This window comes from Dromiciops gliroides, chromosome 1, assembly GCF_019393635.1.
Source record: "Dromiciops gliroides isolate mDroGli1 chromosome 1, mDroGli1.pri, whole genome shotgun sequence".
Taxonomy (NCBI): domain Eukaryota; kingdom Metazoa; phylum Chordata; class Mammalia; order Microbiotheria; family Microbiotheriidae; genus Dromiciops; species Dromiciops gliroides.
In genome coordinates this window covers 114,743,182-114,999,814 of record NC_057861.1, presented here as the reverse complement: position 1 = coordinate 114,999,814, position 256,633 = coordinate 114,743,182, and the positions used below count along the sequence as shown (strand labels likewise).

Sequence of the window (256,633 nt, the reverse complement as noted above, 5' to 3'; positions counted from 1 at the left end):
TGGTGATACCTCCCCCACCCTCCAGCATGCATTCATTTAAAAACAAAAAAAAATTCAGTACTTAAGTGTTGGCAGAGGAAATAAACACATTGTGTGTGTGTTTATACACACACATATGCTATTAAATATTATTAACTTTATGTAGTTTGGTTTTTTTGTTTGTTTTTTAACTCAAATAGGCCATGAACCTCTCTGTAGAGAACAACTTTAGAAGATCATATGTTTGGAACTGAAGATCAATTTCTACATTAAGAGTTCTTAATAACCTTCTTTGTGTCACGAACTCCTTTGGCAAGTCTAGTGAAGCATTTTTCCCTTTCCCCAAGTAATGTTTTGAAATGCATAAAATGTGAAGGATTACAAGGGAAACCAGTTACAATGAAATAATTAGCCATTTGTTAAAAACAAAACCACAAGTTAATGGATGAGGAAACAGGCCAAGAGAGATGAAGCTAATATCAAACTCAAGCCTTGGCTTTCTGATCCTTAACCCATCATTCATCTACATCACACTGCCTCTGACATGTGACTACATCCACACAATCCTATGAAAATACTAGAAAAATGATTGACATACATCCACTGGTAAGTCAGTTGGCATAGAAAGGATCATATACTGCTTCCAATTAGAGTTCAATACATTCTCAAAATACCATGCAATGGAAAAATTCTGCTCCTTTTTATATGGAATAGAGAATGGGTTAGAAAACACCAGCTCCAATACAATGAATAGATTGAGGGCAACCAAATTTAGCTGCCTGAACCCAAGTGTGTTATTAATATTTAACATTTTTGTGATGGGAGAGAGTGTGATATGAGAGAGGTCACTTATTAGATTGGAAATAGAAAACTTGGAGGTTGTAGAAAGAAAAGAACACTGATGCATTATTAGTAGAACTGTGAATTAGTACAGCCATAATGGAAAGCAGTTTGTAATTTTGCAAATAAAGTAACTAAAATGTCTGTATCTTTTGCCTCTCAAATTCCACTCCTAAGCATATATCTCAGGGAGGTCATTGTCAAAAAGAAAGGCTACATATACACCTAAATATTTGTAACAGTGATGTTTTTCGAGGTAAAGGACTGGAAACAAAGTAGATGCCCACAGGCTAGGGAATAGCTAAACATATTATGGTACATGAATGTAATTGAATATTACTATATTCTTGAGACTTTACCCGTCCTTTGTGGCCCACCTTCATTTTAAAAAAGGGCTCAAACCAACTATTCTTCATTATATGGACTTTGCCACTATGTTCCTGAACCAGTACCTTCCCTACTGCCCTTTTCAATTTCCTTTTATGTTCTGTCTTCCCTTATTAGAATGTAAGCTCCTTAAGGGCAAGTATTGTCCTTTTTGCTTGTATCTGTATCCCCAGTTTAGCAGAGTACCTTTCACATAGTAAGTTCTTAAATACTTCTTGCCATGTAAATAATGAATACAGAGAAGCACAGAAACACATGGATTTATGCAAAGTAAGCAGACCAAGGAAGTTTGGGTTGTACTTCTGGCACTATTATTAACTTGGTAACCTTTAGCAATTTGCTGTGAACCTCAATTTCCTCTAATGGGAAATAAGTGGGTCGGACTCCACTATCTTGTCTTGGATTTTAAGGTACAAAAAGCCTCAAACTTTACTAATCCAAATAGGGGACAAAGGATACTGCATAAGCATGTGTCCTGAATTTACCACCACCATAGTGGGTCTTTATAGTACACAGAACATTTCCCATGTAGGCCAAGCTTTCTTTAAGTAGTAGGCAGAGTTGAGGATGAAGAGCTTCCAGGCATGGGGGACAGCCAAAGAAAATGCCTGTAGCCATGAGATGGAATGTCTTGTTCACAGAAGAGCCAGGAGGCCAGTGTCATAGAATCAAGGAGTACATGTTAGGGAGTAAGGAATAAGATGACTGGAAAGGTATGAAGGGTTTTGAATGCCAAAGTATTTTGTATTTGATCCTGGAGGTGATAGGGAACTACTGGAATTTATTGAGTAGTACAGTGACATTGGCTGGACCTGAGCTTTAAGAAAATCATTTTAGTGGTTGAATGAAGGATTAATTGGAGCAAAGAGAGAGGAGTCAGGAAGATGCACCAGCAAGCTATTGCAATAATTAAGGCATGAGGTGATGAGGGCCTTCACTAGAGGTGTGGCAGTGTCAGAGGAGAAAAGGGGACATATTCCAGAGATGTTGCAAAGTTGAAATTGATAAGCTTTAGCAAGAGCCAAAATTTGTGCCTTTTGTCTTCATAATATATCTCACATCTTTCTCCACACAGTTATGATCCCAGTTCAAGTCCTCATCCTCTCCCTTGGAATACTACAGTAGCTTCCTAATTAGACTCCCCACTAACAGCTTCTTCCTTTTCAAATCCATCTTTCACCTAGCTGACAAAATAGTTTTGCTAAAGTACAAGTCTAACCATGTCACTCCCCTACTCTGTCATCTCCATTGGCTCTTAATTTTCTCCTGGATTAAATATAAACACATCAGATTGACATTTAAAACCCTTCAGAATCTGGATCTAGCCTACCTTTCAAGGCTTATTGAACATTATGATTCCCCTTCACATTCTCCATATTTCAGGCAAACTGTCCTAATTGATCCTCAGTCAGCTTTCCTTCTTCTGCCTCTGTGCCTTTTACAACCATCCTTCATACATAAGATGTTCCTCCTAATCTTTGCCTCTTAGGACCCCTTTCTTACTTCAAGGTTCAATTCATGTATTTATTCTGTTTCTCCTAACTATTAACTCTTCTTTCCCTCCATTAACCATTATCATATATACTTACCTTGTTACATAATGTATCCACCATTAGAATGTAAGCTCTTTAAAGGCAGGGAGTACTTTTCATTTTGTCTTTACATCTTCAGCTCCTAGCACAGTAAATCTTTGCACATAGTAGGTACTTCATTGGGGCCCAAAGCATTTTCAAAGTATTGGACCATAACCACCTGTTTTTATTATTATAATACTATAGATTTATTTCCTCTTTATCACTTGAGAATGCTCCTCTGTGAATGAGATAATTGTGATTATTTTTCAGTCCCTTGAAAAGTTATCTTAAAATTTACAGGTATAATCCCAACTCTCATTGAAGAAATAAATTTTGGTCATCACAGAAAAGATAATCATCTTATTTAATAATGACATAAGCACAGAGTTGCTAAATATGGAAAATGTAATTTTCTTTTTGTTACTGCATATATAAAATATGCAGTATTGCTAAAAATACCTAAAATGATAGGATACAATGCTACACAAGTGTCCCAAGAGTCCAAAATAAAAACGGGGTACAGAGCCCTAAAATAGATAAGCAGAATGCCTAAAAAAAAATCCAAGAGGAAAATCAACAAAATATCAACACATCAGATACAAAAATCACAATCAACAGCTAAAGTACATGTTGCTTGGCTTTTAAGAGACAGGTCTTCTAGAATTATAAAATTTAACACCATTCTGCATTGAGGAACGAGCATATTTGGTGAGCAGTGCACCGATTGTTTGTTTCTCTCCACACAGATCTCTGAGGAAAGAAAAAACAATTAGAATATTACTTTATAGGTAGCTGACTACAGAATATTCATTATTAATAGTTGGTTATAGGAAAAATTAAACAGTTCCCTTCCAGATCTTAAGAGTATATGATACTGTTTCCCCCTAGCAAATCCAACTTGATGGTAGTTCAATAACCTAGTGATAAATGTACCACTAATCACAAACTTCCCAAGAAGAATTTTTGTCTGGCAATGTAAGATGGTGATTTAATATCCAACAAATATTTAATGTTTGCCTACTCTGTACCAGATACTGATAAATGTCCTTAATCAAATAATGATTAATACAGAGTACCTTCCCCCAAGTAGTGTATAACCTAGAAAAGTAGATAAGGCATGTAAACAAATAATTAAATTCAAACAGAATGAGATAAGTGTATGAAAAAGGGATAAAGCACCATGAAAAGTTCAGAGAAATAAAGCACTTCTATCCTGGAAAAGAATCAGAGCAGAGATCATGAAGTGACTGGTATTTGAATTGAGCTCTAAAGGACAAGTAAGATTTCAACAGGTGGAGATAAAGGATCATGGCACAGGAAGGCTATATCCTAAATATAGGAAATGGCAAAAATAAATTTGAAAAAAAATAATAAAAATAAATTTGAAAAGGCATAAAAACAGGGAGCAAATAATTCAGCGTAAGTACACCTGATATATTTCAGGTGAAAAAAACACTGGTTATGACAAACCATTAGCTGCTATAGTTTTATTAAGCTGTCCAAAACCTAGTCACTTTAAACAATAAATGTGAACATCTCAAAACAGTTTTAATAAATGACTTACTGAATATATGGAGCAATATCTTCTTCTGTCCACTTCTCTCTCAAAGTGAATAAGCTATTGAATCTTTCCTGGTTTTCTTCAGGTAAATCATCTACCTTTAGCAAAAATATAGTTTCTGGCCGAGTATATTTATCCATGAGTGCCAAACCCTATAGATAATAAGGGAGGAGAAATGAAAGATTTGCTTTAATCTTAAACATAAAAAATGGTTTAATATTTCATTTTAACTCAATTATTTAGGATATTATTTGCTACTTATTATCAGAAATCTCATGGGGGCTTAAAACAGCACCAATAATAAATAGCAACTTTTGCTACTCTTCCTCTTCCACCTATACCCTTGTCACTAGCAATGTATATGTTCCTTACCCTCTTGTTGGGTAGCTATACTGTAGAAAAAGTTTTCCTAATGGGATTAGCCTCAACCACACAAAATTTGGATATGTATTTTATATGATCATCTCCTTCTGATTACAAAGAAACTCAGAGATAGACTACATTTGTACAACAATGGAGACAACAATATAAAAATGTCAAGTTTTTTTAACCTGAAAACTCCTAATAGGGAAAAGTTCACTTTCTCTTACTCTTATTACTTATTCTATCTAGAAATTCCGATTACTGTACTTAGTTTTGTATAGCAGCTATATGTATAACAGTTGGCTTGGCATAATGACATACAGTCCACCTAAGAGTCAAGACCACAAAGGTTCAGAATCACTAACACATACTGGTGTAACGATTGGAATAACGCCACCTGCTGGATACTTACTGTAGAAGAGTTCTGCCCATGAAGCGAAGGTCTTTGAGGGCAAGACCAGGCATCAGGAAGTGACGCGGACGAGTGGGAGGAGGAAGGAAGAGACTGGCGCTCAGTCTGGGGCTCTTTCCTTTGGACTCTGGTGGAGAGCGGAGCTAGAAATGTGCTCTCCCTTTAATAGATAGGAATCTAGGCCTTTCTCTCTCTCTTTACCAAATTCTTATTCTCCTTAATAAATGCTTAAAAGTCTAACTCTTGCTAAAGCTTATAATTTATTGGCGACCACTCATTAGATATTTTAGACAGTTTAGCTAGAATTTTAACCCTTAACAGATGGCTGACCACGAAGAGGAAAGCTAAACCTCAGTCTTCTTCTGATCTTCTGGTTGGGTAAGAAATTTCCCCTACCCTTTAAATTGCTAAGTACTGGTGTACTGGCTGTGTTTTCCCTTTAAATTTTTTCGAATGGACCTTTTAAACTCCCTAATTATCCTATTTTTGATTTTAGTCTGTTTAACCAGACAAATGGGAGATAAGATCATGTTAATGCTTTGTTTTTGTGGATTTTCTATTTTTCTTTTTATTTGTGTTAAAAGAGCCAGCAACTTACTCACACAAGGAAATATCTCTCCCTCTCCCAACCATGCTTTTTCAGAGAAACCTGAAGAGATTCCCGCAGCTTTTCCCAGTTCTAACAGTAATTGTTGCTTTAATTTTGCATGCCTGGAGGCAATGACCCACCCTCTAGAAGCTTTTAATCCCCTAGCACCTGGAGGCAAAGTGGGGGAAGAGGAATCCAGGCCTGAGTTCAAAATCAAGTCTGATTCAAATTGCTCTGGTCCCTCCCCTCCTCTCCAGACCCCACCCTCTACTCCTCCTATGGCCAAGCCCATAGCTTCCCCTGCCTGGAAAGTCCAGAGATCTGATGCGCATGCTCAACTTTTTCTACCTGCATTTGCAGCTTTAGGCTCAGCCCTTCCCCAGCCTGGCTGTGCTTCTGAGACAACCTTAGAAAACCCTTTAAATTCCAGATATGCTCGATTTGTTCATAATTTTGCTAACCTGCTTTTGTCTTTAATTAGTAATCTTATAAAGCATTTGTATGGTGAAAAGACTGACAGACAATATAGAGGGGTTAAAGAAGAAAAACTTAAGCTGAATAAGAATGACAATCAACATAGTTCAAGACTCCGCTTCTTTTGCCATGGGAGGGTATATATTTTACAGAAATATGGAAGTAAGCAGCAAGGTATTGATATGAGTACTGGGGATTTTAGATATCGGAATCAAAAGTGTTCTAACTTTACTCAGAGTATTAATGTTAGTTCAGAGGTTACATAGGATTTCTATGCCATTACATATACATTTTGAAATTAATGGTATGGGTTTATTTTCATAGAGATTTTCATGCTTTTGAGATTGTGTCTTATACTTAGTTTCTAAAACAAGGAGAATATTTGTAAAAGTTTTTTATAGTCATGTGATCAAGTTTATATTTCATAATACTCATTAATATTAAGTTCATGCTCATTTAGATTTCCTTAGTTTGAATTTCACTGTCTTTTATTGTTCCATGTGTATTTTCTTCTATACATTTATCTAATTTTAAAAAATTGCAAGATGGTTTTGATTTCATAATACAATGTTAATTCTAGGAGTATTGTGCTCCCATGTTCTGAGTTGTTTGTTTTTGTTATTTTTTCTCAACTGATTATTTGATCAAACTCTTCAAAGCATTTCCCTGGCAAATTGGTTGCCATGGCAAGTGTAAATTGATTCTAGAAGTATTATTTTTGATAAGCATATTCCAAAAAAAAAAAAAGAGGGGAACATTTGTAAAAGTTTTCTTTTTTTAAAAAAAGTTTTCTTTGAGATTCTGTTGTGCTTTAACTTGTATTTAAATATGTTCTGATTTTTCACAAAAGTAATTGTATACTAAGTACAAAAAAGGGGTATTATTTGAAATTGTTGCATAATTATATATTGTGTTCTGAGTCAAGATGTATTCACATTTTTTACAATCATTTATTATCCTCAATTTTTAAATCCATATGAGACTTGGATTATGGGAACTTATCATTTAAGACATTAATTGCCTTTATTCTGAGTTATCAGATGCCAGTTGGCCAAGATGCCATCCAATCACAAGAGGAATACATGCAAGAGCAGACACTGAACTGTCACATGAGGGGAGACATGCATGAAGTCAAGGTATGGCCGAGGGAACGGCTTTTGACAAATGTTGAGGTTGGATTCTCTTGGTTTACTATTTTATTTTATTTTTCCCCACAATATTGTACAGATGGCTGGAAGTATTGATCCCACCCATCTCACTTCTACACCTGACTTCTATGCTCCCTCCTATATGCCTGATGCCATGGACATCTCAATCCCATGCATCTGATTAAGTCTGACTCAGTTTCCTCCAATATGTTCGGTGGCATGGACATATATTCCATCCACCTATTTTAAACCTGGCATACTGCATGGGCAGTATATATTGCTTAAGTGTGGGAATGCTCATATCCCATCATTTCTCTGTTCTTTTATGGTAACCCCCATAATTATCTCAGGTGTCATGATAAATACAGTGTTGAATTTGGCCTTGACACCTGTTACCAATTATATTAGATTTTTTAATTTCTCATAATGGCATGAGGATAATTAGGCAGATGATGCAAAAAGTGATGAAACAAAGATAAAAAATTATTTTTAATAATTAATATCGCAGCAATTGTCTTCTCAATTACCCTCCATAAGGGGGGGACTATAGTAATATTATAATTTTAAAGAATGGTTCAATTTTTGTTTTATTATATGTTTCATGTGTAACAACTAAGATTCTGAATTCCCTTAGACATGTTTTTGAGAACTTTCATTGTTTGATTTGATTATTGACAAAGCTATTTTAAAGTTGTGTTAAGCTCAATTTTGTAGGAAATTTTCCTGGCTGATTACCAGCATCCACACATCAACCCCTGAAAAGACTTCCATTCCACGACTACACCTAGAGGACATCTGAGAAAAGACTTTCAGAGACTTTAAATGAACAGTTTTGATTTGTTGTTTTTGTTGTTTTTTTTCTCTTTCTGTTATAATATACACCATCTGTAACATGTATTCTCTGCAGAGGCCCTCCCTTTGCAAGACTAATGTCAAAGCGTCGGTTCATGAGGACAAAAAAAAATCGCTCCTCTGGACAAAACTTTCCTCTCTTCCTTTTCTATATTGTTGTTCACATATTATTAGTTAGCAATAGTTATCATATTGTTTTTACTGTTCCGTCAAGGAAACATTTTGTTTCTTGAGGAACAACAGGGGGGACTGTAACGATTGGAATAACGCCACCTGCTGGATACTTACTGTAGAAGAGTTCTGCCCATGAAGCGAAGGTCTTTGAGGGCAAGACCAGGCATCAGGAAGTGACGCGGACGAGTGGGAGGAGGAAGGAAGAGACTGGCGCTCGGTCTGGGGCTCTTTCCTGAGGACTCTGGTGGAGAGCGGAGCTAGAAATGTGCTCTCCCTTTAATAGATAGGAATCTAGGCCTTTCTCTCTCTTTACCAAATTCTTATTCTCCTTAATAAATGCTTAAAAGTCTAACTCTTGCTAAAGCTTATAGTTTATTGGCGACCACTCATTAGATATTTTAGACAGTTTAGCTAGAATTTTAGCCCTTAACACTGGCCATGTCACCCTGAGTAAATCATTTAATTCATTCCTCCTACATTCTGGAAGATCAATGACATCAGGAGGGTGATGTCTTGCCTTGCAAGTGAACTGAATTTAAGTAAAGAAAAGCTGTGCAAAGTTAACAGCCCCATTCTCTTTTACAGAGTCAACTAAGATGACTGGTGATGACCCCCCAGATGCAGTGGGAGACCCTGGGCTTTTTAAGCTAAGGTCTTTCCCAGGTCTCGGTTTGTCTAAAGCAACACCCATTCAGTAAAAATAGGTAAAAATTGAGGCAAAAGATAGCCTAGTTTGCCTTCAAAATGAATCAATTTGCTAGGGAAAGACCCTCAAACTTTCCAATAAGGAGAGTGAAAATTAAAGGGTCATACCAGTAGTTAGCCAGAGGACTTACACACAGGGCAGCTATTGGCAGGAACAAAGGATCTTAATAAGTAGGAAGAATAGCAACTACCCCCTTAAGGTTGTAACGAGGATCAAATGAATTAAGGGATGGAAAGGCTTTGCCTGAAACTTTAAAGCCGCCATATAACTGGAAGCTATTATTATTTTTATCATCAGGGAGAATTCAGTGGCTGTGGCATGCAGAGGCCATCCCTGAGCTCTTCTCATTTAGGAGGGAGTCGAGCTGGTGCACAGAAAGGTGACTTAGCTGGGGCTGCAAGACAAACACTCCATGCTCTCTCTCTCTCTACTCTCTAGGTTATAAGACCAAAGTGTCCTTTTATTATTTATTAAAAGGAAAGCTTCAATATATAAGCAACTAAGAAAAAGGATACAAAGAGGCAGAAGGAAACCATAACAAGGATCAAAAGGTTGAGGGTAGAAGAATGTGACACAGAAGGCAAAAGTAAGAAGAAAGGTCACTGATCTGGAGCTAAGCAAGGGAGATGAAGTTCTTCTTGAAGAAGAGGGGCAATTATTTCTCTGGCAAGAAATGAAGTGAATCTGTAGGTAATACGGGGAAAAGATGAGGCAACCAGATGGCAAAGTGGAAAGAGATCTGGGCTTTGTATAAGGAACACCAGAATTCAAGTCCCACCTCTGATAATTGTGTGACTGGACAAGTCACTTAACCTCTATCAATTTTCTCGTCTGTAAGAATAGAGTTGTTTCAGATAGCCTCTAAAGTCTCTTCCGGCTCTAAACCTATGACCCTGTAATTCACTCAAGGTCAGATGAAGTACCAGTAATAATGGTTGGGGACATCTTGATAAGGAGTACCGACACTAGTGTCAACCACTCATGAACAAGAGAGAATTCTGTTGTCTTCCTAGACTACCCAACAAGGACATGGCAGAGAACCTCCCAAGACCTGTCAGACCTGATAATCACCACCCACTGATGATGAGTCACACGGGAATGCCTCGACCAGAAGGAATCTAGAAAGCACTGAATGCTAAGGAGGATAATGTCTAGGGCAAGAAATTGAAGATTTTAGGGGCACAGGTGATACTTTCCTCACTGCTATCAATGGAAGGAAAAAGAGCCGGAAGAGAAAAGCCAACTTAATTAATAATAATATGGAATCTGGAAATCAGATTTGTCTTTCTTATTAATTTAGAGCTGGAACCCTGAGTGTCACCAAATCTAGCTCAGAAAACCAAGACCCAGACAGGTCTCAGTAAGTAATTTGCCCAAGGTCACACAGGTACTTAGTAGCAAATCTGGGATTTAAATCCAGGTCCTCTGACTCCAAATGCAGTGTTCTTTCCACTGATGCCTTTTGTTTCTGTACTATAGCTCAAAACAGGAATGGTACACTCTTGGACATGAATGAAGCACACTTAATAAGGACTCATAAAAATGTTTTTGCCTGGAGTCTGGCAAATAGAATTAAACGGGCTTTAAACTGAAAAGGAAGAAGGAGGAAGTATACTTGGGCAGATTTGTAACATCAGCACAACCACCCAGACAGCATCCATTAAAAAGTCAACAAAAAACCATGGCCTCAGTTGATCATACACAAATATATAAGGTATCATTAATAAGGGGGAAGAGAGTTCCTAATTCCAAGAGGCTTATTTGATATCATGTCACAGAAATCACTTAGACAGAAAGAAGACAGAGAGAGAGGAGCAGGGGGGGGAGAGGGGGAAGAAGGGAAAAAAGGATTAGTGAAACATGTTTTTAAATGCACAGAAGAGAACAGAAGGAAAGCCAGAAGAAAGACAGACAAGCAGGGCAGCTTTGAAAAATTACATGTTTAATTTATTATATACTTAAAAGGAAAAGCAAGCTGTACATAAGAGGGATTCATAGTTTCATGCAATATCATCTTTTTTCTGTTCTACTTTGCATGTGGAAATGTTCATGACAGTTGGTATTTGTTAAATTCAAAATTCTTAAGATTAAATTAAAAAATGAAATATATACAAAGTTATGAAAACCAAATTTCAAAATTACAAAATCAAATTACAAAAGTCGTCAGTTTGTGACATTACCTTCAGCTGATCCATTCTAGTTGTCATTCCTTCAGGAACACTTTGTTGCCACACTTCCTGAAATTCAGAGAGATTGAATCTCACTGCATTCTGTAATAGCATCTGTGCTGTTGCTCTGCATATTTTATCAGTATTTAATTCAAAATAAACTTCGCCTAAAGAAGAAAAACAGCTTACTTCAGATCTTATTCAAACTTGTTATGTTTTCTTTTTATTCAAAGTTCTCTCTCAAATCAAATTTAACTCCTTATCTCACTTTTCTTCTCTGCACTGATACCATACAGATTTTCCAAAGTCTTATCAAATATCAAAATTATTTTCTTAACTTGAAGGTACAATTGAGTTAATCTTTCTTACCTTCATCTATATATTTCTTTCCATAGCATTCAAGACAGTGTTCTATCATTTGCCTGAAAAAATGAGAAATTTAATTTGAAAAGGTATCCATCATAATCTTTTTCTTGTTTTGTTTTTTGGGTTTTTGTGGGGCAATGAGGGTTAAGTGACTTGCCCAGGGTCACACAACTAGTAAGTGTCAAGTGTCTGAGGCCGGATTTGAACTCAGGTACTCCTGAGTCCAGGGCCAGTGCTTTATCCACTGCACCACCTAGCTGCCCTGATAATAAGTTTTATAATAACAATTTTGAATTCTGAGTAGTAATTTTAAGCCCATGAAAATTTTTATGACTACCATAAGAAATTATATGTAACACTTCCTTATGTGATTATAACTACTATAAGAGAAATAAAATAGTATATATCATAGCAAAATTCCTGATCCCTTAAGAAGTTGTATGAATCAAAATTATATATAGAATTCAATTTCCCCAAATTTGAAAGTTTTCAAAATATCTTATGACTTGACTCGTTGCCAATACTTCTCAAACTTGAAAAAGTAGCTTTTCTTTTATGTTTCCATTTAGGAATAAATCTTGTAGACAATAAACATTTAAAATACTCACTCTGGTTCCAATGGTCCAAGTTCCTGAAGACAGACAGTTAAAGGAACTCTATTAAAAGGCCAAGATTCAGAATCCACAAGCTGGGTTATGTGATTTAGAAGTTTCATCTCATAATCAAATTCGAGACTCCTCCAATAACCTATCAGAAATACATTTTACATCAGAAAGACTACTCTCCCCTTGTCATTTTAAGAGCTGTACTCCATACATCAAAAAATTCATCATCTGGTAGCCACCCTGCTGGTGCTAAGTTCTTCTGTGGTTAGCTAGAATGGTCTTGGACAAGAGAGAAAGAAGGCTGTTTCCGGATCTATCAACAAAGCAGTTTCAATGCTATCCTGGTTCACTGCGGTCACCTCTAGCTCATAAGGAGTCAGTTGAAGAGAGGCTTAGTGGAGAGGCTGAAATCTACTTTGCTGGAAGAAGTATCCACATCAATGAAATATCCATCAAATGCTCACAACTGTGTTAGGTAAGGTTAGTCATTTTTTCTATTTGATAAATGAGTGAGTTCCAACAGTATAACTTACCTAAGGCCACACAACTAGTTCTTTACTGTCAGAACTAAGATTAGAACCCAGATATCCTGACTCCTAGTTACATGCACTTTAGCCTAGACCAGACGTAAGGAACATTTTTTCATTAGTTGACCAAAAGTTATTCCATCAGGATGTAGACAACTGTGGAGAATAGAAATGATATGTATCTTTTTTTGCATATTCCCCCTACCTATTTACAGAAGCAAACAAAAAAATACTTTCTTTCCCTTCCTTAAAGGTTCTGGCTCTTTCCAGGGCTTTTGCCATTGTTCAAACAGTTTTATTTTGTTTTAAAGAGCATACACATTAAATAATTTTGCTGATAGTTTAAATGTGAAAATGGAAAAACCTATTTCTCAAACAGTTTTAAGACTGAGATAATACTGTGACATTAATAAAAGTACTACCAATATTATTATCCTCATTTTACATATGAGCAAACTGAAGCTCAGAAAGGTTCAGTGATTTGTCCTGTCAACAGGCTATCACAACTTCAGGAAACTTACAAGAAAACTAGGTTTATTATAAGAGAAATGGGGGCAGCTAGGTGGTGCAGTGGATAGAGCACTGGCCCTGCATTCAAGAGGACCTGAGTTCAAATCCAGCCTCGGACACTTGACACTTACTAGCTGTGTGACCCTGGGCAAGTCACTTAACCCCAATTGCCTCGAAAAAAAGAGAGAGAGAGAGAGAGAGAGAGAGAGAAATGAACATGCATGTGGAACCCAAAGAGTTCGCAATCCATAATTCATGACAGTACAACAAAGGAAGAACACAAATCTCCACCTAAAGGGGCATGGCATGGAAGGGGGGAAAGGTGCAGGAAAGGTAGGAAAAGGACAAAAGTCCTCCCAAAGGGCAGGAGCAAGGGGGTGGCAAAAGCTGAATTGTATTCCCTTGGGAACTGCTAGACTATGAAGATAGGATGGTGTAGATACACGGGTCCCAGATACACAGACAGTTTCCCAGTCTAGGGCAGACTGACATCTGTCTAGACTCCCAAGGACACACAGAAAGTCCAGTTTGGAATACCAACAACAAATTATGTCAGGTGAGGGGGGACGCATTTCATCCTTGACACATTCAGGGTTTCTGGAAAATATGGCAACTAACAATGACAAGTTCAAGAGACCCTTTAACAGTCCTTAACAGTCCATGGTCAAGATCAGAAATGAGATTCAAACTCACCTATGTCCTAATTCAAAATCCCACACTTCTCTCACTACATTGCATCTGCCTCTCCATTAAATAATAATTCTTTAAAAATATAATTATTTCCCTCAGATTTGTCCCACACCAAAATCACACACTTTAACATTAAGAATCTAATAAATATCACCATTCCCAAAGACTCTTTAAAAATAAATAAAATATGGGGCAGCTAGGTGGTGCAGTGGATAAAGCACTGGCCTTTGATTCAGGAGGACCTGAGTTCAAGTCCAGCCTCAGACACTTGACACTTAACTAGCTGTGTGACCCTGGGCAAGTCACTTAACCCTGATTGCCCTGCAAAAAAAAAAAAAAATCAAATAAACGATCATAGCCTCATAACTTTGCAAATCATCTTGTTGTAGAACACCACTCTGGTACTATTTCCCTACCTTCTACTTACATTGGTAAGCCAGGTCCCCAGAAGGCAGCTGACTACTATTCTGCCAAGGGTTCCAAAGATAACCCTGAAGGGTCAGGATTTCTAGTACTGTCACTCAAGAGCCCCCACTGGTGTATGTATCAGCCACTAGTGATAAAAGAGTTTATGAACATATTATAGTAAGAATAATTGGTATAAAATATCCCCTCCCCCCCCAAAAAAACGTACAAAAACCTAAGGCATATTCTCCTACAAGTACATAGAAACCACAGGAACAAAACTCAAACTTATATTATGGTGGTAGTGAAGCACACTTAGAGAATATGTATGGCCAAAGGGTAAACTCACAACCACTGGTTATACTAAGTCATTTCTTCCTTGTCCTTATCAAGTTTCCCCTAGGTATAACTCTCTGATGGGCTGAGGATTAGTACCTTTCTAGGGTTCATAATTCTTCTCTCTAGAATGAGGGGTCTCACTAAAGTCCTCGGGTGTCTGTCTTTCCATATCCATCTGCAGGTGCTTCCTTTGTTGCTAGCTACTACTACTCCAGTGGCAAAGGCTACAGCCTCTGGTCACTCAGAAAACCTTTGCTGGCTCTGATGGATCTCCTGAACACATGATTGCTTTGGGGTGAGTTTTTCACTCTCTTTCCCCTCAAGTGGTTCTCTCTCCAGGGCTAGGCTGGAGCTCCTGCAACACTAGACTGGCATGTACCCGGAATCAAGAATTCCAAATTGGCTTGCTGTTTTATACACAGGACAGGAGGTCATTTGACCCTGTAAGCCAATCACAAGAATTACATATTTTCCTGTGTGGCAACATCTGTTTTCATCCAATGATCAAAGTACTTTGATCTTTTCAATTTGATTAAGGACTTATTTGATAACTGATTGAAATGGGGGTCTCAAACCCCTCCCTAACAAAATTTAACACTCTTATTTTACACATAAAGAAACCGAGGTCCATAAAGGTAACTTTCCCAAGGTCATACAAGTAATAAGTATCACCATGGCCAAAGTCAGGATTCAAATGAAAAGTCCTCTGACTCCAAGTCCAGCATTATTCCCACTATGCTGCAATGAGAGAAATAGACAAGAGATATGAAAGAATTTTTAAAAGTTAAAAACACAATACAGAAATAATTTTTTAAGGTCATATATTAAGAGCTAGAAGAAATTTTAGAAGCCAAAGTTCAATTCTCTCAATATACAAACAAAGAAACTAATTTCTAGAGAGGTCAAGGCCTTAGCCCAGAGTCACTTAGCTAATAAGTATCTAAGGAGGGATTTGAATCTGGGTCTCCTTGAATCCAAGTCTAGCCTTCTATCCACAATATCACACCTATTCAAGGGATTATTATAAGAAGCAGTACAAACCTATAACTACTGTTGGGAAAACACAAGTTACCTACCCTGTCATTTCTAAGAAAAATATACCTTCAACTGTGTGTCAGTAATTGTGCAGAACACTTTATAACTATGATCTCATTTGATCCTCATGAAAACTCAGGAAAGTGGGTGCTATTATTATCCCCATTTTACAGATGAAGAAAGTAAGGCAAATAGAGGTTAAGTGAATGGCCCAAGGTCATACAGCCTGCAAGATGGTGCCATAGTGTCAGGAAGACAGTTCAAATTTGACCTCACTAGCCATATGACCCTAGGCAAGTCATTGTACCTTCGCCTCAGTTCTTTCAACTGCAAAAAGGTGCTAATGATAGCACCAACTTCTCAGATTGGTTGTAAGGATCGACTGAGTTAATCATTGTAAAGTTTTCAACACAGTGCTTGGCTCACGGTAAATGCCATATATGAATGTTATTGTTGTTATCATTAAAATCATCACCATCATCATTATCATTATTATTCTGAGGTCTGATTTGAACTCGGGTTTTCCTGACTCCAGGCCCAACATTCGTATCCACTGCCTCCTGGTTGTCTCAGAACAAATTCGTAGGGAAAATAAAATACTATGAATCCTACCTTCTCTAAATGTCCATACATTCTTTCAGGCCCAAAATAAAAAATGATGCTCTGTGAGTATATTTTCACTGCATTATTAAAAACCAGACAGAATCCTAGAAGAAACACCCATGTTCAGCCTGACAGCACTATGCAGCCCCTCCAGCCCATCTCACTAATGATTTTAAGGAGGCTAGCTCTATCAGGGGTTAAGTTGTTTCTAATGAGCTTTGCGGTTGTATCAGTAGTTTTAATCAGCTCCTTAGAATTGGCCTTTGTGAAATTTTAAACTCTTTCAGATCTAAAGTCTAATTATCCAAGACAAGTCCTGCCCTCATAATCCACCTGTATAAATTAACAGCAACAGTTGACGTGGGGCAATGAAGGCAGGCAAAGAGTTGTACTCAAGTACAACTCAAGTTGTATTTCACAGATAATGAATGCTAAGCATGGAAAAAAAAAACGAACTAAAAAAGAATAGGAAAAATAAGGACAAACCATGAGAACAGAAATCAAAAAAGGCAGTATGGAAGAGGAAGAAGAGTAGACAGACAAACTGAAAATCAGACCAGCTGGGTTAAAATCCTGGCTCTGAGGAGTTAGCTAGGTGATGCAGTGGATAAAACACTGGCCCTGGATTCAGGAGGACCTGAATTCAAATCTGACCTCAGACACTTGACACTTACTAGCTGTGTGACCCTGGACAAGTCACTTAACACTCATTGCCCAGCCAAAACAACAAACAAAAAATCCTGGCTCTGCTCCATACTAGCTGAGTGACCTTGGGCAAGTCTATTCTGTTGGGAAAATGTTTATTAAGCATTTAAGATAGGGGCTAATCTCTGGGGACACAAATTTTTAAGTGACACTGTCCCCTACTCTCAAGCTTATATTCTTGTAATGGGAGAATTTTGATAACCTCCCTAGGTGTTTCCTTCTATGTAAAATAAGGAGACTGGATTTGATGATCTCCAGGGTTTCTTCTATTTCTATATACACGATTTTCAGTAGTAGTAGTAAGTAATAGTAGTTAGTAGTGGTGGTGGTATTGGTAGTAATTATATTTACATAGTGATGGAAGGTTTTCAAAGAGTTTTACATACCTTATCTCATTTGACTCTTAAAACAACCCTGGTCCTATTATTATGCCCATTTTATAAATGGGGAAACAGGCTAAGAGTAGTTGAGAGACTGGTCTAGGTTTTGAAAAGCTACTAAGTGTCTATGGCAGTATTTGAACTCAGGTATTCCTGATTCAAAGTCCAATACTCTATCTGTTACCCAGAGCTACTTTTTCTTTCAAACAAATCTGGATACAAACAGTGGCCCCAGCCATTTTTCTTACATAGACTATGTGGCACACTGGAAACTAAAATAACAAGGAATGGGTTTGAGACTCAGCATTGACATTTATTAATCTTGTGACCATGAACAAGGTATTTAACCTCTCTGAGTCTAAAATGAGGGTAACAATACCAGTACTACTTAGCTCAGAGATGTGAGGAAAGCTACAAAGCCTTGCCTAAGTGTGTGCTATTAAAGGCAGGTTTATCTCTTAATGATACATTATTTTTCAGGGAGAAGAAATACATTTCTCAAAGCAAGTGATTACATAATGCAAAAGAAGAAGTCTAACACAAATTAACTAGTTTTTTGGTACCTATTAATCAGTGGTAAAACAAACAAAAAAATACTTGCATTAATCAATCAAATGTATCTATAAAGTACTTACTATAGGGTAAGGGGCTGTACTAAAGTGCTGGGAATACAAAGACAAAAAAATACTGCCCTTGTCCTCAAGGAGCTTATATTTTAATGGGTGAGCCAGTATATACACATAACTATACTCAATACATACAAAAATGAATTGAACAGGGTGGGAGAGAGTGCCTCAAAAACTGGAAAGACTAGGAAAGGCTTCATGAAGAAGGTGAGACTTGAACCTGGGATTCCAAGAGGAGAGGATGAATGCTAGGAATGCTGGGTTATCAGTGCAAACAGGACAGCAAGATCAATGTGGGAGTTAATCTGTGATTTTATCCCTCTACTAATGCAGGCTGAAGTTCTGTTCTACTATGGTAATTGGTCTCTGAGACTATCTGTGGACAAAATTGTCATCTTGTTGCTATCAACCTGACTCCAAATCTCTCCAATTTAACTAGGTTGGCCTTTGGACCACAGAAAGTTCTTCACAGGGCTGACTGGGGGTGGAAGTGGGGAAGGTGGAATTAATCTGGGAACTCAGTATCACTACTAAAATCTATTCAAGTAAACAATAATAAACCCTGTAAGTAGTCATGGTCACAGAGTAGAGTCCGAGCTTTATCTACTTAATATTCTATGTCTTGGTCAATCAACAAGCACTTTTTAAAGTACCTACTAAGTGCCAGGCACAGTGGGTAGATGAAGACAAAAGAAACAATCCCGGCTCTCAACACTCCCTTTAAGCATTAGAATAAATGGTACAACCAAAACACAGACCTCCCCCCCACCCCTACCATTGGTACCTTGAATCTTAAAAATAGCATTTAAATTAGATGAAGAAGTGCAAAGACTCCACCTCCTATTTCCTAATGCTACTAATGATATAAAGAACAAATAACACTACCTCCGATTTCACAGGCATGTAGAACTTGTAAATGGGCCAGGATTTCTTCCTCACTTGCCTGAATCTGATCAAACAAGTCTGCCATTGTATACTGCAAAGCAAAAATGGGTAAGTGAGCCTCAGACATACAATCCAATGCTGCTTTCCAGAATTCCTTGTGCAACCTTCAGCATGGATACCAAAAATAGATTTACTTAATTGGACCAGTGACACACAGCCTTATGGTGCTTTATTGGTAATAAGTAAAGACTGCTTGCTATACAAAATCACAAGGAAATGTCTGCTAACCAAACACAATTCATGTATGATAGTAGAGCTTTTAATTTTGAATCGCATTTTTAAAGTGTTCCTCACAAAATGGTTTCATTCTAATTTAAATTTTATTCCACATTTTCTTAAAATCAATTTTGACACATTTATCAGATCATTCATTTACATAATGCCTTTCCCCAAGAGATACTTTTTAAAAACCTCATATTAATTTTCCTTCTATTAAACTATTTTATTTAGTAATATGTAAAAGTAAATTCATTTTCATTCATAAAATATCACCACTGAGAATCTCCAATCCTCTAATTATAAAAACATATCAACTGAACAAATTGACTTCAAAAGTCTTACTTTTGAAAGATTTGAATCCTTTTCTTTTTGAGCATCAGGCCCTTCATATGGATTTTCCATCAAAAGCTTCTTCAGTTTCTTTAATTTTGGCCTACATCTTCGTAATTCCCAATAATTGTTAGCAAAACCAAAGATCTACAATTTTAGAAAATATTATAAACATTTATACACTGCTATATGAAAATCATCAAATAACATCCAAACACAAAGAAAATACCTATCAATACATAAGCACAACAGAATCAAGAAAGAATATACCTAAACTATCCCTAATATTTGGGATGGAAAAGTTTATTTATTCCTTACAAGTGCTATGGATGACAGGGCATCTGTTAATGTGGAGAGTCTTCAGTTATGCTTGCTACCTGTATGTCCTTGGGTAGATCCTTTAGTTTCCTTGAGTTTCAGTTTCCTCATCTGTGAAATGAGGAGGTTGGACTAGATGGCTTCTAGTCCTTTTCAGATCCATCTACTATCTTATAGTCTTATAAAATAATATTCTGTATGCCCAAAGGGCAATAAAGCTGTGCATACCCTTTGACCCAGCAATCCCACTTTTAGGTCTTTTGCCCAAAGAAATCATGGAAGGGGGAAAGGGACCCACATGTACAAAAATATTTATAGCTGCTCTTTACGTGGTAGCAAGGAATTGGAAGTTGAGGGGGTGCCCATCAATTGGGGAATGGCTGGACAAGTTGTGGTATATGAATACAATGGAATACTATTGTGCTGTAAGAAATGATGAGCAGGAAGAGTTCAGAGAAACCTGGAGGGTCTTACGTGAGCTGATGATGAGTGAGATGAGCAGAACCAGAGGAACATTGTACACAGTATCATCAACATTGAGTGTTGACCTACTGTGATGGACTATATTCTTCTCACCAATGCAATGGTACAGAAGAGTTCCAGGGAACTCAGAAGAGGATCTCCAAATCCAAGAAAAAAAAAAGAAAGAAAGAACTGTGGAGTATAGATGCTGATTGAACCATATTATTTCTTTTGTTTTGGGTGCTGTTGTTTTTTTTTTCTATTTTGAGGTTTTGCATCACTGCTCTGATTCTTTCTCTTGTAACAGGATAAATGCAGAAATGGGATTAATGTTATTATGTGTATATATGTGCGTGTATATATCTATATCTATATGTATAGAGATATATAGATATAACCTATATCAGATTGCCTGCTGTCTAGGGGAGGGGGGAGGGAGGGGAGGGAGGGAGAAAAATCTGAAATTGTAAAGCATGTATAAGCAAAAGTTGAGAACTATCTTTACATGTAACGGAAAAAATAAAATATCTCATAAAAAAAATTTAAAAAATTAAAAAAACCATGAAAAAAATAAATAAATAAAATAATATTCTGTTGTTGTTTTTAAAAGGAAGAGGAGATAAAATCATATTTTGTTGTTAAAAGAGAAGAAGGCTCTAAAGTTTTTACTGAAGTAAAAACAAAAGGCAAGAATAAAACTGCATTTTAAACATTTAAATCAGATAAACAAATTACTTTAAAAACATGACTTTTCACCAATGCAATGGTACAGAAGAGTTCCAGGGAACTCATGATAGAAGAGGATCTCCAAATCCAAGAAAAAAAAAAGAAAGAAAGAACTGTGGAGTATAGATGCTGATTGAACCATATTATTTCTTTTGTTTTGGGTGCTGTTGTTTTTTTTTTTCTATTTTGAGGTTTTGCATCACTGCTCTGATTCTTTCTCTTGTAACAGGATTAATGCAGAAATAGGATTAATGTTATTATGTGTATATATATGTGTGTGTATGTATATATATATACATATATATATGTATATATATATGTGTATATATATATATATATATATATATATAACCTATATCAGATTACCTGCTGTCTAGGGGAGGGGGGAGGGAGGGGAGGGAGGGAGAAAAATCTGAAATTGTAAAGCATGTATAAACAAAAGTTGAGAACTATCTTTACATGTAACGGAAAAAATAAAATATCTCATAAAAAAAAAAAACATGACTTTTGCATAAAAGAAGGATATCTAGGTGACAACCTTATCTCATTAGGAATTGAATTATAAATACTATCAGGAAAAAAGACAGTTGAAATCAGTAGGTGCTATATCTTGAGAAGGAGGCTGGTGAAAAACCTAGAAAGACTTACATGAATAGATGCAAAATGAAGTGAGCAGAACCAGAAGAACATTGTACACAATAACAGCAACATTGTGCCATGATCAACTATGATTGACTTAGCTCTTCTCAGCCATACAATGATCCAAGACAATTCCAAGACTCATGATGGAAAATTCTGTCCTCAGACAGAGAAAGAACTGATGCAGTCTGAATGCAGTTTGAAGCATACTATTTTCACTTTTTTTTTCCACGGTTTTTTCCTTTTGTTCTGTTTCTTCTTTCACACCATGACTATAATATGGAAATACGTTTTATATGATTGCACATATAAAACCTATATATTGCTTGCCATATTAAGGATGGCTAGTGGGTGAAAGGGAAAAAATTAAGAATTCAAAATTTTATACAAAATGAATGTTAAAATTTGGGGTTTTTTTACTTGCAATTAGGGAAAAAATACTATTAAAAAAAGGAAGAAGGCTAATGGTTTAGTCTATACAAAGGAGGGTGATCAGAAGTGTGGGGATTCAAGAAACCATGAGGAATAAGTGAAGGAATAAGGGAGGTGAGAAAAGATGACCCTAGTGAAAAATGGCAGCTTTCCTCTTTGTCCTAGTGGCCGAAAAACACTCTGTGAGTCTTCCACCTTTCTCTGGTGGCTGCTTGGGAGTCCCACTGAAGATAGGACAGAGCTTGATGCCTTTGGAAGACAGAGCAGATGAAAGACTTGAGCTATAGAAGGAGCTTAAAATTGTAAGGGAGATTTAAAGGACACAGGAATTATGGAGAAAGCCAGAAGCTGAATATGAGAGAGAAAAATTGGGGAAATAAAAGAAGAAACGCTACAGGAGATCAAATGACTTAACATATGTAAAGTGCATTGGAACCTTAACTACATGAATGCTGGCTATTAGCTTTTAAGAAAACTATAGGGGAGGCAGCTAGGTGGCGCAGTGGATAAAGCACCGGCCCTGGATTCAGGAGGACCTGAGTTCAAAACTGACCTCAAACACTTGACACTAGCTATATGACCCCGGGCAAGTGAATTAACCCTCACTGCCCTACAAAAAAAAAAAAAGAAAAGAAAAAAGAAAACTATAGAGCAAAGAGAAAGCTCATAAGATAGGGGGGCTGGAAGAGAAGGGAAGGAAAGAAGCATTTATTAAGTGCCTACTATGTACCAGGTACTATGCTAAGTGCTTGACCAATATTATCTCATTTGGTCCTCATTATAACCCTATGAGGTAGGCACTATTATTATTCCCAAATTTACAGTTAAGGAAACCGAGACAGGCAGAAGTGACTTAGGGTCATGTAGCTAGTAATTATCTGAGACTAGATTTGAACTCAAATCTTCTTGACTTTAGTTCTCTGTCCACTGGGTCACTCTGCTGCCCCAAGACAGGGTGATATGTTGGTCTGTTCTAGCTCTGCATCTATACTCCTATGAGCTAAGGAGATCCAAGGAGTTCACACGTACCATTCTCACTAAGTTTCTTTAAGCCAAATTGATGACAATCTTTATATACATTTTACAAAAAAACATATCCCAAGCAAGTCATATTTCTACCATAATACACTGGATCCCTGAAAAGCAAAGTGAATGACCTGAAAGAACCCACACCTAAGAAGTCCCTTTATTCTAGTAATTTCATATGAATTACCGAAACCTCCCCATTGTCTTCTCTTCTTTCCAGTCCACTAAAATGTCTAAGGGAGTCAGTTCCCAATTTGCTGGCTTGTCTGGAATAACTAATGACTCCTGCTGGCTACTAGAGATCTTTCTCACTCCAAATTACATTGAGTTTATTTCTCTGAGGCTGGATCTCCCCAATAGAACGTTCTGTGTGGACAATGTAGACAGGCTGGAGACTTCTGCTTAATGGTGGCATTGGGTCTTTTGCTCCAAAGTAATTAAGGACTAGCCACACTTGACTATAAAATTTAACCATCTAACTTGAGTTTAAAGCAAGGAAGCACTGCCTTCTTTAAAAAGTAGCCATTTTTATATTTCTCCAACCCTCAAAAGCTTTTCCAAAATGCAGTGGCTACAATGTAAAAGAGTCTCCCTTCAAAATATTTCCATAGAGAAATTAACTAAAATCAGAGCTGTTTTTCTGAATGAGTCACTTGAAAGCTGGCCTTCTGCTTTAGAGAAAAAAAAAAGTCACTTTGTCTTCCTTTCCCTAATTTGAACTTCTTTAAAAAAGTAGAGATCCTTTCAAACAAGGAAATTTCAAATAAAATTAAGATCTTACTAACATGATAGAATTTACAGCTGGAAAGGAGTGCAGATCAATCAATCAATATTTATTAAGTGCTTACAAGGCAGCCTAGTGGTCCAATAGATAGAGTGCCATACTTGGAGCTCATATCCAGCCTCAGATACTTCCTAGCTGTGTGACCCTGGGTGAGTCACTTAACCTCTAATTTGCCTCAGTTTCCTCATCTGTAAAATAGGGATAATAATAGCACCTATCTCCCAGGGTAATTGTAAAGATCAAAAGAGATAATTGTAAAGTGCTCAGCATGCCACCACGCCATCAACACCACCACCTGACTCCTCTTCCTCCTCCTGCTACATGTCAGGCACTACACTAAACAATACAAAAAAGGAGTTATAAAAAGAGGCAAAAGACAGCCCCTGCTCTCATGGAACTTACAATCTAATGGGGGAGACAACACGCAAACAAATATATAAGATAAATAGGAAATAATCAACAGAAGGAAGTCAGTAGAATTAAGAAGGTTTGGGAAAGGCTTCCAACAAAAGATGAGATTTTAGGGGCAGCTAGATGGCGCAGTGGATAAGCACAGGCCCTGGATTCAGGAGTACCTGAGTTCAAATCCGGCCTCAGACACTTACTAGCTGTGTGACCCTGGGCAAGTCACCTAACCCCAATTGCCTCCCCCCCCCCAAAAAAAGATGAGATTTTAGCTGGACTTGAAGCCAGAGAAATCAGTGTGCAGAGTTAAGGAGGGGGAGCCTTACAGTCAAGGCAGACAGCCAGGGAAAATGACTGGAGCCATGACATGGAGTATTTTGTTCATGAAACAGGGCAGTGTTGATATACTGAAGAGTGTAAGAAAACTGGAAAGACAGGAGAGGGTTAGGTTATGAAAGGCTTTGAATGCCAAACAGAGCATTTTATATTTGCTCTTAGAGGTGTCAGGGAGCCACTAGAATTTATTGAGTAGTGAAGTGACAGGGGTGGTCCTAAGCTTTAGGACAATCACTTTAGTGGCTGTGATGGAGGATAGACTGGATTGGAGAGAGACCTGAGACAGGCAGACCCACCAGCAGCTTTGCAATCATCCAGGTGTGAGGTGATAGGGACCTGCACTAGAAAGATAGCAGGGTCAGAAGAGAGAAGGGGGCGTATTCGAGAGATGTTGCAAGGATAAAATCAACATGTGCTGACAACAGCTTGGATTGGGGGAGGGAGGGTGGTGAGAGATAGTGAGGAATCCTGGCTGACTCCTAGAGCCTGAGAGATTGGTAGGGTGGTGTTACCCTCTACAGTAACAGGAAAGGTAGGAGAGGGGAAGGGTTTAGGGGGAAAAGTTAATGAGTTCTGTTTTGGCCACATTGAGTTTAATATATCTACTGGACATCTAGTTTGAGATGTCCGAAAGGCAGCTGGAGATTCAAGTCGGCAGAGAGGTTGGGTAGACAACATCAAGTTCAATCATCTCATTTTACATGTAAGAAGACTGAGGCCTAGAAAGGTTAAATGACTCATCCAAAATCACATAGGTAACAAACAGAAGAAACAGAACTCAATCCCTGTTCCTCTGACTCTAATCCAGTGTCTTTTTTTTCACTGTTGTGTTGCCTCCAAGATCACATGAGTTTAGAAGAAGTGTAGTAGGGGCAGCTAGGTGGCATAGTGGATAGAGCACTGACCCTGGAGCCAGGAGTACCTGAGTTCAAATCCAGCCTCAGACACTTAACACTTACTAGCTGTGTGACCCTAGGCAAGTCACTTAACCCCAATTGCCTCACCAAAACAAAACAAACAAAAAAAGAAGTGCAGTATAATATAAAGAACCCTGGGCTTGGAGTTAGAAGAGATCTGGGTTTAAATTCCACTCCTGACACTTCCTAATCATGTGACTATGAGCATGTCACTTAAATTCTCTGAGCCTGTTTCCTCATCCATAAAAATGGGAACAGCAATACCTGTATCACCTACCTCATAGGGTTACTGTAAAGATCAAACGAGATGGGTATAAAGCACTTTCTTTGAGAGAAGAGATTGTCATTTATTACATTTGTCTAGCACAGTACCTTCACAGGTGGTAGGCGTTTAATAAAATCTTGTTAATTGATTACCAGCACTTTACAAATGCCAGCTACCATTATTACATTACAAACATAATATCTAAAACTGAATAAAAGTCAAATGTTAGATTAGCTCATTGATCAGTTCTGACCATTCTAGAAATCAAAAAGGGCAGAAAACAGTTGTACCTCAGTGTGAATTATGTCAGAAGGCATTTCCTCAGTTCTTATTTGATCTGGAGTTTTACAGCCAGGTATAAAAAGCAACATATTTGAAGTATCTGCTATTTTCAGATCATAGGTTTTCTCTTTACTGCAAATCACTGCCTGTTCATCTTTGTCACCACGGATCACAAGACTAGAAAAAGACAGGGAGAAAAACACATATGAGATAGCAAAAAATTTCTATGAAAGAAATTTCCATTTATGTATAAATATAAGCATGCACATGTTCATTTATTCATACACTCTCCATCTGCAACTCTGTTTGGTTTCAACTCCACAGAACAAGATGATGATAAACTGATCACTTTTAATCTCATTTTATTCAGTCATTTTCAGTACTGTCCAACTCCTTGTGACCCCATTTGGGATTTTCTTGGCAAAGATAATGGAGTGGTTTGCCATTTTCTTCTCTAGCTCATTTGACAGATGAGGAAACTGAGGCAAACAGGGTTAAGTGACAAGCCCAGGATCACACAGCTAGTAACTATCTGAGGCCAGATTTGAACAGGAAGTTGAGATTTCCTGATTCCAGGCCTAGCACTCTATCTACCTACCTACTCTTTAATTTCATTACCATGCTGCTAACTCAGCCATGTACTTAAGACAGGTTCCCAGCATCCCACACCCTCCTGTTCTCCTCAGATTAGAGGGTTGGAGAGTCCTCCCAAAGCCTTCCTTTATAAAAGGCAGAAATTGAACACTCTACCCTCCATCTGCAGCTCCGCTGGTTTCAACTCCCCAGAACAAGATAATCCTTTGCCAACTACCTCCAGTGGCTGCATCCACTTTCCAGCTTTCTTTTATGCCTACATAATATTCAAGTGGAAAAAAAATAAGGCCTAAGAGCTTGTCAAATATAGAACTTCACCTCCAGAACTTCTATTATAAGTTAAGTATCCCAGATGCAATAATTTATTTTACAGAGGGACCCAAAACTGATTGATCCAATTCAACTATTTATTTAATACAGGGACTAGTAGATATTTTAGAATGGAAGAAACACTGCAAGTTGTGGAACACAATGGTGCCTGCATAGATATACAGGTGGAGGCTATATATATATATATATATATATGTGAGGCAATTGGGGTTAAGTGTCACACGGCTAGTAAGTGTTAAGTGTCTGAGGTCGGATTTGAACTCAGGTCCTCCGGAGTCCAAGGCCAGTGCTCTATCCACTGCGCCACCTAGCTGCCCCAGGACATATATTTTCACAAGACTGAGTTATTATAAAAATGTAAAGAAAAAAGTCAGAAAGTTGTTTGTGTTTTAATTTGGGAGAAGAGGAGAGGGTTGAGACCCCCCTGGTCTCATTCCGCTGAGATCACAACTGAACTATAACCTAGTACAAAGCTTCTTAAACTGTGGGTCAAGAACCCTTATGAATGTGGGGGTCGAGAAAAATTTGGCAACAGTAAAAGGTTATATATATATATATATATATATATATATATATATATATATATTTTATATACATATATAGCCAGGGTCTCATTAAAATTTCGCGAGTGAAAAGGGGTTGCAAGTGGAAAAAGTTTAAGAAGCCCTGACCTAGTAAATAGTATTATGGAGTTGCCTGAGACTGAGAGAAGTGGTCAAGAGATTTGGTAGCAGCTATTATGAATTGGAGGCTCAATTTGAACCTAGGTTTTCTACACCATCATCCTATTTACTATTCCACACTGCCATTATACTATTATTATTAAGAATGTAATATTAGGATGTTAACTCCTTAGGAAATTTCATTAAAATGTAAGATCCTTGAAGGCAGGGACAGTGTCACTTTGGGTTTTTTATCCCCCAGCCTGGCTCAAAATCAGCTAAAATCAATACATGTTGATTGATTATTATTATGAAAGTTTATTTATCATGCCTGGTTCATGGTAGACACTACAAAACAGATGTTGATCATTAAAAAATTTATTCCATCATAAAAATAGCTTACTGTATATAACATTTTTTCAGTTACAAATCACTTTATATATACAGTATCTCACATTATCCCAATTCCACAGATGAAAAGAGGTTGCCCAGCTAGTAAGTGACAATTAGGAATAGAAACACAGGTCTTCTGACACTTTCTACTATACATTCACCTAGATCAGGGCTGCTTCAACTTTTTTCCATTTGAGACCTCTTTTTGCCTGAGAAATGTTTATAGGACCCTGGGTATATAAGTATATAAAAAAATGGGCATACATAACCTTTTACTGTTGCCAAATTTTTCACAAGCCCCTCATTCAGTAACACCACCCATACTTTAAGAAGCTTTGACCTAGATCAACTACTATACTCTTTTGATGGGCTTCTTTAAGTTAAAAAGCCATACACAATAGTCAAATACAGGAAGAAAAGCAGCAATGGAACAGAAAATAGAAAGGAGAATTAGTAGTTCTCTGGGGTAGGACACTAAAGGGGGTACCAGGAGTAAAAATGAGGGAGTTAAAATGAATAGATGGCCTCTAAAGTCCCTTATAACTCTAAATTTTTGATCTTTTGATCTTCTGGAAAATAACAAGGATCTTGGAGTTTGCCCAGCTGTATGAGTATGAGTAAGTGTATCTGAAGCTCCATTTGCCCACTTATTAACCTAAGTCAAATCACAATCTCTCCAGGTCTAAATTTTACCTGAGGCTTCACTGCCACACAAGATCAAGAGGCTAAAATGATAAAATAGGTTCCCAAATGCTCAAAGTGCTAGATTCTCATAGCAGCCAAAACCTGGAAACTAAGGAGGTGTGTCATGGAATATCATTGTGCCAGAAGAAAGGAGAAGATTGACAGTTTCAGAGCAGAACTCTATGAACTGATGCGGAACAAGGGATGCTGAACTAGGAGAACAAATTATACTTAAAACAACGTTGTAGAGAAAAACAACTTTGAAGGACTTTAACTCTGATCAGGGCAACCTTTAACCACAAAGGGGTGGAGGGAAGGGGGAAGAGGAAGACGTCCCAGGTCTCCACCCAGAGAGTGGGCGAGTCCTACCTGTGCCCCGCCTCCAGCTGCTGGCAAAGGGTGGGCTCGAGCTCCACCAGGCAGAAGTCCCCTGCCGTGGCCCCGCTGGCCCCGGGGCTGAAGCTCAGGCAGTGCACGGTGGGGAGCAGCTCCGAAGGGTTCAGCTTAGCGATCTGCAGCGTCGCGTCCACCTCCTCGCGGGTGCGCATCCCTGCCAGACGGAAGGACGAGGATACTAAGCGCGCTCCAGAGGAAAAGGCGTTTGCAAAAAAGCAAACTAGGACCAAAACCGGTGCGAGCCGCGGCCAAAGCAGGAAGGGATTCTTTCAAAAGCGCGCCAAAGTAGCGCAGGCTCTGCCTGGACGCACTTCCGGGGCGGAGAGAGAGGTTTGCCCAGCTGTATCCTGGCAAAATTAGGACTCCTCCTCCTACTCCGCCGAGCCAGAAGTACCTGGAATTAGTCCGCAGTCCTTCCCTCTGTCAATTTCAGCCGGGAATAAAGGGAAAAGGCAAGGTCGCCTCTCTGAACCTCAGTTTCCTAATTTGTAAAAGAGAGGGTTGGACTTGGAGGAGCCCTTAACCTCGCCCAAGGTCACACAGCTAATAAGTATCAAGTGTCTGAGGTCGAATTTTAACTCAGGTACTCCTGAATCCAGGACATTCGTAAATAAATAAAGATAGATCGGAAGCTCCTGCTGCAGCTGGGGATCCAAGTACGAAGAATGAAACAATATTCCTCATCATTATGGTTATTTTATGAATTATAGACATGAAAATTATAATCGGTTTTTCGATAAATATGTCATATGTTTTACTATACACGTAAGATCCATGTGTTGTAAAATTGTAATAAGTTTCGATTGTATTTGAATAAAATTTATTGAATGAAATTTAATTAATTGAATTAAATCATTTAAATTTATTGATTGAGGAAACAAGGAGAGACTTCCTATATAAAATTTGGAAACCATTTTCCTAAGCAAAGACAATCAATAAGTATTTATTAAGTGCCTATTATACAGTTCTATAAAGTACAAAGAATGAAACAATACCTACTGATAATGAGCTTATATTCTAATAGGAGAGAGAAGTATATGTGATGCATGCAGAGGGCAGCTAGGTATCAAAGTTGATAGTGCACTGTACTTGGAATCAGGAAGACCCTTTATGAGTTCAAATATGACCTCAGACACTTACAAGCTGTTTGATCCTGGACAAGTTACATAACCCTGCTTGCCTCAATTTCCTCATTTGTAAAATGAGCTAGAGAAGGAAATGGCAAACCACTCCAGTATCTTTGCCAAGAAAACCCCAAATGGGGTCATAAAGAGTCAGACAGGACTGAAAAGCAATGTCATGTAACAAGGTCAATCACACCACATCTGTGTATATATATGAATATATGTATACATGTATGTTTAGATGTATACAGAATGAGTAAAAAGAATATATTCAAGGTAAATGCATGGTAATTTGGGAGGGAGGGCACTAACAATTGGGAGGATCAAGAAAGTTTCATATAGAAGTTGGTGCTTGAGCTGCATTTTATGAGGAGATGAGGAGGGGAGTGCATTCCAAACATACTGTACAAGCACTGCACAAAGGGCTGGACATAAGAGACATCAGACCCTGTGAGGCACAGGGAGAAGGCCAATTTGGCTGACTCAAGTGAAGGAGGAGGGGAAGTGAGGTCTAATGAAGCTGGAAAGAGGTTGGGAGCCAACTGTGTAGGGTTTTAAAAGCTCAACAAGGACTTTATAGTTTATCCTAGAGGGAATAGGAAACCACTGGAACTGATTTGAGTAGGAAAGTCACATGGGCAGAATTGTGCTTAGGAAAAATTGAGCAGCGGCCTGTAACTCAACTGGCCTTCTCTCTATTCCTCACACACTACCCTCTATCATTTGTATTTGTGCCTTTGCACTGACTGTCGGGGCCCCACTTCCTATACTACACTTTCTCCTTTCCTCTGCCTCTTAGAGTCCCTCTCTTTCCCATTGTTTGGGTTTTGATGGCTCAGAGTGAGTGTTAAAAGCAACTGTTTGTGTTGTGGGCAGAAATTCTGAGGGTCTTCCCTTCTTTTTGAAGGCAAACTAGGCCATCCTTTGCCTTACTTCTTATCTAGCCTTTCATTATTGAATGGCTGTTGCCTCAGACAAACTGAGACCTGGGAAAGACCTGAACTTTTCTTCTTTATAATTTATAAAATAACCATAATAATGTGAGGGGGGGGTCGAGACGATTTATTGATGATATTGATACTAAAGATTCTTTTTCAATCACTAATCAAAATCAATACTCCTGTCTTTTTAACAACTGTAGCACTTCGCACAAATATGTTATCAATTGTCTCTATTTGATCAAACTGAAGCCTCTTTATCCATAACCAAAATATAAAATTTTCAGACTTGAAATTTTGTTTCTACAGACTATATCAAAAGGTGGTTCTGTTAACAGTTCTGAGCTAGAGATAGTAAGACTGAAAAAGGTAGCATTTGTTTTACATAGGCTGGGCTAGTTTCTCTTTCAAGTAGCAAAGAGGCTGATGTGATTTGGTTGATTGAGGGACTAGAGGTTGGACTTTTGGCCGAGCTGCCCAAAGTATTAAAGGCCTGGCTTAGGTGGAATCAGGATTCTTGAGGCTTTATGGAACCCCCTATTACCTTGCCATGTAATGGTTCTTTCTGACTAGATTCTGTTGCTGTCCCTTATGCAGAGGCAAAGGGGAACAGGATCCACATGAATCAGTGATTACAGCCTTTTAAAATCTTGAATCAAATTAATTTTATTAAATGTGATATGTTCCACAGATGTTAAGGGTTAAGTGACTTGCCCAGAGTCACATAGCTAATAGGTGTCTTAGGCCACATTTGAACTCAGGTTTTTCTAATTCCAGGCCTGGTACTCTATGCATTATAGCTCCACCTGGCAGCTCTGGACTTAAGCCTAAAAGACCAAATAACATATTTATCCCTGGCCAAGGTTCTCCTGGCCTTGAAGCCAAGAAAACTTGAACTCAGGTTTTTCCTCTGACACACACAGATTTTAGGCAAGTCATTTAACTTCTCAGCAACTCTCTAAGAAGATAAGTTGTAGAGAAGGCACTTACATCCATTAGTAGAAGGCAGTGCCTAAACCAGAGGTGTCAAACACATGCCCCACAACCCTCCCAAGGGCTCCCAAACCTGATTTAAAAGATAATTGGAGGGCAGCTAGGTGGCAGAGTGGATAAAGCACCGGCCCTGGAGTCAGGAGTACCTGAGTTCAAGTCCGGCTTCAGACACTTAACACTTACTAGCTGTGTGACCCTGGGCAAGTCACTTAACCCCAATTGCCAATTGCCTCACTTAAATTAAAAAAAAAATTTAGTATTTTATCTTCCCCTAATTACATGTAAAAACAATTTTTAAAAGTATCTGTAACTTTCTATTTTATTTTTTTAAAAATCTTTACAAGTTTGCTGTTCTTTATTTAATCAGTCAACAAATAAATATTTATTAAGCACCGACAGTATGCCAAGAATCATGCCAGGTCCTGGAAGTTCACCTACAAGTTCTCTCTTCATGGTTCAAGTTGTCAAGCAAAAAGTGGTAGTGATGTGGAAAATCACATGTAGCCTCTGACCTTATCTGTCTCAAACAGACCCTGGCCTTACTGTGTTCCAGCTACAGCTGTGGGTAGGCCTGTGTCTCTCCTTTGTAAGGTAATCTCTGCCTTCTGACCTTGTCTGTCTCAGACAGGCTCTGGCCTTGCAGCAACAGGCCTCCTTTGTACGATAATTACTAACCTCATCCTTATGTGATACACTTGTATGTATCTTGCTTTCCTGTAATAATGACTATATCACTAGGTGTCACTATGCATCCTTTGTTTGGTGATCACTTACCTCATCCTTGTTTGATGCACTTGTATGTATCTTGCTGACTATGCCACTATACCATGCCAATTCTTTTTGTATATAACCAGGTGGGCTACAAGACTCTGGCCCATTGTTGGAGATTTGACCCCCCCCACCCCCTTGGGCCCTCGAGTAATAAACTCTCTCTCTCCACCTCAAGTACCTGGCTGAGTATTTTCTGTGTCAATCCTGCTGTAACAGTAGCAGTTTGAAAATAAGACATTTGAGACATGTAGACTGGCAAAGCTGGAAGGGATTTAAAAGATCAAGGAATCACAGAATCTCTGATTTGCAAGGGCCCTTTTTGCTCATCTAGTACAACTCTTACCTGATTGAGAATCCCATCTACAAAAGCCTTTGTAGATCTTTTGTAAGTGCTCTGTCCAAAGGTAGCCCTTTCTACTTTGGAAGCCCTAATTCATTAAAAAAAAAAATTAAAAACCAGAAACAAAAACTCTGACTCTTATTTCCGACTGTCAATTCCAGTTGTGACTTTTGGGGACAGGTAGGACAAATCGGAACTTAAAACAATTTTTAAAATTAATTTTTAAGGGGCAGCTAGATGGCGCAGTGGATAGAGCATCGGCCCTGGATTCAAGAGGACCTGAGTTCAAATCCGGATTCAGACACTTAACAATTACTAGCTGTATGATCCTGGGCAAGTCACTTAACCCCAATTGCCTCACACACACAAAAATTAATTTTTAAAACATTGAGTTCAAATTCTCTCTATTCCTCCTTTCCCATCCCCTTCATTGAGGAGGTAAGCAATTCAAAATAAGTTATACATGTGTAGTCATGCAAAACACTTCCATATTAGTCATGTTGTAAAGAGAAATAGACAAAAAAGCTCAAGTAAAATAAAGTAAAAAAAAAATATGCTTCAATCTGTATTCAGAAACCATCAGTTCTTTTTTTAGGAATGGATAGCATTTTCCCCAAGTGCTTCCCAAGTTGTCTTGGATCATTGTATAGCTAAGTCTGAATTTGAGCTTCATGCACTGATTTAGAGTGCTAAGGTTTTTTGGATTTTTCCTCCAGAGAAATCCACTAAACATGCAAGTTTCAAGGGAATATTCAAACATTCTTTGAAGTACTTTGGAACAACAAAAAAAAGCCAGTGTTTTATTGCCAACAGTATAGAAATATACCCTATGCTGTTCCCATATTGTCACACAATTTAAAAAATAAATTTAATTTTGATAAATTTTAAAGAAACTTGATTACTTTTGAAATGTCTGAGAGAAGGCATGACAGTGGAGAGGGCACTGAGCCTAGAGTCAGGAACACCTGGGTTCACTGCCTGAATTCACTTGCAGATGTTTTTCCCAGACCTCCAATTGAATCACCCTGTAAAGGGGATGATGGCAGAACTTTCACCTAGCATAGCTAGGTGGGAGCTTTGTAGGGACTGTGATTTCCCTCTGAAAAGCAAAGTTTGATCTTCTTTTCCTCGTTGTTTTTGGGTTGGGAAAGACCTTTTGCAAACACCAAGACAGGCAGTAACCTATGAGAATTTTGTAAAATGCTATCTGTTTGTTAAGTTGTATCACTACATAATTGTAAAGACAGAAGAATGTCAGCTTCTCAATTGTTTATAACCTAGGTCACAGACTTTTCCCCAAAACTCTTTAGTACAAGGCACAGGAAATGGCCAATGCTTGAACCTGTTCAAGTCACTAGAGAGTGATCGAGGATTTGGGGCTATGGATTCTGCCAAAAGTGCTTGAATTGATATGTTGAGGACAGCTTTTGTTTTGTTGCGTTTTTGTTTGTTTAGAAGACAGCAGATGTTTTAAGTGGAAGAGGGGAATAGAGAGGGTAAGAACAGGATTTGTAGCACCCACAATTAATGGAGTCACAAAAGGCCTAGAGGCCTAACTCATCCAATCAATCAAAAGAGTAAACTAGGTGTGAACAAGTCTTCAATTAATATGGGGGGGGGGGCATAAAGAATTTTGACCATTGGATACATACATATGCTGCTACATAGGAAATATCTTGTGATTGGCAACACCGATGTTTCTCCTATTAAACTTAGCAACTCTGTAAGCAATCTTATACAATGCAAACAATTATTTTGATGTCACAGATGGGTTTTTAAAAGTTTGTTTTTCAAAACTGAAAGCTGCATAATTATATGATCTAGCTTAAAGAAGACAAAATACATCTGCCTCCTTTCTTTTTAGACAGGGAGGACCTTGGAAATGGAATACTGCACAAACTATCCAATTCTATTGTACGTACTTTTCCTGAACTGCATTTTTTCCTATGTTTTACACTTAGTGAGGGAGGAAGAAATATATTCAGAAATAAAGATGAAGCAAAACCAAAAGATATCGACAAACAAGTTTTAAATTAAAAAAACCCTTTAATTAAAAGTATAATTTTCTCAGGGAAAATCCTTATCTGCTAGTCGATTTTCAAAGATGTTCTTTCAATTTATTAGGTTTCATTCAATTTGCAATTAATGCATTTATACAAACACATGGTCTTTCTCTTCCATTTATAACAGTATTTGTGAATCCCAATGAAAAATTCAGTGTATTTTGTGAATTTCTGCTGTTTACTTTGTCTTTCTATATTTCCCCTATCTAAAATGCCTTGTTATCTTTGATTAGTTTCATTTGCTTCAAACCAGCTATTGTATTTATCGAATCCAATTTAAAACATTGCAGAGCTTTCTCAATTTTGTTCTGATGTTAGAGGGAAGAATCTATTTTTGTTGATTGACAAGACCTCGGTGCTTAGATGTTCCTTCATCTTCCCTTGCCCCAAACTATAAGTGTGGTGATTCTCATCACCCGTAGACTATTAGTGCTGACATTTGGTAGTTTGGTGTAGTGTAGTGTCCCTCTGCATCTTGTGCTGGTGTTTTTATGTGTAGCACTTTCCAAGGAGATCTGCCCACTGACAGAGTGGAAATCTCAGTTCGTCTTTCCTTAAGCCTTGACAGCTGCCTCTCGGCCCCAGCCCTCCAAGTTCTGCTATGACTATCACTGGAGGGGAAGTGACTTTGATAAATTCATCTTAAGAGATTGTGGTGAGGTGTTAGAGCATGAAGACATGAACACAGGGAACACTGAGCAGTTGGTGGCATGGTACCTAACTTTTTAAACTGTGGGTCAAGACGCCACATGGGGTCGAATAACTGAATGTGGGGATTGCAAAAAATTTGGCAACAGGAAAAGGTTATGTATGCCTATTTTATATACCTATATACCTTGGGTTGGGTAAAAATTTCTCAGGAGAAAAGGTTTCAAGAGTGGAAAAAGTTTAAAAAGCCCTAGAATAGTAGATAGAACACTCCAGTGAGAAAGACCTGAATTCAAATCCTACCTGAAACTTTTATTAGCTATGTGACCATGGGAAAGTCACTGTCAGCCTCAATTTCATCATCTGCAAAATGGGGGTTATAATAGCACCTGCATCACAGGGTTGTTGTGAAACTCAAATGGGATATGTGTCATTTTTGTTGTTATTCAGTTGTGGCCTATCATCATGACTCCATACTACCCATGGGGTTTTCTTAGCAAAGATCCTAGAGTGGTTTGCCATATACTTCTCCTGCCTGTTTTACAGATGTGGAAACTGAGCCAAACAGTTAAGTGACTTGCCCAGGGTCATACTACTAATGTCTGAGGTCATATTTGAACTCAGATTTTCCTGACTCCAGGGCCAGTGCTCTATGTAAAACAGAATACGGAGAAACCAGAAGAGTTTTAGAAGCCATGAGCTTCTAAAACACCCAGGTCCAGGGCATGAAGCAAGCCACACATACAGACACACACTAAGATGATCCTTCATTTTCCTTTTCCCCTTAGACTACAATCAATCGATGCCTTTTCCCCTGGGTGTGGGAAAAGTCTGTTTCTTGCCAGTTTGTTTCCACTTCTCAGTTTAAACTTTTTTTTTTCTTAAGCAGCAGATTAGATTGTTAATCACTGGCATTTCTAATTAGGGAATGCACTTGGGAGGAGATGATTAGAGGACTGTATACTGAGAGGGAAATAGACACAAGCCAGGTTTGGAACCTGTGATATTTTTTTATTTACTTATTTTTTGGTGAGGCAATTGGGGTTAAATGACTTGCCCAGGGTCACACAGCTAGCAAGTGTCAAGTGTCTGAGGCTGGACTTGAACTCAGGTCCTCCTGAATCCAGGGCCAGTGCTCTATTGACTGTGCCACCTAGCTGCCCCAAACCTGTGATATTTTTTTGCCAGCAATGCTCTGTCCAGGGACTCAGAGCTGAAAGAGAAGTATTGATTTGTTTTTCAACAAGGAAGAGAAATAGTATTTATACTGAGATCTAAGTAACAAATGAATTAGCAGTGACTGGGATGAGGGGAAGGGGACAGCTGTGACTAGCTGGGTTAGTACCTAGTGGGGACTTCTACCATTTTTTAAAAATCTAAGCTTGGTCCAAAGGGAAAGGCCTTCCTGAATAAAAGGGGCCAAAGGAGTGGCTTGGTTGGAAGTAGCCATGACCACAAAAAAGAGGGGACAAAGAAAAGTGGTTGACAACTCTGACAGTACCTCTCTCCACAGCTCCACTTCTCTGTTGACTTCAAGGCCTGTGTTCTAGAGAAAGGCATGAAGTCAATTCTGTACAAATAGAAACAAAAATTATTTAAGATATATATTTAAATTTAATTACTGAAAATGTCTACCAGTTATCAATAACTTTTCTCTAGTTATTTCAATTTAAATTGTAGGATTTTTTGGATACCAAGTTATATTGTATCTATCAAATGAATAATAAGAAATATAGCCAATATTTTGGCACTTTGGATTTCTATACAAAGATTGTTTAACATCAAGTTTATATACTTCACATTCAAATGCTACACACAGCTCAACAACAAGACCTATCTGGCTTGACTCACTCAAATTTGACTTCTATTATTATTAACTAAGAATACCCCAACTCCTGACACATGCAACCTGTGTGACCCTGGGAAAATCAGGGCACCTCTCAGTGCTCTGGACAGCTCTTTTATAAGGTGTTGAATTTCAGAGAAAGTGCTAACCTGCATTGATAGATTGAGCTTCCTTATCTGGGCAGTCATTACACTGACACAAGTCCAGTTCCTATTAAATATTGGACTGATTTTACTTTCACTTATAGCAAATGTGCAGAGATTATCTCTCTTCTATTGACTTTGAATTGAACTTTTTGCTAAAAAAAATGGGGGCTGGCCAATGCATAGAGTACCTCTGATGGGGTCTTTCCGCATAGAGATTCTGGAGACCTCCTTCTGGAAGATGATCTATAACAGAAGTGCCAGAAGAGACTGGAATATACATAGACATTTTATAACTCAACTAATTACTTGATGAATGGGAGGCTTTGATTGTCTGTAGAAGCATTCAAAAGACCTTAGCTAGCCTCCATCATCTCTTATTTCCCTCAGCTGGTCTGTTTCTTTCTCTCATTGCCTAGAGTGAGAGGTGATGCAGTAAGGTGAGAGACATTCTATAAAGTAAGAAGTCTTGGGATTTTATCTCTCTATCGAGTCCAGTTAGCTAAAAGAAATGGGCCTTGACCTCTGTTTTTTGCTAAGTAAAACAATTGGAACTTCTGATCTTGAGTTTTGAAAAGTCAGGAGGACATCCTGGGTCAGCTGGTATTTCAGAGCTGGGGGAGGGGAGTGGGGGGGTGAAGTGGGAGGGGGCAACCAGCTCAACATCAGTGTCCAGGGGATGGAGGGATAATCTTAGGGGCAGTAATGTCGCACCTGGACAAGAACTTGCTAGGACCAATGTTGTGCAAGAACTTTGTTAAAAGGGAACCTAACCTCCCCAGAGACCGAGGTAAGATAGGAAAGAATATACCCCTGAGGTATTGGGGAAAACTATTTGTGCTTTTGTAAAGTCTGAAGTAAGAACCCCCTTTGTAAAAACCAATTGACTTTAAACAATTAACGAGAAGCTGGGCTTCTCAATGGTGTCTAACTGCAAGATCAAGGCGCTCTCATCCAGCCTCCAGCAGTTTTGAACACTGGCCTTAGGAGAAGAGTGAATTTTGAATGCCACTTTCCCTGATGTTTTCCTCACACTTTTTGTTAGCGCCCAGTGAGCTTTTGCTCTGATCTTCACTAGGCCCTCTTCTTCCTATTTAATTTCTTCTCATTCTGTAAAACCCAATTCAGAGGACACCTCCAGGAAGCTTTCTTTATCCCCTACTCACTTCAATAGTGGCCCATCCTCCATCTGCCATTCCCAGTCCAGCTAATACTGTAGCATGATCAGCTACAGTCTCCCTGTGAAGCAGTAGGGTACTGTGGAATGAGGAATTACTTGGGAGTCAGAGATGCTGCCTGCAAATCCCACCTTTGACCCTGAACCTCAATTTCATCTTCTACAAAATGAACGAGTGGACTGGATGGCTCCAGGTGCTTTCTACTACTAGAGCTAAAATTCATTGACCTTTGCCTCATGGAATCTTTACTTTCTTTTAATGCTTAGCTCAAAAAATACCTCCGACATGAGGCCTTTCCTAGCCTACAGTACTGCCCCTCATATTATATTATATATATATATATATATTATATATATTTTGTAAATATATGTATATACAAGAGCATGCTGGTAAATATTTAACAACCCACTCTCCACAAAAATGATTTGGAAGACACACTGTTATGTTATCTGCAATAACATTTTTCTCCATCATTTTCTTAAATATTTTTTTCTTTTTTGCAGGGCAGTGAGGGTTAAGTGACTTACCCAGGGTCACACAGCTAGTAGGTATCAAGTGTCTGAGGCCACCTTTGAACTCAGGTCCTCCTGAATCCAGAGCTGGTGCTTTATCCACTGCACCACCTAGCTGCCCTATTTTCTTAAATCTTGATAACCAAGAGCACAGAAATCAAGTGCTCATTTGTAGCCATTTCCTGATTTCCAAGGTCTGAATGCTTATACTGAAAATGTAATAATCTGCTTTTGAGAGAAGCTTAGAGCTGCTCCAGCACACACCTCTGTGTGTGCCATTGCTTTCCCCTTCCCTTTCTTCACATTCATAAATTCCTTTAAAACAGGGACTTTAATTTTTATCATTTTTTACCCACCCCTTTGCACAGTGTCTGGCACATAGTTCTTTTTGTTGTCGGGGCAATGAAGGTTAAGTGACTTGCCTAGGGTAACATAGCTAGTAAGTGTCAAGGGAATGAGGTCAGATTTGAACTCAGGTCCTCCTGAATCCAAGGCCAGGGCTTTATCCAGTGCCCCACCTAGCTGCCCCCATAATTAGTTCTTAATAAATGCCCATTTACTGTAATAGCTTGTGCTCAGTTGGAATAGTCTTTGAAAAACAGGGTTACCTTCACATGATTAAAAGGGGCCATGGGGTGGGGGTTGGGGGCCACAGCTAGGTGGTCCACTGGCCCTGGATTCAGGAGGACCTGAATTCAAATCCAGCATCAGACACTTGACACTTACTAGCTGTGTGACCCTGGGCAAGTCACTTAACCCTCATTGCCCCACCAAAAAAAAAAAAGAGAGAGAAAAAGAAAAAAGGGGGCCATCTGGAAAACTTTAGTAGACAATAATAATGAAAATAATAATACTAGTCACATCAGTCATTTAGATTTTAAGCAGGAGTCAAACCTTGGGAAACAAAGTAACTTGAATTTCATAATTGTAAAATCATGACGATTTTTAAAAGAAATTTGCATTAACGCTACTGGAATTGGTAGACTTTCCACTAGGTGGAGATATTGAGATTATCATTTGCAGTACTGTTATCTCTTCTTAGGATCACAGAGTAAAAGAGATTCTCTAGTTCAAACCCCTCAATTTACAGAGGAGAAAATTAATTGGCTTCCCCAAGAATACAGGATTTGGAGTCTGGAAAACAGAGACTCAAATTCTGCCTCCAACACTGTGACCATTAACAAATCACTGAAACCCTGGGAGCTTGTGTTTCCTCTCTGCAAAGTAGGGATTATATAACCTGTCAGACTGACATCAAAGGCTTGTTGTGAGGATTAAAAGAGATACTATATGTCAAGTACTTGGACATCCTTAAAGCTTATATAAATGTCAATTCTTATTTTTAAGCATCAAAGCCTGGTAGAAGAGAAGAAACAGTGGAAGAAAGTTTGAGCAACACTCCCAAAGGCAGAAAGAACTTAGTGGGGGAGCCCACAATCTCCTACATTTTAGGACCATTGCTATCTATGCAGCTTCCATAAGTCTGTTCTATCCATAACTCATGCCAAGAAGGAAACTGGATTTTTCTGCTTCTCTGTGTCAGTTGCTTTGCATGAAAATGTTCACTACCTATAAAGTTCTCCCTGTAGAAGTAGATGCTACAAGGAGAATTGAGTGAAAACTATTTTGTTATTTTATATGTATCAAAATTTTAAAAATACATAACTTTTTAGGTATGTATATATATATATATGTGTGTGTGTGTGTGTGTGTGTATACATATACACATACCCACATGCATATATATAATCATCTAATTCTAGTGTTCTTTGGAAAAGAATGTGATCTTTTTCCTACAGATTTTTTAATAACAAAAAAAAAATCTATTTGGAGAGTCAATTGGGGTTAAGTGACTTGCCCAGGGTCACACAGCTAGTAAGTGTTTGCAGCCAGATTTTAACTCAGCTCCTCCTAACTCTTAAGCTGATACTCTACCCATTGTGCTACCTAACTGCCTCCAGAGTTGTTGTTTTTTAGTTAAAAAATGTTTTATAATATCTTTTGGTTCCCTTGCTGATTCTCTCAGAATTTCTAAGTACACTAGCATGTGATGTGCAGAAATAATTTTATTTCCTATTTTCTCATGTCTGTGTTTTGAATTTGGTTTTCTTGTCATATTTCTGTAACTAGCATTTCTAGGCCTGAATGACAAATAATTGTTGAGAGAGGAGAAATTTGTTTTACTTCTTTTAGCAGTGAAAAATGTAACAGGCTCTCTTTAAAGAATGAAAGTCAGTAGCAGAAGCCACATGTTTGTCAGGATCTGCTTTCCTAAAACTGCCTTTGAAAGGCAGCAAAGATGGTGGAAAGAATCAACCACAAAGTTGAGAATCTACTAACCAGGGGTCCAGCCTGGCTCTGATACTACTTTGTGTGATGTTGGTCATGTTATTTAACATAACATAAAAAGGATTCCCAGAAGAGGTGGGGCTTGAATTAGACTTCAAAGGTACAGCACATGTTCTACAGTAGCTCTAGAACCTATTGCCCCTGGAAGCTCTGGTCCCCAGATCTTGGTGTTTCATCTCCCCTTAGAATCTGAGCTACAACTCAGAAGATTTGGGAGGTGGGTGTGGAAAATAATACAATATAATTTAAAAATCCCTCCCCTGCCTTCTTCCTCCATTGATGATCAGTTCATATCAATTAGGCAGCCAAACTTAATTAGCTTTAAAAAGGAGTACTTGCTAAAGAGGTATAAGAAGGACAGTTTCTAACACTGCTAAGCTACAGAAAAGAGACCAAATCCTCTGGACCCTTCAGAGCTCACAAGGTCCTCCTCTAGCCAAGATAGTGGAGGTGTTGGGGAAGGCTGAATCTGAAAGCGAACACCCATAGCCCCACCCCCTCTGGGAAGTTGTATGGGTGAAGGAGAATCATGAGCAGTTAAGCTAAGAAAGGTTATGTTGGGGCCACATTATAAAGGCATTTAAACACCAAAAAGAGAAATTTATATTTGATTCTAGATACAAGAAGAAGACACTAGAGCTTCTTGAGTAAAAGAATAACATGTCATACCTCTCCCTCCATATCACCCCCTTTTTTTCCAAACTGGACCAGCTCTTAGCACTGGAAGTCTTCATTTTGTTCTTTCCTTAATATTTACATCTTCAATGGGAAATGTTATTTCCAATAAGGCCAACAGGTGGCAGAATGAGTCTAAATATTAATTGTCTACTAATGCACAATTAGTATAACAAAAAATAGTGGGAACAAGGAAGTCCCCCATAGAAACAAGGTGTCAGATAAAATATTTGGACAGGATATTGATACTATCACTCCCACCAAAAGATAATCCCAAGATGATGGAAACAGAAGAATCAGGAGTTCACAGAAACACAATTTCAGAGTTGGAAGGGACTTTTTGTGGCCATCTTATCCAAACTATATGGGGCGGGGGAAGTATCCCCATTCTCACATACCTGCTAAGTGGTCATCCAGTCTCTATTTGAAGATTTACAGGGAACCTATTATTTCCTGGGATTGCCTATTACACTTTAGGATAGTTCTGATTGTTAAGAAGTTTTCCCTGGTATCTAGCCTAAATTTTCCTCTTTGTAACTTCCACCTATTGCTCGCTTGGGCCACAAAGAACAAATCTAATCTTCCTTCTTCATAATAGTTCTTCAAATCCTGGGAGATAGCTATCTTTTTCTTTTTTTTTTTTAAGTGAGGCAATTGGGGTTAAGTGACTTGCCCAGGGTCACACAGCTAGTAAGTGTTAAGTGTCTGAGGCCGGATTTGAACTCAGGTACTCCTGACTCTAGGGCCGGTGCTCTATCCACTGTGCCATCTAGCTGCCCCGAGATAGATATCTTATCCTCCAGCATTTGAAGATCTGTCGTCTTATCCTCCTCTCGATTCCTTCTGGGCTTCTTTTATCCAGGCTGAACAACTCCAAGTTGCTCCAGCTGATCATCGCCTGGCATGGACTTGAGACCCTTTAGCATTCTGGCTGTTCTCCTCTGGAAACTCTCCAGTTTATCGGGGTCTTTTCTAAATTGAAGTGCTATAACTGAAAATAATATTCCAGATGTGGTCTCACCAGGACACAGTATGTTGGGACAATCACTCCTTTATTCCTGGATTAAGATCCAATCAGTGCTTATTATTATGAATTTAAAAAAATATCATAGCAAGGATAGCTTCCATTTATACTTTGCTCTGTGAATTGCCAAGTCCTTTCATCACAAGAACCTGGGAGGGAGCTTATAATACAAGTCTATTTATTTCCATTTTACAGATCAGGAAACTCAGGCTTAGAGAGGTTAAATGACTTGCCCAAGGTTAGAACTCAGGTCTTCTAACAACTCCAGGACCCCACCTCACCCCCACTATCACCATTGCAAACAATTCTCAGTTATTTATGAATACAGGAACTGGGATAATGTAGATGGACATGTATAGCTAATGCTGATCTTAATTATGGCACCCTTATCAATTTGTAGCATGGGTGTTAAAAACTCCCCAAATAACTTGAGAGTCATCACTTCTTCCATTCTCTGTCTACAGATAAAGGTGTATAGGTCACATCAGGGCAGTTAGCTGGACCTAGAGCAACTGGCCCTGGAGTTGGTAAGACCCGAGTTCAAATCTGGCCTCAGACACTTACTGGGTGTTTGACCCTGGGCAAGTCACTTCACCCTGTTTGCCTCAGTTTCCTCATCTGTAAAATGAGCTGGAGAGGGAAATGGCAAACAACTTCAGTATCTTTGCCAAGAAAACCCCAAATGGTGTCACAAAGAATTGGACATGACTGAAATGACTCGACATACAAAATATAAAACAAGGACACTGAAGTAATCACAAAGCAAGACACTGAAGAAACACAGGGCCTGGGAAATCTACACCTTGGTGAATCAGTCCCTCAATCATTGAGAAGCTCAGTAATTGAAGGTATATAGGAGCAATCCCCAAAGATAATTATTTACTCTGGGGTCAGCTGCACTGGAGCTGAATGATTAGGTATGATCTCTAATATTTCACCAGGCTGCATACATTTCTGATAAATGACAACCACTAAGTCTCAGAGGCAGAACATACCCATGTACTCTGACTCAAGTCCAGTGCTCTTTGCACCATAGCGATGCTTTTTGGATTCTATTACCAGGAAGTCACAGAACAGTCAAATTGAAAAGGCCCTTGAAGACCACCTACCTACCCCATCACCATCGTGCTACTATGAAGTTTTTGCTTCAACAGTATCGGGGTGTGATAGTTGGAAGTCTGGCTTGAGTTTGGTTCTCTGACACATACTAGCTGTGTGATCCTGGATGATTTACTTAAGCTCTCAGTGTCTCAGGCAGCTCTTTAATTAGAATTTATAGACAGAGCTGTGTCAATGAAATCAAAGTCCCAGATGGAAAGAAAAAAAAGTTGATATTTGGGATGATTTTTGAGTAAGTCAAAGGAAGGGGTATAGTGAGCCAGGATGTGATATCCCTGGGGGGTCACTGAGTATATTTTTAGTCAAGTATTGTTTATTTGAACCCTCAGGCCCCAAGGGGTTCCTTGTTCTAGATGCAGAGCCCCTTCCTGGAAAGAGGGTTTCTACTGAGAAAGGAAAACATCTTGAATAAAACTAAAAATATGGCCTCTGATAGAAACCATAAGTCTATGCAATTATGATGCTGTTATGGTGATGATGGGATGAGGGTAGTTTAAAAAAAAAAACATTTCAAGATAATAAAATGTGGTCATAAATTGGAAAAATCATAATTGTGTTGTAATTTAAATTAATTCATAATACTCTACTTTCAGAGTGCTTTCTAACCATTAATTTTTAAAAAATTATTAAACACAAAGAGGAGGTGTGGTCTAGCCTCCTCTCCTAGGCAGTTAGGTGGTACATTGGATATAATATTAGGATGATCTGAGTTCAAATCTTGCCTTAGATTCTTATTAGCTGTTGAAAGTACTACCATGAGCAAGTCATTTAACCAATGTCTGCCTCAGTTTCCTGATCTGCAAAATGGGGGGGGATATTAAAGTGCACCTTCTTCCCAGGGTTGTGATGATAAAATGAGATAATATTTATAAAGCACTTTGGGAACTTTAAAGCTCTATTCAGTTATGGGGGCACTTTAATATAAAGGGAAGAAAGAGGGATGGGAAAAAGAATAAACATTTATGCATTAACCAGGCCCCTACAATGTGTCAAACACTTAAAAAAACGCAACCCCATGAACATCTCATCTGAAGACAATAAAGCTTTATTTCTTTTACTTAGATTTGACCTAGTATTCACAGTCAATATATATATATATATATATATATTAGAATAGAATTACACACTACATTATGCTCTTAGAATTTTGTCTACTTTGGAGCTGTAAGATATAAGAGAAAATCAGAGACACTGGAGAAAGTTTAGAGAACTGCAGGCCACATGGTTACAAATTTGGAAAAAAGAAACTTGATGGTCTTTAGGAAATGATTTACTCCAAGACCCCTTACTTCATTCAATGATTCCTGTTCTGAAGAATGGTTTGCAAAATAGAGGGAGCCACCAGTCATAAGAGCTATCTATGTTCCTCTGGGAGTGTATCTGCCTTGGCCTTAATTTCTATCCCTTCTTAGGAAAAAAGTTTAGAGGAGACTGGGTTATTTCTATTGGTGAAGAAGTAGCTTAATTCATTGTCTTAAAGCATGTGAAGGGTCATCGCCAAAGAGAACAGTAATCAACCAATTATTCTCTCTATACACTAAAGATGTAACCAAATAAAAGAATTAGGGGAGGTAATCTAAGAATCTGGAACCACCTCCTTCCTGATAACTCAGTAGAACACTGGCAGAAGTTACTAGAAGGGAACTGAAAGTTTATTAAAAGAAAAGAACAAAAGGGAAAGAGAAATAACAAAAACTCATGACCCTGGACAAAAAGACTGATATGGCAGAGCCGGATGCTAGACTTAAGATGGTAGCCCTGCTTTTAACTCCTGATTCTGCCACGACCTGTGTGATCTTGGGGAGGTCATTTGATGACACTAAGCTTTACTGTCCTCATTTGTAAAATGATGGGGTTAGGCCTGGTGTTTTGTTTTATGTTTTTTTTTTTTTAAAGATCCCTTACAGCTGAATATTCTATGATCCAATCAGTAAGTATTTATTAAATATCTATAATATGCTAAGCACTCAGAGAACATGAAATTATCCCTCTTCTCTGGGCTCATACATTCTATTTATATTTATGATTTGTCAGAACATAAGAATTACATGCACACACACACACAAAAAGAATTACATGCACCAGTTGCTCCTTACAATGACACCTTTCTTCTGGCTATTTAGTGTCCTCCTCCTCCTCCTCTTCTAAAGCAGAATGACACCATGAGGGTAAAGATAGCAGACAGCATTATCCACTAAGTCATAGAACTTCCAAGACTTTAACCTTCTACTTCTACTAAAAAACAGAAGGGGACAGACCAAGACTCTGAACCCAAGAGCCCTGGGAACAACGGTGTCCCAAGACTAGCAGTCCTGCTTCTAGTATGGCCCCTCCAGCTGTCATTGTAAGGAGCAATTCCTGTGAAGGCCCACTTTCCACACCACCACCACCGATTGTTGACCACCTACCACCAATGGGGTTAGAGGCCCACGAGACCAGGGAATGGAAATGCCCTCTAGACCCTTTGGTCCCATATCCAGTCCTGCAGCTATCAGGCCAGGAAGTAACTACTGTGGGGCAACTGATTTTTCAGGTGGTGTCTTTGTGTGTGTGTGTGTGTGTGTGTGTGTGTGTGTGTCTTTTTAGCAGCCACAGCTACTGAAGATCTGGGAGAAAGTAGCCAACACTAAAGTCCTCGGCACTGGCAAATGGTTCAGTATCAGACACAGACGTGACTTTATCAGCAGAAGTGAAATTAAAGAAAATGCTTTGCCATCTGCTTTGCCCCTGTACCCTCAGGGTTATAGGACCTTTTCATCTGACTTGTAGGTGACTTCTGTATATGTTGCATCCCTCATTTGAAGGTGAGCTTCTTGAAAGCAGTCTTTTCTATCTGCATTCCCAGAGTTTAGCACAGTGATTATCTAATAGATGCTTTGTCGTTCCTCCATTCATTCTGCAGACTTTCAACATAAATACTCTGGGTGATCAAAAAATAGGAGCTGGACAGAAAGAAGTTAAGATAATCACACCTTCTAAGTTAGGAATAATCATTTAAGCTTTCAAGTTGTCTGATATTAGTTTGCACAGAATTCATTCATTCATTCATATGTGGAAATTACAGGCAGTCTATTGTATAAATGCACTCCAATTTCAAAAGCTTGCTATGCCTTACTGAGGACCACTGATTAGACCTAGTTCTTGAACCGAGCAGGAAGTCAGAGATACTTTTATTGTAGGATCTAGCATGCAGAGAATAGTTTCATAGAATCACAACTCTTTGAGCTAAAAGGAGCCTCAAGAATGTATCAATTCCTTGTCTTTAGACAAGTAAGGCATGTACTGAATGTACATTTTATGTACATAAATACAACACATAATATTGTATGTGCATTTGAAAGAGACAAACTGTTTTCAGGATGAAGCAATTTGTCTAAGCTCTCACTCTGTCGAAGCTTCAGCTATAACCTAGATCTCCTGAACTCCTGCTGTGTGTGAAGCACTGTGCAAGGCATGATGGGAAAGTCGATAGATACAAAGTCAAATAAGACATTATCCCTCCTCTATTGGAATTGAGTAGAGAAGATAAATACAGTAAATAAAACCCCTCTCTTTCTTCAAGACGCTATTCTAGAGCAGCCTTCTACTCAAAGCCTTTCCTGGTCCTAAAACCTTAGTGCCCTTCTTCCCTAAGTCAATTTATTTAATTGTCTTTTTTTTTTGGTATTACACACACATTATTTTCCCTTATCAACCATAAACTCCTTGAAAATAGGGATTGTTTCATTCTTTATATTTGTATCCCCAGAAGCTTTATAAATTCTTGTTGATTGAGTGATTAATTGAAGATAATACATACACATGTAGAAATCAATTCAACAAACATTTAGCATTGTAACTAAAGTGCTGGGCTAGGCACTTGGGGAGATGCAAAGTTTAGAATAGAATGTTCTCTGTTCACATGGAGCCTACTTTCTGAATTTGTGAAAATCTGTGACTTTGTTCTGATGTGAGAAGTCCCTCCAGTTATGGCACTCTAAGGAGATAAGTGTGAGAAATAATTATTAATAATTGATATCTTGGGAAGACTCAGTGCTCCCCTTTTTTCTAAGTCCTTGAGGTGTGGGGTTCTGAAGGAGTTTACTGATAAGATTTGGACTTTTTTTTTCTTGCACTAGACACATAGGTGAAAGCTACTGTGCTCCAAACAACGTGGGTTGGGTCTACATTCTTTCCCTGATGTCTGTTTGACCAAGATTTGAGTGACCTGAGTCACATATCCCAAAACCTCATTTTAATATAACCTACCTCCAATCAAGTCAACCATTTAGATTTTCATTGCTGTTAACCAATTAGATGTGATGGCTACTTGATGGACCACAATAGTTAGAAGGGTATATAGACTGTGTGAGCCCACCACCATGTTTGTCTTTGGTCCGAGAGAGATGGCCATTGGCCATCCTTTTATTAATAAGCTGCCAGCCTTATTAATAAAATGATTAAATTATCCAGAAACAACTATGTCTCTCATATTTTTAATTGTTATATAAGTCACTAGGAGTTTGTGGGGGGGAGGGGTAAGCAATTCATCCAATGACCTAATCAGGGGTTAGAAATGGGATGTTAACTCACATTTTCATATCTCCAAGTCCAATAGTTTACAGTTTGGGACCTGACTACAGTACAAAATAAGAGTTATGTAAAAGTCTAGAAATGCACAGGAATATATGTAAAGCACATGGCAAACTTTGTCTGGACAGCCTGTACAATCAGGAAACTGTAGCTGCTTCCAGAGTTAAAGAGGGGATGAAGAACAGGCTGAATTGCCTTGAGGAAAACTGCAAAACTCCTTTACAGAACCTAAGCTTCCCATGAAAACAAAGGACCATCTTTTAATACAAACATTCTACTGGAATTGATATCTGGCAACAAGATCCGGAATAGGAAGGTCTTCAAAGAATTAAAAATGAAGATCACACAGAGAAAAATGGAAAGGCATATGGTGGGGGTTAGCAGGCTGAAACATGCAGCCAATGAAGACCTCCAAAGAAGAACAAAGGAGTTGTACAATAGGCAGGGAAAAATGGGTTGATCATGTGGTAAGGATGAAAAATGATATATGGACAGCTAGAGTGCTCCTCTGTTACCCTCACGATGGCACAGAACATTGAGAAAAGTCTCCAGCATGCTAGGTGGACCCCTTGTGTAGGAATTATGGGAAGACATGGATAAAAGTTACACAGGGTGGGCTGACATAGGTGGGTTAGGATTTGCCTTGTTCCAGGGAACTTCTGAATTGATGAAATCACAGATCCACTCAAGCATTTGACTATTTGAAAACACTAGGTACCCAGCTTAGTTGTGTCTACCTGCTGAAGGAATAGAAGTATTATCAGTACCCTGTACATTTTAGTATCCTGGGGAGAAAAAAAATCCCAGCTTGTCCTACGCCCTGTATAGCTCTGACTTGAGAGAAATAAGGAAGGAGAGGCAGTCTGGAATAGCAGAAAAACCAGTGGCTTTGGCATCAAAAGACCTGAGTTCAAATCTTCCTCACTATGTGTGTGACTTTTGGCAAATCACATAAGAGTTTGCATTTATATAGTGGTTTATGAAGAAACCGAGGCTGAGAGGTGAAGTAACTTGTTCAGGATCACACAGCTAGTATCTGAGCAGATAATTAAACTTAATTTTTCTTCATTTTAAAGTGAAACACATAGGGGGCCAGCTAGGTGGCGCAGTGGATAAAGCATCAGCCCTGGATTCAGGAGGACCTAAATTCAAATCTGCCCTCAAACACTTGAGACTTACTAGCTGTGTGACCCTGGGCAAGTCACTTAATCCTCATTGCCCTGCCTCCCCGCCCCCCCCATGCAACACACCATCCATTTTACCGCTTTACCCCATTTCCTCATCTGTAAAATGATGTGATTGGACTAAAGTAAGGGTTCTTAACTTTTTTGTGTTTCAAAAACCTACCTCCTTGACAGTTTGATGAAACTTATGGACTCCTCAGAATAATGTTTCTAAATGCATAAAATATAATACATATGTTCAAAGGGAAAACGATTTCCTTGATATACAGTCATAATTAAAAAAAAATAGATCTCAGACTCCAGGTTTAAGAACCCTTGGACTAGAGGAAGACTTTTAAGGGAGCATGAGTTTCAAAATATGAATAGAAAGATTGATTTTTTAAATTTCCCTCAGATTTGCAATTGCACGAATAATGTCCTCTCTTTGTCCAGTTCAGTGTACTACTAAGCCAGTATAACAGTTCTCCTCCCCTCTCCTAATTTAGGTTAATAAGAGTAATAAATAATAACAATGTCCTACCGTTTGTATACTAAACCCAAACAACTAATGACCCACAGGAGGGGCCACCCAGCTTGCGTTCTGTACATAAACCTCGGGGCCACGAGTCTACTACAGCCAGTTCTCGGCCACAAGCTGCCCTCAAGCTCCCTACTGGACACCAGCCTCGTGTTTATGTTTTCCCTCTGGTCCCGCCCATAAGGGCACGCGGGCCCTGGCCACTCCCACAGCCCCACCCACTGGTCCGTAGCCCCACCCTTTCTCCTCAAGGCGGGAGGGATTCACGGCGCTCTCCCCAATCACACACGAGCCCCGAGGCTGCCCCCAACAGAGATGGCGGCCGGGGCTTCCGTAAGGGCTGACTGATTCTTAACACCCGGGCGAGCTTACGGTGGGGAGAGAAGAGTGAGCAGCTCTCGAGGATGGAGGAGGAGGGCAGCAGCGGCGGCAGCGGCAGCAGCGGCGGCAGCACCGGCGGCAGCACCGGCACCGGCACCGGCACGGGCACGGGCACGGGCACGGGCATGGGCACCGGCGGCACTGGCACGGTCAGCGGAGGCTTGCAGCAAAGGGAGCTGGAGCACATGGCAGAGATCCTGGTCACTGGGGAGCAGCTACGGTAAGGGACAGCGACTGCAATGCTGCTGGCGGCGGCTGCTCCGCGCCTGGCTCCCTTGCCCGAGCCCCGCGCTCTGCGCTTCGCTGCGGCTGCTCGGAGGCTCCGCCTGGGCTCGCCCGGCTCCGGCCCCGGCCCCGTGCGGGCTCACGGGGTGGTGGCTGCGGCCGCTTGATCCTCATTTTCTCTCCGCGGCTCAGGCTCTCGGTGCTGCTGGTGCCGGAGGCGCAGAGAGCTCCCCGCGCTCCTCCTTCTCAACCTGAATGGGCAAGGCTGCTGCTTTCCCCCTGACGGAATTTGACAGCTGCTGCGGGTTAGCGCTGCCGGCAAAGGCCGAGGGGCCGAAAAGGCTAGCGCTTTCAGGGCCGGGGTGCGGGTCTACACACCCTCTCCCAATCCCCTTATTCTCCAGCAGTTTCCGTGCCAGGGCGGGGCGGATCTGATCGAGCATTTCCATTTGAGGTTTCCTCTCGGTTTTCCGTAGCTGCTGAGGCTGGGGACAAGAAAGCATGGCAGGCAGCCCAGAAGCGGTGCCGGGGTTCTTGCTGTCAACCCGAGCGTTGTGGACCTGGCAGAGATGCGGGTCCACCCCCCACCTCCACCCCAGCCCCCACTTCATTACTCCCAGTTCTGCAGCAAAAATAGGAGGATTTTCCTGGGCCTGACATGCAGGGTGGATAGGGATACAAAGAGTCTCCACTAGAGATTCATCTAATATGAACGTTGCAAAGGACCTGAGAGAACATCTCGTCCAACCATCTGGTTTTACACATGAGGAAACAGAGGCACGAAGTGTGCCCAAGCTAATTAATTGACTAGTCAGGCACTAGAATGCACATCGAACGTTTCCTGGTTGCCACTACAGTGTTCCTTGTCTTCATCTTGCTTAATCAAAGCTTCCTTTCTGCCTCTCCCCCAAGTCTCATAGAGACACAACAGTTTTTATTTAGAATGGTCTGCCCATTTTAAGAGAGTTTTAAAAATGGAGCTTGGCAGTGGCAGTGACTGTGGTGGTCATCCCCTTAGAAAATCATTTCAGTGTAGGGATAAGATTAGATTCTGGTTGTAAGAGTATGCACCTGCTCTTTCGAATACTTCCATGGCGTTTCTAGTGCATTTTAATTCCGGGTGAGGTATTTTAAGATGGAACGAATCAAGAGAGTATTTCAAGGAACTCGGTGCCTTGCCGTTGACCTTGTTTGCAGAAGTGAGTGAAGGATTCTGGAAGTCAGCATTAGAGCTAATTGAATTTTTAAAGAAAAGTTGTGATTTCACTTTAGAACTGAAAAGTAATTTGCACATTTCTATTCCGACATGGTTTTGTGTAATTATTCCTCCAGATCAGGGGGTGTTTTTTTGTTTTTGTCCGACCACTGAATAGCACAGTATTTGGCACGTAAGTGGCGATTAATAAATACTTGTTGATTGTTTAAGAGAATAAGCTTGTTCTCCTTCATCTAAAGAAGTAGATAATTTAGAGTTGGAAGAGACCTTAAAGGTCATCTAGTCTACTTCTCATCAAATTCCAGATGAGGAAACTGAAGTTAAGTGATTTATCCAAGGAAAGAAAGTTAGCAAATGACAGAGCAATTTTAATATGGTGTCCCTAAAGTTTTAGTGCAGAGCCCTTCATAACTTGCCTTCTCCCCGCCTCCATTCCTCTCTCCCCCCAACCCCAGTGCACTTTCTGGTCTTCTTGTACCATATATCTGAAACTGGTCTCCTTGCTGTTCCTAGAAGAAGACTGTTCATATCCTGATTCTAGTAGGCATTTTCACCACCTCTCCCCTTTGCCTGGAATTCTCTCCCTCCTCATCTCCTGCCTCCTGTCTTCGCTTTGTGCCTTCAAGTGTCTTACATAAATATAACTATATACAAATAAGTTATAAACAGAATAAACTGGAGATGATCAGCAGAGGGAAGCCCTTCCAAGTGCACCTTAGTTCTAGTGCCTTCCCTCTGTTGATTATCTCCAGTTTATTCTGTTTATAGCTTATTTGTACATAGTTATATTCATGTAATCTTCCCTATTAGACTGTGATCTCCTTGAGAGCAGATCTTTCTTTGTATATTCAGTTCTTAGCACAGGACATAGCACAAAGTAGATGTCTTAATAAATGTTTATTGACTTTTAAACTTTAATAATTTAAAACTATAGTAATGCATTTAGGATACCATATACAGTACTTCTAAGCTTCCCAAGTGAATTTCAACAAGTCTTCAGTTTTATGTGTTTTCTTCTTGCTGAAGAATAAATCCCTTTTTTCATTTAGTCTTGAACTTAAATGCTTAGAAATCTAATTTCTAATTTGCTTAGGAAGCTCTAAGTCACTGTAATGTTCAGTTTCAGAGGTACTTTCATTTAAGACAAGAGGTTACAGTAGATTTCTTTCTTCATCCTTCATTTTAAAGTTTATGTCCTACAGTATGGTTTATTAATTTCTTTGGCTTTTAGATCTAATGCCTTTCTTTCTTTCTTTCTTTCTTTCTTTCTTTCTTTCTTTCTTTCTTCTTTCTTTCTTCTTTCTTTCTTTCTTCTTTCTTTCTTTCTTTCTTCTTTCTTCCTTCCTTCCTTCCTTCCTTTCTTCCTTCCTTCCTTCCTTCCTTCCTTCCTTCCTTCCTTCCTTCCTTCCTTCCTTCCTTCCTTCCTTCCTTTCTCTCTCTCTCTCTCTCTCTTTCTTTCTTTCTTTCTTTCTTTGTTTTTTGGTTTTGTTTTGGTGAGGCAATTGGGGTTAAGTGACTTGCCCAGGGTCACACAGCTAGTAAGTGTTAAGTGTCTGAGGCTGGACTTGAACTCAGGTCTTCCTGAATCCAGGGCCAGTGCTCTATCCACTGCGCCATCTAGCTGCCCCCTAATGCCTTTCTTTAAAAAAAAAAAAAAAAACTAAGTAGAGTTTTCCTTACAAAGTTGTTCTTTTGTAAAAATAAGGGAATATAAAAATGGTCATTTTCTGAGTTGGATGGCCGGCACTGGGAGAGAAATATAAATGAAGGTACAAAAGTGCTTCCTTCTCTCTTTAAGCTTCAGTTTCCACAATAGTAAAGGAGTTAGGGGGCAGCTAGGTGGTGCAGTGGATAGAGCACTGGCCCTGGAGTCAGGAGTACCTGAGTTCAAATCTGGCCTCAGACACTTAATACCTACTAGCTGTGTGACCCTGGGCAAGTCACTTAACCCCAACTGTCTCACTTAAAAAAAAAAAAAGAAAAAAATAGTAAAGGAGTTAAATGGGGCAAGATTTGAAAAGTACTATTTTACTGCAATATAAATATTTTAAATTACTTATCAGTATCTCTTGATATGCAGTGTTGAGATTGGTGGCACAGGTGGAGACTGCAAACAGGTGTAGGGTGTGTGCCTCTGCTATGCTACTCATGGAGAAATTGCTCTAAGTTGACAATTGGCTGCTTGAGTGGCAAAGTTAAGTGGTCTCTCACTTTTGAATGATGTAGAGTGTAAATAGCTAAAAGGAGTTAAAATATGGTAAGCCCATGTCAAGACACACTGCTACATTCATATGTCATACTACTGTTTTAATATACTTAATTCAGGGATCCAGTTGATGCTGTTCTTCAACTTCTTGGTTACCAGAAGAGTCTGAGAATGCTGTTATTGTCACAGAAGTTACATCACCACCATTACCATGACCATATTACCATCATTAACATTACCATCACCACCACTACCATGACCACTGTTATAATCATCACCATTACCATGGCCACATTACCATGATCACCATGACATCATCACTATGACTATCACCACATTACCATCACCAACACTACCATGACCACTGTGACTATCATCACCAATCACTATGACCACCACCACCATCACCATCACCATCACCAATCATCTCTTTAGCACCCATCTTCTCAGAAGCCATGCCCAACAATTGCTAATTATGGTTCTTGGCTAATTCACTATTCTAGTTCCCCTCAGGCATCTGTTTCCAAGGACTTAGCTTTTCTCAGCTTTGATTTCTTGTAAAGCTCAGCTCAAGTACCATCTTCTACATGTGTGTCCCTTCATGTTCCACCAGGTCTTAGTGTCTCCTCTAATACCTTGCATTTATCTTGTATAAACCTATATTTTATATTCTAATGTATACATTATCTCCCCCAATAGGATGTAAGATCTTCAGGGACAGAATTTTTGTTGTCTTAGTATCTTCATGCCTAGCACAGTGCCTGTTACATTGTAGGAACTTAAGAAATTCTTGTTGATTGATTGGGGAAAAAGGAAATGAAGACTGGAGGAAGTGGGGAATGAGACCACTAGGTTCTCTTCTTTTGATCACAGAAGGCGGTCAATTAGACATGCAGAAGAAGCACTTAGCACAATGTCTGGCACATAGTAGGCACTTAATAAATGGTTAGTGATTATTGATTGACGGAGGGGAAGGGGAAGGGAGAACCTCTCCAAAATAACTACCTCTTAAGACTACTGCTGGCTACCTAAGGCCAAAAAACAAACTAATAAGCAAAAAACCTAACCAAAGAACCCTGGTATCAGTCATTATCTTATCTCCTTTTCTGAAGGACCTTTTTTTTTTTTGGCCTATTCCACCCATTCTCCCTGAAAAGATATGGGTTCTTACATAGTTTATCAAACATATATTCATTTTGCTTAAATGTGTATTTTTTAAATGTTCAAAAAGTTTTGAATGTGAATGATGGATAATAAAGTATTCAGCTTTTTAGTTGAATTTTCTTTTTGTTTGGAGAAATTGTATAGAGGTGTTTATTGTAAATTCAGGGTAACCACATTCTTACTGTAAAGAACTACAACTAATTCCTGTATACTTGTGAGAAGTATATATACATACATATATACATATAAATGCACATATATGAAATATATTACCAAATATATATGAAATATATGTTACCAAATACATATGACCAACTAAGAATCTATTATTGGAGTATCCTTGCTTTGGGAGACATGGTAGAGGAAAGAAACATTTGTTAGTTTTTCATATCAAAAATTGCAAATGATCTTTTAAAAATCCTTTTATTATTGTTTTGAAATCTTCACTTATTAATTCCATAATTTTTATTAGACTAATGAAATTTAACCTCATCTCCTCTTCCAAAATTGCAATCTGGAAAGTGCTTAGATGTATGCAAAACTTCCACTTTAAATCGAAATTAATAGTGATTTATTAAGTGTGTGATCAGCTAATGGCTGAGAAATGTTTTAGGAGCAGGGTGGACACTTAGTTCAAACATAATTCTAAGAAGAACTAGAGAAGAGAATACAATACACATTGGCATTTGCAAACAACAATATACCCATAGTGACATATTGTTGAATTGTACCAAGTTATTGGAAATCAGTTTTTAATAAGTTAAAAAATGATCACCTAATCTAATGACTTAAAGCACACCTCCCTTTTGTGTGATGAAGAGCCATAACAAGGGTATATAGAGGAAGGATTTGACCCAGGCAAATAGATCTTCTCCCTTTGGATGCCCAGAATTGCTTCATAAAGGGTACCAGTCCTGCTATCTCATACATACATCTTGGGCAGAAAAGGTTCTTAGATTTCTCCAGTGTATGCATGATATAACTGGGCTTCTTAATAACTCTCTGGGTGTTTACCTGTTTGATTGCTTCTCTATACTACATCTGTGTATTCTGAGGACTTTGCTAATGCAGTGTAAATTTTGCTAAGTTTTATCGAGTTGTAAAGGCTTTGGTGACTGTGTGTCTGTTTTCTGAGAAACAAGGAAGCATTTATTAAGCATCTACCATGCGCTAGACAAGTAGGAATATAAAGATGAAAATCTCTGCCTTCAAGGAGCTTACCTTCAACTGGAAGAAAACCACATGTGCACAGTTAAGTAAATACAAAATATATACAAATTGATACAAAGCAATTTTGTGGAGTGGAGAGTGACAAGTGGGCAAAGCAAAGTTGGCCTCATAAGGAGTGACTAGGTGCTACATTGATTAGAGAGCTGGGCCTAGAGTCAGGAAGACTTGAGTCTAAATCTAGGTACTTAATAGGCATGTGACTACTTTGGGCAAGTCACTTAACCTTTCTCTGCCTCAGTTTCCTCATCTGTAAAATGGGAAAAATTATCATAGCACTTCCTTTCCAGGGCTGCTTCAGATTTTCCTGATCCTACCAGCTCTGAAAAGGCCCCACTCAAGTCCATGAGCGTTGAGAACAAGGCACAGCTGCAGAGAATTGGCTTTCTTGCAAAGGGAGCAAGAAAGCCTTTCATTCAATCACAAACAGCTCAGTGGCTATCCAGACCATGACTTGAAGTTGGGAAAAAGACATGTGGAACTAATTAATATCTTTTTAAAAATCATTAAATGGGAACATCCCGTTTAAATCATCTTGTAACTCATGCAGGGTCAGCAACTTCATTACTTTACATGTTTAATTCTGGATAGCTCCTAACAAATTGCGACACCCGGGTGGTCTATTTCTGGGAAAAGGCAGGGGAGGAGCTGGGGACAGGAAATAAATATGTGTGTGTATGTATCATTGTGTATCCATTCAGAATGCTGCTAGAATATATTTTAAAATAACTCATTTTGTGCCACGGGGGTGTCCTTCTTTGGCAGTGTTACTTTGAGGATTTTTCTTTCATCCTTTAAACCCACATTTAAAAGAAGTGTTTGTCCCTTCTCACAGAATCTTTTTTTTTTTTTTTGCATGGGGGCAATGAGGGTTAAGTGACTTGCCCAAGGTCACACAGCTAGTAAGTGTCTGGTGTCTGAGGTTGGATTTGAACTCAGGTCCTCCTGAATCCAGGGCAGGTGCTTTAACCACTGTGCTACCTAGCTGCCTCCTCTCACAGAATATTAGAATAAAATATTAGCAGACAAGATTTAATTGAAGTCATAGAGATTAATAGAGACATGTAGCAGCTGAAAGTGTGTTTCAAAAACTTTTTTTTTTTTGGTGAGGCAATTGGGGTTAAGTGACTTGCCCAGGGTCACATAGCTAGTAAGTGTTAAGTGTCTGAGGCTAGATTTGAACTCAGGTCCTCCTGAATCCAGGGCTGGTGCTCTATCTACTGCGCCACCTAGCTGCCCCCTCAAGAACACATTTTAAGCTACATTTCCATGGTAAGTTGCAATGGAGTTGACCATTTCAGCTATACGGAAAGTTTGCTGTCCACTAAATATCTGCGGGTCTCAATTTATTATACAGAGCATGTTCCTAGAAAGCTTATTGAAACACCAGTCTTTGTGAGAGGATTATGCTTTTACTGTCATAGCTGTCTGATATTTAAAGGAATTCTGTGGTATATACCTTTTCAATATGAATAATAATCCATTATCTATTTTATAAAAATGGATTTTTAAAAAACAGGATGAGCCTCTGTTGGTCTCTGTCTCTATTTCTATCTTCTTCCAACCCCCCCCCAACCTCTTTACCCACAGTGATTTGCACATAGTAGGTGTTTAATGGACCCTTGTTAAATTGAATACCGGACAAAGTTTTCTAGCTCACTTAAAATGGGTTACGATAAGTGCTTCTAAAATGGTGCCATTAACTTTGGTAGTAGGATACTTCAGAAACTGCCATGTACCGATGGAGAGCCAGACATTCGAAATACTAAATCTGTATAGTGTCATCTATAAAATGAGCTGAAGAAGGAAATGGCAAACCAGTCTAGTATCTCTGCCAAGAAAACCCCAAATGGGGTCAACAAAGAGTCAGACACAACTGAAAAACGACTGAACAACAAAAAATCTGTATATTATATAAACATTATGTTTTATCACGAACCAGAAAAGTAAAAGACTAGTGAGAAATGGACACCTTTTTTTTTCTCTCCTTTTTTAAAAACAAGTTTTCAGTAACATTTATTCGGGATTTGTATATAAAAATTTGAATACTTTTTCATGTTAGATTTTAAATACAGGCACTTTTTAAAAATCTAGTGAAGGCATGGAACCCCAACAAAGCAGAACAATGACACATGTTCATAAAAAATGGAAATAGATTTTTTTTTTTTTTGGTGAGGCAATTGGGAGTTAAGTGACTTGCCCAGGGTCACACAGCTAGTAAGTGTCAAGTGGCTGAGGTCAAATTTGAACTCAGGTCCTCCTGAATCCAGGGCCAGTGCTCTATCCACTGCACCACCTAGCTACCCCAACAGATTCTCTTGAAGTAACTATCTACAGAATTCACTGCAATAGACATGTAGAAAATTTCTATATAGGAGGCAGTGTTGTACAATGATCTTTCACTGGCTCTGGAGTCAAAGGACCCAGGATTATGGTCCTATATTCCTTAGCAGCTCTTATTATATGAACTGATGAAGGCCTATGAGGAATACTGATCTCTTTTTGTTTTCATTTATTTATTAATTCATTTGTTTGTTTGTTTATTTTTGCAGGGCAATAAGGGTTAAGTGACTTGCCCACAGTCACACAGTGATCTCTTTTTAAGACACAGGGTGGATACAACTCCATTCTTGGTATGATGCAGAAGATCAGGTGGTTTTCAGTGCTTCCTGAGAATGAGGAGTGAACTTGAAACTTTCCAGGCTTTCCATTCTAAGCTACATCATATAACATATAGGGCCAGTCTTGGCTTGGAAACATTGGGCCCCCATAATAGGAAAGCATTTCTATATTCACTTTATGGTTCATGATGTTCATCTACAAAGAAAAAAACAAGCAAGAGGTTTACATCCTAGACCACCTTTCTAGGACTTGCTGAGATGGAAAAATCTTTTCTTTAACCTGCTTCTAAGTAAATCTCAAAGAGAGGATTAATTTCCCTTCAGTGGGATATAGAGAAGTTGTGATCATCTTACAGAGCAGGATTTTATATTAATCATTCCTTGTAGCTGAGGAATTCTGTACCGGGCTAGGAAGAAGCAATATATACATGAAAATGGGAAGTGGTTTCAAGAAGCTATTGTGGTATTGTTCTTGTGTTGTTTGAGCTGTGCTGGTGTGCATATTTGCCTCTGTGTGTGTGTGTGTGTGTGTGTATGTGTATATGTATATATACACAAACATATATACACAGATAGTTATAAATATATATATATTATATATATATATATACACACACATATATACACAGTTAGTTAATAAGCATTTATTAAGCTTCTACAATGTACCAGGTATTGTTCCTTATAAGCACTGGCAATACAAAGAGAGACAAAAACAGTCTGCCCTCAAGGAGCTCACAATCTAATGGGGGAGACAGCATGCAAACAACTGTGTACAGGAAAGCTTTATACAAGATAAATTGGAAATAATCCACAGAGGGAAGGCACTAGAAATAATAGAGATCGGGAAAGTATTGCACAGCACTTTCTGATTCCTGCTGACTGTGAGTTTATGTTATCAGAGTTCCTTACTCTAATGAAATCATAGGTCCAGCACACGTACTTTCTCTCTCTCTCTCTCTCTCTCTCTCTCTCTCTCTCTCTCTCTCTCTCTCTCTCTCTCTCTCTCTCTTTCTCTCTCTCACTCTCTCTCATGCACACTCTCCTGTTTTCATCACCTCTCACCTAGACTATTGTTTGGGGTTTTTTGTTTGTTTTTTGCTGAGGCAATGAGGGTTAAGTGACTTGCCCAGAGTCACACAGCTAGTAAATGTCAAGTGTCTGAGATTTGAACTCAGGTCCTCCTGAATCCAGGGCTGGTGCTTTATCCACTACACCACCTAGCTGCCCCCTCACCTAGACTATTGTTACAGGCTTCTCATTGGGGCCCCTGCCTCAGGTATCTCCCCATTCCAAATCCTGCCTCCAATCAAGAGACAAACAGGTTTTTCCTAAATCTCATGTCTGACTATGTCACTCAATAAATTTCAGTATTTCACTATTACCTCTCAGATCAGATATAAATTCCGCTTCTATTTAAAGCCCTTCCTATCCCTTCCAACTTTTCCAGTCTTCTTAAAGACAGATAGATGTCACAATCGATCAGAGTGGCAGGCCTGACATCAGAAAGACTTGAGTTCAAACGCAACTTCAAACACGAGCTTACTAGCTGTGTGACTAGTCATCTGTAAAATGGAGATAATCACTCCTACCTCCCACGGTTATTGTTAGGATCAAATGAGATAATATTTGTAAAGTGTTTTTACAAATAAAAAAAATTATATAGTGCCTTTGTACAGTGCCTAGCACATGGTAGGTATTTTATAAATACTCATTTCTTTCTTACACTTTATTCCCATTGCATGGATTCTGTGATTTAGCTATGTTGGCTTACATCTTTGCAGGGTTTATACTCTGCATCTGTAATGCCCTTCCTCCTTATCTGGGCCTATTCACTTCCCTGGCTTCCTCTAAGAAGGAATCCCATCTTCTGCAGGAGGCCTTTCTCTCCCCTCCCCCAGGTGCTTTCCCTCTGAGATTACCTTCCAAAGACTTCAGAATATCTCTTGTCTGTACATAGGGTTCATTGACATGTTGTCTTTTTCATTAGAATGTTAACTCCTTGAAGGCAGGGACCATGTTTTTATCTTTGTAGCCCCAGAGTTTAGCACAGTTCTTGTCAACCTGTCAATCTAGTTAATTGATTGCCTCAATCTGAATTATATGTTGCCTCCTCTCTCTGTGTCTCTCTCTTTCTCTCTCTCTCTCTCTCTCTCTCACACACACACACACACACACACACACACACACACACACACACACACACACACACAGAGGCTCTGCCCAGGCTTGGCACAAAGTAGGTGCTTAATAAATGTTTATTGATTGATAACACACATACATCATTTATTATGAATTTTAAACATCAAAACACCAATTAAACACCTTTTCTAACCATTTACATTTGAAAATATGAATTTTGACATGCAAAATGGCCCTAGTTTAGCAGAGGCAGCACAACAAAAAGAATAGAGAGCTGGCCTCAGTCAGAAAGACCTAGGATCCATTCCCCTCTGACTCATACTCTCCTTGTGACTATTAGGAAGTCATTTACTCTCTCTTGGTGCCTCAGGCAACTCTGTTAGACTGTAAAGTACTGATCTGCAAGTGATAGAAGAAATTTCCTGGGGAGTGTGGGGGTAAGGGATGAGGAAGATAGTGTCCCTTTACCAATGAAATTGTAGGTCTACTCCCTCTCCCTAACTGACCAGTTATCTCTTTGTCCCTTTCAACTGTTTTTGTGTCCATTCAACCTGTGTTTATGTTTATATTTATATTTAAATACTTTCCCTTGTATATAGTTGTAGTCTGTCTGTACTCTGTTCTGTTTTTGGCTCTGCTGTCTTTTCTTTGCATCATTTTATATAGATCTTTATAGTTTTCTTTATATTTCTCATAACATATAATCTTCAGTGAGGTACAAAGTAAAGGTGTTGCAAATAATTTTTATGGAAAATTAAGGAGACCTAGAGAAGTTACAGGCAGTTAGGTAGTTCAGTGGATAGAGCACCAGGACTAGTGTCAGAAGACCTGAGTTCAAATTTAGCCTCAGACACTAGTTGTATGACCCTGGGCAAATTACTTAACCCTATTTGCCCTTAGTTTCCTCACCTGTAAAATAAGCTAGAGAAGGAAACAGTAAACTACTCCAGTATCTTTGCCAAAAAAGCCCCAAATAGCACCACAAAGAATCAGACATGACTGAAACTACCAAGCAATAAGAGAAGTTAACCTTGTTTCTAACATAAAGTGAGAATCCTGCCCCAATGCACCCAGTTAATATTATGAAAGAGAGGCTTCAACTGTGACTGAGAACAAGGAGATAGGAGGAATTGCCAGGCCTGCATGTGTCAGTGTTTTTCAGAGAGGGTACTCTAGTAGTTTGGTTTCTTGCAAAAGATATCATTGATGTTTTTTGATACACTGAGTTTTTAAACTTAAGTTGCTATTTTTTTAACCAAGTAGGTGAAGTTGTTTGTATTCATGATCACAGAGGAATGAAGAAGGGATGTGTGTGTGTTTGTGTTGTGTGTGTACGTGTAGGAGGAGGAACAAAGGTGGGGAGGAAAGAAGAGGGAAATGGAGAGAAAAGATGACAATATTATAGACAAATAGATCATTCATTCACTCAGAAAATATTTATTACCCATTATGTGTCAAACTCTCTAGAAAGTGCTATGGCACATATAATTAAGCAAAAGAATTCCTTCTAGGAGTTTATGATCCTGATGTGGAGAAAACATAGATATACATGAAAAGTTAAATTAAAATTATAATAAAAGATGATACATGAACCTCCACTGACCATTAGTGGTTAGTTGCCTGCTGAGTGGTATAGACAAGAGTTGTGGGTTCAGAAGAGAGATTACTCAGCTAAAATTTATGGAGCTGCTGGTAATTGAGTTGTACTTTGAAAGATAGCTAGGAATTGGGGAATGGAGAGAAAGAGAGAGGACTTTCCAGGTAGGAGGAACTAAGAGAGGAAAGATTCTGAAGGAGGAATGAAAATGATATATTCTGGTAACCAAGACCAAGCCATTCCGGATTGAGCAGTAGATTTGTATAAGGGAGTAATAAGAGATTCATTTGGTGCCATAGTATAGAGTAATTATGATGCTAAGTCGAGGAGTTTAGAATTCAATCCAATTTTTTTTCTCTTTTGGTAAGGCAATTGGGGTTAAATGACTTACCCAGGGTCACATAGCTAGTAAGTGTCAAGTACCTGAGGCCAGATTTGAACTCAGGTCCTCCTGGCTCCAGGACAGGTGCTCTATCCACTGTACCACTTAGCTGCCCCCCAACAAATATTTATTAAGCAGCTACTATATATGCAAAGCCCTGTGGTTAGGTACTAAAGCTATAAAGATGAAAACAAAGTAATACAAAGTGGTTTCAGGGAAAGAGAACATCAGCAACTAAGGAGATCCTTAAAGTCTTTGTTTAACAGTCACCCCCTGAGCAGTGTTTGGAAATAAACTAGGGATTTAACAAAGTGGAGATAAAGAAGGAATACATCCCAGAAAGGGGTGTCACCTCTACGAAGGCACATAGGTTGTGATATTGACTGGAATGGAGAATATATAAAGAAGAAGAATATTAAAAAAGCTCGGAACATTAAGAGTCATAATGTGAAAGGCTTCAAATACTAGATTGAAAGTTTTGGTTTTTATCCTAAAAGCAATAGAGAGCCACTGAAGATTTTTGAGTAGGGGAGTGGCATGCTAAGGTTTATGTTTTTGTAAAGGCTATTTTGTGAAGAATGAATGGAAAGGAGACCAGGAAATATGGCAGGCTAAAAAGAAACAGGACAGTACAGCCCTCTCCCCCAATTACCAAACCACATGGCGATTGGGAAATCCAAGAGAAACCACAGTGGGTTCCAGCCATGTTAGAATAAGGAGATAGCCAGAGGCCTGCAGGCACTGGAGAGAGTGTCTCTCTAGGAAGGACTATAAAGAATCTTCCAGCACACAGACTGGACTGGAGCTTGTGCTTATGTATGGAAGAGACAAAAGGAATAGGAGCCAGCTAGCAGCTGTGTTGCTGTGACCCTGGAGCAGGATGTCATCTGGGGACTGTGATTGTAGGAAGGCAGGAGGTGAGTACCAGGGATGAATCTATTATCTATGACCCCAGAATAGGATATCAGATTCAGTCCTCAGACCAGGACTGGGGCCTCCAAGTGAGTAAACAGAGCAAGGGTCGTAGCAAGTTCTGTGACTAAAAACCTAGATACTTCCAGGTAGCTTGTAAGATCTGGGGCCAGCAGTTGCCTACTAAAGGTAAGCCTGAAATTGTGTCTCTTAAACTCAAACTGGGGTCAGGAGTCTTGAAAGCTCAGTCCAGGAGAGCAGCAATCAGACTGCTTAGATTGTGCTCAGAGTATGAAGCTTCCTCACCTGTGCTGTCTCTGAGATCCTTGAAGAGAACAGCACTCAGTACCTGAGGAAAACAGTGGTGGGAATTCAAATAATGCAGATCAGGATCCAACTGGACCCCAACATTCCCTCCAGAAGTATGCAGAGCCTGGTCCTAACACAAAGTCCCAACTCAGGAAGTGAGGCTAGAAAAATGAATAAGAAAAAAAAAAGATTATGCTGATAAAGAACCATTATGGAGCCAGAGGTACCTTAGACACAAACATAGGTTGGCTACAGGACCAATTAGAATTACTGGAAGAAATGGTACAAGTATTTTTAAAAATTATTTTGTAAATAAAATGAGAACTCTGAAGGAAAAATAATGAAAAATAAATGAGAGCTCTAAAGGAAATATTTGGAGGGAGAATTAGCAGCTTAGTACAAAAGATATAAAGACTTAAATAAATAATAAATTCCTTGAAAATTAAAATGAACGAAACAGAGGTAAATGACTCCATGAGAAAACAAGAAATATTTTTTTGGGGCAGGGAAATGAGGGTTAAGTGACTTGCCTAGGGTCACATAGCTAGTAAGTGTCAAGTGTCTAAGGCCAGATTTGAACTCAGGTTCTCCTGAATCCAGGGCCAGTGCTTTATCTACTGTGCCACCTAGCTTCCCCCTAACAAGGAATATTTTGATTAAAAAAGAAAGTAAACACTTGAATATAATTGTAGAAAAGTTAGATTTAGTAGCTCTTTGCAGTTTACTAAATGGGAATAGAAAGAAATATACATATTATCAGCATTGCATGTCTTTGCTAAGATGTTAAAAAACCCTGAAAACATATCAAAGACTTGGTAATGGGACTTGGTAAACAGGTCAAGAGAAAAGAAAATATAAAAATCATTGTACTACCTGAAAGCCATGACTTAAACAAAAAAAAGAGTCTGAATATCCCATTTTAAGAAATCATTAATGAAAATTAGCCTGAGGGCAAAAAGTAAAAATAGAAAGGATCTACCAGTCATCTCCTGAAAGAAACCCCAAGGTACAACTCACAATAATTGTCATAGCCAAAATCCAGACCTTCTAGGTCAAATTAAAAAAAAAAATCACAAGCAGCCAGAAAGAAAGAGTTCAAGTACTGAAGACCCACAAGATCACACAAGATTTGATAGCTATTATTTTAAAAGAGGGAAGAGCATGAAATATGATATTACCCAAAGCAAAAGATATAGGCTTACAACTAAGATTAACTTACCTAGCAAAAACAGTATAATCCTACAAGAGAAAAACAGAGAAAGAACAGAGCTGAGTAGTAACTTTGAATGTAAAGACAAGGATTAAGAGAAGCATAAAAAAGCAAATATATTTGAGCAAACAAAAAGACTGCATAATGATTAAATGTTTACATTCTAATATGAGTAGAAGAAACAAATGTCCCTCCAGAACTCTAATGTCATCAAAGGACATATTGGAAGTTCAATAAGACAGAGGGCCTGGGGTGGTTTTATTATATTTTTATTCTCTTAAAAGAAGAAAAATGAAGTTAAGGGTAAAGGAATACACCAGGTAAGAAAGGGGGAGGAAGTGTTGCAGAAACTTACTATCTCACTTAATCAAAGTATACAAATAGAAGACTGTACAAGTGAGGGAAAAGTGTTGGGATTAGATTTCAACAGGTGAAATAGTGAGTGGAAGGTGAGAAAATGGAAAGTAGGAGCATGAACCACTGCCTTAAGGAATTTGGCTATGGAAGATAAGAAGCAATAGGTTTTGAGCAGGGCCATAATTCAAATAATACTTTAGGAAGATGAATTTGGCAGATGGTAGAAGAAATGTAGGCTTCAGAAAATTTACAAATCAAAGGGCATGAGCAAACAGTTTTCAAAAGAGCTGTAAACTATAAACAACTACATGAACATATGCTTCAAATCACCACTAATAAGAGAAATGAAAACGGAAACAATTCTGAGATTTTACTTTATACCTAGTAAACAATCAGTACTGTAGGAACTGTGGGAAGCCAAGTACAAGTGCACTGTTAGTAGAACTTAAAATTTGTCCATTCATGGTAGGTATCAATTTAGAATTATGTCTAAAAAAGAGAATAAACTGATCATACCCTTTTACCTAGAGAAATGACTCTGTTGCCATTTATAGACCCAATGGAAGTTTTAAACAGAAGAGAAGGCTTAATGTATACCAAATATTCATAGTAGCATTATGTGGTAGCAAAGATTTGGAAATGAGGAAGGTACATTGACTTGAGAATGGCTGAACAAACTAGTAAATGGATATAATGGGATGTTATTGTATAGTAAGAAATGATGAATATGAAAATTATAGATTTAGAGCTGGAAGGGACTTAGAGAATATCTACTCCAATCTCCTCATTTTACAGATGAGGAAATGAAGGCCCAGACACATGAAGTGACTTGTTCACATATGTCATAAATGGAAAAAATAGCATTTGAACACCTTAGTGTCCTTCCTGTTATACCATGTTATCTTCAGAAGAACTTTGACCTTGACATAATGAAAGATAAACTTGAGATTTTTATTAACTGATGCAGAATGAAGAAAGCAGGCCCAGAAAAATAGTATACACAATGACTTTTTGAGTCATCTTCTGTTGTTTCCAACTCTTTGTGACCCCATTTTAGGAGGGTTTTTTTGGCGGAGATACTGGAATGGTTTGCCATTTCCTCCTCCATCTCATTTTAAGGGTAAGGAAAATGAAGCAAACAGTGTTAAGTGACTTGCCCAGAGTCACAAGCTAGTTTCTGAGCCCAGATTTGAATTTAGGAAGATGAGTCTTCCTGACTCTGTCCACTGTGTCAACTAGCTGCCCCTATACACAATGGCTGCAGTTATGTAATTGAAAACATCACTTAAGAGGAGTGGAACTCTCAGTAGTAAAAACCCCAGTAATGGTCTTCGAAAACAGATAATAAATCATACTTCTTTTCTTCTGGGAGAGAGATTGTAGACAACTACAATAGAATATTGTACAAGTATCAGATGTAATCATTGGATTACTTGGTTTTGTTTCTCTTCATTAAGGGAAGGGATGTATACCAAAAACAATCCACAAGGATTTTTTGAGCACTTACTGTGTGGCACTGACTGTGCTAAGTGAACAGAATTTATATTTCATTTAAGAATTTACATTTCATGGGCAGCTAGGTGGCACAGTGGATAAAGCACCAGCCTTGGATTCAGGAGGGCCTGAGTTCAAATTTGACCTCAGACACTTGACACTTACTAGCTGTGTGACCCTGGGCAAGTCACTTAACCCCTATTGCCCTGCCCCCCCCAAAAAAAGACAAATTATTTACATTTCAGTGAGAGAGAAAATAAATGATACATAAAAAGTAGATGAAAGATAACCTGAGAGGAGAAGGCTTTAGCAGCTGGGGGTGGGGTTAGGGGGACCACGAAAGGCCTTCTGCAGGAGGGCTGGAAAGAAGCCAAGTACTTTAAGAGGTAGAGATGAAGACAGAAAGAATTGCAGGCTTGGAGGTGGGGGAGAGAGATGCAGAGGAACTGAGACAGATGCAGAGACCTATGAGGTTGGAGGAGAGGAAAGTAAGTATGGCTGGAGTATGGATGGGAGTAATAGCAAGGAACCAGGTTACCAGGTTCATTTGATGACAAAGGACTTCATCGCTGAGGCTAGATCCATAAAATTTATTTTCTTTGAAAAGTTTATAAAAGAAAAAAAATGTTTATAAATGGGTCAGGACCTGAAAAAAAAGTGTTTGCTATTATGTCATAAATCCAGTGGCTTCCAAAGGGAATTTTTCCTTTCACCAAAATGGTCATAAGTTCATTAGTATACCTACATTTTCACTGATTTTCCCTGTCCAGAAATTGAAGTTACATTGCTTATTAGATTATGTTCACGATAATAATTAAGCAGAACCCTTTCCAAAGAAAAATTGAAACTGCAAGTGACTTAGTCTCTGTCCACCATTGGATCGTTTCTGTAACATATAGTTGTTGTTTTTTTTATGCCTCCTCCCAGCCCCCCCCAAGCCCCCCCCCCCAACAAAACCCACCTCGGTCCATAAGACCCTGTGCTGATCCAGAGTTGTATGGATTTTATCACCAAGAGTAAATAGTGCCCCTTATGAGATAATTAAGATACAGACATTTTGGGGAAAGATGCAGACCATTCCGCAAAGGTCTTTTGCATATATTTGCACTTATTTTTGTCAGATTCTCTTGAGTCAGTTTGATGTAACCTACTGGAAGCTGGCCATAATTTCATGACCACAGATTATATCTAGTGTGTTTAGTAAAATGAAAGAATATACCTAAATGCTAAACTGTTGGCTTTGCTTTGCAATGTTGGCATTGTTTCCAAAATTCCTTTTAGCATAAACATTGCAAGACTAATGAAACCATTCTAACCAGTGATAACTTAAACCCTGCCACAATACTATACTTACTTAAGCTTAGCCTTTGAAATAGGCTGCAAGTGAACAAAAGTGGCAAACCTCTGACAACTACAGGTTACCAGCTAAGGAATCCTATGGCCTCTTGTTATGCCTGTGATAATAGAAAGAAAAGGCTACAATTAATGCATAGTGAATTCAAATCTTTGAGAAGGCCTTGATGAAATCTAAGAGGTTCGGTTCAGAGCCAAAGCATTTGTCTATATGTTTCCTTTACTGCTGACTTCACAGTAAAGGAGGGGACTTTGAGAAAAAAAAATGGATTCTGATTACTCAGCCTTCATTATAACTTACAATTAAGTATTTAAAGTGATTAAAGTCAGGGTTCCTTGAAACTACAAGTTCCAAATCTCTCAAGATCTCAGCCATTTGTGTACAGGGTATATAATACACTCTTGATTATTTAAGTGCTTGATATTCTGGTTCTGGGTGCAGCCAACTTGGCTTTGATGGGAGAAGAGTTATTAGCACATTAGTAAAATGAGATTATAAAATTTATTAATTGTTACCTTGGAAATCTGGAAGAGTATGACCCTGAGGGGCTGAGATACAGGATTGGAGAGAAGAAGGTTTGGGAGAAAGGAGGTTGGAGGTGAAGGTATGTATGGCATGAACTAGCTGGGGGTGGAGGGTGGGGAGGATGAGGGGGGAGAGGAGGTAGGGGTGAGGAGATTCCAAAGGAAAGCAACATTTTAGGCTTGGGACCTTTGTGCTTGGAGGGAGGGTGGAAAGAAAGGCTGAATTGGAATGCTCCAGCACTGAGCTTTATTTGCCTCCAAGGCTAGTGATTCATGAGAATAACAGCAGATAAGACATTTACTCCCTAACAAATGAAATGGGTCAGCATGCAGGTACTGACTCATTCCATTCATTTTAGTTAAAAGAAACCAAGATTTGCCCAGAGGACACTTGATCTGATTTGTGAATCAACTAAGTCCTTCCTGGTTTCTCTGATTCTACTTTTGGTCATTTTGTTGCTTGTTGGCTTCTTGTTCTGAAAGTAGGAATGGAGAATAGGCCAGTTTGGCCACTTGTAATGAGTTTTGGAACTAAATCCCGAGGGGTAAACAACCAGAAGCTTGTGGCTAATGTGTTTTTGTGTAATCTGGAAACTCTCCCCTCCTTGTCCTCTCCTCTTCCCAAGAAGCTCTGAGGGAAATAGTTAACAGTTAACTATGGAGTGTTTGTGAGTATTAATAAGCCTTTCCTGGAGGACTGTATGTATGTGGCCATCATAGCAGCTGTACCTTTTTCTTGACTATCAATCACTACATTCTAAGTTAACACAATGGCAGAATCAGGAAGTCAAGAGGGTGAATTGTGATTAGTGTGTTAAAAATCCCAATAGTGGCAACAGAGTCAGGAACCTGGTTTCAAATTTCCATTCTGATACTTACTAGCTATGGGACCAAAGGCAAGTCACTTAATCTCTGTGGGCCTCAATTGAGTTCCTAGGACTTCTCTAATCAGTTGTAGATGGTCGATAGCTGTCTACCTTTGGGTGATTTTCCTACCTCCAGGAAATCACAGATCCTTTGAGCATTTATATTAAAGAATTTTAGTGTTTCTCTACATACTATTGTCCATTGCTCCTCTCAGTATGCTTGAACCCCCAAATAATTGAGGTCTAACCAAGAATATGTAAATCAGACACACTAAGTGCACTTAGAAGGGTTGTAGGATGGTAATAATTAACTCACATGATGGCATAAGGTTCACAAAGAATTTTCCCTACAACCCCTCCGTGAGTTGCAAGTATTATCTTTATTTAATATACGAGGATACTGAAAGGTGACATACCTAATAATCAGAGCCAAGATGTGAACCTAGTACACAACTCCAACTCCAGCACTCTTGGCACTACATTATACCAAAGGGGCAGTAGCATGTTGTCGCCATTTCCCCCAACATATGGAAGGCCAAAGGCTTTTATGACTACTATCAAAAAATTATGAAGTGTTGTCAATATGCTCCTCCATCAGCTGAAATTCTTGTGGCACTTTTGACTGAAGGAATGGCAGTTGAACCATTTCTACCATCTCAACATCGCACACCCTTCTGGAAAATTCAAACTTGACTTAAAATCCAAGATGGTACAGGGCCTGGGATTTCCATGTCATGAGGAAGTTTATCATAGATATGTTAAAGCTACAGTGATTAAACTAGCACTTGCCAAAGGGGCCTATACATACAAAATGAATGTGATCTGGTCTGTGGCTTTATATATTCATTCCTTTAGTCATCAAATGAGATAATATTTGTGAAATACATAGTGTTTGGAACATGGTAGGTGCTTAATAAATACTTGTTTTTCACCCCTTTTTCTTCTCTTCAGGAGCAGCATGCTTCAAATTCTCCCTTACATTTGATGGTCTACTTAAAGGCCTCTCTTAAGAGTGCTGGATTTATATTCAGTAGACTTGGGTTTGAATCCCAACTCAGGCATTTACTACTTTTATGACCTTGGGAAAACTCACTTAAACCTTTCTGGACTCCAGTTTTCCTCTCTATGAAGTGGGGTGGTTGGGTTAGATGAGCTCTAAGGCCCCTTTTCCTATGGCCATTTAGATAGCATGGAGGAATACCATTCTACCACAGTGAACAAGGTAGCAAAAGAAATTGTTAGTGTCCTGGATCCTAAAATCACTCAGGGTGACCCTGAGAAACTTTCAAGTGTGATCCAATGGATTTTTTGGTCATTTTCTACACCCTTTAGCTGAGAATCTTCAACCTTCCTGTGTTCTGTCTTCCTGGACTTGATGACAACAGAGTCATCAAACACACCTTTCCCCACTTGCCGCCACTGAGTTTTTGCTAATTGTTCTTTTTAAAATTTCTTTTTAAATGGTGTAATGGTATCGTATTATCATTTTCCATCATTTTCACTCTCCAAAGTGTGGGGACAGTTACTTTATGTCAAAGTGGATCAACATGGTTTACTTAGATTGTAGAATATTACATAATGCAGAAAAAACTTGAATGGCTTTTGTTTTTCTAAAGTACTTATGGTCTATTTGAAGGCCTCTTTAAAGGTGTATGAAAAATTCAATAGCTAATGAATCAAGGAACCATGTACTACTTGGTTAATCACTGACCATCATGTGTGTTAAAATGCAACATTTATACAATATCAGATTGTGAGCCATTAGGAGTAAGATTATGTTTTATTGGTATTGCTTAACATGACAAAGCCTCCGATTATGAATCATTTGGAATGAGATTGTTTTTTATCATTGTTGTCCAAACCAACAAAACCTCTTCATTTGACATATAAAGACCTCAAAAAAGCAGACTTTAATTTAAAAGGTCAAGTAGATTATCAGAACGTGAGGTTATCTGACTGAATATTTTTGAATTACACATTGTCAAAGGTCATATGTATTTGTTGAAAAACAAAAAGTTTGTTGCACTTTAAATTAACGTTACAGCCAGTTTAATTAGCTACAGTTTTTGAAAGGGAGCAAAGATTTATTCCTCAAGTGTCCGCTAGGTTCTTAGAGGAGATATAAATTACTTATGATTAGGGCTTGTTTAATTCTTTGTACTTGAATCCCCAACACCTAGAGCAGTGAATGCCACATAATGGGTGCTTGAACAACAATCAATCAACAAGCATTTATTAAATGCTTACTGTGTGTAGGGCACCATATGAAATTGTAGAGAGCAGAAGTAACCCATAAACATGTACAGTGACAAAGAGAAGCTAGCCCGGAAATTACAGTTTTACTATGGAAAAGCAACACATTAGTGGTTTAGTGGTAAGAAAGCTGGATTTGTAACTGGAAAAACTAAGCTCCTGTTGGAGCCTAGTTGATGTAATCCATAACATGATGGGGTTGGATCGGATGAATTCAAGATTCTTTCTGGCTCTAAATCTATGCTCTTATGAAAGTCAAGAGTTGATGAAAAAAAAAGCAGATTTTTCAACATAGCATTTACTAAAAGGCTCTCATCCTTGTAGACAAAATGGAGAAAGGTGAGTTAGAGGATATTACAATTAGGTGTATTTGGAATTAGTTTAATGATTGGAGGTAAAGAATTGCTGGGTGGTACATTGGACAGAGTACAGGGCTTGGGGTCAGGGAGACTGATTTTCCTGAGTCCAAATCTGACTTCAGATACTTTTTAGTTATGTAACCCTCAGCAAGTCACTTAACCCTGTTTGACTGAGTTTTCTCATCTGTAAAATGAGCTGCAGAGGGAAATGGTAAACCATTCTAGTATCTTTGCCAAGAAAACCCCAAAACTGGTTCATGAAGAGTTGGACACATTTGAACATACAAGGGGTTATTAATGGATCCAATTCAACCTGGAGTAAAATACCTTGTAAAGTGAAGCAAATGCAAATATGGTCAGGCAAAACAAAATCGCATCCTGTGACTGAGAATGTGTGTCTCCTTGTGCATTTCCATTGCTCTGGGGATCTGTTCTTGGCTCTATCCTGTTCAACTTCTTTATCTGTGATTTAGATGAAGGCACAGGAAACATATTAATCAAAACTGTAGATGCCATGTATCTTGGACAACAGAAATAGGATTGTAAAAGAAGGATGGGTGAATTTTTTAAAAGTTTAAATTTTGAGCTGGACAAACACCAATAAACACAAATATCTCTAAATATTTGGATATAAAACCGAATCTTATTTTATATACCATTTTAGAAATTTTGTATTAAATTTAACAGGATAGTACTATGCTTATCTATATTTCCTTCTGAATTTCCTTCTTTTCTCTTCCATGTATTTGAAAACATTCCATTGATTCTCTTTTCTTTTTTGCATTATTATACCCCTATCTTCCCCACCTCAAATAAAAACCCTTCCTTTATAACAAATATAGTCAGTCAAAACAAACACACACTGTGTTTGCGAATATATATCTCCTTGTACATCTCTAGTTATACCCTTTTCTGCCAAGAGGTGAGAAGCCTTTCAAAGTTGTTTTCCTTTACACCATTGTACTTAATGTATAAATTGTTCTCTCAGTTTTGCTCACTTCACTCTGCATCAGTTCTTCCTAGGTTTCTCTGAATCCATCTTTTTTGTTATTTCTTTTTCTTTCTTTCTTTCTTTTTTTTTTTTTGTGAGGCAATTGGGGTTAAGTGACTTGCCCAGGGTCACATAGCTAGTAAGTGTTAAGTGTCTGAGGCTGGATTTGAACCCAGGTGCTCCTGACTCCAGGGCCGGTGCTCTATCCACTGCGCCACCTAGCTGCCTCTATTTTTTATGTCTTATGATCCAATAATTGTTCATTACATTCATATATCATAATCTTTTTCAGACGTTCCCCAATTGATGAGCACCTGCTTTGTGTCTAGTGATAAGACAGAATTTTAATAGAGAGAAATAATAAGACTATGTTAGATTCAGGTGTAGCCAGGTGATGCAGTAGATACAGTGTCAGGCCTAGAGTCAGGAAGATATCAAGAAGCTCTGAGTTCAAATTCACCTTTACTTACTAGCTGTGTGACCCTGGGCAAGTCACTTAATCCTGGTTAAGTGACTTGACAAATTTAGCTCAATTTCCTCATCTGTAAGTGAGCTGGAGAGGGAAAGGGCAAAATAAATACTCCAGTATTTTTGCCAAGAGAACAACAGAAATAATCCTGTTCAATGGCCCTTTGAACATAAACATTAAGTAAGGCATAAAACCAGGGAGATAGACCTATACTTGCCAGAGGTGTTTGCCGCTGTGATAAGGGATCCAGCCGGGAATCCAGACAGAAGAGGATTTGCTTGTTGGATGAGGAGGTCCCTCAGAGGCTTCTGTTTCTGTGGGACATTGTGCTGACGGCATCAAGTCCTACAGAACGTCCTGCAAGAAAGCTGTGATCACTAAAAAGAACCCGGCCTGATCACCTACTGAGCAAAGACCACGTCCGTGAAATATGTCTGTTGTCCAGATTTAATACACATTTGAAAGGCCAACATCCCTCCTCCCTCTCAGAAGAGAGGTGAAGGATTACACGTGTGAAATGTTGCCTATGCTGTCAGATGCTGGTATTTTAGTGTGTAACACTGCACCTGTTATATAGTAGGTGCTTAATAATGCTTGTTGACTGACCATTTAACATTAGCTTTTGCTCAGTTCTTTCTTTGTTACAAAGGAGGATTCAGTTCTGGAGTGATTGGGGAAGGGTGATACATCCAGAAATTATTCTGATGTTAAAAAAAAAATCAATAACTTTTTAAAAACTGTTATTGGGATGGCATCAGTAACTACCAAGCTATATATCTACTTTCTAACATTCTTATGATAATTGTATTGAGAGTATCCTTGATGAAAATCTGAATGAAAAGGCAGGAATTTCATAAATTATTTTCTAAAGCAGACTACATTCACAGTCATACAATGGACTAAACAGCATGACACTTTTTTGTTGATTATAAAACTGAGCATTTGACTTGGTAGAGTCAATAAGATTTTCCCATGAATAGGTTAAGATTGTACAAGATTTTTTGATAGATGCAGTGAGAGATAACTTTGGTCTATGATTCTCTGATTATCCATAACAAAGGAGGCAGAAAATAGGGAGACATATGCTCATCAAAGAATTGTTCACCACGATCATGGATTATGTCTAGTGCAGACTCCAAATGGAGGCAGGACTTTTTCTAGAAGGTGAAGGCCTACAGTTGTTTGTTTGCTGGGGGGGGGGGGGGGGGGGGGGGCTGTTGTTGATTGCTTCATTCCCTGGAGCATTACAAAACCTCTTGAGATTTAAAAGAGTTTGATCTGGGGATGAAAAATCAAATAGATAAATACTTATCGTCTAGACTGTGTTATGCGATTTGTAAGACAGGACATTGATTTGCTCCATTGTTATAAATATCTTGGATAGATATTGCAGATGGACAAATGAGCCGGGCTCAGAGTTGGACAAGGAGGAGGTACTGGTAACTTAGTTTTGTGATAAAGCATTTCTGGGGTATATAATTTGTAGCCCAAACAAGGCAGTAAAAATCGTTCTTATTGAAGTCAAAGTATCCAGGTGAACTTTTAATATTTTAACAACTGGTTGAAAGGATTTTTATGGCTCTAATCAAGGCCCAGTTTTGTAATTACAATTCAAATGAATGAAAGGCTGTTTTCATGAGAAGAGTTCAATTCTTTAGTATCCTGCTATATTAGAGTCCAAACTGAGTCAGAGAATGATAGAATATTTTAGAGCTGCAAGTGTCCTTATTGTAGTTCACTCACCTAGTCATTGGACAGGGGAGATTTCTATCCTTGTTCACTGTGTAATCTCTGCTGCATTATGCTGCTTCCACATGATGCTCAGAAAGAGGCCAACACCCTAGATAGAAGACTAACCCTAGAGTCAGAAACACCCAGGGAAGGAACAGTGGGTAAAAGACTAATTTAGCTTCTTCTCCCCATCAACCAAAAGAATTAAAAGGTGCTAGAAGAGAAACAACAAATTAGGACTTTTAGAAAGATGCCATGTGGCATGTTAGGTGGTATTGTAGAGACAATGAACACTGGGTCTGGAGTTGGGAAGACCTGTGTTCAAATCCAGCCTCCAATTCTAACTGTGTGACCCTGTGTTAACCCTAATTTATTTCAGTTTGCTCATCTGTAAAATGAGCATAATAACAGCATCCCTCTCAGGATTGCTGTGAGGATCGAATCAGATAATAATTGTAAAGCGCTTAGTGCAGTGTCTGGCACATAAGTCCGATTCAAATGTTAACTATATTATTATCATAATAATTATAATATGTGCCCCAGGTAAAGGAGCACCTCCTGTTTGAATACCTGCCTCCCCATACAGTAATGGATCTGAAACATCATATGTAGGGGGACTTCTTCTGCTTATGCAGATTGCAATTGTGAGTAGCTGTGGCTCAAAAATAATAATACAATAATAAAATAAGTAATAAATCTCTTCAGATAGCTAGACTGTGTCTCAGATGAGAGACGCACAGTCCCCACCTGGGTCTATACTTGAAACCTTTCTAGGACTTGGTGGGACATGCAGGATTTCTTTTTTCCTCTGGAATAATCTCTTGATTGACCCCATGACGGTCATTGTCCCCTTCTGATCAGGCATGGGATAGAGAGATGAGTGGAAGTTTAATGCCTCCTTGGATTATTCATTTAAGGGTTCACTATCTGGAAGTCACTGTGCTGGACACTGGGAGATATAAAGAGAAAAATGAAATACATCTCGTATCTTAAAAACTCGCATTTTAATGGGGGAGGAGATGACATGTACATATATAGGACTGTACAAAATAAAATGAAAATAGATATGAGGTAATTGCTTTTGGAAGGGATGGAGTGACACTTGCAGCTATGAGCATGGGGAAAGGCTTACTATATGAATTAGTGCTTGAGCTGAGCTTAGAAGGAAACTAAGGATTGATTCTAAGAGACCTAGGTAAAAAACCAAAACAAAACAAAAAAAGAGTGCATTCCAGGCATGAAGCATAGCCTATGCAAAGGCATGGAAGGGAAAGATGGAATATAGTATGGGAAGAGCACAAAGAAGGTCAATTTATTAAGGAGGGGTGTTACCTTCCCTCTCCATAGACTTGCGAGTTAGACAGGTGCTATATGAAGGATAGATTGGAGGGGGAAGAGGCTTGAGACAAGAATGCTAATGAAGAGGCTATTGAAGTAACCTAAATAAGAGGTGAGGAGGACTTGAACAGGAGTGATGGCTATGTGATTGGAGGGAAAGGTGTGGATGGGAAAGAGGTTGTAGAGATATAAATGACAAAATCGACCAGGTTTGTGGGATGAGGAAGAGTGAGAAATCAAAGATAACTCAGTGGGGCAGCTAGGTGGCATAGTGGATAGAGCACTGGCCCTGGAGTCAGGAGAACCTGAGTTTAAATCCAGCCTCAGACACTTGACAACTTATTAGCTGTGTGACCCTGGGCAAGTCACACAATTGCCTCACCAAAAACCAAAACAAAACAAAAAACCAAAACAAAAACAAAGCTAACTCAGAGATTGTGAACCTGGGGGATTGGAAGGCTGATAGTACCTTTGACAGAATAGTCAAGTTTGGAAAAGGGGTAGATTTTTTTTTTGGGGGGGGCAGTGAGTTCTGTTTTAAACTTATTGATTTTGAAATGCCTATAGGACATCTAGTTTAAAATGTCCAGTCAGTAGCTGGTGATTTGGGACTAAAACACAGGCAAGATACTAGAACTGAATATATAGCTATAAATGATAACTAAACCCAAAGGAACTGATGACATCAGCAAGAGGATGGAGAAAAAGAAGACAGCCAAGGACAGAGACTTAATGTACACCCACAGTTAGTGGATGGGATATGGATGGTGTTGTTGTTGTTATTGATGTTGTTGATCTTTTGTTTTCAAAGAGGACCAATGGTGAGTGATGTCTTCTAGATTGGCAGGTTATCCACTGCCATGGTAATGGATGGTAATCCAGAAAAGGAGACTTAGAGCAGTAAAACAGATAGGAGAGAACCAAAAGAAAGAAGTATTATAGGTCTTACAGCAGATATTACAATATTACAGGTAAAGAGGATTCAGGAGGAGACAGAGTTGTTGGTGTCAAATGCTTCAAAGAGATCAAGAAGAAGATTGAGAAGATTGAGGAAAGGTCCTTGAATTTATCCATTAAGAGAACATTGCTCATTTTGGAGAAAGCAGTTTCAATTGAATGGTAAGGTTAAGTGGGAAGCCAAATTGCAAAGGAAAAGAGAAATGAATGAGTAGAGAGGAAAAGGAGAAATGAGAGTAGATAGATTCTTCTCCAGGTTTGCCTGTGGAAGCAGGAAGAGATAAAAATTGATATATCTGTCTGTCTGTCCATCCATCCATTCATCCATTCATTTGTGGGGAGATGGTAAAGGCAAGCAAGAGTGTTGTGTTTTTAAACATAGGAGTGACCTGACTATACCTGAGGGCAGGAGTCAGAAGACAGACGGACAGACAGACAGAAACAGAGAGAGACAGAGAGAGATAGAGAGAGGGAGAGAGAGGATTAGAGAGGGAAGAGTGTTGAGTTTGGGAGTGATCTGCCATCAGAAATAAGAGAGGATAGAATTCAAGGACATAAGTAGAGAGGTTGACCTCCCTTAAAAGAAGGGCCACCTCTTCAAAGACTGGAATAAAGTAGAATTCTTTGTTCCAAGTGCACATTTACATCCTAGAGATGAAAGGACCTGTGCCACACAGAGTGAGGTCGAGCAATTTTCCCAAGGTCAGATTAAGTTGAAGGGCTCATGAAACTTTGACTTCCATTCCGGTCCTTAATTTATTTCCCAGGGTAAATCACTTGCATAATTTATCCCTCTGTGTTATTAGGATAATGCTATTGTTTAAAAAGGTTAATCACATGGTAGCTATGATGAATAACTAATAAAAGCGATATTGTAAAACTAATAAAAATGATGTTGTAAAATGGCATGACACAAAACAAAGGACAATATAAATGGTAAATAGCTCTTGTGTAACCAGGAAGAGAAAATACTTTGTTCCTCATACCCCGATTCCTACTTTTAATGAGAGCATTTAAAATGCATTTTCTTGTTTTACTTTTAGTCCCAGCAATATATGGTGTTGCAACAGAAATAACCCATCAAATAAAACAGGGCAAAACAGTTTACCTTCAAAGTGTTCAATAAACATTTGTTCAGTGTGAATTTGCATAACAATGGGAAGGTGATATAGATTCATCCACCAGCCTTTCTAAGAGGTAGTTTTCGTCTAGAATTACGTTACTTTATGGAGAACCAGGTAGATTGAGCGTTATACAGATTTCTACAATAAGTTTAAGAGGATGCGTGTGTGCATGTATATACTGTGTCATGCTGGGCACAGTGCTCTGGTCAGTTGTCTTGGGCTATAAAATGCAGAGATTATGGCCTCCTGCATTGGGAGAGGGAGTTCTTTGACCCAGGAATTCCCTAAATCAATGAACATGCAAATCAATCAATCAATCAATCAATCAATCAATCAATCAATCTCTCTCTCTCTCTCTCTCTCTCTCTCTCTCTCTCTCTCTCTCTCTCTGCCTCTCTCTCTCCTCTCCCTCTTCTCCCTCCCTTTTTCTCTCTCTCCTTCAGTCCACCTATATGTGTGTGTGTGTGTATATGCATCTATTTAAGTATTTTTCCTCCATTTCTACTTCTTAGACAAGAGAGGTGGTGTGTTCCTCTTGAAGAAGGATTGGATTTGCAATCAGAGAACCTGAGTTTGAGTCCCAGCTCTTTCATTCCCTAGTCTTTTGACATTGGCCAAGTCACTTCATCTCACTGTGTCTGTTTAGTTATCTGTAATGTGAGGTTTATACTGGCCTGACCTCAGAGGACTGTTGGGAACAAAGTACTCTGCAAATCTTAAAGCATTACAGAATAGAAATGTCAGTTGGGGGGGGGGGTGTAGGACAACAAAGGAGATAGAGAGCTAACTCTAGAGATTGCAAGAAATGAATTCAAGTCCTGTCTCTGACATGTATTGGCTGCTTGATCTCAACTGGGCAAGTAACAACCTCTCAGTGCCCTCAGAAATTCTTGAGGATTTTAAGTTGCCGGGCAGCTACTAGCAGAGGGAGTTTCCTAAACCCATGAAATAACAGGTTTCCCCTCCTCTCCTTCCCCACCTAAAAAATTATTAGACAATATTCTATTCCATAGATAATTTTATTGGTATGTGCAACTTCTTGAAAAAAGCTATCTGTACTTGATACCTCAATTCAATTCAGGAAATATTTATTAAGTGCCAACTATACTACAGACAGGCAGCTAGGTGGCACAGAGGATAGAGTGCCAGGCCTGGAGTCACGAAGACTCATCAACCTGAGTCCAAATTTGGCCTCAGACTTTTACTAGCTGTGTGACCCTGGGCTAGTCTCTTAACCCTGTTTGCCTCAGTTTCCTCATCTGCCAGATGAGTTGGAGAAGAAAATGGCAAAGTACTCCAGGATCTCTGCCAAAAAAACCTCAAATGGGGTCACAAAGAGTCAGATATGACTGAAAACAACTGAACAACAAAAATAATAACATATCCAGCCACTGAATGGTGGGGGAACTGCAGCATACATAAACCAAAATGAAAGCCCCTGCCTTCAGAGAACTTATGTTCATCTGGAATACCTGCACTTACTCTCTGCTCCTGCTCTCCTGGGTGTCTTGTAGTCTGGCTTTCATATACCTGGGTCTGTCAAGTGCCACCAGTTGGCTTTTACAGCCTCTGGTCATTTCCATGGGATGACAGGAGTGGACTTGAATGGAGGAACCAGTTTATCATAGGTAATAAAATTCAATAAATAAATTTATTTTCAACCTTTGTGCCCCAGTCCATGATTAAGTAAAGCTTCATTGGATGAATTAAATCATGATATGATGTCTCAAGTTTTTATTCTTTGAGAAGCTTTCATGGGTGAGCTAAGTTTTGAGTTATACTTTGATAACTGGTAATCTGGCCAAGGTTAAGGAATGGCTAGGTCAAGGATCAAGATACACCTGAATGAAATCAATGGGAAAATATATGAGCAAAGTAACCTGACTGTAGCCTAGGGAGCAGGGATGGAGATAGTGGTGAGTGGGGTGGGAAGGGGGGAGTAGTGCATACAGAAGCAAAAGAGCTACAAACTAGGAGGGAAGCATTGACTCCCAGGATGAATGTTAAAGCATTGATGGAAGATTTTGGGAACTGGATGTCAAAGAATAGCAACTGATAATGATACTTCTGGCAGAAATCCAGACAGAGAAAGGCTGGAATTAGAGAGGATGAGGGAGGAGGTATTCTAGTAATTCAAAAACCACCAAAAAAGAATCGCTGGCAGTGAACTGAGGAGGAGGAATACTTGTGTAATGCACATATATTTGATTTTGCAGGCTTTGTGTCATGGCTGCAGAATTAATCATTAAGCACCTGCAAATCAGTTTGCCTATCCTCCAGCCTAGCATTAAAGCCTCTGTTCTTTTTGTTAATTTTTAACTTCCTCAGTGCTAATTTTATGTGACTATATTAAGATGTTTGCTTGGTTATCAGATTTCTGTCTGAGTGCCTCTAATTCTGGGTAATACCCACTTGCTATCTACAACCCCTCCCTTTGGAAAAAAGAGAGACTTCGGGAATTTGTAGCTGTCTTCAATTTGAGCTGCTTCTCCCTCTGCTCCACTATGGACTCAATGGAGATTTTTTTTCCCCTCCTGTATGCCTTTGCTTGGTTTAAGCATACAGAGAAGTGTTACTAATGGATGCTGGTGATCTTTCTGGCACTTAAGATAATTTCTTTTCCAGAAGTCAGTTTCCATGTGAAGCAGTGGGGCCAACGACAAAGTCCTGGGATTAAGTAGATGCCAACGGCCAGTTTACAAACCACAGAACTGTCTTCACAGTTCTTCAAAAATGGGTACCTTTTATTTATCCTTGCTGCACAGAATCAACTTTACTGCCTGCATCTTATTTTTAAGAAAACAGATATAAAATATATAGAGATTGGAGACAGGTGCAGTCTCATGTGCAATAAAAGTCTGAGCCATCTTTTAAAAGGCATTCCAGAATTCTAATCATCTCCAGATTTCCCATTCAATATTACTGGTGTATATCCCCTTATTACCCTAATTAGAGTATTTAATAGAATGTGCCTGATTGCTGTCATCACTATTGAGTATAGTCTCAGTCAAGTGTAACAGGTACAAGTGACAGCTGTCAGGAGATTATTGCTGAAAGCTGACGACCTTTAGGAAATAGATTTTTAAAAAATCAGTGTTGCTTTCAGTGAAAGTCTGTTTGAGTCTGAAACTATGCAAACTTGAGGTATCGTAGGATCAGTAGAGCTGGAAGGGCCTTTGTATGCTCTCTAGTCCAATACCTTTATTTTACAAAAGAAGAAACTGAGGAACAGAGAGATTAAGTGATCTGCTCCGGGTAACACAGCAAGTATGTGTAAGAGGCAGGATCTGAACCCAGTTCTTCCTGACTCCAAGCCCAACACTTTGTTCACTATGCCATGCTCTTCTCACTATGTCAAGAGTACCGTGTCTTCTTAGATTCTTTAAATAATTGTCAGGCAGCAATATTTTTTCCTACTTGGTACAACGAGGTTGTTATAGTGAGTAGACAGCTTTAAGAAATTTGTAATAATAACTGGCATTACTGTAGGTGAATTGCGAACTGATCCACCCACTCTGGAGAGCAATTTGGAACTATACCCAAAGGGTAATCAAATTGTGCATACCCTTTGATCCAGAAATAACACTACTAAGTCTGTATCCCCAAAATATTTTTAATAAATGGGAAAGGACCTATGTGTATAAAATATTTATAGCAGCTCTTCTTGTGGTGGCAAAGTTTTGGAAATTGAAGAGATGCCCATCCATTGTGGAATGGCTGAACAATTTATGGTATCTGATTGTGATGGAATACTATTTTGCTATAAAAAAAATGATAAGCAGGGCAGCTAGGTGGTGCAGTGGATAGAGCACCGGCCCTCGAGTCAGGAGTACCTAAGTTCAAATCTGGCCTCAGAAACTTAACACTTACTAGCTGTGTGACCCTGGGCAAATCACTTAACCCCAATTGCCTCACTAAAAAACAAACAAACAAATAAATACATAAATAAAATAAGATAAATAAAAATGATGAGCACGTGAATTTCAGAAAAACCCGGATTTACATGAACTGATACAAAGTGAAGTGAGCAGAACCAGGAGAACATTGTACACAGTAACAGCAATATTGTAAGATGATCAACTGTGAATGACTTAGTTGTTTTCAACAATACAAAGATCTAAGACAATCCCGAAGGACTTACTAGCCGTATGATTTACCCTGGGTCATCACTTGAACTCCCTCTGCTTCATTTTCCTCATCTGTAAAATGGGGCTAATAAGAGCATCTCCCTCTCCAGGTTATTGAGAGGATCAAATGAGATGTGTATAAAACTCTTTGCAAACCTTAAAGCACTATATGAAGGCTTGGTTATTATTATTATCATCATACTATTATTATCTCAACTTAGTCTTGGCTCAGTGAGACATTCTTTTAAATTCCCGGTACTTGCCTTACTATATTAGGTGGAAAGTATCCCCCTTTATTTCAGAGGGAGAGACTACAGCAAATTAAGATCATAGTATCAGAATTAGAGCTAGCATCGACCGTCAAGGTCCTCTAGTCCAACCTCCTCTTTCTACAGATGACAGCAGAGATGTTAAGTGACTTGCCCAGGGTCACAAAGGTAGTAAGTGGCAGAGCCTGGAATTTGAATTTCGGTCCTTTGACTCCAGGTCCAGTGTTCTTCCCACTTTACCCTCTGCCTCTCATTTATTCAAAAGTTCACAGTAAAAAAAAATGCCACGTTGGCTAGAACTCCATTTCATGTGGTCCTGAGGCAAGTGCTCAGCCCACTCCCTGAATGATGCTTACGTAAAAAATGCAGGTGAAATGGAATGTGACTAATATCATCTGGTGTATATTCAGAAGTGAGCTGTTTAGCTGTATGCACTTTACATCCACATCCCAGAAGGCAGAATTGTTTGAAATAAAAAGTTCCTTGAACAAATGGAATTAGAAGATGTGGGCTTAAATTTCTGTTCAGTCCCTAGTTTGGGTACAGAAAGCATTTATTAAACACCTGCTATATTCCAGGCAGTAGGCTAACTGCTGAGAATATAAAGAAAAGCAAAAGATAGTCCCTGTTCTCAAGGAACACACATCTTTATTTCTTTCATTCATTCATTCCTTCATTCATTCATTTGGCAAGCTGAATTAAGTGCCTTGCCCAGAGTCACACAGCTAGTAAGCGTCTGAGGTAAAATTTGAACTCAGGCCCTCCTGACTCCAGGGCTAGTGCTCTATTCACTTAGTCACCTAGCTGTCTCCCCCCATGCCTTTTTCTTTTTCTCTTCTCTTCTCTTCTCTTCTCTTCTCTTCTCTTCTCTTCTCTTCTCTTCTCTTCTCTTCTCTTCTCTTCTCTTCTCTTCTCTTCTCTTCTCTTCTCTTCTCTTCTCTTCTCTTCTCTTCTCTTCTCTTCTCTTCTCTTCTCTCCTCTCCTCTCCTCTCCTCTTCTCTTCTCTTCTCTTCTCTTCTCTTCTCTTCTCTTCTCTTCTCTTCTCTTCTCTTCTCTTCTCTTCTCTTCTCTTCTCTTCTCTTCTCTTCTCTTCTCTTCTCTTCTCTTCTCTTCTCTTCTCTTCTCTTCTCTTCTCTCCTAGCTGAGTAACCCAATTAATAAAGGAAATAAGCAAGGTCTAGTATATTTTGTTTTTAAAAATTCTTTTCATATGTTTTCTTATTCCCTTCATTTCCAAATATATCCCCTTGCCCTTATTGGGCGAATAGCTGGGTGACCCTGAGTTGAAAATAATTTTTCCTCTCTGGGTCTCAGTTTCCTCCTCTATAAAGTGAAAAGGAACAATGTGGTACTGTGGAGGATCTGGGTTCAAATCCTGGAGCCTGCTTGGGCAGGGGTACCTTAACTGACCCAGGCCTCAGTTTTCACATCTGTAAAATGAGGGAACAGATCTTGAAGGCTTCTTCCAACTCCAGACTTATGTGCCTATGATTTTATGGCAGGATAATTTTTACAGTTCTTTCCGGTATGAGTTTTTTGATGGCAGGAATCTTTTGCCTTTTGCCTTTCTTTGTATTTCCAGTGCTTAGCACAGGGTCTGGCACTCGGTAGGTCCTTAATAAATATTAATTGACTCACTTTGGATTGACTGATTCATATCTGTTTTGAGAAGCCACTGTTGCTATGTAAAGGTTACACGCCAACCATATTTAACCTGAATTGCTGAGTAGGTACCAAAGAGTGACATGGTAGAGGCACATGTTGTCTGTTTTCAATACCCGAAGATGGTTTCTGTTTATTTTAATTCAGGAAGTATTTAATAAGTTACTAAAATTGTGCCTAGACACCATACAGAAGTGATATGGACCTGTGTTCGCTCATTTGAAGTTTTTAAGCAGATGGGCATGATATAGTGAGGATTCCTTTTGAATGTGGTCTGGGCTTAGGAGACCTCTTCCTCCTCTGAAATTCTTTGATTCTGTGGAAGATATAAGGACATAGATGAGCATAAGTATGTATGGTACATGTCATTAGGGGGTACACTGATAACATTTTATTTTTTTATGGTCAACATGACTTTTCAATCATCCATCAGATAAACTAAATTAAATAAAACATAAGATTAGTTTTCTAAAACAATTAACAACCAAACTTTATTTTAAAAATACAAACTTAAATCACAAGACACACCATACCAAATTTTTTTGAGACATTAGGATATGCTTGCAACAGTAAATTTATGTATGTGTGTGTGTGTGTGTGTGTGTGTGTGTGTATATATATACTCACTCTTTTTTTTTTTTTAATACTCACTCTTAAAAATAATGGTGAGGTGGGGCGGCTAGGTGGTGCAGTGGATAAAGCACCGGCCCTGGATTCAGGAGTACCTGAGTTCAAATCCGGCCTCAGACACTTGACACTTACTAGCTGTGTGACCCTGGGAAAGTCACTTAACCCCCATTGCCCAGCAAAAAAAAAAAATAATAATAATAATGGTGTGGGGGCAGCTAGGTGGCACAGTGGATAAAAGCACTGGCCCTGGATTCAGGAGGACCTGAGTTCAAATCCAGCCTCAGACACTTGACACTTACTAGTTGTGTGACCCTGGGCAACTCACTTAACCCTCATTGTCCCGCAATAAATAAAATAAATAAACAAACAAACAAACATAAATAAATAAATAAAATAATGGCATGGCTAAGGAGGCCAAACACTGATGCATGGACACAAGGAGAGCAGGAAGTTACAGTTTAAGGCTGTATTTGATTTAAGTGACAGGATGACACTCCTTAGATAAATGCTGTTGAAGTTCTGGGAAGGGTTGACAGAGATGTGGTTTGGAGAAAGCATCTTAGAGGATATGAAATAGGGTTAGAACCAGACCCTGAAGAATAGATGAGATTGGAAAAGGAGAGAAACTACTGGGTGGAGGGGAACATCATGAGCTTAGATGTAAAGGGAGGAATAAAAATTCTGTGTTCATGAGGCCAGTCAGGAAACTGCCCTGGCTAGAGTAGAGGGAGGGAGGGAGGGTGTGTGTGTGTGTGTGAGTGATGTGTATGTGTGTGTGAGATATGCTTCGGGTAGGATGGGTGGGACTGGGTTATGGATGTCCCTGATTATCAAGGTTGACAGAAATAGTCCTAAACGTGTACTGTAAAAACCTTTCTGTTGCATTTTCATCTGATGGAATGACCCTACTTTCCGTTGTTTTTCATTGTTATCGAGTTACAGAGCTGCGGCCAGCACTAGTTCCCCAGAAAGATTATTGTGGCTAGAGCCGGCCTATATTGCTGAGGAGGGGTTTCCATCAACGTGTTGATTTATTGATCACTCACAGGCTGCTGAACTGAAAAGCTGTTCCAACCAGGTTACAGATGTCACTGTGAAGACTTTTGATGGGTGAAAGACAAATGACTCGCCAAATGTCTCTTGAGGGATTTATTTTTACATCCAGAGAAACCTTGACTCTCTTCTTATGGTACAGGCCTGACACTGACATCTGTTCTGTGCCCTGAAAATAGATGGCAGTAACCCTATATGACGCCTGCACGGCATATTTGGAACAAGATTTGATTTAATATCTTTCTTGTTTGGTAGGTCGAAGGAAAGAAAACTTCTTCTGGGCTGCCTTAGCCCCATGGTTTTTGTGGTGGGTTTTTTTTTTTTTTCAGTACAAATTGTGCAGGAAGTTGCTTCATCTCTTTTGGTCTTCAGAATGAGGACTTGTTCTCTAGGTTAATCAGTGCATTCATAAAACCAGAGCAAGAAGGGACCTTCGAGGCAATCCAGTCTAACCCTTTCATCTGAAGGATAGGAAGACCAAAGATCAAAGAAGTTGGTAATAATAGCCATAATAGCTCACATTTATAGAGAGCACTTTAAGGTTTGCAAAGAACTTTCCATTTGTTATCTCATTTGATCCCCACAGCCAGCCTTTGAGGTGGGTGTTATTATTATCTCCATTTTACAGATCAGGAAGCTGAGGTACAGAGGAGGTAAGTCACTTGTTCAAGGTTGTTTAGCTAGGAAGTGGCAGAAGCGATTGAACTCAGGTCTTCTAGCTTTAAATCCATTCATTGCTCTTTCCCCTATGCCCCACTACTCATCTAGTCTTGTCTCACTTCCCAGCCACTGCAGGGAACCTCCTTACAATATTCTTGGCACGTTGTCATCTAGTCCCTGCTTAAACAGTGAGCTAACTCCCTCCAGAGATAGCACATTCCATTTTTAGGCAGCTGATGGTTAGGAAGCTTTCTTTCAGGTTGAGATGTGATTTACTTCCCTATAATACAGATTCACAGATTGTTAGAGCTACAAGGAAGGGGTGGGGGGCGGGCATTGACTCATGTGGTTCAACTTTTTCACGAAACAAAGAAAAGAAACAAACCCAGAGAGGGGAAGGGACTTGCTATGGTCACAGAGCTAGTAAGGAACAGAAGCAAGTTTTAATGCGGATCATGTTTACTTCTTCTCTAGCACGGTTCCTTTAATGATTCCTCATAGAATATGGTCTTCAGATTCTTCTTCCCAGTGTAGTGTAACGATTGGAATGACGCCACCTGCTGGAGACTTACTGTAGGAAAGCTCCGCCATGAGGAGAAGGCCTCTGAGGGCAAGGCCATGTGGCTTTTCTTTGGCATCAGGAAGTGACGTTTGCTTGTGGGAGGAAGAGGGGGCAAGGCTGGCTCTCTCGCTCTCTTTCATCAGGACTCTGGTGGAGAGTGGAGCTAAAGATGTGCTCTCCCTTTAGATAGATAGATGAATCTAGGCCTTTCTCTCTCTCTTCACCAAATTCTTATTCTCCTTAATAAATGCTTAAAAGTCTAAATTCTTGCTAAAGCTTACAATTTATTGGTGACAACTCATTAGATATTTTAGACAGACTAGCTAGAATTTTAGACCCTTACGGAAGTCATCCTTTGGACCCATTCCTATTTGCTAAAATCCCTCTGTAGCAATCAGAAGTGGTCACAGAACTCAGATGAGGCATGGCTAGTGCATAATTCAATGGGACTATTTCCTCTGTTATGGGTATGATGCATGTATTAATGTAGCCAGAGTGACTAAACTTTTTTCACTGTCACATCAATTTGTTGACTTACAACCAACTCACATAGGCCTGTCCTTTTCACATGCACCATTGTTAGGCCATGTACATCTCTTCCATCCTATACTTGTGTAGCTGTTTGTTTTTTTTAACTCTCACATTTATCCCTCTTCATTTTTATCCCATTAGTTTTGGCCCATCATCCCATTCTCTCAATCTTTTTGAATCTAGAGTCTGTGATTTGAGGGATTATTAATTAATTATTATTAATCCTTCTCAGTACTGTATCATCCACAATTTGGATAAACATATCTTCTTCTTTGTCTTTATTCAGGACCTGGGTTTGAATCCCAGATCTGCTACTTGCTAGCTATAGAACCTCAAGGAAGTCATTCACTTCTCTGGGCCTCAGTTTCCTCCTATGTAAAATGAGAAGTTTTGAGTAGCTGACCTTTCAAGACCCCTAGAAGCTCTAAGTATGTGCTCTATGAAAACTGTACTACCATCAGCTGATTAAGGTCCATTTCTCATGGGCTATTGTTCTCTACTGGTGGGGTCTACTTCAGTTGCTTCAGACAAGGATGAGGATAGAAAGCTCAATGGCCCACTACTCTAGAAAGTCTCGCCTGACACTAATCTGTAACCATACCTAGACTGTTAATTAGTCAGCCATCCATAAATTACCCATTCTCACTATCAGAATAGAAAAGAATCTGATATTAGTCATTAGTTATTATTAAAAGGTTTCTTAAGGGCAAGAATTTTGTGTTTTTTTATCTTTGGTTTTCTAAGACAATGTCTTTTATAGACCACTTAATATATGTTTAATGAATTGTCTTGATCTAATTATGCTTTATTGTGAATGGATTTCACTCATTGGCTGCCTCAACCTGGCATTGGCATGTTAAAACTTCATGTAATATGAATAAATGGATGGACTATTTAATTAGTTATCCAAAAAGTTCATGCATTCCTTCTCCGCCATCTTTTTTTTGAATTCCACTTTTCTCATTCTCTGAAGTCTCTTCATCCACATGCAGTACCGTGGACTCAGAAGTCTCTCAGGCAAGCAGAGGTGACATTTTCTTTGGATTATTGAGCATGCAGCTCTTCCAGGCTAGCCTTCTGGGTTATTTCTCCCCATAAAATGGATCCTTGATACAGCTTGGAGAGAAGGCACTATAGACTTAACCAACCTCAGCAGCTGAGAGAGCTGCCTTGCCTTATCATGGCACTGATAGGCTTTCTACCTTCGAAACTTTCCCTTCCTCCAAGCCCTGACCTCTCATATTTTCCAGTGTATTTGACATTTCAGTTAATATTTTAATAGTCTTAAAATGATATTTCATTTTTATATCACCTATATTTCCCCTTGTAACCCTCTTCCCTCCTCCCAGAAAGCCATTCTGTAGAACAAAGATTTTTTTTAAAAAAAGGAAGAAAGAAAAGATTGAATATGAGGTGGGAAAACAGTAAAACTGATCAGAAAAATTCAGACATTATATGCAAAATTGTATATCCTTGTGCACCGTACCTCTGCAAAGAAGATCAGGGAATGGTCTTTTTATATCTCTTTTTTTGGGCCAAACTTGTACTTTGTAATTTTGCAGCATTCACTTTTTTTTTTTCAGGGCAATTAGGGCTAAGTGACTTGCCCAGGGTCACACAGCTAGTCAGTGTCAAGTGTCTGAGTCTGGATTTGTACTCAGGTCCTCCTGACTCTAGGGCTGGTGTTTATCCACTGTGCCACTTAACTGCCCCTGCCTGCAGCATTCACTTTCTTTTTTTTTTAAAGTGAGGCAATTGGGGTTAAGTGACTTGCTCAGGGTCACACAGCTAGTAAGTGTTAAGTGTCTGAGGCTGGATTTGAACTCAGGTACTCCTGACTCCAGGGCCGGTGCTCTATCCACTGTGCCACCTAGCTGCCCCTTTCAGCATTCACTTTCAATGCTTTTGTGATGGTTATTCTTTCCATTTGCATAGTTGTGGTCACTCTGTATATTATTTTCCTAAATATGTGTTTTTTTTTTTACTTTGCACCCATTCATATAAGCCTTTCCATGCTTTTTTTTGGTATTCATCATATTTTTAGTTTTTTCATCATGATGCTCTTCATTCACATATTCAGTTAATATTTAATTAATTAATGGACAGCTAAGTGGCACAGTAGATAGAGTACTGTTCCTGAAGTTGGGAGGACCTGAGTTCAAATTTCACCTCAGACCCTTACTAGCTGTGTGACCCTGGGCAAGTCACTTAATCCCATTTGCCTTAAAAACATTGGGGGGGGTGGCAGCTAGGTGGCACAGTGGATAGAGCACTGGCCCTGAAGTCAGGAAGACCTGAGTTCAAATCCAGCATTAGACACTTAACACTTACTAGCTGTGTGACCCTAGGCAAGTCACTTAACCCCAATTGCTTCACACACACAAAAAAACATCTGGGGCCATCTCCAGTTGTCCTGGTATATGCCTCATCACTGGATCCAGATGACTCTGGAGAAGAAACCGAGGTTGGTGACTTTGCACAACCCTCCTTCACTTAAATCCAATTCACTGCAAGTCATGACATCCCCACAATGTCACGGTCCTCTTCAAAAATGAAGGACAAACAACAACAATATTTTAAAATATTTTCATGTTATAACATTCCCACTTTTTTTTTTGGGGGGTGAGACAATTGGGGTTAAGTGACTTGCCCAGGGTCACACAGCTAGTAAGTGTCAAATGTCTGAGGCCGGATTTGAACTCAGGTCCTCCTGACTCCAGGGCCGGTGTTCTATTCACTGCGCCACCTAGCTGCCCCATTCTCACTTTTTTTGATGTCCCAGAGGACCTCCTCATATTATTTCTACTCACAATGAAGTGTCTAATATTAGAATGTTTTGTTGTAACACATCTTTTTGCTTAATGCATGTATTCCTTAGTTGTTTTATATCTTCTGGGCCCCAACATTATGTTTTTCATTCATAGTATAATAGCTAGTATGAACAGTTCTACAAAAACTCTAAGGTGATGGTTAAGGGGAATGACAAGAGGGTCACTCTTAAGCCACAGAAAATGGAGGACATGCAAAGCCCAGATTGTAACTATACCAATATACTACTACTACTACTACTACTACTACTACTACTACTACTACTACTACTACTATTTTGCGGGGCAATGGGGGTTAAGTGACTTGCCCTGGGTCACACAGCTAGTAAGTGTCAAGTGTCTGAAGTTGGATTTGAACTCAGGTCCTCCTGAATCTAGGACTGGTGCTTTATCCACTGCACCATCTAGCTGCCCCCATACCAATATAATCTTTGTAAAAAAAGAGGGGGGTGCTTTCATTGAGGGAAGAACCCATTTGAGGAGGATGATATCATCTTTTTTTTTTTTTTTTTGACTGTAGCCTCCCCTTAGAAACCTCAAAAATCTTACCAGAAGAGCCCAGCACTTTCCTATTTGTAACATTTTGTTCAGGAGATGAAAAGGAAACTTTTAATTAAAAACTACAGCAAACAGGAATAACTCTTTTCTGTCAACAATAACAAAATAAAATTAATCCATTGACCTTCTGAGGTTGCAGAACTTACTCAGAGTTCCAGACTGAACTTTGCTTCCAATTATTCTGCCCTTTTCAAGTGTCATAAAAACACACTCAATACGGAAGTGATCTGAGTTCTAGTTCCGTGTCTCCACTACTAAGGTATGTGTGACATAGGGCATGCTGTTTAATCTCTCAGGCCTCAGATTCTTCATCTGTAAAGTGAGACTCAAGAATCCAAGGTCCCAGCTCTAAGATTCCCTGACCATGGTCGTTCCAGAAATTGTGCTGGATCTGGAGTTGGAAAACCTGGGTTTGAAACCCAGATCTGCTACTTATTAGCTATATGACCTTGAGGAAGTCATTTACCTCTCTGGGCCTCAGTTTCCTCCTATGTAAAATGAGAAGTTTTGAGTAGATGACCTTTTAAGACCCCTAGAAGCTCTAAGTATGTGCTCTATGAAAACTGTACTACCCTTAGCTGATTTAAGGTCCATTCCTCATGGACTATTGTTCTCTACTGGTGTAATCTACTTCAGTTGCTTTTTCCATGCCTTCCAGAGGTCTTCATGTCTCCTCAAGAGATTCCCTCAAGACCTGGCTAATTCAAACTCTTTTAGTAATGTGTGCCACCTTTGCTTCAATACAACTGGTCCAGATTATCCTCTTCTAAAGGCAATCTTACTGTGTTATATTCTAGTTACCAATCTGGTTTTCAGCTTTGTAGGGGTAAGTTCAACCATCCAGGACACATAGGATCATGGGAAGTGGGCCCTTAACTGTGTGCCCCCCAATACCACATATTTATCTCTAGAGCAGTCATTCCCAACCTGTGTGCCATGAATCCCTGAGAAACTATGGAATCCTTAGAAGGGGATCTATGAATCCATATGTGTGCCAGAGTATTGCCTATTTATTTTCTTAATCTTTGGATACTAATAGCCCAGCTGCTATTATGTGGGAGTCTGCAAAATGTTTTGCTAAAGGGGTCCTGGTACTCAAAAGTTTGGGAACTTCTGTTCTAAAATTCCTTCCTATACTGGCAGTGAATACGGGAATCCTTGCCATTGACCCCCTACTGAGGGTGACCTGTGCCTCAGCTTAGCTCTAAGTGTCCTTCCAAACCTCTTTAAAAGAAGGTGGGATAGGGGCAGCTAGGTGGTGCAGTGGATAGAGCACCGGCCCTGGATTCAGGAGGACCTGAGTTCAAATCTGGCCTCAGACACTTATCACTTACTAGCTGTGTGAATCTAGGCAAGTCACTTAACTCCAGTTGCCTCACCAAAAAAAAAAAAAAAAAAGAGGGTGGGATATATATGGGCAAAAGAACATAGCTCTCTACATTCTTCCAATAGTTCCTCAGTTTCCAGGTATTGGGACATATTATGCGAATTAAGCTACAAACCTCTAGAGTACCACATCATAACACATATACAAAACCAGATAACTATTAAGTTATATTGCCTTCTTTCATCAAAAATTCCAGTTCAGTACAGTTTAACAATACTGAACACCCTGTAACTATGTCCAAGTCATTATGCTAGAGGCTACAAGTTAATTACATACTCATCAAGAATTTTAAAATGGAGTCATATTAGAAAGCAGAATGATTTCCTTTTCTGACCTCACGGCAGTACTTTTGACAAGACATGAAAGTGAGGTTAGGGGAAATATGCCAGTATAGATATCCAAAATGGCCAATAGTCTATGTAATAGTGTCAGTTAAGGCTCTACCCAGTTCTTTGGTACCACTAAAAGATAAGGCCTTTGCAAAGTGCATTTGGAGGTCAGTTGGGTCCTTATCCTGCAGTACCTAACACAGATGAAATCTGGCTCAGTTAAATTCAGGAAACATCTATTAAGGACCCATTCTATGCACTCACTGTTCTAGGTGCTAGAGATAGAAGAAAAAAAAAAGGTCCTTTTCCTCAAGTAGCTCACGCTTTACTTCATGATATAACATGTACATAGACAAATAAGCATAAGATAATTTGTGCAGGGAGGGAATACTAACCATGCAGGCTAGGGGCTCAACAACTCCTTACCCCAGAATGCCATTCCTGGGTATAGGTCTCTTAGTCTGTCTTGGATCTGTGACCCAGAACTGAGTAGTGTGCAAAGAATACAAGGGAAAAATTACCTCACATCATCAGGGTGTGTAAATACAAGTCTATACAAACAAGGAAGAAGGGATGGGAGGCGATGTTGACACTTGAACCTCCCCCTCATCTGAAATGATCAAAGGAGGGAAGAATACAAATACAAGCAGAGTTGGATAGAGAGATACATTTCACTCAAGAGGGAAATAGGAAGGAAGGTGGAGGAGGGAGAAGGGGGAATTAGAGGGAAGGTAGACTATGAGAAGGATCAGTCCTAAGCAAAACAAATTAAGTATGTATAAAAATATTTGTAGCTCTTTTTTGAGGTGGCAAAGAAAGGGAATCTGAGGGGGTACCCATCAATTGGGGAATGGCTGAACAAGTTATGGTACAACAATGTGATGGAAGGGGTAGCTAGGTGGCGCAGTGGATAAAGCACTGGCCCTGGATTCAGGAGGACCTGAGTTCAAATCCCGCCTCAGACACTTGACACTAACTAGCTTTGTGACCCTGAACAAGTCACTTAACCCCCATTGCCCTGCCAAAAAACAAACAAACAAAAAAAGGAAATGAGAGAACAAAAATAAATGATAGGTGCTTGATACTTAAGCTAAGTAAGGAGATAATGAGAGAGTAGCTAATTGCCCTTGATTAATCCAAATCACCTGGCCTAAATGAACTACATCTTTGAGTCCAGAAAAAAAGGAAATGGCAGATGTTATTGCTGAAATACATTTAGTGATTTTTGAAAACTTATGACAAATGGGAGAGGTACCATAAAAGAACAAATGCCCAGATGTTCAAAAATGGGAAGCAAACAGAGTCTATAAACTATGGACTAGTGTGTTTGACCTTTATTTTGGGGAAATTATAGAACAGATCATTCAAGAAATTATTGGTGGACATCTAGCATAGTTATGGAGATGACAAAGATTAATTTCTTCATTACAGAGAATGAGCAGGGATTCATCAAGAATTTGTAACTAATGGGAGTGCTATGGATTTATTTACAAATATTTTAGCAAAGATTTTGTTAAAGCTCCTGATACATTTTTTATGGAGAAAATGCAGAGATACGAAATAGTCTAAAATATAATCAGATGAGTTCAGAACTGGTTGAATGGTCAGGTTTAAGGAGTAGTTGTTAATGGTTGAATGTCAGTGTGGCCAGATCTCTCCAGTAGAGTGCCCCAGGGATCTGTGGTTGGCTCTGAGCTGTTTAACATTTGGATAAAGGCATATGTAGAATGCTCATCAAATACACAGATGACACAGTATGGGAAGGGATAACTGACGTACTGGGTAACAGAGTCAGAATACAAAAATATCTCGACAGTCCTGAGCCTTAGGCTAAATCTCATAAGATGAAATTCAGTAGGTAAAAATGTTAATGATCTGCACATGGGAACAAACAAAAATCAATTTCACAATAATAAGATGGAGGAAACATGGTTAAAAGACAGTTCTGGAAAAGATCTAAGGATTTTAGTGAAATGCAAGTTCAATATGAGTCAGCAGTGTGATATGGCGACCAAAAAACAGATGGAGTCTTGGGCTGCATTAAGAAAGACATGGGTGGCGCAGTGGATAGAGCCCTGACCCTGAATTCAGGAGGACCTGAGTTCAAATGTGGCCTCAGACACTTGACACTTACTAGCTGTGTGACCCTGGGCAAGTCACTTAACCCTCATTGCCTTGCAAAAAATAAAATTAAATTAAATTTAAAAAAGAAAGACATGGCTAGGGGGCAGCTACATGGTGCAGTGGATAAAGCACCAGCTCTGGATTCAGGAGTACCTGAGTTCAAATCTGGCCTCAGACACTTGACACTTACTAGCTGTGTGACCCTGGGCAAGTCACTTAACCCTTGTTGCCCCACAAAAAAAAAAAAAAAAGAAAGACATGGCTTCCAGGAATAGGAAGATGATGGTCCCATTGTACTCTGTCCTCATTGAGCTAAGTGCATGATGTTCATGGTCAAGAAGGATGTTGACAAGCTGGGGAATGTCCAGAGGAAGGCAACCAGAATGGAGAGGGCCTTGATATATGAGAAATGATTGAAGGAGCTGGGCATGTTTATCCTGGATGACAACATTGGGGTAGAGGTAGGGGTAGGGGGAGAAAGAGGCATGATATCTGTCTATGGAGAGAAGGGATTGGGCTTATTTTGCTTGTCCTCAGAAGGCAGAATCAGGGTAATAGATTAGAGACCAATTTAGGCTTAATTTTAAGAAAATTTCCCTAAAAATTAGAGCTCTAAAAAAATGGAATAGGTTGCCTTCAGAAGTGGTAGATTTCCAACCACCACTTGTAGAGGATGGGGATTTCTTTGAGATATTGATTGGATTAGATGGCTACTAAAGGCCCTTCCAACTCTTAAATTCTGTGATTTCTGCGTACAGGACAGTATCTTGGATGACACCAAAACCTATGGAGATAATCATTCAGCGATGGAGACCGAGGAATTGTTAGATATATGAGAACTAGAAGACACTGATGTAATAGGAACCAAGGGGGCTCTCTCCAGCCTTGGCTCCTGTTACATCAGTATCTTCTAGTTCTCTTATATATCATGGAGTATCATGGAAGAAGGAATAGTCAACAGAGTAAAAAAATTCAGAAAAGTTATGAAAGGATAAGGATAGAAACCATCAGATTTGGCAACTAAGCAAGCCTTTCAGTTGAATGAGAAATGAGTGCGTAGAAAGGAAGTAAAAGTAGATGACACCTTCTTGGAGTTTTCAGTGAAAGAGACAGAAGATTGTAGCTTGAGGGGGTGCTAGGATCAAGTGATTTTTTAAAGGATGGGATGGGGGAACCTGGATATATTTGTAGGCACTGGGCAGGGGGGAAAGGTAAACAGGAAAAGATTAAAGAATGTGTATGAGAGAGACAGAGAGAAACAGAGAAAGGGAGAGGGAGAGTAGAGGGGAGGGAGGGAGGAGAGAGAGAGAGAGAGAGAGAGAGAGAGAGACAGACAGACAGACAGACAGACTGACTGGTCGAGTTGGCCTTGGCAAAAAGAACCACATTTTCCTCAGAGGTTAGAGTAAAAGAGATCAGTGCTGAAGTAGAGATGGTTTGAATTATAGAGTAGGAGAGATGAGAGAAATTGAGACAACCTCCATTTTCTACAAAAATCAAGAATTGAGTTCTTTTGCTGAAAAAGAGGTGAGAGTGGCACTGGCACCTTACCTAGAAGTTTTGGTATAGCTTTTGAGGGGCTGTGATACGCAATCAGAGAAGAATAAAAGGATTGCCATGCAGCAGTGAGAGCCCACTTGAAATCAGATAACATGAGTTTGTAAAGGATACAATCAAACAATCAAGTTTTATGACTTCCTACAGAGTGTTTGACAGCATAAGAGTAGGAAGAGAATTTAGATAGTTGGGATGACCCAAGACTGGGGTGACCCAAAGTATGAAAAGCCACAGGACAAGGGAGCTGGTTAAAGTCAATATCAAGGAGAGAACAGAGGAAGGGATGCCATAAATGAGAAACAGATAACCTGACCAGCCTGTGGGGAAGGCCTGACTAGGACATTATTACCAGGCAACCAGTCTCAGCTTTGCCTGGGTTGCCCTTGTTATATTGGGTGGAAGGGGAAGATAGCATACAATCATATGTTATCTCTGTACCTCTAGTAGCATCTCCTTCACCTCACCTGTTGACTTGTTCAGCCCTGGGTGCAGAGTATTACATAACCCAAAGAGAAGAAGAGCCCAGGGTAATCACCCTGCATTCTAGACCCTAGAGACTTCCCTTCTTGAAGATTAGTCTTGTCTTTCTGTCATTAGAGAGGTTCTACCACAGGGTAGAAGCACCAAGAACTTTCAGGTAGAAAATCCCTTACCTTACTTAGGGAAGCAAGGCCCACTTGAACAGACAGAGCTCAAGACAGAGAAGGCATGGGTCCTTTAATTAGTTCTGCCCCTATGACACACTTTCTCTTGAGTAAGTCTTTTTAATTTCTCTGTGCCAGTTTCTTCACCTGTTAGATAGGAAAACGAAGATTTATCATCTGACTCCTTTAGAGGTGTGGTGTTTAAACAGAATTAATAACATGAATTTCTTGGAAAAGTGCTGTGTAAGTAGAAAAGACACCGGTCTTATTACTGATCAGTACACAGCCGGAGGTCTTGTGGCCAACTGTTTTTTGTTTCATTAGAAAAGAAAACAATTTAGGAAAAAGATGGGACACAAGCAAAAACTTGTGTAATTATAAAAGTTATGAGGTGAAAGGAAGTGATGACTTTGAGATCCCCCTAACTGGACCCTATGTTTACAGATTAAAAAGGACAAAGTATTCATGTTAATAATGTATCTTTTAAAGGTATCACATATATACATATATATGTGTGTATGTACACAGACTCTTGCTTTCATATATACATACATGTATACATGTATGTATGTATGTATTGTGTTATGTATGTACACTGATTGTCCTGGTGTAGTTTTAAATTGACACATTCTGTAGCTCCTAGAAATCTTATCTAAGGTGAGTATTGACTTAGACAAACATAGAATTCAATTCAGTTTGATTCTGCAAGCAGTTATTGAGCTCTTCTTATTAATATTTGCCAGGCACTGTGCTGGGTACTGGGAATGCAAAAACAAAATTAAACAGATCCTGCCTTCAGGTAGCTTACATTCTACTGAATGAAAGCAGTTTTCTTTCAAACTGCTCTAATTATCTTCTATTGTGTGAAATATATGTTTGGTTCCTGATGTTTCCTAACTTCTTATCCTCATTATTCCCAAAGTGCTTTGTACTCTTTAAACCAGCTAAAGCCTAAAATAGACAAAAGACCAGGTGCTATCCTCATTTAATAGAGGAACAGAATATTATTCCTGAGGATAAATGATGAGGAATAAAGTAGATGCTGCATGAAACAAAGGAGACAGGGACTGAACCAATGTTTTAATTGGTCTAAGGAACCCCCTGGGTAAGGAAACTTAGTATACTGATCTCAAGGTTTCGCCTACTCTCAAACTTGTAGTCATAGAGAGCTGTCTAGAGTTCTGAGAGGGTAAATGACTTGCCCAGGACAATCACATCACCAGTATGTGTTTGTTTGGGGGGGGGGGGCGTGTAGAAGGATCTTCCTTACCAGCTCTCATCTCCCATGGTATATGACATCTTGCTTCATGAAACACAGAATGCAGAATTAGACCTGATCTCTCTCCTGCTGGGCTTTCCATCTAAATTACACTTGCAGACAAGTTAGAGAGGATAGATTTCTTCCTTAAAGCCCTAGGAGAATTGACTGGAAGGTCCTGCTATAGAGCCAATGCTTTTCTGACCCAGTCTTTGTTCCTGGCTCAATGAGCCATGCACCATACCTCCTAAATAGGGAATCACAAGAATACCAATGATGTTTTATTAGTGGAATATATTAAATTATCTGTATAGCAGAGAAAAACCCTACCAAGATGGTTAATGAAATGCTTGTTGATGAACTGTTGCAAATAGTTTTCAAAAATCATTTGCTCAGAAAAAATTCCCTGTGGCTAATATTCAGGAAAATAAGGTTGAGCTTTGAGAATAGTAAGTCTGTATCACTAATGAGGGTATCAAGCTTCTCACATTCTCAAACTGCCTCTAGGCTGAAGATAAAAGGCAAAGGACCCAGAGGTGCAGGGGTTGTGATCCTAAACAGATTAGTTGGCTGGGTTTGGAGTCAGGAGGACCTGAATTTAAATCCAGCCTCCTACACATTGTAGCTTCATGATGTGGGACAAGTCTCTTAACCTCTGTTTATCTCAGTCATCATCTGTAAAATGGAGATGATAATAATAGTACCTACCTCCCAGGGTTGTTGTGAGGATCAAGTGAGATAATACATGTAAAACACTTAGCACAGTGCCTGGCACATAGTAAGAGCTATATAAATGTTATTAGAATAATAAAATAATTGGCCACAGAACCAATTGTATTGGAAGGAAGAAAACAATCAAGTCAGATGAAACTTCTCAGTAGCATGGGAATGTGGCTCTGGGAGGTTCCTAGGTGCTTCTCTCTCTCTATGTCTATATTTGTGTTCCATTGTGTTATGTGGTATTTCCCTTGGGAAAGTCTTGTACCTCCAGATGTGAGATGTAAGCTGCTTGGCCTCATGGGTACAAAGTACACCAAAGGATGGGTGATGACTCTGTGTCATAAGGCCACTAACAAGTGTGTCCTTGACATCCCAGAGCCTCTGAGCCCTTCCTTATGTTTTTGAGCCTGGATCATAAGTTGCAGCCCTTTGACATTTTCTTTTGCCTACAGAAATTGCATTAGTCTTCTGCATATGACTGCTACCATGGTCCTTTTTTTGGGGGGGAGGCAATGAGAGTTAAGTGACTTGCCCAGGGTCACACATCTAGTTAAGTGTCAAGTGTCTGAGGCCAGATTTGAACTCAGGTCCTCCTAAATCCAGGGCCAGTGCTTTATTCACAGCGTCACCTAGCTGTCTCCCATGGTCCTTCTTTGTTACATGTTTCCTGTTACCTATATCATCAGGTGGGAAAAACAGATGTATCTGACTGATGCAAAAGAAAACGAGAGCCAGAAAAATCTATCAATTTTCCCACCCAAGTTTCTTTCTTTTTCTTTCTTTTTTCCTTCCTTCCTTCCTTCCTCCTCCCTCCTTCCCTCCTTCCTTTCTTCTCCCTCCCTCCTTTATCCCTCCCTCCTCCCTTCCTTCCTTCTTTCTTTCTTTCTTTCTTTCTTTCTTTCTTTCTTTCTTTCTTTCTTTCTTTCTTTCTTTCTTTCTTTCTTTCTTTCTTTCTTTCTTTCTTTCTTTCTTTCTTTCTTTCTTTCTTTCTTTCTTTCCTGCCTTTTTTCTTTTTCGGTTTCATTGGCATAATCGTTAATGAAATGATCTATGTTCTATGGCCCAGTAATTCTAAAGCTTTTAATCTACAATTAATTGTAATATTTTCTTCAATGGACCCTTTTAAAATATTTTTTTTTGTATTGTGGTTAGTAAAGGGGATGTGTTAATATCTGTTTTTCTGGACTGTTTTGTGAGGTTTTTTTTGATGTTTATATAGTATCACCCAAGTTTCAATGAAAAGTCTTTCCCCCTCTAATTTTACTGAGACACCAGACTCATGGTTTGATACTTATTGTCATGATTTGATTTTTCTGAATGACTTCAGCAAACTGCAATGTCCAGGTTTTCTAATTTAGAAGATGCAGATGTGAGTTGTTATACTACATATGGAGTGAACAATAGCTGTTAAGTTAAAACATTCTTATCCAAGCAATATCACACAAATCATATGGCTTACACTTTGAACCCTGCTATTAAGCTTGCAGTGTTTTTTAATTATAGCATTCACTTTGGGTGAGATTTATGATCCTTTAAAAATATGTCCTTTTATTCCCCTTTTGTTTCTTTTTCTCTGACAGCTGCAATTCTCCAATAACTTTTGGGGGCAATTATTTCTAAATTTTTTATTATATAAACTTATAATAAATTTTATGAATTTTGAAACTTTGTATCTATGATCTTATTGGTATGAGTACTCTTTCCACTGGTAGAAATCATACCCTTAAATGCTTTTTGTGATCTTTGCCATTATTTTTCCTTCATAATTTCTAACAATCCATCCAACATGCCAGAAGCTTTCCCCTGGATTTTATTTTAATTGCAAGGGTAGAGGAACACAGCACGGTGCTTATCTTCTCCTCACTCTTCCAATGTGACAAAATCACTTTCTTTTATGACTATATCGTTCATTTCCTTTCTTGAGTCCATGTTCGTAACATGCTTTTGTGTACTTAAAACTATGATGTGTCTTTTCATAGTTCTTTGGGCTTCCTTCAATTCTGATTCTTATGTAATTGCGGTACTCTGAAAGAATACTGGAGTTAAAGGTACATGTATATTGGGATCATTGAAAACATTGCTTAATTTACCAAGTGCAATCCATCCAGTTCCTCCCCTGTTTGATTCTTAGCCATGTACACTTTCCACTTGTACAGACAGACTTTGATAGAAGTGGACAATGGGTATCTCATGAGATGTTCATTAAACTTCATGTTGTAATCTAGGCAATGTGTGTTTTTTGTCCACTTTGTAAATGGCTTGCCTGATTTCTTTCAAATGATTATGAATTTTATGGAGGAGGGTTTTTCAATCTTTCAGGATTTAATATAGTCATCTTTTATCTTTTGTGAATAGGAGCATTTGGAATATCTTGTAATCAATAAAGAATCTTGCTATACAGTATATCATTTATTAGAGTTGTAAACATGCTTATTGTTGGGTTATTTCAGTTGTTTCCATCTCTTTGTGACCCCATTTGGAGTTTTCTCAGCAAAGATACTGGAGGGGTTTGCTATTTCTCTCTCCAGCTCATTTTACAAATGAGAACAACGGTAAACAGGGTTAAGTCATTTGCCCAGAGTCACACAGCTAGTAAGTTTCTGAACATACTAGAATATTCCTGTTTTAAGGCTTGATTGATGCTAAAACCAAACAGTTATCTTTATGATCACACCTGCCATAGTATCTTGTAGGATTTTAATGTATGGGTAGGAGACATTTTGTCCAAGAAAAAAATTTTTTTTTTGGTGAGGCAATTGGGGTTAAATGACTTGCCCAGGGTCACACAGCTAGTAAGTGTCAAGTGTCTGAGGCCGGATTTCAACTCAGGTCCTCCTGAATCCACAGCCAGTACTTTATCCACTGCACCACCTAGCTGCCCCCACCCAAGAAAACTTTTAAGAACTTGTTTCACTGAATCAGATACTTTTGGGGAAAAATAAATAGGCACAGTGGGATCTTTTATTCCCTGTATCTCACAGTCAGTTGTATGACTTTGAAGAGCTGATCTGCTTAAGAAAATAATCTGTGAAAGAATGTTTCCCTTTCATGTCCTCATCAAGGATGCCTTCAATGTGTGTACAGGACCCTTCTCATATTGATTTTATAGAGATGTGAAAATAGGTATAAGAATTCTTAGTCACTAATGTCTTTTCAGGAGGCTTTCTTTGGGGTCAAAATACTGTCTTTTGGTGTTTTTTTTTTCCCTTTTGAAATATTCCTCTTTGAAATACCCTGAAAATAAGTCACTAAACATCTTTAAAATGTGTTGCCTCCAGGATGGGCTTCTTTTTTAAGTCTCTGGTTGAGTCAAGCCGCCTTTCCTGGACTTTCCTATCATTTCCTCCTATGTTGACACTTAAATGGGAGACTCCAAAGGAGGTGGTACGCTGCCATTATGGTTGAGAATAGATCATTATAGAAACACCAGTACACATGAGATATTTCTTGTCTTTTTCTTTTTCCTTTAACAAGTGGAGTCAGGATGATCAGCTTCAGTTGGGTCTCATTCCATTTTCTGCTCAGGTGCTTTTCTTGGTTTTGTGAGGCAGGATTGCCCATCATCTTCTTTCTCCCTCTTTTGTATTGTTTGTCAAATGAGTTTGTACTCTAAACTGGAATTATCACTGGCTACCTTGTATCATCTTATCAAAAACATGTTTTGTGGCCAAATAGACTCCTTTAGCCTCCTGTTTTTTCATTGGTTAAATTTCTCTGTGAAATGGTGTTACAGATGATGTCTTTTCCCCCTCCACTTACCATTTTTTGGAGTTGACTATTTAGTTAAAAATACTGGATTGGAGCTACTGTAGTCACATCGAGTGTTTTCTTCTTATTTTTTCCTGATTTTAATTTGGCATTGATTCTGACCTTTGTGTCAAAGTCAAATTGAAAATGAGCAACTCATCCATATATAAGGATGCCTGCCATTGATTATATGTATTTTAGCACTCATCATCTTATAACATCTGGTGATGAGTCTCTCTGGGCATTTAGACTGGTCCCTCCATAGCAAGATTGTGTGTTGCCAGGTCTGTGTTCTAAGCCCTTCCAGTTTGTAAAGACCGTTTTAGACCTTCTGCCTTTGTGAACTCAGCGTCACCTGTACACCATGATGAGGCACTGGAGGAGGACTTTATTCATCAAGGAAGAATAAATTATATTTGTTCTCTTGAAAGAGGAAATTATCTGATGCAATTTTAGCTGTTCCTTAGCTGGACGGAAATAGTACATGCAAAATTACCTTTTGTCTAGAGCATTTTGACCAGCTGCCTGAGAATAATGAGGGGAAGATTTCATACTTGTATTTCATATTTAAATTTCTTAACCACTGGGATCAAAAAATTGAATAATAATAGAAATGCTTATGTCCTTCACTGTTCATTGATTGGCCTTTGTCTTATTTTTTTGTAACCCTGAAAGGGTCTAACACAATATGGAGCACTTTTTTTTGGTTAAATAATTAGCAAATAATAAGTAATTAGCATTTATATAGTGAATTAAAGTCATAAAGTGCTTTATAAATATTTCATTTTATCCTCACAACACCAGGAGGTAGGTATGATTATTATTCCCATTTTACAGGTGGGGAAACTGAACCAATTGAATGCCGAATGATTTGCCAGAAGTCATATATCTAGTTAGCATCCAGGCTAGATGTGAACTCAGCTCTTCCTGACTCCAGGTCCAGCACTCTATCCACTGCACCACCCAGCTGCTTATTAAATGATTATTGGCTATTAATTTTGTCCTGTAATGTAGTTAGTACTCTACATCACACTTTTAATATAAGTGAACTTTGAAATAAAATTCCTCAATAGGGTGCAGATAGTAGATATATGATTACACAACAGTTCCTTTGAAAAAGAATCAGATATCTTGATGAACTGCAAGCTCATTAGCATTCAAAGGTGTGACATGCTAGACCAAAAAAACCAAAACCAAACCAAAACCAAACAAATAAAAAACTATTAGCTTCCCAGGCTACACAAAGAGACATTTATACTTATGAGAATGGGGTGCTGCTCGTTTGACTACACTTTCCTCTCTTCACATCAAATCCAGAGTACTGTATTCAATTATGGATGCCACATTTTAGGAAGGATCTGTGAGAAAACCCCCTCTATCAGCACAAATTACACCAAGTCTCTAATTTAGTAGCTAAGTCTTAGAGAGTTTTTTAAGACTACAGCTAGTAAGCTTCAGAGGAAGGATTTGAACCCAGGCTTTCTTGACTCCAAACCCAACAGTCTATCTACTTTGCCATACTCAAAATCTAATTCATGTGGTGTGGTTTTTTTAGAACAGTTTTCCACAAATTAAGCCACTTGACCTTACTCAGCCTCAGCTTCTTCATGTATAGAGTGGGGATAATAAGAATACCTCCTAAGGTGGTGGTAACACTTAAATAAGATAACATGTAAAGCACTTTGGTGCTATACTAAATGCTAGCTATTATTCACTGAAGAATTGGTTATCAAAGGAAATGAAAACTTTTTGGAGATACATCTAAGCCATGAGGATGACCTTTTGGAGAGTAACTAATGCCTTCCCACAAAGCACCCTTTAAAGCCACTGTCAGAAACAGAATCCTAAAAAAAAAAAGAAAAAGAAAAGAAAGAAAGAAAGAAAGAAAGAAAGAAAGAAAGAAAGAAAGAAAGAAAGAAAGAAAGAAAGAAAGAAAGAAAGAAAAAAAAGAAACAAACAAACAATCCTAGGTTCTGAGGAAACTTAGGCTAGCAGGGTTTTTATTTTTCTTACCCTTTTCCCTAGTTTTTGATAATCACCTGTTAGATTCTGATTTTTCTCCCCAGATAGAAGAAAGCTATTTACCTAAGAGTGACTGTCTTAAAATATAGGGTACAGAATTCGTTGGTTGAATCCAAGTTTTGTCTTATGGCTTTAGTTATCACCAGAATTGCCTTTTTTATACAGGGTGGGCCAAGAAGTCACGAAGGGGTCTGATGTTTTAATAACGTTTTGAAAATTATTTGTGCTTTATTTTTAGCCATTTATAAGATTTGATTTTTCATATGTAATGTAAATTCATTTCCTGTATATGCTGTATGTGATGCTATGGTATTGTAAATTTAAAACAAAAAATAAAGGTGTTATTAAATATTTGTGACTTTTGGCCCACCTCATATTTCCAGACTGTTCTTGGCTTCCATTATATTAACCCCACATGGATGCCCTAGCAAACAGAGGTTAAGTGACTTGCCTAGGGTCACACAGCTAGTGTCTGGGGTAACACTTGAACTTGGGGCTTCCTGACTCCAGGCTCAGCACTCTATTCACTGCTCCACCTGGCTGCCTAGGTGTTTAATAAATGTTTGTTAAATACTGTTTTTTCCACCTGCTTAGGCTTCTAATTTTTAAATTCAGAAGATTCAGAATATGCCAGGATCTTGTGGTAATTAGAAAGCTCTAAATTTCCCAATAGTGGTGATCAGTATGAAGTGTAGGATTAAAAGAAATGCTGCCTTTTAAAAAGGTGTTTAGTATAAGATCTCACAGATACCTTTCATATTTCATATTTGTTAGTTTCTACTCAAGAAATTATACAGGAGCTCTTTTTGTTTGAGACATCGGCGTGGTGGCAGAATTTCATGTGGGCGGTTAGGAAGGCTAGGATTTCCATGCTATAAGGAATCTATTCTCAATCTTTCTCTATCTTTACTATCTTATATCTTTTAATAAATCCTTAAAAGCCTAAAAAAAAAAAAGAAATTATACAGGAGGCCAGAGAACCAGAGGACCGAGGTCTAGAAAGGACTTAGGAAGGGCCTGTGGTACAACACCCTCATTTTATAGGTGAGGAAACTGAGGCCCAGGATGGTTTAAGTTACTAAGGTCACATGGGTATTAAGTATTAGAGAAAGGATTTGAACCCAGGTCCTTGGGCAGTACTCTTTCCATTGTAGCCTTCTTCTCCCTTTTTTATTCCTCACACATTTCTCTTCCATCAAATTATGAGTAGATGGTTACACATTTCTGATTTGTTAACAAATTAGAATTCATGTGTCATGGATCCCTGACAGGCATTATGTCTAAGAATTAATGCAAAACAGTCTGCCAGCCTGAATACTTTTCAACCAATTAGGCAATGTTCCTGTCACTGTATTAATTAAAAGGAAGAGTAGGACTGATTTAGCAGCAGTCTAATTATTCTTATTTCTGTTACAGGTCTGTTTATTCTGGTTTCAGATTGATATTCACAGGAACAAATTTCCCTGAAAACAAAGATGGCTTCTAGGATGGTTTCTTAAAGTTCTACAGGGAAGGGATAACTGTGCATCACAAGGAAGCATTTTTTCCTCCCAGTCTTTTTGAAGTTATTGTCCGACCTCCTCTACTAACCCCTCTTCTCCCCTTCCTAACTTTTCATTTTCCCTTCCTTTGTTTATCCAGTTCCTACAAAGATGGCAGTGTTGTGCATGGTGGTACATGCCTGTATCCCTGCTGCTGGGGAGGCTAAGAGAGGTGGATTATTTTAGTTTAGGAATTCTGAGCTGTAGTGGACTAAGCCAAATGGGTGTCTAGAACAAGTCCAGCGCCAATATGGTGAGTGGTGATGCCAGGCTGCCTAAGGATGGGTGAACCAATCTAGGTCAGAAATAAAGGTCAGGGGCAGCTAGGTGGCGCAGTGGATAGAGCACCGGCCCTGGAGTCAGGAGTACCTGAGTTCAAATCTAGCCTCATACACTTAACACTTACTAGCTGTGTGACCCTGGGCAAGTCACTTAACCCCAATTGCCTCACTAAAAAAACCCAAAAAACAAAAAAAGAAATAAAGGTCAAATATATAACTTATACAGATTGCTTGCTGTCTTGGGGAGGGGGGAGGGAAGAAAGGGAGGGAGAAAAATTTGGAACTAGAAATCTTATAAAAACAAATGTGGAAAATTATCTCTACATGTAACTGGAAAATAATAAAATACTTTAATGATCTAAAACAAAGAAATAAATACATTTGAAAAAAATTATACTTTCAAAAAAAAAAGAAACGAAGGTCAAAGCTTCTGTGCTAATCAGCAGTGGAATTAGGAACAGGAATGGTCACTGCACTTCCACCTTTGGGGAGACAGGGAGACTGAGGTCCTCAAAACAGATAAAAAGATGTGGAAGTGTGCAGGCAACCTACTCTGGACAAAAGCTTTCTTTATGAGGTTTTTTTTTTTTTACCCTTTACTGCAGTACAATGCAGAGATACCAGGGAGCAGGGATGAGGGAGAGTGGGGAGAATTTGGGGGATCATAGATCTCCAAGACCATCTAGTTCAACCTCCCATCTCTCTCATTTTATAGATGATGAAACTGAGTCTTAGGAAGGTTAAAGTTATTTGACTAAAGTCACACAGATAATATAAGAATTTAGGTCCCCTGACTCAAGAGCCAGTGTTCTTTCCACTGTATCATACTTTTCCTCATCCCCCTGCATTGTTAATGAATGCTTATCCTGTCTTGCATCTGGTTAGTGTAGGGAACTCCTGGTATGGTAACTCCCTTCACCAAAGCACATTGCATCTTGTAAATAAATCCTTAGGAACTGCCTGAGGAAATACAGATTAAATGACTTGTCCAAGGTCACAGAGCTAGTGTGTGCTGGAGGCAGGATTTGAACCCAAGTCTTCCTGACTCCATGTCCAACATTCCTCCTTACAGTCTTGCAGAATTAAATAGGAGTTTCATAAATGTTTGTTTACTTGAATTGGTTTTCTTGTGTTTTCTCCAGAGCACATCAGACATAATCATTGGCAGCTTTAGCTGTGAGTGATTAAGGCTGGGCAGGGATACTTTGTTCTTGCCAGTTTGTATATCCCTGAACATCATAATTATATTCAACAAACATTTACTGAGTTTCTATTGTGTGCGAAGCACTATGCTAGGCACTGGAGGAGATTCAAGACTGAGATATAACAGACCCCACCTTCAACAAATATTAATTGTCCACAGTGTACAGGGCATTCTGCTGGTGAGGGCAGGGGGAGGGAGAGGTAGAAGCTATACACAAGGTCGCTGTTCTGATGGAGTTAACACTGTACTAGGGGAAGAAAATACATACTGAGAGCTAGGCTACCCACTATTAGGAATGAAATGAAGTTAGTACTTTATATAGGCTTGTTGATTGACTTTTGAGGATTGTAAGACAATGTGAGGTCTAAGGGGAAAGGTCATTAAGGGGAAAGTGGAAATCAAGGAAGCCTTTATAAAAGATATGGAATTTGAGTTGCTCCTTAAGAGATATATAGGGATGTAACAGGTGAACATAAGGAGGCAGGATTTCCAGACTTTGCAAACAGAGTGAGGAAAAGCACGGAGACAGAAAAACATGCACCTCGTGGCTGAGGTGTGGGATGCATTTAAAAAGGAGTAATATGAAGTATTTAAAGAGAGTAATATGAAGTAAGACTGGAAAGGTATTGGTGGTACCAGACGCCAGAGGTCCTTGAATGAGAGGCAGTACCTTTTAAAGTTTACCTGGTAGACAGTAGAGTCACAGAGAATTTTTGAGCAGTGGCATGAATGATTTGATCATTTTTTTTTTTTTGCAAAAGGAAGATTATTCTGCAAGTGATATGAAGGAGACATTGGAGAGGAGAGAGCAGTGGTGGGAAAACCTGTTGGGATTCTTTAGGAATAATGCATGTGGGTCAGCATGAGGGCCTGTATGAGAGTAGTAGCCATGGAAATCAAGAAGACAGCACCGGGGGTGCAGCTAGGTGGCGCAGTAGATAAAGCACCAGCCCTGGATTCAGAAGGACCTGAGTTCAGATCTAGCCTCAGACACTTGACACTAAACTAGCTGTGTGACCCTGGGCAAGTCACTTAACCCTCACTGCCCCACCCAGAAGAAGAAGACGATGACAACCATGATAGGACAGATGAGAAAGGTGTAGCAAAGGCAGAACTGATGGGTTTAATAACTTAAATGGACATCAACTGTGAGGGAGAAGGAGAGCTCAAAGATAGCTGCAAGGTCTTAAACTCAGAAAATGGGTTGAATGATGGTGCCATAGACCAGTGAAGGAAGAAAGAGGCATCGATAAGAGGATAAAAATGATGACAGATAACATTTATATAGCTCATCTAGGTTTATAAAGCACTTGGGTGAGGTGGGGAAGAGAAGAAGCATTTATATAGCGCCTACTATATAGTTGTGTGAGGCACTGTTCTTAGTACTTTAGAAATATGATTTCATTTGATATTTACAACAACTCTGCAAAGTAGGTGCTGTTATTACCCCCATTTTACATTTTGGGAAACTGAGGCAAACAGAGGTTCAATGATTTTTTCAGGACCACATAGCTAATAAGTGTTTGAGGTTGGATTTGAACTCGGGTCTTGCTGATTCCAGGCCCAGCTCTCTATCCCAGTTTGCACACAACCTTGCTGAAGATTGTATAGCATCAATCTGTTGCCTCTGCTTGAAGACCTGCAATGAGGGGGAACTCAGTCTCCTTCCAGGGGAACCTGTTCCACTGTTGGATAGTTCTAGGGGCTGGACATCAAGCCCAAGGCTCTTTTCACCTTCCATACATTGGTCCTGGTTTTCCCCCCAGGGGCCAGACTCAATAAATCACATCCATTCTCCACACAATCAGCCCTTCCAACTTAAAGACAATGATTGTGTTCTTCCCATTCTTCTTTTTTGCAGGCTAACTCTGCCCAGCTCCTTCACACTGTCCCCTTGTGATATGGACTCAACTCCCTTCACCATATCCTAGTTGCCCTCCCGAGGAGGTTCTCCAGCTCCTCAGTTTCCTTCTCAAACTCTAGTACCCAGAAATGAGCACAGTTGTCCAGACGTAGTCTGACTAAGGAGGATAAGAGAGGGGTGACCACCTCCTTCCCCCTTAAAGCTTTGCTTCTCTTAATGCAGCCTAAGATCACAGTCACATCACTCTGCTGACTCACATTGAGCTGGAAGCCAACTAAAACCCCCAGATCTTTCTCAGACAAGCTGCTGTCCAACCATTTCTCCTCCAGCTTCTATATTTGAAGTTGATTTCTTGAACTCAAGTGGAAAGCTTTGGATTTCTCTCTCCAAAAAATGAAACCTATTCTATTCAGCTTATTGCAAGAACCCATCAAGATATTTGTAGTCCCTGACCCTGCTTTCAGCACGTCAGTTGTCCCTCTCAGTGTAGTGTCATGTGCAAATTTGATAAGTGTATTTTTAGCCAAGTCATTGATTAAAAATGGGAAACCCCACAAGGGACCATCACAGAAGTTTGAAGCTGGAGAGAAAAATTCAAAGGCCTAGATCTTAAAAGTAGAACAATTCCTAAGAGTTGGTGAGGGTTAATATGGGACTCTAGAAGATGGGGCAGAGTACAGTAAGGCTCTAAGCTACTTATTCCTGGAAGCTATGCTCATTGGCTCCTGTATCCCACTCATTTTGAGCTTATAGCCCATGAAAACTCCCTGACCTTTTCCCAAACAAACAAGGAACGGAAGTAGAAAAGGAGATTATTGAAGTTGGGGAGTTGAGAAATTGTGGAGTCAGTTCATTAGAGGGATCATTAACATGAATATTGAAGTCTTCAAGGATGATGGGAGAGGATGGATGAGCCAGGTACTGATGTCCCAATTGATATCATCATCTACTTGGAGCAGTAAAAGAAACACATGGATAATTATAATGGCGAACAAATGGCATTCAACAAGGTCAAAAGGGCTACATGAGTGAAGTCAAAAGAAGGCTGTTAACTATAGGGTGGGCCAGGGAAGGCTTCATGTTGGAAAGAAGGCTATGGAATATTAAAAAAAACATTGCCAAGATAGAATAAACAGAACGTTGTCACCTAATTGCCTGTAGGATAGGAGAAGCCGTTGATAGGGCACTGGGACTGGAGTCAGGAAGATCTGAATTGAATCCCAGCCTCATTTACTAGCTGTACACACTTAGACAAATCACTTAATATCTTTGCCTCAGTTTCTTTAACTGTAAAATGGGGATAATAATAGGACCTACCTCGAAGGCTTGTAGTGAGAATTAAATGAGAAAATATTTGTACAGTGCTTAGCAAAGTGTCTGGCACATAGAAATACTAGCTATTGTTGTTGTTGTTAATCAGAGATGCCTGAAGTTTTAAGCCTGGGTGACTGGTGCAATGGAAAAAATACTGGCTTTGGAAACAGAAGGTTGTTGATCAGTTATTTTCAGTTGCATCTGACTTTTCATGGCCCCATTTGGGGTTTTCTTGGCAAGGATACTAGAGTGCTTTGCCATTTCCTTTTTCAGCTCATTTTCCATATGAGGAAACTGAGACAGACAAGGTTAAGTGACTTGCCCAGGGTCACAAAGCCAGTAAGTGTCTGAGGCCAGATGTGAACTCAGGAAGATGAATCTTCCTGATTCTAGGTCAGAGATACTATCCACAGTGGTCTTGGGTTTAAATCCTGTTTCTCATCCTTATTGCCCGTGGGACCTTAATTTCCCTGGGCTTCAGTTTCCCCATCTGTAAAATGAGAAGGTCATAAATGACTGACTTTAGTTATAGCATTATGATCCAATGAGCCTATCAGCGCCATCCCTAGAAATATGCAATGACTTTAGGTCTTCCAGGACATATCCCTCCCATTAACTTCAATTCAATTGAAGAAGCACTGAGTAAAATAAATATAAATTGATTTCAGTGGCTGGTTAGAGAAGTAATACCAACTAAAAAACCAGGAAAGGCCTCTTCTAAGAGGTGGCACTTGAGCAGAGCCTTGAGAACCAGAGATTCCAGGTAAGAAGTTAGAACATCCCAGGCTCAGGAGTCACCCTGTGGAATGACACACTTATTGGAGATGGAATGGCATGTCTATAGAACAAATTGATTAGCTTGGCCAGGAACATTATGAGTAAGGAGAGTGATGTGAGATCATCTGGGAAAGATGGGTTGGATCTAGGTTAACAGAAAAAAGGAATTTAAAAACTTGATCCTAAAGTCAATAGGGAGCCACTGAAACTTCTTGATCAGTGGAGTGACATGGTCAGAACTGTGCTTTAAGGAATATCAGTTTAGATCTATGTGGAATATGAATTGGAGAGGGGGAAGCCAGTTAGGAGGCCATTTCAATAATCAATTGAGAGGTGATGAGACCTTGGACTAGGGTGGTGTCCGTGAGAGTAGAGAGGAATGCAAGGAATGTATTTGAGACTTGATACATATTTGACACGGGGGAGAGGGAGAGTCAAGCATTGATTACTATTGGGTTGCAAATCTGGGTAACCCAGAAAGATGGTATGCCCCAAAGAAGGAGATAAATTGGAAATAGAAGGAGTGGGTTTAAGGAGAAAGAGAATGATTTCTATTATGAACATAATTGTGTTTGAGATACCTAGGAGTCATCCAGGTGGAGCTATCCAGAAGGCAGTTGCTGACGCATGACTGAATCTCAAGAGAGAGATGAGGTGGGAATATGGAGATCTGGGAGTCATCTTTCCAGAGACGGGAGTTCCTTACTAATCACAGATTTGAATTAGTTGAATTATTTTGTAAAAATTCACTGTGTTATCTCCAAAATCCAGCTATGGCATGATTGTTAATTTTTCCCCCAGGCTCAGGCTACATGAAGAAAAAGTGATTAAAGATCGAAGACATCACCTCAAGACATATCCAAATTGCTTTGTGGCCAAAGAGCTAATTGACTGGCTGATTGATCGAAAAGAAGCTTCTGATAGAGAGACAGCTATTAAACTAATGCAAAAATTGGCAGACCGGGGTATTATTCATCATGGTGAGTCAGATTTTAACATTCACTTGAATAAATATTAAATCAACAGATCAATTTGAGGGGAGGACATCATTTCTAATCTTAAAGAAAAAATCAGAATTTTTCATATTCATCTTTAGTTGACAAAATAATGTGTTTGAAGTTTCTCTTTCAGACTATTTCCTTGAAATTGCTTTTCAGTGTTTTAGTTCCTTTGTCCTCCTTGCAGAGGAGATGAAAATAAATGATCTGTGGTTCTCCCAACACTTTTTAGATTTCATGTTTTCATGTTTTAAAGGCATATGCAATGTCTCAGCATTTCTTTCACAGTATATTGTAAATGCACAGTCTGTGATACCTTGAGATAGCTAGGTGGTGCAGTGCTGGGCTGGGAGTCAGGAAGACTCCTCTTCTGAGTTCAAATCTGACCTCGGACACTTACTAGCTCTGTGACCTTGGGCAAGTCACTTAAGCCTGTTTGCCTCAGTTTCCTCATCTATAAAAAGAGCTGGAGATTGAAATGATAAACCATTCCAGTATCTTAAAACCCCAAGTAAGATCATGAAGATCTGGACACAGAAGAAAAATGACTCAACAACTATGATACCTTAAACATGTCTGTAGTAACCATTTCATAAATGTGTATCAAATTGAACAGAATTATACTGAACACACACATACAACCCTAATTTAAACAAGTTTTTCTTTCAGGTACTAATCTTCTACCAGCCCTTGTTATTCTCCATAGACAATTCATTTTTTGCTTTAATTATTCAATTTCATGCTGTATGCTCTACAGACGCCTGTATAATTGCTCATTTGTCTGCTTTGTGTTGAGTCTAAAGAACGGAACCATGACAAGAAAGTTAAAAGAAATCGAGCATCAGAGAAGGATTACCTAATTTTCCCATAGTCACACAGCTAGTAAGTGACAGCCAGTATATATGTATTCTCATCTGATGATAACCTTAGGGTCTTAATGCATGTATAATTCATTCATAATTGTGGGGAATGGAATTTTTTATTCCACACATATTATAATGATTAACTTATAATAGAAGTATATCAGCTTTCTCCACTGAATTTCTTCTGTATGTATATTGTCTTACAGTGTGTGATGAGCATAAGGAATTCAAGGATGTCAAACTCTTCTACCGCTTCAGGAAAGATGATGGAACCTTCCCTTTGGACAATGAAGTGAAAGTATTCATGAGAGGACAGAGATTGTATGAAAAGTAGGTTGCATCATAAATCCTCTACTCTATTCTTGATGATTCTATTGGCCAGAAAGCCCTTTTAGAGAGTAATGGGGTGATTTGGGGGGGCAGTGAGGTGGTACAGTGGATAGAGTACTGGTCCTGAACTCAGAAGACTCAACTTTGTAAGATCAAATCCAGCCTCTGACACTTACTAGCTGTGTGACCCTGGGCAAGTCACTTAACCTTGTTTGCCTCAGTTTCCTCATCTGTAAAATGAGCTGGAGAAGGAAATGACAAACCACTCCAGTATCTTTGCCAAGAAAACCCCAAATGGGGTTATGAAGAGTTGTTACATGACTTAACAAAGGGTGATTTTTGTACTCCTTGATGTTCAGTGCATTGCATATGTTTTCTATGGAAGCGTTACTTAATTGTCCTTTTTAATATAAGCAAAACAAGCCACTCACTTGATTTTCTTCTTGCAACAAAAAGGAAAAGGAAATGGAGTTAGGAAGATTGCTTAATAAAAAAGATTATTTCAATTCTATGTCCTATAATGAAATAGCTTTAGCAAATTTCTAAAAGCAAAAGAAAAAAAGAGAAGCTTTAAATTTCTATTAAGAGTAAGAACTGGGGGCAGCTAGATGGCGCAGTGCTTAAAGCACCGGCCCTGGATTCAGGAGTACCTGAGTTCAAATCCGGCCTCAGATACTTGACACTTACTAGCTGTGTGACCCTGGGCAAGTCCCTTAACCCCCATTGCCTGCAAAAAAAAAAAAAGAAAAGAAAAGAAAAGAAAAAGAAAAAAGAGTAAGAGCTTATTTGTAGATACAGATTTTTTTCTCAGTTAATGGCTATCAAGTAGTTGGGATACATGGGGATTTTTCTTAGGAGGAGGGTTCTAACTTGGAATAAAATGATACTGAAGAAGACTAACAGCACAAATATCCCTTAGTACTGTTATTCAGCCCTTGTTGTTATTTGTCCTTTGTTCTTGAAGAGAACTGTGACTTTAAGGAGGTGATATCATAACTTGCAATGAATTGGATATAAGTGAGGAAGGGCTGTTCAAGGTCACCAACCTCACTCTCTCCTCCAGAGCCATCTGGGTCCAGTGGAAAATATATATCAGGACACCTAGAGATGACCCCAAATGTTTGAGACAACCTGAGTTAAGTGACTTGCCCAGGGCAACACAGCCAGTAAGTGTCAAATGTCTGATGCCAGATTTGAACTCAGGTCCTCCTGACTCTAAGGCCAGTGCTCTATCCACTGTCCCACCCAGCTTGAGTTCAAAGCTGACCTCAGATTCTTGATGCTTACTAAGTGTGTGACCCTGGGTAAGTCACTTAACACAATTGCCTCAAAGATCTGGGGCCATCTCCAGTCATCCTGATGTATAACTTGCCACTGGACTCAGATGGCTCTGGAGGAAGGAGTGAGGCTGGTGACTTTGCACACAACCCTCCCTCAATTAAATCCAAATTCACTGCAAGTCATGACATCACCTTTGTGATTTCATTGTTCTCTCTTTAGCCCTAATGAATGATGATCTGCTCATAGATCTTCAAACTGGTTATTGCTGCCAAGACCCTTTCCGCTCTTGTTCTGGATTCCTAACATTGGTTGAGAAATGTTGTCTAAAGCGGTGCCCTCTCCCTGTCTCTGAAAATAGAATTTATTGGGAGGCAGCAAAATGTGGTACATAAATAAGCAGCCTCACAGTTGTCCAAGACACGTAGGATCAGGCTGTGGGACCCTAGGCAAGCCATTCCTTATTTTACAGAGGAGGAAGTTGAGTCAGGCAGGGGTCAGGTGACTTGCCTAGGGTCATGCAGCTAGCAAGTTTTTGAGGCACAATTTAAATTCAAGATTTCCTGACTCTAAGTCCAGCATTCTATGTGCCATCTGGGCTGCCACCTTAGTGCCCTCTGGCAACTCTCTAGGATCATAAGCTACAGAAAAGTTGCTCATACACTTTGATGAAGGGAGTTTCCTCACTGGGAGTCCCCTAAATCAATGAAGTCAGTGATTTGAAATGATTCTTTCCTTCTTCTCCCCATAATTAAAAACCCCAAATTAAAAAAAAAATCACTTTATTAATAGTTCAAGATTGTTATCATGATAAAGCAGCATTCTCAGGGCCTGCTGGGTTGTATTTGAGTTATTTATTCCCATATTAAGTCATTTCAGACTATTGTGGTCTTGAGTTCTTGCCTTTGCTTTTTATAATTTTTCTGCATCCTTTATTTATTCATTCATGAATAATAACTGCCATTTATTTAGCACTTTAGAATTTGCAAAGCATTTTATATGCATTATCTCACATGAATCTCACAACAACATGGTGAGGTGGGTACAGCAAATGTTATCTCCATTTTGCAGATAAGGAAATAGAGGCTTAAAACCTTGTCTCAGCTGAACCGAAATGCATAGACATTTTTTACACACCTTAGGACCAATTTAAAAAGGATCAGTGTGCTGCAGAATAATGGTGATATTGATCAGTCTAATTTAAGAAATGAGGGAGATCCAGAGGGGTAGAAAGGGAGGGAGGGAGGGAAGAAAGGAGAGAGAGAGAGAGAGAGAGGGAGAGAGAGAGAGAGAGAGAGAGAGAGAGAGAGAGAGAGAGAGAGAGAGAGAGAGAGAGCGCGAGAGAGAGAGCGCGAGAGAGCGAGCAGTTGGAACCATTTATATCCACTCTGTGAGATAGGCAGAGATTCTCAATGAAATGAGTTATCAATTCTCATTCATCCTGCTTCAGCCTTTCCCCTCCCCTCCCCTCCCCTCCCCTCCCCTCCCCTCCCCTCCCCTCCCCTCCCCTCCCCTCCCCTCCCCTCCCCTCCCTTCCCCTCCTCTCCCCTCCCCTCCCCTCCTCTCCTCTCCTCTCTTCTTCCCCCTCCTGGATCTCCCTAATTTCTTAAACTGCTCTAGTCAATGTAACGATCACCCTGCAGTGTACCCTACTAGGCTGTGAGATGGGGAGGGCAAGGATCATTACCCCAACTTGACTGATGATGAAAATGAGGTGGAAAGATACTGTGTAACCTGCCTAAGATTACCACAATGAGTAAGTATCAGTCAGAACTTGCACCCAGCCCTTCTGACTCCTGATTACTTCTCATTCCACACCACCATACCCTCTCTAATTTGTTTGCCTTGTTCTCCATGTTTGTTTTGGTCCCCTGTTTTTGTCATCATTTGCTTTGTGCTATTAATAGTTCTTTGTGAAACTGTGGTTTCTGGTTGAGGTTTTACTGAAACTTGCTGAGTGTTTGTTCATGTGTTTACATTGTCTTTTCTTTATATTGTTGCTTGGAGTTTGCTCACATGGGGGAGGAAAGTGTCTCGAAACAGAGCCAAAGTTGTCTTTTCCCTTCCTCTTTAGTTGATGTATGGAGCTGATTACCCCAGCTTCTGGGTGCTAAGCATATACTACCTAAGAAGAGGCATGCTGATTTATAAAATGAGGAATGAGTATGACTTGTAGGATAAAGAGCTACCATAGTCCAGTTTATCCCTCTTGCTCCTACTCCTGTTATAGATGTCCTGGCTGGCAGCTGCAGGGAAGGCTGGCTTTTGGACCACTTCCCCCTGCCAGTTGTAGAAGGAAAGTCTGGAGATTTAGGCATAACATAACTTAGGTTCCTCAACTATTTGGACCAGATAGCCTCTTCAGCTATCGACCTCTGTTCTTCTGATCTTTGGGCTTCACATTCTGAGGACTCTTTCAGAATGTCTTTCTTTATCTAAATCCATAAGAAGGCTTATTTTTATTTTTCAATCCAGAGGCATCCTTATCAGTTAGGATTGGCAAGCATTTCATTTCAGATAACTCTGTAGGTTAGCCTTCATTTATGCATCACAGACTGAGGATTTGAAGCTAAAAAGTGCCTGAGAGATATCTCACCCAACCCTTTTCATTTTATAAATGAGGAAATTGAAGGACAGATAGGTCAGTCACACAGGACCTGATTTCTGTTATGATCTTGGAATCAGGAGGAAACTGCAGAGTAGCACTCAGCCAAAAACATAAAGGAAAATTTGCAGACTGCAGTGAGCCTTATGACGAAGTTTCTGATTTCTCTGAGCCTATTCTTTCATCTCTAAAATGGGAAAAATAATCCTTGGTCTGACTTCTTCACAGTCATTAATAACAAAAGTAGTTCTCATCTCTTTAAGGTTTCCAGAGCACTCTGCCTCTCTGGCTGAAGCACCACTAACATTCCTAGATTCTCAGTTAAGACATACAACTACTGCTTAACAGACATTGTGAACAACTTCATCACCACTGATTGTTCCAGAGCTCCCCAGCCCCAATATTTCCTTTTTTTCCTATTCATCAAATTTGGTTCTAAATAACTTTAGGCTGTTTCCAAGAAAAACATGGAAACTTAGAGAAGTTAAATAGGTAATATAGCTAGTGAGCTTCCAGGCCAAGACTATAACCCAGGTCTTCTGATTCTAAGGTGGTTGCTCTTAGCACCAAGCACACCTATTGTAAGGAAAGAGCTTTGTAAATTTTAAAGTACTTAGGCATTTATTAATCACTATATAAGCAGGCATTGTGCTAAGGCTGGGCTTACAAATATAAACAAGTAACTAAGAATTAACTTCACTTAGTAATCAAGATAATACTTACTGCATCTACTCTACCTTCCTTTCAGTTGGCCAGTTAAAATTGACAGGTTAGAGAAACCTTGAAGTTTCTGTTATCTCTTTGTACTCTAGACCAGGGCTTCTTAAACTTTTTTCACTCTCGACCCTTTTCCTGAGATATTTTTACATGACCCCAGGTATATAGTATATAAAATGGGCATACAAATCAAACATTTGCTGCCAAAATTTTGTGATCCCCACATTCAGTTACATGACCCCATATGGGGTCCGCAGCCCACAGTTTAAGAAGCTTTGCTCTAGAGTTTGGTCTCCCAGTTCAGTCTGAAACATTACTGGTCCAATTTATCCATCAGGGTCAGGTCTTAGAAAGAGCAAGTTCTCCCAGCCCAGACTAAGAGAAGGTAGAAGGCTTTATATTTTCACTGATCATTTCTCTTGGACTCTACTCTTGTTTCTGAGGAAAGGGGACAGGCTAGTTCTTCTACCTGTGATTAATCCCATGTCCTCCAGTATTTTGCCCATTTGATTCTTCCCTCTTTCATATTCAGTCTCTCCCTATTCACTGAGTCTTCCCCTCCCAAATTCATTCGTTCATTCATTCATTCATTCATTCATTCATTCATTCATTCATTCATTCATTCATCTGTCTGTTTATTTATTGGTTAAGCAAACGAGGTTATTCTTTGCCCCCTTTCTTACCTAGCCTTAATCACTGAACAGGCCTTTAGCTTAAAAAGGTCAAAGTCTCCCACTGCATGTGGGGCCATCTCTAGTCATCCTGATCTATATATTGCCACTAGACCCAAATGCCTCTGTAGGAGAGAGTGAAGCTGATGACTTTGCACAGCTCTCCCTCACTTAAACCCAGTTCATTGCAAGTCATGACATCACCCCGATGTCATTGCCCTCTTCAAAAACAAAGACAAACAACAATCCACTGAGTATTTCTCACAGCCTAAAACAGGCTCAGTGTCATCCTTAAAGACTCTCACTTTATTCTGCCTTTCCCTCAAACAATAACTTTCTATCTTCTCTTTTGCTGACAAATTCCTGGGAATCCTGTTTCTATTCTTGCTATTTCTCTCCTCCCATTTACTTCTCAGTCCCTGGCTGCCTAGCTTCTGGTCTCATTAATGACCTGAAACAGCTCGGGCCAAGGTTACCATCCATCTTTTGACCTCTAAAGCTAATGTTTTTTCTCATTCCTCTTTCCTTTACCTCTCCATAGCTTTGGATAGGCAACTAGTTGGCTCAGTGAATAGTGTTGACTCTGGAGTCGGGTAGACTTGTGTTCAAATCCTGTCTCAGACACTTATTAGTAGCAAAACTCTAGGCAAATCACTTCTCTATCTGCCTCAGTTTTCTCATCTGTAAAATGAGGGTAATAACACCTATCTCCAGAGTTGTTGCAAGGACAAAATGAGAACTTTGTGAAGCTCTTTGGAAACTTTAAAATGCTGTTATATAAATATTATTTATTATTATTATTAATTATTATATAATTGGGTCTTCATGATAAACTTCATCCTCTTCCATATCTTCTTTAAGCCCCCTGAGCTAATGTGAAGAGAATTTTTGCATCCATAAACACTTGACAGGCTCTGATTTCTAAAGCCTGTCCTTAACCTGAGGTGATACACCCTTCACTTTGCCACACTTGGCATGGAAAAGACATTAAATATCTTCCAATGCTTCTTTCGAAACTGGACACTGTTTGCAGCATGGTCTAAATATGAGCACTCATTTCCATAAAGCTTTAGTTTATTACTTCTGCAAGAAAGACAAGAAGACCCCAAAGTCTTTTTTTTTTTTAAAGTTGTGCAGACTTTGATACAAGACTTGAGGGAGATTCTGGAGTTGGTGAAAGAGGAGGGGAAAGTGTGAGATGATTACAAATGTCTAGAACAATAAGAATACATAGAATTGAAAAGGGCACTTGATAGAAGTATTTGGAGCAAAGGAAAATAGCAAGAGTTTAGAGAAGGGATAGAAAGTCTTAGTGAGGAGATATCCACCTCCCCCCCCCCCCATTTAATGCTCAGCCTAGTTGAAACAGCATATTGGGATTGTTGTTAGTATGGGGACTGCCTATTATTAACTAGATTGTGAGTAAATCCATTTATCTAAAGATGGTGCTGAGAGGTAAGTCTGGCTTTGTTGCTCTAGTTGCAAAATGAAAACATCCCTGGTTAATTATAGCCTTGTACAAAATAAGATGGGGAGGGAGTACAGATCCATTGTTTGCTAAATGGAGAAAAATACCAAATTAACAAGAAGCAAGTACTTCTTAATTTTAGTTCTTTAAAAGGGTCTTTGAAGCTTTAAAGGATAAATAAAAACACAAGTATGCTGTGTTTGAACAAGGTTTTAGATGCTGAATAAATTTTATTTTGGGGTCAGTATAAACATTTGTAGAGATCTGTTTAATTTAACTGGACCTGTTATTTGATTCATGTGTGAGGAACTTCCCAATGTGAAAAATCCCATCACTGATGTACATTAGCAATTTATCTGTAATTTATTAATCAATCAACATGAATTTATTAAACTTACTGAGTGCTAGGCTCTGTTCCAAGCACTAGGGGTATACAGAAAAAACAAAAACAAATCTAGTACCTGCTATTAATGAACTTACATTCTAATGTGAGTCACAGAATGCTACCCCAAGCATTGAGAGTTTATAAATGACTTACCCACAGTCACACAACTAGTATGTCAGACATAGGACTTGAATCCAGATCTTTCTGGCTCCAAAACTGGTCTTCTATGCATTATAAAATTCTGTGCCTCAATAAGACTTATATTATTACAAATATATTTGAATAATAATATTGTAAATGAAATTTGTATAACATTTTAAAATTTGCAGAAAATTTTACATGCTTTCCCTTATTTGATTCTAGACATATACCCTCAGAAGACTTTTATCCCAGTTCTACTCTTATAGACAAGTTAGGTTCTCTGTCAAGGCTACATTTTTCCTCAGAGTTATAAGGGGCAAGGGTGATTCTTTGATATTATGAACTCCATCCCCTATTCTAGTACATTCTCTCTAATATCACTTGCCAGTGATCAGCATTTTAGTTTCAGCTAGTCAATTAAGATCAATTAGTTTTTTACAAAGGGACATTTGCTGAGAAGATATAGCAGGAACAGAGGCACAAATATCATCCCCAACACCACCTCAGTTACTAGGGAGAGTGGGCTCAAGCTAAAAGCAGTTTCTATAGAGCATTTGCCCCAAGTTGCTTCTGAATGTGGTATGGCCGATAGGACAAGGCTATGGGGTCAATCCAGTTGATCTGAGTCCTGAGGCTTTGCTGGTAAACTATAAATTCTGCCTAGACTCTGATTTCTCATTCTCTCATGGTTTGCTCTCCTGACTTTTTGAAGCTCACAGGGTCACATCCCAGTGCATTAATTAAGCTCATACCATCAAAGTCTAATCCATTCCACTTCCAATATCCCTTCGCCTAAGGCAGGAAAGAATAGTTACAACAGAGACAGAAGCAACAGAAGAACCACACCCCCATGGATCACATAGTGGCAGCAGCCGAATGAGGTCTATCTCCCCAACAGGAGATTTATAGCAGTCCTTCCTTGTCAGAGAAAGAGAAAATGGCTGGGCTGATTAGTGCCTTTTGAATACATTCCCAGTTGTGATTCAGCAACCAATTGAAAGGTTCCTTTTCTTCACATGGTAAGTAAACTGGAAATAATCCCGAACATGCTCTGAATTGAGGAACAGGGCCTTTCCATTATATTTTATTACACCCTGAGCCTCTCCTGCAAGTATCAGCCCAGCAGGCCAGACATATTCATAAAGACAGGTTTCACAGCAATGCTATGAGGCAGAGACTAAGGCTCCCCCACTCCCCTTCCCCATTCACAAATTAGGAAACTGAAGCAGTGAATGAAGTTCAATGACTTGTCTGTCTCAAAATCAGTGTCAAGAATGGCATTTAAATCCACATCTTTCTGCCTCCAAATCTAAAAATGAATCCACTTTGGCAGGCAACCCCTTGAATTACTCATTTAAATCAAAAGAAACTCTTTCTTTGTCCTTTCCTTGCATCTGCTTTTACCTAATTCCTGGTGTCCCCCCAGAGAGAAGGACTTTGGACTTGTAGGCACTAGTTACCATTTCCTATAAAGGCTAGCCCTTGAATTACGTACACTAATGGAGGAAAGCAGGGTTGCCGATTTGAAAAATTACGTTTAAATGTGCTTTTAAAATTTTTAATTTGGGACTTCCAACTGGATGTAACTATAGCTGATATTCTGAGAATTTATGACACTTAAGCTTTGTGGGGAAGAAAGCCATAAGATAGAGGATCTCTTCGCAGAGTTGTAGAAAATCTTCCCCATTTTGCTCCACTGCTTGGAACTTTTCCAGGCCAGGACTCTATGCTGTGTATTGCCATTAGTCTGAGAGCCCCAAACACCAGCCTAACACTAATTGCTATAAGCTTGTTGTATTTTTTAAAAAATCCTTTCCTGAGTTTGGGGAGAAGATAATTAAGCCATTTGGTTTTAAAGATCTCCTGCTGGGTATCAGGCCATAAGGAATAGTCAAAGTAAATTGGAGATAATTGTGTTAGCAAAGTACTTTATCATCTAACTGATTAATTATCAGTTGAGCTTAAAAGCAAGCTTTGTGTAAATGAGTTTAGCCTTACCTACCTCTCGTCCCTTGAAATGGTCATTATGCTCAGAAATAAAATAGGTGATGAGTTTAAGATAGAAAATAGAACCAGGGCTGAATGATCTGCCAACGACCAAGTTTGGAGAGTCTCATAATTTTGTTAGCAACTTTAGGAATTTTTTGGCCATGCAAAAATTATGGAAGATCTCCTACTCAACTTCAGAGAGGTTTTAATCTTTGATCTTTTTGAGTTATGGGAAGATCAAGGAGCACCAAGGAGATCATAGATCTTTAAAAATCAGGATATGTGATGTGGTTAATGTTGGTACTCACGCTAATAGGAGTACTCTTGTGCAGATTACAATTTGTACAATCCATATCTTGTTCAACTATTAACCTTGTTCTCCCTCAAATCCTCAATATTTTGCTATATTAGCTTATTACCTTTGCTATTCCACCCTAGGATCTTTAAACATGTATGTATGTGTGTATATGCATGTATATATAAACACATACATAAATGTGCACATTCATGTATGTTTATATCTAAACATATAGATATAGACACACAAATGCAGGTATGTACAAGTATGTGTTAGCTATTTTCATTTATTTCTTAGGGTTTTTTTTTTTCTTTTCCATTTCAGTATTCTCTTAACCAAACCTACAAACAAACCTACAGATATTTGGGGGAAAAAACAAAACTATCTTTCATCCCCTCTTAGGTCTTTGCTTTTTGTTGGCCAAACATCTTCAGAGTGTTTTAGTGATTTTCATACAACATGATTTTAAGTCTTATCATTTTGGTAACTCTTATCTTTATTCAGTTCGGGTGGTCAATATCCTAGGAATGTTACCTAAAACTGAATCCAGTATTCTGACTAGCTCCCAATATAGTCAGAATGTCACCCCTGCCTTTGGATGGAAATTTCATTTCCTTTAGGCTGGATTTAGTATTTTGAATTTTTGTTTGGGTTTGTTTTATTTTTCCTTTTTAAAAAAAATCGAATTTCCTGGTTATGAAATCACAATTGCATATAGCTTTTTGGGATACAGATTTTGAGTGGTGAATATGGACAGTAGCTAAAACTGTTGCTGTGGAATTAGTATTCTTCATTTTATATGAAACTAAGACTCACTTTTCTTTTAATGTTCCTTTTTTTTTACTTATTGTAAACTTAATCACCTACAAATTAACATTTCAACATATAAAAACTCAAGAAGTTTGAATAAATAGTTATTAAAGAACTGTATTTTATATATATCAGATTTTAAAAGTTTATAACATAGCTGATCCATTTGTGTCTCCTTCGACACTTAATTTTCTTCTGCATTTTAAACATTGTTTTAGTTATGCTTTTTTTCCCATTTCTATCACTACCCACTAAATTACCACCTCCACCCCCTTTATCTGACTACAAATCCTCCCTTGTAATAAATGTACATCTTCTAGCAAAACAAATTAACACATTGGCCATGTCTGAGAATTAATATTCTCTCCAGAGCACAGAAAGCCCAAACCCTTCTCAGAGGAGGGTTTCATCCTTCACAGGCAGAATAATGGTTTCCTTTGCTTCTCTTTCCCTATAGTGTTCTTCCTGTTTCAGTTTTCACTCAATATATAAACATGTGAAGCTTTGAAGTTCCCCTGTGATGTACACACACTGAGCAGCACGGCAGAAAGAAAAACTCATTGATTCTGGAGCAATGGTCACATTCGGCCTCTGGATCCTCCTACCTGTTTGACCTTGAGCCTTAACCTCCTTCAACTATAAAATGAGGCCTGTGAGGTCCTTTCCGGCTCTAGACCTTTGATCCTATGTGCATACTAAACACCCCAAATGTACTTCTAAGGGGCAGCTAGGTGGCTCAGTGGATAGAGTACTGTGCCTGGAGTCAGGAAAAGATGTGTTCAAATCTGTCCTCAGACACTAACTAGCTGTGTGACCCCAAGAAAGTGATTTGACCCTATTTGCCTCAGTTTCCTCATCTGTAGAATGGTCTGAAGAAAATGGCACACTATGCCAGTATCTTTGCCAAGAAAACCCCAAATGGGGTCACAAAGTGTCAGACATGACTAAAACGCCTGAACAACAACAAATGTACTTCTAAGATATTCCAGGGCTGCCAGTCATAACAGTTCCTTTTGTCCTTTCCTTCTTTGTCATGCAGTCTCTTCCCCTTTTGGCTGAAATTGAATTTCTTGTGACATCTGATTCAGCTGTATTCATGGAAAATTGACTTTAGCATCAGCTCCCACATTTTGCCTAACTCTGGGTAGTGTGCTGTGACAGGGAAGAGCTACTGAATGGAATCCCTGGCTTCTTGTAAACCACTGTTCAGATGCCTCATAAAACCTTTTCTAATTCACCTCACCCCTAGGTCTTAGTGCTTTTCCCCTTCTCAGATGGGTCCATACTTAAACTTTGTGTTTACAAAACAACAACAACAACAAAAACAAAAACCCCTTAGGTACATGTTATATCCCCCAAGTATGATATAAGTTCCCAGGAAGACAGAAATATAGACACAGACATACCTATACATATACAAATGCACATATTTGCTTGTTTATTTATATTTATACACAGGGCAGCTAGGTGGCATCTTGGCTAGAACATGGGACCGAGAGTGAGGAAAACATCTTCCTGAGTTCAGATCTGATTAGACATTAGCTGTGTGACAAGTCACTTAACCCTGTTTGCCTCAATTTCCTCATCTGTAAAATGAGCTGGAGAAGGAAATGGCAAACCACTTTTATATCTTTACTAAGAAAACACCAAATGGGGTCACAGAGTTGGACACAAATAAAAAATGACTGAAATATGTCTCTATATGTGTATAGAGAAATATTTCAGTCATTTTCAGTTGTATATATGTATTATGTATGTATGTTTATGGTTGTATATGTGTGTATACAGTTGTATATACAGTTGTGTATATATACATATCAGTTGTATGTATGTAGATATGTGATAGAGATATATCTATATATCTCTCTATACACACATATAGATTTACATGGATAAATGCATTCTGTGATCTAGGCAGTAAACACAAGAGACACAAATATAAGCAAGGTAGATAACCCCTACCTTCAAGGAGTTTATATTCAAGCATAGGGCAACTTCACATAAAAGACAGCTGGAAAGAGACTTGAAAAGTTCCCTCAGGCAGCATAATTTCGAGATGGGCAGAAAACAAAGTAGAAACCTAGATCTGGGCAATATAGAATCAGCTATCAGAACCTGGGCTGGTTCCAGGAATGGAGTCTAAGTTTCTGGTGGGAATGGTGGCCACATAGTTTGGAGATGATCCAAAAGACACATTAGCAGACAAGCTCCTTGAGATCAAGGACTGTTTTTGCCTTTTTCTGTACCCTCATTTCTTGTCAAGGTACCTGGTATATATGTGCCTTTATTCCTATTAATAAAGAAATTTGTGTTGACTGACAGCTATTTGAAGGATCATGGTGAATAAGGAAGGGGACTGGAAAAGGACAAATGTCTCAGGTTTTTTGTTTTGTTTTGTTTTGTTTTTCTGCAGGCCAATGGGCTTGACTGCATTCCTGGCAAAATTCTGGAACATGTTATTAAAAAGATGGTAAACATCTAGAAAAAATAGGAAGCAGTTGTCAGTCCTGGGGCATTAACAAGAATCTCCATGGTTTCACAAAGATCGTGTCATGCCAGTCTAGCCTTATTTCCTCTTCTGACTGAGTGATTAACCTGGAAGATAATATTATAGATGTCATTTACTAAATTTAGAAAAGCATTTGATAAATTCCATCATGCTATAGCCCTGTAGAAAAGAGAGAGATGTGGTCTAGCTTCAAGTATATTTGAGTCATTGTTAATGATTGCTTGTCAGAATTAGAAATGTATTGGCTCTGTGTGGTTTAACATTTTTATTATTAGCTTGGATAAAGCCATACATGACATGCTTATCAAACTTGGAGATGACGCAAAATTGGGAGGAAAAACTGTCACTGGATGACAGATTCAGAATGCAGAAAGATCATGATAGGCTAGAGTAGGGGGTTGGCAAAGAGTGGCCAGTGCCCAGTGATCGTTTTTGTACAGCTAAAAATGCTTTTTATATTTTAAAATAAAGTTTTACTGTATTTTAAAAATGTACATACAAAAATAGGCAGGCTGGAATTGGTCCTCAGCCCATAGTTTGCTGACCCGTTGGCTAGAATGGTGATCTGAATTTAATTTAAAATAATTAATAGGGTTAAATATAAAGCTGTATATTCTTTTAAAATTTTTCTTAATTACATGTAAAGACATTTTTTGAATTCCAAATTTTTCTCCCCCTTTCCCTTCCCTTCCCTTCCTACTCCCAAGGCCAGCAATCAGTTTGATATATAGGTTATACATTACTATCATGTTAAACTATTTCTACATTAATCAGAAGAAAAGAGAAAAAAACCACAAGAAAGAATAAACAAGGACATTAACCAAAAAAACAACAAGAAAAGTGAAAATAGTATGCTTCAATCTGCATTCAGACTCCATAGTTCTTTTTCCGAATGTGGAGAGTATTTTCCACTATATGTCCTTTGGATCATTGTATTGCTGAGAAGAGTTAAGTCCACGATAGTTAATCATCACCAAATGTTGTTGATACTATGTACAATGTTGTCTTGGTTCTGCTCATTTCACTCAGCATCAATTCATGTAAGTCTTTCCAGGTTTTTCTGAAATCCATCTGCTTATCATTTAGCACAATAGTATTCCATTACATTCATATGCCACATGTGAGATTCAAAACTGGATATATGGAGCATTAATCTCCCCCTTTGAACTTTCCCTTTTATATATATATATATATATATATATATATATATCCCAGGCCAATAAGAAAAGGAGCCTCTGAGCTTTAATCTGTGAGGGATTTGTTTTTATTGCTTGGGAATTAGACAACAAAGGTGAAACCAATTAGGGAAATAAGGAAGTAGAAATACAGATGAATAGTCTTAGATCTAAATTTAGTCTGTTCAATCCCAGAGATTAGGCTGGTTTGAAGGAATTTAGGATTTTCCTTTATAAAACTCACCGAATCCCAAACTGCCCACCAGGCGCAAACCAGCACACCCAAGACCGAACACCAGAGCACCACCACAGCTAAGTCAGCAGCCAGAGAGAGCAAACTTCCCTTCTGTTCCCGCTCTCACTTTTAAGTTGGCATCCTGGAAGTTCCTCATGTTCTTACATTTTCTTGCCCAAAAGGGGAGGTCCTTCAAAAGCCGCTTCAGTGGCACGTACAATCTTTCAAATAATTCAGCTAAAACTTCCAGTATTGATCTTTGCCACAAATAATTTTTACCACACACAACTTGTTTAGCCATTCTCCAATTCCCCATCCCCTCAATTTCCAATTCTTTACTGCCACAAAAAGAGCAACTATGAATATTTTTGAACACATAAGCCTTGTATTCTTTTAAAAAATTTTTTTTGCCCTATTCCTCCTCAAAAGTGTTTTGCTACTGACTGCCCCCTCTCCTGCTCTACCCTTCCTTCATTCACCCTTCCCTCTGTATCCTCTTCCCCTCCCACTTTTCTGTAGGGTTAAATAGATTACTCTTCCCAATTGGGTGTGTGTGTTATTACCTCCTTGAGCCCACTCTGATGAGGTTAAGGCCTTTGAGCTAATTCTCTTTTCTAAATTTTTCTTCCTCCCTCCCTCCTCAACTCTCCCTATGAAATCAAGCAATTCAATATATGTCATACATGTGGTGTTATGCAGAACATCTTCACCTTCCTTGAATGTGTTTTACTTTTTACGGCTCCCTTCCCCAAACTTTCCTTCCCTCCTTCCCCTCTTCTCCACCCCCCCCCCCGCCCCCAATCTCCTTCTCCTCCCACTTTTCCTCAGGTCAAAAATATATTACTATACCCACTTGAGTATGTATGTTATTCCCTATTTAAGCCAGTTCTGATGATTGTGAGGTTCACTCCCTCCCCCTCTCCTTCACCTTCTTCCCCTCCCCTCCATAGGCTTTTTTCTTATTTCCTTCATGTAAGCTACCTCTACCCATTCCACCTCTCCCCTTCCTCCTCCCCCAGTCTCTTCCTCTTACCCCTCACCCCTATTTTAAAGATGTCATCATGGGTTAGCTAGGTGGCACAGTGGACAAAACACCAGCCCTGGACCCAGGAGGCCCAAACCCCAAATCTGGCCGTAGACACCAGACAACCCACCCTCTTTACTCCACAAAGGACAAGGATACACAAAAAAGAAATGCTTTACAAATACCATCCCTTCATAATCAGTTCAGACCTGTGTATTCCTTACTGAAAAAGTTCTTATGAGTTGGAAATGTTATTTTCTCATGTATGACTGTAAACAGTTTAACCTTTTTTTTGTTTTGTTTTGGTGAAGTAATTGGGGTTAAGTGACTTGCCCAGGGTCACACAGCTAGTAAGTGTCAAGTGTCTGAGACTGGATTTAAACTCAGGTCCTCCTGAATCCAGGGCTGGTGCTCTACCCACTGCGCCACCTAGCTTCCCCCAACAGTTTAACCTTTTAATGTTCCTAGTGATTTCTTTTCCCTGTTTACCTTTTTGTGATTCTCCAAGGTCTTGTATTTGAAAGTCAAATTTTCTATTCAGTTCAGGTCTTTTCATCACAAATGCCTGAAAGTCCTCTTTATCATTGAAGTCCCATTTTTTTCCTTTGAAAGATTATAATCAGTTTTGCTGGGTACATGATTTTTGGCTGTAGTCCCAGTTTTTTGCCCTCTGAAATATCATATTCCATGCCCTCCGGTCCTTGAATGTAGAAGCTGCTAGATCTTGCTTTATCCTTATTGGAGCTCCACAGTATTTGAATTCCTTTTTTCTAGCTGCTTGCAATATTTTCTCCTTGATCTGGGAGTTCTGGAATTTGGCTATAATATTCCTGAAGGTTTTCCTTTTGGGAACTCTTTCAAGAGGTGATCAGTGGATTCTTTCAATTTCTATTTTACCTTCTGCTTCTAGAATATCAGGGCAATGTTCCAAGACAATCTCTTGGAGGATGGTGTCTAAGCTCTTATTTTGGTCCTGGTTTTCAGGTAGTCCAATGATTTTCAGATTATCTCTCCTGGATTTATTTTCCAGGTCAGCTGTTTTTCCAAGGAGATATTTCACATTGCCCTCTATTTTTTCAATGAATTGGGTTTGCTTTACTATGTCTTAGTTTCTCATAAAGTTATTAGCTTCCATTTGTTCAATACTAATTCTTAGGCAATTATTTTCATCAGACACCTTTTTTATCTCTTTTTCCATTTGACTTTTCAAACTGTTGACTTTTTTTCTCATGACTCTGCTGGATTGCTCTCATTTCTCTTTCTATTCTTTCTTCCCTCTCTCCACATCTTCCTTCCATTTCTCCTACTTTCTCTTCAAAGTCCCTTTTGAGAGCTTCCATGGCCTGAGACCAGTTCATATTTTTCTTGGAAGCTTTGAATGTAGGGGCCCTGAGGTTGTTTTCCTCTTCTGAGGGTGCACCGTGATCTTCCTTGTCACTGAAGAAACTTTCTATAGTTCTGAACTTTCTTTGCTTGCTCATCTTTTACTTGACTTTTAACTCCCTAGTATCCCCAGCTTCAGAGGGTCCCAGGTGTTTTGGTTTGAGGGAGAGCAGGTTTTTATCTCACCTGGCCTGTTCTCTAGTCTAAAGATAACCTCAAGCCAACTTGCTAGTTAATCAGGCAGCAGAGCACTGTGGTGGTTTTTAGCTTTGATGAACCTGTGCCCCTCCCCCACCTGGGCCTCCCACTGCTCAGGATTTCTTCCTGGTTCCCTGCTCGGGTGGGACAGTGAATTTCTCCCTAGGCTGCAGGCTCAGTTCCAGAAGATGCTGGTTCTGCAGCTGATTCAGAGGCTTCGGGATAAATTCCTTTGGTGCAGCATGCCTGGGGTCTCTGTTGGTGCAATCACAGGGTTGGTCTTTACTTGCAGCCCAGCACAGCCCTTCATCTGCAAAATGAAGGTTGTTCAGTTGTGTCTGTCTCTTCGTGACCCTATTTGGGATTTTCTCGACAAAGATACTGGAGTGGTTTGTCATTTCCTTCTCCAGTTCATTTTATAACTGAGGAAATGGAGGCAAACAGGGGTAAGTGACTTGTCCAGGATCACACAGCTACTAAGTGTCTGAGGCCAGAATTGAACTCAAGAAGATTAGTCTTCCTGGCCCCGGCCCAGCATTCTATCCACTTCCCCACCTAACTGCACAAACTAAGGACTTGTATTTAATGGTCACTGAGGCCCCTCCCAGTCAGAGATCTGTGACCCTCCAAGCCAGAGGGCAGAATGAGAAGCAGTGAGTAGAACCCTACAGAGACAGTTTTTGGCTTGAGGTAAGGAAAAACCCTCTACCAGTCAGAGCACTCCCAAAGTGGAATGAGTTGCCTCAGACAGGAAGTGTTGGGTTCCCCCTTACTGGGGAGCTTCAGGCAGAGACCAGGTGACTGTTTGGAATTGGAGAGGGGTAGGGTTTGGACTGGCTGGCCTCTGAGGCCCCTTCCAACTCTGAGACTCTGTGTTCTTTGCAATATGAACAAAAATCTAATTTATACACCAGCTAATTATTCTCTGGTTCACCTAGAATACCCATGTCTTTAATTTTGTAAAAAGGAAAAGAGATTTGTTCAGTCAATAGGGGACACACCATCTTTGACACAAGAGCATAATGAAATTGCCCTTTAATTGTTATTTTTAGACAAAAGAGGAAGTTGATTTAATATCATGCAACAGTTAATGTAGATTAGCCCTAAGGCTAACTCCAATAAATGAATTTCCTTGCCTAGGGAAGTGAGCTGGTTCACTAAGAAAAGGAAATGAAAAGAGGAAGATTAAGATCATACTATTAATGATGGATTTCTATACCAAAGGCAGTCAAACTGCTCAGATTATATAATGTCATATATGGTTATTCACTTCAACAAATGTTTTTAGAGCTCACCATTTGCAAGGGATTGTGTTAGGCACTGGGGATACAGAAATGGAAAAAAGATTGCATCACCCTTGCCCTCATAGAGCTTATGATATAGTGAGGAGAGTGAGACATGGGTACAAATTTGGAAATTAGGATACACTAATTAGAAAATGAAAAACTCCAAGGGAGAAGAAAAACAGAATCACATTCAGCTTTAAAGGAAAGAGGAATTTAGGAAGGCTTTCTGGAGGCAGTGACACCTAAGTTGGGCTTTGGAAAGAAGAAAAGGATTTCAGTAAGTAGAGATGGGGCCGAAGAGGCAAAATTGAGGAGGTTTTTCAGGCTTGAGGGTGCCCATTCACTGAGGGAAGAGAAGGTCAGTGTACTACAGATTTTCTGGAGCATAAAGGGCACTAATAAAAATAAATAACGATTTAAAAGTTGTTAAAGTGCTTTACAATTATTGTTAGGTTATGTCTTGTGGTCCTCAGGACAGGTTGGTGAGGTGGGTATTAGAGTTATCACCATTGCCCTTTTAGAGATGGGGAAACTGAGGCTCAGGACTTGCTACACAGCTAGTAAGAGCCAGAGGCAGGATTTGAATCTAGTTCTCTCCCAACCACAATCCAGAATTCTTTCCTCTAGCCGGGAATTTTAAATCTGGGGTTTGTGAACTTGTTTTTTTTTTTTTAAATAATACGTTTGATAACTACTTCAAGTATGATTGTTTTCCAGTATACCCTTAAGCATTTTATTTGTTGTCATTCAGTCATGTCTCACTCTTTGTGGTCCCATTTGGGATTTTCTTGGCAAAGATATTGAATGATTTGTCATTTTCTTCTCCAGCTCATTTTACAGATGAGGAAACTAAGGCAAACAGGGTTAAGTCACTTACCCAGGGTCTCACAACTAGTAAGTATATGAGGCTGGATTTGAACTCAGGTCCTCCTGACTTCAGGCCCAGCACTCTATCCACTATGCCACCTAACTGCCCTAGCCCCTGCATTTTATTACTATCTTTAAAAACTTGATTCTGAAAAGGGGTCCATAGATATCACCAGACTGTCTCAGGGGTTCCTGACACAAAAAAGGTTCAGATCCCTTGCATCCTGCTACTTATTTTTTAATGCTCTCATTCTTGTGAGCTCCCAAAAGAAAACTCTCTTCCCTTTATTAGAATGTAAGCTCTCTGAAGGCAAGGACTATCTCACTTTTATGCATTTATCCCCAGTGCCTAGCACATTATGGGCAATTAATAAATGCTTTGTCCTTCATTTACTCAATTTTAGATTTAGAGCTGGAAAGGATCTTAGAACCCAGCTAATCCAACTCTTTATTTTACAAAAGAGAAACATTAGTCCAGGGATATTATTGTCACTTTGAGACCACATAGGTAGTAAGTGGCAGAGACAGAATTCAAACCTAGGTCCTCTGACTCCAAACCCCAGGCTACTTCCTATTCTTGGAGAAGGGGAATAGGATGAAATAAAACTGAGAAGAGCATGAAGAGAAATGCCCAAATGCCACAAGCAAGATTACCTAACTTGCTTTTACCCTGGGCTAGCAGCCAAGTCTCTATTTTGAAAGAGGATTAAGTTGGGAAAACTGTTAAAATACAAATGATAATATTTAAAACGTAGGGACATAAGGGCATTAATAAGCTTGTATAATGCCTAGTGTTCATTAGATACTTAGGAGTATGTTAATATTATTATTAGCAATCACATCCTGCATTTGTTTGAGTTTTTCTAATTTTTCAGACTGTTTAATATACTTGCTATCTTAGTTTTGCTTTATAACATTCAGATGGAAAAGATAGGGCATTTGCCATTCCGTACTTCCCTGTCCCCCCATGTAAAGAAATTGAAGCACAGAGAGGTTAAGTGACCTCCTTATGGTTGCCCAGCTGTGTCTAGAACCAAGTTTCCTGACTTTCACATATGTGCCATCCATAATAGGAGAATCTTGAATTTTTAATTTTGTGCAGTGAAAGATTTCACATGACTGTGTAGAGAAATCCTCATTATCACTAAAGATAATCAGTTCCTAAATTCATCATACACTTGTTGTCATTGTTGTTGTTTAGTCATGTCCAACTCTTTCTGACCTCCATTTGGAGTTTTCTTGGCAAAGATACTGGACTGGTTTTCCATTTCCTTCTCTAGCTCATTTTACAGATGAGAAAACTGAGGTAAACAGGGTGAAGTGACTCACCCAGGATCACACAGCTACTGTCTCAGGCCAGATTTGAACTCAGGAAGATAAGTCTTCCTGACTCCAGGTCTGGCACTCTATCCATTATGCCACTTAGCTGCCCCTCATAAATAGTATTGTATATGAAATCATAAATCTAATTACATATGTTGTTCAGTCATGTCCAACTCTTCATGACCCCATTTGGGGTTTTCTTGGCAAAGATACTGGAGTGGTTTGCCATTTCCTTCTCCACCTCACCTCATTTTACACATGAAGAAACTAAAGCAAACTGGGTGAAGTGACTTGCCCAGGGTCACATAGCTAGTAAACATCTGAGGCTGGATTTGAATTCAGATCTTACTGACTCTAGGCTTGGCACTGTATCCACTGTGCCACCTAGCTGCCCATCATACACTATACTGAGTAAATCAGTTTAAAAGGGCTGTCCTTTGTCTGCCAGGAGCTTATAGAAGATGTCTGTCTGAAAGATGTAGACAGTATACAGGCAACCTTGTAAAACATCAGTAACTACCCAGTGAAATGCTTATGAAGTACATGTATGGTTTCCTAGTACAGGAAGAGGACTGGAAATCAGAGGACTGGGATCTAGACCAAGAGCAACCCCTAACTCGTCCTGGGATATAGCAGAAGCCACTATAGCTCTTGCAAACCCAAATTTCCTCATTTGCAAAATGAAGTTGAATTAGATGATGGTACCTAAAACCTTTCCAACTGTAACACTCTGTGACTCTTAAGCATTTTGTTCTCATTAGTTTGGTTTTGCAATCTGTAGCAGGGAGAATGGAAAATGAGAGTTAAAAATGGGGTCAAAATACAGAATGGTTTGAAAGAGAGTTCAGACACTGGTATGGAAGGCAGGCCCTTATCTATAATGGCCTTTAGAGAAGAAGATGAGTCGCTCTTGGCTTTTTAGGAGGTGCGAGAAACAGGATATCTAAGAAGAGGGTTACCAAGTGGTGATTTTCCTGGGTTTCTTAATTAGCACAGCTATTCAAGGAAGTAGATGATGCCTTGGTGGAAATACATACTTCCAACAAAGCCTGTGGGAAACAATGGACTAATTTCTTTTCTTAAAGGCAAGGGGGAAGTGGCTCATAATCCTTTCTAAAGGTGGCTAAGATTAATATTTGCTAATGACTGTGCTGTGGACTGATATCTCTCCAGCGCTATCCGCTTGCCACATGAGAATCCACCTTGTTCATTCCTGAATCAAGCCTCTCTATTTGGAATATCTGGGGCAGGCCCTGGACAGAAGCATCTGACACTGTGGCAAGCTTCCTTGCCATGATCCCTTCCAGAATCCTGGAAAGAGCATGTGTTCATTTATTTTCTTCTCCTCTCTCCTTCTCCCCCACCTCTGCCAATAGGCTGATGAGTTCTGAAAACACACTCTTGCAGCCCAGGGAGGAAGAAGGCATCAAGTATGAGCGGACCTTCATGGCCTCGGAGCTCCTTGATTGGCTGGTTCAGGAAGGAGAGGCCACCACAAGGAATGAAGCCGAGCAGCTTTGCCATAGGCTTCTGGAGCACGGTATCATCCAGCATGGTGAGGAATTCACTGTGAATTTACAAAGGCTCATTCTTAGCAGGTACCTCAAACCCCTTTGACTGGTGTTTGGGGGGGCCCTGAGAGACAAAGAGAGGGCAAATTGGTGAGTGGCAGATTGCTAAATCAATGGAAGGACCAAAACTGATCATGATCTCTGTGGCTATTCCTGCTGAGTCCTCTCCTTTCCCCTTTGCCTCAGTCACTTGCCACTAGACCCAGATGGCTCTGGAGGAGAGAGTGAGTCTGGTGACTTTGCACAGCCCTCCCTCACTTAAATCCAATTCACTGCAAGTCATGACATCACCTCCCTATGTCATGGTCCTTTTTGAGAACAAAGGACAAACAACAACAACTCCCTTTTCCTATCTCTCAAATCCTAATTTATGATTTCCATCTTATTTTGGAGTTCTACAATATTTTTAAAACATAGAACTAGGAGGAAACATCATTTGATCAACATTTCTTGAATGGCCATTTTGTGCAGGGCACTCATTGTTTTAGGCATGAGTGGGTAAGGGGAGATTACAGAAACATTTCAGACTCTTAAGAGAAGGGGATGAAATCAAGGAACAAGCTTCGATTAAGCCCTACTGTGTGCTGGGTAATGTAGTCCCTGCTATCAAAAAGTTTCCATTCTATGAGGGAAGACAACATGTGCAAATATAAGTTTGTACAAAATATATAGAAAATATATGAGAAGCAATGTAGGGTAGAGGATAGAAAGCTAGCTGCATTGTCCTAGATCAACATTTATTAGGCACCCATTATATGCTAGGCACTCTGCTAGGTGGTGAGTGTACAAAGACAAAAACGAATACTCTCTGCCCTCTAAGAACTTGCATTCTATAAGGAAGAACAATCTGTATGTGTGTACACATATATACATACATTATATGTATGTATATGTATTTATACATACCTACATATATACGTATACCTAATATACATTTTTGTTGTTGTCACTTTTCAATTGGAAAACTCCTCATGACCCCATTTGAGGTTTTCTTGGAAAAGATACTGGAGTGGTTTGCCATGTCCTTCTCCAGCTCATTTTATAGATAAGGAAACTGAGGCAAACAGGGTTTTAAGTGACTTGTCCAGGGTCACAGAGCTAGTAAGTGTCTAAGGTCAGATTTGAACTCAGGAAGGAGGAGTCTTCCTGATTTCAGGCCTAGTACTTTCCCCTATGCTGCCTAGCTGCCCAACATACATACATGCATATATATATGCATACATACAGACCTAATATATGGAAAATGCACAAGAAGCAATGTGGCCTAATGGATGATGAGCCAATCTAAGACTCAGGAAAATCTGGTTTCAAGTTTTGCCTCTAAAACATACTTGCCGTATGACCCTGAGCAAAGTGATTTTATCTCCTAATACCTCGGCAATCCTCTGAGACTATACACTGCAGAACAGATGCTGAGCTTCATTGGCGGAAGGAGTCTCCTTACTGGAAATGCCCTATACCAATGAAATTACAGATCTGAACAAAAAAATACAAGGTAATTTTGAAGTTGAGGTGGGTCAAGAGGAATCAGGAAAAGGGTCCTATATAGGATGAGGCTTTAATTGAGCTTTCAAAGAAACTAATCATTAACTGTATAATACAATGTAGATTATAAAGTGTAATATGAGAGGAAATATTGAGTGATATACAAGTTCAGGGGGAGAGAGAGAAATCACTTCCAATACGATATCATTTTCTCATTTTACAGATGAAAAACCACAAGTCATGAATTTATAGCTGGATGGGATCTTTGAGGCTTTTGAGCCTATCCCCCTCATTTTACAAATGAGGCTGAGAGAAGTTAAGTGATTTGTTGGCAACTTGTAACTTCCTGCCTTACATTCTCCATGTGTTTTACTGTTGCCTTTTGGGCCAGATTCTTCTGAACCTGATATAATGATATCAGTGGGAAAATATTGGTTTCACAAAGATGTGTTGTTGCTTTTTCAGTACAGAGAGTAGGATGTATGCACCACGTCATACATTCAATGGAGGTTCATGAAAGTGAAGTTATCTACAGAGTACTCTAACTGACAGGGGTATGAGCTAGCCCTCCATTCCATAGTTTCTTTGGAGGCTAATGAGACCATTGGTGATGGGAGGAATATTCCAGCTGATGGGGATTTGGGACTAGTCAGGTTGTACCAGCCAGCTGACTCTCAGCTAGGCTTAAAATTCACTTGGGTGCCCATGCATCCTTTGGATATAATGAGTTATATTCATTCACATTTCTTGAATTTTTGTCTATCTTCTAGCACTTGAAGCTTGAAAACTGGATTTTGTCTTTCATCAGGGTCCTCTTGAGTCTGGTTATGGATATCACTGGTTTGAATGTTGCTCTGACTCCAATACTACCTTCTGCTTCTGGACCTGGCCAGCTAATTAACCTGCATAGCTAGCCATGGAGAGTGGCAGATTGTTCTATATACCTAAACCTTGCCTGTGAGGGAATTTCTCCCTTATTTTCCCCTCTCCATTCCCATGTCTGTAGGGGTTTCTGCCTGCACCATGGACTTTGAGTGGACATGGTCCTTACCTTATCCCAATCCTAACCTCACAACAGACCAGGTTGTATAATTCATCATTGGAAGCACTACATAAAATTCCAAATGAGATCCAGCTCAATTTTTCTCTCCTATTCAATTTTAGACTTCAATTTCTTGTCCTATGGTGCCTATCCAATTATCCAATCTCTGTCTCTTGTCTCTGTCTCTCTCTTTTACCCACCCCCCTTCTCAGAAATTAGCACAATGTTATCCTGAAATGGGAACATCTGGAAAAAAAAAAACCAACAACAGGGAACCCTTCTTTTGTTGGGCTCTATGCAAGGCATTTTCCATGACATTGAACACAATACAAATGTACTACCTGCATGTGGATTAAAGAAAATCAATATCAATTTATATCCTTAGTAATGACAGAGAGTTAGGAAACAATATAATTGTTCTTCTGTTTGCATTTCAGTTTCAAAGGTGAAACTTGGGTTTAGCCTTATGTTTTGATTAAAGATATTTCCCTATGGAAAATGTTGAAGAATTTGGCTCCCCAGTGTGTTAGGGGTGGAAAATCCATACCTTGTGAAATCTTCATCAGTTTTATACATTAATGGCTACTGACAGCCTATAATTATGGGTGTGCTTTTCAGATAAGCAAACAATTAACCTGTTTGAAGTATAAGCAATTTAACCAGACACTGATATTCTGGACATATAAAACACATACTTGGCCAAGTTTTAAAGCTAAAATCAGTACTAAAGCGAAAATCAGTACTAAATGTTAGTCACAGTAGGGCAGGAAGGAAAAAGAAAAATAATGAAGGAATCTTTAGCTTTCATGCCTTTAACTCCCTCTGCCTTAAAAATATAAAAATTGACAGCCCATAATTTTTTTTTAACAAGGTTATCCTTGTCCCAGAATGAACTGGAAGATCTGTCATCTTTATTACTTCACCTCACCAGGGGCAAATTTGTGCCAACTAGCTATCTGTTTACTCATATATCAACATTCCCCTCCTTCTCCCCCACTTCATAAAAGGAGGGGCTGACAGAGATGAATAATTACTTGGGTAAATTGCTCTCAGCTGCAGTTGCTGACAGGGTAACCTGGGGTCTGTAGTCTTTGTAGCCAGAAGCATGATTTCCCCATCCTAGGCTTGATTAGAGCAGTTGAACAATATAACCTGCTTTAAAACAGTCTTAGCCAAGAGGGTGTGACAGAATGGGACACCCCCCCCCCTCCAAAGCAGCCCCTTTGAGGGCATCTTACAGGAAGCTCTCCGCCTGTAATCAAGATATATAACAAGAACAGCAGTCCAGATACAAGGGTGGGGTAGGATGAAATGGAGTGGGGTGGAGTTCTTCCAACTTCATTCCCCTGGGATCATGGCTTCTTCCTACATTCTCTTCTCAGGCAAAACATTTCCCCCCAGTGTCAGTATCACACATCCAAGAGGCCCTTGGAGGGATAACTCATCTTGACTACAGTGATAAGTTCTGCATGTACAAATTCTTTATAAGCACCTGGTCTCTTGTTATTCTGTTAGGCACCGGTTCATGTCATTAAATTGTTTCAGCCATTTGTTTATGTTCTTCTCACAGGGAGAGAGGGCCCTCTCTGGACCCTTGGGGACATGTCCTTTACACTAGCCCATCCGTCTTCCACCATTAGACCTAGGCTGAGCTCTCTATAACAATAGAACATCTGTATTTTCATTTTAGGTGAGTTCTTTCACAGTGTAACCAGATTGTAATATTTTGAAGCTGGTATTTTGTTTTTATCACATTGGGTCACTTAAGTCGCCAACTATCTCACTACTGTTGACTTGATATTACCCAAAATGGCAGAGTCATAACTAAAGTGGAGTGATCAGAGCTTTGTCCCAGCATACCAAAATATAGAGGGACAGTATTGACAGCAGCAGAGAAATAATTGAGATTAGCAACTATTTAACAAAACTAGTTATGCCTGATACATGTTTAGCACTTAATAAATGTGCACTGACTGACAATTAAAAGAAGAAACTACTAGATAGCATGCTTCTTACCCCGCCCCACCGCCCCCTCGAGCTATGGCCAAAATACAGATCAGCTATTCCTTGGACTGGCCACTCAGACAACAATATCATTAGCAGCAGCCTTGAAGTGTCCCAGTGGTCTACATACTCACAGGCTGATGTTCCAAGGTCTTTGCCCCCATGCTTTCTAATGAGGCAGTATCTCAGAGTCACTCTACTTACCCCTCACTTTCTTCTATTCAGCTGAATTTATCTTAAGGTTTTTGGAAGGTAAAATGCATGCCATTGTTTGCATGTTGTCTCCCCTGTTATGTTGTGGCTCCTTGTGGGCATTTTGCCTCTTTTTGTATGCCCAGCACTTAACAGTGCCCAGCACATAGGAGGCACTTAACAGATGTTTATTGGTTGATATTATTGATGTCAGTTGCCCCAGGTGCAAAAATTGCTAGTCACAGCTCTGCAGAGCATTAGAAAAGTAGAAAATATTGTGAGTGCTTATGGGAAATAATTTCCCTTTCAAAATGTGAAAGATAAGTCAGGAATAAATGAGGTAGAGAATATTCAAGTGCTTGTAGGGCTGGTGGCTACCTGCTTAAGGAAGGCTATCACATCTTAAACATCTGAGCAAAAGTTACCTAGAAGAAGCCTGGGGCCTGGGTTGCCTTCTCTGAAATGGACTTTCAGAGTTGCTCTGACTGTCTTTTCATGAAAGCAGTAAGCCATAAAGATTACATCCTGTTCTCCTTGATTTGCCTCCCCTTGGTAACTTTCTACATCATCTCTGTTACCCTACCACTGTGATTCCAGTGAGGTTACGGCCACTTACTCATAAACAGGAAGAATGAGAGCCAACATTTCCAGTGCCAGTTTTGTATGCTTAGATAAAATGTCAATGCCAGACACATCAGTAATAGAAGATATCAGTCATTCTTCTTTCTTTCAATAGGAACAATTACTCACATTTGTATATATCCCATTTGGGTTTGCAAGGCACCTTTATATAACAACAGTGACTTCATATGTCTTTTTACTTTGAACAGGAAGTGACTGACTCCCCCATCCTTCCTTTTATTAAAAATAAATTTTATTGATATCTTTTGTTTTCACCTCACCTACAATTCCCACAGTATTTCTCCTCTGTCTCTTCCCAGAGAGCTAATGCTTATGTAAAAAAAAAAGACAAAAGGAAAAAAAGTTCAGCAAAACAAACCAACATACTGATGCGACCTGATATGGTACACAGTGCTCCACAAACACGATTCCCCACTTCTTCAAAGAATCAAGGAGAGTTATCTTCTCATATCTCTTGCTTGAGGCCAAGCCTAGTCTTTATAATTTTGCAACATTTGGTTTTAATTATTTTATTCTTGTTTTTTCTCCACCATCTCAGTCTTTTACCTCCCCTCTCCCTTACTATTTCTATTTCTTTGCTTCTAATAGATTTTATTTTTTAAAAAGATTTATGTGCACACCTTAAAAAAGTTATTATAACTTTAACTGGGCCATATCCAAATATGTACCTTTATTCAATTTTCAATTAACAGAACATTTATTAAGTGTACTATGATAGGCACTGGGACTATATAAAGGCTTCCTGGCTCCCTTTCCAATCCTGGCTGCATTTTCATTCATTCCCCTCTGCTCAATGGTAGAGGCAGGGAAGTTGAGAAACTCTTTGTTCTCCATTGTCACTTCCAGTTTTATCACCTACCTTTATCACTTAGTAACCTCTCCTCCTTTGATATTCATGCAATTCATATCTACCACCCTATCAAAAGCCCAGTAGTTGTTTATCTACTGATCTTCAGGTCTTTTCCCTTCCTTCCTCAAAGAATTCAGGGCCTGGTTCACAATTTTCTCCTCCTCTTCAGCTCTTAGCTTCATCTCTGGGGCTTCCTACACACATAATGACTCTCCCTCAAACATCTTAATCACACAGTTCCTCAACCTATTCACTTTCCATAATTCATTCCACCACCCTGTCTCAGCTATATACAAAGATATCCCTGATCTTACCTCACAAATGTACCACCTTTCTGTTCATGAATTATGAAATCCATTTATCTAACCATTGCTTTTTCTCCCTTTCCCTCTGCTTTTCCTTACACGATCCTACTCTTTGTCTACACTGTGGCTTCCAATCCTTCAGCCCCTTCAGTTCTCTCCCAGGTCATCACCCCTGTACTCACCACTCTCTCTTCTTTTTCTCATCTTGACGTCTTGGAAAACTAGTTCAACTCTACATTGTCCTTTTCTTTTCAGTCCCTACCTGCTTTATCACATTGCTGACTGTGCCCTGACAAGTCTTGGTCTTGGATCACTCCAGCCATCCACTGCCTTCACTCCTACACACATGCTTCTGAATCAAAGTGAAGAAACTCAAGCATCTGCTCTGACTGGGTACACTACAAACTTATGTTATACAACCTCTACTGGGCCCTCACAGCTGCTAGGCAATCCTTCTATACATCCCTTGCTGTTATTGTTCTATTTTGGATGTACTGAGTTTGAGATAACTGTGGAACATCCCCTTAGAGATGTCTAAAAGGCAATTAGTGATATAGGATGATAGCTCAGGAAAGAGACTAAGGCTGGGTATATGGAGCTTGGAATCATCTGCATTGGGATGATTATCGAACCCATTGGAGCTCAGATCACCAACTGAGATAGCAAAAAGGGAAAAGAGAAGAGGGCACAGGGGAGAGCATTGGGGGACACTTGTGGTCAGTGCTTGTGACACTGATTGTTAAAGGCTAAAATTCTAGCTAAACTGTCTAAAATATCTACTGAGTGGTCACCAATAAATTATAAGCTTTAGCAAGAGTTAGGCTTTTAAGCAAGAATTTGGTAAAGAGAGAGAGAAAGGCCTAGATTCCTATCTATTAAAGAAAGAGCGCATTTCTAGCTCCCCTCTCCACCAGCATCCTCAGGAAAGAGCCTGAGTCAGAGTACCAGGCTCCCCCCTTCTTCCTCCCACAAGCAAACTTAAGTGACGCCAAAGAAAAGACTCCTGGTCTTGCCCTCAAAGACCTTCACTTTATGGTGGAGCTTTTCTACAGTAAGTCTCCAACAAGTGGCATCATTCTAATCATTACATGATGAACCTGCAAAGAAGCAGGTGGGTGGAGCGAGAAGCCAGAGAGAGGTGTGCAACAAAACCTAGAGAAGAGAGAATATCCAGAATGAGATGGTTAAGAATAGTGCTGCATGTTGCCAAGAGGTCATGAAAGATGGGAATTGATAAGAGGCCATCAGATTTAGTAATGAAGAGATCACTGGTAACTTTGGAGAGACCATTTTTAGTTTATTGTAGGTTGGGACCCAGACTGTAGAGAGTTTACAGGAGAAATAAAGGAGAGGAAATGGAGACATCTAATCTACATGGTTTGCTTGAGGAGTTTAACTGAGGAGAGGAGAAAAGGTTTTGTTTGTTTATTAAGAAGGGGGGGGCAGCTAGGTGGCACAGTGGATAGAGCACCAGCCCTGGATTCAGGAGTACCTGAGTTCAAATCCGACCTCAGACACTTGACACTTACTAGTTGTGTGAACATGGGCAAGTCACTTAACCCCCATTGCCCTAAAAAAAAAAAGAATGGGGGAAATGTGGCCATGTTGGTAGGCATCAGGGAAGGAGCCAATCGACAGGAAGAGATAGACTGAAGATGAGAGAGTAGGGCTGATAATGGGAAATAGTCCACTAGAAAAGATGGAAGTAGATGGGATCAAGGGTGCATGTAGAAGCTTGGGCCTTCTCAAGGATAAGGTTACCTCTTCATCCATGACCAGTTGAATAGTCCATCATGTACTTTAAAGTAAAGTACCATGGCATAGTATATCGAGCAGTAACCTTGGAGACAGGAAGACCTGGATTCAGATCTCACTTCTCACACTTACTAGTTGTGTGATCATGGAAGGGCAAATCATTTCACTTCTCTGAGCCTCAGTTTCTTCATCTGTAAAGAAGGGATAATAATAACTGTAGTACTTAACTCCCAGGGTTATTGTGAGGCTTAAAAAAATTCTTCATAAAACTTAAAAGGGCAATATGAATGTCAGCTATTATTACTACTATTATATTTGTAGGTACTTCTCTTATAGTTTGGGCAAGAGAAGCAATGATTGACAAAGGCCAGCATGGATTCATAGCTAGCTAATAATGGCTCACATTTACTTGAAGGTTTGTAAAGCACTTTAAATGTGGTAACTCATCTGATGCTAACAATAACCCGGAGGTTTGTGGCCCCAGTATGGATACATGATCCCACTTAAGCCCTTCTGCAGCTAAGAACCCCTGAACTCAAGCTTTAGCTTGAGTAGCAAGCTACTAGTAGCTTGTCTAGTAGCAAGTCTACCAGGCATGCTCCAGGACACTTTGATGTAGGTATTGTCTTGTTGAGAAGGAAAACTTCCTAACAATTAGAAATTTCCATAAGTGCATTGTGTTGCTTTGGGAGATTGCAGGTTCCTCTTCACTGAAGTGTTTGAGCATAGACTCTATAAACTTTGGTCAGAGATGTAGCAGAGAATACTTTGTGAGGTGTAGGTAGGACTAGACAGTGTCGGGAGCCCCTTTGCACTCTGAGATCCCATAATACATTTTGGCTCTCTGCAGGGCTTAGATTTGAGTATAGCCATGGAGACTTCATCTATATCCAGTCAGGTACAGATATAATTTGCAGAAATGTTCAAAGCTATATAGATATCTCTAAAATATCCCAATTGTGATGCTTTTAAAAATAAGCGGACTAGCTGGAACATACGTTGCAAGTCCCCCCCCCCACACACACACACACATTGATTTTTCTCTCATTGAATTATATATAAAATAAACATGCCTGACTATCAGAACAAGATTATCTTACATATAGATGTGTGTATTTTTTAAATTGGAACTCTGTGTTCAGTAGGTGGGTGGTGCCTGGCTCTTGAAAACAAAGCACATTTCCCCTCCTCTGAGTGTCACAACCAATAATAAAGGCTCTAACTTTGGAACACATCCAGCTATTATTTGAAGGCGCATAAGGAAGAGTAAAATAAAATTTGACCTTCCATCTGTTTATTAACTCTACTGCTGGCTGTAAAATTTCTGGCAGTAAAACAGAAACAGCTAAAACCCGTGGCTTTCACAATGTCCTTTTTTTGCGGTCTTTTTTTTTTTTTTAAAGCTATGTTCCCATAAAGCTAATTGTTCTTTTTTTCTTTCTCTCTGCCTATTTTCTGCTGACACTTTGTACCTTTTCCTGTGCTGTAGTGGGTAGAGAGCCACCCTCAGAATCCATAAAAATTTGAGTTTAAGGCCCGCCTTGGACACATACTTGATCATATGAACTTGGTTCAAATCACTTAAGCTCTTGGTGTTCTGGGCAAGTCTCTAAGGTTATAAGCTGCAAAGGTACTATCCTGCTTATTAGAGAGATTTTGCTGCACCAGGGCATTCCCTATTACAGTGAACTCAGAAGTCCACTCTTTCTAATCAGACTTCACTAAATTCAGTTCTGCATGCCCATTTTGACTCAATTTTGTTGTTGTTCAATCATTTTATAGTCATGTCTGACTCTTCCTTAACCCCATTTGGAGTTTTCTTTGTGGAGATACTGAAGTGGTTTGTCATTTCCTTCTCCAGCTCATTTGACAGATGAAGAAACTAAGGCAAATAGAGTTAAGTGACTTATCTGGGGTCACACAGGTAGGGAGTGTCTGAGGCTGATTTTGAATTCAGAATCTTTAACCCTGATTTTGAAATAGCTTTTTTCTTTTATATAAATTCATTAAGGCGTAGGCTAGTCTCTAAGGAGATATATACTGGCTTCAGTTTGATTCAATCAATAGGTCTTCTTACTTAACAAAGATGATTACTTTTAATCAGATGGGATAATAAATGGAGACTTAACCCTTGTAATAATAATGGTTCACATTGCGATAGTATTTTAAGGCTTTCAAAAACACTTTATAGATATTATCTCCTTTGAGCATTACAATAATCTTATGAAATGTTATCCCCATTTCACAGATGATGAAATGGAAGATTAGAGAACTGAAATTAGTTTTCATGAATTCACCTTCAGTTTTGTTCATTCCAGAATCAATTTTGAAACTCATTGTTGTCTGGGAATTGCTATTTTCTGGAAATTGAACAATTTTAGTGCTGCAGGAACTTGACCCATTTTTTAACTATAAAATATTATTGGGCTGTTAGAAATGGCCAGCAATATCAATAGATAAGAAATCACAGCTCAACTTATCCCAAGAAAGTGGCTTTCCTCTTTGAGCACTAGTGAGTTATTGTATCATGTCCTCTGGCAAAAGCGGATAAATATGTCAAACAAATGATTAATATGAATTTACAGACCACCTAATATTTTTAAGTCTTGTCCTTGTTTGGGTTGCACAACATTATAAATTACTCTAGACACTTGGCTATGAGAGCAGTGTTCTCTGGTAAGAGGGTAGGGACAGAACAACACCAAGCCATTCCTATTTCTAAACGAACTCACATTCACATGCCCTACCTCCTGTCAGATATTAGCGGCTGCTTCATATAGACTAGGTAGAGGCCTCATTTACCATTCCTAAAACACTGTATTGCATTTTAGAATTCAATTCAGTTTCAATTTACTAGGCATTTATTAAGTGCCTATTATGTGCCAAGTATTGTGCTAGGAACTGGGGAGTGAAAGACAAAAATTAAATAACCCCTGCCCTCAAGGAGTTTGCATTCTGGGAGGAGACAACATGTACATTTAAGTACATACAAAATATACACAAAGTAATTTGAGTGAGTTGCAGTGTAGGACACAAATTCCTGGGGTTATGGGGAAAGGCCTTGTGCAGGAGATGGCACCTGAAATGAGCGCTGAAGGGAGCCAGAGATTCAGAAAGGTGGATCTGAGGAGGAAGGAGAGTTGAGACATGGAAAATAGTTTGTTTGAAATCATAGTGATGGGGAATGGAACTTATGGAGGAAAACACTAGGCCATATTGGTAGAGATGGAAAGTGAATGAGGGGAGGTAATCTGAAATTGGTCTGGGAAAATAGGTTGGAGTCATTGTGAAAGACTTTCAAAGCCCAAAGGATGAGTTTATCTTTTATCTTAAAGATAATAGAGATCTTTCTTGGGTACGAGAGTAATATAATAAGGTTTGTGGGGTTTTTTAAAGTTCAACTTTATTTTATTTTCCTCTCTCTAAAACAAATTGAGAAGGTAAGAAAAATAAAACCTACTGCAAGTATATGTGTCTGTGTGTGGATAGAAAGAAAGACAGACAGATGAATGGATGGATGGTTGGATACAGTCACAAAACAAATTCCTGCACCATCCACGTACCAAAAAAACCTAAAGGAAGAAAAGAACATATAGTTCAATTTATATTCTGCATCCTTTGGTTTTCCCATCTGAAAGTGGTTGGCTTGCTTCATCATGAGGCCTTTTGAATTGTGTTGGGTCATTATATGGATCAGACTTAAGTCTTTTACAATTCATTATCTTTGCAATATTGTTGTTATTGTATAAATTATACTCCTGATTCTGCTGACTTCACTTTGTATTAGTTCATGTAAGTCTTCCCAGGTTTTTCTATATCATCTCTTTCATTTCTCATAGTACTATGGTATTCCATTGCACTCACATAACATAGCTTATTCAGCCATATCCCAGTTGACAGACATTCCCCAGTTGCCACTTGTTTGCCACTATAAAAAGAGCTGTTGTATATATTTTTATATATATGACTCCTTTTCCTCTTTCTTTTATATCTTTGGGGTATAGACCTAGTAGTGCTACTGCTAAGTCAAAGGATATGTGAAGTTAAATTGCTTTTTGGGTGTAGTTCCTTTTCCAAAATGATTCATCTAGCTCATAGCTCTACCAACATTAGTTCACCTATTTTCCAATAGCCCCTCTAGCATTTGTTATTTTGCTTTTATTTTTTGCTCCTATTAGCCAATCTGATTGGTGTAATGTGGTACCTCACAGTTTTAATTAGCATTTCTCTAATATTTAGTGATTTGGAGCATTTTCCTATGCCTATCAATACTCTTGATTTCTTCTTTTGAAAACTCCCTATTCATATCCTTTGACCATTTATCAATTGTGGAATGGATCTTTTTCTTGTAAATTTGACTCTATTCCCCATATATCTTAGAAATAAGACCTTTGGGGCAGCTAGGTGGTGCAGTGGATAAAGCACTGGATTCAGGAGTACCTGAGTTCAAATCCAGCCTCAGACACTTGACAGTTACTAGCTGTGTGACCCTGGGCAAGTCACTTAACCCTCATTGCCCCTCAAAAAAAAAAAAAGGAAAGAAAGAAAGAAATGAGACCTTTATCAGAGAAACCTTGCAAATATATTTTCCGTTTCCTTCTTTTCTTGTAAGTTTATCTACATTGGTTTTGCTTGTGCAAAAACTTTAATTTTATGCAATCAAAATTCTGTTTTCCAATAATTTATTCATGATATCACTTTTTATGTCTAAATCATGTACCCTTTTTGAACTTATCTTTGTATATAATGTGAGATGTTGGTTTATACCTTGTTTTTGCCAGACTACTTTCTAATTTTCCCAGCAGTTTTTGTTGAATACTGAGTTCTTGGCCCAATAGCTGAGATCTTTGGGTTAATCAAAGACTAGGCTACTGTGCTAATTTACATTGTATATTGTGTGCTTGATTTGTTCCACTGATCAACCACTCTATTTATCTTTGTTGTTGTTGTTCACTCACATCGGTTGTGTCTGACTCTTCATAACCTCATTTGAGGTTTTCTTGGCAAAGATATGGCTGTGGTTTGGCATTTCCTTCTCCAGCTCATTTTACAGATGAGGAAATAGATGCTAATAGAGTTAAGTGACTTGCCCAGGGTCACACATTTAGTAAGTGTCTGAGGCCAGATTCGAATTCAAGAAGATGAGTCCAGGCCCAGTACTTTCTCTATTATACCACCTAGCTGCTCTATTTCTTACCTAGTACCAAATTGTTTTGATGATTATAGCTTTGTATAGTTTAAGATATGCTGCTGGTAGGCCCCCTTCCTTCCTATGTTTTTTCATTGATTCCCTTGATAGTATTGATCATTTGTTTCACCAGATTTATCTTGTAATGTTTTTTTTAGCTCTATAAAGTAATTCTCTGGTAGTTTGATTGGCATGACATTGAACAAGTAAATGAAGTTAGGTAGTATTTTCTTTATTATATTGTCTTAGCCTACCTGTGACCAATTAATATTTCTTCAATTATTTAGATGTTTTTATTTGTGTGAAGAATGTCTTATGATTGTGTTCATATAGTTCCTGTGTATATCTTGGCACGTAGATTTCCAGGTATTTTATACTGCTCATAATTATTTTAAATGGAATTTCAAATTCTATTTCTTCCTTTTGGATATTGTCAGTGATATACAGAAATGCTGATGATTTTTGTTGTTTTATTTTATATCCTATAACTTTCCTGAAATTAACTGTTTCAATTAGTTTTTTATTGACTCTCTGGGATTCTCTAAGTAAATCATATCATCTGCAAAAGGGATAATTTTATTTCCTCTTTACCTATGCATATTCCTTCCTTTTTTCTTGTCTTGTTGCTATCTATATAAAAGAATAAACAAAATACATATAAAACCAATACAGGACAATTTGGAGGAGAAGGTCATAATAGCTGGGGCCTTCAGGAAAGATTACATGTAGAAAGCAGCACTTGAGATAAAGTGAGATATATGTCCATTCTTGGCAAGGAGAACAGCCTAAGCAAAAGTATGGAGGCTAGAGATGAAATGTCATGAATGAGGAAAAATAAGGCCAGTAGGGGCTTTATGATAGTATGTGTAAAGGAAACATATATGAAATAATGCACACAAAGTAGATTGGGGCCAAATTGAAAAATGTTTAAATGCCAAATAGAGAAGTTTATATTTTTCATATTTGAATTCACTACACTTAGCAGAACACAATAAATGTATTAAATAAATGATAATGTTTGTTTTCTAATAAATTATCATAAAGCATTTTGGGAATTTTCTTGGCAGAGATACTGAAGCAGTTTGCCATTTCCCTACCTCATTTTACAGGTAGGGAAACGGAGGAAAATAGGGTTAATTGACTTGCCCAGGGTCACACAGCTAGTATGTGAATTGAGACCGCATTCAAACTCAAGTCTTCCTGATTCCAGGCCTGACACTCTATCCACTGCACCACCTAGCTGCCTCATAGTAGAATATAGATAATATTAATATATAATTTTTGAAGACAATATGTGGTCTATAGGGATCCTCCTGTACAGTTTAGTGGCCCTGTTTCTATTTGAATTTGACTCACTGTTCTAGGCCACTTCTATGCAGTTCTTCACTGATAATTTGCTATAGACTGCTCATGCCCACAATGTATCTCTCTGGTCCCTGGGTGATTTCCAACTTTAATTCTTCAAAGACTACGATGTATCATACTCCATCACCAGGAGAATATTGGTATTTTTTAAATGACCTTTTGTTCCAGGGTGGAGCTTAGAATCAGTAATAAAAAATGCAATTTCCCAAATGCAATCCAGCCTGCTCTTCTCATAATCCATTTTCAAGACCCTTCTTCATTGTCTGTCCAAAATATGTGCACTGAAGGTATTTAACTCTGGAATTTAGTAGGGAAAATAAAAAATATATATATCTATGCACACACACACATTTTATAGTTGTTGGGTTGCCTGTGGAAGAATAAACCTCAGTATTTAGTAGATTTGCTGTGAGATTTTATTCCTTTGCTGAGAATAGGGACTTTTTCCTTTCCCATGATATCAAAGGCTCTCAACACCAATATGTACAGACTTGTTTTCACCCTCAACTGCATTGTACTGCACTGGGGTCTCTTTTTCTTTCCCAAGCACCTATGTTCCTTTGCCCAGGCCTTGCCACAGCTGCCTGAATAGTATTTGGGTAATGTTCCACTAAACCATAACACAAGGCAAATTGGAATGGCTCCCAGAAGTCATAAATTAAGTGAATGAAAAATATTGTCCTTATTACATTATGCCATCTGATAAAACGATTGTGTGCAAAGTTTTAAAATATTAAAAGTAGACTTGAGATACTTTCTTCACAACTTTCATTCTAACTATTCTGATTAAAAAAAAAACATTCTTAGGGAGCTAGAAATGAGCCGGTGTGGTGACCAGTGCACAACTGAGTACTTGTGGAGACGTGGGAAACCTGGGCCCTAGGGCCCCCAAGCTGTCTCTAACTAGCTGTGGGCTTTGAACACAAAACTTCACCACTTGAGGCCCCACCTTCTTCATCTGTAAAATGAGGGAACTGGCCTGGATGGAAGGGTCCCAGGATTGTAGGTTGAAAGGTACTTAGAGGTCATTGATTTTATATCAGTTACAGGACTGAAGGTGTCTTACAGTTCTAACATTCTGTGATTCTGTGGTCTCACAGGTCCCTTCTAATGATGAAATATCTTTGATGTTTGGTCCTATTCAACAAGCACTTTTTGTTGTTGTTGTTCATTTGTTTCAGTCGAGTCTGACTCTTTTTATCCCTATTTGGGATTTTCTTGGCAAAAATACTGCAGTGGTTCGTTATTTCCTTCTCCTGCTCATTTTACAGATGAGAAACCTGAGGCAGACAGGGTAAAGTGACTTGCATAAGATCACACAGCTTGTAAGTGTCTGAGGATACATTCAGGAAGATGAGCCTTCCTGACTCCAGGCCCAGCTGCCCAAGAAGCATTTAGATGCCTACTATTCGCGTAGTACTGGGATTGTGTCATTTATAAAAATGGCAATACTATGTTCCTCTAGTATGCAGAATATTTAGTAATGTGCCTGAAAAGATGGGAATAGATCTTGGATTAGGTACTATTTCCCTCATTTATCAGATCAGGCAAAATGTTGTTATTGCATTTATAATTAAGCTGTTTATGAAATTTAGGGAGGGTTTAGAAGTCAGAGGAGCTGGATTCAAATCCTGGCTCTGCTATTTATTCTCTCTATGACCTTGGACAAGTAAATGACATCATCTGTCTAGGCCTTAGGTAGTTTAGGACGTCTCTAAGGGCCTTTCCAAGTTTATGATTATTATGATAATGCTTTGAGTGATATGATTTTTAAAAAATACCCAGTAATTTAAAGGGGAAAAAGACAAACTTTTTTTTTTTTCTAGACCACAAAGCCTCTCATTTAACTACTATTTTAAATTAGGGTAGGTAGCAATAGAATGGTGGGGGAAAGAGCAGTAGATTCAGAGTCTGGGTTCCAATGCCTCTCACATGCTCTTTGACCATGAACAAATCTCTTAACTTTTAGGAACGTGCTTTCTTATTTGCAAAACAGGTGTTATAATACCTGTAGTAACTACTTATAGAGTGGTGGAAAGGGAGGTGGCTTCAGAACCAGGAAGATCTAGATGATGTAATGGATAGAGTGGTGGATGTGGAGTCAGGAAGACCCGAGTTCAAATTCTGACACATACATTTACTAGCTCTGTAGTCCTAGGCAAGTCACTTAGCCTCTCTCAGCCTCAGTTTCCTCATCTATAGGAAAAATAATAATGACACCTACCTCACAAGGTTGATGTGAGGATCAAAAGAAATAATTTATGTAAGGTGCTTTGCCAACCTTAAATATTAGTTATTATTAAAGTCCTATCTCTGACACCTAAAGGTTGTGTGACCCTGGGGAAGTCACTTAATCCTTTGAGTGCCTTAGGCAATCTTCTAAGACTCTAAGTTTCAGAGAAAGAACAGACCTCCATATGGATAGATGAGTTTCCATAACTCTGAATTCTTGGTACCAATGAAATCACAAGGCCAGTCCCTATCACTATCCTAGTCCCTATATCGCCTAATTTATAAAATTGTTGCAAAGATCAAGTGAGGGGCAGGTAGGTGGAGCACTGGATAAAGCTCCGGCCTTGGATTCAGGAGGACCTGAGTTCAAATCTGGCCTCAGACACTTGACAGTACCTGTGTGACCCTGGGCAAGTCACTTAAACCTCATTGCCCACCCCCCCAAAATATCAGGTGAGACAGGGTGTGTATAAGTGCCCTGCAAACCTTAAATTATGGCAGTTGTTATGAATACAAGTAATTTATGGATATGGACAAATCCTTGCATTCCATAAGTTTAGGTATTATCTAAACTTCCTGGCACACAGTTTAGTCCTTTTGACATTTGTTTTGCTTTCCATTGGCTACTGGGGTTTAAGCATCCTTTCTCTAGGTAGGATACTAGGTGGGATGCCGTACCTTTCAGGAATTTGTCAAGCTGGACAGTGCACACAGTAAACTCTATCAGGTTCCTAAGGGAAAAGAGCAGTGAGTTCATAAGGAAGCTTTGGCAACAGGCTACAAACCCTGCTAATTAATAGGTTCTTGGATGGCACTTTAGTTGAACAAAGGCCGAATGAAGTTAATCATTAAAATTCCCAGGAGCTAAGTGGTAGCTCAACTAATGGGATTTTCAACCCTGAGTTATAGCTACCATTTCATCTTCAGGTGAAACAGTTGCCCTTTCTGCACCCCGGTCGAGCTTTCCTTGTTGAATTCTGTCCTTATTTCTTAATTGGGAGACTGAGATGGTTTAAAACAGCCACCCAGAATGCCAACTCTTATTTGCATGGAAGGCTTCATTTCTTATTTCCTCCCTTCTTTTTAGGGAGTGATGACGAATGAGAATAGGATTTATATATATATGTGTGTGTGTGTGTGTGTGTGTGTGTGTGTGTTATTTTGTTTGTTTGTTTATTTCATGGATGTCCTTTGATTTGACATCCCAGTAATTTCCTGATATCCACTCCCCCAATTGAATTCTCTCTTTTAAACAAAGAAGCAAACTTGACTAAATTTACTGAGCCTGGAGTATATGCACTGTTCCACAACCACCAGGGCAATTAGATGGTACAATGGATAGAGTGCTGGGCCTGGAGTCAGGAAGACTCATCTTCCCAGGTTTAAATCTGGCCTCAGACACTTATTAGCTGTATGGCCCTCAGCAAGTCACTTAACCCTGTTTGTCTCAGCTTCCTCATCTGTAAAATGAGCTGGAGAAGAAAATGGCAAACCACTGCAGCATCTTTACCAAGAAAACCCTAACGAAGGGCAGCTAGGTGGCGCAGTGGATAGAACACCGGCCCTGGAGTCAGGAGGACCTGAGTTCAAATCCGATCTCAGACACTTAACACTTACTAGCTGTGTGACCCTGGGCAAGTCACTTAACTCCAATTGCCTCACTAAAAAAAAAAAAAAAGAAAAAAGAAAACCCTAACAAAATCATGAAGAGTCAGACAGGATCGAAGACAACTGAACAGCAAGAATGAGTTGTACTCAGAGTGGGGATTACATTTAGATCCTGATGTTTTCTACACTGACCATCAAGTCCAGTACTGTGTATTTGTAGATGCTTAATGTGTATCTTTTGATGAATCGATTTGTTTACCTTCTTTGAACAGAGTTACCACAACTTTTCCCAAACCTTTTGCATTTGCCCCTAGAAGGAAACATAGGACCTTTTCTCTTGGAAAAGAGTTAAGGCTTTTTAATTATTAAGTTTTTTGAAACCATTTTTTATTCTTTTCCCTTATTTATTTAATTTAAAAATATTTATTTATCATATTATCCTATGTTTATTTCTTTATTTTGATTGTGTCTTAGAGATACAAAATTGTTTTCTTCAACTGTTTACCTCTATACCTACTGAGGTTTGTTTGCCCATCTTCAAATATCTCCTGTGACACTGTCTCCCTATCTGGAATATTCTCACAAGATTGGGCTATGACATTCACATGCAATCATTGTAACACAACTGAGTAGCTTTTCCTCACTGCTTTGGTCAATTTCAAATACAGTATAAGGGAAGAAAGGACTATCTAAATTTGAACCTGTTCTGTCATCTTGGGAGATTTGCTTAGGAGTTGAGCAAAAATCAACAAAGAGCAGATTGATAAGGGGTGAGGGTAGAATAAGGATATGACTGATTCTGGAGTTGGCAAGGTCCTTGTAAACTCTGGACTTTTTAAGCTGGCTAATGAGATGAGTGATAAATTGGCTGGCAGATTCCCACTTTTGTTCAAAGGACTTTATCTTTGTAATGATTATCTCTGAATTTGGGAGGTTTGAGGACTCTTTTGCTTTCAGTTATTGTCAAAGTAGCTTTCTCTCTTGTGCTCAGTCAATGAAGATGATCTTCCATGGCCTTGTTGCTAATCCAGGATTAGAATGCATATCTTCCAGTCTCCAAGGAGAACTCTCTCTGTCTTCTACATAGTACCCAATGTTATTGTCATCGACTGACCTTCATTTCACTCTCCTAACTTCCTCAGTAACCATGTCAGGGGCATAATCTTCTCTACACTTATCAGTCTGATCATCCTCTAATTCTTCAACCTCCTTGTACCAATGGCCTTCATCTCTAGCCTACTCTAGCTAGGCACCATCATGGTCCAGTGGCGCCTGAGCTGAGTTGTGAACAAAACCAGGTGTTCCATGTAGATTGAGCCTTAGATGAAAAATATAAAGTCCATCATCAGTCCTCAATTTTGAGGTTCTCCAGCCTAGTAGGACTCTGCTGACCTAGACTTGGAGAACCCATGCTCACCTCAATACCTCAGTGCTCTAATGAGAACATTAGACTACTGCTTCAGTTCTATATCTCCATTTCATTAAAAAATTCCTTTATCTAAAGATACTACAAGAAACTTCTCTCCTTATTTCTCTTCCCTTATTTAATTTCTGGGTCACTTACATAGATGATTCTTTTGAATGCATACCTGAGTTATAACCACACTGGACCCACTAAGGTATAGGATGGCATAAATGCCATCTGTTAGCTACATATTAGCAGTGTTATATGGGTGAAACTTGGAGACGTCTGTAATTATGTCAGCAGGGAGAACTCATGATATAAAAACTCCCTTTGCTAAAATGTATGCAACCACTCTATGATTCAACAGAGAAGTCCTTGGATGTTTGCTGGGATAATAATGGTGGTGCAGCCCAAATATCTGTGTTTGGCCCTGAGCTGGTTAATATTTTTTTATCAATAATTTGGTCAAAGGTGTCAGTGGCAAACTTATCAGTTCCACAGATGACCCACAGCTGGGAGAGACAACTAATACAGAGGATGAAAAAGACTCAGTATTGAAGAAAATCTCAAGAGGCTAGAACATTGGGTTGGGTCAAATGTGCTGAAACTTGATATGTATAAACATCAAACCTTACACTTGGATCAATGATTCAGCTTCACAAATACAAGAGAAGCAAGGCATGGCTAGACAGCAGTTTAATCTGACAGCTGGACTGCTAGTTCTGTGAGTCAGCCCAGAAAGCCATATTAAGAGAGACATAGCATCCAAGAATAAGGAGCCACCTGAGTTTAGACCCTTATCACCTCTCTGTGATGGCCATTAGCCTCCTTGTTGGTCTAACTAACCCAGCTTCTCCCCTTTTAAACCTCTTGCCCAAGATGTTTGGGTTATATCCACTACCCCCCTAGTAAAATATAAATTCATTGAGAACAAGGACATTTTCATTTGTGTCTTGGTATCCCCAGTACCTAACACAGTTCCTTGTCCATAAATGCTTGTTGAATAAGTGAACGAAAGACTTCCAGTGAAATACACTGGACTTCATTCTACTTTCAAACAGTTCTAGTAGGAAATTTTCCTTTACATTAAGCCTAAATCTGCCTCCCTGCCACTTTCATGTATTGCCCCCATGGGAGGCAAGCCAAACAAACCCTAACCCCCTCTTCTTCTGCATGATGGCCTTTGATATATTGAAAACAGTCTTCACACTCGTCTTCACACAAGCCTTTACGGTCACACTCTCACAAGCCAATGCTCCAAACAGTACAAGCTGTCACTGCATTCAGACTCTTGCCATATGTAAGAGAATCCCAGCCCAGAGGGGAAAAAAACCCAAAACTGTTGGAAAAAATTGTAAAGGTTATCCACTTTATAACCAATCCAGACCTGTAAAATTCTACCCTGAAATGAGAAGCTGGTATACTGGTCTTCTGCTATGAGAGAGAGAGAGAGAGAGAGAGAGAGAGAGAGAGAGAGAGAGAGAGAGAGAGAAGAAAGAAAGAGAGAGAGAGAGAGATTAGAAATTTTGTTATCTAGCAATGATTATAGCTGCAGTGACTAGAAAATCTTAATGTTATTTTGTAAAGATTAGTAAAAATTTAACACTGATAGAAGGCTTTTCCCCCCTGTATCATGGGCCCTCTGGCAGTCTGGTGAAGCCTGTAAGCCGCTTCTCAAAGTAATGCTTGTTGTTTACATTCACAACTCAAGGAAATGGTAAATTGCAGTTAGAGGTCATATGTTCTGGGTTTTTGTTTTTGTTTGTTTTGTGTTTTTCCCATCCTAATTCAGGTACATGTTGAAATCTACCCATAGACCCCAAGTTAAGAGCTCCTGACCTGTAGAATCACAAATCAAGAGCTGGAAGGGACCTCAGGGGCCAACCGACTCACCTTATAGATAAAGAAACTGAGGCTGGTGGAGGTTAACTATCTTACTCAAGGTCACACAGGTAATAAGCATTAGAAAGGTGATTTCAACCAATTTCCCTTGACTCAAGAGCCAGTGAATGTTAACTATCAACACATAGAAGGATCAGAAAACTCTGCAAGCTGGAGAACCTTTGTCCAACTGGGGGAAAAAATGACAATGTTTTCTTGCATTCCCCACTTTGAACTAAGGCATTTAGTTTAATATAATGGAACATTTACACGAGCAACAGGTCACCGCCAAAAGCTATTGCCCACCCACAGGAGAAACCCTCCAATGACAATGCAGACCAATTATAGTCTCTGGCCTGGATTGATGACAAAATAAAGTGAGCCATCAAAGGCGATACTTGACATAAGGCTAGAAGTCACCTTCACAAATGTTGTGACATTAACTTTTGCCTTACTCCCAGAAAAGTTTCCTGATGGTTTGTAAACTGCTGTAATTTGTTTGCAGTTGAGAATTTGCAAGAATCAACCTTTTTCTGGATAGGTGTGGCCATGAAACAAGGACATGGTTCTAGGTTAAGTGCAGAGCAGTATTGATCCAAGGTAGGGATCATCTAAAGAGATTGATTGATCTTGTCACTCAAATAAGTTGTTTGTAATATGTTTAGATCTAGAATAAAACTGATCTAAAAAAGATCCTATTTTATAAAAATCAACCTTGTCTAATTCGGCAGCATTAGGACAACACCTTTTGTGGGTTTTTGTTTTTGTTTTTGTTTTGTGGTGCAGTGGGGGTTAAGTGACTTGCCCAGGGTCACACAGCTAGTAAGTGTCAAGTGTCTGAGACTGGATTTGAACTCAGGTTCTCCTGAATCCAGGCCCGGTGCTTTATCCACTGAGCCACCTAATTGCCCCCATTTATTTTGTTTTTTGCTTTTCCTTTTTAGTACAACACCTTTTAAAAATACCATTTAAAATTTTTTACTGCAAATACATTTATCCCTTCCACATCATGGGGATTAAGGGCACAGCCTACCTCTATGATCTGGAAAATACACATGAAATTTTTTGGCCCTTCTTTCATACTAGAGAAGTCTGTTTTTCTTTTTCTTTTCCTTTTATTGGGTGTTTACAGTACCTTATTGTAAAACTGGGTTAAGTATTTGGTTTTAGGCTCTGTGTTGTCTGTGGCTTCTGCAAAACTCCCCCAAAAGTCCCATTTAATTTCTTATGCTGACCCACAACCATGATGGAAAAAGTCACATTGTGGAAGGGTTAACTGTATTCTGCTATACTTTTGTTTAAAGCAAATGGTTCTACTAATTGAAGAAGCTTGATGTCTAATGACCTAGCACCCACCAGTAGCATCTCTAGTGATAAGGAACTGATTATCCCATTGTCCTTTGCTCTGGTATGACAACATCTAGAATGTTGTATTCAGTTCTAGTGGCCACATTTTGATGAAGGCATCAATAAATTGGAGAATACCCACAGGAAGACACCCAGGACAGTGAAGGGATTTAGCTTGCCATACAAGAAGCAGTCCAAAGGATTTGGAATGTTGAACCCAGAGAAGAGAAGGCTCTAGGAACACTGTAGTCATCTTCAAGTATTTGAAAGGCTGGATGTGAAAGAAGATTTATACATGTCCTGCTACCTTGGATATCAGTGAGTTTTCTTCCCGTTGGAGGTCTGTACCAGGAGGCTGGATGACAACTTGTGGGTTTTGTTATTTCAGGTAGTCTTTGTCCTAAAAGGCCCTTGAAGTCTCTTCTAACTCTGAAATTATGTAGTTTCAATGATATTTTAGATTACTGTTTGTGACTACAAATAGTACCATTGTACATTGTAAGGTCTTCCATTAGATTGTAAACTCCTTGAGGGCAGGAACTGTCTTTTGCCTCTTTTTGTATCTTCAGTGCTTCGCATATAGTAGGTAATTAATAAATGCTTATTGATTGGTTGATTACTTTATGGGTTACAAAAACTTCCTCAAAGTATCCAAGATTTACTAGTTGGGTGACCTAGGGCTTTCCCTCTTTCCTTATCTCATATGTAAAATGAAGATGATGTGAATTGTATTACCTTTCTCACAGAGATGTGAGGAAAGCCCTATATGAACCTTAAGATGCTAAATAACTGTGACTTATTGGTATCATTGATCAGAGGAGGGAGAGAAAATTCATAATTGAAATTTTACCTTCATTGAAGAGATAGTATTTTAGCTGGGCCTTGAAAAATGGGTATGAATTAGGCAGGCAGAGGAGGGAATGGGGAGGAGACTGAAGCAAGTGAATTCTAGGAGGGGAGTTAAAGCCATGGGCATGTGAAAGCCTGGAAAGTGCTCTGGGGAAGAGTAGGATGCATTCTGGGAAAGCAAGTACCAATTGTAGACTTTTGGCCAAGCACAGGCATGTTTCCTCCAAGAAAGCAGAGAAAGATAAAGCCGTAGGTAGGTGTCTGGGTCAAATTGTGGATCAATCAAGCTGATTAGTTCATTGAATTTTGTCCATACATGAAAAATATTCTTTAAAAATCAAAAGAAATGAGAACTATTAAAGTAGAGCTTCATGTCATCATTGAAATCAGTTGTCTTTAGCAATTCTCTATTAGTTCTCAGATAAAAAACAAACACCTCTACCTAGCATTAAAAAAAAGGTTTTATTGAGATATATAGATAGATAGATAGATAGATATATAGATAGATATAGATATAGATATAGATTAGATTACATATACAGATAACTTCTTTATGAGAGGTCTCTTGTAACAAAGTAAAACTACTAAGTAAAATTACTAATACTGGGACCCCATCTGAAATTTGTAGTATTCCCCACCTATTTTTAAAAGTAACAGAAATGTATTTTCTTTCTCTGCCATTCCAACCCCATTTTTTAAAAAAGAAAAGAAAAATAAATTTCTTATAATAAATATGTATAGTCAGCTAAACAAATTCCCTCATTGCCTTGCCTTAATTCTCTCTCTGTCTCTGTCTTTCTGTCTTTTTCTCTCTCTCTGTCTCTCTAGCTCTGTTTCTGTCTCTCTCTGTCTCTTTTCTCTCCACATGTATGTATGTTATACCCATGTACGTATGTATGTGTGCATTCATATATGTGTATATGTCTTATTCTGTACCCTAACTATAGAATGAGGCATATCATCCATTACTTCTTTATCAATGGATAGCATGTTTCATCATTGATCCTCTGGAATCATGAATGGTTATTGTATAGATCATAGTCCTTACAGCTTTCAAAGTTTGTTTTTTTTTTTACAATGCTTTTGTTAATACATAAATTGTTCTCCTGGATCTGCTAATTTAATTCCTCTTCAGTTTATCAAAATCCTCCAAATTGTTTATTTTTACAATATTGATGCTATATCATCATATAAATCATAATGGTTCTGTTTATTTCTCTCCACATTTGTTCATATAAATTTTTCCATATTTTCCTAAAATAATCTATTTCCTGATTTCTTACAGCATAATAACTCTGTCACATTCAAACTCTCTCTAATCTTTTCCAGCCTACCCTTCTACCTTTATTTCATATTGCTATCTTTCTCTTATGCTAGGTTTCCCTAAACTGGCTGACTACCCATTCCCTGAATTCAACATTCCATTTTCCATCCCCATCCCTTTGTTCAGCATACTCCCAGTCATTGAAATGCATTGTCTCTTTGCTTCTACATCTTAGAAGCCTACATTCGTTTAAGGCTCAGCTCAACTATGAACCCTTTCCTGATTCCTCTTGTTTCATCAAGGAAACACCCTGTTTCTTGAAGAAACAAAGCGGGGACTGTAATGATTGGAATGATGCCACCTGCTGGAGACTTACTGTAGGAAAGCTTCAACATGAGGAGAGGGCCTCTGAGGGCAGGACCATGTGGCTTTTCTTTGGCATCAGGAAGTGACGTTGGGTGGTGGGAGGAAGAAGAGGGAGGCTGGCGCTCTATCTCCCTCTCTTTCGTGTGGACTCTGGCAGAGAGCAGAGCTAGAAATGTGCTCTCCCTTTAATAGATAGATGAATCTAGGCCTTTCTCTCTCTCTTTACCAAACTCTTATTCTCCTTAATAAATGCTTAAAAGTCTAACTCTTATTAAAGCTTATAATTGATTGGTGACCACTCATTAGATATTTTAGACAATATAGCTACAATTTTAGCCCTTATACTCTACTGTTAGTGATCTCTTCTGCCACCAACTATTATCTGATATTTACTTCTGTATATGTTCCATCATCTTCTAAAATGTAAGCTCCTTGAGATTAGGGACTCCTTTGTTTTGTCCTTGTATTTCCAGTATCCTGCACGTTACTTTGTGCATATTTGATGCTTAGTAAATGTTTGTCTAACTTAATTGGGACCTTTGCAACTCTGCTGCAAACTTTAATCAGGTGTCAGACCCTGTGGAGTGAGATCAGTGACTTATAACACATTACATTACTTACCTATATCCCTTTTTTTCCCCTCCACAGTGTCTAATAAGCATGCCTTTGTGGATAGCAATCTTCTCTACCAGTTTAGAATGAATTTCCGTCGGAGAAGAAGGCTAATGGAGCTGCTTAATGAACGATCTCCCTCCTCCCAGGAAACCCATGACAGCCCCTTTTGCTTGCGAAAACAGAACAGTGACAACCGAAAACCCACCAGTTTTATGTCAGGTAACTTGGTTCCACTGAATCATGTTATTTATTTCACTTTGAAAGAAAAGAAATGCATGAGAGCATTTCACCTATTGGCACTCAGATATCCAACCACCTCTTCTGTCCAGGGAACAGTCAAGAACTAAGAAGCAAGTAGAAAAACCCCCAGCAGCCAAAATAAATGTCATAAAGCTCATGTACTTTACTTATAGGAGGGTCCCATAGACTCTTACATAGGTCCTATTTACTTTTAGTTTACACATTTTAATAAGCTTAATAAGTTTGGCTATCTGGTTTCTAGTCTGTATCAAATTAGAGGCCAAAAGAGCTGCTCTATCTAGGTACCAGGACAATGGTGGTATATAACATGTGAATATAAGAAAGAAGGCTGTGAATCCTGGTATTTTCCTATAAAACAGCAGAGCCACCTGGGGCATAGTTGTTTTTCATTCATTTATTCATTTATCTATTGGTCTAGTCCTGTGATTTTATCTCTGTGTTGGGCCCCCAGTGTAGAATCTCCCTCCATTGATGGATGTACAGACATCTGTACATCTGTTATGTGCATACTCAGAAAGTTTCCCAGGGCACTGAGTGTGGTTTGCCTGTGGATATTGGATATTGGAGATAGACTTGAACCCAGGTTTTTCCAACTATGAGACCAACCATTTATCCACTAGGTCATACTACAATGCTATATAATTATTGATGTTCATAATGTCACTTACTGTGCCCCTAAGGTCAATGATGACACGTCTTAGAAGTTCACACAACTTATCGCCACCCCCCTCATAAGATTGCAGTTTTGATCCTGTTATAAAATATTGTCTTCTTAATCCACATACACTTCATTTTAGCACAATGGGAAATTGATTTCTTAAGTGGTCTCAAACAGTTAACTGTCTTCTCATGTTTGAAATTAATCCCATTTCACGGTAGAGATCAAAAACAGGAATGGAAAACCAGTGAAGTCATCAAAGATTTCATTTGTAAAGCTTTACCGTGTTTTGCATTGCAAGCTTCTTCACCATGGAAGTGTCTGGCTAATCATTGAATATTCAGTGAGCTGGCATTGCAGCTTTGCATTTTGTTATCATTATTAGCTCATTAATATCGTAGCCAGCTCAGTGGCCACCACACTGTTACTGCATCTGCAACTTATTTCCATCTTTTCGGGGCCCTCCCTGCACAGTCTTTCTAGAGCACTTGTCCTGGAAAGTGGAAGTAAATATCTGTTGACTCCCAGCTTTCCTGACCAACACGCTAAGGGGTACCAGGGGACTGACCGCAGTAGCTCTGTTTGTTTTCTGGTTTTTCACAGTGAGCCCAAGCAAGGAGATCAAGATCGTGTCTGCAGTGAGGAGGAGCAGCATGAGCAGCTGTGGCAGCAGCGGTTACTTCAGCAGCAGCCCGACCCTCAGCAGCAGCCCACCAGTACTCTGCAACCCCAAGTCAGGTAAATGTTTTACCTCCCCTCTGTTTTGATTTTGTAAGAGTGCCCTTGAGTTTGACCTCCCCTGACTGTAAGCAAATGAGGAGGTCCTGGCTAGTCCCCACAGTAGATTGTAAGCTCCTTGTGGGCAGGGAATTTCATTTGCCTCTTTTTGTATCCCCAACACTTAGCACAGTTGCCTGGTGCATAGTAGGTGCTGAGTAAGTATTAATTGATTGATTGATTAGAGTGGAGATTCCATGCTGCTGCATGAAGACCCTGACTGGTCTTTCCTGATTGCAGAATCTACCTGAAAGCTATTATAGCCTTGGAGAAACTGATTAAGCTGCTTATGGAGAAACATAGGAGAACAGGAGAGAAGCAGAGTGGCATAATGGAAAATGTACTAGGTTCAGAGTCAGAGGACTTAGGTTCAAATCCCATTTCTGCTTTGTGTGACCTTGGGCAAGTCATTCTACCTCTTCTGGCCTGAGTTCCTCCTTTATAAAATGAGGGAGTAGGACTAGATCAGGGCTTCTTAAACTTTTTCCACTTGCGATTGCTTTTCCCCTGAGAAATTTTTATGTGACCCTGGGTATATAGGTATATAAAATAGGTATACAAGTCAAATATTTACTGCCAAATTTTTTGCAACCGCCCCCCACATTCAGTTATGTGATCCCATATGGGGTAACAACCCACAATTTAAGAAACTTTAGACTAGATGGCCTATTGGGTCCATTCTAGCTCTAAACCTATGATACTGTTTCTATTAGTGACCTTTTATACTTTTGTCAAAAATAAATTTTATTATTTATACGGAATTGTTTAGAAGTTGTTTCAGGATTGTATTGTTGGTTATACACATATACGTGCAGCTAGCTGACATAGTGGATAGAGTGACAGGCCTGGAGCCTTCTTTACTTTTCCTTTACTCTTCCTGAGTAAAAACCTGGCCTCAGACACTTACTAGCTGTGTGACCCTGGGCAAGTCACTTAACCCTGTTTGCTCCAGTTTCTTCATCTGTCAATGAGCTGGAGAAGGAAATGGCAAACCACTCCAGTATCTTTGCCGAGAAAACTCCAAATGGGATCATGAAGAATAGAACACAAAGATTCGAACACAACTGAACAAGGCATGCACATATAATGTAGATACATCTGCAGATTTCAACTTTTTTTTTTTTTTAACAATACTGGATGGGAACATACATTCCTTAATCCTGTGACACCCTGAAGAACAAAGTCTTTAATCAATAGTCATGTATCTAACACTGTTCTTGGTGCTGATACAGAGACAAAAGTGAAGAAATTCCTGTCCTCCCATGCTTACATTCTATTGGGGTAAACGCACACAAAATAAATACAAGGTAGTTTTTGTATGGAATTAGGCACTAGTAGTTAACGGAGATAAGAAAAGGCTTCATGTAGAAGGAGGTAAGCGATCAGTATTGAAAGAGGCAAAGGATCCTGATAAGTATATGGGCCTCAGTTATTTTTGCTAATTTAGTTAAACAGATATTAAGTTATGACTCTATCTAGAATACCATGCTAGGCACTGGGTGGGTTGTGGGGTTACAGCTATGAAGAAAATAAGAACCCTGCAAATAAAGCATTTGTGGGCTTATGATGCACTAGCAAGAGCTCTCTGGATTTGGAGGAACTGGGTTTGAATTCAGCATCTGTCTCATTCTGCCTGTGTGATCTTGAACAAGTCACTTAATGATTTTCAGGCCTCAAAGTGGTTGGATTAGATTATCTCTAAAGTCCCACTCAGGTTGAAGATCTCATAAAGAGAGAATCAGTAGGAATGAAACAGATCCACCAAGAGCTTTCCTCCCTCTGGGCTATAGTGGTATCCAAGTGTTAGAGAAGAAAATTTAAAAAAGAGGCAGAAAGTCCAAGCAATCTTCAGCTCCTTGGATTTTTGCCTTCACAAAATGTCAGACCCTCTTAAACTCTCAGTGTGACCTGTGTAGGCAATAATGAGATGTCTAAGAAGAGAAACATGGTCGCCTTCATGGTGAATAAATGTTTTTTTCATAAAATGATAGGCAAAGAATCCAGCAATTGAATTATTATAAAGAACACCAGAGAATTTTGAGGAATGCTCTTCATGCCCAAAGCTGGTTAACAGCCAAATTATTTGGGACTAAGAGCAGAGCAGAGAAACGAATAAAGAAGTCTTTATTAGGCTACTAAAAGAGATTGGGGAAAGCCGTTAGAAAGTAGAAGCCTGTCTAGGGAATCTAGACAAGGCAGGAGAACACACTAAGCCCATACAATCCTTGATAGAATTATGAAGTCAGCCTCTATTGCCCTTCAGTCTCTGTTTCTGCATGGCCTCCACCCCACTACATTTTTGGTGTCCTCCCTATCTTGCTACCCTAAATACCCGGTCTTTGGCAGCAAACAAGAGGTTCTTAACCTGGGGTCCATGAACTTGGTTTTTAAAACAAGAAATAGATATTTTGATAGGTATATTCAATATAATTCTTTTCCTTTGTAATCTATGTATTTTATTTATACATATTAAATCATTTTTTCTTAAGTTCGTTGGTTTCACCAGACTGCCAAAGGGGATCCGTGACCCAAAAGAGGTTAAGAACTCCTGCTGTAGATCTTCCCCTCCTCTAAGTTTTGGCTGATTGATGTAAGCTTTTGTCCCACTCCCTTGGGGGCCCTGTCAGGTGATTGACTGATCTGATCATCTAATTCCTATTAAGATATTAATGGCTGATAATAGCTTAATCCTTTCTCTTTTCCCTCCCAACCCAAGATAGCAGCAACCTTCAATTTCTTATCTTTAAGCAGTAAATGTTTTGGGAATTCCTAAGCCATTTGGGTCATTGCAGATTTTGATATGACAGTTCACATTACCTAGGCTACAGTGGATTCTGCCCGTGTATATGTATATATTCTGCCCAAATATCTTTTTGGCCAGCCCAAAAGGTAGGGTTATTAATTGAGGCCGACATGGACTAAGCATATATAAAAGGAGATTCGTGTTGGTAGTGAAGGTGGTAAAGGATCAATATGTAAAGTTTCTGAAGGAGGGGTGGCCATTGATACTAAAACGAGATAGCCAGGAGAACACTGTTACCTATCAACCTATATGTTTAGGATGACTTCTGTCCCATGTGTGTAAAATCTTTATGAAAGTTATTTATATACAAACTAAGGGCATCTTTGATGAGAATATTACTGAGGAGCATGCAGGCTTTTGCAGATGATACTTATCAAGAACCACATCTTAACAATTTAACAATTGACTGAACTGTATAGGAATATAAGATCTCATTGTCATTATTGTTTGTTGATTTTTTTTAAAAGCATATGATTCGATAGAGCAAGATGATGTAGGCTTTTTTTTAAACAAGGGGTCTCCCATCTATGCATTAAAACATTTAATATTTCTTAAATGATATGACAATATATAACTCTGTTCAGTCACCTTCTGATCTTTAGTGATCTGTTTCTAGAAAGATATCAAAAATAAATAAGTTGAGTGACCTTCTGATTATAACATCTGGTGAGACATAAACCAGAAATATGTGTGCCAACCCAAGATGTTCACCATCATGATTAGAAAGCTCCAGTACCAAGTCCAAGTTGAAGAGGGATTCCCGATGGATACTGAGATCCTCCAGATGTTCCTGATTTTATAAGATATTGTTTTGACTGTGTCAAGCCCAGGGAACAATGAGGAGCCTCCTGGAAGAGATCTGTCATCACTCAAGAGAGCTTGGCTTGCTCATCCACATGGGAAAGAAAGATCAAAGGGATAAAGAATGTATATTGCCCAGAATACAACATGTATTTGGATGGACACCCAATGGACCCTGGCCATCAATATGTATGTTTGGAACAGACAGTACATATGAATGATGAATTGGGCCCCAGAGTTGAAAAGGAGGAGGGGGAGAGTTGGTGTAATTGCTTTGGGAAAATTATAAGACTCTCTCCCTTAATAACCCCAACCTTTCCATAAAACCTAGCAACAGCTAGGAGGCACAATGGATAGAGCCCTGGGTCTGGAGTCAGGAAGACCCGAATTCAAATCTGACTTTGGACATTACTAACTATATGAACCTAGGCAAGTAATTTTACCTCTATTTGCTTCAGTTTCTTAAAAAAAGGGAAAATAATAGTAGCACCTACCTTCTAGGGTTATTATGAGGATCAAATGAGATAATACCTCAGTGTTTGATACATTATAAGCACTTAAAAATGTTTCTTGAGTTCTGGAGGCAGAGCCAAGATGGTGAAGTGAAACCAGGAAGCTGCCTGAGCTCTTCCAAATTTCCCTCAGAAACAATGTTAAATTAAGCCTCTCAACAGATTCTGGAGCTGCAAAACTGGCAAAAAGGAACCAGAGTGAAACAATCTTCCAACTTAAGATAACATAAAAGATCTCCAAAAAAGGTCTGTTTCATCTGGGTAAAAGGGGAGCACAGCTCAGTGTAGAAGGTGTCTGGGCAAACCAGCAAAAGGCTTAGTCACAGCACAGATCAGCAGCTGAGGACCTCAGGTCCTAGCTTAGCAAGCTAGTAGCATAGCAGGCCGGTTATGAGGCCTCCAGTCCCAACACAGAAGGCAATCTGCCAGCTGGGGTATCTGCTACTCAACAGGCCCAACTAGGCTGGGCCACTCCAGTGCAGTGAACAAGCTGAAAGCTGCTGAGGCCTCAGAGCAGAAAGCCAGTGACTGAGGCCCTAGCTCCCAGCAAAAGAAGCTTGATCGTGTATTAATTAGGGCATAAAAACCTCACAGTGAGATGGAGAAAGGCAGAATTAGTAAATGCATCCTTTTCAGATCATGCTGCAATAAGAATTATGTGTAATAAAGGGCCATGGAAAGATAGACCATAAATGAATTGGAAATTAAATAATCTCACCCTAAAGAATAAGTAGGTCAAACAACATTTGGGAAATGATAATTCTACCTAAATTAATTTACTTATTCACTGCCATACCAATCAAACTACCAACAATTAGTTCATAGAGCTAGTAAAAATAATTAAAAAATCATATGGAAGAATAAAAGGTCAAGAATATCAAGGAAATTATTTTTAAAATGCAAAGGAAGATGGCCTAGCTATACCAGATCTAAAACTATTATAAAGGGGCAACCATCAAAACTGTTTGGTACTGGCTAAGAAATAGAGAGGTAGATCAGTAGAATAGGTTAGGCACACAAAACCCAGTAGTAGAATATAGCAGTTTTATGGAAAGAAAAGAAGATGTGCTAGTCACATGGCAAAGCTGAGGGCGTGATATGTGAGAAGCAAGAGCACTCTATTGTTATCCTTGGATTATCAGGAGAAAGCAAGGAAGACCTCTAGCATGTTGGATGGACTTCCTAGGATAAACATATTATTATTAACAATAGCAATAGCTAACATACATGTAGCACTTCATCTTTTTTTATCCTGACAAGATGAGATAGCAGTAAGAGGCAAGATGCTCTTATTGTATTTATTTTACAGATGGGGACACTGAGTCCAGGAGGTTAAGTGATTTATGTAAGAACCCAGGGCTATTAAATAGCTTTCTGGGCTCCATCCATTTGTTATATCACCTTTTTGCCTCTAGGGGACATAGACAAGGGTCACACAGGATACATAGGTTTGGATAGGTTGTGATTTGGATCATTAGAGGGACCTCCCGAATCAAGGAGACCACAAATTCACTTGAGCATTTGAATATTCTTAGTCACTTGGTGACAAACTCAAGTCATTTATACAAACTGGAGTAGAAATGCTGCCAGCACCCTTTACATTTCCACATTCAGGGAAAAAGTAGGCTCTTATTTAAAACTGATGAGATCATAGATCTATTTGATAATTACCTCGGTCAAGAACTTTAACTTTTAACTAACTCTTTGGGTTTCAGATTTGTGGTCTGTACAATGAAGGGGTTGGAAGGGATAGATCTCTAATCTCTCTTGTGGCTTTAAAAATATCATGATTCTATGATGAACTGGTCAGCAATGTGGAGAAATGCCCTCCCCCCAAATGAGCTTAATCCTCAATACAGATATGCATACATATATGCACATGTATATATGCATACACATATCCATACAGATAGTGCATATGCAGATAATCAGTCAATAATGAGGTATTGTGAGGATAGTTACCCTTGATAATAACAGGGAAAGTAAGAGGTAGGGAGAGTTTAGGGGGAAAGATAATGAGTTTAGGATGTCTACTGAACATTCATTCATTTCAAGGTATCTGAAAGGAAGTTGGAGATTTGAGACTGAAGTCAGAGAAGTTAGGGCAACATAGGTAGCTTTGAGAATCATTAGGATGAGGTGGTAATTAAATCTCTAAGAAGTGATGAGATCACCACTTAACTGGATTTTATTTTGACTTCTGGTACATTTGGATGGTCCTGAGCAGGTGTAGAACAGGGGTCATTATTGGTGGTCTATATTTGGTTTTCAGGGAACTGGGTGTAAAAATTCTTTAGACAGGTTTGTCACTTTGCCTTTGAATTTCTGTACCTTTACCCAGGAACAGAATGCCTATAGTGTTGTTTGAGGTGGGAAGAAGGCAACCTGAGCTCTTCAAAATGGGTCCATCAGATCAGAAGCTTTTTATAAGCATATTAAAAATGTTAATAGCTAACATTTTATAGTACTTTATTTATTTGATCTTTACAACAGCTCTCTAAGGTAGATGATGTTATTAGCCCTGTTTTATAGATTTATGTCTTTTGTGCCTTGAAGAGTAAATAAAAGTAAACTAAATCACCAGATAGAAAACTGACATTTTACTGCATTGGCTAAATATTTTACTGTTCTGATAGTGGACTGCAAAATAAGCTGTTGGCTTTATTTCTAGGTTACTTTCTAGTAGTTTTGAAAACACTTAATAGAGTTACTTGAAAAAAATATATTGGTTGTCTGTATGTTAAACTGACTTAATTCCTTATTCATCCACTGTGATTTGGAAACAATTAAAATTATCAAAGAGTCAATAATTTCAGGAATTTAGATTTTTCATTTAATTTGTCCTTTTAGGTATACAAATTTTATCCAATAACATTTTGGGAGCAGGGGGAATTCAAAGGACTTTGATTTTTCTCCAGGGGATGTTTCAGAGTATCCCTGTTGGTTCTCCCCAATATCAGTCAGTTCAAGAAAAACAGAGCCAAGCTCAAAATGAAAAGAGAGCCCTACTGCCAACAGGCTCTGGCTACAAAAATCATTGAGAATCCCCTCTGCAGTATCTGGTTTCTTAATCAGCAGAATGCCACCAATAAGTTAGAATGAGGAAGGAAGAAGTGGGTGGGATTTGAGGCCCAGATAAAAATGTGCTGAATATTTTACCATTTAAAAGGAAAAACTTCAAGAAAAATTAGGTGAACTATAACTTATTTTGAGTCTCTCTAGTGGCATTAAGCAAGAGGATGGGAGTGGGTATTTAAAAATCATCATCTATGCTGCAAGTATTTTATGAATTAACACAGTCTGTCAATGACCCTCTTAGGTAGGCTAATTTAATTTAATTCTACAAGAATTTATTAAATGTCTCCTATGTTACAGGCACAGGACTTGGAATGGTGCCTGATAGAAAGTAGGTATTAAATGTGTACTGACTTTACTTGACAAGATAATAGGGATACAAGGACCAAAAAATATAAAAATATAAATATAAATATAAAAAGGCCTTGCCCTCCAAGAACTTACACTCTTGGGAGATACAGAATGTTATGGTGAGTCAATAATAAATTTTATTAAAAATAAAATATAGTAAAATCAGTACGAAATAACCTTAACAGGGAGGGGGTGTTAAAAATTGGACATTTGGAAAGGCCTCACATGGGAGAGGGCACCTGAGCTGAACTTTATAAGGAAGTTAGAATTTCTAGGAGGTGGAATTGGGAAGGGAATCCATCTCAGCTATGGGGCACACTTAAGTGAAAGATGGAAGGTTAAACCAGCTAAACCACCAGTTTGTCTAGAATTGGGAGTATATGAAAGGAAGTAACGGAAAATAATACCCAAAAGTAAGTTGGGAGTCAAATTGCAAAGTCTTTAAATATGAGATTAATGATTTTATTTGATTATTTTGAAGATCCTGGAGAAAATAAGGAACCACTAAACATTTGAGAAGGAAAGTAACATGATCAGATCTGCGTTTTGGGAATATTAATTTGGCAGATGTATTAGAATGGGATAGTTAGGTGGTGCAGTGTATAGAGTGCTAGGCTTGGGAGTCAGGAAGACTCCTCTTCCTGAGTTTAAATCTGGCCTCAGACACTTAGTAGTTTTGTGACCCTGGGCAAGTCACTTAACCCTGTTTGCCTCAGTTTCCTCATCTGTAAAGTGAGCTGGAGAAAGAAATGGCAAACCACTCCAGTATCTTTGTCACGAAAACTGCAAATGGGGCACAGAGAATCAGATACAACTGAAAATGACTGAAAAACAACTCCAAAGATTGGAAAGGGAAGAGACTAAAAGCAGGAAGGCCAATTAAGAGACTATTGAAGAAATTCAGTCAAGAGGTTATGAGAGGATTGTTTTTACTTTTTACTTCCTCCTGTCCTTATTCAAGAAAGACACCAAAACTAGAAGCAACAAGGATGTTTTCCTATCCCCTGGTATCTTAGAAACAGTTACTAGAGCTGACATATACCTCAAAATTCTTAGGGTTTATTCTAGTTCTAAGGAATCCCCAGTTTTACCTCTGTCATTTATGAACAAGTAAGTTAATATAGGGAATGAGATATTCCCCAAATAGTTGAGCATTTGTTTTAAAGAACAAAAACTGAGGCTTGCCATATAGCATTTAGAAATATTTTTGGGTTTAGATAAGTAATTTCATCTCTCTCTGGACTTCATTTTCTTCATCTGTACAGTGAGGGGGTTGTACTGGATCATTTCCAGGATCCCTTCCAGCTCTTAAAAAATGTTCATGACTCTACAATATATGCCATTTTCTTATGACATCATATGGTAAAAGTCATCAAATTCTTTTGAGGGTATTCTCAATATTTTCATGGAGTGGAAGGAGAAAATGGTGCAATAATTAAAATAACCAAGTTGTCATTGAACAACAACCATCCCAAAGGCTATGAGAAGGGGAAACAGTGGGATAACTTGCTCTTTGGGTGGTAGGTGTTATCTGACTTTAGAGCAGCTGAATTTTTCAATATATTGAAGAAACCAAGGAAAACCCATTCCTGAGTAATTAGTGATCAGGAGTACAGCCACAGTGGTACACTGTGTCTTCCTGTACTTTATGGACCTGAATCATTGGCCCACCCTTTGAATAAAGAAGGCCTTTATAACTTGGGTCAATATTAAATATTCATGACAATTCAAATTTTAAAGTCCACCAAGTCCAAGATCTGGAGAAAATAGCAGAGTATGGGGGGCAGCTAGGTGGCACAGTAGATAAAGCACCAGCCCTAGATTCAGGAAGACCTGAGTTCAAATTCAGCTTCAGACGCTTAAAACTTACTAGCTATGTGACCCTGGGCAAGTCACTTAATCCTCATTGCCCCACAAAAAAAAGAAAGAAAGAAAGAGAGAGAGAGAGAGAGAGAGAGAGAGAGAGAGAGAGAAAATAGCAGAATATAGTTTGCATGAGCCTTGTGAAATATTTGCTTCCTGAAGCTTGTTAAACAACCTTTGTCTGTTTTCACAGTGTTAAAGAGACCAGTCACTTCTGAAGAACTCCTGACACCGGGGGCTCCTTATGCAAGAAAGACTTTCACTGTAGGTGCTTTGGTTATTTTCCTGTGCCATTTGGTATATGGATTGTAAACTGCTGTGAAAGTGACTTTCAGATTTTGTGTTGGTAAAATAATTTCTTTATATGTGTAAATGAGTTAACATGTAAAGGACTTGGTAAACCTTAAAGGGCTATTATTATAATTATCAATATGTTTTTATATTAATTATAGCATATGTATATTATAGTAAGTATCATAATTACTAAAATAATTATTAACACTAATAATTATTATCAAAAGTTTTCTTGGTCTTTGGACATTTAAATCACAAATTTATTAATGAAAAAAAGGAACTCAAAATGTTGCAGTTCAATGTGTGCTTTTAATCTTAAAAAAATGCACTATCCAAATGTAATTACAGTTTGAAATACAAATAGTACAATCCTCCTGAACTGCAGTTAAATTCTAAGAAAAATCTAGACAAATTAGAGGAATCAGAATGGAAGATTGCCAAGGAGAGAAGAAAAAGCAGAGACAGACTGTGGTGTATTTATAAAAGCATGACCCAGGGGAAGTGGGGTTGAAACAAGAATCAAAACTCATTGGTTTGAATCCTCAATCTGTCACTTACTACTTACATAACCTTAAATCCCTTAATGTTTTTTTGTCCCTCTGTTTCCTCACCTGTAAATGAGGAGGTTTAACTAGATGAACTCTGAGGTCTGAGGACCTTTCTCAAGTGATAATATCATGAATCCATGAAGGGAAACAGTGCTTTTGACATGCAGCCTTACTTTAGTGACATCCACTAGACTCATGATACTTGTGATTACTCTGAACACAAGCAACCACAGATGTTAGGAAACATTTCCTGACAGAGTTATCCCAACATGGAATGGGCTGCTTCAGGAGTTAGTGAGTTCCTTCTCAAGAAGGTCTTCAAGCAAAGGCTGGACAACCACCATATGTTGGGGAGGGTTTAATAGGGATTACTTTTGTTTATGGTTGAACTAGGTTACCACTGAGTTCTTTTTCAACTTTAAGATTCTATGATCCTAGGGCAGCTAGGTGGCGCAGGGGATAAAGCACCGGCCCTGGGTTCAAGAGGACCTGAGTTCAAATCCGGCCTCAGACACTTGACACTTACTAGCTGTGTGACCCCGGGCAAGTCACTTAACCCTCATTGCCCCACAAAAAAAAAAGGAAGGAAGGAAGGAAGGAAGGAAGGAAGGAAGGAAGCAAAGAAGGATTCTATGATTCTATAAGGAAAAAAAAAGCAAAAAACCTCCACTACTTCCTACTTTAGCCAGAAGAAGAAAGAAAAAATGTTCCAGATGGACAGTGGCTTTTGGTGGTTAGCCTGGTGAATAATACAACCTGATCCAAAAATCTCTTCCCTGACACCTCTTTTTTCCTGCCTCAGGGAGGACTGTGCACACACCAAACTTTCTCATTTTCTTCCAACTTACTTGGAGTACAATCAATTTCAGCTCATACTTTCACTTTTTCCAGGGCACATCCATCGCCTCTTTAACCCCCTTCTTGTTTTCGGTGACCTTGAGAAAATCTTCTATTCATGCCTCTTTTTCTTCCCTACCCTCTCTAACACCTTTTATTTTTTTCTATTCAATTTCAGATATAAGAAATAATGCCTAAGTGTGAGGTCAAGGTAGTGATACCCCTATATAGAGGAAAATTTACCTGTTTTTAAGTGGAAGTAGCTATAATAAACCTCTCAAACTCTGGAAAATTCTCTTCTGAATCCCCAGAACTTTCAATCTACCTTTATATCCTCCCTTAGTTAAACCTACTTTTTCTCAAGCGCCAATGCTTAAAATAACATTAAGTCATTTTATTGGTGTTTCTATTTTGTATAACTGCCATCATATTTTTGGCCATTGGTATTATTTTTCATTGCAGTGTGCACTATCTTAGCTACATTATGGATTAAATGCTTACAGGCTAGCATGGGAACTTAACCGTTATAAATAAAACATCATTTCTATGAAGAAATGTATTTGAAACAGCCAACTTAGACATTTTTAGAACATGAGCTGCATGCAAGTTGAATACATCTCTATATCTTTTTAAGAAAATTATTTTTGGTGCATTTTACAAAAAATAGCTTTCACATATCAAATCTGCCTTTCTCCCAAATCGAATGTTCCCTTATAACAAAGAAATATAGTTAAGGAAAACAGCCAATGTAATGGCCATGCTTGACAGTGTATGCCTCATTCTGCAACTGTAGTCCACCACTTTTCCCCTAAAAGATAGTAGGTGTGTTTTATTTCCAGTCCTCTAACAATAAGATTGGTCACTGTGTAGAATTCCAATGTCTTTCAATGTTGTTTTTCTTTACATTATTGTAATCATTCACATGCCTTCTCTACAAGGAAAACCTTCAGGAGATCCAATTATGGGGTTCCTTCCTTGTCTGGATTTGTCATTTCACAGCTCTGTATTAGATTGTTCCTTCATCTAAAACTGCTGGTCTTAGGGAGTTCCCTGGGAGGCACTTAGAGGTCCGATGTCTTGCACAGGAACACACAACCAGTACATGTCAGAACTCAGACTTAAATGTCTAAACTAAGTGGCACAGTGGATAGAGGGCTAGGCCAGGAATCAGGAAGATACCTTCCTGAGTTAATCTGGCCTCAGACACTTACTAGCTGTGTGACCCTGGGCAAGTCGCTGTTTGTCTCAGTTACTCACCTGTAAAATGAGCTAGAAAAGGAAATGGCAAACCACTGCAGTATCTCTGCCGAGAAAACCCCAAATGGGGTCACATAGAGTCAGATGTGACAGAAATGACTGAACAACAACAAATATCAGCCATTAGGATGATTAGTATTCTGCTAAGTTTTCTTGATAATATGATCAGTTCAGGGCAGGTAAATAAATAGATCTGCTTAGTTAAACCTGAAGCAGAGATAGGCTTTGTCATAGCCTATGCTTGAGTGAGGCAGCTGAGTATAATGGGAAAAGTCCAAGATCTACAGCCAGAAGAACCTATGTTCAAGTCTCAGCTTTGATGTTTCATAGAGATTTGACTGTGAGCAAGTCATTCATCTGCTCAGAACCTCAGTGTTCTCATCTGTAAAATGGAGTCACTACGGAATGTACCAGCTACTTCAGAGGACTATTGTGGTAAAACCTAAACTGAATCTGAATAAACAAAAGTAATATTTATTTTCTTTTTCCCCCTCAAAACTTACCACAGTGCCTGTCACATAATAGGTACTTAATAAATGTTTATTAATTGATTGGTTGGTTTTCACTTGAAACCAAAGGTGAACTCCAAAGTATTTTCCAAGGATTCCTAATTGGACTTTTTTCCCTTTTCCCATGGATCCTAGATTGTTGGTGATGCAGTGGGATGGGGCTTTGTTGTAAGAGGAAGCAAGCCATGTCATATACAGGCTGTGGATCCCAGCGGCCCAGCAGCTGCAGCTGGAATGAAGGTATGTCTCTCTTGTCTTTTATATCTCCCTGTTGTTGTCATACTGAGCTTTCTATTTTGTGTTGTCTTCTTGGATCACAAGTCTCTGTGGCTTTATCATGTGCCCTTACGTAGACCTGCCTTTGTTCTGTCCTGTCACCCTCCTCAGAGTGCCCATCAACAGACACACACACACACACACACACACACACACACACACACACACACACACACCCTCTCTCCTTGATGTCAAAGTTTTTCTTTCTTTTTAAAAAAAATAATATTTTTATTTATAGTTTTGAGTTCCAAATTTTATCCCTCCCTCCCCTCCCCCACTCCTGAGGTACCGCCTCAGATGTGGGTTATACATGTGCAATTATAGAACACCCTCTAAATGCCTCTTGTTTTGGGTTAGATTGTGATCCTAGGGGCTGTTTCTTACTTATGACTTTCCAGTATCATATGTATCAAGTTTCCTTTTCTCATGCCGAATGAAGAGACCTCAGCATTCACTTTCCCTCCTGTCCCCCTCAGCTGATTCCACATTGGCCGTTGTTTTTCATTCGGTACAGTTGCCATGATATTTCCGTGCTTTGCAAATTGCCTGCTCATGAATGAAACAGATGATTGTCACATAAGATGCTTGGGGCCTTTTAAGTCAATAAATATTTCTTGGAGTAGGCCCCCCTCAGACTTCACCTAATTTTCTGTTTTGAACCTTGAGTGGACTTATCATAAAATGGAAGACAGAATTAAATTAAATTCAGCTAGCATTTATTAACTGTCTACTATGTGTCAGACACTGGGCTACGAAGACAAAACCAATATACCCCTGTCTCAGAGAGTTCATGTTCTAGGGGGGAACCTAGGTGTATACTAATAAGTAAGCATACAATATATACATAAAAATTCAAATGCGTGCTTTCAAGGACAACATGAACAATCGCAGGAATCAGAAAAGGTCCCTTATAGGAGAAGACAACTAAGCTGAGCTTTGAGGGAAACAGGGTTTCCAAAGAGAAGAGGTAAGGTGATAGAATATTCCAGGCATGGAATTATAGCATGTGCAAAGACACGGAGATAGGAAATAAAATGTTCATACCATCATTTCCAAACTGTGTTGCCTGTACTTTGGCCATTATCTTCATCTCACACCATCCCCTTCCCACCACTAAACTTTGGATTTGACTCCAGAACTAGACTTTCACCCACTTTCTGGCTATCTCCACCTTATGCCTAGGTGTTCTTGCCCCTTTGCTAACACACACACACACACACACACACACACACACACACACACACACACACACACACACACATACCCTGCCTTTCAGCTCCCTTTTCAAATTAGACTGTAAGCTCCTTGAGGGCAGGGACTATCTTTCTTTATGCTTGTATTTCTATGCCCAGCACTTAGCATAGTGCTTTGGACATGGTAAGCACATAATAAATTCCCATTATCTATCTATCATCTATCTATCTACTTATCTATATATCTAATTGTTCACAGTACACTATATTGTAAGCACTCTATGTTCTTTCATTTTATGTTTCTAATTGTCCATAGTACACTCCATTGTAAGCACCTAATGTTCTTTCTTTCTATCTATCTACCTAGAATAACAAGTAGGAGTATTTGGCTGGTGTGTAAAATGTATGAGAGGAGTAATGGACAATCATCCTGGCAACAGGCTTGAGACAGATTGGAAAGAATTTTAAATGGTAAAGAGAGGAACTTTCATCTTATCCTAGAGTAAGAGAGAGACACTAAAACTCCTTCAGCAGGGCAGTGACAAAGTTCTGTATGTGCTTTAGGAATATCTTTTTGGCAGCTATGTGTAGAAGAGGTTGGAAAAAGAGAGAGGTTGCATGGAAAGAAACCAATGTATTATCCTAATCCAGGCAAGAGGGAAAGGTGGGGATGGGTGGTGGAAACAAGCATTTATTAAGAGCCTACTATGTGCCAGACACTGTGCTAAGCACTTTACAAGTATTATTTCATTTGATCCTCAGCAATCCTGGGAGATAGGTGCTATGACTATCTCCATTTTACAGTTGAGGAAACTGAGGCAGACAGAAGTTAGGTGACTTATTCAGAGTGACTCAGCAAATGAGTATCAGGCCCAGCACTCTATCCACTGTGTCACCTAACTACAAGAGGTAGAGAGGAATTGAGGGCCTGAATAAGGGTGATTTTAATCCAAGAAGAGAGATGGGGATGAATGGGAAGCATGTTATGGAGGAAGAATCAACAGGTTTTAGCAATGGATTGTGTATGGGAAGTGAGAGAGTGTGAAAGTGGAAGATGACTCCAAGATTGTGTTGCAGGTCTGAGTGACTGGAAGAATGGTGGTGCCTTTGAAAGAAATAGGGACGTTAGGAAAAGGAGTGAATAAGGCTTATGAAGTTCTAGACATGTTGAGTTTGAGATGCCCGTGGAAATGACCAGCAAGAAGTCGGAGATTTGGGTCTGAAATAAGAGGGAGAGATAGAGACACAGAGAAATAGAGACAGAGACAGAGAGACTCACAGAGAGAGAGAGAGAGAGAGAGAGAAAGAGAGAATAGTCAATCAATAAATATATTTTAAACACCTACTATTGCCAGGCATCATGCTAAGTGCTGTTCAAATCTGGCCTCAGATATTTACTAGCTGGGTAATCCTGGGCAAGTCACTTGCCTCAGTTTCCTCAACTGTAAAATGGGAATAATGATAGCACCTACCTCCCAGGGTTGTTGTTGTGAGAGTCAGATAAGATAATAATTGTAAAGCATTTAGCAGAGTACCTGGCACATGGTAAGTGCTATATAAATGTTGGCTATAATTAGCTATTGCTTATGTAGATTTGGGGGGGTCTTCTACATAGAGATAATAACTGAATCTATGATCATTGATGAGGTCACCAAGAAGAAAGAATATATGTGTCTACATATATACACATACACATATGTATACACAGATATACATATATGTATATATGCAAAGGACTGATGACCAAGCCCTGGGGTACACCCACCCAATTAAACATGAGTGATGGCCCTTCAAAGGAGCAGTCAGACAGAAGAGTCAGGACAGAGAGGTATCACAAAATCCCAATGGGACAGTATCCAGAAGGAAGGTTTTTCAATTTTGTCACATGCTGCCTAGGTCAACAGAGAGGAAGACTTCTCATTTTCCCTTCTCATTCTCCTGTGTACATGCCAACACACCAGGAAGTGAAAGGGTAGCAGCAGGTAGGAATGAAAAAGCAGCAAAGAACATGGTTGACTTCTTGGCCTCAGAAGAGTCTTTTCTAGAAGCTTGTCTTGCTCTTCCTCTTGAAGGGTTGTGGAGTCCTCTGGGGAATTCAGTGGGGAGCCCCACTGTGGGGGTGGGGAGAGCTGTGTGGAAGGATTATTGGCAGTGCTGACTTGTCTTCTAGTTCAGTGCTGTTCCTGTGGCATTGTGGTGGTGGGCACAACACCAAAGAGACTTGAAGGAATTGGCTGGAATAAAAAAAAGGGCGAGAATTTGTATGTGTGCCAGGACCGAACATTTCAATTTGTAATGGAACTCTTGGCCACAGGAAGGATTTTCTATTCTACTTCCACAGAGATGTACCTAGCAGAGTTTATTTTTGGAAGATTGCCTTGGTTTGTACTGTGCAGGTTCTTTGTTTATGAAACTTATGGTTGCTCATTTCTTTCACTTCAAGCGTATTTCCTTTGCTTTCCTTCCCACTGAACTGGGTACTTATGGAAAGGCAAAGATTTGTCCCTCAGTTAAATGTGTCTTTTCACTTAATTAAATGCCTGGTGAGTTCCATTCACTTTGAGTAATCTTTATTGAGTAGCTGGTGTAGTAGTGCTAGGCATTATCAATTGAGTAATTATTGAATTAACCCTGTAATAGAATATGTTGGTATTGAGAAACTCTGATAGAATGCTTTAAGGGGGGGGGGTGTCCAATTTACCATAGACTGCAATGCCTAATATGTGTCCTGTTTCAGACATTTACTGGCTATTTGACTTTGGGCTAGTCACTTGACTGCTCTAAGTCTCAGTTTCCTCATTTGTAAAATGGGGGAAATAAAATTTAACTCATAGGGTTGTTGTGAGGATCGAGTGAGATAATATATGTAAAGTGCTTTGCCATCCTTAAAGTACTATATAAGTGCTAGCTATTGTTATTATAGATAACTTTCCATGCTATGGAGTTAGACTGTAGGTGTTGTTTTTTTTCCCGAAATTACTGGATTTTCATTTTTTGTCAAAACATTTAGTATTGGTATAAGGGTTGGGATCAGTTAAGTCAGTCAAGTTAACTCATCCCACTTAAAGTGTCAAATCCTAGACCCATTACACAGAAAGTTTGGTTCAGATTGCTTGAGAAAATGCCCTATGGGCCATCTGTAAAATATTGAAGCCACTTCAAAACCAAACGATTCAAACACCTGGAATCTTAGGGTGAAAACCTCACTTGGGGAAGAAGAGGAGAGTTCTAGCCTTAGGTCTTGAACTTCACACAAATTCCCTCCTGCTTGGCTAGAAGAAGACCTTTGTGAATTTAAGTGTCCTAGCAGTGTCCCTAGGATAAGTGACAGCTGGTGTCAGTGGCTCAATTAGGTGCTGAGGATAGACTGGATACTGTGAAAAAAGGCAGAGTCAAGGATCAATAACAAGCACTATAGAAAAGCTATACCTTCCTTGAGGGAAACTTCTTGAGAACTTCAGAGAAAGGATTTCAAGGAGCCATGAATTATCCCTTTGCCCTGTAAGGGCTCTCTAAGCTTAAGCCAACTTTCTTCTGGTCTTGGTGTGTACTTATGGGAAAGTGAATCATAGACCTGAAGTTTTGTATAAACTATTTTTACTATTGCCACCTTGGAAATACCTTTGAAACTAAAAGCTAATTATGATTTACCAAGCAATTGATATCAACTGATAAGCATCAGGAAGAAACCACACCAGTGGGGCCCCTTAAGCTATATTATTGTGGTTATTATTCAGTCGTGGCCAACTCTTTGTGATTCCATTTGGGGTTTTCTTGGCAAAGATACTGGAGAAGTTTGCCATTTCATTCTCCAGCTCATTTTACAGATGAGGAAACCGAGGCAAATAGGGTTGTCTGACTTGCCCAGGGTCACACAGCTAGTAAGTGTCTGAGGCCAGAGTTGAACTCAGGAAGAGGAGTCATCCGGACTCCAGACTTGACACTATAGCCACTGTACCACTTAGCTCTAGTATAGTATTAGAACAACACTCCTCCCCTCCTCCAAAGCTACTCCTAGTTTCTAAAGGGACTGAGCCTGCCAGGGGTAAGTGTGGGTTGGAAGATCAGCAGATCAGCTTGGGAGACTGAACAACAGTAAAATTTGGTTCAAATTTATGGAATTTAGTAATGGTATAGGAAGGAATAGAGAGAGGGAGAGAGGGAGGGAGAGAGGGAGGAAGGAAGGAAGGAAGGAAGGAAGGAAGGAAGGAAGGAAGGAAGGAAGGAAGGAAGGAAGGAAGGAAGGAAGGAAGGAAGGAAGGAAGGAAGGGAAGGAGGGAGGAAGGGAGGGAGGGAGGGAGGAAGGAAGGAAGGAAGGAAGGAAGGAAGGAAGGAAGGAAGGAAGGAAGGAAATCTAATGAACTTGAATTTTATTTGTGATTCAAATTTTCTTTCAGTTTTGTTAACATGCAAGCAAGCATTCTGACATTATTGTCATTCATGAACACATGGACAGCTAGGTGCTCAGTAGCTACTACACTAGACTTGAAGTCAGGAAAACCTGAGTTTGAATCTAGCCCTACTAGCTGTGTGACCCTGGCCAAGTCACTTAGTGTCTCTCAGCCTCAGGTTCCTCACTTATAAAATGGGGCTGATAAATAGCACCTAACCCACAGGGTGGTTGTAAGCATCCAGAAGAGCTAACATATGTAAATACTTTGCAAACCATAAAGCACTATATAAATGCTAGTTATTGTTATGATTATGTCATGATTTTTCATTTAACATTATTTCCTGTACAATATTCTACATAAAGGATTTTGTTGTTTAGTCTTTTTCTTGGCAAAAATACCGAATGGTTTGCCATTTCCTTCTCTAGCTCACTTTATAGATAAGAAAACTGAGGCAAACAAGGTTAAGTGACTTGTCCAGGGCCACCCACCTAGTAAGTATTTGAGGCTGGATTTGAACTCAGGAAGATGAGTCTTATGACTCCAGGCCCAGTGCTCTATCCACTGCACCACCTAGCCACCCTATATAAGGTGATATATAGATATAGACATAGGTATAGCTATATAGATATAGACATAGACATAGATATAGACAGACTGACAGAGATATAGACATAGACATAGATATAGATGTACATGTACATATACACATTTTATATATGTATATATACATATACATATGTATTTATATATTTAATTTATATATAGTTTATAGTCATCAAACTTGTTATTTTAATAGTTAGAATTCTAAACAGTCTACCACATTTCCTGAGACCTTTTTATTGAATACACTTCTATCTCCTTCTTACATCTCTCTTACTAGCTTGATGACTGGGCATTTAATCTCTCTGAGATTTGGTTTCCTTATCTACAAATTAAAATAATCATAGCTATAGTGCCCATTTTATATGGATGCTTTCAGGCTTAAATACAATAATGTTTATAAAGTATTTTGCAAATTTAAAAGTACTAGATGAATGTCAGCTATTTTGTCTCCATATTGTACCCTCATTGTTACCCTATGGTATTTGGGTAAAGATTCACCCTATGCACTTTGTTACCAAGTGCAATCTATAATAACAATAATAATAACCAGCATTTATATAACACATTTAAGTTTGCAGCAGGATTTGCCTATGTTAACTTATTTGATCCCCACAACATCCTTATGAGACAGGTAATATTTTTATCCCCATTTTTACATGAGGAATCAGAAGCATGCAGAGGTTAAGTGACTTGCCCAGGGTTATAGCTAGTAAATTTTTGAAGCATGATTTGAATTCATATCTTCCTGACTTCAAGGCCCTGACTTTATCCACTGTACCGCCTGGCTACCAAGAAAGCAATAATGTTAACTGACACATATAATGTTTCAAAGTTTGCTTTGCATTCATTATCTTATCTGGGCCTCACAACAGCTCTATGGGCTAGGTACTACAGGTACTATTCTCTTATTTTACAGAGTGGAAACTTGGATCTAGGGGCGGTTATGTTATTTGTCTATGGTCACGTAGCTAGTAAGTGTTTGAGGAGATGCATCATGATTTCATGCCCAGAAAATAGGCAGAAAATGTATTACATTTATTTTACTGCAACCCATAGGAAGAACAGCATAAAAAAAGGGGGGAGATAAATTTTGTCTGCCCCCCTACCACACTACCCTAATCTTAATTTTAATAGTAGTATCTCTGACCCACCTTCCCTATTAACAGATCTTTGGCTACATAAACTGGTATCACTTGTATGGTATCACCATTTGCATTAGCTATAAGATTAAAATTTTACCAGGGTTTTTTATTTGTTCATTTATTTACTTACTTATTTTGGAGGCAATCAGGATTAAGTGACTTGCCCAGGGTCACACAGCTAGTTAGTGTCAAGTTTCTGAGGCCGGATTTGAACCCAGGTACTCCTGAATCCAGGGCCTGTGCTTATCCACTGTGCCACCTAGTTGCCCCCATTCATTCTTTTTTTTTTTTTTTTTTTTTTTTGCAGCGCAGTTGGAGTTAAGTGACTTGCCCAGGGTCACACAGCTAGTAAGTGTCAAGTGTCTGAGGCTGGATTTGAACTCAGGTACTCCTGAATCCAGGGCCGGTGCTTTAACCACTGCGCCATCTAGCTGACCCCTCCCCCCATTCATTCTTAAGCAGAAAAGTTTGATAACTTCAAAAAGGTTGAAGACCTCCGGCTCAAAGCAGTTTCTTCTGTGATCCTGTAGTCAGTCAATACTTCATTCCAAGGAATAAACAATAACAATGGGAGCACATTTATGTCTGATTACAGGTGTAGCTTGTGCACAGTAACTGTAGATTTGAACTTGGAATTGGCTATTTCCTAGCACACCAGGATGTCTGCCCATTGTTCCCAATTCTTTACTATCTAACAAATTTTATTAGTCAAATGAGGCAGAGGTGTAACCATGTCACCTAAATAACAGTAACCTATGACAGAAGATTGATGGGAACAGCAGCTGTAAATATTTTTATCTGCTCCCTTTGGAGACAGTAACAGAGAGAAGCCCTTACCAATCCATCACCACTATCAGGAATTCTATTTATATCATTCAAAACTTGCTTCTAGTCTTCTAATTCCTTTAACAAAATAATGAATAATTTATTTCATCAGTCCTCAATAGCCTTCAATAGCTCCCTCTTGCCTCCTGAATCAAAATAAAACTCAAAGCTCTCCATGATCTGGACCTTCCTTATTACCACTTAATTTTCTATGACCTTTCTCCTTTTTTCAGTCTGGTTTCTTTACTGTCCTGCTTATATGTGTTCCAAGAATCTTGATGCAGCTTTAAACTTAAATTACTTAAAACTACACTAAGATTGTTGAAATATTCTCTACTATGGCCTCATGCCAAACCTTCCCCCATGCCCTGCTCCATGCATTTTTCAATTACATTCCTCTTACCTAGATTTTTTTTACAAGAAGGAGAAGATAAAAGAGAAAATAATTAATATAATTTCTTTTAAAATGAGACACAAAAGAGACCCAGGAAGTAGTTTCCTATATTCTGTCACAAAAAGCCCAAGCTGGTGTCCTGTTGATAAATTTCTTCTGAATGCCTATTCAGTTCAAATACACTGAGGTTGGTAAGGTCAAGGGCACATGTTCTGCTGGACCTAGCTTGTTGAAGATCAAGTAAAGAAAGTGACAACTGTGATTTTTGGCCCCATTCTACCTGGTAGGGATTTGCTCTTGGGGCTTCAAGGTGAGAGATGTTAAGTCGTTTTGTATTCTTGTACTTGTCTGAGCAAGCTAAGGAGACTTGATTCAGCTTTTGTGCACTCATGGAATTTGACTCCTGGTCATAAATTCAGTACAAAAGACATCAGTGCTGTTCTCGGAAAGGTTTATTTTTCTTAGGAAGAATAATACAATTCTGAAAGAGAACAACATTTAAATTATTCCAGAGCAATTCTGTGCCAGCAGTTGTACAAACCATAGAGGTATTTCAAAACTCCTGCCCTTCTCTCATTTCCTGTTGTAATGAATGGATGGATGTTGGCCCGCTGTGTTTCTTTTCTCCATTTACTTAATTGTTTAAGTGTCAATTTTATGTATTGCCAAAAATATTTTAGTTAGGTTAGGAAATGAGCTGTAATGTTCATTCCCAATTTCTTCCTGCTGCCTCCCCTACACCATATTTGTACCTCATTTAAACAGTGCAATAGAATGTAAATCTCACATCTTGACTCTTCATTTCTCATGGCAGAAAACCTTCATGTTTTATATTATTTCCCTGTTCATAATAAGAAGTCAGGCTGGTAAAACCCATTAACTGAAATTCCTGATTTTAGATGAGACATCAGTCACTAATGGAGTAAATTATGATTTTTTTTTTTAAATCAAGGGAGCAGCTAAGGGGTGCAGTAGATAAAGCACTGGCCCTGGATTCAGGAGGACCTGAGTTCAATTCCGACCTCAGACACTTGACACTTACTAACTGTGTGACTCTGGGCAAGTCACTTAACCCTCATTGCCCCACCCCACAAAATCAATTCGATTGGAGAAAAAATATATAAGTTTTGGAGCTTTTTGGTTTTCTTCATTGCTGTTTTCCTACCAAATTCAGGAAAATCAAATGTGTAAAATTTGGGGGTTTATGTGTGTTTTATGTCTAGTGTGATTGATATTCTTTCATAAATGACTTTGCCCAGCAAAGAACAGCTTTTTCAGTGTTCTCATACGATCTGTCTCAGAGTAAAATATAGATTCTTCATTCTACCCTTTGAATAGGAATATCATAAGTTCCTTTTTGTTTTCTTTTTTTTTAATTAGCAAAAATTTAACTTCTCTCCCTCCCCCAAGAAATAAAAACAAATCCCCCATTATAAATATATGATCAAGGGGCATCTAGGTGGAGCAGTGGATAGAGCACCGGCCCTGGATTCAGGAGGACCTGAGTTCAAGTCTGGCCTCAGACACTTGACGCTTACTAGCTGTGTGACCCTGGGCAAGTCACTTAACCCTCATTGCTCTGCAAATAAATAAATAAATATATGATCAAGCAAAACAATTTTCTGCAATAACCATGTTTAAAAGAAACATACACAAACACATATATATACACACACATATATACATATATATACATACATATACATATATATTATATACATATGCATATAAGTGTATATGTATTTCATTCTGTTATTATATTGATCAGAGTTCATAAGTCTTTCAAAGTATTTTGTCTTTACAATATTGTTTTCATTGTATAAGTTGTCCTCCTGGTTCTGAATGAAGTTCACTTCACTCTGCATCAGTTCATGCAAGTCTTCTCAGATTTCTCTGCATCTATGACCTTTATAATTTACAATACATTTCTATCACAACTCTATAGTGTAACTTCTTCAGCCATTCCCCAGTTGAAGGGGACCCCCTCATTCTAATTCTTTGCCACCCCAAAAAAGGCTGTAAATATTTTTGAGTATTTGTAGAGTTTATTTTGCTTAGGACTAATCCCTCTTTTAATTTATGCTCCCTCGAGTTCCCCTTATCCTTTATTCCCTTTCCCATATACCCATTTGTATATTTATGTGTCTTCTTCCCTGTTTTGATCAGTTCAGAAAAGAGTAAGGTTCAAGTGTCAAGTATTTCCTTTACCCCTCCCTCTTTCTATAGATTTCTACTTGTGCATCCTTATTATGTGAGATAATTTTCTCTAACCTTCCTTTCCATCCCCTTGGTCCCCCACAATGAGTATTACTCTTGCCCTCCCCTTCTATACTTAAAGTTCATCAAGAAATAACAGAATCACTCCCAGGATTTCTCTCTAATTAAACACCCTTTATGACCCCTGATGATTATAGAGTTCAGAAGGGACATATGTATCATCTCCCCATATTAGAACATAAGTAGTTTATCCTCGTTTAGTTCTTTGTTGTTGTTCATGTGTGTTTAGCTTTTCATGTTTCTCTTAATTCCTATATTTGAACTTCAGAATTTCTACATAGCTCTGGTGTTTTCATTAGGAATCATTTGTCATTAAGGACCTATCTCCCCCATAGAATCATACTCAGTTTTAGGTAGGTAAGTTATTCTTGACTTTAAGCTTAATATATCCTTTGCCTTTTGGAATATCATATTCTAAGCTCTCCACTCCTTTATTGTGATGGCTACTAAATAGTCTAGGATTCTGGCCATGGCTCCTTGCTACTGAATTCTTTCTTTCTGACTGCTTATAGTATTTTTTCTTTGACCAGGGAGTATTCATTTGGGAGTTTCTTTCAGGAGGTGACTGGTGGATTCTTTCTATTTTTTACTTTGTCTTCTGGTTCTAAGCAATCTGGACAGTTTTCTCTTAAGATTTCCTGAAATAATGTCTTGGACTGTTTTGGGGGGTGGGAGGATTGGTGTGCAGATAGTTTAATGATTCTTAATTGTTTTTCTCCTTGACCTGTTTTCTAGATCAGTTGTTTGATAAGATAGCTTATATTTTCATCTATTTTTTTTTTTTAGTTTTTTAAGTGAAAGAAAAAATTTCTGGTTCTCTAACACTGCCTAACAACAATGGAGTTATTGACTTCTATTAGGTTAATTCTAATTTTCAGGAATTTTTTTTTTTTTTACTTAGGCAAGGCTTTATACCTGTTGTACCAAGCTCTTAATCCCCTTTCCAATTCTTTCTTTTGTTACTCTCATTTCTTTTCCACTTTTCCCTCTAATGCTCTTGTTCTATTTATATAGATATTTTAACTCTTAAAAAACACTTTTGGTTCATTTCTTCTAAGAATTCTAGTTGAATTTGTGCCTGAGCTGTATTTTTCTCTGAGGCTTTGCTTGTAGATGTTTTAGAAGCATTTTCTTCATCTGGATTTATGTATTCAACATCCCTGTCACTGTAATAGCTTTTTGTTTTGTTTGTTTGTTTTTGCGGGGCAATGGGGCTTAAGTGACTTGCCAAGGGTCACACAGCTAGTAAGTGTCAAGTATCTGAGGCCAGACTTGAACTCAGGTCCTCCTGAATCCAGGGCTGGGGCTTTATCCACTGTGCCACCTAGATGCCCCTTTAATAGCTTTTTGTGGGAAGATTATGTTCTTGTTTTTTTATTCTTCCAGCCTTCTTCTAATCGAAAGTCTGAAGTTCCTGATCTGGGTTAAGCTTTGAACAATAAAAGACTGATGCTGGCTTCAGAGAAATAGAATTCAATATTTCCTTTGGTATGGGATTCTTGACCTAATTATTCCTCTTTAGTCTTCAGACTAGGATAGAAGATAGTACTGAGACCCCTCTTTGTTCCTAGGTAAGAGCCGCATGGTTGCTTCTTGTTTCTGAACTTCCCCTGAATGAGGCAGCTATGTGGTTCAGTGGATAGAGCACTAAGCTTGGAATTAAGAAGTCCTGAGTTCAAATCCAACCTCAAACCCTTACTAGCTGCATGACCTTGGGCAATTCACTTAAGGTCTTTTTGTTACAATTTCCTGAACTCCAAAATGGAGATGATAATTGTGCCTAGCACCCAGTTTTGTTTTAAGGATCAAATGAGATGTTATCTGTAAAGTGCTTAGCACAATGCCTGGTACATAGTAGATACTAAATTTGTTGTTCAGTCATTTTTCAATTGTCCACAACTCTTTGTGACACCATTTGGGGGTTTCTTGGCAACGATGATAGAACGGTTTGCCATTTTCTTCTCCAGTTCATTTTACAGATGAGGAAACCAAGACAAACAGGGTTGAGTGATTTGCCCAGGGTCACTCAGCAGCTAGTAAGTGTGTGAACTCAGGAAGATGAGTATTCCTGACTCCAGGCCTGGCACTATATCCACCCAACCATCTAGCTGCTCCACTATATAAATGCTAGCTATTTGCATTATTATTATTATTGTCAGTGGATGACAAAGCTGCCATGTTCTAACACCCCGCACAATGCCTCAGTATATTTTTATGGCTTTTTCTTGCCCTTGGGCACAGTCTCTGGGATCTGGAATGTTCTGGCAGTGTGCTTCTGAAGGCCAGCCCCCTTCCCAGGGTCTATAGACCTCTTTGTCTCCTTGTGCCTACCTGGGATGGACAAATGACTCACTGTGATTTTTTTCTTAAATTTTCCCATCATGATTAAGTCTGGTGTATTTTCTAGATCTTTTTGGAGGAGTTTTGGGCTGGAGCTCACTGTATTTATTCCTTCTGCTCTGTCATCTTAGCTCCATCCCTCATAAGTTCTTAAGGATAATTTGTTAACTGCTTCAGGTAGACAGGACAGTGTTAATAGGAGATAAAAAGAAAGTGAAATTGCTCAACCACCATCTCTTTGCATCCCACCCTGAGGTCCTGCTATACCCCTTGGTGTTTGCCTCAATCTCTCATTACATTTAGACTCAACCCCAATCATGCTTCCCTCCCCTTCCCCCCTCCCCAGCTCTCTTCTTTCTAGAAGCTTTGCCATACAGATCAGAAATAATTCCCAGGAGAACTTAAACCTTTCACTGCTGCAAACTCCTACCCTGAGGTCCCACTGTCCTGTTGTCCTTTGTCATAGTCACCCAGTACACTAAGCCTTGCTCAAGCCATGTTTCTTTATATTCCTCAGCCATCTTCTCATCTGTAGCCCTGTCACCGAGTATATACCCTCCTCAGCCCCCTCTCTCACTCTTGCCTTGACATTTCTCCCTACCCACTTCCAATGCTTTCTAGCTATTGAACCACAATCAAATCAACTCTGTCATTACTTCTTGGAAAAAAAAAAAACAGATCCACAAACTCCCTATGGCTCCATTTACTATCTCAGTAAGTTTCCAAACTAAAATACCCCTCCCTGGCCACCACTTCCCTATGTCATTGTCTCCCCCATTAGATTGTAAGCTCCTTCAGGGCAGGAACTGTCTTTGGTATTTGTACCCCTAGAGCAGAGCACATAGTCAGTTCTGGACACATAGTAAGCTCATTCATTCAATCATTCTCTGTCAGGGAGAATTATATGTATGCTGGAGAGGGCAGAAGGAAGTCTACCTAAAAACTTTTCCCTCTGAAAGCAGGAGAAAACTCCAGCCAAAGGTAAGTGAACAGCTAGTAAGAAACTAATTAGGAACAGTATAAAGTTCAAGCCTTCAAAACCCTGAGGAATTCATTTGTACAACATGGAATCCCTTCATCTAGTCTACCTGACCCAAATCCCTTCCAATATTAGTGACAAGTGAGCCTCCAGTCTCTGCTTAAATGTCAGGAAGGGGGAACTTGAAGAAACCTGTTCTGCTTTGTGACTGCCCAAATCGGTAGGAAGTTTTCCTGCCCATCAAGTTGGAATGTGCTTCTGCAACTCAACTTCTACTTTTGGCCTCTGGATCAAGTAGAACAAGGTTAATCTTTCTTCCACATGTCAGCCTTTCAAATACATAAAGACAGCTACCGTGTCCCCCCAGGTATCCTTTTTTCTAGGTTAAACCTTGTCATTTCTTCAACTTATCCTCATGTAATATGGTCCCTGATTGTTCTCTTCTGTGCACCCTTTGGTTTATCTCTGTTTTTAAACTGCATCACACAGATTCCCACACAGTACTCTGAATGTTGGGGCAGCTAAGTGGCACATTGGATAGAGCACTGGGCTTCGAATCAGGAAAACTCCTCTTCCTGAGTTCAAATCTGGTCTCAGATACTTACTGGCTGTGTGACCTGGGGCAAGTCACTTAACCCTGTTTGCCTCAGTCTCTTCATCTATAAAATGAACTGGAAAAGGCAATGGCAAACCCTTCTAGTATCTCTGCCAAGAAAACCCCAAATGGGGTCATGGAGCATCAGACACAACTTAAAATGACTGAATGACAATACTCTAAATGTGGTCTAACAAGGACAGAGTAAAGTTGGACTAGCAGCTCCCTCGTTCCTGATACTATGACTTCTAAATGCAATGTAGTATAGCATTAGCCCTTTTGGCTGTCACTGGTTCATATGAAGCTTCCTGTTAATGAAACTGCCACACCTCACATTCCTAGGTATTGGACAACAGAACTCGGATCCTAAACACCACTAAATGAACACAGCGTTATTCAAGAGACGAGCTGTAATGGGGATTATCAAGGAAAATACCTAGTTCAATAAGATCATAAAGTACATAAAAATAAGTCATATCATGAAACTAGAATCCTTAATAATAATTTTTTACATTTAGAGATGCATCATTATATCTAAAAGGAGAATGATGATAGAAACCTTATTAGGGCCTGGTCAGGCCTGTCTTAATAAATAGCCACACTAACTTCCCAATGCCTAGCAGAAGAAGAGAGGCAAAGGAAGCTGTATTCTCTTGTTTATCTGGAAGGAGAAAATCATGAGCTGCAGCATCCAGAACAGATTTCCTAAACATAATAGGAAGAAGAGGGAGAACAAGGTCAAGTGAAAGCCTGTGTCATTAAGCACTGCCTATTACCACGTCTGTTATTCAAGTCCTAGCCATATTAGGATTTAGGCTTAATCAGCAATTTCCTTAACCAACTTCTAAGGCTGATGGTTAAATTTTCAATGAGAACATGACAAACTGATATGTTGTTTTGCTGATTGTCTTGATTTTAAAAAGTAATGGAGAAAATGTTAATGCAGATTAAATCTAAAAGTATATCATGCATATATTCTTTTTTTCTAGAGAGTCACTTGTTAAATATATACCATCACACAACTGGTTAAAGGCAATATCATGTATCTTTTACATTTTTTAAGCTCAGCCAAATCTGAAGGTCAGTTCTGACCCCGCTCCAACCCTCTATCCTTCCAAGGAGAGAGTCAACTTTGACCCCTCAAGTTCACACCCTATTCCTAAAGTTACCTCCTAAATATAGTAAATGTGGTTTCTGGAGGCCAGAGTATTTTTTCCAACTGGAGCCAAGTGTCCCACATTCCAAGCAGTTAGAAGGTAGTTAGAGTTCAGCTGTTAACTATGATACTGCTAAGGCTGCCATAGCAGAAAGGCTTTTTTGAATGTTGTAATCCATTAAAAATCCCTAGATCCTTTTCATGGGAACTGTTTGCTAGCCATGCTTCCAACTTCCTAGACTTGTGAAGTTGACTTTTTGTGCCCAAATGTAGACATTTTAATTTCCTCCTATTAAATTTTATCTCGTTAGCCTCAGTTCATCATTCTAACCTATAAAACTCTTTCTGGATCCTGAGTATGTCATCCACCCTGTTATCAATCCTGTTTAGCTTTACATCATCTGAAAAGGTTTTAAACAAGATATCAAGTCATTGGCAATAAATGATAACCAGCACTGGGACAGGGACAGATTCAAGGGTGGCCTGGCAAATTTTTAACAACCTGCTAATAACCCCTGGCTACTAGGCTACATCATGACGATTTTCTTCATCACTTTATTACATCTAGACAGTCAACAAAAACAATAAATGAAACCCTGGTTTGCAGTGTTTGCTGATTTCCAAGGTGTAAATGTTCCCACTGAAAATTTAACACCTGGCTGTCTTATTGGGCCTGGTCATTCAACCACTTCCAATTCTACCTGGTATTGGCATTTAGCCCATCCCTCTCCATTCGGGGTTAAGAAGGGGATTTAGATTTAGTGCTAGAATGGGTCTCAGAGACTCGTAAGGCCAATCCCTGTCATTTTACAGTTGAGGTCAAGAGACTTGTCTAAGGTCACATAGGTAGTATTCATTAGAGGCAGATTTGAATGCAGGACCTCTGCGTCCAGACCCAGGGCTCTTTCCACTGTATCATGCTACCATCTATGTCATGCTGGCTTCTAGTGACTGCTGATTCTGTTTCACAAACCATTCCTTTTAATAATGTCTTCTATAATTTTGTTAGGAATTAAAGTCAAACTTGCTTGTTGTTTTTTGTTGGAGACTTCTATGTTGTCTTTTTATTTTTTCTCTAAACCTGGTCATTTCCCTCTTCCAATCCTGTAGTGCATTTTAAATGATCCAGAATCTTTCAGAGATTGTGAATACCCGCAATCAGATTTGTCAGTGCTTTTTAGTACTCTGGGCCATAGTTCTGGACAGCTGGGTGGTACAGTGGATAGAGTGCTGGGTCTGGAGTCAGGAAGACTCATTTTTCTGAATTCAAATCTAGCCTCAGTCACTTATTAGCTTTGTTACCCTGGGTAACTCCCTTAACCCTATTTGCCTCAGATTCTTCATCTGGAAAACAGGCTGGAGAAGGAATTGCCAAACCATTCCATTATCTCTGCCAAGAAAACCCCAAACAGGGTCACAAAGAGTCGATACAACAAACGACAAAATTCAGTCTCCTCTCTGCCATTTGTAATCCTTATCCCATGGAACCTATGCAATGGTCCTACATGTCTCTGATGCTCCTTTAGCCTCCCAATAAGTAAAAGCAATTTTCGTTGCCTTTGTCAGTCACTAGGAGCCTCAGCTCTTTCTGATCATATCATTCCTAGATGCTGTTCTTACAGCACTGAGCTACTCTTTTATGTTCATCCCTAGTAACCTGTCCTTGCTTCCATCAGACGTCTTAAAATCTGAGGCTCTTTTCTATCTGGTTTTATCCTCAAGGTCAGATTGAATTGCACTGCAGGCATGGCACACTATTAAAACTCTCATATGATCTCTTCCCTTTCTCCTTTCAGTCACTCACAGAAATTTCATTGGGGGTTGGGGGATGGGGGAACATCCTGAGCTAAAGGCAAGGAAATATATATTGGTTACTGTCAGTCACTTTTCCCCTTACATCTATGATTATGCCCCCATTCAGATAGCATTTGTACCTTGTAAAGAGTGAGCTCCTTCCAGATTGGAGTGGATCACTTTGCACTTTCTTAGGGAAATAAAACTTTGAGCTGGTTCCTTTGTACTTTGAAATTGACATGGGGTTTAGGAAGGCTCATTTGAATATGAAGAGGCCAGGAAAGCCACTGAGCAGCCTTGTCCCTGGGCAAGTTAACCTTTCCCCATTCACTGATTTGCATGGACCCACAACAGAGATTTAGAGTTTAGAAAACTGGAGAATCCTGAATGCCAGAGCTATTTTGGTGATTTGTGGGTAGATGGCCACTGCCTGGTTATGGCATAGGCCTATCCTATAGAAATGAGAATTAGGACAATGTACTGGATAGTCACCATAAGTTAGGGTGAGGTCTGTACTTGGGGGACTGACTCAACTCTGTAAAAAAAGATTACAGAAAAGAGGAGCTAAAATAAATGGAAACCAAATCTATAAGAGACCAACCCTAGCTGTTTCCTTTCTCCTTTTTCCCCTCATGTAAAGGCAGTTTGCTTTTTTTTTTTTTTATTTGAGGGAGAAAGGTTGGTTGGTTGTTGGTTGCTTGTCCTTCATGTTGGGATCAAGCTATATCTTGTTGGTCTGTGATAGAGCACTGGCCCTGGATTCAGGAGGACCTGAGTTCCAATCTCATTTCAGACACTTACAAGCTGTGTGACTCTGGGCAAGTCACTTAACCCCAATTGCCTTAAAACATTCAGTGCCATTTCCAGTCATCCTTGCTACATATCTTGCCACTAGACCCAAATGGCTCTGGAGGACAAAGTGAGGTTGGTGACCTTGCACAGCCCTCCCTCACTTAAATCCAATTCACTGCGAGTCATGACATCACCCCCTCTTAGAGAAGGAAGGACAAACAACAATAGAAAGGCTGTTCATTCCAATACTAGCTCCAGGCACAAATAGAGTCTAAAGGGCATTAGTTTATAAAAACAAGGTGGTATGTCTCAGAGCTGAATCCTCAAGGGAGTTAGAATTGGTGAGGCTGCTTCCAGCACCAGTGGTCTTAGTCCTTTCTGAAAAACAAAACAAAACAAAAAACCAAAAACACCTAGAACTAGAACTAGAACAAGGATTGTTGGTTTTTTCTAGTCAAGGATTGCAATTCAGTCTGAAGCTAGAGGTGGTACTACTGTACTTGCCAAGTAAGGTCAATTAGAGTGAATCCAAGCAGGACTCAAAAAGGAACCCAGCTTCTAACAAGAGGTGCAGAAGACATGGAGAGCTGGAGATGGAGTGGGTTGAGGAGAGAGTGAGAAACTGCATAAATTAAGGAGAGCAGAAGCACAGGCAAAGGTAGAAACAACAAAGAGAGGGGGCAGCTCTTGGGCAGGAGTGGAGGAGGGGAACTTATGGGATTGATCTGACACAAGGAGTTCCAAGACAAAAACTGTGTTGGTGAAGTCCTTCTCTTCCCCCGCCCCGGCCCCCATCCCCACCCCGCCCCCATGGGATCTGGTATCTCTACCTTCCTGGCCATCTCTTTACCTCTTCTTAGTGTTGCCCATTTTCCAGCCATCATCCTTATCTTCATCTTCCTTCTGTTAGAACCTTGAACTCTACCCTCAGGTCTGTTGGTTCTGATGTGACTTTTTGTCTTATTTTGTCTAGAACCAGGTCTCCATATCATAACCCAGTTCTTTCCTGACCATGCCTCTGGAGGTTTGTTTCAGTCCTCCTCATCTTTCCACGTGTGTGTTGCCTTCCCCATTAGAAAGAATATAATGTCCCAAGTTAATCTGAGTGTGTTTACTGGATAGGCAGTTAAAAAGAGATTTATATGGGGGAGATAATCACCAAAGGAGAGAGAGAGAGAGAGAGAGAGATTTAACAGTGCAGTATTTTACTAGAATACTATCTGTGGCTGGGGGCTTAAAGCTCAAAAAATAAAGGAAGAATTATAGATCCTTTGATAAAGCATCCCATAGTAAAGAAGCAGTTATAGTGGAAAACTCATCTAGGCAACCAGGCAGTAGTGGGAGTTGAGGGGCACAAATAGACATGAACAGCCTGGAACACCATGCTACTACCTCTGTTACATATATAATTAGCACTCATTTCTGAAGACCCTCAGTCTAGATTAAGTGACAGTAATATGACTGACTCCTAATCAGCTGTCATGGAGCACTTACCTGCTCAAAATTCATATTAGAAACACATGACTGAGCTTTGGAGGCTCTGACATCTTTTTTATGTATATATATTTGTTCTTGTGTTTTGTTCTTTCTTTAAAATCCCAAAGTGAGGGCTGCAAGAATAGATTTTACTTGTGAGCCTCACGTCCCACCCACTGTTCCTTATAGTACAGTGTTGGTATGAAATTTACAGCTAATAGTTCCCAAAGGGAGAAGCAACACTGGAAAATGCAATAAAAGATTCTGACCTGGGGAAACATTTGTTTGGCAACAGGTCAGATGATGCTGGAACATTGTCTTTCTTTCCCTAGAGTAGAAATTATGGATATCAAGTGGATGATACCGTTTGTTCTGCATTTATCTCCATGATTAAAGCTACCTTAGCTATCATAGTTATTATCCCTGCTCTTTTTAAGAGGAGCAGAAACTGTTGGACTAGCAGGTCCAATCTGGGCCTCATTCTCTGATTCTAGATCTTGTGACCTCAGAACTGAAGCTCTTATCAGGCAGCACAGCACAACCAAGGTCCAGTTATATCCAAGGCAATCATATCTGATTAAACCCTATGTCCTGTCAATTCTGGCTTTGTCTATGGCCCCTTGGTCCTTCCTGCTATCTATTCCAACACTTCAATCTTGATAAGATGTGAAGTCATTAGTAAGTATTGGGCAGCTAGGTAGCACAGTAGAAAGAGTACCTAGCCTAGAATCAGGAAGACCTGAGTTCAAATCCCAACTCAGACACTTACCAGCTATGTGACCTTGGGCAAATCACTTAACCTCAGTCTGCCTCAGTTTCCTCATCAGTAAAATGGGGATAATAATAGCATCTACTGCCCAGGGTTGTTATGTGGATCGGTTATTTTGTAAAACACTTAGCCCCGGACCTGACATAGATTAAGCACTATATAAATGTTAGCTTTCATTATCATCATTATTAAGGAAAGGCTAGGTAGCTGTCTCATAGGTTTAGTTCAGTCAGTAAACATTTATTAAATGCCTACTATGGGGGCAGCTAGATGGCACAGTGGATAAAGCACCAGCCCTGGATTCAGGAGGATCTGAGTTCAAATCCAACCTCAGACACTTGACACTTACAAGCTGTGTGACCCTGAGCAAGTAACTTAACCCTCATTGCCCCGCAAAAAGCAAGCAAGCAAGAAAGGAAGGAAGGAAGGAAGGAAGGAAGGAAGGAAGGAAGGAAGGAAGGAAGGAAGGAAGGAAGGAAGGAAGGAAGGAAGGAAGGAATAGCCTACTACATGTCAGGCACGGTGCTAATTGCTGAAGATAAAAAAGAGTCAAATTATAATCCCTACCCTCAGTCTAATGAGGGAGACAGCAAGAAACAAATCTATGACAAGCCCTATTTGGGGCCACCCTCTTGTGAGCCAAAATATTAGAGGTTGTCTAGATAATTCATTTAGTCTTTTATAAGTCCTTTTCACAAAGCTCTAGTTACCCAAGGTTGTCCTGCAGTTGGCCACTGGGAAGGAAAGGAAAGCATTTACCTCAGGCTCTTTCTGTCTCATCTAAAATTTTGCATCGTAGCAGCCTGGTGATAAAAAATATATTGGTGTCAAAAATAACATTCATCAAACACTCTGTGGTTTGTTTAAAATCCCACCTGTTGTTTCTATATCTTTTGAGCTTTCAGAGTGATGCTATTATCATTCAGAGTCAGCCTTAGAATGGTTGGGGCTTTGGGGAAAGTGATTGTTTGTTGTTTTAAAAGACATTATAGGGGCAGCTAGGTGGCACCGTGGATAAAGCACTGGCCCTAGATTCAGGAAGACCTGAGTTCAAATCTGGCCTCAGACACTTGACACTTACTAGCTGTGTGACCCTGGGCAAGTCACTTAACCCTCACTGCCCCATTAAAAAAAAAAGACATGATAGCTAATAGCTATCACTATTATAGAACTTTAAAATTTGCAAAGTGCTTGGCAAATATCTTACTTTATCCTCACAACAGTCCTGGGAGGTAGGTGTTGTTATTATATCAATTTTACTGATAAGGAAACTGCTTCAGACAGAAATGAAATGACTTGCCCAGGGTCACATAGTTAGTAGGCAGAGCCTGTACTTGAACTCAGGTTTTCCTAGTCCCAAATCCAGCACTCTGTTTCAGTAGACTATTATAATAGAACTCTTGACTGGTCATCTGCCTTGTAGAGATAGCATTGTGAAGGAGATAGGGCACTGGAGGCCACCCAAGTTTTGCCCAAAAAGCTTTATTAAGAATGTTGATTTGAAAATAAAATCAGATTTAATTTTTAAAAGTTATATTAATGATCTATAAATCCTTTGTGAAATAACAAAAATATTGTGTAGATTTTCATGTCTTAAAAATTGATTTGAACCAGAATCCTCACTGTTCATCCATGTTTTTCAAATTAAATTGGGGGATCATTTGCATACTGATGGAAAAGACCAATAAACACAGGTTCTAAAATTTGAATTCAAATTCCACCCCTTTCATTTATAAGGTGTATGAATCCACACAAATCAATTACATTCTCTCTAAGACTCCATTTCTTCACTTATAAAATAGTGATGATATTATCCTCCCCACCTACCTGATGGTGCTCTTGTGAGGGTCAAATGAGGTCATCACACCTTACAAATGAAGTTGGAACATAACTTTGAGGTCATCTGGACCAGCCCACATCTCTCAGCAATACACCATTAAAGCATCTTGGGTGAGTGCTTATTCAGGCTCTAATTAAAGATTTCAGTAATGGGAACTCATCACCTTCCAAAGTAACACATTCCATTTTTGGATAATCTTCACTGCCAGGAAGTTCTTTCTTATTATTGAACTGAAATTTTCCTCCTTATAAACTGCCTTTAGTTGTTTTGTGTTTTTTTTTTTCTTTTGAGACTAAACCCAAATCTAATCCATCCATTTTAGGGATGGAGAGAGGATATAGTATAATAGAATGCTGGACATGTAATCAAAAATCTTGGATTTTGGGGGCAGCTAGGTGGTGCAGTGGATAGAGCACTGGCCCTGGATTCAGGAGGACCTGAGTTCAATTCGGGCTCAGACACTTAACATTTACTAGCTGTGTGACCCTGGGCAAGTCACTTAACCCCAATTGCCTCACCAAAAAAAAGAATCTTGGATTTAAATCCCATCTCTAATCCTTACTTTAGGGTTCTTGGAACCCCAATTTCCTCATCAGTAAGATGGAGCAACACCACAAGGTTGTTGAAGCTCCAATGAGAGGATGCATATATGGGACTTTGCAAATCTTAAAGTACTAAATAAGCAGTGGCTTGAAATGTGACAACCCATCAAATGCTAGAAGAGAGTTATTTTCCCTTTTGAATTGATTTCCCTAATAGACTGTTTGACCATGTGGTCCTACCTATCTCTTTTGGGGGAGTCTTCGACATTTACAATTCAAATAACTTTAATCCATTTTTTATTGGACCTCTAACACATTTTCTATCTCCTATCTCCATACAATTGTACTTCTCTTTTTTTCCCCCTAAAATCTTTGAAATCCAGTCTTCCAGTATCTAGGGTAAGACTTCTTTTTCTGTCATAAACTCTAAGATGCCAGAGTCACTTTCTCCCAAGGTTCCTGTACTTCTGCTTTGTACATCCTTTTTTTTTTTTTTTCATCAGAATCAGGTCCAGACTACAGCGGTTGCACCTGGAGCTTCCTCTCCCTTCTGAGGGGAAAAACTCTCAGCCAAGAAAGTCAACAGTTTATTACCTATTTTGCTTTTAGCACAGCAAGAATTCCAACAGATAATTGAACACCCCTAGCATCACTAGGTGGCACAGTGGATAGAGTCCTGGACCTGGAGTCAGGAAAGACTCCTTTTCCTGAGTTCAAATCTGATCTCAAATGCTTAACAGTTAGCTGTGTGACTCTGGGCAAGTCAATTAACCCTGTCTGGCTTAGTCATCATATGAGGACAGTTTCCTCTATCCCTATTCTGTTTTTTGTTTTTGTTTTTGTTTTTTGCAGGGCAATGAGAGTTAAGTGACTTGCCCAGGGTCACACAGCTAGTAAGTGTCAAGTGTCTGAGGCCGGATTTGAACTCAGGTACTCCTGAATCCAGGGCCAGTACTTTACCACTGCGCCATCTAGCTGCCCCCCCTATTCTGTTTTTAGACTGAAGCCATATGGGTCAGATGTACATCTCCTGGCCAATATATTCTCCTTAACCCTTATTAAATGTATTATTCCATCCTTGGTCAAGAACCCAACATTCCTGCATCTTAGAATCCTGCACCCTGATCCAGAAATAACAGATCCTGTTCTTTAACTCCCTAACTTTGAAATCAGAGAACTTGGATTTAACAATGACAAAAATTATGAGAGTAATAATATTTGAATGTCATGATGTGAAATTATATGTATATTTCAATATATTATTTATATTTTATGATATATATTTACTTTACACACATTATCTTACATAGATCATCTTATTTAAGTCTCATAGCAATTCTGGAAGTTAGATACAACAGGTATGATCAGTCCCATTTTGTAGGTAAGGAAACTGTGATTCAAGGGCTTCATACAGCTAATAAGCATAAACATTGGGATTTAAACCCATGTCTACCTGACTCCATATTCAACACTCTGTCCTTTATTCCATACTGCCTCTCAGTTTGGATCCTGACTTACTATATTTGTATAACTCCCCCCTGATGCTTAACTTCTCTGGACTTTAGTTTCTCTATCTATGCAATCAGAGTCAGACTTCACTGGGTGACCTCCAAGGCTCCATCCAGCCGTAAATCAGATACCGTTTTAAAACCAAGGGATTGGACTAGATAAACCGCTAAGGTTGCTACTAGAGCTTAAACTTTGAACTCTTGTTCTTAAGCAAGCCTGCCATTGTCTTCAGAGACCTCTCTCTTTGTGATGAAAATACCACCTGAGATGAGGTATGTGAACGTTTCCCACAAACTCTAAAGTAACCGGTAAAAGTCAGGTGGTTATCATGTTGCCCTTTTTTGCATCCAGGTATTTCCCTTACACACTTATCAGCTCCAAGCTCGTCTGGAAAGTGACTAGCTCAGTTTGGTTTAAAAATTAGCAAAGGTGGGGCAGCTAGGTGGCGCAGTGGATAGAGCACCAGCCCTGGATTCAGGAGGACCTGAGTTCAATTCGGGCTCAGACACTTAACACTTACTAGCTGTGTGACCCTGGGCAAGTCACTTAACCCCAATTGCCTCACCAAAAAAAAAAAATTAGCAAAGGTGAAAACAAGCAAAGAAAAAACAATGCCCCCAATCCTTAATAAAAAGGTTTGGTTCTTTTCCCGCTCTGGCGTTCTTCTAGCCTCTATCGCACATCCTGTTTTCTTAATTGTTTTAAGGCATCACAGCTTTGTCATGTGGTGTGAAAGGAACTAGTTCTCGTTGGAGCTGCCACCATCAAACATTGCTCTGCTCATGTGTTTAGAGTGGCTGGGATTCCAGTCTCAGGGTCTGCCCCATTTCATGGTGAGCGTTAGTGCCGGCCAGCAGAACAGCTGTGCTCTTGTACCCGGCTGTGGTTTCCTCCAGTGCTGCTCTTCATGCCTATACAGTGGAGACTTTTTATAGAAAAGGAAATATTTTCAAGTCTGAATAAGAGATTGAGGCGATCTCCAGAAGAGCTGAACGATTGCTACTTTTAGAGGGCTATGTTCCCCAGATGACACTTCAGTGCCTTGGTTTTGGAAGAGAAATGCCTGCGTCTCTCTCTCTTTTTTAAAAATAATATTTTGGGTTTTCCCAGTTGCATGTAAAGATGATTTTTAACATTCATTTAAAAATATTTTGAGTTCCAAATTCTCTCCTTCCCTTCTACCCTTCCTGATACAGTAAGCAATTGTATAAAGGTTATATATAAAATAACACACATATGCAATCTTTGCATATTTTTTTTCAGGGCAATAAGGGTTAAGTGACTTGCCCAGTGGTCACACAGCTAGTGTCAAGTGTTTGAGGCAGGATTTGAACTCAGGTCCTCCTGAATCTCGGGCCGGTGCTTTATCCACTGTGCCACCTAGCTGCCCCTACATGTCTCTTAAGAGATGTCCTGTAAGCATTCCCCACCTGAATGATAGCCTTTTTCCTAGAAAAGATTCCACCTCTATTTGGCAGGCTAGTTTACAGAACAGCCAAGAGCTTATAGAGCCAGACGTTGCAGAGCTTCCTCCCTGAGGCTGTGTGTGTGTGTGTGTAGAGGGGGAGACCAAGGCAGTTTCCTAAGTGGACCCACAGAGCCACACTTCAGGTGCCAACAGAAAGGCTTCCTTTGTCACTGCCATGCAAGGCCAGCTGTGGAAGTTAGAAACGCTCTCACTACACTGTGTACAGTGACAGCCAGTGACCTCCATGTGTAAACAATACCTGCTTATGTCTAAGACACAGAGGTTCTTAATTGATTTTGTGGGTCATAGACCTTTAGGATATGTGGTGAAGCCTATGGACTCCTCAGAATCCTGTTTTTAAATGCATAAAGTAAAATACAGAGGATTACAAAGGAAACCAGTTATATTGAAATAGAGTTATCAGATTAATTGTTTCAAATATGTGCTATAGTTCACTTTTATTGTTAAGCACCCTTGCTAGACAGGCTGTATATTCTAGTGTTGAAAACTTTCTTGGGAGTTAAGCATAGCATTCTTCAGCAAGGGTTAGAGAGAAAGGTAAAAATCTAACTATTTCTGAGAGACCCCATAATCCGACCCTTTTGGTAGGGAACCAAAAGAGGAAAAACCCCTTCCCTAGCGTCTGCTTCCTACTTAGTGTCCTCCTCCCAGAAATGAGAGGCTCCTCAAGTTCATTGGCTGGTAGCTTTGATAGACAGTACCCACAAGCAAACCACTTCCTGATACCAGGGAACTGACCACATGGCTTGCCCTCAGATGCCTTCTCCTCAGGGCAGAGCTTTCCTACAGTAGTTCTCCAGCAGGTGACGTCATTTAAAATCATTACATTATTCTCACCTTCCTCATTCACTTCCCTCCCTGCTCCAGGTAAAGATGAGGTCTCAGATCATTACTTCTCAGGAGAGGTCTGGGAGCCAAAGCTCATCCCTGACTTTAGACCTCACCCCAGCCCACGCCCTAGTTCTGCTAACTCCAGATCTGCATTCAGGAATGTCAAATCCATAAAAACATTTGTAAACAAGTAGTCCCTAGGGTGGAACCCTACTCTTTAGGAAACTCCAAGGATGTATGGGACAACTCTGTCTGGAGGTACTCGATTGAGTCTTTAGCTTGAAATATGGTCCATTGACTCTAACTTCCAGAGAGGTAGGGGTGGTTCATTTACATTCACCAGGTCTATGTCCCATGAATGACTGAATCCTAGCAAAAAGTTTCTTTTTTTTAAATCCAGGATTCAAATCTGGTAGATTTGCAAAAGATTGTCCTCATTGGTGAAAAGAATGCTGACTCATCAAGCTGTACGTCTGAATGAGGGGCTGGGTCATCATTCTCTCCCCTATAAGAAAAGCTTCGGACAGCTAGGTGGCACAGTGGATAAAGCGCTGGCCCTGGATTCAGAAGTACCTGAGTTCAAATCCAGCCTCAGACACTTGACACTAGCTGTGTGACCCTGGGCAAGTCACTTAACCCCCATTGTCCCGCAAAAAAAAAAAAAAAAAAGAAAGAAAAGAAAAGCCTTATGCAAATATCCCAAGTTGGAATCCAGTGTTAAATCAAACACCCAGATTAATGGTACTATGAGAATACCCAGCCAGTATTCAGTGATAAGCATCAATATTTGGGAAATTCCAAAATTGTCCAATCTGCAAGAAAAACCACTGAGTCAGAGCTCTGAGCCAATGGCACTTTATTAAATGGTCCATAGCCCCATCTAATGAAGTGGACCTCAGATCTTCTTCATGATCTGAGATGCCCCCTTCTTCCAGGGCCTCAGTTTTATATTGCTTGATACCAGACAATACATGTGGAACAGACCCAAAATGCATAGTTTTATTGGTGGATGGACCTTGCCCTTGATTCTCCAGGAGGGTCTACACAAATACAGAATCTCATTGGTTGACAAATGGGCTAATGAGCAGACCTTTACAGATTTATCTTGCTTGACCTTTCAGGAGGCCCCACCAAACTGATGAAGCACACCCATGGGCTGAACTGATAAGCAGATGTCAAAGCATCTACATAAGCCAATGGACCAGTAGAAAGGCAGGCCACAGGTTGGAAACCAGGGTCATTGTCCAAATGCTCATGGTCCTCTCCCCATGTTGGTCAATAGAAGGATGACAAGGGAAGGAGGGGCAACAAAAATAGCTGGAGGCCTTTCCATGTAATTGAGTCACCTCCGACATGCTGGGTTTGGTCACTGTAACAAACAAGGGTGGGGGGGCTTCTAGTTAGCTTCTTATGATTAAGCAAGTGAACCTACAATCTGTAGTTTACAGCTCTGGGGCCTACTATGCAGAATTTATAATCCCTACTCCTGTGGAATCCTATCAAACTGATTAATACTGATTGGGACAAAACAGTGGTCCAATTAAACACTTATCACAATGGGTAGGACTGTTCTGTTGGCCTTATGGGTAGGTGTCTTGCTGCCAGAGATTTTGGGCCTGGTGAGGCAGCTGGAAGAACAGCTTCATGAGTGATAGGAAAGTGCTCAATAAAGCCCAAAGAGGACCCAGTAACATAGCTTCCTCAGCTCCTCCAGAGCAATGATAGTGGGTATATTCCCACTGACCCTGAAATGCACCCAAAGGTATAGCATGTCAAATGCTTTGGCCAAAGGAGTTAGGGCAAAGACAAGGACAGAGTGATTTTGTGCCATAAGCAAGGATACACATATAAAATATAACAGGCTGCAGGGTATCATTACATTGCCTGTATGATCAGGGACTAGGGACTTGATTTCTCTTGCTTGAGTTGCTTCATCTGGGAAATTGGAATGAGAATAATACATGCCTCATCATGGCAATAAAATAATATATGGGAAGCAATTTCGGCTTCTCACAAAAAAAAGCCAGCACATGAATGCAAGTTAATATTATAATTAATCATGTGAAGATTAAACTGTGGATGAGGGTATTGCCCTGAGGTACAGGTTTTAAAAGATTGCTTTCTATGAACACTCTTTGGTAATCCTTCTTTTAATCATTTTCTTTCATGTTTCAATTTTGCATTTCCTCAAGAGCCAAAAAAAAATAATAGTACATTCCTTGGGTATGAAGTAGTTAATAGTAAAGTATTTCTTTGCCCAGAAAACTAAATGGGTTAAAGTTTATGTTGAAAAGAAGGAATTTGAGGTCAGCTAAAGATTCTGACCTCTTTTTTAGAGTTCTGCTTCCCTTTAGTCTTATACTCAAGAGGGAAATATCCATAGATGTAATGTACATATATTTAGGTTATATATATTTGGATACTTGGCCTTCTGAAATCCTAAATCATAATTAAGTTGACAGGAATACTTCTTTAGACTCGAGTGATAACAGATTTCACTTCTACAACCAGTTAATTGGAATGTGATTATGCACAGGAAATATGATCTAAAAAAACAATATTTAATGACTTCCATTATTGCCCCACTGGTAAAGGTGGTTGGTCAGTTGGGTTTTGCAGTGATAATGTTATATACAGTGATCCTGTCAACCATGGGGTCTATTCCATATACACCCAATACATCCTTAGCAGAAGTGCTGTTCAACTTTGAAGCACAATGATCTTGAAGTGGCCTTTATTTCAAAGGTAATAAGCATTTATTCAATTCTTACTATGCACCAGGCACTGTGCTAAGAGAGTGCTTTACAAATGTTATCTTATTTGATCCTCACAACAACCCTGAGAGGTAGATGCTATTATTATCCTCATTTTACAGTGAAGGAAACTGAGTCAGGTAGAAGTTAAGACTTGACCAGGGTGACATACTTAGGAAGTATGTGAGGTCACATTTGAATTCAGATCTTCCTGATTCCAGGCCTAGCATGCTATCAAATGTACCACGCAGCTCTCTGATGTGTGGCTCTGAGGCTGCTTTTAAACAGTAAGCCTTAGGTAACCCATTTTTAATCAATCAATCAATATTTGTTATGTTATGCTAAACCCTGGGGATACAAAAAATGGAAAAAGACAGTCTCTGCTCTAAAGAAGCTTACAATCCAATGGAAATACTTCTAGAAATTCCACCTACTATAGGCCATACACAGTGGCCAAGAAGATCCCTGAGAGAGAGCAAGTCAGTTCTGAGACTCCCCACACATTCTAATTTGGTACAGATTGTAGGAAATCTGTGCTCAATTGGGCCTCCTAATCCCACATCCTCAAACAAAATGAGTTAGAACCAACTGGCCAGAGAACCTGGCATGGACCCACCCAATGGCTTCTTAATTCTACAGTTTGTAGTTGGGTACTTCTGAATATGAATACTCCACTATTCCAGTGGATCCATGATCCCACCTGTAAGGAAGGATTCCCTCCCTCTGATGGTGATGTAGATTGCAACACAAGACACTTACCCATTCTATACAACTCTTGCCAATGTCTTTCCTTAAATTTAGCAGAAGGAATCTACCCAGAATACTTGAGGTCTTCTGTACTTTATCTTAGTTTTTTTGTTTGTTTTTTGTTTTTTTTGCGGGGCAATGAGGGTTAAGTGAGGATCACAGCTGGTGTCAAGTGTCTGAGGTCAGATTTGAACTCAGGTCCTCCTGAATCTAGGGCCAGTGCTTTATCCACTGAGCCACCTAGCTGCCCCCTGTACTTTTCTTGATAGCAAGAGGGTACCAGTGGAGCACACTGGCTTACATCAGTTATCCCTCACTTTTGCCATGAGACTGGCCTAGTCTCTATTTTGTTGTTGTTGTTGCTATATTTCTATCATGACATCTTTTTTGTCTCTGCTTCTCCTTTGTAATTCCTTGTTGTTATTGTTATGTGTTGCAGCCTGATCACTCACACCCACCATGCACCTCTCTATTGCCTTCCTGAGTGATACTCATTTCCAGTTCTTTATGGACCATAACAGTGTTCCTTGACTCGTAGACATATAACAATTTGAAGAGTAGACAAATTAAAACAGGACTGTAACACAGTTTTTTGAAATCATGCAGAGAGAAATCTTAAATCTTTATTTAAATGTTGACGGTTTCCTCAGCTAATTGCCCTCTGTGTGTGTGTGTGTGTGTGTGTGTGTTGTAAGATGATATAGCCATGTAGCATGCTCAAATATTGTGTAAAGATTGAAAGGAGACTGTCATTCTCTGGAGAGATAATCCTGTGTTTGTCCAAGAACTGGCTTTTTGCCTACTCCCACACCACCCATTATCCAGGCAGTTGCATGTTTGGTAGAGAGATTAATGGAGCTGAACGCACAGCTGCAGATTTTCCCACTTTTTTGGGGAAAAAAAAAAGAACATTCAGCTGCTTAGAGGGTTGTTATGCATTTTCAAAAAAAAAAAATACTTATTGTGTTACCACAACATCATTTGAAACCTCAGATTTGTAGGTAGCCTTGCTTTACTAGTAGTAACCACAACCTTGCATGAGCTCATGATTCCAGCCATGGGATAGGCCCACATTTTGCTGAAGTCAAACCCCACCCAGCCACCCCAGGAGGCTGTTTCAGTTCTGGGATGGCCTTAGGGGTGGGAGTCTTTTTCTAGGCCACTCTAGAAAAGAACAAGGACTCAATTAATTAGTAGCTATATATTTCTATAGTGCTTTAAGGTTTGCAAAAACATTCCATAAGTATTATCTCATTTGATCCTCATAATAACCCTGAGGAGTAGGTGGTATTTTTAGCCTCATTTACAAATGAGGAAACTGAGGCAGAAAGCTGTTAAATGACTTGGCCTGAATCCCTAGAAAACTAGTTTCTGGGGCTGGATTTGAATTTAGGTCTTCCTGACTTTAGGTCAAGTGCTCTCTTCACTTGCCATTGGAATGACTTCTAATTAAGTCACACCTCCAAGTTCTAACTAATGGGCCTCAACATGTATCTATAGTGTTTCATAAAGTGAGCCAAACTTCCAGGAATCTCAAATGGAAGATAAGGCACCTAGCTGTACTTCCTAATCCAGACCCATGATTAGGCTGCCCCCAATTCAGTTCAACTTTACCTGCATTAAGAACCTATTTTGTGAAAGATCTTGAAGCTACTGAGAAAAGAAATAATAGTCTCTATGCTCAAGGAATTTATGTTCTAGAGGATGGAGGGAGAGAAATTGGAATAGACAAAATGTACAGGGGGCAGCTAGGTGGTGTAGCACTGGCCCTGTATTCAGGAGGACCTGAGTTCAAATCCAGTCTCAGACACTTGACACTTACTAGCTGTGTGACCCTAGCCAAGTCACTTAACCCTCATTGCCTTGCAAAAAATGACCAACCAAACCAAAAAAACCCCAAAATCATGCAAAAAAAATGTACAGGGGAAGTAAATAGAATGATAGCAAAGTAACCCCCCCCATAGGAGGGAGAACCTACAACTGGGGGGCATCAAGCAGGGTTATTTGCATGGTACATGCATTGGAGCTGTACTTTAGAGAAAGCAAGGGATTGTGAGACAGAATAACCTTCTTTTGTTTAGGAAGGGCTTCATTGCTGCCCCTATTTCATTTATGTGCATTCTTTGGGTTGTGTTAGCTAAAAATAAAATTTTAAATTGAGTTTATATATATATATATACACACATATTGTGCGTGTGTGTGCGTGTGTGGGGGGGGGGAGAGAGAGAGAAGACATGATTGTACTCAAACAACACAGGAATAGATTTCAGGATTAATGTGGTTTTGGTACATTTTTAGGATTTTTATGCCCGGGGGTGCTAGAACCAGCTGGCAGATTATTAAATTGTCAGTGTATTTATACCTTACAAATCAGCAGATGCTATAAATAAGTGCTTGATTTATTGTTTTGTTGATTGTTTAGACCTAAGAAGGTGATGCAGAAAAAGTTAATACTGCAGATTATACTTTCAAGAGCCACTTGTTAAACATTTATCAGCATACCATTGGCATATGGGAGGAAACCAGTAGCAGTAGTCCAATGACTATTAATTATCAACTCCTTCAGGGCAGGGGATGTTTCACTTTTATATTCTCAGCACCTATCATATCACCTGGTACATAAGAAACTGAGGCAAAGGTTAAGTAACTTGCCCACAGTCATAAAGCTAATAAGTGTCTGAGACTATATTTAAACCCAGATCTTCCCGATTCTCAGTCCAGCACTATAGACACTATACCACCTAGCTGCCTGCATCAGACACTAACAACTGATACATGCTTGCTGAGATTTTAAGAGCAAAACAACCTGCGTTCAAATTCCAACTCAGTCACTTGACCTCGCTGCACCTCAGTTTCCACATCTATAAAATGAAGGGTTGGATGAGATGGCCTCTGAGGTCCTTTATGTCTCTAAATCTGTGTGTTATCATTGTAGTTTATGCACCAGTCTCTCAATTATAAATACCAAAGCAGGCAGACTCAGGTTTAGTCCAGAGGCACAAACAGAGTGACCCTTGTTGGAAACTGCTTGAATTAGGTCTTTGTGGGAAAGGGTTTGGTGCCAGAACTGCTTAGTTGAGTGAAGCCTTTGTTGGGCAGTGAATTCTTTCTGACCTTTCCAAAATACCACTTTCAACATGTCACACTCCTGCTTAAAACATTCAGTGGCTCCCCATCACCTTAAAGTTTAAGTCCTCCTTGAGGGTAGGAAGAAACTATCTTATTAGTAATAATAACATTTATATAGTACCTTAAGATTTGTAAAAACAAAAAACAACACTTTACAAATAGCCTGTTTTATCCTCACAACAACCTTGGGAGGTGGGAGCTATTATCTTTTTACAAATGAGGAAATTGAGGCAAAGGTTAAGTAACTTGTCCAGGGTCACAAAGCTAGTAGGTTTCTGAGACTGGATGTGAACTCAGGTCCTCCTGACTCTAGGTCTGGGGCTCTATCCACTGAGCCACCTAACTGCCTACATCTAGCCTGTATAAGACACTATGTAATTCTACATGTTGTACTATGTAACCTCTGCTAGGCCCTCATTCTCATTGCTGCTTATCAGTCTTTTTTTCCCCTTCCCTAATTGATTCCCCAAAAGAGGTATCCCAAATGTTTTCTACTCTCCCCCAGGTCCCATTGAATTTTCCACCTTCTTGCTTTTCTCATTCTTAGTAGATAAGCTTGTCTCCCTGCTGAGCAGATCAAGGCCTTGTACTATGAGCTCCTTCAGCAACCTTGTTTGTTATTTTAATCATTTTTTCAGTCATAGTTCCGCTCTTCATGACCCCACTTGAAGTTTTGTGCTCTCATTATGAGTATTCAAGATTAAGTAACCATCAGGAGACTCCTTCTGTTGAAAAGAGAATCAAACCTTATGAGGTATAAAATCTGACAACTTAATGGAATGAACATTGCATAGTTATGGGCCCATTTCTATTGTGAAGCAGTGACCTTTTATAAGGACATAGATTTGAAAAAGATGGAGAATAACTAGGGCAATTTCTATAGCTAATTGTGTAAACCACAGTGACTGGCAGCCTGATTTGGTAGTGCATAAATTATAATTATGTACTTTGTAGTCACATGATAATAATGCCTAGTGTGTATATAGCACTTTAAAATTTATAAAGCACTTTACTTATAAGCTAAGTCCTGATTGGAGGCAGGTAGGTGACTTGGTAGCTAGAGCAGCTGACTCTGGTCCTAGAGTCAGGAAGACCTGAATTCAAATTCATCATCAGACCCTTATTGGTTAGGTGACCCTAGGCAATTTACTTAACCTCTTTTAGTCTTAATCTACTGGAGAAAGAAATGGCAAACCACTACATTATCTTTGCTAAGAAAACCCCACATGGAGTCAGGAAGAGTTGGATAGGATTGAAATACTGACAAAAGGTCCTAATTAGTGTAGATAATGAATCCTGTGAAGTAGTTACATTATTCAAATTCACATTGCAGCTTTCCATTGGGCTGGAACCAATTATCATATTTTACATAATTATTACTGCAAATAGTTCAAATTTGAATTCACTCTGCTACCTTGTGGGATTCATTATTCATACTAATTGAGACCTAGCTATATTATCTCATTTGATCCTCACAACAACTTTGTGAGGTAGGTTCTAGTATTATCCTGATTTTATAGATGAGGAAACTGAGGTTCAGAAATGTTAAATGACTTGCCTGGAGGATTCAAATTCAGGCCTTCCTGACCCCACATCTGGCTACCATGCCACCTAACTGCCTGGAATTCTGTAATCCTGTCTCCTCTAGGAAGTATTAATCCTTGCCTCATTATATATAGTCTATCATATTGTATTTTTAGGAATAAAGGGCTAAGGGGCAGCTAGGTGACACAGTGGATAAAGCACCTGCCCTGGATTCAGGAGGACCTCGGTTCAAATCCAGCCTCAGACACTTACTAGCTGTGTGACCCTGGGCAAGTCACTTGACCCTCATTGCACCACCAAAAAAATAAAGGAATAAAGGGTTAAGTGAGAAGCCTGGTACCTTTTAATCCCACCTACAACCTCATTCCCTTTCTCAGAGCTATTATAAATAAAGTTATTTGAATAGAAGTTGTGAGAGAGTCTATTTCTGCCAAGTCATATCACAATCATACTAACCAAAACAATCATGAAATCTTAATCTTATTCCCTTTTCATTTCTTGCATTTCTCCCAATAATACCATTCATTTTTCAATAATATAATGAAATTCACAAGATTATCCACCCGAATCCATTGAGCTTTCATTGGCTTATAGATCAATGGTGACAAACATCATCTTAGGTGGTACTTGCCTAACACAAAGTACAGCCATTTATCTCTGTAATGTTTTGCCATCACTTTATAGGATAAGTTTGGCAAAACTACTATTATAGAGATTCATTATTTCTGTAAGTTGAGCAGCTGTCACTAGCAAGATGGTACCTCATGGTCTGTTTTGTATAGGTCAACTGGTTAGACTTTCTCTGGGGGTGCATAACAGAAAGAATAAGAGTTAACACATGATGTAGTTGATTTTGAAAGAGATCTCTTTCATCAACATTTATGCTATTTTAAGTCTTTAATTTCTATTTAGCAATATCGTGATAATTTAGAGCAAGGTTTAAATGAATGCAAACACATGGGTACACATGTAATACCCTCTTTCACAAAACCTGTGTTTTCAAACATTGCCTAATTTTAACTCTGCCTTTCTTTCTTCTTTAAAGAGAAGCTTTAACTTTCTCTTACTTATTCTGGCAAAAATCATAGGGCCACATTCATATCTCCCTACTGCTTAAGGGTTACTTGCCAATTTGCAGCTCTGTTGTTCTTCCAGTGTCAATAGGAAAGTCCTTTGATACTTCCGCCCCCACCATTCATGGCCTCTCCCAGCTACTCTGTGCTTAGTACTCACCAATTATTCTCTCTGCAAGACAGAGTTACTTTCTGCTAATCACAGGGAAGATAAAGCTGCCTTTCCCTATACTTTATCCTTCCCCTTCTAGATTGAAAAAAAAAAAGTGGTGAAAAATAGGAGTACCTTATACATGTGTCTACTCTTTTTGAACACACAGTTCTTTAGTTATTATCGATTGGTGTTGTGGTGAGATGTTTGCAAAGTAGGCGCAGTTTTTTGTGGTTTTTCCCCCCTTTGGGGTTATACAATTGGATGGTTTTTCTTAGGCTCCCACCATGCAAGAACAAATGTGTAATTACACAATCCCTGCTGGCTCTCAGTCATACTGCAGGGCTATCGCAGCTGCCAGAACTAATACAGGAGGAGGTTGGAGGAAAGATTATTTACAGTTAGTCTGGCTTCCTATCAGATGGGAGGCTGGGGCCCAACCATGGCGTTATCCCAACTTGATCGCACACTGAAACTTGCATGGTCCTGTCGTCCTGCTGCACTCATCCTGTTAACACTTAGAATGCTGACTTCAGTTCTTAGGGTTCTTTCTCCACTTCCCATATGTGCAGGGAAGTCAGCTGTCCCTGATCTTTACAGAATTCTTTTTCTCCCTTTCAGCAAGCGAATGTCACAAGTGTCTCGTCTTTTGAAAGTTAACAACACAAACCCAGAAAAAGATTAACTGCCAAGTAGTAACAGGTGTGCCTGAGTAAAACACTGAGAGTACTTTTAAATTTTTTTCTTTTTTAGTAAGAAACAAAAGAATGTTGATAAATCACTGGAAATAGGAGATAAGGTTTTTTTTTAATTGTTTTAAATGTGTGTGGAGAGAATAAAAGCTTTCCTGTTCTATGATAACTACCCACATGGGTAGAGGTTTTAAGGAGCTAGATTTAGAAGATACTCATACAGAATTAGTCTTCAGACTGTGAAGTAGAGGACAAAAATGATTTGCAGGAAGTACAAACCCAAAATAAGTGAAGAGATGGTCAGATAGTATCAAGCTATCCTCAAGGAGTTCGAGTCAGTGGCTCTTTGAAAGTTTTTTGAAATGGGAGAGGTATGCTGTATGGAAGAAGGATAAATGAGACACTTAAAAAATGAAGAGGATAGAGCCTACCAACTTAGGCTAGTGACCTTGACAAAACTCTAGAATGTGTTATTAAATGATAGTTTGTTAGCACCAAGAAAAGGAAGTAATTCTCACTGAAAGAAAGGCAGCATGATTTTTATCAACAACAGGTCACACCAAACTAACCCGATTTCCTTTATAGATAATTAGACTGGCAAATGAAAGGAATGAAGATGTATCTTCTCTAGGTTTTAGCAGCCTTTTAAACAAAGCGTCTCATATTATTTTCTTGAAAACATAGAGATGTAAGCTAGTTAGGTGTATTTGGAAGAGTTTGAATGGCTTGACCCAAAGAATTGTTACCAGATTGGATCGATGTCAACTTGGAGGGGGATTTCTTAATGTAGAATCCTGGGGATCTGCCCTTTTCTTAGTGTGTCATATTTATCCATCACTAAGATGAAGGAATTAGTATCATGCTTACAAATTTGCAGATAACACAAAACTTGGAGAGATACATAACATGTTAGATTAGAGTCAATGTGTAAAAGATATTTCAATAAGCTGGAGTAATAATAAGATGACATTTGTAAGAATTAATTGTGTTTAAAAAGTCAACTTATCCAGGATGGAGGAGTTATGACTAGACAATAATTCTAACAAAAAATACTTAGTATTATTTTTTATTGTTACTGTTTGATTGTTTTCAGTCATGTCTGATTCTTCATGACTCCATTTGGGGTTTTCTTGGCAGAGATACTGGAGTGGTTTGCCATTTCCTTCTCCAATTCACTTTATAGATGAGGAACTGAGGCAAACAGGGTTAAGTGACTTGCCCAGAGTCACACAGTTAGTAAGTATCTGAGGTTGGATTTGAATTCAGGTCTTCCTGACTTTAGGCCCAGCACTCTATCCACTGTGCTGCCTAGCTGCCCACATGAAGGCATTAGTGGCTTGCAAGATGAGGATGATTCAATAGTATGACATAACAGTCAAAAAAGTTAATACTACCCTCAATTGCATTAAATGAGACCTAAAGTCTAGAATTAGAGAAGTAATAGTTTAATTATATCCAGTCCCCAAACTTATCAGTAATGAATGACACTTTTAGCAAAGATATAGACAAACTGGAATATAGTACCAGATTGGGGCACTGGACTAGAGACTTTTATTAGAGATTATGAAATTGGATGATCTATTTAGGAAAGTGGAGATATTTAGTTTGGAGAAAAAGAGATTTTAAGAAGATAACACTAACAGCTAGGGAGCACAGTGGGTAAAGCACTGTATCTGAAGTCCGAAAGATCCTAGTTCAAATACAGTCTTAGACACTTATTGTCTTTGTGACCCTTGGGGAAGTTACTTAACCTCCTTCTGTCTCATCTGTAAAATGGAGTTAATAATAGCACCCACTTCCCAGAATTATCTTGGGGATCAAAGGGGATAATATTTGCAAAGCGCTTTGCAAACAAAATATAAATGCTAGTTATTGTTTTAATTATTATCATTATTATTGTTATCAGTCTCCAAACATTTGAAGGGCCCTCACAAAGAACAATTAGACTAACTTTGCTTGGATACAAAATGCAGAACTAGGGAGCTGTAGGGAGAGAGATTTAGGCTTGTATGAGGGGTAGAGCTCCCTAACATGTGAGCAGTTCTCAGTTATTTCCTTGTCACTGGAGCTGTCCAGTGGGAGCTGAGATGACCACTTCTTGAGGATTCTGTAAATGGGATTTTTCATTCAGTTACATGTTGGGCCTATTTAGCTGTCTGAGATATCTTCCAATTCTGAGATTCCATGATTCATATTTCCTTTATTGAACAGAGAGACAGTTCTTTTCCCTGAGGCTGTTTTTGTGCTGTGGTTATATGTAATGTGTACATGATTTGCAGAACAGAGTGTACTGTTAGCTATTAATTTTAAGTCCACTATAATTGAATGGATTTCCTGGTAGTACCCAGGGTTTCTAAATAATTTTATCTGTTTCTGTTTGCAGAACATCATGTTACTTTACAAATTAGCTGTTGTGGGTAGAGTTAAACTGATTAGAAGTAAATGACATATTTCTTATTATCCCGTCATTGAAAATCTTGCTAATTTAGAATATAAATATGAAAATTTTAATGAATTTATTGTTTGATGCACATATGAACAAAGTATAGTGTCCCAGCATTATCCAATCTGATCCATTAAACATTTATTAAGTTTCTACTATGTGCCAGATACTGTGCTAAGCGCTGGGGATACAATTAACGAAAAGAAAGACAGTCTCTGCCCTCAAGGAGCTTACGGTCTAAAGGAGGAGACAACACACAAAAGAAGATAGGAAAGCTGAGGGAGGGGGACACTATATCTTGTTCCTTGGAGCTGAAACCAGGAAGAGCAGCAGATACAAACTAGAGACCTATTAACCCTAAATATCCTAAAAATACTATAAAAAGGAAAAAAGTACCAATTTGTATAAAAATATTCGTGACTGGTCTATAATAGTAAAAAATTTAGAAGTGACCTTTATGTCCAATAATTGAAGAATAACAAAAGAAATTATGTTATGTTAATGTATGGGATATATGTTGTATATATATATATATCTTTGAAATAGATTTATAATTTTCTTGTTATTCAGAATTCCTCAAAACTCTTTCTACCAATGCAGATCAGTACTTCATCTAGTTTGCAGCCTTAGATTATTACTTAGGGCATGGAGGGACTAAGAGAGTTGTCCAGGATCACAGAAACAGGATTTCCATGAACTCACTGTGTGACCTTGGTCAAGTCACTGAGGCAGTGCTGCTCCTGTATTCAGGATGACCTGTGTTAAAATCCTGCCTCAAACATTTAGTAACTGTGACTCTGGAAAATCATTTACTCTTTCTGTACCTCAGTTTCCTCAACTGGAAGCAGAGATAATAACAGCACTTACCTCCCACAGTTGTAAGGATCAAATGAGATAATATTTGTAAAGGGCCTAGTACATACTAGCTGCTTAATAATTGCTTGTTTCCTTCTTTCCCTTCTCCCGACTTCAATTTCCTCTTCTCTAAAATCCAAATGCTAGGACCCCTACCAGCTTTTGTGGTTCTTTTTATTTTTAATAAACATTTTTATTTAAAGTTTTGAGTTCCAAATTCTATCCCTCACTCTCCTCCCCCACAACCCCTCCCTGAGGTGGTAAGCAATCAGATATAGGTTATACATGTGCAGTTATGTAAAACGTTACCATATTAGTCATTTTGTGCAAGAAAACTTGAATAAAAGAAAGAAATAAAAGAAATAAAGTGAAAAATAGTCTGCTTAAGTCTATGTTCACTCAGTATTAGTTCTTTCTCTAGAGGTGGATAGTATGCTTCATCATTCGTCTTTTGGGATTGTCTTGGATCATTGTATTGCTGAGAATAGTTAAGTCATTCACAGTTCTTCATCAAACAATATTGCTGTCTCTGTGCACAATGTTCTCTTTGTTCTGCTCACTTCACTATACATCAATTCATACATGTCTTTCTAGGCCTTTCTGAAATCATCCTCCTTGTCATTTCTTATAGCACAATAATATTCCATCACTGTCATATACCACAGCTTGTTTAGCCATTCCCCAGTTGATGGGCATTCCTTTGATTTACAATTCTTAGCCACCACAAAAAGAACTGCTAGAAACAGTTTTGTATAAATGGGCTTTTTTCTCTTTGGGATATAAACCTAGCAATCTTATTGCTGGATCAAAGGGTATGAACAGTTTTATAACCCTTTGGGCATAGTTCCAGATTGCTCTCTAGAATGGATGGATCAGTTCACAACTCCACCAACAGTGGATTAGCATCCCAGTTTTCCAACATTCAACATTTTCCTTTTTTGTTATATTTCCCACTCTGATCAGTATGAGGGGGTACCTCAGAGTACTTTTAATTTGTGTTTCTCTGATCAATAGTGATTTAGAGCATGTAGGTGCTATTTTTAATCCCTATTTAACATATGGGGAAACTGAGGCAAACAGAGGTTAAAGTAGCTTAAACTGGATCATACACCTAGTAAGTGTCCAAGGGACTGGATTTGAACTCAAATCCTCCTGACTCCAGGCCAGACACTCTATCTACTGTTCCACCTAGCTGCTCTTACTTATTCTCCCCTCTTAGAATCCCTAGTTTCCCTCAGAATGCTCAGATGCTGCAACCTACAAATGACCTTTCCTGATTCTGATTTCTACATATTTATTTTGCATCCTTTTTATATTGTTCTCAATTTTATTCTTTAAAAACCACACAAATTATGCAATACCTCTTCTCCATCAACTCATCAAATATTTTAAGACAGCAACTATGTCCTTCCTAAATATTGCTAGTCTCTTCACCTATGCCTTATTTGTCCCTTTACTATCCTTGTCATTATCCTTTGGATGTGCATAAACATCCCTCTCAAAATGTGATGTCCAGTGCTGTTAGTTTGGGTTCCAGATGTGGTCTGGTTAATGCAGGGCACAACATCACTGCAAAAGTCCTTGTAATGAATGACGTACTTCATTAATGCGACAAGTTTGAAATACCCTTTTTCTTGACTCATTGAGCTTACAAGTCAACTAAAACTCTATAGTCATTTCACATGAACTTCTTTTAATAAGGTTAATAAAAGTTAGAGAAGGTAACCTTCATTAACTTAAGATTTTTTTAAATTTATTTTCAGTTCCATATCTTCTTCCTTTCTCACTCTGCCACCTCCCCTCCCCATAGAGAAGGCATGAATAACCTTTATTAACTTGAGCCATTTGTGTGTAGGTGGGTATAAGAAGTCAGAAAACCTTAGATACCCATTCCCATCCATTGGACTCCTCAACAAATGATGGATGATTGTTTATTACTAATTATTAAACAGGAGTTGTCAACTAATAATAATACAACAAGTGGCAAAATAATAAATTACTTTATATGTACTACCTCAATGGAACCCTACCAACAACCCTGTGAGATAGAGGCTATAATTATTCCCATTTCATAGATGTGAAAACTGAGGCTATGAGCGATTAAATGATTCTCCCATGGTCATGCTTGTCTAAAGCATGGTTGAGTCATCCTGCCTACAAGTCTAGTGTTGTACCTACTATACCATGACTTCATAGAGTTTAAAAAATGAGAGTAGTAAAATAGAATGAGCACTGGGCCAGGGGCCACAAGAGCTGGGTCTAAATCCTGCCTTTGATGCTTACCTTTATGATCTTGGACAAATCATGTAACCCCCTGGGCCTCAGTTTCCATATCTGTCAAAAGAGGGAGTTATACTGGATAGCTTCTCAAGCTCCTTCCAGCTCCTAGGGTCTCCTAAGAGTTTTATTATAAATGTGTATATATGTATATACATATGTATGTATATTTAATATATAGTGGGGAATGTTGCTGATCTCAAAACAAAAGATACCAATAAAAATGTATTTTTTTCTTTTAAAAGTTCAGTAAATATTTGTGAGAAACCTTGAGCTCCAATAAGTACTTTTTATCTTTGTCTTCTCAGGTCTGTCAATTTGTTGTTTCCGTGAATGGTCTCAACGTCCTGCACGTTGACTACCGGACCGTGAGCAATCTGATTCTGACTGGCCCTCGGACCATCGTCATGGAAGTCATGGAAGAGCTGGAGTACTAAGGAGCAGACCTCGCCCTTTCGCCACTGCATCAGACAAATATGATTATAACTACCTGCAAAGAGTAACACAAAGCAATGCAAGGGAAAAGCTACCTTTTCCCACCTAAATGGATGGCAGTGACCATACATATCTCCCTTACCCTCTTTGGTTTACTTTCATATGTGATTTAAATGTGCAAGTGCCCTTTAAAAAAATCCATCCTTTGTCTCATTTAGGAAACGGGACTTAGCGTTAGCTACCTATTCAGTGTCCTTTCGGTATTTGTCACTGTTGTATTCCTTTTCTTTTACAAGAAACTGAAGTTATTCTCTCTCCAAACTTCAAGATGCCAAAAATGCCCATGAATGATGGAATATACTTATATAGATTCTCATTTCAAAATCTTAGTGAGATTAGCATGAATTAGTACACTACCACTGATAAAATTCAATGAACCTCATATCAAAGTGATACCTGCAAGTCCCTCAGTAAACTATGTGCCAACTTTGTAAAGACCTAGATTGAAAGCATTGACATGTCTGAAACCCCACAGAATCCCACTTGATCTCTCTGCCATTAGCAGTCAACCTTTTATTTATACCATGCTTTCCAATGTGGTATGAAATGGAAACTTTTGTAATTTTTAAAAGCATTTCTTAAAATATTCTACAACTCTCAGAAGGTACATTACCCTTCAGGGGCTAGTTAATTGTAGGCTACAGAAACTTCAGTCACTTTCTGGAAGTAATCCTAAATCCATTGAATGTATATAAATAGTCATATGTGTATGTATATATGTGTGTTTGTATGTACATACCTAGGGCAGCTAGGAGGCCCAGTAGATAGGCTGGAGTCAGGAAGACCTGAGTTCAGATCATTTACTAGCTGTGTGACCCTGGGCAAGTCACTTCACCCTCTTTGCCTCAGTTTCCTCATATGTAAAATGAGCTGGAGAAAGAAATGGCAAACCACTCCAGTACCTTTGCTGCCAAATGACATCATGAAGAGTTGGATATGACTGAAAATAACTGAATGTGTATACTTGGTATATGGACAGCTGATGTTCTGACAGTGTTTGTTCCGATTAATTAGAATACCTTTTTACAATGGGAACAACAACCACAACAACAAACTACAATTTGACCTACAATGTGAGAAAAAATAGAAAATGTCACCTTCCTTTTTGGGGGAATGTTTTTTCCCTCCAGCATTAGCTTTCTTGTGTAACATGTTCTACATCTCCATGCTTATTTTTTCAGGCTTGTCTTCCATTGAAATCAGAGCTTGTTGTTGTATCTTTTGAGCTTTTGTGTGAATGGCATGGTGTTTTTTTTATTTTGGGGGGTGGTTTTTGGCATGAGAAAGAGTTTACTTGGGGTCTCCAGGAAGGAGATGAATCCCAGGGGAAATTATGAATGGCCTTTTTTTTTTTTTTTTACAATATCCAGGAGTTGCTAGATACATCTTAATTCTATGTAAAGGAATTCTTAATGTAAGTAGATTGGTATATATAGTGTTGGATGTGCATCCATTAATCCCATTTCAGAAGGCCTTAGGATAGCTGATACTCCATTCCTGGATAAGTGATGTACTGTGACTCTCTCTCCTCACAGTTAGAATATAAGCGAATACAGTGCTTTGTAGGCTAACACTTATCTGACCTTTGAGAATGATGAACAAGAATAGAATCTTTAACACTGATATGATTCTTTGGACCCTGCACAGATAGCATTCATAAAGGATTATTTTTCTTAGCATCCTTTAAATTGAAGTACTCTAGGGAAAAGATAATATCTACAACTATGATATGACTGGTATAGGAAACTTTCTCAACCATTGGTGGTCAACACCTTCTCTGCAACTTATGTCTTAAAGAGTTGCCTGGACCATAAAAAGTTAAGCGACTTACCCAACCTCACATAGCCAGTTTGTATAAAAGACCCAGGCATTTTTGAATCTGAAGCCAGACTCCTACCATTCTTGAGGGGGAAATTACCCTTTGATTTTTTTCAATATCTTTAAAAGACTAGACAAATATTTTCTATTATCAGACCTTAGGGGCTTTTCAACATAATAATTCCAAGTCAAGAAATACTCTCCATTGTCTTTTCTTGCCATAATGCCCTAATCTCTACAATCTTAGGTCATCTCTTGCTCTCATTGCCTTCACTGTGATATCACCTTGAACTCTAGATGCTTTAATTCCCTCTATTCAAATGAAGACTGACACCAAAAAAAAAAAAAAAAGACTTCCAGCAAAAAAAAAATGGATTCTAATTTGCTGTGGTGCTGTTTTCACCTCCTGTTACTTGATACATCAATAGAACTTACAGGATCATCGATTTAGAGCTAGAATGGATAGTAGAGATCATTTAGCAATTAATTAATCACTCAATCAACAAGCATTTCTCAAGCACTTCCTATGTGCCAAAAACTACTCTTTAGTGCTGAGAACACAAGACAAAAGTGAAACATACTCTAGTCCTTAAAGAGCTTACATTCTAATGGAGAGAGACAATATATCCAGATATAGATATATGCAAAGATATTTATAGCACTTTTTTTTTGCATGGGGCAATGAGAGTTAAGTGATTGCCCAAGGTCACACAGCTAGTAAGTGTCAAGTGTCTGAGACTGGCTTTGAACTCAGGTCATCCTGAATCCAAAGCCGGTGCTTTTATCCACTGAGCAACCTAGTTGCCCCCTACAAAGATATTTATAAAAACAAATGCAAGGTACTCTTGGTCTAGGTCCAACCTCTTCATTTTATAGGTTAGGAAATTAAGGCACAAAAAGGAAAAGTGACTTTCCTAATTCACTTGTAGTAAGTAGCTGAGCCAGAATTCAGTGTAAAGATGTGAACTCAGGTCTTCTACATGTTAATCCAGTGCTCCCTTTGCTGTGCCATGACAATGGATGGTGGCCTCCATAATCTGTCCACCAGTGGACCCAGTGCCACAGTTTGAGAAACGTTGCCACAAAGGGGTTCAGGTATAGATTTTAAGTATGTACTTAATTTATGGGTATCTAACCAGACTTCTCTCATCTGTGGCATAGGTGCTAAAGGCAAGGTTTGGTAACCTCCAGTTATAAATACAAGCTTTTCTTTCGGTGGTACTCATGCAAAACATTTACCTCCAATCAGGGAATGAAGTGTTTTGCTAACATGTCTGGGCAAGTGAATTTCAGTAGGAAATGCTATTTCTGAGAACTTAGGGCAGCTCAATGAAATTCTCCTTGAGCATGTTTTAGCCATGACTCCCTGTTGACCTTCCATTACAAGGGTCAGTACACCAATTCATAAAGACTTGGTTTGCTTCATTAATTGAACAAGTTGATAATTAATGTCAGAAAGCTGGATTAGAAAAGGAGATTACATGATGATTCCCTTGTAAAGAAGGGCTCTATTCTGCCCTTTCCTTAGGGGCAGCTGGGGCATACTTTATCTCCTTTCCATTCAATTCATCAAGTGCAGCTGTTTGCCAGGAAGTGGACAAGGCACAGGGGATCCAAAGTCATTGTACATTCACTGGCATCTGGTCATTTTCCCCTTTCATTTCTTATTGTAATGGCAATAACAGTAGCTGATACACCATGCTTTAAGGTATGCGAAGTACTTTATAAACATTTCATTCTAACCTGTACTGTCTAAAAGACAACCCTGTCTTTTAGGCAGTACAGTTATTGTGATGTCCATTTGACTAATGATATTCAAGGACTTGCCTCTGGCCACACTGCTAGTGTCAGAGGCAGGATTCAAACCCACTTCTCTGCTGACTCCAAGTTGGAATATTTTCACTACACCCCCCACTGTCAAAATCAAAGCAAGGGAAGAATGAATCTGATTTTGGAAAGGTTTTATATATAAACAATCATTCAGATTTAATTTCCGGACTAATGATTATAATTAGCCAATTAGTCTCTGACTGTGACTGTAATTTTTAATTATGAATGAAGCTTTAAGCCTAATTAAGCCCCATAAATCATGTAGTCAAAAAGCATTACTTTGGGGAAGTATTGTAAGGAACTCTAGAAACCACCTAGTCCAACTGCCTCCCTTTACAAAGGAAGAAACTGAGGACCAGAAGGTGATGTAACTTTCTGAAGGTCAATGTGGAATGGAAGAACCAGAATGAAAATTCAGGTCTCCTAAATACCAGCCCAGTACTCATTCTACCATATGGTGCTTCAACCATAGTAAGTTACTTTATATCTGCAGCAAAGAGTAGATAGTACAGTTTGCAATTCTTTACATTCAGTTTATACGAAATGTAAGTGAATACGTATAATATTATGATGATAAAGTTGATATCATTATATAATATTATATAAGTGGTAAAGAGGCATTTCATGCCATTTACTACAATAAAGCAGGATCATCAGTTCTACAGACCTGTTATTCCATATTATGTAAAAAATTAGCAATATTTATGTGCCCTTTGATATTTCACCACATTTTAGACTTGAAATTCCTTTCTTAAAAATTTCACAACTAGTGAGAATAATGGACTGGCAAGAATTGGTGTCTGGTCTTTTCTGTGCTGTTAGCTAGCTGTGATACCTTGAGAAAATCACTTGGCTTCTCTGGATCTGTGTCCATAGCTATAAAATGAAGGGATTAGATAATCTCTGAAGTCCCTTCCTGCTATAATCTATTACACATATATGCATACACATGTATATGTATATGTATATATACTAATATGCACAAATTTTTACTAGAACTTTGATTTCCAGTGACTGGAGCTCTGAGTGAGGAATCCCTAGTAAATCATCGTCTTCTTTTCTACTCAAAGTCTTAGAGCATTGCCTGGGAAAAAGTGATTTGCTCAGGGTTACACAGCTAATATGTGTTAAGAGGTTAGAGGTGAGTATACAATCCAGATCTAATGCCAAGGCCTTATTCCTAGCCGCCTCTCATAATTCTGTAATAATTTTACAAAAATATTACATGCATACATGGCGTTCATTGTGGAATTTTTGCAGTTGCTTTCTCTGCTTCCTTAAACGATATTTTTTCTGTTTGAAAATAGAGAAAAGTTGGAAGTAACATGATTTTAAAAATCTATGTTAGAAAAAGTAAAAAAAAAACTCTGTTAGCATATCTGCTGTCAGCAAACATTGCAGCTCTTTGTTTATGAACTCAGTTGTATTACAATGATAAACAGCAAAAGTAAATAACTTGTGTAGATCCTACTGTTTGACATTTTTGTACTAATCCCTGAAAAACAGGTCTGTACATTTATTCGGGGGGAAGAATCAAGGAGTTGGGGTGGGGGGAGCAACACATGGAAAGAATTTGTTTAGAAATGGACTCTCAAAATCATAGAATATTAATCCTAGAATGTATCTTTGAGGTAATTTAGGCCAACTTTGCCATTTTACAGATCACAGAACTTTGGTGATTTTACAGATCAGAGACTGGAGTGGTAATTTGCCCAAGGTCCTGCAGATGTCAAGATCTGGGACTCATATGAAGGTCCTTTGATACCAAGTTCCTCAATGTGGCAAAGTTGGCATAATGAGAAATTGATATCCAAATCGATTTTGTTGTTTTTGTTCAAACTGGCCTCTTACCTGTCTAATTTTCCTTTTCAAACTTGCTGTGGAGTCTTCTGCCAATACCTACTTTTGGCTGATACTGTGAACTCAAAATGTTCAGTGTTGAAACATTGATGCCCCCCAAGTCAATGGTGATTTTTGTAGCCCTAGAACTTTCTTCTTTAACTGAATTGATCAAAATGTCATCCTGGTGCTATCATCCAGGATGCCACAGCCATAAAGCAGGCTCTGGAAAACAAAATTATTTTTCTCATTGAGACATCTTGAAAAATAAACCCACAGAACACCAAAATTATGATGCTTATCAGGTTTTGATATGTATATGTATTGTCAAATGCATTAGTATATGTACTTAAAGTAGAAAACCTTGATTTCAAAATTCACTTAAGGCTTATTTGGGTCCTGGTTTTGTTTTTGTTTGTTGCATAATGCAACTTGCTGCATCATGCTGAAAATTATGGTTTGAAAAATAAAATACATGCAAAGCAACAAAAAATCTTTATTTTCAAAGCTGATGATTTTTTGTTTCAGCTTTTGCAGTATTTTAGAATGTGTAAGCTACTTTGTTATCTTGAGAAACAATGTAAAATTGATTTTCTACTAATCTTATCACATAAAACTCAAGGAATTCTAAAACATCATTTAACATAGACTCCAACAAAGAATGTAGCCAAAAGTCTGGTTTGTAAAACTATAAAATGAGGTATGTTTTATGAAATTATTTTGCTGGAAAATATGCATTAAAAAGATGCTTCTGCATTTGATCCAGTATCAAGTATTGCTGAATATCATGTATTATTTATTCCATATATGGTGTAATATTTCATTGGATCCATGGTAACACACTCTCTACTAGTACAAATTGCAACCCGCCCACCCCTTCTTGTCTTGTGCAGTTCTTGCCCATATCCTTCATAATTCTTCTTTAGAGGATCTATTCAACATGATGAAAGCCTTTCTCTGTTTCAATTAATAACCATAATCATTCAGAATAAGGAACATTATTTGTCAGGATATCTTTCTAAGGCAGAATATTATTTCTGTTGTTTCATTGTTGGTTGGTTGTTGTCCTTTGTTCTTGAAGAGGACCAAAATGACAATGCTATGTTAGAGTCAAGTCATAATGGGTTTGACTGTGGCTGATCATACCAATAAAAGATCTGAATGCTCTACCACAGGTCAGGTATTGAAAGTCCGTGTGAGGGGCAGCTAGATGGCGCAGTGGATAGAGCACTGGCCCTGGATTCAGGAGTATCTGAGTTCAAATCCGGCCTCAGACACTTAACACTTACTAGCTGTGTGACCCTGGGCAAGTCACTTAACCCCAATTGTCCCTCAAAAAAACAAACAAACAAAAAACAAACAAACAAAAAAACCCGAAAGTCCGTGTGAACATTTGGGGTAGTTTCTTAAATTTAAGCATCCATTTCAAAAGTCATATGTAATAATCCTATTTGGGTGTTTCACTAACTAAACATACATTCTTTAGATAATCTCAATATTATCCAAAACCCCAAAATATTTTCAAAGCACTTTCAAATATATTACCTCATTTTATCTTATGATAACTCTGCAGGATGGACAAGGTAGATATCCTTTAACAGAAGAGGAACTAGGGGTCAGATAGATCCTCAACAGGTTAGTGTAATAGTGTGGAAAGAATGTTGGGAATGAGAGTCAAAAGATGAGGATTCTAGTTCTGTTTCTATCACTAGCTTGTTATATGGCTCTTGGGAAATCTCAAGGCACTTAATCTCTTAAGCCTCAGTTTCCTCATCTGTAAAATTAAAGGATTAGACTCAGTTATAACTCAAATTTCCATCATGCTTTATATAACCCTATGAGGAAAGTAGTACAAGCAGTAAGAATAGCAGACATTTATATAGGACTTTTAGTTTGTATACCTTCCCATAGTATCTCATTTTATCTTCACAATAGCTCCATGATAGAAATAATAAAACCATTGTTTTCATCTTTGTAAGACCAAATGTGGTGATGAGTCTAATATAGCTGTTTGGGCTGGTCCTTGACAGCAGACAGACGGCTCATTGTGAGGCTCATCCTAAAAGCCTTTCCAAGTCAATAGGACCTATAAGACCCTATGTTCCAGCAATAGCCTTCAGAAACTCAGAATAACCTTTAGGCCACAATGAAATGCCAGAGCAGGACTTTTAAAAAGCAGATGCAATAACTAAAAGTCAAGTATGCAGAAAATAAATAATCTAATTGTTAGTAAAGCATTTTAACACTTGAAATTTGGAAGAAAATCTTGTCAGCAAATAATATAAATTAAAAAATAAAAATAAGTAAATGGGTGAATAAAATAAATGATAAATAAATGGATGAATGAAGGAATAAACAAATAAGTAGACAGATAATGCATTAGTACTGTTAGGAGCTATGGACTAGCTCCTAAACACTGACAGGGCTATGAACAGAGGGTAACTGATCAATTACAGGCTCTCAGAGTTGGAAGGGACCTCGGAAGCTCTCTAATTCAACCTGAAAGGGGATCATCTCTACCACAGCCCCGATAAGTAGTCATCCAGTCTTAGTATCACTGGATCCTCGATATAGAAGCGAAAGATTTAGATTGTAGAGATCATCAAATCCAAAGCCCTCATTTTACAGAGGAGGAACCTTAGGTTCTGAGATTAAGTGACTTGTCAAGGGCCACACATCTAGAGTGGCTGAGGTGATATTTGAATCTAGGGCTTCCTGAATTTCCAAAGAAATCTATCATGTTGAGTAGATCCTCTATGGAAGAATTAAGAAAGAAATGGGCAAGAACTATATGGGACAAGAAGGGGTGAGTGGGTTTCTGACTCCAAGTTAAGCACCCTAATCATTATACCATACTGTCTCCACTTTAAGACATCCAATCAGGGTCCACCACCAGACAACTAAAGATCCACATGAAGACATCTAGGTTCTGCTGCCTCCTAGGATAGCCCATTCCAACTCTGACCAGCTCTAATTCTTAGGGAGATTTTCCATACATCAAGCCAAATTCTATCTCTGCAACTACTAATTCTTACTCAGTTCTGCCTTCTGGGCAAGAGCAGAACAAATCTAATCCCCCTTCCATAGGGGTGCCCTTCGAATACTTACAGATGTTTGTTGCTGGCTACCCTTCCTTTGTTTCAAGGCCTTCTCTAGATTAAGTATCCCTAGTTCTTTAGCACACTCACGGTATGTTCTTTAATTCTCTCCCCCCAAAGCCCCAGCCCCATCCCAGTCATTCTCTTCTGGAAATAGCTCAGCTTCCCTGTATCCTTCCAAAAACACGTGTCACTCAGAACTGGCCATAATGGGGACAATGGAAGTCTGATCAGAGCAGACCTTTTTCACAAGAAATGGCATCTAACCAAACCTCTCCCATCTTACTCTTCAAAAGTCGATTTTTTGAAGCAAAGTAAAAGATTTTATATTTATTTCTATTACATTTTCTTTCATTCAGCTCACAGTTGTGGCCAATAGAGATCTTTTTTGATCTGACTCTTTTGTCCAATATGTTAGCTATCCCTTCTGGCCTTGTGCCATTTACATAACCAATAAGTATGTCATTTATGCTTTCATCCAAGTCACTGATGGAAAAACATTAAAACTGATGTAGTGAGAAACCTCAACCCAAATTGATACAGACCTGTAAACAAGTACACTCGTTATTCAACTTGTTCTGAATTATCTTGTTCAGTCAGTCTGTCATTGTGACCCTGTGGATGATAGCACACCGATGCTGTCCAGCAAAGATACCAAGATGGTTTGCCATGTCTTTCTCCACTGGATTAAGGCCAACAAAGGTTAAGTGACTTGCCTAACACGTTAGTAAATATCGGAGTTGAATTCAGGTCTTCCTGCCTCCAGTCCCAGAGTTCCATCCACTGAGAAACCTAGCTGCCTCCTAGGGTCACAAAGAGGTTAAGTGACTTGTTCAGGGTCATACAACTAATAAGTGTCTGAGGCTGGACTTGAACTCCTGACTTCTGGCTCAGCACTCTATCCACTGAGTCACTAGTTGCCCCTCTGAATCATCTAGTTCATGGGGTTTTTTTGGGGGGGTAGGGCAATGAGGGTTAAGTGACTTGCCCAGGGTCACACAGCTAGTAAGTGTCAAGTGTCTGAGGCAAGATGTGAACTTAGGTCCTCCTGAATCCAGGGCCAGTGCTTTATCCACTATGCCACCTAGCTGCCCCCTCACTTTTATTATGATCTAGCTCACACTTCTCTATATTATCCACAAGCCTGGGATGTGAGACTGTGCCTTGTTAAAATTCAAATACACTACATGAATAGCATTCCCCAGTTCTACCAGCACAATAACTGTTAAAAAACAAAAAGAAAATTAGGTTAATCTGGCATGACCTATCCTTGAGAAAACCACATGCACTTGAGAAGTTTTGTGGTCACTTTTTTCTCTTTCTTTTACATTTGAGAATTTTGCTAGAAATTGGAGTTTAAAAGTTCCATTTTCTTTCTCTTGGTAGAAATTGTGACAATGCTTGTTTTCCTCTGGCTCTGTAGCACCACTTCCACTCTCCACAGTTATGCCAAGATCACTCACACTGGTTTCCCAATCATAACCCCCAGTTCTTACAGCCTTGGTTGGTAGCTTTTCCAGATTCAATAACTTGAACTAATTAAAGACAGCTGGATGTGTTCTGACTATCTCTTTCTTGTGTCTTTTGATTACATTAACCAGCCAGATATCACTTGTGTCTCAGAGAAGCTACAAACATAATTCCTCTCCACCTGATGTGTCTTCTCCACAGACTATTGTTACTTAAAGTTGTATAAAAAACACCATGTCGATTTTGGGGGAGATTGGATCTGTGATTTCACTGGGATGCAGAACCCTCAATAGTAGATCAGAACTTGCTTTCCAATTTTCAGTCTTAGATTAAATAAGAAGTTGAGGGGGCAGCTAGATAAAGTGGATAAAGCACTGGCCCTGGATTCAGGAGGACCTGAGTTCAAATATGACCTCAGACACGTGACACTTACTAGCTGTGTGACCTTGGGCAAGTCACTTAACCCTCATTGTCCCGCCCCCCCCCAAAAAAAATACCCAAACCAAATCAAAACAAAACAAAACAACAAAAGAAGTTGAATGACTTGGCTAGGGTCACACAGCCTCAGAAGTGAGACCTGAACCCATTATGTCATAATATATCCAATTACTTGAAAAACAAAAACCATTTATATAGCACTTACTCTGTATCAGGTATTGTGCTAAGTATTTTACAATTATAATCTCATTTATTCCTCAAAACAACCCTAGGAGGTAGGTCCTATTATGATCTCCATTTTGTAGATGAGGAAACTGAGGCAAATAGAGGTGAAGTGACTTTCCCAGGGCCACACATCAAGTAAGTATCTGAACTCAGGTCTTCCTGACTCCAGGCCCAGCAACCTAACCATTGTACCACCTAGCTAAGACTTCATTAATATCTTAGCAGGTTCCCAGTAGTTTTTTCCAACATGCTTCTTCAAATATTGCAAACAGCAATTAGTCTACTCTTGGTCCACAGAGAACACTGCCAATACCACACTGTGCAGTGATTTAGGAAGGTGGTGTTTTTTCTTGGTATTTTTTTTTTTGCGGGGCAATGGGGGTTAAGTGACTTGCCCAGGGTCACATAGCTAGTAAGTGTCAAGTGTCTGAGGCCAGATTTGAACTCAGGTACTCCTGAATCCAGGGCCGGTGCTCCATCCACTGCGCCACCTAGCGGCCCCGGTATTTGTTTGTTTTTAGACACTATCATTTCTTTATAAAGGAGCTGTGTGCCCAGAAGACACGTTCATTCAGCGATGGCCGCATAGGCATGCTTGTGGTTGCCTTCTCTAGAGCCTCTGGAGACAGATGTTAGGAATGTGGAAAGAAAAACCTCCGCCTCTGTACTGCAGCTACAAATGGACTTTCTGTGACCAAGGGAGTTGAAGAACAGGCTCTGTTCCCTCTGCTGTGTGTGAGGTGAATGTACCAAGCAAAATAAAGGAGTGAGCTATGAAGACGCTGGCAAGAGTTGCTAGGCCTCTTACATTCTGGAAGGCCCTAGGGATCTGTCCTTGGCCCTGTGCTCATCCACATTTTTGTTAGTGATTTGGATTAAGACATAAGTGGCATACTCATTAAATTTTCAGATGGCACAAAGCTGAAAGGAATAGCTAATATGGCAGATGAAAGAGATCTTACTTTAATTTTCCTTTGCATTTTTTGTGCTGCATGACTTTCTCATTTCTGCCCATAATCTAGCCTTTAAAAATAAATGGACCCCCTTGGGGCAGCTAGATGGCGCAATGGATAGAGCACTGGCCCTGGAGTCAGGAGGACCTGAGTTCAAATTTGGCCTCAGACACTTAACACTTACTAGCTGTGTGACCCTGGGCAAGTCACTTAACCCCAATTGCCTCACAGGGAAAAAAAAGAGTGGAAAAAAAATAAATGGACCCCCTATTTCGTCCCTGCTTTCTTCATACCACAAAGAATGCAGCTATGAATATTGTGTGATTAAGTCCTTTCAGTTTTGCCCCACTCTCCTTGACCCCATTTGGGGTTTTCTTGGTAGACACTGGAGTAGGTTGCCATTTCCTTCTCCACCTCGTTGTACAGATGAGGAAACTGAGGCAAACAGGATAAAGTGACTTGCCCAGGGTTTCACAACTAGTAAGTATCTGAGGCCAGATTTGAACTCAAGAAGATGAGTCTTCCTGACTCTAGGCATTGTGCCACCTGGCTGCCCTATGAATATTTTGTTCACAACCAATTTTTTATGGCACTTGTTTGGGGCTTTTACTCTGTAAATCTAGTTATTCCATCATTTTCCTTACCTGTTAAGGGAGATTCTAACTGAAACCTAAAAGGCTTGAAATTTACCTTGATTCATAAAGCTCAAGTCATGACAAATGTCCTCTGATGTTAGATGTAGTCTCCCAGAATGAAAAAGAAGTCAGCTGTTACTGAGTTTTAGATCCTGAGGATGGGTCACATAAAAAGGGGAGACAGGTCATTTCCTTCCAACTTTGAGACTTTTAAATGTGGTTCTACCTCTGTAAAGAAACAATACTAGAGGAAGATGTGGTTATTTTTGCCCCAGCATTAGGCAAGGTACAAACCTCCTATCATTGGAGTTAATGGTAGTCTGTGACCAATAAGATCATAAACAATGAGATTCTTTATGTCTAGTACTAAACACAGTAAAGAGAAAGAACAAAATTTAGAGGAGATCTGAGCTAGAACAGCGTTGGAGGAAGCCAGACAGGCAAACCTGGGATGTTTTGAAATGGGGTAAAAACAAAAACACCACTCCCTTTTAAATTAATCTCAGTCTATGACATAGAGTTTGATGACGACTGACTGTTACCTCCATTTCAGGAGACCACCAAATTATCCCTCTTCTTTTTAATGTTCACTTTAACGGCAGGATAACACATCCGGAAAAAAAGAATCTTTTATTACTCTAGTAACCATCCAGCTTCCAATTATATATTTTCTTCTCTTGCTTAAAGACTGAGCCCTAAATAAGTAAATACCCCAAGGCATTTGCCCATACCCAGTTTACTCCCATAAATGAAAATAAAAGAGATAAGAGTAGAAAATCAAAGAATATTAAATCTAGAAACGACTTTGTAGATCGCCAATGATTTCATTTTACAAATGAGGAAAGTAGGACTCAAAGAAGCCATGCTTATTTATGTACATGTGATAGCTGATAATATGATGATGATAACTAGTATTTATATAGCACCTTGAGATTTGCAAAGTGTTTTACAAATGTTATCTCATTTGACTTCTTATAATAACCCTGGGAAGTAAGTGCTATTATTATCCCCATTTTATCGATGTGGATGGAAACTGAGGCAGACAGAGGTTAAGTGACTTGAGTGTCTGAGGTTGAATTTGAACTCAGTTCTTAATGATTCCAGGTCCACCACTCTAGCAACATCTAGCTACCTTATACTTTATGCCCAACTTCCCCCCTCGCTAACCCCCCTCCCCGAAAAAAAAAAAGATCGTAAACTCCATGAGGGAAAGTTATTTTCCATATTTCCATTTCTAGCACTTTCTATATGCTAGATAATGTGACACTTTGATGGATCTATGTTTTCATCAGGGTGGGAATCCCTCCCCCAATGCATATTGCAATACCTAAGATTCCAAGTAAAAAGGGAGGCGCTCATTCAACCAGTGGAATTTGTTTTGTCTTTAGAAATTTTGATGCTGTCCTATTTTTTTTTTCTCTAAAAACATACTCCCCTAGGACAAACCTAAGCTTTGTCGGGATAAAGTATGAGCTGAATGTGAGAAACAAAGAACTCGCTCTAGAAACAGTCGGGGGGACAAAACCTCCATAGAACATAGGGGAAATGAAATAACGCCTTGCCAACTATGCCCGATGTGTTGGTATTATTAAAAACTGTCCCAGGGAGGATTAATGCACAGACCCTAGGCACTGTTTTCGAATTTATGCCTTTCGTAATCTTTGTCTTCTAATTCCCTATCTCTTGAAAGGCTGGAATTCCAAAAAAGACGAGCACAGAAAACCATCAGTAGCTTGCAAAGAATTCAAAATTTTATTTGAATAGCTCGTTATCGCTTCTCCCTTTTCCCTCTCCTTCCCCTCTGCTTTGTATCATTTCCTCATTAATAGCCTGTCATAATTACTTCTTGGTGAATAGCAGTAAAAACAACACAGTCTATATCACATCGCAGGTCTGACGGTGAGTTGGCAGTGTGTTTCAAGTGAGGCTCAGTTATAAATAGAATATCACCAAAGTCAAAATATGTCCGCGTGACTTGTTTTTAAAGGGCAGGGGTGCTTAAATGCTATTGTTTAAACTAAAAGACATTTTTTTAAAAATTAGAGTTGTTCTCATTAAGGAAATTTAACAGAACTCAAAGATCATTCTTTCATCAACAAGCATTAATGAAGTGCCTGCTGAGTTCGAGGCACCTCAGTACTAGGCACCGAGGAGAAATAGTCCCTGCCTTTGAAGGGTTTCCTTCCTTCCTTCCTTCCTTCCTTCCTTCCTTCCTTCCTTCCTTCCTTCCTTCCTTCCTTCCTTCCTTCCTTCCTTCCTTCCTTCCTTCCTTCCTTCCTTCCTTCCTTCCTTCCTTCCTTCCTTCCTTCCTTCCTTCCTTCTTTGCTTCCTTCCTTCCTTCCTTCCTTCCTTCCTTCCTTCCTTCCTTCCTTCCTTCCTTCCTTCCTTCCTTCCTTCCTTCCTTCCTTCCTTCCTTCCTTCCTTCCTTCCTTCCATTCTCCATCCCTCCTGTCCTCCCTCCCTTCTTTCCTATCCTATACACTCATTCTCCCTCCCTCCTTTCTTTCCTAAGAGGAAACAGCAGGTCCACATGTAAGCAAATAAAAATATATATACAGGGTAAATATATATAAAATAAATGCAAAGTAATTTGGATTGGAAGATGTATACTAGTGACAATAGGGATCAAGATAGGGTCTTAGGTAGGAGTTGGCACTTAATTTGAGTTTTATATGATCCCAGGGATTCTAAGAGGCAAAGTTGAGGTCAGAGGATGATCTGGGGGCCCGGGTGGGAGAAGGGAAGGCTGATGTAATGACAGAGACAAGAGATGAAATGTCACATGTAGGGGATGGCAAGAAGGTCAGATTGGTTGGACACAGAGTACAAAAGTCATTTGAGGGAAAGGAAAGGAGCAAGCATTTATTAAGTACCTACTGTGTGCTAGGGGAGTTAGGTGGTGTAGTGGATAGAGTGCCAGGCCTGAAGTGAGGAAGACCTGAGTTCAAATCCAGCCTCAGATTTTCACTATCTGTGTGACCCAGGACTAGTCACTTAACCTTCTTTGCCTCAGTTTTTCCAATTTGTAAAATGAACTTGGGAAGGGGATGGCAAACCACTCCAGTATCTGCCAAGAAAACCCCAAATGGGGTCATGAAGAGTTGGACACAACTGAACAAAATGTGGCAGATACTGTGGTAAGTGTTTTTACAAATGTTTATCTCATTTGATCTCACGACAATCCTGAAAAGTAAGTGCTGTTATTATCACCATTTTACAGGTGAGGAAACTGAGGCAGACAGAGGCTAGGTGATTTGCCCTTGGTTTCACAGCTAGTAAGTGTTTGAGGCTGGATTTGAATTCAAGTCTTCCTGACTCTAGGCCCAGTAGCTGCCAAGGTATGTAATGGACAAAAAGTGTGGGAAGAGAGCCTTGAACTAGGTTGACAGAGGCTTTAAAAGCCCAAGAAAATAATTTGTATTTTATCCTAGAAGGACCTGGGAGCCATTGGTGTCTCTTGATCAAGTAAGTGACATGGTCAGTTACATAGTCTAGGAATGTCTCCTTGGCAGCTACATGGATGATGGATTGATTGGAGTGGAGAGAGACTTGAGATGGAGAAGTCAATGAGAAGCTTTTGCACTAGTCCAGGTGAGAGGTAATGAGGGACCGAACTAGGCAGCTAGTCATGTGAGTGAAGAGGAGGGGACAGATTTGACTTATGGTAGGATGTAGATTAAGGAAAACTTGGTGACTGATTAAATAAGGATAGGTAAGGAAGAGGCAAGAATCGGGCATGGCACTGAGATTGCAAACCTGGGTGACTAGGAAGATAATAACCTTCCACACGCACTGGAAACAAGATGACCATTACCTGTACAAAATATTGTAGGATTAATACTATTGGCATAATGGAAAGAGCACTGAATTTGGAATCAGATCATCTAGATCTGCCATTTACTACCTCTGTGACCTTCTGAATGTCAAAAATGAAACTGAATTTCAGTTTCCTCATTTGTATAATAATAATAATAATAATAATAATAGCTAACATTTATATAGCTCTTACTCTGTCAGGCACTGTGCTAAGCACTTTACAATTATTATCTCATTGATCCTCACAACAACCCTAGAGGATGGGTGTTATTATTATCCCCATTTTACAGATGAGGAAACTGAGGTAGCAGACGTTAAAGTGACTTGCCCAGGGTGACACAGCTAGTAAGTACCTGAGTCTGGATTTCAACTCAGGTCTTCCTGACTTCAGACCCTGTACCATATCTACTGCAGCACCTAGGAACTTGATCTTTGAGTTTCCTTCCAGGCCCAAGTTTTTGATCTTCTGAACCCACCATCCTATGACCTCCATGCCTTTTCCTCAAGTGTGATTTTTATACATGTCTTTTTTTCCATTTATACATGTCTCAACATAAATCCTTCATAGAAGATTTCCATCCACACACTGAACACCTTTCTCTGAATCTTTTACAATTTCATGGATATGAAAAGCTCCTGTCTTTCATTCTTGATAGGTGACCAGCCTGACTGCATTTCCAGTCATCCATGCTACCAATGATGTCTTTTGCACCACTTTTTACACCATTGAAATACCATGTTGCAGCCTGCTTACACCTACTGGGTATTTTGTTTTCCTTTGAGTTATCTGCAACTTTGATTCTTCTGAAGTTGTAGTATCCTATGGTTCCCAAACATAGAGGGTGACTGGAGGGAAGCAGGGTATATTTTAAAAAGATGGGCTTCTGTAGCAACGAGCCGCTCTACGTCACACAAAGTATTGTACAATTTCCCATGCGCAATCCAAACTGATCTCTTTCTCTTCTTCAATCCTGAGCCCAGGAGCTCAGATTCTGAGATTTGGAAGCAACCTCCAAGCTCATCTAATCTAGCCTGAACAAAGAATACCCTCTATAATGTTCCTAATTAACAAGAATTATCGAGAAACTAATATGTACCAAGCACCATGCTAGTTTGCCATGGACAAAAAAAAAATCACCATCTAGTGGCCAACCTTCTGGTGAAGAGCCTCTTTATTCTTGGCTAGATGGAACTTTGGATAGTATTCTGTTGCAAGACTCATACACAAAGCCTTTCTAATGTTGGAGAACTTGCTAGGGCTGCAAGTGGAGACTAGCATAATGGCCTTTGAGATCTGGATGACCCAACTTAGTTTCATGCCTGGTAAGGCTTTAAAGTAGGGTTTTTGTTTGTTTGGTTATTAAATGACTTAGCCAGTCCTTCAGCTAGTCAAGGCCTGATTTCTGTCTGTGTTGCTGCTGCCACAGAGCACAAGGTGCCAATGAAGGGGTTGCAGAACAGAAAAGTTGGGATGACCTCTGGTGAACTTGCCAAACGTAACTGGAATCTACACACTGTTCTCTGACTCTAAGGGGAGGGGCTGGGAAGTTATGCTCATGGCATTCATGGAAGGGAAGGAAATTGATCTGTTCAGTGGAAACAAAATCAGAGCAGCTCCTCAGAAAGCAGTTTAAGTCAGTATTCAGATATTCTAAATCTCTATTTACTAAACAGAGCTTCCAAGTATCACAGAAATGAAGGGTCTCTCTCTTTCTGTTCCCACTCCCTCTGTTCAGTCTGATAAAGGGCCTCATGGTCATGCTATATGAGTATTAATGGAAAGAACTGAGGGTGTTGAGCTTGAAGAAGAAAAGACTCAGGGGGAACAGGGTTGCTATTTTGGAGTGTTTAAATGGCCTTGAAATGGAAGCTAGGTGGCACAGTAGATAGAGCACTGGGCTTAGAATCAGGAAGACCCGTCTTCAACAGTTCAAATCTGACCTCAATCACTTCCTAGCAGTGTGACCATGGGCAAGTCACTTAACTCTGTTTGCCTCAGTTTCCTCATCTATAAAATGACCTGGAGAAGAAGATGGCAAACCATTCCAGTATCTTTTCCAAGAAAACCCCAAATGGGGCCATGCCTGAACAACAATCATGGAGTGGAAGAAGGGGACAATATTGTGAATGATGAGCTGCTCTTGAAGTCAGGAAAATCCAGGTTCAAGTCCTACCCCGAATGCGCACACATTCAGTGAGACAACTTCTTGGCACCCCAGGCAGCTATTTAAGATTTATGTTGTATAACAGTTGTTCTCTATACCAGTGAGACCACAAATCTGAACAGGGTTAAATGTGTTTTATTTGGCCCAAGAGGTCAGAACAAGGAGCAATTGGGAGGCAGGGGAGGGAGGAGCAGGGAGAGTTACAAAAAGGTTAATTTAAAAATAAAGAAAAACTTCCACAGCTGCAGTTCCCAGGTTTAATTCATCATCTCTAATCTCATCACCTGGCTTCTAATTCAAGCCTTGATTGGTACCTCCTCCTTCAGCCTCCCTTCCCTTCTGATTGGAGGACTACCAAACTCCTCCCAAAGCCTTTCTTGATAAAGGGCAGAAACCAGACTCTTCAGCTCATTCTACTGTACGCCTGCTGCTCTCCTTGTTTTTAACCCCATGGAAGAGGATGCCCCTGTAGCAGGTATCCCCCAGTCTAACCCTCCTTCTGCTTTCTTACCTCCTTTTGTGTATCCCTCCCCTTCCCCCACCACATTAGACTGTAAGATCCATGAGGGCAGGAAGCATCTTTATTAACTGCAACCTCAGCACTCAGCATAGTTCCTGATACATAATAAGTGCTTAATAAATGTTTATTGGATTGGATTGGAAGAAGAGTTATCCAGAAATAGCATCAGTAGGGGTGTGGGAAGTAGGTCCCCCCTCACTGAAAGTCTTCAAAGAAAAGCTGAGTGACCTCTTATCAGGAATGTTGCCTGTGGGATTCTTTCTGGGAGTAAATCTTCAATTCAGTAGTTGTTGAGGTAGATTTCTTCCAACCTGGAGATTCTGAAACTGATTCCTCACTCCTTTCCTCTTGACCTCTTCAACCATGCCTAAACAGCTCCCTGGGCCAGAACATGGTTCTCTGGGGCAAGTCGACCCTGCTCAAAAGCTTTGGAGAGGGGGCAGCTAGGTGGCACAGTGGATAGAGCGCAGGCCCTGGAGTCAGGAGGACCTGAGTTCAAATTTGACCTCATTCCCTTGACACTCACTAGCTGTGTGACCCTGGGCAAGTCACTTAACTCCAATTGCTTCACCCCCCCCCCAAAAAAAAAAGTTTTGGAGAAACCTTTGCCCTCATGTGGGACTCAAAACCTGCCAACCTCACCTGCTTCTTTTCCTTGAGTTTATCTTGCCTGAGTCAAAAGCCAAGGAGAATCGGCTGGTGTTTTCGTTTTAACATTTGAGCACATCCTTCACCCAAGACAGTCTTGGAAGTTGGAGTACACTCAGGAATCCTGGCTTAAGCCCATTGACATAAGCACTGTTTTCGGGGTAGGAAGGGATTGGTAACAATCCAAGACTTTTCAGTGCTTAAAATAAAGGAGCTAAATGGAAGGAGGTCTATTCATGGCACTTGATACAATGTGCTTTTTTGTTGGGGAATCTCCTGACTTTTATCTCATTAATTTAGTTCAAACCCTCCTCTGGAAAGATAGTACAACACACACACACACACACACACACACACATCACACACACACACATCACAGAGTAGATTAAGAACTGGACTCAGAACCAAGAAGACTTGGGTTCAAGTCCTACTGTTCATAAATGTACATATATACATATTATATATATATACATCTGTGTGTGTATATGTGTGTGTATATATATATATGTGTATATATATATATATATATATATATATATAGAGAGAGAGAGAGAGAGAGAGAGAGAGAGAGAGAAGGGGAGGGGGGTGAGAGGGACAGACTCTTAGGACAATTTTAGGACAGTTTTAGGCTACAAAAGTATAATATATAATGTTATGAGGTCAGGAATTTGGGGCTATTAAAGTTTAAACTGGCCAGCTAAACTCAAGGATGAACATACTTTGAGAAGAAAGGGAGATAAGCCTATTAGGTATGGCTGCTGCCTGGTCAGCTCCAAGAGAACAGGGATAGCTCCAGAAATGAGAAAAACCTCCCCTCACCCAACTTCTCCCAATCTACCCCCAATAAGAAACATTCCACCCTCAGGTGATCATCCCCATCTACCATCTATAAAAGATTTTGCCTTTCTCCTGTTCAAGGAGATAGGTATCTCAAAAGAAAAAAAAAAGAAACAAAGAAAAGAGAGGGTGTAATTTTTTTTTTAGTGAGGCAATTGGGGTTAAGTGACTTGCCCAGGGTCACACAGCTAGTATGTGTTAAGTCTTTGAGGTTGGATTTGAACTCAGGTCCTCCTGAATCCAGGGTTGGTGCTTTATCCACTGTGCCACCTAGCTGTCCTCTGGTGTAATTCTTTAAAGAGGAATACCTAAGGACCCCCCCCACCACCCAATTTCCCCATGACATATAATATACATATTATCCCAAAAGTCTTGATGCTTTTTTAAGTTATGAAAGGCTAGATATATGCATGGTGTCACAAGTCTTAGTGCTTTTTGAAGATATTAAAGCCTCAAGTCTGTGTGTGTGGATAGATGGATAGATGGATAGATGGATGGATGGATGGATAGATAGATAGATAGATAGATAGATAGATAGATAGATAGATAGATAGATAGATAGATAGATAGAGTCCCCAGGGTCTTAGATCTAAGCCACAAAAATGTAACATATGTATGCCCAAAAGTCTTAGTGCTATTTTTTTCTTTTCCTTTTTTTCCAGGGCAATGAGGGTTAAGCACCTTGCCCAAGGTCACACAGCTAGTAAGTGTTAAGTGTCTGAGGTAGGATTTGAACTCAGGTCCTCCTGAATCCAGGGCCGGTGCTTTATACACTGCGCCACCTAGCTGTCCACCTTAGTGCTATTTTAAGCTGCTAAAGCCTAACATATACATGATGTCCCAAAAGTCTTAGAGCAGCTTAGTTCAAAACTGCCTTAAGATTTTTGGGACATACTGTAGTGACCATATGACCCCGGGCAAATCTTTTAGCTTCTCAGTGCCCTAAGCAACAGAAAATAAGGTGGTCTAGGTAGTTGGAGGTGAGATTTGGGCAGGGGTAGATTGCTTTCAGGGAAACTAGGTGGCACAATAGATAGATTTCCAGGCCTGAAATCAGGAAGACTCATCTTCCTGATTTCAAATATGGCTTCAGACACTACTAACTGTATGACACTGCACAAGTCATTTAACTTTCCCTCAGTTTCCTCGTCTGTCAGCGGGAGAATGAAATGGCACACCACTCCAGTATCTTTAGCAAAAAAATCCATATGAGTCATGAAGATTCGACATGACTGAACAAGAACAAGGATATCCAGGTATAGATATCCAGTAGACATTTGGAAATGGGACTAAAACTTTTTGAAGAGGTTGGAGGTAGAGATAGATTTGGAGTTGTGGTCAATCCATGGAACAGATACGTAGCTCAAATTACTAAGCAATTCACCTCAGGTAGATGCCCCAAGGGCAGCTGGGGGCAGGGGATTGGAGAAGCAATCTCCTGATAGAGAGAGGTCTCCCTAACAAATTTATTTGTTTTTTTGTTTGTTTGTTTTTGCAGGGCAATGAGGGTTAACTGACTTGTCCAGGGTCACATAGCTAGTTCCCTAATAAATTTATAGGGATTACTCTGCCTACTCTTTGACCCCGATGCCTTTCACCAGGAGAGAGGTGATAGTTGAAGCCTTGAAAAATGAATGACCTTACCAAAGGATGGGTATTAAAAGAAAGGAAGGAAAAAAAAAGGAAAGAATTAATGAAGAGAAGGAAAGAAAAGAAGTCAAAGAGAGAACTTGGGGGAATACCCATGCGTAAGGGGTAGAGGGAAGTTGAGGAGCCAACAAAAGAAGGAGAGGTCAAAGACGGGGGAGAACCGTGAGAATACACTGTCACAGCAACCAAACCAGGAGAAAGTATCAAGAAAGGCCACAGAGAAGTCAATGAGGATATGGAGAGGAAGTGATCATGAAAAGGACGTTATTAGTGATGCTGGGAAGAGCTGTTCCAGTAGAGTGCAGGGGAGAAGGAATGAAGTCAGATTCATGGGATTGAATAGTGAACACATGGTTAGGAAGTAGAAGCAGTGATAATTGGCATCTCTTTGGAGAAGTCTAACAATGAAGGGAAGGAGAGAGATAACACAATAGTTTGAGAAGATGGCAGTATAAACAGAAGGATCCTTCTGGTTAATTTCTGGTTGTTTAGAACTGAGCATATTTTTAGACTGAGAGGAAAGGGCAGGATTCAATCCAATCTACTTCATGACAGGAATTGTGTTAGGGGCTGAGAGTATGAAAACAAAACAAACCCCCCAAAAAGTTAACCCTTGCTTTCAAAGAACTTAGATTCTACTGGGGGGAAATAACATAGAGACAGGAAATTGAAGATGCATTAAAGCAAAGAGACAATATTGAGAGTGTCTGGAAAAGGTTTAGTAAAGAAGAGGGACATTTCTTCTGAGGCTGGAAAGATGGGAATAAAGATGGCTAAAAGGAATAAAGAAAGGGGAGTTAAGGTAGTTCACATCAGAGGGCCTCTTTCAACTTAATGTCATTTGCTAAGGCAGAGGGACTAGTGTCGAGTTGAGGGCTAGAAGATAAAAAGAGAGGATTGGAACAATGATTGTGAGGTAAGTGATTCCTAATTACAGTGGAGGTTAAGAGGTGACTAAAAAGATTGTTATATGACAAGGAAGGTTCAAGTGAGGACAGATAGCATCAATTTATAGTAGGCCCAGTAGACATAAGTTCATGACTTCCTTCTGAAAAACCCCCACACATTGCTTTTAAGACCTCAGGGTCATCTGGATGCCTCAAGAGACATCTGAATAGGATTTTAGCATAGACCTACATAGCAGAATTGATTCTGGGGCTTGGATTTAGGAGATATCCAAGTTCTGATCAGCTGTATGACCATGAAAAAGTCAATTAACCTCTGTGAGCCTTAGCTTCTGTATTTGTAAAACGGGAATGACAGCATTTCTGCTGCCCTCCTCACAAGGTTGTTGTAAGGACAATGCTGTGCAAACCTTAAAGTGAATAAAAATGAGTGACTTTTTGGATCATTATTAACTAGCCACATTCCTTAACTATATTTTTGGAAATAAAAGTCACTTAATCTGGATCAGAATAGCCAGCACATCAGCCGACACATTTTGTTCAGTAGGAAGAGGGGTCGGAGGACTTGAGACTGAGGGATCAATTACTGACTCTGCTGCTAATTATGTGATCTCTCTCTAAGCCTCAGTTTCCTTATTTATAAAATGAAGAGGTCACCCCTTAGGCCTTTCCTGCTGTAAATCTTTTGTTGTTCATTCATTTTCCAATTATGTCCAACTCTTCATGACCCCATTTGGGGTTTTCTTGGCAAAGGATAGTTTGTCATTTCCTTCTCCTGCTCATTTTACAGATGAGGAAACTGAGGCAAACAGAGTGAAGTGACTTTCCCCAGGGTCACACAACTAATAAGTCTCTGAGGCCAGATTTGAACTCGGGAAGATGACCCTTGCTGATTCCAAGCCCGGTACTCTATCCACTATGGTGCCACCTAGCATCCGCTGTAAATCCCACCATGCCACAAGGTTCAGATTGGCTTTTAGTGTCAAGTTAAATTACTGGCCCACTGATAAGCAATTCCATTCCAGAATATGTATTTGAATAACTTTAGCCCTTTCATAGTTGGAAATGATGTCTAGATTCTGTGTTTTATGGAATGTTTGCCTTCTGAAAACCCGTGGTTGGTAAGAGGCTGTTTTGTTTGCATCTGGCTCCCCTTTCACCACCCACCTGGACTACAAAGTGCTTTTGCCTCTCTATTATTCGTAGGGGGTATAGATTTAGAGATGGAAGGGACTTTAGAGAATTTTCTACCCCTAGGAGTTCTCAAACATTTAGTCTCAGGATCCATTTGCTCTCTTTAAAATTGAGGACCCCTTTAGGAAGAAAGGGAGGGAGGGAAGGAGGGAGGGAGGGAGGGGGAAAAAAGCATTTCTTAGATGCTCATTACCCTCCAGGCACTGTGCTAAGTGCTGAGGATATAAATACAAGCAAAAAGGGGGCAGCTAGGTGGTGCAGTGAATAAAGCACTGGCTCTGGATTCAAGAGGACTTTAGTTCAAATCCAGCCTCAGACAATTGACACTTAGTAGTTGTGTGACCTTGGGCAAGTCACTTAACCCTCATTGCCCTGCAAAGAGAGAGAGAGAGAGAGAGAGAGAGAGAGAGAGAGAGAGAGAGAGAGAGAGAGAGAGAGAAAAGGAAGGACCAACAACAACCTGACTCCAGGCATTTTCACTGCCTGGCTCTTGTGTCTGGAATGCACTTACTCTTCATCCCCACCTCCTGCCTCCCCTGTATAACGATTGGAATGCTGCCACCTGCTGGAGAATTACTGTAGGAAAGCTCTGCCATGAGGAGAAGGCATCTGAGGGCAAGCCATGCGGCTTTTCCTTGGCATCAGCAAGTGACATTTGCTCTTGGGTCAAAGCTACCAGCCAATTAGCTTGGAGCTGTGTGGGGTGGGGTGGGGTGGGTGGGAATGTTCCCAGTTTCACAGGAAGCTTCTGGGAGGAAGGAGGAAGCGTTGGGTCCTTTTTTTGTTCCTGACCTCGCCATGACAGGTCAGATGATGGGGTCTCTTAGAAATAGTTAGAATTTTACCTTTCTCTCTGATCATTAGATCCTAATGCTCTTTAATGAATACTTAAATACTCTTTCTAAAGCGTATAATTTATTGGCAACCACTTGTTAGATATTTTAGACAGTATAGCTAGAATTTTAGCCCCTTACACCTGGTTCCCTTCAAATCTCAGCTAAAATTCCACAGAAATCTTTCCATCTTATTCTAGTGCCTTCCCTCTGCTGATTACCTCCAATTTATTCTGTCTCCACCTTATTTATACATAGCTACTTGAATGTTGTCTCCCCCGTTAATCTGTGAGCTCCTTGAAATCAGGGACTGCCTTTTTTCTTTCTTTGTATCCCCAGTGTTTAGAGCAGTGCCTGGAACATAACAGGCCCTTAATAAATGCTTATTGACATCTTTAATAGGCAAATGATATCTTCGTATTATTATAGAAATAATTTTGACCCTGATGACTCCCCCCCCCAAAAAAAAAGAGTCTCAAGGACTCTCAGGGGCAGGACCACATTTTGAGAACTGCTGATCTAGACCAACCCTTGCAATAACAACAAGGATTTATTTAACACCTACTATGTGTCAAGCATTGTGCATAGTGCTGGAAATACAAAGAATAATACGATACAGGCCCAACCCTGGGGGAGCTTATATTCTATTAGAGGAAAAGGTATAGAGAATAATATGAAAATAGACAATTAAACACATGTAATATAAATATATATATATATGTAAAGAAGGTATTTGGGAGTTTCCCCAAATAACCCAACAATGTAGTGTAAAGGAGTTGCCTAAACAATCCTCAAAGTGTGATGGTCCTTAAATCAATCTGATGGAATTATAGGGCATTGACCACTAACTAAATGAAGGCACACATGGGACACTGTAAGAAGGATCATGCCCATTGTGTCTGAGATAAAAAGCAGGCTACGCCATTGTAAGTTAGTTAGCTCTGAAGAAAAAGTTTGCTTTTTCCCTGTTTCTCTTGGGCCTCCTGGAGAGTATAGCAGTGGGGAGGAGGGGATTTCTCTCTCTTCCTTTCCCCCCACCCACTGGCAATGGATGTCTCCCAGCAGAAGCACATGATAGCATTTAGTGGAGCAAGGAGCCAGCTGTAGCGTCCAGTTGAGTCAGTGAGAGGATCCAAGAGTCTGGAGCTGTGATCTTGCTCAGGAGATGGCAGGCCAAGAGCCTGCTTGGCACCAGAGCCAAGACTCTTTCTGGGCCTAGGGTATGGATTCCAATTATTTTTTTTCAAAAAAAAAAAAAAAGAAAAAAGTAGCAGTACCTAAGCCAGGATTTCAGCTGAGCCCAAAGCTAGAGATAGGAGAGACCATGGCTGTGTATTAGCGTCAGGTACTCCATGAGTCTATTAGAGCAAATACACACAGCAATGATAGATATCCCACCAGCAAGGAACAGTGTGAGGACATCATCAGAAGACACTGAAGGCAATGCAGGTATTAATTACCTTGGCTTTAAAAAAAAACAACAAAAACAAAATAAAGTTGAAAATTTTTCCTCTTCTAAGAAACTCTTCTGGGTATCAGACAAAGATAGGTCTATCCTCCCATCTGGGACAGGTGTGTCTTTGGTGTTTAATATTAGGTGAAATATATGGATGGTAAAATTTGATTTAATTCTAATATTCATTTATTGAACAACTGGGATGTGCAAGACCCCATATGAGGTGCAAAAATGAAACTGTCCCTGGCCTCCAGGGCTGTTTTCAGTTCAGGCTTTTTTTCAGTTCCTAAATTTATCATATGCTTCTTCTTGTTGTTGTTTTCTGTTGGGTCTAACTCTTTGTTGACCTCATTTGAGGTTTTCTTGGCAAAGATACTGGAGTGGTTTGCCATTTCCTTCTCCAGCTTACTCTACAGATGAGAAAAATCGAGGCAAACAGGGTTAAGTGACTTGCCCAGGGTCACACAGCTAGTAAGGTCAGATTTTAACTCAGGAAAAGGAGTCTTTCCTGACTCTAGGCCCTGGTGCTTAATCCACTGTACCACATAGCTGCCCACGCATTCTGTTGTTAGATGGCTATAATCTTTTCAAGAAAATATAAGGAAAGGACTTGCATTTTACTGGTTGAGAATTTGGCTTGAACATGATGCTGTTGAGGTTAAGCTGAAAGGTCTGATCTTTCTTATGGGTTTGTTAGTTTCACTGTTTCCTAACCAGAGATTAAACCTAAAACCCAAGTAAGCATTTGACAAATAGAAGCCCTGGGTTATCACAGGAAGTGTGAAAGTGGAGAGAGGGCCAGCATCAACTCATTACTATTACAATAATTAAAAAGTCACATCACCTTCATAGATTAATGCAGAGGAGTGTCTCAGGTGAGGGACAGTTGTTCCAGCATGTATCCTAACAGGTAAAAGTCAGGAAGTAAGATTAGTACCACTACCAAAAAACCCTCACAATCTCTGAAGAGGAAATTGAGAGGTAGAAAGGTATAAGGATTAAGGTATTGAACTCTGAGCCAGAAAAACCCAGCTTCAAATCTTACCTCAAACATTTATTAGCTATGTGAATTAGGACAATTAATTCAACCTCTCTCAGTCTCAGTTACCTTGTCTGTAAAATTATAGTAGCATCCACATGAGGGGAGTTTGAGTTTCAAATGAAATAATGCATGTAAAATACTTTGCAAAATTTAAAGTATACTTTAAGCCAAAATCTTAAAAATGAATACTACACAGCTGCCAAATTTACAAGTCAAACTTGAAGCCTAGACATGCAGTAGGCATACAAGCTGGCTGTATCAATTACCTTCTCTATTGATCAACTGGGAAGTTTTGTGATCACTCTGATGAAATCCCTTGTCCCCTGCCCACAAAGCTTCTAATCCCATATTGGTAAAGGGCCTGCCCCTCCCTTTGTCCAGTCAGACACTCACTGCTCCATGCCCATGCTCCATGCTGAATGACTGACATTGCAAAATTATTGAATCTTCCCAAGAATAAGACTCCTTTTCAGAGATCTTGACAAACAGGAATGACTGGATGGTAATTAATCCGCACAGCTCTTCCAAGGAATGAGAAGATTTTCCTTTGCTGAGAGAATAAAGAGGAGGTGATAAAACTTGCTCAGAGATGCAAAGCTGGGCTTAGGATTCAAGATTGCTGATTTTTCACTCCCTAGTTTAGACCACACCCCTTTCCAGGTCCAGCTTTATTTATAAACTAAACAGGTAGCCATGGATATGCTGAGATTTAAGGAGTATCAGAAAGAATCTCAGTCCTAAAAAATCTCCCTTATCTTGCTGAAAGTATCAATAAAATTGATAATTCGATCCATCTTCTAACCCAGATATATTAAATTCAAGTACTTGTTATTGTTCAGTTGTGTCTGACTCTTCATGACCCTGTAGAAATGTACTGTCAATGGTGTTTCCTTGGCAAAGATACTGGAGTGGTTTGCTATTTCCTTCTCCAGTTGATTAAAGCAAAGAAAGGTCAAGTGACTTGCCCAGGGTTGCATAGCTAGGTGGTACAGTGAACAGAGTGCCCATGTCTGGAGTCAGGAAGACATTTTCCTGAGTTCAAATCTGGCCTTAGACACTAGCTATGTGAATCTCGGCAAGTATAATCCTGTGCGTTAAATTGTTTGCCTCAGTTTCCTCATCTGTAAAATGAGCTGGAGAAGGAAATGGCAAACCACTTCAGTTTTTTGCTAAAAAACCCCAAATAGGGTCATGACAAGTTGGACATGACTGAAACAACTGAACAACAGTCATTATGCAACCTGCAGGGATCCATTTCTAGTTGTTTGACGTCACTGCTCTATGCAACGGACAAACTGATTTGCCTAAAGCACTGATCTGACCATGTAACTCCACTGCTCAATAAATTCCAGTGGCTTCCTATTACCTTTTGAACCAGTCAAGTCAACAAGCATTTATTAAGAACCTACTATGTGCACCTACTATGTGACAAGCACTGGGCTAAGCACTGGAGATAGAAAGAAAGATAAAAGACAGTCCCTGCTCTCAAGGAGCTCTCAGTCTAACAGGGAGGCAACATTGAGACATATGAAGAAGCTCTATACAGGATAAGTTGAGATCATAAAATAGAAATATGACACTAGAACTAAAGTGGGGGAGGGCAGAAAAGGTCTCTTGCAGAGAGCAGGATATTAGATGGGACTTGAAGGAAGCCAGAGAAACCAAGAGGCAGAGATGAGGAGAGAGAAAGGATGGAAGATAAGTGAACATTCTCTGAGTTGGGAAGTGGAGTGTCTCGTTTGAGGAACAGCAGGGAGGCCAGGATCACTGGATCTCAATACATATTGGGGTGTAAAGTGTCAGACCAGAAAGGTAGGAAAGGAGCCAGCTAATGAAATGCTTTAAAAGCCAAACAGAAGATTTTCTATTTTTACCTGGAGGTAATAGGGAGCCCTTGTTCTTGTTGGAAAATTGATCGAATAGGGGATGACGTGGTCAAATTTGCACTTTAGGAAAATCATTTGGACAGCTGAGTGAGAAATGGACTAGAATGGAGAGAGACTTGTGGCAGGGAGACCAACCAACAGACTCTTGTGACAGGGAGACCACCAGTAGGCTATTGAGGTAGTGATGAGGGTCTACCCCAGGGTAGTGGCAATTCCAGAGGAGAAAAGGGGGTATTTACAAGAGATGTTCTAAAGGTACCATTGACAGGCCTTGGCAACAGATTGGATGGAGGAGGATGAGAGAGAGGGAGGAGAGCAGGATGGGAGCCTGAGAGACTGGGAAAATGCTGGTACCCTCAAGAGTCATAAGGAAGTTAGGAAGAGGAGAAGAAAACAAGTTCAGTTTTAGATCAAAGACAAAATGCTGTTTGATATTTAAAGCACTTTCTAGCCTTACCTCATTCTACGTTTCAGATTTATGTAGCTTACATTATTCCCCTTTACAAACTCTATGATCTAGCCAAATTGGCCTTCTTGTTTTTCAAATCCAACATTCCATATCTCTGTGACTTTGCCCAGGCTCTCCTCTATGTTTACAACATACTCCCCTGCTCTCTTTGGCCTCTTAGAATTCCTAGCTTCCTTCAAAGCTTGGCTCATTGCCAACATATACTTAAGGCCTTTTAATTCCCCCAAGATACTAGTACCTTCTGCACAAGGACTGGGATAGAAACAAGACCTGTTATTTCATTGGTGTAGGGAATTTCCAATAAATGAACCATTTCTGCCAATGCATGTCTACATCTTTTCTGCAACTTTTAGTCTTAAGAGAGTTGCCTAGAGAGTCAATACATTAAGTGACTTGCCCAGGGTCACACAGCCAGTATGGGTCAGAGGCTGGACCTGAACCCAGGTCTTACTGGTTCTAAGGCTAACTCTCTATCCACTTCACCATACTGTTTCTTTTTTCTCTCCCCCACCCAAATTATCTTGTATATATTTTATAAAAGTATTTATGTAGCACCCCTTCTGAAGCTAAATTCCTAACTCCCACTTGCGTTGGTAGTCTGGGTTCCCAGAACTGCTACTGCTCCCCTCCAGTGATAACTCTGAGGTGCTGCTGTTCCTAGTACTGTCACACATGAGCCACTATTGGCTCATTCCATTATCACTCAGTAGCCTAAATTAGCCTTTATCAAAGGATATTTACTAAGGTAATATAGATAGAACATTTCCTCCTTGAAATCCTGGATGGAACACACACACACACACACACACACACACACACACACACACACACACACACACACACACACAATCCAAGGCAAGAGTGATCTTGAATTTAGTAAGCTATAGTGAGGTATATATCTAGAGAACAAATGTGGCTAAAGAGCAAACCCAGAATTCCTTGTTATTGGAAGTTCTTTCTTGAATCCATAACTGGTTTTCTTTGCTGGTTCAAAAGGTCACATGTCTTGACGCTTCCGCTCTTGGGTTACTGTCTCTCTATATCTGTTTAGATCTTTATTTATTCATGTTTGTCATTAGTGTGTGTCTCTCCTACTCTCCCTACCTGTATCCTACTGGTGCAGTCTTTCCAACAACACAGTCAATGTTAGGAAAGGAGTATGTCACCCCATCTCACTTAGCTCCCCCTCTCCATACTACCCTGTCCTATAGAAAAGAGGATCTGTCTCAAGGTGCTCCTGATCCTGGGAGATCCCAAAGCTTGATAGTTTCATTGCTGTACTGTGAGCTTCCAAACTCATTTGCAATATTATACATAGGCCTAGGTCTGTGTCCAATTCTTTCAGCCAATCACAAAATATTTTCTGTGTGACATCATCCTTGTTGTTATTTAGTTGTGCCCCACTCTTCATGACCCCATTTGGGGTTTTCTTAGCAAAGATACTGGAGTGGTTTGCCATTTCCTTTGCCAGCTCATTTTATAGATGAGGAAACTGAGGCAAACAGGGTGAATTGACTTGCCCAGAGTCACACAGCTAGTAATTGTCTGAGGCCAGATTTGAACTCAGGAAAAGAAGTCTTCCCTGACTCCTGGCCTGGAGCTCTATCTACTGTACTACCTAGCTACTGTAACATCATCTGCTGTCATCCAAAGACCCAAGTATTTCTCTCCTCTCAAATTGATTAAGGAATTATTTTCATTTAGTTTATCACTTTGATTGATTGACTATTTCAATCAGAGCTCTATGGTTTCTGTGTTTACCTTAGTTGGGATGGGGATATGAACCCTTACCCTTATACTTACATGTATGTGTACATGCTGCCTCTCTTGATGGAAAATAGCACTTGAAGGTCACGAACTGTTTCATTTTGGTATCTCCTCACTCCTGTCTCTTATTTCCAAAAAATTGGATTTTTAAAAAATAAGAGGCAGGATTAAAGAGGGAGAGAATTCCAGGTATAATGGATAGATTGTGTAAATGAATGGGGATGGGGGGAATCGAATGTTATCTCTCAGGAATAGCTGGTGTGCTGGTTTGACTGGAATGAAGAATTTGCAAGGGGAGTAATGGACAATAAGTCTGGAAAGGTGTGTTGGAGTCAGACCATTGAAGTACTTTAAATTCCGAGTTTGTATTTTATCCTACAAGCAATAGGGGTCACTTAAAAAGGGGAGTGACATGGTCAGAGGTATGTTTGAGGAATGTCACTTTGGCAGCTGTCTGGAGGCTAAATTGGTGGAGGGCAAAGACCTGTAAAAAGGTAGACCAATTAGGGCACTTTTACAATGATATAGGTGAATATAGTGACAAGGATCTCAAATAGGATGGTGGCTGTGTGAGTGAGAAAAGAGGATAAATGTGAGTCAAGATACTGTGTAAGTAGCATTTGGACAGCTACATACCAAGCCTGTGGAGTACCTAAACTGGAGTCAGAGACCCGAGTTCAAATCCTGCTTCAGACGCTAAATGTATGTCCCTGGGCAAATCACTTTACTCGTGTTTTGATGACTCTGAAAGAGAGAGTGAGGCTGATGACTTTGCACAACTCTGCCTCACTTAAATCCAATACACACACAAATGAGGACATCACCCCAAAGGATCAACAACAGCTCTCTTTTTACTTTGTTTTTTTTGGGGGGGGGCAGTGAAATGAAGGTTGAGTAACTTGCCCAGGGTCACACAGCTAGTTAGTGTCAAGTGTCCGAGGTCGCATTTGAACTCAGATCATCCTGAATTCAGGGTCGGTGCTTTATCCACTGCGCCACCTAGTTGCCCTCCCCTTTTACTTCTACGGGTGATGTATGACGCACTTGGGATCATGGAAAGAAGTCCCGTTCCACCCCGTTACAACGAAAAACCAAAGGGTTCTCTCCCCATCTATGTCCCGGCTCTGCCTGCTTTTTTCCCTGAGAGTTCTTGCAATGGTTAAATCTGCACAAGGCTGAACTGTCAGAAGTTCCTCCCCAGCCCCATTCAGTGCCTCTTTGGGGATGCTCTCAGCCGAGCATCTGGGGAGGATGTGGAGGCCCAACGGAATGCAGAGGAGTTTCGCAATGGTCCCCGCCGTTACAGGGAACATGATGTTTGTGCGAGAGAGGCTTCTGCAACCGCAGAGTGGTTGGTCTGCCGAGCTGCAGCCTTAACCATCTTCACTTCCTTCAAGCGTTGCTGGCGCTCACTATATACCCTTCTCGCCTCTGGGCTGAGCGTCAGGAATGTGGTTGGAAGTCCGGCCCTTCCCAGGCAGCCAAGCCAAGGCTGAAAGTGTCAAAATTTGCTCCCCTCTTTGTTTTTCGAGTTCAGCCGCACAAATAAGGGGATTCCACAGAAAGCAGTTTGCTTCTCCGACCTAATTTCCCAGCACCGCCCCTCTTGTAGTTTGAGCCTCTTCGGGACCCAACTGTCTCCTGAACATATCTGTTTCTTATACCTGGAATTTCTCTCTTCGGATTCCTTCTACTACCCTTCCCCCACTCATCCCTGCCTGTTGAATTCCTAACCATCCTAACCCCCTCTCAAGGCTCAGGTCACATGTCACCTCCACATGGATCCTTTCCCTATCACACCGATTAGTATTCTCCACTAAAACTGTTGTTGTTCAGTCCTGTCTGACTCTTCCTCATTCCATTTGGGTTTTTTTTGGCAAAGATACTGGAGTGGTTTGCATTTCCTTCTCCAGCTCATTTTACAAATGAGGAAAATGGAGGCAAACAGGGTGGAATGACTTGCCCAGGGTCACACAACTAGTAAGTGTCTGAGGCTGGATTTGAATTTAGGAAGAAGAGCCTTCTTGATTCCAAGCAGAACACCCTCTCCAATGAGCCACCTCACTGTCCCCACTAAAAATGACTCCTCTTCATTTTTCTAGTTCATTAAGGTCCTTAAAGGTAAAGACTGGTTTGCTCTTGTATTCCTATCCCCAATATTAGACAGGTACCCCTTCTGACATTGTAGAGCCTAGAGAGATGGCTGTAGAGATGGCAAGAGCTGGGTTCAGGTCCTATCTGTGACATATAGTGGCTATGTGACCCTGGGCAAATCACTTAACCTCTTATGCTCAACAACTCTCTGATGCCATACATTACAGAGAAAATCCCTACCAGCTTTGGTAGAAGGAGTTTCTTCATGGAATGGTTCTTTATATCAGTGAAATCAAGGGCCTAGACCTTATCACTCTTCCCAGTGTCTTGCATATGGTCTGTGCTTAATAAATGTTTGTTGAGTTGAATGTCCAAGTCAAATGTCATCTC

The 256,633-nt window shown here is 39.3% G+C and overlaps 2 protein-coding genes across 2 annotated transcripts; one reads left to right on the top strand and one right to left on the bottom strand.

Moving 5' to 3' along the window:
* Positions 1-2,999: 2,999 nt before the first annotated feature.
* DSCC1 (DNA replication and sister chromatid cohesion 1) lies at positions 3,000-29,557 on the bottom strand. The gene is made up of 9 exons (XM_043978972.1): positions 29,137-29,557; positions 26,113-26,281; positions 19,525-19,659; positions 18,904-18,994; positions 12,202-12,340; positions 11,597-11,649; positions 11,240-11,394; positions 4,345-4,493; positions 3,000-3,530 (listed from the first exon to the last, which is right to left on the bottom strand). The coding sequence occupies exons 1-9, from the start codon at positions 29,313-29,315 to the stop codon at positions 3,422-3,424; spliced, it is 1,179 nt and encodes a 392-aa protein (XP_043834907.1). The 5' UTR covers positions 29,316-29,557; the 3' UTR covers positions 3,000-3,421.
* Positions 29,558-51,425: 21,868 nt separating this feature from the next.
* DEPTOR (DEP domain containing MTOR interacting protein) lies at positions 51,426-223,460 on the top strand. Its single transcript, XM_043978971.1, has 9 exons — positions 51,426-51,760; positions 115,016-115,194; positions 116,282-116,405; positions 138,144-138,322; positions 164,767-164,952; positions 166,256-166,390; positions 176,028-176,098; positions 179,415-179,519; positions 222,469-223,460. The coding sequence occupies exons 1-9, from the start codon at positions 51,564-51,566 to the stop codon at positions 222,595-222,597; spliced, it is 1,305 nt and encodes a 434-aa protein (XP_043834906.1). The 5' UTR covers positions 51,426-51,563; the 3' UTR covers positions 222,598-223,460.
* Positions 223,461-256,633: the final 33,173 nt, after the last annotated feature.

What these genes read in the sequence shown, in the direction of transcription:
- DEPTOR (XM_043978971.1), top strand. Translation starts at nt 51,564, where the DNA reads ATGGAGGAGGAGGGCAGCAGCGGCGGCAGCGGCAGCAGCGGCGGCAGC. An exon ending in GTCACTGGGGAGCAGCTACG is followed by an intron (nt 51,761 to 115,015) that starts GTAAGGGACAGC and finishes TTTTTCCCCCAG; the next exon opens with GCTCAGGCTACATGAAGAAA. An exon ending in ACCCACCAGTTTTATGTCAG is followed by an intron (nt 164,953 to 166,255) that starts GTAACTTGGTTC and finishes GGTTTTTCACAG; the next exon opens with TGAGCCCAAGCAAGGAGATC.
- DSCC1 (XM_043978972.1), bottom strand. Translation starts at nt 29,315, where the DNA reads ATGCGCACCCGCGAGGAGGTGGACGCGACGCTGCAGATCGCTAAGCTG. An exon ending in CTTGGACCATTGGAACCAGA is followed by an intron (nt 11,650 to 12,201) that starts GTGAGTATTTTA and finishes TCATTTTTTCAG; the next exon opens with GCAAATGATAGAACACTGTC. An exon ending in CTAGAATGGATCAGCTGAAG is followed by an intron (nt 4,494 to 11,239) that starts GTAATGTCACAA and finishes TATTATCTATAG; the next exon opens with GGTTTGGCACTCATGGATAA.